The sequence below is a fragment of the Phocoena sinus genome, chromosome 6 (assembly GCF_008692025.1).
Source record: "Phocoena sinus isolate mPhoSin1 chromosome 6, mPhoSin1.pri, whole genome shotgun sequence".
In the NCBI taxonomy this organism is placed as follows: Eukaryota; Metazoa; Chordata; class Mammalia; order Artiodactyla; family Phocoenidae; genus Phocoena; species Phocoena sinus.
The window spans coordinates 22908795-23163235 of NC_045768.1; the positions used below are offsets into that span (position 1 = coordinate 22908795).

The window sequence follows — 254441 nt, forward strand, 5'->3', positions numbered from 1 at the left end:
TTAGCCACTACTCCGGGCAGCTTCTGGATGAACATTCATTTAACAAATATCTACTGAATGCTTGCAGAGGTGCCAGGCACTGTGGTTGGTACTGAAAACCTGGTGGGACTCAAAACAAACATGATGCCCACTCTCCTGGAACTTACAGTCTGTGGGTAGACAGGACTTGGAGCAACAAATAAGTATATAAGTACAAATCGAGGCAAGTGCTATAAAGAAACATTACAGGGTGCTCTGGAGTGTGCAGTGGGGACCCTTTCATAGATAAGAAGACCAGAAAAGGTCTCTCTAAGAAAGTGATAATTAAGCTAAGATTAGATGGATTAGTAAAAGTTAGTGAAGAAGGGGGGAAGAATGTACCAGGCTTTGGGAAGAGCGTGGCAAAGTGTTTCTAATCCCCTTAACAAGACCTCATAGGGATATGGACATATCAGGCTCTCGGTGCCATTAAAAACCAACTTCTCCCTGTCCCTTTGTTCTGACTTTATGTTCACTAAACAATCTTGTTATAATTTTGTTTCACGTAGAGTTTAATGATAAGAAGAGAGTGCACTGATAGGCAGACTTATAGTATTTTGGTTATTATGAGAGTCCCTTCTCCTTGTAAATTAATAAATTCACATTTATATCAGTCTTCAGTACATTCTCCTCTTGTTGCCTAATTTGTCAGCCTCAGACCCTGAGCCTTCACAGCAAAAGCCCAAAACCTCAAATGGAATGATCCAGAGTCCACGTTGAGTTCCTGCCCAGCTTCCTGCCTCTCCTTTGACAATTCAAGTGTATACATCTTGTCTCTCTCGTTGTGAAGTTTTATTAATATTCAATATTTGGTAAAGTAAAAGAAAGATGAATGCTTTAAGAAAAAAACAGACGAAAGTGGGTCCATGATCCATGATTATCCTGATTAGTTTTACTGAAAAGAAAATCCATCTGGGAAGTGGTCTGAATGAAATCATGTTTTGAATATTTAGGGAATAAAACAAACACCATCTTGTCTTAGCAGTCATGTGCTGAGTGAGTAATGCTGGTATTCTTTTACGAGATTGTTTGAGTATAAAGCTGTAGTAAACCGTGCTAGTAAGTGTTTCTCCACTATAAGCCTGGAAATGAGACTTACTCATAATATTTATTTCTTCTCCAGAGTGCTTTTACAGACCTGAAACATCTGAACTAACAAAAGGCCTCCAACTTATAATATAACACAGCTGCTCTGAGGATTGCGTGCGCGCATATGTGTGTGCACGATGTATTTATTCATTTATGTGCCCTCTGGAGCAAGGGCAAGTTCAGTCCAACTGGAATTCGAAGTGTCTTTTACTGGGCATTTGTTAGACGTCAAAAGTTGGCTCACGTCTAAAGCATCTTCCAGGCAGCGTGCAGCTGAGAGCCATAAACGATGAGATTGTATATTGTTTAGGAGCTTTGAGGTTGCTGGGTAGCTCTTCCACAGTGGACAATTCGTTTTTCTAATAATAAATGCAGGATAGGGCATTTATTGTAAAGAAGTGGGAATTGTATAGAAAGTATTATCCAAAGCTTTGTTTATATACTTTATTTGCTGTTAGTAATTATTTACAATGTTAGCCTCTAACACAAGCACTATGCTTTTAGCAGAATAAACAGAAATGGTTATCAGCCCCATAATCTAGCTCTTTCTTCACATTTGTCCTCCCAAATTGGTTGAACAAAGTGTGAGAGATCTTAGATGCTACCAATTTAGGAACAATCTAGAGGTTCTAAGAAAACTTTTCGTCTTGTCTTTTCTATCTCTTTCCCAAACCTGTTCATTCATTTCACAAACTCCACTTGACCTTGGGGATCCAGTGACGGGTAACTCTATCCGGGAGTTCACAGTCTGGCTAGGGAGATGCTGTGAGTGCATGGACAATGCTGGGAGAGTACAATAGGTGTGAGAGAGGCATGTTTAGAGCCCTGTGGTGGGGGGGCACTCTGGGTGCTGATGTGGGTCCCGCAATGGTGAGGCCGGTCTGAGATGAGCCGCCACGGAGAGGAGAGCATTTGAGCTGAGCCGTTGTTAACTAGGTAAATGTGAGAGCAGGGAGAGGAGTAGAGCTCAAAGGAAACCACCTGTCCACGATGTGTGGGGTATGAGAGAAATGTGCTACTTCTTTTCTCGCCTAATTCATCTTTGCCTCATACCTTTTTATGAATGCCGAGAGAGAGCAATGAGACAGGAACTCAAAGGAAGAGGTGAAATAAAATATAAAAAGAACAAACACAGATCTCGTTGCCATCTGTGGGAAGGTAGCTACTTGACAACAGGTGTTTAATATTTCTCTTCCCAGTGGCTAGTGAAATCAGCCAAGAAATGGAGAAACGGCTACATTCATATAGGAAACCAGGGAAGGGTACCATCCAAATGCTAGAATTTCTTTTAGTTACAGGGCACATGGGATCTGCTTAAAGAAGGTTAATCAGGATTGACTTGCAAACTCTTGCCTTAGAAATTAGAGGCTTTCAAAAATTAAGAAGAAATTCTGAATGCCATAAATATACATTAGTTTATATGGTCTAGGGCTTGAGTTGGAAATGAACCATCAGATCATAAGAAAACCCTCCTCCTCGAGGGTCGTGGGCAGCAGCTCCTCCCCAGATTCACTGGTATAAGTGCCTTGGGGGAATCCAGCCAGATTTGAGAGTAGTTAACCTGAGAGGTCTGAGCCCTGGATGGCTTTGTCAAGCCACCGGCTACTGGCAAAGGTGATACTGGAAAACTTTTGCCTAAGCCCAGGCCACCCACTGTTCAGAGTGCTAAAATGAGGGTAGGTGGAGGTGGGGAACAGTCTTCTGTAGGTGGCACAGTTACATCAGGTTTCCATGGCTTATGCTGCGCCAGGAAAGATGTGGTATCTGGCATGTAAGTCTTGAGAGAGACAGATGAGATTTACTTCAGAAATGCGACTTACCTGCCAAGGCTGCCCAGTGCCCTAGGTCCCTCTGTTTGGGCTACTGGATCAAGGAGCTGGAGACCCGCCTTCCTCATGAAGACCCAAGTGATGTTTAGGGAAATCCAGGGGGCGCTGTAAGCACCCTATTACTGGGGAGATATACCAGGACCCTATCAAAAGAAAGAATAAAGAACAAATATTCCTTTCACAAAAAGTGGGAGAAAAACAGACCTTAAGCGTTAGACCTTTTTTTTTCTTTTGCGGTACCGGATGCGCAGGCTCAGCGGCCATGGCTCACAGGCCCAGCCGCTCAGCGGCGTGTGGGATCTTCCCAGACCGGGGCACGAACCCGTGTCCCCTGCATCGGCAGGCGGACTCTCAACCACTGTGCCACCAGGGAAGCCCAAGCATTAGACTTTTAAAAACAAATTATTGCAGAAAACAGAAACAGATTTTTGTAAGTAACAAATATTCAAAATGTTGAAATTTCAGGTATAGAAATCCACTGCTGATATATTTGTGTTTGTGAGGGTTTTTTTTTTGTTGTTTTGTTTCACTACCCAACACCCAGACTCCCTCCCCTCCCACTCTCAACAGTCTTGCTAAGGAGTCAAGGCCCAGCCTTACATAAAGAAGCCCAAGTTTCCAGATTCTCCCCCGCTTGCCTCCAGACCCGGGTGGGCACATGACCAGGATCAGCCAATCAGATGTTCCTGACCAGTACTTCCAGTCTTAAGTGAGTCAGCAAAAGCCAAAGTCATGTGAGAATTCATTCACTGACATGGCGCAGGGCAGCCATGGTAGAGGGTAGAGGTGCTGGTGCCAAGACGTCCCCAGAGCCCAACTGCTCCTGGGGCATGGCCTTGACGTAGTGCCTCCTGCCTAACTTTCCTTGGTTTTTACCCATTTCTCAAGTTCGATTCACTAGCCTTTCCGTTGATTCTGTGAGCTTCACAATATTCTTCCAGTAATTTCTTTTCTGCCTAAATTAGGCTGAGCTGGTGTTAACTGACGGCATCTAATACAACAGTTAGGAATTTTTTTGTTGTTTAAAAAGCTTTGCCTGAAGAAGAGGTCCATTTGCACCCTCACGTGGCCTTTAGGGTTTTCACAAATATAAAAATGTGAAAACTTTCTTTTTTTAATTGAAGTATAGTTGATTTACGATGTTGTGTTAGTTTCTGGTGTACAGTGAGGTGATTCAGTTATATATTTATATTCTTTTTCATATTCTTTTGTATGATAGTTTATTACAGCATACTGAATATAATTCCCTGTGCTATACAGTAGGACCTTGTTGTTTATCCATTCTATATATAATAGTTTGCATCTGCTAGTCCCAAACTCCCAATCCATCCCTCCCCTCCCTGCCCCCGCCTTGGCAACTGAAAGTCTGTTCTTTACATCTGTGATTCTGTTTGTTTCGTAGATAAGTTCATTTGTGTCATAGTTTAGATTCCACATATAAGTGATATCATATGGTATTTGTCTTTCTCTTTCTGACTTACTTTACTTAATATGATAATCTCTGGGTCCAACCATGTAACTGCAAATGACATTATGTCAGTTCTTTTTTGTGGCTGAGTAGTATTCCGTTGTAGTATTCCATCTTCTTTATCCATTCATCTGTTGATGGACATCCACGTTGTTTCCGCGTCTCAACTATTGTAAGTAGTGCTGCTGTGGGGTGCATGTATCTTTTCGAATTATAGTTTTGTCTGAATATTTGCCCAGGAGTAGGATTGCTGGATCATATGGAAACTCTATTTTTAGTTTTTTGAGGGACCTCCTTACTGTTTTCCATAGTGGCTGCACCAGTTTATGTTCCAGACAACAGTGTAGGAGGGTTCCCTTGAAAACTTCTTGTTATAATCCATGAAGTTCAGTACTGGGATCTCCCCCAAGGTGATGTCCTACTGGTTTTTTGCTCAGCTACCCTGTATTGTTCATGCCCATCCTGATCAATGTCTCACTACCCACAAACACATCTCCTGGATCACAGCTGCTCTCCCAACATATTCTTTGGTGTCACCCAGCTTCTGCATTCTTAGTAGGTGCTATATTCCTCTTACCTGGCTGACAATCCTAGTTCCAATAGTTTTCCTCACCATGACTTAAATGCTAGGCCCTGTGCCACACCCCACAGCTCAATCAGGTTAAAAATGTGACCTAATTAATTGTGTAGAACAAGCAGATCTAAATTCTGTCTTTGAATGCAAGCCAGTCTCTCACAAATGGGTGTCATAAAAGCTTTAGCAAGATCTTCTCATGGCTCAAAGAGAGACTTGCCTGATTTATGATTTCTTGATAGCACTTAACATTTTATTTGGATTTAGAGATAACTCTAGACACATCAGTCAAGCAAGCTGTTTTCAAATCTTTCCTCTCAGCTGTTCCTGGTGCCAGATTGTCTAACTAAATAGAGGCACAAACAGATGTAATTTGTGACTGGTGGAGACCATTCTCAGTTGTGCAGCAGGCCAGCTGGGAGCCCAAGCCACAGTCCAGTCCGTGCCTGACTCAGAGGCATGAACAATGTGTAGAGATCACACTTACAAAATAATAAACGTTTATTGCAGAAAATTAATTAACGTTTGCTTGCAAAACTTGATAGCCAAAAATGGTATTTTATTATAACATGTATTCATGCGATGGATTGTGCAAGGTAGAACCTCCCTTACCTGATGAAAAAATATATATGAAGCTATCGTAATTGAAAAATAGAACTTTGGCAAAAGAATCAGCGGTATATAATTGACAGTCCAGAGACATGATTGTGTGTATATGTAATATGTATGTAAACACACAGATACATGTATATATGCATATATACGTAATATCTATATGTGGTGGTGGGGGTTATTGTTTCCCTCAGTTGCTTTACTGCATGTGGCAAAGATCACCAGTCCAGTCTTGTAATGCCAAAGAAACTCAGCATCCCCACACCACACATCACCACTACCACCTGCCCCCCATCCCTGGGGGAAAAAAAAGACCAAAGAAAAGGACCCGGAGTCGGGACAACAGGGGCAAGCCCCTCAGTACGTGATCTGGTACATCAGGAGCAGCCCCTGGACCCCAGTAACCATCAGGCAGCTGTGGGGGACACATCCCAGCACACAATGGAGGAGGTCTCGGGTGCCTGTGACACCTTGGTCACCATGGGCATGCAGTAGATGCTAACGAGGTGGTCCATCCCAACACTCACCCACCCCTGGCAGAGGGAAGAGAAGTTGAGACAGAGGATGGTGCTATCCTTACACCCCACAGTGTACTTCGGGCTCCCACAGATGTGCTGCAGCTACCACTGGCTATTGGCTGTGCCCACCAGTACCCGGTCCTCTTGGAGGCGGGGGTACAGGCTCATTATCTGAGACATGAATTGGTATTCCTGGGGCTCCCCGGCTGTCCCTGGGTCTCAGCATCACTGGCAGGAGTCCAGACTGTCAGGTCTGGATGTTCTGGTCTTTGACAACGATGGTCTTTGTTCCGTTAGGGTGACCCGGCAGGGCCCTGACCACACCCTGGTCCTGCAGGTCCCAGATCCTGATGGTGCTGTCGGTGAAGCCACGTGTACATATTTGGTAGTAAATGAGAAGGTTATTACAATTTTGTGCATAATAAGGATTATTCAAAAAAGGTGTGCCAAGGTGTTTTCTTAATTATTTGGAAAAGAAATCTTCACTTTACATCATGTTCATAAGCTAATTTCAAATAGATTTAAATAACAAAAAGCCAAAGTACATAAGAGCTGGATGAAAATATAGGTAAATCTGAATGATCTTAGCATGGGGATAGATTTTCTAAGAATAAAAGCAATGTAAGGAATAAAGGAAAGCAGCAATAAATTTGACTTTACAAAAATTAAACTAGTTTATATTATTTAGAAAACCACATCATTAAGAAACAAATTACTGGAATTCAAAGATTCAGTAAATAGTATCTGTCTCCCCCATCCAACTTCTGAACCAATTGAAATATAAAAGAGATAAGTCAATAGACAGAGGCCAAAATATCACCTTTATTATTATCAAGCTCATGTTGGAGAATGTTGCCGAACAGTGACAGACGGGTGAGTTTGCTACCATAGAGCCCCTGAGTTAGGCTTATGTACCCGTCAGCTCACAGGCAGCCTTGGAGCAACCCAAGCGTTCACATTAGGGGTCTGCGCCTGTTGAACTTATGACATGAGAAAACAGAATAGAACTTGTCCCTTTTGTCTCACTAGGGGGATGTTTGCTCTCAAATTAGAAAACACTTGAGAAGGGTACTGAGCTGTGTATGCACAGATTTTGCTCCCAAACTCATCAATTGGGTCATGATGCTGCGTCTCCCTCGAAAAGAAGTGATAACAAGGTCAGAACATGTCCAGGAATCTCATGCACATAGAATTCAAACATAGACATCAGGAAAGAGGTAGGACCATTCTCTACGTAAGACAAATTAAGGGTAAATATTTGTTACAGGAATTGCATTGATTACTAACTATAGTGGGCAAAGAGCTCATATAAACTAATAAGAAAAAAATTCCAACCTAAAATTCAACAGAGGACAAATCAGAGAATTACAAAAACCTAACAGCATAAAGATTCTCAAACTAATCAGTATTCAACGAAATAACAAATAGTAAACGTTAATGTGTAAATGCGATTTCTTAGAGTTATCATCCCACCTTGGAGAGAAAAGCAGGGTCCATTAGCTTCTGTGCAACTGGTGTCGTGATAATGAAGTACAAGCAGCGGCCTTGTACCAGTCAGCCACTGGTGACTGCAAGAATGATTTAATTCCTGATGTTATTAAGGTCTATCTTATCGAAGAGTTAAATCAAATGCACCAGTAAGAATTGGTTCCCCATTTCTAAATAGCAAGTTGTAGGAGAATGTTAGTCAGTGGGCAGCAGGTAATACACCATGCTCCTACCTCCAGCCCTAACTTGCTTTGCTTCCATCTGTATGGTGGATGGTGCAATGATAGAACCTTAGCTCAGGGCTAGAAGGACAGACAGTGTAGTGGGAGAGGAGTGAATGGGATGGTAGTAAGTGGGGCTGGTGTGGCTGAGGGGTGTGTGCAGTCAGGATATAGACACAGTTTGTTAAGATAACGTATCAGACAGAACAGGATTCCTTGACTCCTTGGCCAGTCGCATTTACCCAGGGAAAATACCCCGGTTTGAATTTCTGCGAAAAACATTAGGACCTAAATAGAATAAAATATGTCATTGTTTGCCTTTCAGATTGGGAAGTTATACTTTCTAAGGATGATTGTTGCTATTGATGACATAGACCAATATTCTCCTACACAGATGGTGGTTGTATAAATTAATGGGAAATTTTTATCAAGAGCTTTATAAAGATAATACATTTTGACTCAGTAATTTTATGTTCAGGACTCTATCCAATGCAGAGATTAAAAGACATTTACATCTATGTTATACACAGTAGCCCAAAAAAGTAGAAATGATCTAATGGCCCCCAAAAGGAAATCTTTTGAAATTATAGAATTTTTGTAGAATATAATATTATGCAAAAATATTAAAAATCATGTTTTCAGAAATTCAGGCTATTAGATTTTGTCCGTTATTAAGTTTTAAAATGTAAGAATAAAATTTGCCATTTATAGTTGGCTTGCAACATGCATATATGTAGCAGGAGGAAATATACTGAAATGTTAAGATTTTCTTTTTCATAGGCAGAATTACAAATGATTATTTCTCCATACTTTTTTGACTCCTTAAATTACCCACCATAATTTTGTATTACCTTTTTTTAAAATTTATTTTATTGAAGTATAGTTTATTTACAATGTTGTATTTCTGCTGTATTACTTTTAAATATACATATGTATTACAAATTCATAAATAAACACAATTTTCACATTTGTACCCATTTTTGTAGCTATACTTACAACACTCTTTAGATAATTCTATATATTATTCATGAGCTTATCAGTTCTATGTGTCTCAGAATCATCTTGTAAATTTTGATTCATTTTTCGATTGAGTAAAATATTTTTCTTCTTTTCGAGAAGGGTACATAGGAGGTATGTTTGCTGAGGCCTTGTATAATCAAAGAATATCTACTGAAGGCTCTCCTGGTAAAAGGCAATGCATTTCACTGTAGACTTTTCTTCAGTGTTGTCTGACATCCGGTATCACATAGAAGTTTGAGGTAAATCTTATTTTTGTGTCATTCAAAGTTACCTGTTTTGTTTTATTTTGTTTTTGCCTAGTTAGTCTAACAGAATTTCATTTAAGTATCGTCAAAATTCAAAAACCTTTGGGTCCATTGGTCACTAATTTTACCCCTAAGAGAGAGGCTTGTTTTAATTTGAGGGTCAGTGTCACTTGGAATATGGGAAGTTTGGTACATCCTTGGTGGATGTACCAAGGCTCTCAGAGGTATGCTTTCCCTAAGATCACACAAATCTCAGGGCAGTTGACAGAACTAGGGCTTCAACTCTGCAGGTGAAATGGTAGATGTTCACTCTGACTTGTTTAATAATCATTCATAAAAAACTACCATGTGTAAACCATGGGTGCTTCTTTTTAAATCCTATGTTAGCTGCTCTTAATCATACGCAGATGCTTCAGTGAAAAGACTTCCAGACTCAGGATCAGGATAATAGGATCTAAGGCATCACAAAGCATTGTGGGCCAGGTGTGAACCATGGCTGTGCAAACCAATCTTTTGATTTTGCAAATGTTAATTCCTGGCAAGTGGGTTACGCTGCCTTTGCTCTGTCAGCATTGCTGCCCCTCCCACCCCCAGCCCATAGGAGGATCCTGTATTTCCTAGGCCATACTAGCAGACAGATAGAAGTACGGCAATTTGTCAAGAAATAAGCAAAATTTTCTGCTTTCAACTTCGTCCCCTCCTGTAGAATCAGGTCTTTTCTGGACTCTGTCATATTCATTGCAAGTCCCCAGGGGGTGGGGAGGGGGGGTGCCTTGAATTCATAACTGAGTCTTAACCTGCTCCATCTCTGCTTCTGTCTTGCTCTTTTGCACCAGCCCCTTCCATTGGCATCTTGTCAAGCCCGTTGTAAGTGCGCTTCATCACTGTCTTTCTATTGCTCACCATAATACTGTCGCCAGGCCTGCCAAAGGGACTGTCTTCTAATACTCCTTAAGCTGTCGAAACAGACTCCACTGTGGTTGCCGAGGTGCTGCCACCAGGCACCAGCAGTATTGTGCCGTACACCATCATCCTACCAAGTCGTAAATAAAATCATCACGTTCAGGTTTTGCTCGCAGGCCTCTCTCTCTCTGGCTTGGTTGTGGAAATAAAACCACAAACTCAGATGTTTTTGTTGTGTGGGTTTGGATCCTGGTTATCTTACCTTGGGCAAATAACTTAATCTCTCTGTTCCTCATTTCTAAAAAGTTACAGTAATGATACAATAACGATAATAATAGTATCTACTTCATGTAGATGTTTTTTTAAAAAAATTAATTATTTATTTATTTTTGGCTGTGTTGGGTCTTCGTTTCTGCGCGAGGGCTTTCTCTAGTTGTGGCAAGTGGGGGCCACTCTTCATCACGGTGCGCGGGCCTCTCACTATTGTGGCCTGTCTTGTTGCGGAGCACAAGCTCCAGATACGCAGGCTCAGTAATTGTGGCTTACGGGCCCAGTTGCTCCGCGGCATGTGGGATCTTCCCAGACCAGGGCTCGCTCAAACCCGTGTTGCCTGCATTAGCAGGCAGATTCTCAACCACTGCGCCACCAGGGAAGCCCACCATGTAGATGTTTTGATGAGTAAATACACCTATCCCGAAAACCCTGTCAGAGTGAATGCCATTATTTTTAAAAATCCACTGATTTACATGAGAAATACTCTATTCTAGTTAGACAGCTCCCTAAACATTAAGTGCATAAGAGACAGTCACATCCTCTTTTATAGCATTTATATTATGGAATTCAAATTCTATTAATTTATAATATGGAATGACAGACCTGTGGGACAGTTTGAAGGAAGCCATTGAAAAAACAGGAAACATTATGAGTAAAATGTTTAAAGCTACTGAAAAGATCAAACTTTTCAACCACTTTAGAAGCATCTCTTAACTGATATAATATACACTTGATATATTAATTAGGGAGTATACCAAGTATAATTTGATTTTTTTTAAAGAGACAACTGAAATAGGGTAGAGGGCTTTCTTTAAGCTAAAATGCAAAATCCACACTAAAAATATGAGTTATAAGCTTTAAATGTATCAAATAATGTAATAATAAAACATAAAAAGAAAAAACAAATGTGAGTAAAGAGAGACATAATTGTTGAAAATTTTAGCGTCTCTTCTCCATGAGAAATCAAGTGGTCAAAAATAAATAACATATAGAGAATTAGAGAAATATAATAGGATTGTAAAATTTGGATTCTAGAGCATACAAATATAGACTAACCCTTTTCATAACCCCTGGGGACATTTATTAAAATTAATTATAAAATAATACTCAAAAAAAGTTAATAAACTTTACAAAGAAGAAATATTCTTTCTAAAATAAAATAATGCTCTCCTAAATAACTCTTGGGTTAATGGTATTGGGCTATTTAGTGGCAATGATAACCTTAATGTATACAGAGTGCTTACAGAATAAGCAGAGAAATTATGACTTACTCTATTTTTAAAAAGGGGTAAAAGACCTGAATACGAATTTCACAAAAATCAAGCAGATCATAAACCTATTAAAAGTTAGAAATATTTAATAAAAGACAACGTTTGCTTTAAAGTTAACTTTTGTTCCTATTTTGAAGCAAATGCTTTCTAATATAATATTCAGTGTATGTAAATCAAAGCAAAAAGGAGTGTGTAAATTAGTATAGCCTTTCTTGTGACCAACTTGAAAGCAGTACTCTGAAAATATAGATATATTTTGAAACAGAAGTTGTACTTCTAAAAATTTATCCTGTTGGGAGACAATTAAGTATGGGATGCTTATAATTAAGGAATTAGGCACAAGGATGTTCACGACAGTGTTATTTATGAGAATAAGAAATTGGAAATAGCCTAAATTTCAGACATGTTATTAGTTAACCAAATTATGATATAGTTTTATAGGCATAAAAAAATCATGGTGCTGAGAAAGATGACATAGCAATTTGTTTATAATACATTATTCATTTAAAAAAACCTAGTCACTAAGCTCTTGTGGGATATATTCCATTTTTGTTTCCATGTGACCATAAAAACTGGCGATGCACTAAAATATAGTGAATTTACCTGTTATTTATCTGATTTTAAAATTTCTTCCATCTGCTTCACTTTATTTTCTCATTATTCTTCAATACACTTGTGTAATGAAAAAATAGTGACTGTTAATAGTTTTAAAAAGTCACATCTCCAAATTTTAGTTCATCTGGAATTGGTTCCTCAAGTTAGCAGTGCCATCTGCTGATCGTCTTGGGAGTGTTTCCTCAGAACACCACCACCAGCAAAATGTTTAGAACTTAGGGAAGGCGGTAGTTATCAAAATTAAACATTATAAAATTTTAAGAAAAAGAGGGATATATAAGGAAAAATCTTGTGGAATTTCCTTAGTGTAGCATATATATGGTACCGTTAAAACAGTTTTCAGAATCTGAATTATGAACTTTATCATTCTTTAATCCCTTCATTTTATTTATAGTTTTATCATCTTTAATTTATACTCATCCCTTTTCATAGAAGTAATCAAAGAGAGAATATGAATTCCAGCCAAGCGTAGCTGCTAGCCAGCAACTTGTAATGAGCAGTAGTTCCAAGGCTCAAGTTAAAGTCGTAAATGGGAAAATGAATCAGGTCAGAAGTTGGGGTAAAATAAACATGAAACAAGCAAGGGAAAATTGTTTACAATATGGTAGTAAAACGAATGTGTTCTTGGACCTCTTTTATATGGTGGAGTGAGCACCTGACACAAAGATAGGTCTAATAGCTTAGAGGAAGCAAGAAAAAGATGATATTATAATACAGCTTATATTTTTCCATTTTGCCCAAAAGGATATAATAAAAGATTTGTCAAATGTCTTCTTAATTCCAGATACATTATATTCACATAATTCCCAAATCTACCCATACTTTCAAAAAAAAAAAAGGAGTCTAGCTAACCTGACAGTACTTCTTCACAAGGAACCCATGTTCAACCTGAGCTTCATCTGAGTAACTCCAAACAACCTCTTAAATAACCATCCTAGAACACTATTTGGGCTCAAAGTCAAAATTGCTATAGTTATCTTACATAATCCATCTTTCACATTGTGAACATTTCAACAGGATTCACCCGTTTGCAATATCCTCACAACTGTTCTATGTCTCTTCGGTATCTCAAAGATCATTAATAGTGATTCCAGTATCTCAATAGCAATTCTTTTTGGAGCACAGGCTTGAAGAGTTAGATATGTCTTTCCTGTGAAGCGTCTCATGCAACTTTGGAGGATTTTTTTTTTTTTTTGCTTTAAAAAATACTCATTTTCGGGCTTCCCTGGTGGCGCAGTGGTTGAGAGTCAGCCTACCGATGCAGGGGACGCGGGTTCGTGCCCCGGTCCGGGAGGATCCCGCGTGCCGCAGAGCGGCTGGGCCCGTGAGCCATGGCCGCTGAGCCTGCGCATCCGGAGCCTGTGCTCTGCAACGGGAGAGGCCACAACAGTGAAGCTCGCGTACCGCAAAAAAAAAAAAAAAAAAAATACTCATTTTCGAAGTTACTTTTAATTGACATGTATTAAAATCTACCACTTAAAATAAAATTGGGGGAACTTAGGGAAGCTAAAGCAATGGCAGGGAAGCTAAAGCAAAGGAAGCTATCACACAGTGTTCCAAACTGAATTAAGTATTCTCAAACAAGCATTTGGGAATTTTGTTTTTAAGATTTATTTATTTATTTTTGTCTGCATCAGTTCTTAGTTGTGGCACGGGGGATTTTCGTTGAGGCATTCAGTAAATTCAAATCTCCCAACATATCCTCTTAAAAAAAGTTAGAACAACAAGAACAAATAAAAGTTTGCAAAATTCTAGTAGTAGAGAACATCCAGACTTCCAATTACTTGTAAAACTGGAAAAATAAAAACAAAATACCAGTGAACTACTCACACTCCTGACAGAAGTGTCCATGGAGAGCAAAAGCAGTCTATTAAAAACTGCATGAAAGAAGAGGGAAACTGGCAGTGGGCCTAAGGTTAATCTAGAAATTACTTCCAGAGAAAGAAAACCAAACATAAGTGTAAAAATACTGAAAAAGAGTACTGATCTCATGGAAGGGACTGAGAAATGTACAGCGGATGCAAGGAGGCAATTAGAAAAGAGTAAGTTTGCGGAGATGTAGGGGTTAAACAGATGGGAGAGACACAACTTAGAAAATTCAGAGTGAATGAGAAAAAGAAGCAAGAGAGGGAAATTTGAGATCCTAGAAAACAAAAGGAAATTAAAATATCAAAGAGCACATAATCATTCTCCTTATCCCCTACAGAAAAATGAAAGCCATCTAGAGAGAAGTTATATTTTGCTATACAGACTGAAGCAGATACTTTTGAATTAAGAATCTGGTAATCTACCCCAAGCAGGGATACAGTCTTTGTCTGTATAGATTACTATTAAAATAAAACAAATGAAAATCAAAACAGTTTTCTAATGAACTTTCCCTTAAACAGAAGAAAAGCAAAGGAAAAGGAAACTAGTACACAATGTTCCAAACTGAATTAAGTATTGTCAAACAAGTATTTGGGATTTTTTTTTTTTAAGATTTACTTACTATTTATTTATTTATTTTTGGCTGCGTCAGGTCTTAGTTGCAGCACGTGGGATCTTCGTTGAGGCATGCAGGATCTTCATTGTGGTGCACAGGCTTCTCTCCGGTGTGGCATGAAGGCTCCAGGGTGCATGAGCTCTGTAGTTTGCAGCACGCAGTCTCTCTAGTCGAGGCATGCAAGCTCAGTAGTTATGGCACGTGGGCTTAGTTGCCCCGCAGCATGTGGGATCCTAGTTCCCCAACCAGGAACCGAACCCACATCCCCTGCATTGTAAGGCAGATTCTTTACCACTGGACCACCAGGGAAGTCCCTTGGGAATTTTTAAAACAGCACTTTGTATCAAAAATTCAAAAGTTGGGGCTTCCCTGGTGGCACAGTGGTTGAGAGTCTGCCTGCCGATGCAGGAGACACGGGTTTGTGCCCCGGTCCGGGAAGATCCCACATGCTGCGGAGCAGCTGGGTCCGTAGGCCGCTGAGCCTGCACGTCCGGAGCCTGTGCTCTGCAACGGGAGAGGCCACAGCAGTGAGAGGCCCGCGTACCGAAAAAAAAACAATTCAAAAGTCAAGAATAATAAGAAATGAAATAGGAGTTGATTGAATTCAGTGGGGGAGGAGGGAATCATGGAAGAAAAGATACGAGTGAAAAATTAATAAAGTGCAATGAATAAAAGTAAGACAACCACCATGGGAATGAATCACCAAAGAAAAGTGATTTAGATGGTATTCAAGCAAAAAAGAACTAATTTATGTATTATTGGAGTTTCAGAAGGAGAAAAATTAAACAGAACTAATACTAAAATGTATAATCTAAGTAAAGTTTCTAGAAATAAACAAAACCCATATTTACATCTTGAAATGATCTACCAGGTACCAGGGAAAATTGACCTACAATGATCAATGCTGTGACATATTCTAGTAAAACTATTAGACTTTAAAGATGAAGAAAAAAACTCTCAGGGCCATCAGGTTAAAAAAAAAAGTTACAAGGACAAAATTAGACTAGCATCAAATTTCTTAGAAAAACATACATAAAGCAAGGCATCAATGAAGCAGAATTTTCAAATCCTTTCAGGAAAGGATGTGCAAACCCAGAATTTTATAAAGCCAAGTTGTCTTTGATAGCAATGCTTTAAATATGCAAGAGATCAGGACATTCTGTACTCAGTAGGTAGCCTTTCTTGAGGAATTCACTAGAGAATGAGCATCTTCTAACCAAGATCTGACTGCTGAAACCAGGAAAAAAGACTATTGGTATACATTTCATACATTCAGTTGTATATAGATCTAAGTAAGACTATAGTACTATAAAAATGAGGACAATGGTGGTAAAATAATGTTATACACAATGTCAGTTATGTGTTGTATCTTTTACAAGTATAAATAACAGAACCAACATATCAGAGGAGAATGGAGACCAAAAGAGGAAAGTAGAATAATTTTACTAACTTTTTTATACATATAGTGAACAGGTGAGAATTAATGGATACCAGAATAAAACAACGGAGTATTGAGTAGAAGTTTAAATAAGGAAACGGGACTAAGGGTGTTAAAATATACATAAGGATAAAGTTAATCTCTTTGTAAATAGCAAAGTTTAAAAGGTAGAAGAGCAAAACATATCTATAGTGTGTAGAAAAAACTCAGCAAGTATAACAATAATAATTATAAAATAAAATAATATGATAGACTTGAGACCACAAATATCAGACTTATAGTAAGACAGATCTTAAGGATATGTAAAGCTTCAGACTCTGATAATAGAGTGTACCTACTTAAGGGCACATGGAAGTCATGAGAATTGATCATATATAATGTCACAAAGAAAAGATCAATAAGTACCATGAATAAGAAATATTATACATTTATCTCAAGGCCAAAAAATGAAAAATTATTAATAAGTAAATGTATGTCCAACTGGCAATTTAAAAGCCTTCCATTAAACAATTTCTGCTTAGTGGGTGAAAGGGGAAATACAAATACAGAATTACTGAAAACCAGTGACAAAACACTATATTTCAGAATCTGCTGAAGATATTTAAAGTATTGGTGAGAGGAAAACTCAAAGCCTTAAGCACTTTCATGAATAAAAATGAAAGAATGAAGATAAATGAATTAAACGGCCAGCTCAAAAATGCAAAAACAAACCAAAAATAAAAACAAAGAAAAAATAAAGGTAAACAACAAAATAAACCAAAGAAATAAATAATCAAAGATATAGTAAGGGTAAAAGCAGGAATTGTTGAGGTTCAGAATAGAAAACAAATCTAATTCACAAATAAAGTGCTTATTTTGAGGTGAAATAAAACAATAGACAAAGTACCCCTAACTTAAGAGAGAAAGTAAAAAATGAAGAATTGAGTGAAAACAAAATGAAGCAGAAGCAATTACAAATCCTAAGACACTGCTTTATAGGCTTCTATACAAATAAAAATTTAAAACCTTGATAAAATGGATAATGTCCTATGGAAATTGTATTAGTTTCCTAGGAGTGCCATAACAAAGTACCACAAACCTGTCTTGAAACAATTTCTTACTATGTTCTTGGTTTGCTTTTCTTGTAACAAGAATGGAAAGCATCCCAGTTTGGCTGTTTTCTTTTGTTTTTGTGCCTGTATCTCCATAAAATTTTTGGAAGTGTTTAGAAAATTATATTAAAGTATATGTTGAAGTTTAAGGCACATTAGGTTAAAGGCCTCATGAAGAATAATGAGAGTTGGGACATTTTTGGTTATAGATTCTTATGATAACAACCATACCACAGATAAAATCACTGTTAGTAGCTTAGAGTATATTCTTTCAGACATGTGTGCATATAACACATACACACACACACAGCACATCCATGCACATCCATTTCTAAAAATGGAAAAAAATACTTTTTTATATTTTAACTCACAAAATGTCCTGTAATTTTAACTTGTTATTTTATGGACTTGTAACAAGCAAATAAATATTTAAAGAAAACATAATTTTAATTAGTGAATATTATTGCATTTTATGATGTCAGTGAATTTATATAACACGTCTCCTCTTAATGGACATTTATTTCAGTTTACTTATTCTTTTTAAATGCTTCACTGTTATAAAAATGCTTTGGTGAGAAAATATTCTTAGGATTAGTTCTAAAAATAACTTTTCTTTTATAATATTCCCAATATGTTAACTGAAAACAAGTTGCAAAATTACAGTGAAGTAAAAAGTAGAAAAATTACACAATTGTTAAATAAACCCGAGCTTATGAAAACATCAATAAAATACACAAAATTCTAATAATCTAATTGATAATAAGAAAAACACAAGTAGTATTATGACGGATAAATGGGACATACATATTACAGAAAAGGAAGAAATAACGTTTAAGTAAGAGACATAAAGTGGGAGACTATGATTCAAGACGATAGATAGTAGGTGAGCAAAAAGTGGAAACAATCACACCACCTAGAGGTATGGTGGCAGACTAGGAAGGAATTTAGAGACTTCCTTGGCTACGACTGAAAGGAAATTCCAGAAGAACTATGATAACAAGGGAAGGCAAACATTTAGAGAAGTCATCTAGGAGATAAATCAGTTGGAGATCATTATCTAAAGCCCCAGGACGAGGCCTGAAGCACAGGAGATCTGGCAGTTAGCTCCTAGCCAATGTCAAAAACTCCATTTTTTTGGAAACAAAAGTTTTCTCCTGCATCTGCTCTAGTAACCGGTTGAATTCAGGATATCGCTCTCACAGACCAGGGCAATACAAAAATACAGTTCTGTAGTTCACCCGATGGCAGGACTGATATTTGTAATGGTATTTGCTGCTAAGTTAACATTTTTCTATGGTACTACTTTTAGATTACATGTAAATTTAGAGTCCCAGGCTGCTCATAGGGTATGTCATTTATGTGAACCCTCATGCCTAATAGCACATGGCAAGGCTATCACCTACTTTTTATAGTAACAAGAGGCCAGAGCTATTTCTAATAAAACAGTTGCAGTTGGTGTCGTCATTGACACCACTATTTCTTACAAGAAGTTTTATGTGATGACACAAATGAAGAATCTCTGTAAACTGTGAACATACAAATGTTAGTGTTTATTGACAACACCTATTACTACTGCTGAAGTTTAGCCTGCAAATGGGAAGAGATGGATAATGCATTTGATCTTGGGGATTTAGTCTGGATCCGCCAAGGTAATATTTCAGAGAACAAATACAAAACTGTCCACGAAAAATACCAAGCCCCCAAACCTGGACATTCATACTCCTCTCAAATAAGGATCTGAAAATGAAATGCAGAAAATGAAGTCTTTCAGAGTTTAGCCTTTGAGCCACTGGAGGGCAGCAGAGACAGGATTTTAATACACAAACTTCATTTAACATTCATTGACCAATTCATAGATTTATTCGTTTAACAGTTAATGAGTGCTCACTATGTGCAAGGCATTTACCGTTTATTATGGCTAAAGTCATAGGTAAACTTTTTCATTAATTATTTCTATCGTGATAGTACATTCATTTCACAGACATTTCTAGTTGAATCCCTACTGTATCTAGTATGGATTAAAATCTACATAAAATCTACATATTTTTGCATAGTACAATTGAGAAGCCATAAAATTGTAGAATTTTAAAGGTAGCAAGAAAGTCACAGATCACCCATATTACTAATCTGTCTTTGGTACAATGTAATTATCTTTCCTGTGTGTAAAATATTTATTGGCTTCCTTTTTTGACCTGCTCATTGTCAATGTTTAGGACAACATGGGAGAGTAAAAAATGAAAGTAAAAGTCAACCAGAAATAACTATTGTTAGTGCAACTCCTTCTTACCCTGCTTTAAAAAAAAAGAAAAGAAAACAAATTTAAGTTGATTTGGGAGTTGCCTTGTATTTTGACTCATCATAATACATCAAAGCAAGACTAAGCCACTTAATCTTCTCAGTAGGAAAGACGGGAGCATTACAGATTTCAGTACAAAACATTTAATAATAAATTAAGATTAAAACGTGTGAAAAAGGAGACTGTGCTTAAGTGTGTGCATTTACCATCAAATATTTCAATCCACGTAGTCAAGTAGTGAGACCAAGGATAATTTCCCTTACTTCACACACATGCCACTGTAAGATGGCCTCACCAAAATAAATGGAAAAAATGTATTTCAATTTTCCATTTACTCATTCAGCCAATTATCAACAAAGCCCTATTTCACGTAACGAGATTTCCAGTCAAACAATTGTCCTTGAGGGGTAGCCAGTCCAGTAGAAGAGGCAGACAAGTGAATAACTTGCTGTGTTAGGTGCTAAGAGGTGGAAGGCATGGCATGTTAAACGTGGTTCATAAGAGACACACCTGATGGAGAGAGCTCAGGTGTAGAGTATTTGACTGCATAAGAGGCTCACCCGACCAGGCTTTATTCCTTGGAGAAGTTTTAGCCAAGGAGATATTTAGGCCAGAAACTAAAAAGCAAGGAAAAAGAGTCAGAAAAGGAGAGGAAGAAAATTATCTGGGCAGTGGAAATGCATGCAAAGGCCTGACTTCTGTGAATGCTTAGTCATTCAGTGTGGCCGGAGGGCAAGGGCAAGCGCAAGGCCAGAGAGGTAGCAAGCGTGAAACCATCAGGTTTCTGTAAACCCCATTAAGGAGTTTGAACTTTGTTATATAATTTTAACTTCACAAAGTTAATTCTGGTTAGTATGTGGAAAATGGACCAGAGAAGAAACTACAGGAGGAAGGGAGTCCAGTTCTATCTATAAGGTGATGAATCAATTTCATTTAAAATTATTTAGAAAATGATTGATTCATTACAGAAACTTGTAGAGAATCTAGACACAGCAGGTGTTTGATGTATACTGAATAATGGTTGAAAGGTTGAATATATTTGTAAACAATTGAACATCCATATTTAGACTTCTCCGAGGAGACTGTTGGCCTATTGCCATTTCTTCTACCACAATTTCAGCATCACTATTTTAATACCACTTATTTCTATTTCTAAATCAATGTCAGACTTGAGTTGTACACAGTGCAAAAGTGAGCCACTTAATCTTCCATTACTGCTGTCCCAAACTGGAAAAGTCTGATTTTTATCATCGAGGAAGAGTCTATTTACTTTATCGGATTTCTTTTACTGGTATTATTGCTTCAGTCCATCAGTGTCCCTTGGAGAATTTATTTTGGTAATCTAGTCATCTGTTAAATGTTTATCTATAAAATGAATGAGACTATATGGAAATTCATCATATTTAATGGTACAGATTATAAAACCAGATCTGCATATTTTAAAGAAAAATTATTGCACAAGTTGTGTACATAGCACATAAAATACTGTTTCCTCAGGCACAGCATGGTCGTAAGGTCAGAGGGAAAATCAGAAGGGAAGTGTCTGATTGTGACAAAAATTATGCAGCTCTATGTTTCTTGAGTAATTTGTCTGCTGTTTGTTAAGAAACAAGCTAGGAGGAATGGAAATTCTTTTTCCGATTTATTTCCTTTACGAAACTTTCATGGAGGTATTTCAAGACGGCAGAGTCTGGGAATGAAATGTTTAAAGCATGACAAAGTATTATAGAAGCAGACGGCGCTAAAGGATTTTTTTTTTAATGTGGAGGAAAAATTACATAAAACAAGACAGTTAAGTCAAAGAAACATTTGAGTCATCTACAGCTATTAATGTTTTAGTTTGATCATTTGATATCTGTGATGTTCACTTGAAATTGCTTAAATATAAGCCTTTCCAAATTTTTCTTTTGAATTGCAAATTAGTTGTAATACACTCAGAAAAACAAAGGAAAAGAAATTTAGCAAATAGCATTCCTAAAGTAATTTTTAAAGATCAAAATCAGTTTCCACATATAATTATCAAAAACACATGACATCTCCAAGACCCAGATGGCTTGAGTAAAAATATTAATGCTTTCTAAGCCAAAAGTTACAAACTTACAAAGGTGAAACGTTTTGCATTGTATATGTAAATACATTAAAAAATAGTCCATCATTTTAAATTCACAAAAATATATTTGAAAAGGCCTTAAAATAATTACAAAACCACTGCTGAGATAAGTAGATGTTATTCTTCCTACTCATATATGCAGAAGATGGTGATTAATGAGTAAAAAGACCACATGGATCAAAGAATGTAGGCGCTTCTGAATTTCACATGGATAAATTAATACCAGTGATTATTATGGGGTGGTGAGAAACCTCGGAAGGTAATGTTTTGGGGAGGTGAATGATGGGAGAGAAATGGATAGGATGAGCGATTGAAGGATTGTCGAGGATGATAACTTCATCTGGACATGTTGAGTTTGAAATGCCCATGGGAACCTGGATGGATGGATCCAGGTTGTACGTGATTGAACAAGTTGAGTTTGGAGGGAAGTCTGGACTGGAAATGGAGATTCGCATGGCATGAATACTTGAGAGTGGATGAGGTCGCCAAGGAGAATGTGTAGAGATGACAGTATGTGGCCAAAACCAGGAATATGCATAAAAGAAGCTTTTAAAAAATGATGGAAGGAGAAGGCAGAAGCCTAGAAAACTAAAAAGAGAAAGCAGATGATCACAATGTGAGCAATTTCCACGACCTATTGACATTAATTTTTCGTTACCCATTGACATTCATGACAAACATTTACCAAATAAGTTTGGATGTGTCGGTCTTTACCAAAATTGTGTTCTTTTCTTCACAGCCTTGCAATGAATATTATAAAGTGGTAATTTTCTAGCTAGTTTCATATTCAGCATGAAACCAGGATGAATGGAAAAGAAAACAAAGTACGCAGGTCTAGAACATAAAATAAGGTTCAGTTTATAACCCACGTAGCGGGTTCTTGGCAAAACCCAAAGATAAGAAGGAAGCCAAATGGCAATGTTGGAGCTATGTCAGGGAGATGACAGTTCTGGTCAGAATGGCTGGTAGAAGGCTAACGTGGTCTCTGGCTAGCCGCCCCTAGTTTACCCTGTCCAGAGTTCCCATTAAAATATTGACAAAATCCAGACAATAGTGACAATCCAAAATAACAAACAGTAAAAATTAACGTTAACAGAATGTTGCTAGAATCTGGAAGAAATTTCTAGTAATTATTGGGCCAATTTGTTTTTAAAAAATGGTTTGTGTTCTACATGTTCTTCACTGCATGAAACAAAACTGTTCCTTTCTGGAAACAGTCTTTGGGGCTCTTGGGAGCTACCTGAAGTCTCCGCTTCTTCATTAGTAAAATCTTTTTATTGGGATTTGTTAGGATGAAATGAGCTAATACAGACTAATTGCTTATCAGAGTGCTTGGTACAAAACAATTAATAAATAGTAGTTCCAAAATGGCTCCTCTCCCAAGTTGGCAAAAAATACTGATTAAAACAAAAAAGAATGAACATTCCAGATAACAAACACTGATAGTGAATATTGACAGACAGCCTGTTGCCAGAATCTGGGAGGAATTTTCACTAGTCACTAACCTGAATGAAAGTCCAGTTTTTTAAACATTTATGTATTTTTGTTTATGATTTTTGGCTGTGTTGGGTCTTCGTTGCTGCACGCGGGCTTTCTCTGGTCGCGGCGAGCGGGGGCTACTCTTCGTTTGCGGTGTGTGGGCTTCTCTTTGCTGTGGCTTCTCTTGTTGCAGAGCACGGGCTCTAGAGTGCATGGGCTTCAGTAGATGCGGCGCATGGGCTCAGTAGTTGTGGCTTGCGAGCTCTAGAGCGCAGGCTCAGTAGTTGTGGCGCACGGGCTTAGCTCTTCCGCAGCATGTGGGATCTTCCCGGACCAGGGCTCGAACCTGTGTCCCGTGCATTGGCAGGCGGATTCTTAACCACTGCGCCACCAGGGAAGCCCTGAAACTCCATTTTTAAAGTGTCTTTTTTTCCTCATTCTTCAACTCATGGCACAAAGCTATTTATTATCATCATCACCACCATTTATAACTTATGACATGCCAAGTACTGTGTGGGCTCTAGGGATCCTTACCCATTAGTCATCCTCAAGGATCTGGAATCTATGGAAATTGTATGCAAAATTCTGAATTTTTCTGGAGAAAGGATCCATAGCTTTCATAAGCTTCTCAAAGCATTTTGTGCTCCCCCCCTCACCCCAAACAGACTAAGAAACAGTCTAGTAAAAACTTATCGTTTTAAAGAGCCCAAATGGGCTGTCACCACATCATGCCATGTTCACTTGTGTTAGTCACCACCCATAGCTTCTTATGCCTTCAGATATGAGCTCTCAGATTGGCGAGAATAATTCTAATTTTGAAGAAGCAAATGTACATATTACTGATTTTATTATTTTTTACTAAAATCTGCTAAATAGCTTATTCCTAATTTTGAAAGATGACCTTATGAAATTCTTTAATATTTTCTGATATTTTCTCTCTCTTGTCACTTTTCATATCTGTCACTTCCTTTAAAACCTAGCATCTTAAATCTAGGGTTTAGCTCTCACACTAAAGTGTCATTTTGTTTGGGTATTTGCATGTTGTCTTAGAATTTGGAAATGTCACATTCTGATGTTTCAAAAAATTCAGGAGTTCCTGAAACTGAAGCCATTGCTTTAATGTGTGTATGAGTACTTGATGGGGACCAAATGTTCTCTCTCCACCTTATCGTAAGACCCTCATCACCCAAGGCATAGAAAGAAAGTACTAAACAAACTTCAGAAACTGATTTGTCATTGGTGTAAAAATGGATAAGCACTTACAGAGTAAAAAGAGTATAAAAATTATTAACCCTAAGTTTAAGCCTAGAAGTTAAAAAATATAAGGTGGTGAGCAGAAACAAAATTGTTATATTAGAGCTCTTTTGTGGAAATTACCCCCAAAACAATTATTCATGACCCTGGTGTTTCCAATTCTTACTCTAACAGGCAATTTTCAGACACTGATTTTTTTTTTTTTTTTTACAAACTGCCATAAAAGTTATATTATTATTTCAAGATTCTTGGCATTTGGTTTTCCCTTCCAAATGAACTCACTTAATAGTGGATCATCAGAAAACTGTCAGGCCTTGATAGAGATTGCGTTATATTTTAGAGGGGCTAGTTGTACATTTTCGAGTTCAACAAAAGGCACTTACAGTCACGTGACCTTGTCACCCCAGGTAAGAAAATTGGGAAGCTCCACCAGTATGTTAGCAAGCCAGTTACATCACAAACAGAATCTTTATGTGTTCTTCTTACTTTTCAGAACAGAGTCAAACCTGAGACTGTTTATTATATACTTAAAAGCAGAAATGTGAGTTAGTAGTTTACTTTTACATTCTTGGTTAGGACTGATCGTTTGCCCTTGCAAAAAAAAAAAAAGATGTAAAAGCTGAACATTAATTTTTAAATATCACCAGAAAAAAAACTATATATGTATTGATATAATGCTGATAGGATTCTATAATAGAGGACAGACATGATGCTAAATGAAAGAAGCCAAGCACAAAAGACCACATATTGCGTGATCCCATTTGTCTGAAATGTTCAGAGTAGGCAAGTTATAGAGATAGAAAGTCAATGAGTGATTGCTTAGAGCTGGGAGAGTAAGGGAGATGGGGAGAGGCTACCCACGGGTATGGGGTTTGTATTTGGAATGATGAAAATGTACTAAAATTAGATTAGGATGATGGTTGCACAACTCTGTAAATATACTAAAAACCATTGAATTGTACACTTTAAATAGATGAGCTTTATGGTGAGTAAATTATATCTCAATAAAGCTGTTAAAAACAAATACTCATTCAATACTGTTTTTTCTGGAGGGGGCATTCTTGAACATTAGACACTTTTGCCTTAAAAATACTCAGGGTAATTTTGAATGTCTCATTATATGACATTATCCATTTCGGGGGTACATGAAATTTTTATCATGTATCTGTATAATGTTATTGAAATTACTATTGAAAACTTCCTTCAAATCGGTGCTTTGGTACTAAATTCTTTCCTCTTTTCACAGAATCATATTTATTTAATGAATACTCTTAATAGTTGACTTTCTGTACTCTAATCTTTTGCTGTAAAAGTATGGTCCAGGGATCAGCAACATTGGTATCATCTGAGAGCATATTAGAAATGCAGAATCTTAGGTCCAATCCCACACCTACTAAAGCAGGCCTGCCTTTTCACAGAATCCCAGGCACAGAAAAGTGACTCTGATGCAAAGGAAAGTGCTCTGAAGCAGCGGTTCTCAAAGTAAGGCCTCCAGGACCACAGCATCAGCTTCAGCTGGGAATTCATTAGACATGGAAATTCTCAGGCCCGCATCCAATCCAACTGAATCAGAAACTCTAGCCATCGATATTTTATCGAACTCTCCTGGTGATTCTGATCCTGCGGAAATTTCCTACACGATAGAGTCCCTTTGGTGCACGGTACAGTCACCTGGGGAAATTTTTTAAATCTTGATGCCCAGGCTGCAACTCATACAAGTTAAATCAGAGTCTTTGTGGATGGGATCTATGTATCAGTACTTTAAAAAATTTCTCAGGTGATTCCAATGGGTGCTCAAATTTGAAAATCAGCGTTCTAAAGGAGAAGAACTAAGCACATTCGTGTTTTTGGTTACTCCACCTGGCTGCAGTTCTCAGAGTTACTTTAAGCTATGGGAGGACATTACGTTTTATCTGAAAATAATTGGTCTGTCACTGGAGAGTTTTTTTCATTCTTCATTCCTCTCACACTTCATTTTTTTCCTTCACTTAATCTAATATAAATCCTCTAGTGACAGTCACGCTACAAGTGTGGGAAACATTTCAAAGTGAAAATCAAGCCCTAGCTTTTATACTCCTAGCTACTTAAGGGAAACAAGAGAGCAAAAAGAAAACTACCTGTTTAGAGAAGGGGCAGAGCATAAAGAAAGAGGTAATTATGTGAAAAAGGGGACGGTAAGCAGGGCCTGCTGCTGCCAGAAGGGAAGAGGTGAGTAGGAGTTATATATTTGCTTAGAAAGCAAGATGAGTCCTTGCCGATTCTGGTTCTGAAAAACAAACAGAAACAAAGATGGGGCAAGGGCTCAGCTCAGAGAGGCGTTGGTGGCAGCATTCAGGTGTTTCTGCAAAGGTGGGGAATCACTTCAATGAGAAATTGGTCAACATGTAACTAGGAGGAAAAGTCCAGTTTTGTTGAGACCATAAACACCATGACCTGCTGGTCTTAAGGGAAGGTCTTGGATGAGAGTTAACGTTCCCAAGGAGTGTGAGAGAGGAACGAGGCCCAGCTCTGGTGGTTTAAAGAAATCCATATTAATTATGGGGGGTGGCTCTTGGGAAGTTCAAACATTATAACTTTTTGGCTTAACTGTTGAATCTGTTGCACACTCCATTGCTTTTGTATTCTCTCAAAACGTTGCCAGGAACGCACCTTGTCACGCCTGTCAAGATGCTGGCAGACGCTGCCTGGAAGTATATATTTGTCCCTCACAGGCAATGTTAGTTTGGGAACACCGCTCCAAAACTGTAAGAAATGGGTAAAAACGACTTCATCACTTTCAGACAGAGTTGAGAACTATGCTTTTGATGTGTGTGTTTTCCATTTTATAAACGAACAAAAACTAACTGGAAAGCTGACAAGAGAGGAAGGGCCCTAGATGTTAATTCATAAACCATAAATCTACAGACATAAGCTATACAAAAACACATTGAGTTCTCCCTTAAATTACAGTGAAGAGCTGGAGCAGATGTGCTTTTAGGGTCCTAACCTTGCAACAGTTATTGGAACAAATAACGGTTAGTTCCTCTGAGGACTCTGTTGGTCCTTAAAAGAAATAAAGCTCATGAGAAAAGCCACATACTACTGAAAACTAGTTGATTTGAGGAGTGTTGCTGGATGAAGACAGCCCCTTGACAGAGGGCTTGGCCATGTAGAGAGTAGCAGGCAAGTGCTTTGAACCTTCCTGAATGTGCACTAATAAAGAGTACACACATGCTGCTGAGAAAGTTTTGGCAGAGGGCAGTGGGGACAGGGGCTCCTAAGAGAGGCTAATCAGATTCTTCAAATTTTTCTGCAAAACCTAAGCTATCCAAGGCTCCTAAAGGTTGTATTAATTCTCCTCTCAATATAGATATTCTGGGAAGGGGAGAGGGATGGAATTAGAGGTTTATAGCAAAAAGGGTGGACTAATGAAACAATGATCAAGATTCAGGACTAAGATTTGATGGTAGCTGGAGTTATGGAGATGAGAACTCAGCCCGAGGCTGGAGAAACAGCATACTGGGAGCAGGCAGTGGTCCTGAATAAAGCCTGGAGAGTCTCCTGAGATAGATACCCTCTATTCTCCCCAAATTTAGTTTGGGCGACTTTTGGTAGTTTGTAGTTTTCAAGGAATTGGTCCATCTCATAAAAGTTGTTCAATTTGTGTGATAGAGTTGTTTGTAGTATTCCTTTGCTGTCCTTGTAATGTGTGTGCGGTCTGTAGTGATATCTCCCCTTTTAGTCCTGATATTGGTAATTTGCATCTTTTTTCCCCCATGGTCTGTCTGGCTAGTTTTAATCAGAGAACCATTCCTTGGTTTCATTGATTTTCCCTACTGTTTTTCTGTTTTCCACTTCATTTATTTCTGTTCCTTTACTTAGGGAGTATACTCCCCTAATAATGCGTTCATTATTTCCTTCCTTCTACTTGTTTTGGGTTTAATTTGTCCTTTACTAGTTTCTTAATATGAGGTTAGAAAATCAACTTGAGACCATCCTTCTTTTAAAATACAAGCATTTAATGCTATAAATTTCTCTCTAAATACTGCTTTAACCACATTCCATAAATTATGATATGGTGTATTTTCATTTTCATTCAGTTAAGAATATTTTCTAATTTCCCTTGAGATTTTTTTCTTTGGTCCATGGGTTGTTTCGTTTCCAAATGTTTGGGGTTTTTCCAGATGTTTCTCTGTTTAATTTCTGATTTCTAGTTTAATTCCATTATAGTGAGCACATACTTCATATGGTTTCAATTCTTGTAAATTGATTAAGGCTCATTTTATGGCTCAGGATAGCATCTATCTTGGTGAGTGTTCTATGAACACTTGAAAAGAAGATATATTCTGCTCTAAGTGTACAAAGTGTTCTATTAATGGCAATTACTGTTGCTTAAGTCTTCTGTGTCCTTGCTGACTTTCTATCAAGTTCTTCTGTTAATTACTGACTAGAGCTATCTCCCACTATATTTGTTAATTTGTCTATTTCTTCTTTCAGTTCCGTCAGTTTTTGCTTCATGTAGTTTGATGTCTGTTGTTAGGAGCATACGCATTTAGGATTATTATATCTTCTTCTAGAATTCACGCCTTTGTCAGTATTTAATGTCCTTTGCTATCCCTGATAATATTTCCCTGTTCTAAAGTCTACTCTGACTGTGATAATATAGCCACTGAGGTATCCTTTTGATTGGTGATTGATTTCACAGTGTATCTCTTACCTTCCTTTTACTTTTATCAATCTACTATATTTACATTTAAAATGGGTTAACATGTAATTGAGTCCTTTTGAAAATCTAACCTAAAAGTCTCTGTCTTCTTATTGAAACATGTGGAAATTTAGAAGCCTTACATCCACATAGGTTCCTTACATCCCTTTCTTTATGTTATAGTTGTAATACATATTCATATACTCACATTAAAGATACCATCAGACAGTGTTGTAAATTTTGCATTTGATAGTTATACTTATTTGAAGAGAATGTGTAAAAGGAGAAAAACAGTCTATTTACCTTGATAGTTACCATTTCTGTTGAGCTTCCTTTATTTCTGTAGTTACATTTTACCCCTTGTATCATTTTTCTCCGTCTTTTAAGAGCGTCCTTCAGCAGTTTTTTAGAGCAGGTCTGGTGGTTTCTAATTCTTCTAATTATCCATCAGCTGAAAATGTCTTTATTTTGCTATTATTCCTGAAGGACATTTCGTTGGCTATTGAATTTGAGGTTGACGATTTCTTTCTTTCAGCGCTTGAATGTTATTTAACTTCTTTGGCCTCCATGATTTTTGATGAGAAATCCTTAGTTACTCAAACTGTTGTTTCCCTGTACATAATATGTCATTTGTCTCTGACTACTATATGTATAATTTATATATGTGTGTATGTATATATATATATATAGATAGAGATTTAAAAATACATATAATTTAATCTTTGGTTTTTGATAGTTTGATTATGATGTGTCTAGGCATTGTTTTTTTTTAGTTTGTCCTGTGATGGGTCTCAGAACTTGAATCTGTACATTTATGTCTTTCACTATATTTAAGGAGTGTTCACCTGTTATTTCTTAAAAATATATATATATATTTGTACCAATCTATTTTTTTTCTCTTCTGGGACTCTAATGACACAAAGTTAGAACTTTGATGCTGTCCCACAGGTACCAGAGATTTTGTTCTTTTTTCCCCCTAATCTTTTTTTGACTCTTTGTTCTTCAGATTGGCTAATTTCTATTTATCTATTTTCAAGTTCACTGAATATTTCCTTTGTCATCGTCATCCCCTTCTGCCATTGAGCCCATCCAGTAATTTTTTTTAAAATTTCAGATATTGCATTTTTCAGTTTTTAAATTTCTATTTGGTTCATTTTTACAGTTTCTCTGCTCAAAACTTCTTTTTTTATACATTTTTAGAGTGTTCACCTTTACCTTATGGGACATGTTTATAATAGCTGTTTTAATATCTTTGTCTGATAATTCAAATATCTAAACAGTCTGGGGGTTTGCATTTGTTGATTGTCTCTTCATGATAAAAAGTGATCAGATTCTTCTTTTTTCCTTTTTTTTTTTTTGAAGTAATTTTGAGATGTATCCTGGACATTTTGAATATTATATTGTGAGATTCTAGGTCCTCTAAAATCCAGAGGATTTTAACAGGACACCAATTTCTTGTCTTCTCTTTTTTTTTTTTTTTTTTTTTTTTTATGCGTTACGCGGGCCTCTCACTGCTGCGGCCTCTCCCGTTGCGGAGGACAGGCTCCGGACGCGCAGGCTCAGCGGCCATGGCTCACGGGCCCAGCCGCTCCGCGGCATGTGGGATCTTCCCAGACCGGGGCACGAACCCGTGTCCCCTGCATCGGCAGGCGGACTCTCAACCACTGCGCCACCAGGGAAGCCCTGTCTTCTCTTTTAACAGTGAATAAACCCAGTGAGGTTTAGACCACACATTCTGTCTCTCCTTCTGTGGCAAGTCTAATGTAAGTTCAATTTTCAAAGCCCTTTCTGTGGTGTTTAGGTCTGCTCCACACACACACCTCATATGGGTTAGTCTAGAATAATGGATACAGGTTTATATTGTAGTCTAGTTCTCAAAGCTATGGTTCTTTGTGTCTGTCCCTGAATTTGCAGCTCATGACTGAGGACTTGTCTCAGTTCATACACAGAATTGGAGGATCTCTTTCTCCAGATCTCTTCTCCCTACAATTTCCCCTGCAGACTCTGTCCCTTATGGTTCCTTTCCCTGGTTTTTGGACCAGAAAGCCAGAGTTTCTTTCAAGTTGTACAGTCCATGCTACTGAGGAGGCCATCAGGGTGAAGTAGCAAGAGAAAACATGGAGGGAAAATAATGGTGATTCCCTCCAAACTCTTTGAACCACAGGGGCCCTTTTGTTTGTTCCTCTAGTCAGAGACGTGAGTTTTCTTTATGGGCTTTAGGTGCCCACATTGCTGCTGCCGTGGTAAATTACCCTAAAATGCAGTGGCTTAACACAATAAACATTTCGTATCTGACATTTTTTATTCATATCTGACATTTCGTATCTGACATTTCCAGGTATTGCTAAGCTGGGTTATCTGGCTCAAAGTGTCTTGCAAAAAACTACAGCCACGATGTTGCCCAGGGCTACGGTCATCTTAGGGCTTGACAGTGGCGGCTCTGCTTCCACGCTCACTCATACGGCTGTTGAAAGGCTTCAGGAGCCCCACTTCGAAGCTTACTACCTGTCTGTTGACAGACTGCAGGCCCTTGTTGGCTCTTGGCCAGAGACATCAGTTCCCTGCCCTGTGGGCCTCTCCATCAGGCATCTCACGACATGGCAACTGGCTTTCCTCAGAGCAAGAGAGGGGGAGAGTGAGCAAAATGGAAAACAGAGTCTTTTGTAACTTAATCTTGAAGGTGACATCGCAACACTTTTGCCATATTTTATTGTTGGAAGTCAGTCATTAAGGACAACCCACATTCAAGGGGAAAGAATTACAAAGACACGCATATCAGGAGGCAGGTGTCATTAGAGGCCGTTTCAAAGGTTGTCTACCACACTTGCTTAAATGCCCGGTGTGCATGATATTTTTAAATTGCAGTATAACTGACTTACACCATTAGTTTCAGGTGTATGGCATAGTGACTCAATATTTTTATAGATTATACTCCATGTAAAGTTATTATAAAATATTGGCTATATTCCCATGTGTATATTATATCCTTATAACTTATTTATTATATATCTATTTGTCTAGATCCCTTAATCCCCTTCACCTATCTTGCTTCTCCCCCACCCCTCTCCCCTCTAGTTTGTTTTCTATATCTGTGAATCTGTTTCTGTTTTATTATATTCATTCATTTTATTGTTTAGATTCTGCATATAAGTGAAAACAGACAGTATTTGTCTTTTTCTGTCTGACTTATTTCATGAAGCATAATACCCTCCAGGTCCATCCATGTTATTGCAAGTGGCAGAAATTCATTCTTTTGTATAGCTGAGTAGTATTCCATTGTGTGTGTGTGTGTGTGTGTGTGTGTGTGTGTATTACATCCATTCATCTGTTGATAGATACTTAGGTTGCTTCCATATCTTGTCTATTGTAAATAATGTTGCTGTGAACATTGGGGCACATACATCTTTCTGTATTAGTGTTTTCATTTTCTTCAGATACATACCTAGGTGTGGAATGTCTGGATCATCTGGTAGTTCTATCTTTAACATTTTGAGGAACCTCCATACTGTTTTCCATAGTTGCTGTAACAGTTTACATTCCCACCAACAGTGTATGAGGGTTCCCTCCCTTTTCCCCACATCATAACCACCACTTGTTATTTCTGGACTTTTTGATGATAGCCATTCTGACAGGTGTGAGATGATATCTCATTGTAGTTTTAATTTGCATCTCCCTGATGATTAGTGATGTTGAGCATCTTTTCAAATGCCTGTTGGCCATCTGTATATGTCTTTGGGAAAATGCCTATTCAGCTCTTCTGCCCATTTTTTAATTGGGTTGTTAGTTTTTTTATATGGAGTTGTATGAGTTCTTTATACATTTTGGATATTAACCCCTTATCAGATATGTTGTTTGCAAACGTCTTCTCTTATTCAGTAGGTTGCCTTTTGGTTTTGTTGATGGTTTCCTTCACTGTGCAAAAGTTTTTAAGTTTGCGGAGGTCCCATTTGCTTATCTTTGCTTTTGTTTCTCTTCCCTAAGGAGACATACCCAAAAATATGTTTCTAAGACCTACGTCACTGAGTGTACTTCCTACGTTTTCTTCTAGGAGTATTATGGTTTCAAGTCTGAAGATACGATATGCTCTTAAAAATCATGCACACCAGCATGATTTTTAAGACTATATTATGTCTTTGAGCTTTTTCCATATGGCATGGAAAAATATAAAGTGCTGTCACATGTTTTGTTTTCTTTCTTTCCTGGCAAACATAGATTCCATCTGAGTTCAAAAGAAATTAAGGATGTTGAAAAATGCAAGGCAGATCTAGAAAGAGCCAAGGATATGGAGAATTAATGTGGGTATGTTTGGTGCATCATTTTAATGCTAGAATGGTTTTCTAGTCTGAATATTGTTAGGCAAATTAAGTATAAGAAACATCTGGCTGGAGGAAAACAATGCACAAATTAACAGGATAAACAGAAATTAGTGGAGTATGTTGCTTCGTTTTAAACTGTACCAGTTTGCAAACATTGTAAGTCTGAGATCAAATCACATTCCACAAGGGATAAATTATGCCACTGCGAATTGTTTCTTTATAAAGTAGTGAAATAAGAGAGAAGTTCCTATTTTTTAGACCTACATCAGCTGAAGACCCACTGAATATATTAAAGCTCTCTGAAGAGTTAGAATTCTCAAGTATGAGACTGGCAAGTCGAAGAGCAGGTAGGAGATTCCCAAAAGTGACAGATTTGCTTCTAATATTGAGTGACAGAATGTATTTTCCAAAGAGGTCCACAATAATAGTTTTCTTCCACATGATCTTCTGCCACGTGATCTCGCTACTCCCCTATCAAGAGGTAGAGTCTGTTTCTCTACCCTCTCAACATATAATGAATGAAATAAGAATTGATAGTTATTGTTCTACCTAAGATAAACATTATTACATATTTGTATGTTTCCTTTCATCATGGTTTTCTATGTGCATATTTTTTAAAACAATTCACATGACACTAGTGGGTTTTTTGCCTCCCCCATCCCAATTTAACAGGATGTACTGAGTATTTTTATAGCATTAAATTTTTTTGAAGCTATAAGCATAATGACTAAATTTTCTTTTTATGTATTTAATATGCTTCATCTAACCATTCTCTTATTTTTTTAAATTAATTAATTAATTAATTTATTTTTGGCCGCATTGGGTCTTCATTGCTGCAGGCGGGCTTTCTCTAGTTGTGGTGAGCAGAGGCTACTCTTCGTTGCAGGCTTCTCATTGCGGTGGCTTCTCTTGTTGCAAAGCATGGGCTCTAGGTGCATGGGCTTCAATAGTTGTGGCATGCAGGCTCAGTAGTTGTGGCTCGCGGGCTCTAGAGCGCAGGCTCAGTAGTTGTGGCGCAGGGGCTTAGTTGCTCTGCAGCATGTGGGATCTTCCCGGACCAGGGCTCGAACCCTTGTTCCCTGCATTGGCAGGTGGATTCTTAACCATTGCGCCAGCAGGGAAGTCCCCATTCTCTTATTATTATACGTTAAGATTATTCCCAATGTTCCTAACATTTTACTTTTATAATTAGTACCGTAAATTCCAGCCTTGTACATAAATGTGTGTACTCGTCTCTGATTTTCTCCTTAGAAAGGATTCTTAGCTAAAGGATATGATCATTATCGTACCTTTAAAAAAAATCATATTATTGAATTAGGCTGCCAAGGGCTAGCCATGTAGAATAGCTCCACTTTCATTAAACTTTAGGAATGGCAAATACATTCCATTGGAGTACTAGCATCAGTTAGTTAGTAGTGGTGACTTGGTACTCCTTGATGGGAAGGACTGCAAGACCACATCTGGGTCCAGCAGCAGAGAATGCTGAGATAAATTAGTGGTGTTTAACCTCAACGAGGGATTGAAGAATGGAAGCACATGTGCTTTGTTTCGGCCAACCCAGGCTTAGCCACTTCCAGGGTTGAATATATATTCATTAATTTTTGCCAACATGAAATGCAGAAAAAAAAAGTTTCTTGTTTCTGTTATAATGCATATTTCCATAATTATAAATGTGGTTCAATAGTTATTCATATGCTTGGTGTCCATCTGAATTTATTCTTCTCAGAATTGCTTTTCCACTACCCTTTGTCTATATTTTCAGTTGTCTTGCTAATGTAGACTTAAAAAGAATGCTTTTTATACATAAGGATGATAAAATTTTTTCTGCCATTTTCCAATTTGTCATTGTCCTTTTAATTTGTTTATGATATTTTATGATGATAAGAGTGTTCATTGCTACCTGGTCAAATTAATGTTTCGCTTTGTGATTTCTTCCTTCGTTTACATGATTAAAACCTTCCACACGCTACAATCTTATAAATGTTCATCTGTATATTCTTCTGGTTTCTTTATGATTTAATTCATATTTGTCTCTTTAATTCATCAGAAATCTAATATCCTCCTCCTAAGACATTTCAAAGAGAGACAGACTAAAGAAGGAGATAAAAAAGACTGAGTAAGGAAATATCAAGCAAATTAAAAACGGTGATATTGATAATGATCATGATAATATAGTTGTAGTAAAGCTGAGGTGCCATCCAGACATAGTAAAATTCAAGGTAAATATATTAAATGAACAAAGCTGATTTTATGTTGTTGAAGTTAGCTTGTTAATGAGTATTTATTCACAGAGAATATAACTATTACAAACATTTATGCATAAAATTTAATATATCACAAAAATATAAAGCAAACCCCAAAAACATAAGTAAAAAGTGTCAAAAAATGACTGTACCAGATTTTAACATACTTACAGTCTTGAACAGATGGAACAGATTAAAGTGAATGCGGATATGGAGTATTTGAGTAATGTATACAATAAAGTTGATTTATAAGATAGATGAATTTATATCTTACAACCAAAAATGCGTATTTTTTTCCCCAAAATCTAATGGTATGTTTTACTGTATCCTAAGAAATTTCAATAAGAACAAAAAATGTGCAGTCCTGTTCTCAGACCTCAATGAAATAAACCTGAAAATTAACTTAAAAATAGTTTAACAAGACGTAAAAACACTGAGTTAAAATAATAACATAAAAATAAAATAAAATAAATTACCCACTTCAATAATTTATGGGCCAAAGAGGCAATAAAAGTCTAATTACATGTTGTTTAGACAACAATAATGACACTACACGTGAGATTGAGCTAAAGTTATACTCAGTGGAAATGATATCTGCAAGAGCTCTATTTAAAAAACAGAATAGGGCTTCCCTGGTGGCGCAGTGGTTGAGTCCGCCTGCCGATGCAGGGGACACGGGTTCGTGCCCCGGTCCGGGAGGATCCCACATGCTGAGGAGCGGCTGGGCCCGTGAGCCACGGCCGCTGAGCCAGCGCGTCCGGAGCCTGTGCTCCGCAACGGGAGAGGCCACAACAGTGAGAGGCCCACGTACCACAAAAAATAAACAAATAAAAAAACAGAATAAATGAAAACAAATAAAGAAAGGACTCAAGTTTTGGAACTACAAAAAAAATTATTCAAGATAAAAGCATAAATTAATGTATCAAAAAGCAAAGAGTCCAAGTGTTCTGTAAAAGGCACCACAAAATAGATTAAATGTTTGTGAGAGTAATCAAGAGAAAAAAAAGTCAAATTACCAATATATAACATTGGAAAGAAACTAATACCATACATATGGAGGAGAATATAATAATTGACATTGTATGCTACTTAAATCTTTACGTTGATAAATTTTAAGTCTACATTTAAATTAAGGACAATTTCCTAACAGAATTTAAATTGCTAAGACTTTCTTAAGAAGTATAAAAATTTAAATGAACAGATAACCTTGGAAGAGTAATGAAGGAAAATAAAATCACTATTCAAATATAAAGTGATGGTACTAGTTCTAAGTAAGAAGGTGTAAATACATTCCACCCTGTCTAATGACAACTATAAAATCTATAGGGTGCGTGGAGCCACTATTTGAGGACTCAGAAAGTTAACAGTAGCAGGTAGCTTGGGGAAGAAGACCAGAATTTAAAGTACCACTGAACCAGCAGTGAGTTTACCATTTTCTTCCCCTTCTAGGATCCTCTGGGACTCCGTGCAATAGTCTGAAGCCCATAGGTAGGCATAGGTTCAGAAGAGTGGGAAAGAGAGAGTGTATGTGTTTGTTTTTCCTCTCCCTGGTTTTGTACAATATTTCCCAAATCTCAGGCAATGTCTTGGCAGCAGCAGTGATGGCAGAGGCTGCAAAGCAACAGCAGGACCCAAAACTTGGAGGAAGAAGCTTCCTCTCTTATCAGTGGATTTGTAAACTCAGGAGGATGGGGCAGAACCTCACTGTCCTCCTACCATTTGGCCCAAATGCAAAACATAGTCACAGAAGTAAGCAGGAGAGTGAGGCAACTAAAGTCTCAGGTTTTCGGGGCAAAGGACTGAAAAGGGGAACCCCCAGAAAAGTGGAGTGTAATGGGGGAGATCAGGAGGAACAGATGGCTTTGGAGCTTCTGAGCTGCCCATGCAGGCATCTGAGCTCAGTTAGCCGCTGAACTATAAAAGAGAACACCCCCCAGATCCCAGATTGACCGCTGGGGCCTCACACACAGGAAAAATCTTAATAGCGTTCCAAAAACTTTGAAATCTGAAATAACACTGGAGCCAGATCCCGCAGAAGTGCCAGCTCAAAAAAAAAAAAAAAAAATCAATTCTTTCTATAGGACTTAAATAAGACTCAGAATTTCATAACATGATATTCAGAATACTCTGGAAACAATTCAATTTGCCATCCAAAAAAAAAAAAGAAATCACAACTTTTATGGGAAAAGACAATGCCAGCTGACAGATATTGGAATTATATCACAAAGCAGCTATCATACAAATGCTTCAACAAGCAATTATAAACTCCCTTGAACAAATGGAAAAATAGAAATGTTCTTCCAACAAATAGAAGATATAAAGAAGAATCAAATTAAAATTGTAGAACTGAAAAATATAATAACTGAAATTTAAAATTTGCTGAATGGGCTCAATAGTGGACTCAAGATGAGAGAGAAAGAGGACTATCAATCTAGAATTATATATATTATATATATATTATATATATGTACCCACACAATTATATGTGTACACACACACAGACACGAAGTACCGGGTGCTGGATGGGATGCAGAACCACTGGAACTGATACATTTCTATTGTGAATGAGCAATGGTACATGCACCACTCTGAAAAACATTTGTGCAGTTTCTTAAAACATTAAACATACTTTACCATATGATTTAGTAATCCTATCCCTGGGTATTTATTCTAAGTCAATAAAAATTTAACTTCATATAAACACCTGTACACAAACTTAGATGAATTTCAAAGTTCTTTTGCTGAGTGAAAAACGCTAGTCTCAGAAAATTACATACTGTATGATTCCGTTTATATGATTCTTGAAAAGACAAAACTGTAGTGATGGAGAACAGATCAGTGGGTTGCCAGGGATTAGGAGTGAGGGGAGGGTGTAACTGCAAAGGGAGTTTTTTGGAGTGATGGAACTGTTCTGTCGCCTGATTGTGGGTGTGGTTACATGAATCTGTATATGTGTTTGAACTCACGGAACTGTACACCCACAAAAAGTTAATTTTACTGCATGATAATTTAAAAATAAATTCTATAAAGTAGCTATAGTTATAGCTGCCTCCAGATGGGAGTGGTGGTGTCATAATTTGTCAACAGGAAATTATCTTTACTGATCTCTTTGTATTCCACACACTGGTGGGAGAAAGAAAAGAGAAAGATAAAAAGAATATGCCTTTTAAAAACTTTTATCATCATTATTATTTGTTTCTAGCAGAGCAACCTCAAGAATTATGGTGAAAATCACAAATGGAGTTTGGTTCAAGCCTTGACCTTGGATATAATATCTAGAAACATAAATGATGCTGTTTTATTTTTTACAGGTTGAAGATGAGGAAAGGTGAACACATTATGCTGCTGCTTCTAAGTGGACGTGAGGGCTGGTCCTGTCAGTGAATCTAAGAGTCCTTCAATGCGTGTCCTGGAAGAGAGCACCTTTGGAAGGCTGGTTCATAAATTCAAGAACACAGGCAATGTTTTGGGCACACTGTCTTGTGGATGACTGTTTCTGAAGAGGTAAAGGACATGGTCACTGCAGACATAATAGCTCAAAGAGCCTTCTCGAAACTGGGAGTACTTCTCAGTACCACATGAAAAATTCTCAATCCATGTGCCTTTCACCAGTTCAAGATGTTAAGTCCTACAAACTTTAGCTGAGGATAATCCCAATTGTTGTTTGGAAATGTGCTCAAGGAGCTCAGATCTCCTGGCTAAGAATGCCAAAGACTGAGACCAAGCTACTTTTTATGTAAAAGGGGAGGCAAACAGTAGAGGCAATGCTGGGTCAGGAGACAATCAAGACAACCCACACTGAACTTCAGCCACCCAAACACAAGGCAAAGGTGATGGTGTGGTATGACCTGTGGAAAGCACGTGCCTCGGGACCATTTTTCTTTGAAGTAACGTGTCTGAAAAGATGTATTTTATCATGTAACCAGTTAATGCCAGCATATGACAGGCTAGGGGAAGGGTGCCAGGAGTGGTTCCAACAGGCTGGCACACTCACCACCCATTAAGCCAGAAGGTGAGGGACTGGTTGGATAATTTCCAAAACTGGTTTGGCTGACACGGTTGTGTGAAGGAAGCTGCCAGATCTGAACTCCCTTGATTCCTTCCTCTGGGGTTTGTTAAAGGCTCAGGTTTTGTCCACAGAAATCAGAGACCAAAATTATCTGAGGCAGTGCACTGTACATACAAATGCAGGGATGGACACGCATGATGCGTTAATTACCACCTTCACTGCAAGCTTGCGCTGCTAGCAAGGGACAACACGTTAAACACACCATGCATTGAAATGTAATAGCAATAAACCATTTTTATTTCCAGGCTTTATGGCTACCTCATATAGCTTTATTTCTTCACCCATAAAAATGGAGTACCCACTATATTTCAGGATTTATGGCAGGATTAAATGAAATAAGACACATAAAATGATATGTATTTAAAATTTTTTATCTGTATCTAGCGTTATAGCATTTTCTTATGTTTACTGCTTTTTAATTGTTTACAGTGTCCACTGCTAAGACTTTTCCATCATGAACTCCATCTTCAGATACTTCTACTTAAAGAAACAATCCGTGCAGGGGAGAATGTCTTTGTTAAATTCACAACTGATAGTCTTATAAAATACAGTCACAAGGTGGCATCTTCCTACTGTCCCTACTGCCTGTCGCTGTGATTCACTAACACTGTGTCATAGATTTTAAAACAAAACAAGATACTATGCCCAACATGCATGGAAACTGAAACTTTTCCTGCCTCTGCTTCCATTTACTGGACTTGATTCTTGACATCTCAGAAGGACCTTTGCCGGCACCACTCTCTTCTTTCTTCCTCACTTCCCCTTCTATCTCTCCCCCCTACAAATCTGTCCTGTCTTTTTACAGCACCTGCTTTAATGTAGGAAGGTGGTTGCAGTGAAGGGTGGGGTGAAGGTGGGTGTCCTTTACACAAGTCCCATTGGATAGACAGGGATTGAAGTTCAGTTTCTTGTTGATCAGGGTGCAGGTGGTGAGAAAAATATAAGGCATGCCCCATCCCTTACACCACCAACACACGTTTTGTGTTTTTTTTTTCCACGTAAGTCTTTATGTCATGAGATGAATCCGAGGTAGTTTTTTCTCAGTCTGGCTCCATGTTGTCATTTCAGTACCTTTAGGTTGCTTCTGGAACATTTTTCATGGGATGAAAAATGTAGAAAAGAAGAGTTTAATCAAATGTCCACAGCTTCTCAATTACAAACTCCTGCTAGAGTCAACCACTGCTACGTAATTCATCACGGTTATATGTAATGCAGCAGGCATCAGGTGAATTTACTATCCCAAACTAAAGAGCAGAAAGTCCTTGCAGAAATTGATTTATAACTTTCCTATAGGAACCTCCTCAATTTTAGGGCAGACTAAGCTTCCCAGGGTTTTGTCTCCACTTTGCTTTTTGAACTCAACTGTCTTCCCAATTCAGGTGACTCAATATGGTCATTATTTGCTCTGTTCACTAAATATTTCTACTTTCTGCTTTCTAGGACTATGGTAGGATTGTACTTCCCAACCTTTGGAATTGGACATGGCCATGCATCCTTTTTTGGACAATGAAATGAAGCAGAAGTGATGTGTGTCACTTTTGGGGGTAGTGAGTAACTCACTATGTATGTCCTCTTTTCTCTGCCATAGCATTTATGAAAGCATATATTGAGAGGATAGCTTCCATGGCTACAGGTTTGAGTTTATTATACAGGATCCAGTTCAGCTGAATGTAACAGGAAAACTCAATTAAAAAGGGTAGCTAGGCAATCTGAGATGACTGTGGTGGTTTTGCTCTGTGAAGTCTGCAGGAACCCAGGCTCGGTCTAGATTACTACTCAGCTGTTGCTATAATGTGACCGTTATTCTCATGGTCCAAGATGGCTGCTAGAGGTCTGACAGCATATTCATGTTCCAGGCAGAAAATGGAATAAGGGAAGAAAGGAGACAACCAGCAAAAGAAGCAGCTGTCTTTTAAAGAGGTTTTCTCGAAGCTGCCACACAGAACCAGGATTTATATGTCATTACCCAGATTCTAGCATCACGGCCGCATTCATCTGTAAGGGAGGCTGGGATATGTAATCTTTATTTTGGGTACCTTTGTGCCCAGCTAAAACTCAAGAGCTCTATTGCTATTCAAGAAGGGGAGACCAGATATGGTAGGTAGGTGACTAGGAGTCTCCGCCACAGTGAGCATATGACCTAAGTCAGGACAATTATAATGGCCCATCCCCTTCATCTCAGTGCTGGGCTAAGGAATGGGCATATAACCCATGCTTGCTTCAGTGGAGTCTTTCTTTAGGGTCATGGGGGTGGTGGTTTTTCTTGATTTTTTTTTTAACTTGAGCTTAGGGGGAAGAGTCTTTCCTTCTCAGGTCATAAATCCAAAGACAGAAACTTAATCCAACATGCAAAGAGAAGCAGAAGAGAGAGAAAAATGGAAGACTTACGTAGTTCTTGATTTCCTTTTCCAAGGCTTTTTGAGACCAGTCCACCACTACCTTTTGTCCAGTTTAGTTACTGAGCAAAGCAATCCCTTCTTGTTTACAGCAAGGAGAAGTTGGGTGCCTATTGCTTGCAACCAGAAAGTCCTAAAGCAATCGTCTACATCCCTGGGTTTCTTTGGGAGCATATGAGCAAATACACATAGTAGCTGCACAGTGCCTGGCACATAAGGGTCCTAAAATGTTAGCTCTTAATGATGTATTCGAAATAACACCGAGTAGATGAAATTTGGACAGACTTTCTCTTTTTTTAAAGTCTCAGCTCAAATGAGGTCTTGCTTATTCCCGGGGAAGATCGAGAACTTTCTCTTCTTGCTCTCTCCAGCCTTGCAATCATTCTACTGCTCTGTAATTGTTTGCAAGTCTGTGTTCTCTTCTGATATCCTTTGAACTTCTGGAAGGCTGGAACTGAGTCTTATTCAGCTTTAAATCCGCAGTATCTAATATTCTAGCACGGTACATGGTCAAATAGAAAAATCCTAGAAAAATGAGGATTTGAAGAGTATTTATGGTTAAATGTGGCAATAATAGCAACCAGCATTTGTAGAGTACATGCTATAGTCTAAGCACTAGCCTAAGAACTTTGCTTTTATGATTATATCCTCACAGTAACCTTTAATATGCTATTATTATTACTCCATTTTACAGATGAGCAAACTAATGTCAAGGTCATACCACTACTGAATGGCAGAGCCAAGACTTCATCCTGGGCAAACGGACTCCAAGAGCCCTAACATTTCAACCAATATACTGTGAAGGTATTTCATTAAATATAGATGGAATTAAATCATCTAATATTAGAGACAAAGGAAACTCTGAGATCATTGAATTCCATCATGAAACAGATGTGGAAATTGAAGCCAAGAGTTGGAAGTGTCTTGGTTCAGAGGATTTATATAACTGCAGAGGCATATCTACACAGGGCTTCTGACTCCTAGCTAGAATCATTTTTACAAAGTTTACTCCACCTCTTATGCAAAGTTTACTCCTTCTTTGCACTTGCACCATCCCTTTCGGGGTTTTGTTTTGGAAAAACTACCCCCAGGTGGCAACTTGTGTTTCAAAGTAGCTATGTGTCAGGTACCATTCAAAGCCAAGGAAATAGCCCTCTGTGGGTCTCACCTGTTGAAACAGACCACCGGGCACATGAAAGAGGACTGGGGAAAAGGGACCCTTGCTCATCATCAGATTTCAGCTCAAACTTTATGTCCTCCGCAAAGGCTTCCCTGGTCTTCTAAGGTCAAATCTATCTGCCTAAGATCTCCTTCATAGCCTTAGCATGGTCAGCTGTAATTATATACGTTATTTGTGAAATATCTGGTTAATGGTCACATCACTTGTTACCGTATAAGTTCCTCGGGGACAAGATCTATGTCAATTTGTGTTCCTCCTTATATTCCAGGTGTCCTGGCACACAATAGGTGTTCAAAACTATTTGTTGAATGAATGAAGGAGTGACCAAGTGGACGAATAAATAAACGCATGAATGCAGCACCATGACAAATCATCCCTATGGGCTGCATAGGGGTAGATGCAACCCCTATATGGTGTGATCTGAGGCGACCCTCAAGAGGACACACTCACACAACCAGAAAGCCCCACCAGGAAAGTCAAATAAACATCCACTTGGTGAGGGCTTTGAGGAACCGGAGAGGGAAAGAGAGACACAAAAGGTGAGCAAGCAATTTTCAAAGGATGCTTTCAACTCCCTGGCCAGTCCGTGTGTGTTTCCTCTACGAAGTGTTTCCAATTACTGTGGCACTCTCGGTATCTGGATCCATCTCCAGTGAATTCCTCTGCAGCTCCTGCCAGACATATGGGATCAATCAGGGCTTCGGCGCTGGTGCGCTTGCTGCGGGAATGTTGACAGCCTGACAGACGCGGGGTTCTGGTGTCATGGAATCTCCGAGAGTCTTTGGCTTGAACTCGGGAGGAGGATGAGAAGGGGGAGGAGAGAGATAGAGGCAGAGATAGAGGAAGGAGAGGGGAGAGGGAGAGACAGAGATAGGAGGGAGAGAAGGAGGGAAGCGGGAGATTTTTCTTGACTGCCCCCTTTCCTTCAAACATTTTATAGGCTTCAGGGAGAGCGAGGAGGAGGAGAGAGGGGAGAGAAAAGACGAGAGCGAGAGGGGTAGCGAGCGCGCGCCGTTCCATCCCTTGTCCCCGGGCGGCCGGAGGAGGTTGGACTGTGTCCCCAGTGTCAGATGAGAGGGCGCTGAAGCTCGCGGCCGCCGACCCGTGCCCCGAGCCCCGCGCCGCGCACGCCCCTCGGCGAGCCGGGCGGCTGAGCATCTCTCCGCGCCGGGCCGACGCCTGCGCCCCGGGCGGCCGCTCCATCTCCAGCGCAATGTGGGCGCGCCTGGCCTTTTGTTGCTGGGGTCTGGCGCTCGTTTCGGGCTGGGCGACCTTTCAGCAGCTGTCCCCGTCGCGCAATTTCAGCTTCCGCCTCTTCCCCGAGGCCGCGCCCGAGACCCCGGGGCGGCTGCCCGCTCCGCCCGCGCCCGGCGAGGACGCGGCGGCGGAGGAGAGCAAAGTGGAGCGGCTGGGCCAGGCTTTCCGGCGACGCGTGCGGCGGCTGCGGGAGCTCAGCGAGCGCCTGGAGCTCGTCTTCCTGGTGGACGAGTCGTCCAGCGTGGGCCAAGCCAACTTCCTCAGCGAGCTCAAGTTCGTCCGTAAGCTGCTGTCCGACTTCCCCGTGGTGCCCACGGCCACGCGCGTGGCCATCGTGACCTTCTCGTCCAAGAACAACGTGGTGCCGCGCGTCGATTACATCTCCTCCCGCCGCGCGCACCAGCACAAGTGCGCGCTGCTCAGCCGCGAGATCCCGGCCATCACCTACCGCGGTGGCGGCACCTACACCAAGGGCGCCTTCCAGCAAGCCGCGGTAAGGTGCCCGCCCCTCCCGGCCCGGCCCCGGCCCCAGCCCCAGCCCGCGCCCCGGCCCTGCCCACCCACCGCTGCCTCTCCGGCTCGAAGCCGGGCTCAGCCTAGGGCAAGCCACAGCACCCTGAGTCAAGCGTCCCCATCCCCAAAGTCAGAATCATACCTACCCTTCTATTGTTGGTGGGTGGGGTCCCTTGGGATGATGGATTTTAAAGGTTTAGGAAGATGTCAGGCTCCTTATTAAGTGGTCTTTGAGGACCCTCTTAGGAAGAGGTCCTTGAGATGCCCTTCACAATTCACGCTCGTAGGGATAAACTGTGGCCAAACTGGAACAGGTGAGTATGTTTTATGAAGTGTCTCTAAAGGTAAGAGGTGAAGTGACCTGAACATTTCCCCAATTCTCTGGTACGTGATTTTATGCTTTCAATATGAATTTCGTTGCTCTGAGTCCTTTACAAGATTTTTAGCACCTGGAAGAGGAAGTCAGTTTAAGATGCTGGACTTTTACTTTTCTAAAATTTAACTTTTTCTGATTACAACGTGACACATATTCAGTTGAAGAAAATTTGGAGCATATAGAAATGACAGACACATGATAGCATGCCAATTTTTGTGAAATGAATGAAATCAGAGGAGGAAAAGGGGGGTGGGGGAAGGAAGCCTCTAATCCCATCACCGTTATAAAGCCACTCTTTACATGTTGTTGAACATTTGCCCAGTATGCACATCTGCACATACTTTAAACCAAACTGGTGTCTTGCTCTTTTGTAGCCTACATTTTTCATTTGTTATATCATGAAATGATCTATATCATTATATATGTAATATAATATAGTTATTATATACCTACCTAAGTCACATACTAGTCTAATGGGTGCATGTACTATGATCTATTTTACCTGTCACCAGTTGTTGGACACTTAGGTTTTTATTGTCATGGTAAACACAAATATCTATGGACCCCTTCCATTACTTCTGTAGGAAGAATTTCTGTAAAGTTGCTGAATTAAAGATACGGACATTTGTAAACTACTTGATACATATTTCCAGTTCTCCCTTGGAGGCTTGTATAGATTTACATTCCTACCAGCAGAGTTATCACAGCAGTAAGTTTGCCACATGGTCACCAATAACATGTGCTCATATTTTTAATGTCTTTGCCAATTTGGTAGGTGAATAGAGGTATCATTTTAGCAAATTCAATTGTTTTAGTTTTACTGGGGAATGAACATTTTCTGATACATTTACTGGGCATTTGTATTTTTCCTTTGATAATTACCTGGTCATAATTTTTGCCCATTTTGCAATTATGGTACATGTTTATTAGTTTATTTTAATGATTTGTAAAAGCTCTTTACATAGTAAGACTGGTAACTCTTTTTTATACATGCTGCAAATATTTCTCCAGTTCACTGCCTTTTACTTTTCTTTATCACAGTGTTGTTAGATGGATGATTTAAATTTGTATATAGCCAAATCCATCAAACTTTGTCTTTAAGATCCTACATTTGCTTATGTTCTTAGAATGGCTTTCTCATTTCCCAAATGAGAAATATTTTCCCATCTAACAGTTTAATCTGTCAGGAGCTCGTTTTAATGTATGGTACGACAAAGATGTCTAACTTTATTTTTTAATAACTAGTTAACCAATCGTCCCAGCATCATTTGTTTACTAGCCATTCATCCTTTTCCAATTTAATTGAATGCCACTTTTATCATACACTAAAAGCTTATGGGTATTTGATCTCCTCCTGGCTTTCTATGAATTTTTTATTATCCTAGATGATAGGATAGTCTATCCTATTATCTATTATTTTTAAGCTTTCAAAAAGTGATTTAATTATTATAACCTTACAATATATTTAAATATCTGGTAGTGCACATTCTCCTTTTTCTTATCTTTTCTCTTTAAATCAGTTCTTATATATTTATTACTTAATATGAATTTTTAATTCACTTTCACATATTCCAAATGAAACCAGCCAGGATTTTGATTTCAATATAGAAAATATAGAATTAAATTGGGGATTATTTACATTTTATAATAATAGTCCTTCCAAGTCAAAAATATGGTATGTCCATTTATAACCAGCTCTTTTTGTATCCTTCAGTAAAGTCATAGATTTCTAGTAATTAAGGCCTGCATATATTTTTCAAATTTAGACCTAAATGTATTCTATTCAATACTGCTATCATGAATAGCATCTTTTCAAATTAAATTTCAAACAATTATTCCTCTTTTACTTTTTAAAAATTTTAAAAATTTTATTGAAGTATAGTCAATTTACAGTGTTGTGTTCATTTCTGCTGTACAGCAAAGTGACTTAGTTATACATATATATCCTTTTTCATATTTTTTGCATTATGGTTTATCACAAGATAGTGAATATAGTTCCCTGTGCTATACAGTAGGACCTTGTTGTTTATCCATCCTATATATACTAGTTTGCATTTGCTAATTGCAAACTCCCAATCCTGCCCTTCCCCACTCCCCCTCCCCCTTGGCAACCGCAGTCTGTTCTCTATGTCTGTGAGACTGTTTCTGTTTCATAGATATGTTCATTTGTGTCGTATTTTAGATTCCACATATAAGTGACGTCACACGGTATTTGTCTTTCTCTTTCTGACTTACTTCGCTTAGTATGATAATCTCTAGGTCCATCCATGTTGCTGCAAATGGCATTATTTCATTCTTTTATATGGCTGAGTAATATTCCATCTATTTAGGTCTTATTCCCGGATGTTTCGATTGGGTTGTTTGTTTTTTTGTTATTGAGTAGTATGAGCTGTTAGACAATTATTCTTGATGTAGAGAAACGTTGATTTTTTTAAACATGACTTCTGTATCTGAATTCTTGTCAAAGTCTCTTTTATTTGTTTTCTAAGAATACGTTTTATTTCACTGATAGTGTTTATTGTAGAAGATAAAATAATCAGAAAATTTTTCTGTAAATACACTAATATTTTGGTACATATCCTTCTTTTTGCAGTTGTCAAGGTAGTAGGTATGTTTTCATACGTGTACATATATCATACATAAATAATGTTTACTCAAAAAAGGATTGTATTGTATGTTCTCTTTTTTAACTTGACTTTTCCATCATATTTTGCAGTCTTCTTTTCATAATAAGAAACACACTTCTACTTTATCATTTTTCAGGGTCACACAGTATTCCATTACAGGATGTGCTTTTATTTTTATCATGTAATTACCTATTGTATATTTAGGCTGTTACAAACAATACTATCATATTTCTAATAATTTCCCTAATACAAATATCTGAAGTGGTAGGTATTATTCCTTCAAAGAGGATGCCTATTTTTTAAGGCCTTTGATACGTGTGCCAAGTGGCTCTGTAGAAAATGGGTACCAAATTGCACTCCTACATGTAGTGCCTGGGTCCGTATATAGGACACAGCCAACACAGGTTAGTATCATTTGAACATGACACCCCTAATTTATATGTGAAAAGTAGAATCCCTTTTTTTTTTTTTTTTTTTTTTGCTGCGTTGGGTCTTTGTTGCTGCGTGTGAGCTTTTCTGTAGTTGCGGTGAGCAGGGGCTACTCTTCATTGCTGTGCGTGGGCTTCTTATTGCAGTGGCTTCTCTTGTTGCAGAGCATGGGCTCTAGGCACGCGGGCTTCAGTAGTTGTGTCACACGGGCTCAGTAGTTGTGGCTCGTGGGCTCCAGAGTGCAGGCTCAGTAGTTGTGGCACAGGGGCTTAGTTGCTCTGCAGCATGTGGGATCTTCCTAGACCAGGATCGAACCTGTGTCCCCTGCACTGGCAGGAGGATTCTTAACCACTGTGCCACCAGAGAAGTCCCTAGAATCCCATTTTATATTGTTTTTCCTCATTAGTGAGGCTGAACACTTTTTTCATGTACTGTTGGCCATATATAGCTCTGTTTTTTGAATACCTCTTAAAATATTTTGGGATTATTATCCATCTTTCATTTGAGGGTGCTTCTTTTTCTTAGTGATTTGTAAATGCATTTTAAATCTTAATGATATTAACCCTCCTGCTGCCAAGTCTGCGGCAAGTATTTTTTCTCTGTGTTTCACTTGCCTTTGAATTTTGTTTATGATGCTAGCATCTACCATTTTATCAATCTGTTGAATCTACTTTTAATTTGTGCTTTTTTTTCCCTTTCCTATGAAGTTTGAAAGGCTTTTGCCTTTAAGAGACAAAAGAACTCCCTAAAGATGTCCTCTCTTGATTGAAGTAGTTACGCCAGGCGGGGTTCAGTTTTGTAGACTCAGTCCTCTGTTGGCCTCCACTCCGAGTTCTCATGAGGTCCCAAAGGCTGGCCTTATTCCTCATGTCACTGCCCACTCCATCAGGGAAGAACCCCTCTGCATCAGGGAAAAACTTGCCATAGACCAGCTCCTCTGTTTGGCTTGGCCAGGTCTGCCCAGGGCCTCTCAGTACTGTTGATCCAAATCAGTTCAATGGGTAATGAGTTGAGTATGAACTGCTTTCCTCAAGACCTGCTCTGTCTTCAGCTTTCTCCTTCCAAATACTACATCCTGTCTTGGAAAGTGGAATTGCCAATAGGGGTCCCAGTGCCTTTCTTCAGTCTGGATCCGTTTGTAATCTAACAAGCAGAAATTTCTCAAAAGTTTGTTTTAACTGAACTTTCCCTTGACTTTATTTTCCTTTTCTCATTTTGGTTGGGTCACGAGAAGGTACAGCAGAGGGTCAGCTGGACTCAGTTCCTGTCTAACCTGGAAACCTACATGTCTTTATTGTAACATTGCCAAGCCTCTGAAGAGTATGCTTAGGTATAATTAGAATATGATATTTATGGAGAAAATTGATAGAAGATGACTGGTGTTTAGAAATGGTATTAGTAGAAGTTTGAATGTGAATTTTGGCAAAGAGATCAAGCAAGCCTGTTTTATCACAGGATTAGTTTGAAAACGATAAACTGTGTGGTTCTGTTTGGAAATTTAGACATTTCTTCAGGGAGATGAAACAGTTCATCAGATTCCCATGTGTGCATAGAATGGTAATATTGGAACTGATTGTGATCCGGCCTTTACGTGAAATTGAAAATCATAGGGACATTTTTGAGGTTATTCATTATTTTCCCCAGAAAAATGAGTTTTTCAAACCTTTTCCATTTGACACTGAATGACCGCACAGCTGTCCACAGCCACAAACACAGGCAGACAAATATGCAAACACATAGATACACACTTGCAAGTACATGGCTACCCCTCCCAATTCAGACATCTTCTCCTCTTATGTAAAATTTCAAGATAGAGAATTTCCTTTACCAACATGAAATTTGCTGTTATCTCTCAGCACATATGATTGACTAAACAAAAAGGGTAACAGTATTGCTTCATTTTTTATAGGGTGTCAGAATTGTACCACTTGATGGGGGGAGTATATGCACAGATACACTTTATTTGAATGGATGAACTTCAGTGTAGATGTTTTCTTTTGGGGCACCATCCCCGACTGTCATCAAAGAGTATAGGGCAAAAGCAGTGAAATCTGTAGTTAGTACCGTTCCCTCCAGAGACACAATCAATAGATTGGGGGAAAGATTTAGCACCTTGAACTTAATTACATGAAAGCCTTTGACAAAACAAACGAAAAGCTCTTCAGCTTTTCCTTTCCAAGAGATGACTGTTTCACAGTGACCTTTCTTTTGGGTTTTCTCCCTGACATGTATTTATAAATTGCCTTTCCTAAAGTGCATATTTTGGACTGGCCCCTCTATGAAAGCAAAACTCTTCAACTCCTAAGCATTTCACATAATAAAGTCAGAGCCCCTCATCCCACTTCACTTTTGCTAAATAGCTCTTACACAAACATAGCATGAAGCTTCCGTTGGAAAAAACTGCTGCTTTCTTTATTGTTCCAGAGTTCCAGAAATATGATCTGATGGTGGGGAACGTGGTGCCTTGCCAAAAATCTGAGCTTTAGGTGTGGCCCGAAGACTGGGAATAGACAGGCGGAGACTCTTCCTAACTTCCAGGGAAGGGCATCATCATTATGTATCCACGCTGCTACATGTTCACACCTTTACCTTTTAAGTGTTCTGATAAAACCTGGAGTTGTGTGAGATGCCACCAGATTAAAACCCTGATGAATAAAATTAAGGCTATTTTATTTGTATACAATGAACCAATAATAGCCTATGAAGCAGTCTTTCTGATGGCCCAGATGCTGAAGGAATAAGCAAAGTTTGGGTTCTCCTTCCCTATTGGAAGAGGTAGAGGGGAGTCATACAATCTGCAGTGGATTCAGCTGTTCCAAACTCAGAGCATGATTTAGATGTCAAGAATTACTCACCGTTGAAGGAGCTAAGTTCTTTTTCGATGCTGGAAAGATGATCTTGCTAAATACACCTCTGGAAGTGTTCTCTCTTTTGTGCTCCTTAAGCTTTAAAACAATTCTCCTGTTGCCTTGGTCTTCTGTAGGAACTTCTTTTGTAACCCCATCTGTACTTTAGAAGTGTGAATGAGGAATGAAGGAATGAATGAATCCTCAGTGCATAAGATAGATCCAGACCTCTCGTATATTTCCCAGGCAAAGATGGTACTGAAATTTATTTGGAGAGAGAGCAAATAATTGTCAAATATTGAATTCTAATTTCTTCTTAGTCTGGTATCTGTGTGTTTTATTTATTAGTTTTGTTATGCCCAGCATATAGGACACTGTGATGTGTATTAAGAGAGTGCACGTATGCTACTGTTAAAGACACTTATCACTATTGGCTGCCAGTATTATATGGTGTTTGGTTGGAACGCATCATGAGGGCACTTGGTCAAAGACTGAATGCTTAAACACAGAGGAAGGGCAGACTGCTCTGTCCTACTTCACTTCTGTGGTCAGAGGATAGGAAAGCCTTCCCCAGTGTCCTCTTGGTACAATGTGCTAGAGAGGATTTCTCTTACCAGTGACCATGAAGTAGAATTATTAAATGTATTCATTCTTGTCCAGATACACCTTTAATTTGTAAAGTGATCTGTAATTTATGAAGCGCTTTCATGTTATGATTTTACAGTATCAGTTTTACAGAAAAGGCCTGGATACTAGGAGAGGTTAGGTAACTGAATGGTACTCACAGGGCTGAGTAAATGCCGAAGGTAGAGTCAATCCAGTGTCCGATGTGTCATCTGGTCTTTCTCCTCCCCACCACCCCTCACCCCACCCACATCTTACGTATTACCTCCATTTGTTGAGTTGTATCAAAAGCCAGGGAGAAGAAGGAAATCCCATCTCCAGAGCTTCTAAAGTGTTACATAAGATATAATGCCAATTTAACCCAGAAGACAAAAACCATGGCTTTAAGGCCATAGTCATTCTATGGGTGCTTTTCAATTGGCCCTTAATGTGTGTGATATATATATGGCCTATTTGTGTGTGTGCAGGTGCATATATATGTGTGTGTGTGTGTGTGTGTGTGTGTGTGTGTATTTGTATATTTTAAAATACATATGTATATTTAATGTATGTTTTAATTTTGGCAAGCATTTTAAAATCAGGAGATAGCATTTTTTAAAAATCTGAGTTTGGGGCTTACTCTTTTTTTTTTTTTTAACATCTTTATTGGAGTGTAATTGCTTTACAGTGGTGTGCCAGTTTCTACCCTACAACAAAGTGAATCAGCTATACATATACATATATCCCCATATCTCCTCCCTCTTGCATCTTCCTCCCACCCTTCCTATCCCACCCCTCTAGGTGGTCTAGAGAGACCGAGCTGATCTCTCTGTGCTTTGTGGCTGCTTCCCACTAGCTATCTATTTTACCATTTGGTAGTGTGTATATGTCCATGTGGGGCTTACTCTTGACAGATTGGGGTGTGTAACAGTTCTGGGTGTGATTTCTCTCCTCAGCATCCCCACCTGGCACTTAGAATTCCATTTTGTGATCTTTGATTGTGTTCCACACTCTAACAGGGACCAATCACTGGCAGAGCCTGAGATGGTATAATCCCTTCTAGTTTGTCCTCTGAGCTTCCTTTTTAACCCAATATTAGCTGAGATTAAATTTAGCTGGGTGTAGTAGAAAAATCTAAAGTACCACTAGCTTAAACATGATAAACAGTTGTGTCTCTCTCAAATTAAGTCTTGAGTAGAAAAGTCAGAGCTAATATGGCAGCTGTCTGATGTCTTCAGGGACCCAGAGTCCTCTCTTTCAGACCTCTCTTCTATCATCTTCAGGTCACCTCATGGTCCAAGATAGCTGTTGGAGCTCCTACCATCAGGGGCTCATTCCAGGAGGCAAGAAAGGATAAAGACAGTCATATTGCTATTTAAGAAGACTCTGTAGCAATTCACACAATACTTCCACGTAGATCTCACTGAGCGGGACTTTGTCTCAATCCCATCCTTAGCTTTACAGAGTTTTGTTACTGAAGAGGAAGGAGAGTGTGGATACTGAGGAAGTGATGAGTGGTCTTTACCAAACCAGTGTGTCAAGAAGAGTGTATGTCTAACCAGAGAAATATCTGGAAATCCCATTTCATTTCTTCCTCAAATGGCCCAGCTCAAGATGGAAGAGTCAGGCCTTGCCTAACTAAAAAATACCTTTGTCCTTGTGCTAGATCATGCTTTTTGTTTTAGAAAAACTATCGAAGTTCCTGAGCAATCTATTTAAATTTTGGCAACAGAAACTTCCTATGTTAGTTTCCTAGAAGCTTCTAAATAATATGGCATTCACTCCCAAATAAAAGATTATACTGAGAGAGATGGGGGGAAAAAATGCATCCCACAAAATAAAATCAATATTTTGTTGTCAGTTAGTAAATCCAAATGAACCTTTCTCAGGAAAACATGGTTCTTCTTTGGCTTTTCGGAGGAAGCTGTCAGGTTAAGAGACTTCTACATTAAAAGGAATTTCCTGTTCTGTATTATCTCTGCCTTTCCCGTAGGTTTTTAACACTATTCTCTAAATCTCCCCCGGCCACATGAAGAATGTATTTCTGGCATAGCATCTGCTTACATACAGTAACCTGCTTTGGTTTGGAGGCCAAGTGTGGATAGGCAACATTCTGTGAGATGTTGTAGCCCATGAATGTTGTTACAGCACTTCATTTGACATGAATGATAGTGAGAAGGAACTGAAATACGCAGTGCGTTAGTAGGTGCATTTTCTTATCAATCTTGATGAAAAGATTTTTTAAATATTCATCTTCTTTGCTGTCTGCCTTTGTCGTTAGGTCATTCAACCAGTTGCGTTTTATTTGTGTAAAGTGTCAAGCAATAACAATGTTTCAACTTCAGAGCATTCTTTCTTTCCTAGTTGCAGTGAACCTGAGAACTATAAACTTGAGAGCTGAGTCTAGTTGCTGCATATGTTGAAACAGTGATGGCTACCTTGTTTTGTGTGAATAGGTGTCATTCAAAATTAAGGACAAAACTTCCTACAAGAGTAATGGAGAAAAAAATTTTTAAGTTCTTAGCAGGGCTTATTACAAGACTGAATCATTTACAGAGTAAAATTAGTTTACTTAGTAAATTTACTTAGTCATTTACTAAGTAGAGTCCAAGTTGGATATTTTTCCAGTTGTAAGTTATCGCTAGAGTGTATAAAATATATTCTGAGGTACGTGAGTTCGATGTACTATTTTCTTAATTCCCTCTGAAACGCTCCTGGTAGCTGTCATTGTTGAATGCCCATCCTACTGCACCTCGTTATAGGATATACTGGGTGCTAATGTAAAGTATAGTTTTATAAAACTTCAAAGGTGATATTTAAAATGTATATATGTGTATATGGTTAAAATACATACACTTCTAATTTTCTCAGATATGAACTCTCTCAAATTTCCACTAGTTCCACCTCTAAACTTGTGTGCATCTGTATTTAACCATACTTCCTCACCTTTGTTAGAGTAATGGTCTCTTCCCTCAGCCAAGGAAGACCTTCTACTGAATATTTCTCCTTCTTTCTTCTATCTTCAAGGTCTTCCTCTTAATAGCCTCCTTTCTCGTAATGTAGAGCATTCACAATACATCTGTGTATTTAAAATTGGTAGCATGTTTCCAGAGCAATATGGTAAATTGTCAGTATGTTTGCAGTCTTAAAAGTATAAATCGTAAAACTAAATTACCCACCAAGGAGCTTCTCGTAAGAAATAATTCAAGAAACACACAAAGATTCCTGTAAAAGGATGTTCATCCCAGCATTCCTTGGAATAGGACTTTAGAAACAATTTGGCTATGGTTTGGGAGGGCTTAATAAATGACACCTTTCTTCACCTCTCCTGAGTTCTAAATCAGTTGAATTATAATACAACAGAGAAGTCAGGTGGAGAATCAAGCCTGCCCGCATCTCCTGCCTAATGCAGGCTTAGGTGCACAGCAACCTAATACTGAATCTCTAAATTAGATTGGCTTGCATCCCCTGGAACAGGCAGTGCTGGGCACATGGAGCCTACCTCTATAAACTACAGACTGGCAGCCCAAGACCAAAGAAAAGGGGAGAGGGAGGAGATGAGGAAGCCTTCCTCCCCAGGGGCAGGGTGAGAATGGGGGTGTCAGGGGACCAGAGGGTAACTCTGATGGCTGACACTCCACCCAGAAACTAGAGGCAGCGACAACCAACTTCCAAGGTTAACAGAATAAAAACACATCCACAGTGAAATGTATTCAGTAAAATCAGGTCTTTAAAGATTATTTAATGACATCGTAGATTGGCCAAATATCATATGAAATGAGCCAAAACTCTGTGTGTGTTTACCATCACTGTATAAAACTGTATATATAAAAGTCCAATTTCATAAAATTATGCACTCAGGAAAACAACTGGGAAGAAAAATGTCAAAATATTAACAGTAGTTATCTATAGGCAGTATATTTACCTGTTTAAATAAATCCATTTCTTCTGCTTTTGAAAAACTATTTATAACAAACGTGTATTACTTACTAGGAAGTGAAATATCATTGCTCACCTGGGTACAGATGATTGAAGACATGCCTTTGGGGCATCTGGAGACATAGCCTGAAGCGGTCGGTCTCAAGTATAAAATCCTTCTGAATCTCAGCTTTTATCTAAATTGTCATGTGAACTTTGTATACTATCCCACAGAACAGCTCTGCTTTAAGAAATAAAATAATGCTTTAGCTGATGATCAGGAAATCGAAGTGAAACAATTCCAATCTTTTTTTTTTCCCGAATGCCAAATACTGTTGTACGGAGTCCATCAGGACTGGAGAATTGTCCTGGGTTGAAAGCACCGACCCTACAGATCCTGTTATGCCCTCCAGCTGTCCCTTTCCTCCCTCCTAGTGTCACCTTGCGTCTTCAGGATCCAAACTCACATAAAAATCTGCACGTAGATGACGGTGGTTGTTTCACCACTTGGCAAGCTCCCTGTGGGTATTCACTCAGGACAGGAGCCCTGATGGCTGGCCACAGTGTGACACAGAGTAGAGCATTGAGGCTGCAGATGGTGGAAACAACTGACTCCATCACCTTGCTGAGAGGCTAGGGAACGTGGCCTTCCTTTGGCTTGTCGCACCTGGAGGAGGGATGCTGACCCACTGCCCTGTCAATCCCTCTTACTCTCACTGATCAAAGACATTCTCATAGCAGAAAGGTATTCTCTGACCCATTCATATCATCACACGTAAATGAAAAAATTGCCTCAAAGGACCCATTTTCCACAATCCTTTCTTCTCTAGCGCTCAAGGTTCATTTTGTTTTGTGTGTGTGATTATTGTCCTGGGCGGAAACAGGCAGCCTATTTGCCTGCTGCTGTTGGTGGAGAGGGCTCAGGCACAGTCAGCTGTGTTGTTTGATAGTGTATTTTGATAATGGTACCTCTGTCGACTTGGCTCACTCATTTTGACCTACACCAATCAAGTCGTATCTGCAAATAAGGCCTCATTGTCTTGATCCTATTTTATAGGCGTTAACTTTCCAGATGAATTTGCAGTGGACTTAGAAAGAAGTTAAGCAATTTTTATTTGCTTGTTTGTGTTTTTCACAGTACTGTTTCTAGCCAAGACTTCTCTCTTTTTAGTCACAATTTCCTTCAGAATATGCATGCTTGGCTTTTAAATGTTGCTCCCAAAGTGGTGATTTTGTAGCTAATCGGTAGTAAAAATCTGCATTTTAAGTACTCGTCGGCAGCAGGGCGTGATGTAGGACTTTCACTGTGGTCTCAGATTTGGCACTGGGACCTGTGGCTTAAACTAATGAGCGCTGAATATTCCACATTTTAAAGAGCGCCACCAACAACTTTGATGCGTTCCCTCAGAGGAAATGGATGGATGCTGTGCAGAGCAGGCCCTACACGATCAGCCATTTCCCTCAGCCCCCGCCTAGCACCCTGCTCTAGTTTATACCGTCAGAGGGCGGAGAAGCGAGGGCAAAACTGAGACCCAGAAACAGAGCAGGCATTGGGGATCTTTGCCTTTGGGGAGGGCAGAGTTCCTACTGGAACGCTGATCTCTCCTGGCCCTCATAGAGGACTTTTCCCCTTCCAGCAGCTAAGTGAAGGGGAGACCAGCATTCTCTGTACTGGTTGGAGATTTACTTGGGCAGAAGCCTTGATTTGCTCCTGTGCTGCAAGCCAGAGCCAGAGCCAGTGTCTCCGTTTGGGTTCTGCCTGAAGCGGAACTGAGATGAGGGTTCGAGCGCAAGTAGCTTGTTTGGGAGGTAAACAAACCTAGCAAACATTGCTGGGAGAGTCAGGATGTGAGACAGGAAGGGAACCAACAATTACAGGAAAGGTAATTTCTACTTAATCCCCGTAGGAGCCGGGGTGGAATTCAAGCCTTTGAGTGAACACAGCAGAGAGGGATCTGGGGGCATTTATAGACCTGCTCTCATCAGTCACTGTTGAGGGCCTCTCTCTGGAGAGCATTAATTCTCTGCCGCTCTCACCTCCCCTGCAAGTGAATAGAGCGGTCTCCAAAGGAAGCCCTCAGACAAAGAGATACAGATGCTGGGATATGGGACGGGGCGTTATTGACAGGGTCGGATGTTGCAGGCAGAAAGAGGCCTCAGAGGAACAGCCTGCCCTGCCAACGTTTGGCAAAGCAAGAGTGCGTGACTTTTCCATAGGGGAAGGAGAACAAGGAAAATAACTGGGCTTGCGTCACTTTATTGCCTGCTAAGCAGACAACTGGCATACGGAGAAGTTACTGGGTGTACTACCGGAAGTGGGATCTGAACATGGGCCAGAGATTGTTAGTCCACAAACACAGGTAGTACCAATGACTTTTTCCCTGTCACCTTTCACTTTTTCCTCTTTTGACATTTCCTGTTTCTCCTGTGGTTTCAAGGTATGAGGCCCAGTGTCGGAACCTAGGAGGCAGAGGTAGCTGAAGTCCCAGCAGTACAGTTCTTTTCAGAAATTTTGCAGAGTAATCTGTGTTCACCTATTTGATATTTTCCCAAATGTGGGGAAATACTGGAGGGAGTTATCTAATTAGATTGGGAAATTACAGGGAAGCATGGTACATAGTCTTTTGTAGCACTTGTTGTCTGGGTGATGTCTGTCTACCCTCTGCTTGTTAAGGACAGAGACCACATCTTATTTGACTTTATGTCTCCTGTAGGACCTAGAAAATGATATTTATGATAACCTTAGTATTCAGTATTTTTAACTTTAGTATAGCAAAGATAGTATTGTACTTCTGTGATTTCTAACTAAAACAAGGATGGCTGTGACGTCTTCTTAAAGGAATATCCAGTGGATGCTTGGCTTCTTAAATGATAGGTTATAATAATTTTAGCAAATTCACCCTTTAGACCACTTTCCCAGGGGAGAAATATAAAGTGCTAAGTAGCATCTTAGGCGTGAATTCTTACCTTTTTTCCCTAAAAATCTGGTCCAGGAGGCAAACCCTACAGCACCTCCAGAAGAGAACATCCAATGAGTTCAAAAGAGAACGTGCAGGCATCTCTTCTGTCTTCTCTCCACATCACTGTCAGCACTGCCCTTTAACCACTTCTCTAATGGCATCCTCATAACAGGACAGGTTCAAGTGGTTCTTTTTCTGTTCCTCTACCTGGGGCATCATCTCCCCCTTCTCGGCTCAGGTGGAGTTGTATGGGTTTTGGTTATAGAGTCATAATTTTCCCTAATCCCCTGATGTATCTTGTCAGGCTTCACAAATATGATGACTTGTTTTCATTCACCGCTTCAAATGAAATATTGGTTTCACTGTCATTGGTTTACCTACTTGATGGATGTATCCTAGCAACACGTTAAAAGTTTCTTTTACGAATAATGGTAGTGAGTAATTGCTACTTGTCAGGTCCCACACTAAGCACTCCCCCTATAGGAATTCATTAAACCCTTGCAACAGAAAAGTGTCCTCAGGTTGTTATTATTACTTCCCAAGTACAGATGAGGAAACTGAGGCACAGAGAACGTAAGTAACTTGACCAAAGTGACACTGCTGATAAGTCAAGGTGTACTGGATTTCAGATCCAGGCAGTCTGGGCCAAAGTCTAAATTTTTAACCACCATGTAATACTGCCTCTGTGCTCTATTAGAGGATCCAGTAAGTGCAAGACCCACTGATCCATACTCAGCAATGAAGTTCATTGCAGAGACTTGAGGCAGAGAGGGCAGCCATGAGGAGGGGGACTTGAGTATGTGGATGCCCACGCAGAAGACCAAGTAGAACAGACACAGGGCTAAGAGGAGTGAACATTTGGGGAATGTCATTTGAGTGGACACTCTCTAAAGCATCTGATAATCCCAAGTGATGATCTTTAGCCCCCATCCCCTTCACCCCCACTCGGTACAGGGAATTGCCTCTCAGATGCCTTTTTTAAAAAATTTATTTTATTGAAGTGTAGTTGATTTACAATGTTGTATTAATTTCTGCTGTACAGCAAAGTGATTCAGTTATAGGTATATATACCTTCTTTTCATACTCTTTTCCGTTATGGTTTATTACAGGACATGGAATACAGTTCCCTGTGCTATACTGTAGGACCTTGTTGTTTATGCCATTTTTATACAATATAATTACACTGGCCAGCATCTCCCACCTCGTGTATCTTAACAGTTGTCTCCACCAATCCTTGCAGAGACCAAGCCACTAAAGCAGTGGGAGATTGTATCTCCTGTTTGCAACACATCTGCCTCTGTCCTCTTTATTTACCTACTTTTCTGAGTTTTTCAGTTCCTCTAATCCAAGGTCAGCACTCAGCCTCACATGAAATGAAAATGTGACTCAAGCAAAGTTACTATTTTTTAGTCCTAGGTACTTCTTGTCCATGTCTCAAAATGTCATACAGTGTAAACTTAAGTTTATAAATGTACATGCCAAACCTCAGTATAAAACTTGGTCTTCCAACTAAATTCAGTTTATCCTGATCTGGGATACTCAGTGTTCCCCTGCATCATAACATTCCCATTTTTTTATAGGCCATTCCATTTCACAAAAGGAAAATATCTCCGTTATGACTATTTTAGTATTTTCTTCAGATAAGAAAATCTCACTTTAGCGATCGGCTCCGTGATCACCAATGCTTAGAAACTTCTTTCTTCAAGTACCTTAGGTAATGAACTAGATTCATTTATATATCCAGTGCATATTTAAGGAACACCGTCACTGTTCTAGGTGTAAGCATGTATTTAAATGATAAGAATTGTTTAATTCACTAGAGACTGTATTATAGTCATTTTAAAAGTCAGCATGTTTGAATGATGATGGATGTAAATATTACTACAGTCATTGATTGATAATTTAAGTATATACATATAATAAGTCTTCTAATCTATGCAAACTCAACCCTAAATTGTTTGGGGTCTAATTTCAGTTTTTTTTTAAAAACATGATACACAGAATCTGTTGCCCTGTAATGGAATTAATATAGTCATTCATAGAAACTAAAATACAAAACAAAACAAAGGAAACAAAAGGAAAACAAAATAAACTTCCAAATGTCATTCATTTGGAATGCTAATAAACGTCACAATTAAATGTGGTTTTTGTTAAATTTAGGATAATTATAACATACGCAATAAGTTCATGAACTGGGAACCTCCACTCAACCTCCACCCTCTTTGAATCTCCCATGTGTCAGTACACTTGATTTGAAATACATGTGGCTTTTTGAAAAGTTGTGTTGTTCCTGAATCCCAAATATTTACAATATAATGGTTAGATTCTCTGTGTCTTGTATATTCTAAACTCCAGCTAAACTTTTCCTTCATAGTTACTATTGAAATACCTGGTAAGAAGACATAGTTTCTTTCCTGACAGCTTTGAATCATCAATAATGTGTTTGTCTACCAAACGTCAAACAGAGAGCTAGTGGGAAGCAGCCACATAGCACAGGGAGATCAGCTCCGTGCTTTGTGACCGCCTGGAGGGGTGCGATAGGGAGGGTGGGAGGGAGGGAGATGCAAGAGGGAAGAGGTATGGGGACATATGTCTATGTATAACTGATTCACTTTGTTATAAAGCGGAAACTAACACACCATTGTAAAGCAATTATACTCCAATAAAGATGTTAAAAAAATAATAAATAAATACAAAGAAAAAAAATAATGTGTTTCTACTTTCTCAGTTATATTTTTACACTTGAATTCTTCCAGTCTATACACCATGGTTCCTAACATTTGGTGCTTTTTTGGAAGAACGGTTTGACCTGATAAGTGTCCAAAGCAGTTTTTCTGCTGGGTAAGTCTAGGCATAGCATTAAATTCTTCCTTTCTGTTGTAGCTCATTTCTTCTGTGGTCCATGTCAGTCAACAACCGTTTCCCCCAAGAACCATACCCATCGTTCTCCTTAATCCTTTGCCCACCTATAGAGGTTGTCCCATTCTGGATGGACTGAGGGTGGTGATCCAGTAGTTGAGATGGATCATTTATATTCTGTCTCCTGGAAATTTGGACTCAGGCACAAAGAGCTCTGAGAGAGTAGAATTTTTTTCCCAGTGTGTAGGGAATAGAGGTAGGACTATACACAGGGAACCAGAGGAATCCCATCAGTGTGAGGAGGGATTTGCATGTGTTTCTCCAAAAATAATTTTTGCTTCTTTTCCTTATTATGTAAATAAGAGACCAATTAATAGTTTTAGGTGAAACAGAAAAATATAACTATTTTAGTTTTTGTTTTGTACTCTTTTTTTCTGTGTGAGTACATATATAATTATGTATAAATATGTAGTAAAAGTATGTTTTTTAAGTTTTATTTTTAAAGCTTCATATTGAGAATTTCCCCATACAATAAAATTCTCCTGAAATTACCCTTCAAGTTTATCACAATTGAATTTTTAAATATTACCAGTCAGTTGTCGCTACAGAACTTTGCAGTTAAAACATTTACCCTTGTGCATACCTCTTTCTCAACATCTCTCAATATTTTCTTTTTATTTAATTCTGTTTCGTCTGAAATTTTTGGATTATTCATTTCCATTCCTTGCCTCATCATATTAGCTAGACTTTCCACATAGAAGTGATGGGACAGTCTAGCTTTGTTATTAAATTTAATGAGACTGTTTCAAGCATGTTTTTGCCCATTGGTTTACAGTAGCTCTTTCTGTCATATTAAGTAAGTGCTCCTATATTCTTTGCCTAAGTCATTTGTAAAACCGTAAACTGTTACCCAAGTATCATTTGAGGTTACTTTCTCCTTTGACCACTTGATGTGAAGCACGTGAACAGACTCCCTAATACCTTTGACTTTATGGGCTGCTACTCGGTCATACTGTATAGACGTTTAACATGTTAGCTGAAATCATTTTATAAATTGATTGATAACAATATTAATCATAAATTTGAATTTTTATTTTGTTGTCAATTAGCAGTTTGAGTGACATGTCATTTAGCCCTCTTTCATTGTCATTTGGATTCCGATGACTTCACTTTTTGCTCTCCAGATTTTCTTTATTCCTGGCATGTTTCTAGAATGGATGGTGGAATTTGGCATCACTGGAAGACTGTTTGGTCTTTTGCATGTTTATTCTGTTGTTTTTTTTACAGTCTGGATTAAGTCTGCTACTCATCAACTCCCGTGCACACCATTTCCCAATTTGATGTACTGTTCCAGTGGGTCCACTTCAGAATGTTTTGTGTCTGTGTTTAATAACTAAAGCATGTACGTGGGTGGAGAAACTCTGTGACCATAAATCTGAGATTAAGTTCTTTTCTGACCCTCTGGTTCTTTTCTGATTTGGCTAAAGTGTAAAAAATAGCCCAAATGTTGCTCAAGCCAACATTCTTTTTTCATTCTAGAATTTCAGTCTAGAAAGCCTGTGTAAATGCTTAAATAAGACATATTAAATGTAATTGATTTGATATCACAATATAAATAGGAAAGCTCAGTTACTGCAGAATACTCTTTCCAGCTGTACTTTTGTCATTGTTTTACTTTTTGCTTGTTTGTTTTTAGTGAATGTTTCTGTTGTATCATCAAGTAGTACGATTAAAAATCCCTAGCACAATGCTTGGTATATAATAGAAGCTCGATATAGGTTTGGTGAAATAAGTTTAAATATAACATTTATAAGATTTTTTTCATTTCACAATTGCATAACGAGATTACTGCCACAAAAGTTTTGGCCTAGAATTTATTAGTTTATTTTGCATGTTGGACACATATCTAATGAAAATTAAGGCATTGACTTGTTTATTCTTTCGTCCACTTATTTCATAGTTATTTTTTGATCTTCACTGGAATAAAAATATGAGTCAGCCTTGCCATTGAGTATCTTGCTAGCCTGGGATATGGCCAGATATATAAGTGTCAACTATGATGGGGTTGGTGTGTAGTGGGGGGTATTGAGGTGGATTTAATGCTTGGGAAAGTTTCAATGAGGAGATGAACTTTGATCTGGATTTTGAAGAACTGGTAAAAGTGGAGGTAGACATAGTGGGAGATAAGAAAGAGTTGTTAATTTCCAGGTGGAGCAAACAGAAGGAAAGCATGGTGTGTTTCAAAACCTCTGAATAGAATGGTGTAGGGAGCATATGGTGTAAGAAGTAGGTTGGGGAAGTAGGAGATAGGGATGGGATAAGGGATGTGACTGGAAGCGTTACTTAGGATTAGGTGATAAAAGGGCTTGTAAAGAAATGTATGCTTTATTTTGTAGATGGAGGGAAAATCGTGGAAATTTTGAACATGATTAGATCAGTATTTCAGAAAGATAAGTTGGATGGCAGGTCAGACAATGGATTTGAAAGAAGAGCAGCTTCAGCTAGAGATGCTTAAAACAACTGGTGTTTTTCAATAATCCAGGCAGAACCAATATCCTGTACCTAAACCAAGGCTGGGGCAATACAATCATGAGACTCGTAGATAGTTCAGAGGTGAAATGTATAGGTCTGGATCGGTTACTGAAGGTGACAGATTAGAAAGGAGGCATCATAGATTACTCTGAGATTGCAGATTTATAAAGTGGGATAGATTATGGTGCCATCGTTGACCTATTTTAAGAACAGAAGGAAGGAAACCTTATTTGCATGGTGAGGATAAATTGAGTTTGAGGGGCATATGGCACATTCAGGCAGAGGTGTCCACTGGACTGCTGGAACTTCATATTGGGAGTTTGAGTTTATATGGCATACATTTAGCAGTCATTAGTCTATAGGTGAGACTCAAAGTTCTGAGTTCACGTGACGTTTCGTAGGGGAAGAATAGAGGAAGGAGAAAGAAAATTTGGAAATGATTTAAGAGGACAAAATAGAGGTAACTAAAACCCTGTAAATGTACTACCAAGAGATAGTCAACATTTTGAGGTACATGCTGTTAGTCATATTCATACATACATGCACATACACATAGTATCGAATACATTTACACACACACGCACACTAATGTAAAAAAATCATTGTTTTTGGTTACCTACTTTTTACATTTAATATTATTCAGTATTATTATTATAAGGATATTTCATGATTGCCCTGTAATTTATTTAACCAGTGACCTATTGTTGCAATTTTATATTGTTTCCATTTTCTATTTTGCAAATTATTCTAGGATATTCATCCTTTTGATCACTTTTTGTGTGTATCCGTGGTTATTTCCTTAAGATATTCTTAGATGTAGAATTGTAGTTCAAATCACATGAAATTTTGGGGGCTATGGTCACTTTGTCACACTGTGCTCCCAAATATCAACAGTCTAGGTGGCGTTTCCGGTAGAAGTAACTGTTTCCCCACATATTTTACAACTTTTACCTTAAAAAAAAAAACAAACTTTGACCATTTGAGAAGTGAAAAAATAGTATTTCTATTATTGAACTTACATTATTTGGGTCGTTAGTGAAGTTAAATGTTTTTCATATTTTCTGACAAATAGAATTCCTTTTTTTTTGTCTTTGTTTTGTTCAAACATCTATGTTTCTGTTATTTTTCTCATTCTTTTCCTTTAGAGGTATATAAAAGTTCTTTATATTTTAAGGACCTTAATACTCTATTTGACAAGCATGATGAATGTATTTTCCGGTTTGTCTCTTGCTTTCTAATTTTGATTTTTTGAGACAGAGCAGAAACTTTAAGGAATGCAGTACTAATTATGGTTTTGTCTTACTGCCTTGGCTAGAAGTTGCAAAAGGATTTTAAGTAAGAGTGAAAATACTTAGAATTGCTGATTTGCTCCTCATCTAATTGGGGAATATGCTGAGTCCTCACAGTTAAGCATAATTTTACAGTGTTGCTTTGAGATAGATACTCTATCATATTACTGAGTATCTTTTTATTTCTACTTTTCATTCATAAAAACGCAAAACTTAATCTGATTGAATGCCTTTTTAGTATCTTGGATTATTATTTTCTTTTAATTGGCACGATTATGTTGTGTTACAGCAATAGACAATTTTAATCTACTTTTGCATTTGAGGAGTGAACCTTATTGAATAAAGGAGAAAGATCTTTTGAATCTTATTTTTTTATTTAGATTCACTTTATTTTTATTTTTTATTGAAATATGGTTGATTTACAATGTTTCAGGTGTACGGCAAAGTGATTCAGTTATATATGTATATATATATTCTTTTTCAGATTCTTTTCCATTATAGTTTATTACACGATATTGAATACAGTTCCCTGTGCTATACAGTAGGACCTTGTTGTTCACCGATTTTGTATATAGTCATTTGTATCTGCTAGTCCCAAACTCGTAATTTATTCTTCACCCCCTTTCCTCTTTGGTAACCATAAGTTTGTTTTCTATGTCTGTGAGTCTATTTCTGTTTTGTAAATAAGTTCATTTGTATCATTTTTTTAGATTTCATATATAAGTGATATCGTATGATATTTGTCTTTCTTTGTTTTGAATTCAGTTTGGGAGTATTTATTTGGAATTGTGCATTTATGTTTATAAATGAGGTTAGTCAGCAGCTTCTTACTCTAAATTTGTACTAATAAACTTTTTTAGTTTGGATTTCTGACATTTTATCTCACTAGCACCAAGGTGTATTTCTGTCTCTCGTTGCCTTTTTGGTTTCCTGGCATTTTTTTTTTATTTTCCAGTCCCTCGCCTCCTGCACATCTCTGTTTTCTTCTTAGCCTGCTCTCTTTCTGTGGCTTTCAGTTCCTGTTTTCATAGACGCTATGGCTTTCTAAATCCTAGTGATGCAAGTACCATTGTATTGCATTGCTTTCTTCTTATTTCAGTATTAAATTCTGTATTCTTCCAAATCTTCAAGTTGATTTTGCAGTTCTTGAGTTGACAGAATATTTTTATGGGCCTGCTTAGACTTTCTGTGTTTTTCCCGCCAGGGACAAGGCTATATCTAGTTTGACCTGCATGGTCCAGTATGGTAGACACTAGCTAGATGTGGCTATTTAAATTAATTAAAATTACACATAGTTATGAATTCACTTCCTTAGTTGCAATAGCTTCCTTTCAAGTGGTCAGTAGCCACATGTGCCTAGAGGCTACTCTATTGAACAGAGCAGATAACATGTCAATTATCACAGAAAGTTCTGTTGGACAGTGCTTACGTAGACCCTCTGTTTCCAGATGCAGTGTGTGGCTTATTTTTAACCCTCTTCACTGATCGCTTGGGTAGGTTTTTGATTTGTTTTATCAATAATAATAATAGCAAATGTTATAGCCATGTATTCCAACACTGATTTTACGCACTTGTCGATTGTTTGCTGCAAACACTCACTGGATATACCATTTCATTCATGGTTGAGGAAGAAGGAGGACACAAAACTCCTATCTGGCTTCTTTGAAATTTTTTTGCTAAATAAAGTAAAGATAGAATGTAAGGTACAGATAAAGTTTAGGAATTCACTGTGAAAAACAGAACTAAATCTTAGAAAGCATTTATTATGTGCACTTACCATAGGTAAATAAAACACTGAAATGGTGATGAGAAATGAAATAAACAAAGGACTGAAAGGAAAACAAAACTGGCTGAGAAGCTAAAGGGAATAAAGAGAAAACTGTGTGAGACAAAGAAGTATTGTAAAAAGAAAAATAAATGCAATGCCAGGATTAATTCTTTTTTTTCTTAAGGTGACAATTTTTAGGCGATTTTTAAGGTACTTTTTTAAAATAGGAAGTATAGTCGATTTACAATGTTGTGTTAGTTTCTGGTATACAACAAAATGATTCTGTTATATATATATCTATTCTTTTTCAGATTCTCTTCCATTATAGGTCATTACAAGTTGTTGAATATAGTTCCCTGTGCTATACAGTAGGTCCTTGTTGTTTGTCTGTTTTATATATAGTAGTGTGTATATTTTAATCCCAAACTCCTAATTTATCCCTTCCCCCCTCCCCTTTGGTAACCATAAGTTTGTTTTCTATGTCTGTGAGTCTGTTTCTGTTTTGTAAATAAATGTATTTGTATCATGTTTTTAGATTCCACATATAACTGATATCATATGGTATTCGTCTTTCTCTGTCTCCTTACTTAGTATCATAATCTCTAGGTCCAGGATTAATTCTTTTTTTTTTTTTTTTTTTTTTTTTTGCGGTATGTGGGCCTCTCACTGTTGTGGCCTCTCCCGTTGCAGAGCACAGGCTCAGCGGCCATGGCTCACGGGCCCAGCTGCTCCGCAGCATATGGGATCCTCCCGGACCGGAGCATGAACCTGCATCCCCTGGAACGGCAGGCAGACTCTCAACCACTGCGCCACCAGGGAAGCCCCCAGGATTAATTCTTAATTGGAAGTAGAAGGGAAGAGAAACACTGTGTAAAACCAGTGATATGGAAGAAAAGCTTGAGACATTTCCACCCAATTCGGAAGGAAGTAGAATGAGATAAAAATGAAAAAAGAATAGAATATGTCCAGAAAATGATGAACCAACAGATGAATATGAATATATAAGAATATGAATATATCCTTTTCCCAGATATACTATTCACAGATGTAAAGCAATAAACATTCCTTGAACTGAAGAATATTTGAGTATTCAAATTAAAAGTATTAACTAAATAGCAGATGAAGCTTGATGAAATTTTGGAATTTGAAGAATGAGGAAAATATTACAAGTAGCTTATGGTGTCTTTTTTTAAATTGAAGTATAGTTGATTTACAATGTTGTATTAATTTCTGCTGTGCAGCAAAGTTATTCAGTTATACACACACATATATATATATATATATATATATATATACATACTCTTTTTAAAATTCTTTTCCATTATGGTTTATCACAGGATATTGAATATACTTCCCTGTGCTATTCAGTAGGACCTTGTTGTTTATCCATTCTATATATAAAGGCTTGCATCTGCTAACCCCAAACTTCCAATCCATCTGTCCCCCACCCCTCATCCCCCTTGGCGACCACAAGTCTGTTCTCTATGTCTGTGAGTCTGTTTCTGTTTCATAGATAAGTTCACTTGTGTTGTATTTTAGATTCCACATATACGTGATATCCTGTGGTATTTGTCTTTCTCTTTCTGACTTACTTTGCTTAGTATGATAATCTCTAGGTCCATCCATGTTGCTACACATGGCATTATTTAATTCTTTTTTTATGGCTGAGTAGTATTCCATTGTATGTGTATATATACACACCACATCTTCTTTGTCCATTCATCTATCGATGGACACTTAGATTGTTTCCATGTCTTGGCTATTGTAGATAGTGCTGCTATGAAGATACAGACGCATGTATCTTTTTGAATTATAGTTTTGTCTGGAAATATGCCCAGGAGTGGGATTGCTTAATCATATGGCAACTCTATTTTTAGTGTTTTGAGGAATATCCATACTGTTTTCCATAGTGGCTGTACCAACTTACATTCCCTGTGGTGTATTGTTTGTACTTAATGTTCCCTAACATGGAAAAAAACGTATGTGGAAAACAAGTTGAAACACTGGCGTAATTCACTAGTTTTCTGCCTCCTGGAGGAAAGTGGCTCTGTTAGAGTCACAATAGGTATCAGTTCACAAAAATCATATTTTTTAAAAGATGACTTATGAGTTTCTATAGTTACTATCCTCAGTCAAAGTTGGCCACAGTGGGTAATTGCAGCTAAGGTTGTGCTGAGGTTGGTATTATATCTACACGTAGTTTAATTAATGGAGCCCAAGGGCAAATATTGTCCCCATGTCAGCTTTCTTGTAACCTCTGTTTTTCTTTCAAGATCATTTTTCAAAACAGTTCCCTTGTGGCCTGACTTGGAGGGTGTGGGGAGGGGGATTGCAGTCTTGTGTAATGGTGATGGATCTCGGGTGTTAGAACAATGTTACACAACCCTGCATTTTTATCATTCTAATGACTCTTACTGGACAAGGGGAGCTTACTTCTCTGCCAGATATTTATACAAGCTAATCAGAGGCTTGATACAATACAGATGGTGATAACCTTTTGCTATACAAAGTTCATGTCAAATTTTTTGTTGGCCACAAAGGGTTTGCCTCACTCAGTATTCTGGACCAAAAAATTCTATTTCTTAAATACCTTTCAAAGGATTGCAGATGATGTAAACTATTTCAGGAACCGTAAGAGGAGAATCAAGAGTTGGTCCTCTACCACATTCCACTAACATTACCACAGCTCTATTTACTTCTTAGATCTGTGGGATGAAAAAATTGTTTTTATTGAATTATGTTCTTATTCAAGTATGATGAAGCACAGAGATTGGGGGAGGGGGTAGGTTATTGTCAGTAAATCATCCATTCCCCGCTCTATCCTTAAAGTGCATTCCAAACCCAGATCTTGTGAAATTCTTTGCTTGGACTACTAGTCCTGCTATTCTTCTTACTATTTTAAGCTTAATATATTGTCTTGCCAACAGATATAATGGTTCCTGTAAATACTCAGTAGTTCTCTGCAAGAAGAGAAGAAAAATAGAATCACAGCTTAAAGTGTTTTGTACCTAATGAGTAGTACAACCAGAAATCTCTGCAAATCCTAACCTGGATGTCAAGGAGTGTTATTGACAGGAGTGAAGATTAATATTCCAAGATGGTATCTGTTTATGTCCAAAGGACAATAAAGGCACAAAAAGAAAACTTTATCTTTTTTTGTACAAAACTCTACAGCACACACACACATTCTGTATATTCCCACTGCTCACTTAAGACCAATGTACTCAAGCAACTCTCTCCAGTGTATCCTAGAGTTTATCCACTCTAGATTTCTAGATGTGGAATTGCTGGATCAAATGGTTGGATAGAAAAAAAATAAGAATTTGATAAGCTGACTCTCAAGCTCAATTGGAAAGGAAAATGTTCAAGGTTAACTACAAACATTTTAAAAGAGAAAATAAAAAGATGTTAGAGTTTCCCTACCAGATATGAAAAAAAAAATACTATGACAGTATAGTAACCAAACTATGTGGCATTGGCCATGAATCAACAAGTAAGTCAATAAAACAGAATGAAGAGACTTTAACCAGGGAAGAAAATTGCTTATGAAGTTGGATAAAAGTAAAGGGAGTATCTATTTCACATCAAAGAAAAATGTATGGATTTAATAATTTTTAAAAAACAGAAGTATTAGAGAAAAGACTATGAGAATATTTTAATAGACTTCGGGAGGGGAAGCTTTCTAAAGCAGTATACAACAAGGAGAGAGAGATAAGGGTGACTCCAAGGTTTTTGGCCTGAGCACTGGCTGCATTATGGGCTGCTATTTATTGACTAATATTTATTGAGTGTGTACTGTTTCCCAAGTGCTGTGCTAAACTTTGAGAATTAAGAATTGAAGAACTAGACAAAAATATCTGCCTTCAAGGAAGTTACATGTGGGGAGAAGACTAGGTTTTTGTCTGAAGTTGTCCTTGCCTTTGTCACCTCGGAATATCTTTGAGCTGTGTTGCAAAGAGGTTGAATCAAGTGACCTCCTTCTCTCTCCCCCTGCTCTTCATCTCTAGCCTTTGCCTCTCCCTCTAAATAAGGTGGGGTTGTCGGAGTTCCAAAAGACTTTATTCTACCTGTTTCCCAAGATATCACAAGGTTCCATCAGTAAGAGAAGCTGTGTTTGTAAAAAAGAACATATTTCACTCTCTGCCGATGAAGATTTTTTTAAAATTCTTTATTTTTCTAATATATTTTTCTAGTTGTCATTTCTATTTTGAGACTCCAATCCACCTGATGAGAGAAAACTCCATCCAGATACTTCCAAGCAGATTCAAAATCAGAAATTTCTCAAGTGCTTCACTTTTGAAAACGGAGCCACATTCAGGAATGTTTCCCTCTTCCGTTTCTCCCTCTAGTTGAGTCTAAACTTTGGAGCTTCTGCAAAGCTGCAGCAAGGGAGTGGATGTCCACCTCTCAGCTCTGACACTCCCTGCATGTCCATCATCTGGAATTGTCTCAGTTCTCTCATCAGTGGTCATGATGGTCATCCTTGGTCATCTGCATATGGGTTTGTCAGTTTTGCCACCCTTGGTGCAGTAATCTCCTGGGGATTCCAGGATTTCTTCATGTTGCTATTGCCTGAGAGAGACATAGCTCTCATGGTCCATGCTGTCAGCCACTCCCACATCCTTAATATTGCAAAACTCCCTAGGAGTCTTGATATTGCACCAACTCTCTCTCCTAAGCCTCTCCAGGAATACACAAGACCCATCAGGTCTTCTCCCCTTCAACATGCCCACATAGTTATATTCTATTGCCCCATGTCACTGTGCCCAGCAGCACTTCTGTGGGACTTACTATTATCCCAGATATCCACATGGAAAGAGGACTCATGGATCCCTATACCCATCCCTATAAAGGAATGTCTGTCATCGCTCCTACAGTGACTGAGTTGCGGGGTGTGGAGGGATTGGTATAGAGCACAGCGCCTCACAGCAACATTTACTCCTCCCCTAACTCCTCTTTCTCTCCCTCTCCTCAGAGGTTCTTTTTTAAAATTACTTTTTATACAATTTTTAAAGGTTACACCCCATCTACAGTTACTACAAAATATTGGCTATATTCCCCATGTTGTACAATACATCCTTGTAGCCTATTCTTATACCCAGTAGTTTGTACTTCCCACTCCCTCACCCGTATATTGTCCCTCCCCTCTCTCTCCCCACTGGTAACCACTGGTTTGTTCTCTATGAGTCTGCTTCTTTTTTGTTATATTCGCTAATTTGTTGTACATTTTAGATTCCACATAATAAGTGATACCGTACAGTATTTGGCTTTCTCTGTCTGACTTATTTCACTTAGCATAATGCCCTCCAAATCCACCCATGTTACTGCAAATGGCAAAATTTCGTTCTTTTTTATGGACGAGTAGTATTCCATTGTGTATATATACCACATCCTCTTTATCCATTCATCTTTTGATGGACACTTAGGTTGCTTCCATATCTTGGCATTTGTAAATAATGCTGCTGTGAACGTTGGGGTTCAGGTATCTTTTCAAATTAGTGTTCTTGTTTTCTTCAGATATATACCCAGGAGTGGGATTGCTGGGTCATATGGTAATGCTATTTTTAGATTTTTGAGCAACCTCCATACTGTTCTCCACAGTGGCCGCACCAATTTATATTCCCACCAACAGTGTACAAAGGGTTCCCTTTTCTCCACATCGTCACCAGCATTAGTTACTTCTGTTCTTTTTGACGATAGCCATTCAGAAGTTCTTTTCTTGTCTGGAGTGAGGATTCCATCTTACATGTACCAAGTATTCACCCCAGATCGTCTTGTCATTCATCAAGAGGGCGGCTTTTTAAGCTTTAAGAGCCATTAGTATCTCATGTTATTCTGCCACATACACCTGCCCTCCATTCCTGTCTTCAGTACGGTCGTTCCACACTGATTGTTTTCCTTTATTTCACTTGGTTTTCGAGAAGAAGTGGAATGAAGTGTTTGAATACCTTTTCTCAAATTGCTGGCTTTCCAGATGTTTTCCAGAGTAAATTTTAGTTTAATTTAATTGTCTTTAAATTCGGATTTAACAGCTTTATCTTTAGCTCACAAACTCTGAAATTAATTGGCAGGAATTATTGAATTAGAATAAATACCTATTAATTATATACTAATGAAATATGCTTTCTACAGACATGAATCTTATGAGAGAATCTGAGTCTTATAGCTGAGCCTGTCCCCTAACATGAATTGAGGCAAAGTTATTTTTAAAATCATAATATCTCCTTTTAACTTTAACAGAATGTAGGTTATAATGTTGCTCTTCTTCTGAATGTAGTATTTCTTGAATCATTGCTTAAGAAACATTGGATTCCTTCTAAGAACTTGCCAGAAAATATACCCTGGTGCCTCTTTACCTTCCTATCCATTTCTAATGAAAAGCAACAGCGGCAAATTTATTTATAAGGCAGACTCACCATTGGATCTCTTGTGCCTTTACAGTATGACGTTACAAAGCATCAGTGGCAATGAATATACACTTTTTTTAAAAAAAAGGTTTCACCTTTTTCCTTTTATCTATAGAGAAGGAACAGCATGTAACATTGTAAAGGATAACTCACTTGTCCTAAAACAGTAAAGCCCAGCTGTCAAATTGAGTGAATCAGTATTTTCTCATGAAGATAGGACACCACCAAAAAAATAGCTGATTTGGTGCTAATACTGGGTGGTCCAAAAAAGATGAAGTGTTGAATCAATTCTCCAATTTTGGAGGAGCAGTGGAAAAACAAATAGAGGAGGCAAGTGAGTCATTATTAACTCTGGAAAAGACATGTTCTGTTAAATTTTCTTCTCGTCCATCTTTTAGTGTATGATCATGAAGTGGTTCAGCTAGGTAGGTAAATGGGTAGCTAGCTAAATATGATAGGAAGTAGATACGTAAGACTCAGATTTGGTCCATATTTTGAGCCTGAAAATCAATAGAAATAGTTTAACAATAATTGATAATATTAATACAAATTCATTCCATAAACTTTTTTGTGTGTGTGGCTGTGCTGGGTCTTCGTTGCGGCGCGTGGGCTCTTCACTGCGGTGCGCAGGCTTCTCTAGTTGTGGTGTGCGGGCTTAGTTGCTTCGCGGCATGTGGGATCTTCGTTCCCCGATCAGGGATTGAACCTGCATGCCCTGCATTGGAAGGTGGATTCTTTACACTGGACCGCCAGGGAAGTCCCCATAAACATTTGTTGCTCTCAATTAGCAAGCTCTATGGCAATGATGATGATGGTGATGGTGATGATGATGATACATTTTAAATGCTTTTGAGGTTTATTGTGGCTCTTTGAGAAGACCATTGTAGGCTCTCATCTGTGCCTGTTTGTGTTTTACCTTCACTGATCAGTGTTCCATTCCTCGCTCTTGTGAAATGTTAATGATCTTCACCAGCACTCCCTTACCTAATAAGGGAGGCTCAGAGTAGGCCAACACAATACGTACTCATACTAACTTGCCCTATTTCATTACAGCAAATCCTTCGTCATTCTAGAGAAAACTCAACAAAAGTTATATTTCTCATTACGGATGGATATTCCAACGGGGGAGATCCAAGACCCATTGCAGCATCCCTGCGAGATTTTGGAGTGGAAATCTTCACTTTTGGCATATGGCAAGGAAACATTCGAGAACTGAATGACATGGCTTCCACCCCAAAGGAGGAGCACTGCTACCTGCTCCACAGTTTTGAAGAATTTGAGGCTTTAGCCCGCCGAGCATTGCATGAAGGTAATGGAAACCTACTGGCATCACGCAATGCCTTTAAACAGGGTTTGCTTCTTGCTTATTTCTTGAAACCCACTGTGGGGATAATACCAAGTCCTATGAGGTCCTCGCTGAGCGTGATGCCCATGTGTTCTTCGTGTATTGTGAGCTGCGTTGAACTTCACAAGTAGAGATGACATTCTGGCCTTGCAACAGGAGTATTTGTTTTGTTTTGCTTTTTAATAACTATGATATATTTTCACTAAAATATCCATACGCTCCCACCTGGAACCATTAGAATCAGTGGAATGAACTGAGGTGTGTTTTGAGGCCACACACGGAGTCAGAAGCCTTGACTTACATCTCATCTTCAGTTATCTGGAAGGATGAAATAAACATTCAGAGACATGCTTAGTGAATCTAACCTGAATGTTTCCAGAAATATACATGAAGATTATAGGGACAATAAATACTCAACACATACTTCTTGACCTGACAGTTTGAATATAGATATGCTTATGGATTAACTGAAGAGCAGTGACAGCGACAGGGAATAGCACCAGTAAATCCATTCACTAGAGTTCTTTGTACACCATTTATAAGGATGTTTAGCTGGGTGACTTAAGTCAGATGAACTTCCAAGTGTAGTATGGGCATGTATCTTGCAGTGATCCAGGAGAGAAAGTGCAGATTGGGAGGAGGAGATGGGGATCTAGCCTCAGACCAACGCCATGGAGCAAATTAGGCTTGATCTTTGCAAGTATCCACGTGAAAGATTCAGTTTGATGGGCAAACCATGGCAACATGAGGTTTCCTCACAATTAGTGATGTTCAAAATAAGTGGGTCAGCCTTACTGTAGTTCCAACAGAAGAGTTCAGAGCAGCATCTCAGGCTACCTATGGATAGAGCAAAAATTCCCAATTGGTCACTTACTAACTGGGTGGCTTTGGGAAAATTATTAAACTTTTGCACTCCCTAGATTTCTTGTTAATAGAGTAGGGTACAAGAATAATACCTACTTCATAGGCTTATTCCAAGGATTAAATGGATTAATACATATAAAGTGATTAGAAAAGTCACTGAGGGCTTATTATACTAAGCTCTCAATAACTGTCCATTGGCTATTACCTTAGCCAATTTATCTAACATCTATGAGCTTCAGTTTCCTCTACTTTTAAAATAGAGGTATTATAACATGTACCGAATAGCTTTGTCAGGAGGATTAAATAAAATATTTAAATTTCACCAGCACAGTGTTTGGCATATGACAGAAGTTCAGTAACGGTGGGGCTTTTTTGGTTTCTCCTTTTCTCTGGGAAAAGTGATATATATGCTGAGTAGGAAGACAGAGTGGCTGTTGCACTAGATGGGATTATGAAATTGTGGGTGTTATTAGCTGTGTCGTAGAGGACTCGTTTCCAGTCCTACCAACCTTCTGTTTTGTAGGATGGGGACCTTCTGCCCAATGCAAGTTGAGTCAGAAACTGGATGGGACAGAGTCTTCAAGGAAAGGATTTTGGTTACCCTATCAAAACAGAGCTTTGAAAGGCATCACTTTTATTACAAAATACTAAAATCTAAAATGTGTAATACTCGAATCAAGTTTCCAGGTTCCATAAGAAAAAATCCTGTTTTTACTGAAAAGAAACGATGGGGGCAAAGGAAGTGAACCTCATTTCTCCTGCCTCCATGTTCTCTGAAGCAACATTCTTTTTTATATATATAGTTTTTTATTTTTATACAATTTTTAAAGTTACTTCCAATTTACAGTTATTACAAAATATTGCCTATGTTCCCTGTGTTGTACAGTACATCCTTGAGCCCATCTTATACCCAAGAGTTTGTACCTTCCACTCCCCCACCCCCACACTGCCCCTCCCCTCACTGGTAACCACTAGTTTGTTCTCTCTATCTGTGGTCTGCTGAAACTACTTTCAATTTGGATGGATCCACTTTTGGTCTCAAGGCTGTCCATGTTTGTGGCCAGTCTCAATAGATGTAGGTTCCAGAATAATAGCTTTCCACATATGCAGCTTGTTCACTTATCTCGCTCCCCGACCTAAATGCCAGTGCACCAATCTTATAGCTACGTTTTTCTTGCTCCCTCAACTGCCAAATAAACCTGTGTCTCAGAGCTAAGTCCAAGATGCCCATGTTGCAGACCTTGTACCCACACCATAGTCTATTAGATGGGGCTTTAGGGTACTTGGTTGTACAAGTCTCTTTCTCTTAGGGCAGGGGTCTTCCCTTTACGTTGTCCCTGTCTATTGTTCAGGGTCTTAATGCATAGAGACAGATGTTCCATAACTGAGGCCATCACCAATCTCCTTTCTGGGTATTCAATGGCAGTTCATGTGTCTTGCTGAAACTCACTTATTTGCGTTCCTACTGTGGACCTATCACTGTATCTGGGCCTAGCACTGTGGACCTAGTGCTGGAATTTAGGCTAAGACTTTTGAACTTTCTCAGCAGGGTAAATGGAACTTACTGTGTGCCTGATTCTAGGCCATCCATTCCTGGTAAGTCATAGTCAACCTTACCCTGCCCCGTTAAGTCACTTTCAGAACAGGACAGCTCTGCCTGTGTTGTTGAATTCCCAGCATGGCTCACTTCAGAGCATGGCTCAAATAATCTGTATGGTCTCCTTTTACACAACAAGTGAAGATTTATTTAAAACTGAGAGAGAAACCAGATCCTGGTTCTATTCTTCAACTTGTGTGGTGCCATTGTTTCAGTTTTTAATCAAATAATTATAGAAGTAATGGTATTTATTCTTAAATCAGTAATCACCATCAGCACCCTTTGACAGCAGTCAGGATTGCAGCTTTATTTATTTATCTGAACAAGGATTCTAGAAATCTGGTTACTGCTGCCTGACCTCATGCTGGTGTGGAAGCCTGGGGACTGACCTGGAGAACCGACTACATTACTTCCTGCTGCATCTGGAGATTCCTCGCTGAAACTACTTAATTTCTGCCTGACCCTGCGTGGCCTTGAGAACTTATGATGAGGTCCAAGACTGAAATAGCTTAACCAGCTGAATCAAATTCCCAGTCTGTGGTCCTGCAAATCACACACCTTCATATTTGGATGGGAGTGGGGAGCAGTTGGGAATTTGATGGAAATGAAAAGATATTTTCTCTGTCTTGAGCTTCAGTTGTGGTAACGAGAGAATGTAACATTCAACTGCTCATTCATTTTTTTTTTTATGACCCCCCTGTCATATGTGCTTGGTAGATCTGCCTTCTGGGAGTTTTATTCAAGAGGATATGTCCCATTGCTCGTATCTGTGTGAAGCCGGCAAAGACTGCTGTGACCAGATGGCAAGCTGCAAGTGTGGGACACACACGGGTCAGTTTGAGTGCATCTGTGAGAAGGGGTATTACGGGAAGGGTCTGCAGTACGAATGCACAGGTGAGTGCCCAGTCTGTGTGTAACTGTGTCAGTTGTCTTGTGTAGGAATCAGTCCACATACTCCATGGGTAAACACTAAGTATCTGGTACTGCTCATGAGTCTGTGGATCGGTTGGGCAGCACTTTTGGTCTCAGCTGTGTTGGCTCAAGCATTTGTCGTTGGCTGTGAGTAGGGTTGGCTGCCCCGCTGATCTTACTTGAGTTCTCTCACCTGTTTGGGGATCAGCTAGCTGGAGGCTGGTCTAAAAGGGCTCGTCTAGGACTACTAGGCTGTCCTTTATATGGCCTCTCAGACCCCATGAAGTCAACCCAGGCTTGTTTACATGGTAGGGGCAGAGCTCCAAGAGGAAGAATGGCCTCTTGAAGCCTAGGTTCAGATCCGGGAAGGGGGAAGAAATGGGGCCTTTTATTTGTAATCAGTCAATAGCCAAATCGCCGAAATATACCTCAGCCTCTGTGAGAGATTGCAGCCTGTGGGATTCTGGCCCTCAGGCCACATGTAACGTGTAGGATTGTCACCAAAAAATGTAACTGATGGTCTTTTAGCTCTTCATAAGTCTCCACGAAGGGACATTAGAAAGCTCTAAAAGTGACATCACTTCAAAATGGAATTCCCTTCTTCGACATTTATAATTTTATCTCCTCTAGGTTTTCTTACCACAGGATCTTCATGTTTTTAATACTATATTAGAAAGACAAGAAGAACAACTTAGGATTCTTGGGTTCTAAATTATATTTTAGCTGTGATACAAAAATAAATTATGTTTTAGGAAATATCAGATATTTAGAAGTACTATATGGTTTTTCTGTGATAGCATTTGGTTTGCTCTGTTTTACTTAAAAGGTAACATGGTTTTTAGAACTTACAACCCTTCCATGGTTTGCTGTTTGGGAAAAATGTATTCCCATGGAAATTAATACCCACCAGGAGAATTTGGGGGCAGTAGGTTTACTTTATACTGGCCGGTGTGGTCTTTCACTGCTCGTTTCATGTGAACATTATTTCATTCTGCTGTTGGGAAGGTAGGTGGGTCTGCTCTGTAACACAGAAACGTGGTTCTCCGTGAACCTTCCAGGTCTTTGACCTGACCTGCTTTCTCTCTTTTCTTCTCCTAGTGGGACATTTCTTCTCAGGTTCTTCTCTTACTCACTTTTACTTTGTTTTTTAAATTGAAGTATAGTTGATTTATGGTGTTGAGTTAGTTTCTGCTGTACAGCAGAGTGATTCAGTTATAATATATATACATTCTTTCTTTAATGTTCTTTTCCACTGTGGTTTATCCCAGGATATTGACTATAGTTTCCTGTGCTCTACGGTAGGACCTTGTTGGTCCATGCTGTATATAATCGTTGGCGTCTGCTAGTCTCAGCCTCTGACACTTGCTTTCATTCGTGTTGTTCCCTCATCTCCCTTCCCTTGATTTCTCCTCCCCCCACCACTGGCCCTGATCCCAGCTGGCGGACATCCTTCCCGGGTCCGAGCATCCATGCTCGCCCAGCAGAATCATTCCTTTCTTGGCCCTGCTCCCACTCCATCAAGCAGGATTTCTCATTTAAGCAGAAAAAAGGGAGGGTGGGATCTGCCCAACTGCCTCTGAGTTGGAAAAATGCCTCCCCTTGAATCTTCCCACACTTTCATGAACAGCCCAGCTTGGCACTCTCCCCGACGCCCCCTCCTTCCCTCTCCCGTCCAAGCCCACCGAACACAGGCAGAAGCTCTCGTTTTTCTTTGCTGCATGCTGTGGTCAGCATGTCTGCTTTCCGTGTGGTCCTAGACTGAGCTCGCTGCCAATTAGCCACTGCCGTGTGGCTGCCCAACAGCCTCAGCCATGCTGTACCCGGCCTCCACCGCTCCCGGGCACTGGAATCTTGCATCCCCGGGGATAAGCTGCAGGAAGAGAGGGGGGCAGTTCACAAACCCACTGCCCCCCGTTACCCAGGTCGCTGTGGCTGCTACCAGTGGTGCATTGCAGGCAGAGAGGCACAGCCGTCCACCTGTAAAATGTACACAGTTGGGTGGGCCTGTCAGTGGAGCTGCAGTAGAGGGGACAACAGCACTTTGGCTGCTGGTTCCAGCCAAGAACACCAGCACAAAAGGATTCGTTTTTCCATCCCTTCTCTTAAATTAGTAAGCCTTCCTTATGTGCAGGATTGCAGTTAGATCCAGTTCATTTATATAACTGTTTTTTGGGTTTTTTTTTTTTGGCTGTGCCATGCAGCTTGTGGGATCTTAGTTCCCCGAGCAGGGATCCAACCCGCACTCCCTGCAGTGGAAGCACAGAGTCTTAACCACTGGACTGCCAGAAAGTCCCTGATATAAATGTTGATATTGCCATCTTCAATATTTGTTTCTCAGGGGTTAGAGAAAGTGGTATTGAAACTCTGAGCTGTGATTTTCACACTTTCGGGAGGCAGTGTTCATCACTGGCTTCTCCTTCATGGTACCAGCTAAGAGAAAATAAATAAATTATAGCCTTCTGATGACATGAAAGACTCATTACTAGACTCTTATCTTTTGGAAAGGCAGAAAGAAATATTTGCTCTAAATCATCCAATACTGAAAACCTAGCAACTGTGAGCCCCTCTTAAAATCCATTTAGCTGACAAATGTTCCTGAGCACTTTCTCTGTGCCAGTGGTTCAGTAGTTCAACGTGCAGGTAGGTGTTCAGTGGTGAACAGACAGACACGGTGCCTACCTTCTTAGAACTTACAGTCTAACTGCACAAATCAATTTGTAATCACAAACTGTGAAGTGCAGTATGAAGAAGGGACTGCAGAGAAGTTTAGACTAATATTGTACTCTCTAAACCGAGATCTGCAGGATGACTAGAAGTTAGTTATTTTATGGCTTCAGGAGAGGATGTTACCTTTCATTAAGAAGAGTTGGCATTCTGGGTATTCATCCTCATTGTAGAAACAATGCCTTTCCAAAGCAAATCATTTCTCTTTAGAGCCAAAAGAAACCTTAGGGATATCTGCTCTAAACCCTTCATTCTACAAGAGGAAATTGAGGTCTCGGGGAAAGACGAGTATTTTGCTCAAGATGGCATATCCCGTCATCAATCAGCAGGACCGGGAAGGGACCCGGGACACTTTTCTCTAAATCCTGTTTTCAAGTTATCAAACTGCTTATTTTGCACTTTTGAAAAAAGCTTCTTGGGTACATTGCTTTTTGGGGACCATAAACACTGAACTGAAAGTGGTTAAAAATGCAGAAGGATCGAGCTCCAAGTCAGCCTCTGACATAAACTGTGTGGCTTTGGATGATTCTTTCTGATTCTCAGTTTCTTCTGTAAAGTGGGCTTAATAATGGTATAGTTTTATGTGTATATATGTATGTATAGTTTTATGTATATATATATTTTTTTGGTATAGTTTTATGTATATATATACACAGACATATATGTATATAGAAGTATACCTATAGATATGTGTGTGTGTATACAGTCATGTATATATGTGTAGATAGATGGTTGGGTAATTGAGAGAATATACTTAGAATGCATAGGACAGTATCTGGCACATCAATTCTTGATCAGTGGTAGCTTTTATTATTAATCATTGTGAGATGATATAAATGTTATGAGAAAGCTAATGAATGAACATTAAAATAATTATCTCAAGAATGAGATATTGAAGACAGGGGATCCCATCTATTTTGTAAATTCTGCTCTTCTGGGCTAGACTAGTGGCCCTAACCTGAGGAATTGTGCTATGGGGAGGATAAGGAAGGTTCCTGCATGCAGGTGAGTACCATCGGGAAGCTTTGCTGCTACTCGAGATGACCATATTGACATGACGAGTATCCAGTGAAAATCAAGAATCCTGTGTGGGAAAAGGCAGTGGGATAATGTGCCATTGGATTTTGAAGTAGAGGTTGTTTGCTTGATTAGGGAAGAGTTATATGCTGAGGCAAATTGTATTTGTTAATTTCATAGAAAAGTAGAATACTAGAGCTAGCTGTAAGGGTTTTTCTCACAATTCACTTGGGAGATGACGAAACTGCATCCCATATAGGAAGTTTTTTTTTTTTTTTTTTTTTGGTTGTAAATCAATGCTTTATGAAAGGCTGTTGATATTTTGTTTTTGTTTTTTAAAAAAACCTACATAACTCGCTTTCATTTACTGCAGATATTTTGTATAATTCAGAAATTCAGGTATGGAACTTTAATACTACGTGAGCAGGTTTCAAGGGCTGAGAAAACATCCTTCTAGGATTAGTTTTTGGGCTTAAGGGAAGAGGACTAAAAAACTGTCGAACCTAATGAAAGGGAGTCGCTTCCAGTTTCTAGCTCTAGGATTACTTTCCTCATTCTTCACATTTAACATAGACATTTGGAAGTGGTAATGCTACTGATGACAGCAGTAAATGACTGACGATGGCGATAATAATAATGATAGCTAATATTTGAGTAGCACTTGCTACATCCCAGACACCATTTCAGTCATCGATATATATAAACTCATGTCACGGTCACAGTAACTCTCTGGAGTATTGTGAGACAAGGAAACAGAGTCTGAGAGGTAAAGTAACTGGTCCAGGGTCACACAGCTAATAGAGCTGATTTATGAACCCAAGTTGTCTGGCTCTGGAGTCTACCATCTAGCCATAGAGATAGACATTCAACAAATAAACACAATCGAAAATATAATTTTAAATTCTGTTAAGTATCAGTTTGATCCTTATGAGATCGTCAATATTTGATCACTTTCAACCCACAAGGTAGAAGCTTCATGCAGCTCAAAGTGGTATTAGGCAGGAAAAGAAGAGAATGAGTTATATAAAGACAAACCCAATCATTCCACACCACTGCTTACTGTATTTTAATTATGACTCATTTGTTCAATAAACTTCAAGCTCTTTAGCAGAGAATTAAGGTTGTATTATTTGACCTCTTTACCCTTTGACCTAAAAGCTGGAGCTAGTTATAGTTTCCCCCAAATACCACTCTATTTCATTCCTCAGACATTCTTCATGCTTCTGCAGGTTCCCTTTCCCACCACACCCAACTATTCGCTTTTTTTTTTAACATTTTTATTGGAGTATAATTGCTTTACAATGATGTGTTAATTTCTGCTGTATAACAAAGTGAATCAGCTATACATATACATATGTCCCCATACCTCTTCCCTCTTGCATCTCCCTCCCTCCCATTCTCCCCATCCCACCCCTCCAGGTAGACACAAAGCACAGAGCTGATCTCCCTGTGCTATGCGGCTGCTTCCCACTAGCTATCTATTTAACATTTGGTCCAACCATTTGCTTTGTTCCTGCTTCATCAGACTAGTGATTTAATGGGCAGTGATTTTCTAGTTCATTCTGTATCCTCACTGCCTGCCTTCAGAGCCCATCAAGGAAAAGGATGTGGGCTTCCTTGGTGGCGCAGTGGTTGAGAATCCGCCTGCCAATGCAGGGGACACGGGTTCGAGCCCTGGTCCGGGAAGATCCCACATGACGCAGAGCAACTAAGCCCGTGCGCCACAGCGACTGAGCCTGCACTCTGGAACCCGCAAGCCACAACTACTGAAGCCCGCACACCTAGAGCCCGTGCTCCGCAACAAGAGAAGCCACTACAGTGAGAAGTCCACGCACCACAACGAAGAGTAGACCCCCTCACCGCAACTTGAGAAAGCAGCAACGAAGACCCAACGCAGCTATAAACAAACAAACAAATAAATTTATTTAAAAAAAAGGAAAAGAAAATGGATGTAGATAAGAGGCCAGGTTTAATACCAGAATCTTAAATGGACAAGAACTCATTATTGAAATCTTAGGCAATTGCCTGGTTTCCACCTCTGCCTTGGGCACCACAGGGTCCCAAAGCACCATACCACAAAGGCATGTGCTAAGACATTTTAAAGAATGTACTGAATTTGTTTGAATGCAAAATATTTACATTTGGTTAAATTTTGTCAGCAATAATTCAAATACAGAGTATGGTTAATTCACTAGATGAGTCATTTTTACATGGCTAGATCATCATAATCAGTTGTGAATAGCTAGTGAACTCCTGTTGTAAATCCAAGCAGTTGCAGCTGTTCTGAATTTCGCCAGAAGGGATTTGAGAGACAGAGACAATAGACATCTTGAGACACTGCTTTGCAGGCATCGACTCCATTTCAGTGAGTTTGGAATGATTAGCAGATTTAAAATTATAGCTGGATGGGGGTCAAGGCTGAGGACCAGATAATGAGCCAAAGCCCCGGTTATATTATTTTTCATAAAAGGAGGCTACACAATAGAAATGGTAACAATGGAATATTTATGTGGGAATATCTTATTACACATGTAAATATATACACACAGTTCCCCACCCGGCACACACCTGCATACACACACACACACACACACACACACACACACACACATACATACACACACACATTTTCCTGACATTTCTTTGGAAAGAGAAAGGACAGAGAGCTCTAGAAATTCTTGAATAGAAACCAGAACATTTGGAAATCTTGTTCTCTGAGCAGAGCGTAGCTGGGTTTTTTCTCCAAAAATCATCCCCAGTGGTGCCTAATAATGGATTTGTAAGGTGTAAGGAATTTGTACAATGTATCCCTATTCGCTTTTTTATGAGGGAATATTGCTGGCATGTTGACAGTGGTTCCCATCAGCTTGAGGAGGATGGGTCGCTGATGCCTGCACTGGGCTAGTTTGTTCAGTTTGCCACTGAATGTGGTAGGTATTCAGTCCTGATGGTGCATTTTCCAGTCTATCATAATTTTTTTTTTTTTTTTTTTTTTTTTGCGTTACGCGGGCCTCTCACTGTTGTGGCCTCTCCCGTTGCGGAGCACAGGCTCCGGACGCACAGGCTCAGCGGCCATGGCTTACGGGCCCAGCCGCTCCGCGGCATGTGGGATCTTCCCGGACCGGGGCACGAACCCGTGTCCCCTGCATCGGCAGGCAGACTCTCAACCACTGCGCCACCAGGGAAGCCCTATCATAATTTTTATAACAGGAAAATGCATATCATTAGACCACAGGTGTGAAACATCACCAAACTCCAAAGTCAGAATATTGTATTTCAGTTCAGTTATTGTATTCTTCAGCTCTATACCTTCTGTTTGGTACTTGACTATATTTTCTGTTTCTTTGTTGAAGTTCTTACTGTATTCAATCTTCTCCCAAGCTTGGTGAGCGTCTTTATGACCAGGACTTTGAACTCTTTATCAGGTGAATTACTTATCTCTATTTAATTAAGGTTTTTTTCCTGAGGTTTTGTCTTGTTCTTTTGTTTGGAACAGCCGTTTCTTCATTTTCCTTGACTCTCTGCGTTGCTTTCTGTGCATTAGATAAAGCAGACACCTCTCAGTCTTGAACGAGTGGCCCCGTGTAGGAGATGACCCTTATCGTCCACCCCTCCCCTAGCTCTTGGTTGTCTCTTGAACCTTTGTGACTGTCCACGCAGCCTATTTTACTTCTAATTTATTTTAGTTAAGGCTGTGCCAGGACCTGTCAGTGTCCCAAAGGGGAGGATCTCAGTCAGCACCTAGATTCAGGCTGTTTGGAATTCACACCTTTAGGTAGCAGCTTCTAAAGTATGCAGATATTTAAAGTATGCGATATATGCAGTCCTCTGGGACCCCAAGTGTAAAAGACCTGTTGGCCGCCAGAGCCGGGTGATCTGGAGGTGTCCCCTGAGTGGCAGTCACAAAAACTAGGGCTCCAGACGAGTGTATAAACTTTCCAGGAGGTATCAGGAAGGTGTGGCGTGGCAGAGCATGCATAGATGGCACCCCACTGCCTGGGTTCCCTGAGAGCACCTCTGTAGGCCTCTGTTTGCTTGGCAAAGCTGAAGCCACCTCTCCAGAAGCCTCCAGAAGAAGAAAATAGGCCTCTTTCACAGAAGCAGAGGGGCGGTGGTTGGTTTCAGTCTATTGTCTGTGCAGTGCCCTGGTGGGGAGTAGCCTGCCTGGAACTGTCTCTCCGATCGTTCCAAGGGACCCAAGAATACTGGCCGCCCCCCACCCCCGGCCTCCAGAGACAGGAAATCCAGGGACATCTCCTGGGAGGCAGTCGCAAAAACCAGGGCACCAGACGTGTGTGAAAGCCCCCCTCTGGGAGATATTGGCATTTTGGAGCATGGCCAGGGAGAGCGTGAAGATAGCACCTCCTCTTGGGGATCTCCGGAAAGGATCACAGTTAGCATTTACACGTGTGTTTAATTGGAAACCTCCCCCCCTCGGGCTGCAGCTGTGATGATTCGCTAATAGGCCACTTTCACAGGAAGTCTGAGCTCCTGTGTCTGTTGCCTCTTCCTGTCTCTTGGGGGCGGAAGCTGTTTAAGAGCTCTTTCTCCATTGGTTACAGTCCTGTGGGACCCACGAGCGTAAGCCCTGCCGGCCTCCAGAGTCAGGCAATCAAGGGGTGTCCCCTACTCAGCAGCTGCAAAAGCCAGGGCACCAGCCATGTGTGAAAGCTCCCCTTCGGGAGATACTATGGCTCTAGAGCACAGCGGAGGGAGAGAGTATAGATGGCATCTGCTGGAAAAAGAAGAAGAAGAAAAGATGCTACCCACTGGCTAGAGTGAAGAAGAGGAAGGGGGTGAAGATGGTGTCCGCCAGTCAGCAGGCCCCTAGGTGTGTGCTAATCTCAGATGCTTTAAGATGAGCAAATGAGCTTCAATCACAGCAAGTCCGGATGCCCCTGGACCCACTGCCTCTGCGCTGAACCCTGGGGCAGGTGAGTCATGAAAGAGACCATTAAGAGGCGTTTCTCAGTTCCTTATGGTCTATGGGTCTCGTGGACTCGAGCCCTGTTGATTTTCAAAGCTAGATGTTTTGGGGTCTCTTCTCTCAGATGCAGGTCTTACAAGTTGGGTGCTCACGTGGGGTTCAAACTCCTCCTGCCTCAAGGAGCAGCTTCGGGCTTTGAGTTTTCTCTAGATTGTGGGTGGCCACGCTGTTATGGGGTTTATGGCTAGGTTGTGTCCCAGCCCCTCCTGCCTGTTTTGATGTGGGCCTTCTGTCATTTGCCCAATGTGTAGGGGTTGCTCAGACGGCTTTTAGTTTTTTTTTCAGAGGAAGTTGTCCCATATGTAGCTGCAGATTCAGTGTGTCGGAGGAGGTGGTGAGCCCTGGATCCTCCATCACCATCTTGAACAGAACCTCTCAAAGTCAGAATGTTGTTTCCTTTAGAGCTACTTATAAATATACCCAATATTTAAAAATTGTCAAAAGAAGGATTATGACCAATTTCTGCTTCTCACTGTAAAATCTTCCTCTCTCCCTTCTTCTTTTCCCCAGCCCCGTTATAAGTAACTCTTTCCAATAACAATGAAAAGGAGACAAAGGGAAAACAATTAACATCTGCGAAATCAGTAATCTTCAAATGTGTTTGCTCACGTAACCCCTATGGAAGGACTGAAAACCCACGTGCCCCTCATTGATTTTTAAGAGGCCCCCTAAACTTTTCAGTGGGGTTTGTAAAGATGGCATTTCTGTAGTACTGTATTGATGTTTTAAAATAAAACTGTTGCAGCACTATTAAATGTACCCACCGAAATCTAAGTACTACAGCAAATTTGATTCCTTCTAGTAGTATCCATTGATGAACAAGCACCTTTTTAAAAAAAGTTTTATTGAAGTATAGTTGATACAATGTTTTGTTAGTTTCAGGTGTACAGCAAAGTGATTCGGTTTATATATATATATTTTTTTTTCTTTTTCAGATTCTGTTTCCCGTACAGGTTATCACAAAATATTGAGCGTAGTTCCCTGTGCTATAGAGTAGGTCCTTGTTGGTTATCTATTTTATATATAGTAATGTGTATATGTTAATCCCAAACTCCTAATTTAGCCCTCCTCCCCCCCTTTCCCCTTTGGTAAACATAAGTTTGTTTTCTATGTCTGCAAGCACCTTTTTTTAATGCCGAAACTTTGCATGTTTTCTTAGATCTCTTTACTCCACTTCTACCACATAATTCTATTCTTTTTTTATAGTTCTTTTATAAAAAATATATATTTATTTATTTGGTTGCACTGGGTCTTAGTTGCAGCAGGCAGGCTCCCTAGTTGTGGCTTACAGGCTCCTTAGTTGTGGCTCGCTGGCTCCTTAGTTGTGGCATGCAAACTTTTAGTTGCGGCATGCACGTGGGATCTAGTTCCTTGACCAGGGATCGAACCCAGGCCCCCTGCATTGGGAGAGTGGAGTCTTAACCACTGTACCACCAGGGGGAAGTCCCCACATAATTCTCTTCTAATGCAACATATTTTTATGTCCTAAAGGCTTTTATTGATTGCAGAATTCTACTTCTCTGCTACAAAAATTGTTGATATCTATTGAAATTTTTACATTTTCTGTGACCAAAATTGCTAACAGATTGAGTTATTATTGCAGTTGTTACTTGTATATAATTTGTCAAACATTATTACACATTTTGATACTTGTTACATATAAAAAATAAGATACTATTGGAGATTCATCTCTTAATCAGACGGCTTGTTCATTAATTCATGGACTCATGGATTTCTGTTGTTCACTATTAGAATAAGAGCATACAGCATTCATTTCAATGCTGTTTTTCATTTTTGTAGGTTTTAGTGCTGAAAACCTTCTTCATACAAATATGTAGATGGCATTTGAAAGAGTTGTGTTAAATTGATGTCACTCAGTTCTTGGAGCTCCTCCTGAGTGACATGCCAAAAATAACGTGAGTTATCTATTGTCAAAAAAGGATTGTAAATGGTCTCTCAGCTGACAATTCCCTTAGGTCCTCTTTCAATTTTATTGAAACTAAGGAACTGGAAAACTTTTCACCAGCAAAAGGGGTTAAAAACCCATCATTCCAATCATTCACTTTCTCAAATTTCTGGGAAGCCCCCCCAAAGACTAGAACTTTACCAGGACTTATTAAAAGACTACCTGTTACTATTTCATTTGGAAGCATTTTGTTTAATGTTGATCTTGGGAAAAACAAAATAGTATGAATTCTAATAAACTTTTTTAAAAAATAAATTTATTTTTTTAATTTATATATTTTTGGCTGCATTGGGCCTTTGTTGCTGTACGCGGGCTTTCTCTAGTTGCGGTTTGCGGGAGCTACTCTTCGTTGCAGTGTTCGGGCTTCTCATTACGGTGGCTTCTCTTGTTGCGGAGCACAGGCTCTAGGCATGCAGTCTTCAGTAGTTGTGGCACACAAGCTCAGTAGTTGTGGCTCGTGGGCTGTAGAGAGCAGGCTCAGAAGTTGTGGCGCACAGGCTTAGTTGCTCCGCAGTATATGGGATCTTCCCGGACCAGGGCTCAAACCTGTGTCCCCTGCATTGGCAGGCGGATTCTTAACCACTGCACCACCAGGGAAGTCCCTGAATTTTAATAAACTTTTAACAATTCAATAGTCTTTGATAAAATTATTTTACCCTAAAATGTGCATTAATATCTTCTTATCAAAATCTTGGAGCCATAGATTTAGCTTATTTAATTTCTGGACAAATATCTACCATATCACCTATTTGTGAAAATGTTTCTCACAGTCAAACCTATCCTCCAAATCAGATTTATTTTCTGAGAGAAAAAGGCCTAAATAAGCCAGTGCACATTCCAGTGGCAATCATATTACTTTAGAATTCTACAGTTGATAAACGAGGCAGAGAGCCTGCCCTGAATTTGTCATCTGGGCGAAATAAGCTGCTGCCACCTTCAATATTTCTTATGGACATTTTCTTCCTTGCTTTGCCCTCACGCGACTCTTCTAAAGAAGTGGCATGTGCTTCGACGGTAGTCAGGGGGTTGAAAAGGAAAGGGGGTGAATGAACGATGCCTTCCCTCCCCCGTCCCCACGCTACAATGTATCTGAATTCAAAACATCCCAGAAATGAGCCAAAATACTCCATTTCCAATGTCAAGAAATATTGAAAGATACTTAACTGAAATATGTGAAAGACTAGAAGAGTTTCTTAGAGGACCTGCTTATTGTGCCTTAATCTGAAGGGTCTCCAGATACCAAGATTTTGACTTGTGCCCGGAGATTTATTGCCTTGGGGCAATGCATCAAGATTTAGAAGGGATGAAAAGTACACATTTCTTTTGAAAAATGAACAAAGGGCAGTTGTGTAAAGGTGCCGTAGATGCTTTCTCTGGCACATCAGTTTAGCTAAGAGGACAAAGGAATGTCGAGGTCCTGGAAATTGGCTCTCTAAAATGAATCATGCCACATCCACATGCCTCTTGCAAAGTCTTTGCCCGCTTATGTGCCTCTTTGGCAGAAGAGGAAACAGTGTGAAAGAATTTTAAGTTTTCCTAATGGCATTCATCTCTAAAGAAGTTGGTGAGCAGACCCAGCTCTCTCGGAGCCCAGAATCCACGCTGTCTCTGTGCCATTTTATTGCCTACAATGATTCCATAGCACTCACTGCACTGTCCTTATCCATCAAGGAGATGATCCAGAAACATTTTGCTGCTCTTTCCAGACTACATTTAAAATAAACAGTTGCTTCTCAGCTGTAGCTTAGCATCTCAAGTGTTTGGTTCCATGGGCTCTGCATGGAGATGGTGCTTACTAAATATGAGATGATTAGCCAAGTTTGGATGGTAGCCAAGGTTAGCAATCTGAAAATGATAGCCCAAGCTAGAAAAAAAATCAGGCTCAGTAAAATGATGGGCGCTGTGAGTGTGCCAAATGCTGGTGATGCCGTGATACGATTCAGTCCTTATACAACCTTGTAAATCCATAAATAAATCTATAAATAAATAGTTATGGATTAACAGTTAGTGGCATGAATGCTGGCGATGAATCCTGGTTCTGTCACTTCCTCACTGTGTTTTTCTGGGCAAGTTCTTTGACCTCTGTGGGCCTTAGTTTCTTAGTCTATGAAATGGGGTTAATACCAGTAGGATTGTTATAAAAAGGCAGTGAGATAATACGTGTGAAAAGCTTGCTGTGGTGCTTGGCATATAGTTAAGTCCTTGATTAATTTAAATTGTTACGCTCTACCAGTGGTGGTTCTTAACAAGGAGAGATTTTGCTCCCTTGGGGACATTTAGCAATGTCTGAAGATGTTATTGGTTGTCACAGTGGAAGGAGCTATTGTCATCTAGTGGCTTGAGGCCAGGGATGCTGCTAAATAGCCTACGATACACCAAACAGCTGTGACAAGTTCCAAATGTCACCCTCTACTGGGGTTGAGACACCTGCTCTATATTGACAAACTGAATTAATGCTTTAACGTGAGATTCAGAAAACATTACTGTGTTTCTTTTTAAAGTTTGAGAATAAACATCAAAGTCATGAGATCCTGCTAGACTTAGATGATCCCTTGGGTATGAACATTGCAGCATCTTATGCTCCGGCCACCCCGGGGTGCTGGTGGCCGCTCAGACACTGCAGGCTCTTTCACGGCTCCACACTTGTGCATTTTTGTCCTCCTTTGCTTAGAATATTCCACATTTTGTCTGTCTGTTCAGTTCTTACCTATCCATCAGGATTCACAACAAACTCACTTCTCTTACGAAACTTTCCCTTTCATTCCTTCTTGCCCTGGCACAGATAGATCTAGATTTTTTGGTTCTCATAAATATCTTTTTTTTTCTGTTAACATTTACCACACAGCATCATCATTTTTGTTAGGTTTTGTCCTCCTCTGGTATTCTATGAATCCCTTTAGGGCAGGATTATGTCTATGTCTCTCTCTCTCCCTTTCTCTTTTTTCATCGCCTCTGCTACATGGCCATGAACTTGGAGTAAGCATTAATAAACTTTGAGTGAATGAATGAACGAGTAAATAAATAAAGCAAATTCCATGTTTAGATGTTAGAATACAGCATATGGAAACTCTGCTTGGTTCCCAACTTCCTGAGAATTTTCCATTCCTTTTTTAGAGAAATGAAGGTGAACAAGTCTACTGACCCTTAGAAGCACTGGCTTAGAATCAAAGTCAGCCATCTGGAAGGCCGAGATCAACAGTAGGAAGTGGCTAATCACACATTTATCTCTTTCATGTTATCTAGTTACTGAGATTATTTTCCAAATTTTGTTCTAAAACCGTGGTATTTTGTGTGTGTGTGTATGTATGTAGGTGTTTGTATGTATGTGTAAAGCTATTTACATGTATCGATGATTGATGGTTTGGGGCAGTGTTTTAATTCATATCACAGTCAAGGCAGCGTTCCAGGATATTGTGGGTTTTTACCATTTAAACAATCATTTAACGAACATAAAACAAACCGTTATCACTAAATGCAGCACAGTCTTAGTGGTTGGGAAATTTTTCGTAAAACCTTGAAATGTATAGATTTTGTCAAAATATGGAAGCAGTTGTATTAAAATAAGTCATGAACTATAGAATAAGTTATGAGAAAAAAGTAATCAAATAAACATTTATGTGAAACGTGAAATATGTAAAGATATAACCATAAAGATTAATAGGGCAAGGTTACACTTTTTCACCATCAATATTTAATATGTTAAACAACAAAAAAGAGCCGTTTTACTATTTTCATATGATGTTATTGTTAACCTAGAAAATCCAAAGAAATCCGTGGAAAATGAGTAGAATTAATAGACTTGTAAGGTAGCAAGATAAAGACTTCAAATCAATGAAACACTAAGTTTTAAAAATGTGGTGAAATCCCATTTACAATAATAAGGAAAAATGTGTTTCCTAAGATTAATTTGAAAGAGAAATGTGTGACCCTCATTAGGAACCGTAAAATTTCAAGGAAACTGATATATGAATAAGAGGGTCAGTTTGTGAATTTCTGCAGGAGGAATACCCTCTCTGGTCTTGCTAATACTCACGCATACTCTTCATCATATTCTGTTCCACGTATAAAGCAATGGTTAGGTATGAAGAAATATCCCTGACCTCCAACCAACTGCACCTCTGTAGTGACGCGGATACCCCAGGCTCCAAGATACAGTTTCTCTACATTGCATGTTTCTGGATACACCTTGAAATTTTGCTTCTCTGCCTTTTGCTTTTTAAATTTTTATTACATGTTTTCTTTTGAGATAATATTGTCACGTGCAGTTTTAAGAACTAATACAGAGAGATCCCCTATGTCATTTTCCTAGTTTTTCACAATGGTATCATTTTGCAAAACTAGGGTATAATATCACAGTCAGGATATTGACATTGATACAGACAAGATATAGAACAGCTCTACCACCAGGAGATTCTATAACATGCTTTTTTAGAACAACAAACACTTCCCTCCTACCCTTGGCTGCCCCTACTTTAACCTCTTGAAACCTCTAATCTGTCCTCCATTTCTACAATGTTGTCATTTCAGGAGTGTTAGATAAACATTCCTCCAGCAGAGGAAGAGGGTTGAGGGGCACTGCCAGGTGAACATAGAAACCCAGGTTCCTCATTTTGCTCTGTTGATTGACACTGATAAGCATGTGTGTGGTGAGGGGATCCTCATTACTGCTGCATGTGGGTGGAAGTCCATGCCCTTTGTTAAGCCTTCACTGACACCACCCTGGGTGGAAGGGGTAGGGATGCCTGATGATTGCTCCCCATGTGGCCTCCACTGACACTGCAAGGAAGGAACCTCTTTACTGCTTGGTGGTGGTGCAAGTCCTCACTCTCCACTGAACCTACCCTGAGACACCACTCCAGTGGGGTGGGGAGGGACCCCTTGGTATTTCTGGGTGAGTATGGAAGAGAGACACCATCCTCACCTCTGTGTTCTTCATTGGCATGAAAGACCCATCTCTCTGCTTGGCCTTCTCCCATACCAACTCTGGCAGAGGTGTGGGAGTGCTTTTCTAGAGCTTTGCAGGAGTGGAAGTCTAGGCTCTCCACTTGGCCTCTGCCTGGTATGGCTGGGCTTGGGTCACAGGTCTTTTTCTGTGGAGTTTGGCTAGAAGAGAGGAGTCAGTTGTTTACTGTCCACAAGTGTTCCATCTTGCTAGGCTGCCCTTTTCTTCATCCTTCGGCTGAGAGAACTGTATTTTGTTGTTTTGGGGGTTTTTGTCCATCCCCATTGGTGTTTTGGGGGATGCCAGCTTCTTCAGCTCTATGTCTAGGATACGTGATGAAAAAGGAAGCCCAAGGAACTGACTACCATGTTGTTCTTTGAATCTCAAGGTCCCTAGTTGGTCTGCCTTCTTATCAGTGTCATTTCTTGTTTATTTTATATATAACGTCTGGGGGTTTTAGTTGTACTTCAGCAGAAGGACTAAAGAAAAATACATCTACTCCATCTTCCCAGAAAAATGTTCCTCTGCTTTTTGTGTGCATCATTTCTTCTCTGTTGACAGGTTTTTCCATGATGGTTGTATCAGTCCAACAGTGATATTGTTCTTTATGTGTTATGTCTTTAGGGTCACTCTTTGTAGAAGTGGTGATGTCAGTTTTTCTCATATCTTATGCCTGATGGTGACTTTTATTTCTGGAAAACCAAAAAGACAATGGAAAAAAATGGTTAATGGCCAATCAATAAAGGATAACATTTTTAGCAAGAATTATGGAGAAAAAGACATTAAAGCAATTAAGCAAAAAAAAAAAAAGCATTAATTAACTATAGCTCAGAGTTCTTAAATCATCCTTATGTATAGAAGTAGATGGGGGTGAGTGAATCTTTCCATGTGTTTGAGTATGAAATGTTATTCACATTCAAAATCATTCTCCAAAAGGCATCCAAAGTGATCTTTTCACACACCCTAACTTAACATGTTGTCATTGTTCTCATTGTCTTAAGAATAAACTCCTAGCTTTTGAAAGTGACCTATCCAGCCCCAATGGGTCTGGCACTCACCTTTCTAAGCCTCACCCCTCTGTCCTCCAGCCAGTGTGAACTCTTATATTTTCAGGATTGCCCTCTCTTGCCTCTGGGTCTGCACATGTTGTTCCCTCTGTCCGGAATGCTATCACCCTGTTTCTACACCCCTCTCCTCACTTCTGTGCTTGGTCTTGGTCCCACCTCTGAAATCACTTTGACCAACAGAGCTTTCCTGACCACCCCACCCCTGCCTCAAGTCTGGATAACATCTCTCTCATGTGTTGTCACGTAGCATGGTACTTTGCCCCTTTTTAATCCTCTGTTGAAGACCACAGGCAAAGTTCTGTCTTATCCTTCTGTCTATCCCAAGTATCCCATCACCTGTCATATGCTTTTCATCCCTACAGAGTGTGATGACATTTTAGTTTTACAGCTGCTTGGCTATAAACTCGATCACCCATGCATTGTGATGGAAAAAACAGTTCTCCAATTGGTTACATCAAGTAGAGAAGGTCAGACAGCGTCACAGCCCGTAGTAATTAGTAGAATTCTCATCCGAGGATTCTCCCTTGATGCTTTGCACCACACCCTCCTTTAAGGGATGAGCTGGGAGAAAGGTGGTGAGGTGGTGAAATTTAACGTGTTGAAAGCATTGTAATTGCCAAAGTAAAATACTTGCAATTTTATTTACACACAGATTATTCAGAAAATAATCCAAACATTTGAATATGGGAATATGGAAGGAGAAAATTGACTAGATGAGTGGAGTATTTCAAGGTGCAGTAGAGGAGACCACACAGATCATCAGAATGAATGAATGCCAGGCAGAATGGGTCACTCTGAATCAGGTTTTATGGAAACTACAGAAGGAAATCATTTAAATCTGTCCATTGACTCCTTTAAATATTTATCGAATTATCTTTTAGGTACTTCAGAAGATATTATTCTTGCACAGTACTTGCCTTAAAGTAGCTTAATATGAAGTAGAGCCATAATTGCTGCAAACAAGTCAGAATGTGTGCCATGAACCAGGAATTACGATTAATCCAGTTCTAAGCAACTGAGATTGAATAAAAATAAAAATGATGTGACATATGTGATATGCAAAATGCTATGGCTGTTCAAAAAATATTTACTGTTAGTTATGGAGATGATGGGATTTGAACTGGGTTTGAAAGATAGAATGAGGACAGTTAGAAATAGGGGTACTGTTGTGGACAACGAAAAGTACAGGCTTGTGATGGGGACTGAAGTTAGCTTGTATGGGTGGGTAAGTAGCGTAAATCTATGGGAAAAAGTGGGATTCATGGGAAGAATGGTAAGGAGCAGTGTACTAGATTGTACTGGGACTTGAATTCCAGGCGATGGAGATGGCCTTTGGTCAATTGGCAACTGTAAGCCATTGAAGATTTTTGAGCAGGAAAGTGGCATGATGAAAGGCATGTTACAGGAATATTAATTCAGCATCTGTGGCAGAAATCACGGAGTCTGAAGTAACCTAGAACAAGAGATGTATGTATAGAGGTTACAGATCGATCAAGTCATAAAATAATAAGGTCCTAAATTAGCACAGCAACCAATGGGCATAGAAACTGATATTATCCCTATTTCTGAGCCCTCAAAGACCTTAAAGTCTTATTGAACTGAGGTAGAAGAGATGAGGAAAGAAAAATATCAAAGGCAACCATGGCCTGAGACCTTACTCAAAACTTACCACTCTTTATATGACCCAAAGGGAAACAAATTTGACAACAAACACCAAACTATACTCAGAATCTTTCTCCTTTCTGACTGCTAAAGTCAAGTGTTACCAGATCCAGCGTGTGCCGTTTCTCTTGTTCCTTAGGCCAGGCTAAGTCATCAGATATGCATCAGTACAGTTGTAAAAGTTGTTAAATTTTTGAAATACAAATGTATTGGTTGGTAAATAGCTGCTGCCCCCAAGTCCCTAAATGTCCCCTTACTGATCTCACCCTCTCTCCAGCCTCACTGGTCTATCCCACAATCCAGCACCTACAGAGGTAACATCTGGCAGATTAGTGGGCATGCAGAACTCTGCTTGATGCTACAGCTCATGTCTGCTCTTATGGATCAGTGATCATGCCATTATGGCAACATTTTATTTATTTACTTATTTTTAGTACTCTTTATTTATTTTTATTTACCTTTGGCTGTGTCGGGTCTTAGTTGCGGCACGCGGGATCTTCATTGAGGCATGCAGGATCTTTTGTTGCAGCGTGCAGGCTCTTGGTTGCAGCGCACAGGCTTCTCTCTAGTCGTGGCCTGTGGGTTTTCTCTCTCTAGTTGTGGCACGCAGGCTCCAGGGCTCTGTACTTTGTGGCATGCAGGCTCTCTAGTTGAGGCACGCGAGCTCAGTAGTTGTGGCACACAGGCTTAGTTGCCCCGCGGCATGTGGGATCTTAGTTCCCTGACCAGGGATCGAACCCGTGACCCCTGCATTATAAGGCTGATTCTTTATCACTGGACCACCAGGGAAGTCCCTCTGGTAACATTTTAAATATTACCCCTACCAGGGATAGAGTTTTCTCCCAGAAGGTTCTCAAGTTCCGTAAGAAAATAGACTTCTGTTGGGCCTACACACGTCTGAATCTCAGAGATAGATTCACCCTAGATTCAAGTTGAAAACCTGTTGCATTGGAATTCATGGGACTTCACATTTAAATAATGATTAATTGGTAATTTAAAAAACTCATGAGAGTACAGTAAGATATGTACTTTCATTCCTGATAATGGGAATATACAATAACTTGACAGTAGACTAATGAAAAGTTAATATTATTTTGCCTAAGGAAAAAAAATGTTAATGGGTGAATGATATAAGGGAAAAAGATGATTATAGGAACGTTGTTTTTAATTGTAAAACATTGGAATCAACCTAAATATTAAACATGAAAAGAATAGTTAAACCAGAGTAGTCAAGCTTATGGTAAATTTTATTTTCTTCTTTATACAATTCTTAGCTATTAGCTATTTTAGAAGGAATAAATAAGTTGAAGATAATTCTAAAATCTCCAGAGGCCTTTCCTAAAAGTGCTTGCCCGTGAAGTTTTAATTGCAAAACTCAGGATGATCTCACATTTCTCACCCAGACAGTAAACATCTTAAGACAATTAAGAGTTTTCAGGGAATTCCCTGGTGGTCCAGGGGCCCGGGTTTGATCCCTGGTTGGGGAACTAAGATCCCACAAGCCGCGTGGCACAGCCAAAGAAAAAAAAAAGAGAGAACACAGAGTTTTCAACTACAAAGACTTTGCCTAAGTGTTCTATACTCAGCCAGGTTATATTTGTGTGTAATATATGTGTTTATGTGTGATATATGTATTTATGTCTATATGTGTATGTATGTGTGTACACATATATTCTTAACATATGACGCTTACTTCGCTGATGCATCTTCTTTTGGACACAGTCTTTTGAGAGTTTTGTCTTTTCATTTTTGATAGACTCGTCCTAATCCATCAGTAATTTCCTTTCTAGTTGGAGCAGATGTTTACGTTTGTAACATGGTGTCCTGCAGCTTGGGTGCCATTTGCTGCTCTGGCACCACACAGTTGCCTACATTCACATTTTTGCCCAAATAGTATTCCAGCCAGATGAGCTAACCAATCACAGGGAGGTTGGCAGGATGCTAAGTCATTTTACACAGATTCAGATGTGCAGAATCCAGGTCAGTTAAAAAAGTCTCCTCTTCTAATTCCTTGAAAATAGAAAGGATCTTGGCTGTCTACTAAAAAGAAAGTCCCTCATATGTATACCTAGGTCCTTGTCCTGTACTTGTGACAAGGATTGACTTAGCCTCGGGGAAAGCTGGTTCTTTTCTAGTGCAGTGGACCCCTGTGCTCAAAATCCCGACACAACTGTTTGTAGGAACAGATTCCTTATTCAGAATGAATCCATAAAGTTGAGAAGAAGCATGATATTGTAATAATGAAGAGCCTTTTTTTGGGGGGGGGGCCCAGATAACTTGCTTGATGTCCTACCTGGATACAGCAGCAACGAGGGCTTTTGATTTGCACAACTCCTGGGTCCCATTATCATCTACATGAATGGGCACACTTGGAGTTGTGTACTTCACAGCCTGAATGCAGCTGATGCAACTTCCCTAAAACTATATTCTTTAAAGAGTTTCATTAACCTTTAAAGGTGAATTGTGCAAAGAACAGAGGCTCTTAGTATTTATAGAGATTTTTAAAACATTAATCTTAGATTATGTATAAGAAGGAATTTTGTAAAGTATAAGTTACTGTATAATAAATATTATTAACTAAAATAGTCATCTAAAGGATTGATATTTAGAGAACAGAGAGTTCTTTATATTCTGCAGATTCCAAACTGGTTGATATTTTTATTTACTTGAGTCAAAAAATTGTGTTGACAGTTGAAGAAAAATCTAATGTTAGCACATGATAATTTCAGGAATCACAGTTCCAATAATAGTAGCTGATAACTGCTAAGATGTTTCTGAAAAGAGAAAGTGCTTATTTTAACAACAACAAGAAGAGCAATTAAGAAAGATTATTTGGTACATTTCCAGGAAGGGAATCATTTCATATGATAAAGAAAAAAATTGTACCCTAGCCCTTTACCATCACTTGTGGAACTTTTTCAAACCACGGTTAATTTCATCTTTTCAACTTTTGCTTGGTTTTAGATGGGGAATTTCCCCCCTTGGGAATCAAAGAAGTTGATTACACCTCTCCCACTAGAGTTGTGCAATGCCTTTAAATAGTTTTCCTAAAATCTGTTTTCCATTACCATTATGAATTTCACAATACATTTCCAAACGTATTTTTGGATATTTTTATCCAAAGCACTGTTCTCCAGTGTTGTAAATTCTTGATTACTCAAAAGGTTTTGGAGAGTAATGGTGTAAGATTAGCTCCTTTTTATGTAATATTATTTTTTAAATAAATTATAAAATCTGTAGATAAAATCTCACTGTTCATATGAAAAGTTTATTTAACTTTTCAGTATTATTCTATTTGTAGAATCATCAAATGTTAGCATTGGAAAGGTCATAGCCATCATTAAATGTAACCTCTGTATTTTGTAGGAAAACTTCTTAAAAAATCACTTGCCAGTGACCCCGTAGCTTGTTAGTGGAGCAGCCAGGATAGCAACTCAGTTGTCTTGGCTCCTAGTCTAACGTCCTTTCACTCCGCCCTGTTGTTACTCCCTCTGACTTTGGTCCTTCCTCCACACTAACCCATCCTCCACTTCCAATAGAGCTTGTTTTCTCCTGCCCTCCTTTGACTGAGTGACTGCTGGTTAGGGCAATGGGATGGGCAATGGCTGGGTCAGATGACTGGAAGACTCCCTGAACTTACAAGAGTGTGTTCCCCATGGAGAGAAAGAGACAAGTGCGTATGTTACCCACAGTGTGATATGTGCCAGAACGGAGGTGGGGGTAATGTGCTCTGAGGCACAGAAATGAAGGTAACAATATCTGTCTGAAAAAGTTAGAGAAGCTTTGAAGAACAAGTTAGTCTTGAAGGATACTGGAGGTTCATTTAGAGAAAGGAAAGCATATGCCAAGGCAGAAGCTAAGTGGAAGATAGGAAAGGGAAAGAGAGGGAGATAATGTTTACCAAGCACCAGAGCATCTACTGGGCACAGCAAGCCATAAAAAAAAGTATAACTGTCTCTTTTATAGTTGAGAGAATTAAGAGTTGGGGACATTATTCTAACATTTACTGAATGCCAACTACATGCCCGGCATTGTTGCTTTACTCACATTATTTCAATTAATCCTAACAACAAATTTATAAGGCAAGTACTACTAATATTACACGCAAAGAAACAAAGTCTCAGAAAAATTAAGTAAATTGGTCAAGTTCCCAAGTCCAGTAGACTGAGGTCGGGGAGGTGTGCTGCAAAACTAGTCTCTGCTTGATTCTGGAGCAGTTTCTGATCAGGATACGGAGTTCACTGGTTCATTGTAGCAGACAGGGGAAAGTTGTAGATGGATCAAAGAGTTACAGAAAAACCCAAAAGAACTTTTTGGCCAGCCCAGTAGATCAGAGTAAAGAGAGAGGGCCTCATCCTGTTGGTGCAGTTTTTGACAGAAAATGCTTTGATCACATTTATATTTTAGAAAGATGTTCAGGCATCTGGATTAAAGAGTAGAGATGAAGGTTGAGGGAACCAGTGAAAGGACTTTGTAAAAACCTGGAAGAGAGGTAATGAGTTCCTGTCTAAGATAGGAGTGATGCAGAGAGAGAAGTAGGAATCAAAGTGATCTCTGAGGTCAGAGAACCAATAACTGTGAAATGAACTACAGCATTTGAGACAATGACTTTCTCTTATGTATAATTTTTATTTACTTTTAATGTTTTTGCACAATACCTATTCAGTATAACAAAACAAGAAAATGTAACTCAGCAAAAATAAACAAACTGGGAAGGCTCATAATTCTACCATGATTATATGCCATGTATTCATAACATTATAGAATTTTATGCATTCATTAGCCAGAAGATCATACAATACATATGGTGTTTGAAACATGCGTTTTTTTACACTCAACTACACAATTTGCTTGACCTTCCATGTCAAGAATTCTGTTTTTATGGCTAATACCATTTGATGGATTTGTCATAAGAATTTAACAAACCCCCCATCTTTCGACATTTGTCTTGGTTTCCAGTGCTGTGTAATGACAGACAATAATTATACATACTTATATGTGTAGGTAAAAAATGTTTACTTTCACTTGGACAAATTATTAGAAATGAAATGCTATATCAAAGGGAAAGCTCCACTTGAGGCTTTTGGTGTCTACCCTCAGGTTGCCCTACAGAGTTGGAGAGAGCCTGTTTGCCCACATGTCTGCCAGCAATGGGTACTAACATCCATTAAAAATTTTTCCAAATTAAGAAGTAGTCATCAATTTGCATTTTTCATTATAAGTGAGGTTAGACAGTGTATCCTACTATTATAGATCATTTTCATTTCTTCTTTAGTAAATTTCCAGCTTTTGTTCTTTGTCAACTTTTCTATTGAAGTATTCCTATCTTTTTCATATATTGGAAAAAGCTCTTTATGTGTTAAGCTTTTATTTCTCTTTAAGGTACTAATTTGTTTGCTTCCTGAAAATTTTTTGAAATATTTAACATATATTTTAACATCCAACTATTTTTAACCTGTATCTCTGGCTTGTTTTTAAGTTTATATCTTATCAGCAGGGTTAAATTAACCCATTACTATTATTGATGATAACTGATATATTTAGTTTTACTTCCATTACCTTAGTTAATGACATTTTGTTATAAATTCTTTCTGCTATTTATCTTCTTGTTCTGTTTTTCTTTTTTAAAAATTTTTAAACTTTTTTTTTTTTTATGGTAGGTCCTTGTTGGTTATCTATTTTAAATATAGCAGTGTGTACATGTCAGTCCCAAACTCCCAGTCTATCCCTTCCCCCTACCTTTCCCCCATGGTAACCATAAGTTCATTCTCTAAGTCTGTGAGTCTGTTATGTAAATAAGTTCATTTGTATCATTTTTTTAGATTCTGCATATAAGTGATATCATATGATATTTGTCTTTCTCTGTCTGACTTATTTCACTTAGTATGATAATCTCCAGGTCCATCCATGTTGCTATAAATGGCATTATTTCATTCTTTTTAATGGCTGAGTAATATTCCATTGTACATATGTACCACGTCTTCTTTATCCATTCATCTGTCGATGGACATTTAGGTTGCATCCATGTCTTGGCTATTGTAAGCCGTGCTGCAATGAACACTGGGGTGCACGTATCCTTTCGAACCATGTTTTTCTCCAGATAAACACCCAGGAGTGGGATTGCTGGATCATATGGTAACTCTATTTTTAGTTTTTTAAGAAACCGCCGTACTGGTTTCCATAGCGGCTGTACCAGTTTATATTCCCACCAACAGTGTAGGGGGGTTCCCTTTTCTCCACACCCTCTCCAGCATTTACTGTCCATTTGATGATGGCCATTCTGACTGGTGTGAGGTAATCTCATTGTAGTTTTGATTTGCATTTCTCTAATAATTAGTGATGTTGAGCATCTTTTCTTGTCCCTCTTAGCCATCTATATGTTTTCTTAGGAGAAATGTCTATTTAGTTCTTCTGCCCATTTTTTGATTGGGTTGTTTGTTTTTTTGGATATTGAGCCACTTGAGCTGTTTGTAAATTTTGGAGACTAATCCCTTGTCAGTCACATCATTTGCGAATATTTTCTCCCATTCTTTGGGTTGTCTTTATTTTGTTGTGGTTTCCTTTGCTGTGCAAAAGCTTTCAAGTTTAATTTGGTCCCATTTGTTTATTTTTGTTTTTACTTCCATTACTCTGGGAGACAGATCGAAAAAGATATTGCTGTGATTTATGTCAAATAGTGTTCTGCCTATGTTTTTCTCTAAGAGTTTTATACTATCTGATCTTACATTTAGGCCTTTTGAGTTTATTTTTATGTACAGTGTTAAAGAATATTCTAGTTTTGTTTTTTTACATGTAGCTGTTTAGTTTTCCCAGCACCGTTTATTGAAGAGACTGTCTTTTCTCCATTGTAGTCTTGCCTCCTTTGTCGTAGATTAAATGACCATGGGTGCGTGGATTTATTTCTGGCTTTCTGTCCTGTTCCATTGGTCTATGTTTCTGTTTTTGTGCCAGTACCATGCTATTTTGATGATTGTGGCTTTGTAGTATAATCTGAAGTCAGGGAGCCTGATTCCTCCAGCTCTGTTTTTCTTTGTCAAGATTGCTTTGGCTATTTGGGGTCTTTTGTGTCTCTATACAAAATTTAAGATTTTTTGATCTAGTTCTGTGAAAAATGCCATTGGTAATTTGATAGGGATTGCGTTGAATCTGTAGATTGCCTTGGGTAGTATAGTCATTTTAACAATATTGATTCTTCCAATCCAAGAACATGGTATATGTTTCCATCTGTTTGTGTCGTCTGCAGTTTCTTTCATCAGCATAGTATAGCTTTCAGAGTACAGGCCTTTTGTCTCCTTAGGTAGGTTTATCCTAGGTATTTTATTCTTTTTGATGCAATGGTAAATAGGATTTTTAAAAAATTTCTCTTTCTGATCTTTTGTTGTTAGTGTATAGAAATGCAACAGATTTCTATATATTAATTTTGTATCCTGCAACTTTACCAAATTCATTGATGAGCTCTAGTAATTTTCTGGTAGCATTTTTAGGATTTTCTATGTATAGTATCATGTCATCTGCAAACAGTGACAGTTTTATGTCTTCTTTTCCAATTTGGATTCCTTTTATTTCTTTTTCTTCTCTGATTGCTGTGGCTAGGACTTCCAAAACTATGTCGAATAAAAGTGGTGAGAGTGGACATCCTTGTCTTGTTCCTGATCTTAGAGGAAATGCTTTCAGCTTTTCACCACTGAGTATGATGTTAGCTGTAGGTTTGTCATATATGGCCTTTATTATGTTGAGGTATGTTCTCTCTGTGCCCATTTTCTGGAGAGTTTTTTTATCATAAATTGCTGTTGAATTTTGTCAAAAGCTTTTTCTGCATCTATTGAGATGATCATATGGTTTTTATTCTTCAGTTTATTGATGTGGTATAGCACATTGTTTGATTTGCAGATATCAAAAAATCCTTGCATCCTTGGGATAAATCCCACTCGCTCATGGTGTATGATCCTTTTAATGTATTGTTGGATTTGGATTGCTGGTATTTCATTGAGGATTTTGGCATCTATGTTCATCAGTGATATCGACCTATAATTTTCTTTTTTTGTGGTATCTTTGTCTAGTTTTGGTATCAGGGTGATGATGGCCTCATAGAATGAGTTCAGGAGTGCTCCTTCCTCTGCAATTTTTTGGAATAGTTTCGGAAGGAGAGGTGTTAACTCTTCTCTAAATGTTTGATAGAATTCACCTGTGAAACCATCTGGTCCTAGACTTTTGCTTGTTGGGAGTTTTTTAATCACAGTTTCAATTTCAGTACTTGTGGTTGGTCTGTTCATGTTTTCTGTTGCTTCCTGGTTCAGTCTTGGGAGACTGTACGTTTCTAAGAATTTGTCCATTTCTTCTAGGTTGTCCATTTTATTGGCATACAGTTGCTTGTAGTAGTTTCTTATGATCCTTTGTATTTCTGTGTTGTCCATTGTAACTTCTCCTTTTTCATTCCTAATTTTATTGATTTGAGCCCTCTCCTTTTTTTTTCTTGATGAGTCTTGCTAAACGTTTATCCATTTTGTTTATTTTTTCCACATAGCTGTATATCTTATTTCATTCTTTTTTCATGGCATTTGTTTTTGTACAGGAGAAATGAAATGTCAGTTTGATTTTCCCATTTATTTTGTTTTTCTTTCCTAAACACTTGTCATACTTTTCCTTTGTTTTGGGCGTTAATCACTTTTTATTAATTTTGCCAGGAACTTGATGAGTTTTTATTGCCCTGAAACTTCAAGTAAGGAGTATTTTCTTGTATTAATATCACAGCTTTTACTTGTGTTGTTCTGGAATTTTTCTGGCTTCTTTTTATTGCCTCCAACAACAGCTTTAATCTTGCTGTTACAGTTTACGTTTTCTTCTCCGTTTGTATGTTTATCTTAATCATTTTCTCCTATAGCTGCTGCCTTCTGTTCAAAGGATACAGTGTTGTCTTGCATCTTCTTGAAGATCTGTGCCAATATTTACTGAACTTTTTATAAAAAGGAATATTCAGAAATATGAATAATTCAATAATAATTCAGTATTTAATGCTATGATGCTTTGAAGTAATGTTCCCTTTTTTTCTGCTGAAGTATTTTTCGTAAGTCACACATCATTATAACTTTCCTACACATGTTTCTCTCATTCTTAAATAGCTACAGCTGTATCAATTCTGGAATTTTCTACTATATACATGGGGAAATGTTCTCTTCTGTTTTTAAATATAATCAAGAATGTTAGAAGCATGATTTTTTTCTAAAAATTACATTATATTACGAGTCTTCTCTCTCAATAATGATTTCTTCTGTTTTTAGCATATTTTAGTTGTTAAAACAAGGACTTTTGCATCCAGGAGACCTGGGTTTGAGACATAGAACATGTAGTAGTAAAGAACATGGTGTCTGGATCCCAATTCTCTTGGTTCAAACCCCAGCTTTGTCACTTACTGTGTAACTTTGGCAAGTTAGTTAACCTCTTAGTGCCTTAGTTTTCTCATCTGTAAAATGAGATTAATAATATTTGTTACTTCATAAGTTCTTAAATGGATAAATAGATAGTATTTATAAAATATGTAGAATAGTCCCTGGGACATAGTGAAAGCTATGTAAATGCCTGCTTTAAAATTCTAGCTCTAATCTTCATCTCAATTTTGTTGTAAACCTAAAAAAAAGTCTTTAAAAAAGATAAACAGGGCTTCCCTGGTGGCGCAGTGGTTGGGAGTCCGCCTGCCGATGCAGGGGACACGGGTTCGTGCCCCAGTCCGGGAGGATCCCGCATGCCGCGGAGTGGCTGGGCCTGTGGGGCATGGCCGCTGGGCCTGCGCGTCCGGGGCCTGTGCTCCGCAACGGGAGAGGCTGCGACAGTGAGAGGCCCGCGTACCACAAAAAAAAAAAAAAAAAAAAAGATAAATAAGCCAGAGCTTGTCTACCCGGAAACAGGCCTTCAACAAATGACAATAGGAAGAAGAAAGGAGTGTACTACCATTTAAAAATATTTGACTTACTAATTACAAACAAGATAAATGTGATTTTGAATTTCAGCATAAAAATGTAATAAACCAACGTTAAATGCTAAAAACTTCTCCTAGCACTATCACCTGTTAACTGAGTAACTTTAGTCAAATCATCGAATTACTCTAAGCCTCCATTCTCTCTTTAAAATAGACACAATACTAATAAAAGTAATGTACTTATTAATAAAAATATTAGTAATTATTAATACTGTGAGGATTAAAGGAGATAATTTATATCAAGTATCACCACATAAGTGCACATTCCTTGGTTGCTACTATGTTTTTAAATAATGTAATGCATACTTGACTACACTACATTTATCTGGCTTTATTAAGTATCGCAAGTCTCTTTATTCCACAGTTTCTCTGTTGTTGAATTCTTAATTGAGAGTTACTTTACAGATGTGTAACACCAGGGAGAGTAAGTACAGATTCAAAGCCGCATTGTCAGTGCAGAGGGAAGATACGAAGCAAGATCAGGTCCTGCTTTTCAAATTTTTTTTTTTTTTTTTTTTCTTGAGCCTGGGAAAAGCAGGGTCTGTGATTCTTTTTTCTTCAAAAGACTTATTTCCCATCAGTAGGATCATTTCCCTCAAGCCCTTTACTTTCTCCTCACCCTTTGTCCAGTGCTTTGAACCGAAACAAGGGGCCCAGTGCTTTTTGCATATCTACAACTATTCTGTTCTGCTGGGAGTGAGTGTTGGGGGACACAACGGGGGAGGTGCAGCTGCACAGGTTGGGGGGGGGGTTGATGGAATATGGGGTATACTGTCTTTAGCACGATGTTTTTACGCGTTGAGTATCATTGATTCCTTTTAGTCCATTTACGTACATTGCTGTTTTGAATTTTCCCACAAATAAGCCCAGCCATATCATGCCATGATGTGTTGTGATTGTAACTAATTGTGGGACATCAAAGAGGCCACTTCATTACCTGCAAATAGCCAACTCTATCACTCTTTTAAAAAAATCTTGGTTTCTCTCCGTGCTTGAATTATACAGTTATTTCTATGAAAAGCTATTGTTTGGGACTTTTCCCCCCTAATCAGTTTCCAAAATGTTGTTAACTGTCCATTGATGTACCCCGCACGAAATGGGCTTCCCTGGCTTACCCACAGCTTGCCCATCCGGGACATACAAACCAGAAGGTTCACCAGGAGGAATCAGCACGTGCCTTCCGTGTCCTGATGAAAATCACACTTCTCCACCTGGAAGTACTTCCCCTGAAGACTGTGTCTGCAAGGAGGGGTACCGGGCATCTGGCCAGAGCTGCAGAGGTACGGATCCCACCACTGGCAGATAGGAAATATAAAAGCTGATCTCTTTTAGGGAAGTAATGCTGGTGTTTTCATCCAATTAATTGGGCATGGTCTTTAATATTCCTTCCTCTAATCTTATTTGGGGGGAATTCTTTGTTTTTATTATCTAGCATTCCTTATCACTGAACATATCCACATCTTGCTCCAGAGAAAGGAGACCTGAGACTCCACAAGCAATGTGACTATGAAAACAGATTTAGTTTCGGAAAAGATCTAAAATGAATCTAAGAGAGAGAAGTCACAAATTTAACAGCAAATTTGAATAACAAATGAGCTAGTTTGGGCTCTGGTGATGGTTAAATCCATTTAAAGAAAATACTTTTATAAGTAAAGTACTTTGATATTATTCATATCAAAAATTAAAAGTATTTAATTAGCCAAAGCTGTGGCTCTTGGGATTTGTGGCAGACATGCTTTGCTGGACTTATTTGTTCTTTATTTTATGCCACTCTAACTGAGAAGGAAAATCGCTAATGACATGAGGGTCAAGAACTAGAAAATTTCATATCCACATAGATATCAAGATTTTAAAATTTCTAAGCTTAAACCATAATATTTAGTCTGTTTTTAAACTTAACTGGAAGCAAATACCTAGTAAGCATGAGCCATAAGTGTTCTTCTTCCAAATGTGCACTTAGGAATTCATGTGCAGTAAATGGGAATGCTGTTGATAATTTAGCTCTGTGTATACAATGTCCTCTTGACCGGAAAAGAAAAAGCGGGGGGAGGATGCTTTATGGACAGAGACTCACTTTGCTTTTTACTCTTCTCCCTGTAAATGTTAGTTGTCCGCTGCCCTGCCCTGAAGCCTCCTGAAAATGGTTACTTTATCCAGAACACTTGCAACAGCCACTTCAATGCAGCCTGTGGGGTCCGATGTCACCCCGGGTTCGACCTCGTGGGAAGCAGCATCTTCTTGTGTCTGCCCGATGGTTTGTGGTCCGGTTCTGAGAGCTCCTGCAGAGGTATGCAGACTGCCAATTCACGTTGTTTATTGATTGTCTTGCTCGACATCCTCAACTTAAACTCTAATAGACTACTAGATTCTTTGTTTCTTTTGATTTCATAGACCATAGACCACAGAAAGAGAAAAAATTACAGGAGGTTTGAAGTCAGAACTACTAAGTTCAGTTGACCACATCATCATAAACTATGCCCTTTGTGTTTCTTCTATGAACAAGCAAAGGAAAGGCCTGCCTGGGAAAGAAATGGACAGGTTACCTTAAACCTCAGATTTCAAGCAGCCAAAACAGGGTCCAGGGAGGGTTTGGGGATGGTCAATGTGCGGCTTTGATGTCGACTTTGATTGTAGGGCTCCAAGGACCACACCAGTATCCTGTGACAAGAGTAGTTAGCCAATGTATACATCCCCAGCCTTCACTTTGAATAGACAGCATGCCACAGAAAGTGGGAGTTTGCTAAAATGACATCCCAAAGAGCCTCATCAGGCCAACAGAAAAGGGGGCAGTACCATAGATAGAACCTGAGGCTCCCACATCAGATACAGAGGAACAACAAGCACAATTGAGAGTACCTTAATTCATTTCCACTCTTGCCGTCTCCAAGACCTACTTTCCTACTTCTTACGACCACTGCATGGCCAACTTCCTAGGGTTTCACAAATTGGGTTGAAAGAGAAGGCTCTGTAAGAAGAGAGGGGGACAAGCCAAAGGACTTGAGAATCTCTGCCCGTGAAGCGTCTGAACACAGGATTCCCCCCGTCACCTCGGGTTGCCAGATGAAATACAGGACACCCGTTTAGATTCAAATTTTAGATAAATGACAAATAACTTTTTAGTATAAGTAAGTCCCATACAAGACTGGAGACCTTCTTATACAAAGAATTATTTGTTGCTTTTCTGAAATTCAAATTTAACTGGATATCCTCATTTGTTTGTTTTTATGCTAAATCTGGCAACATGACCCCCAACACATCCCCTAGGCATCCTTTGGCAATATAGTTTGCTGAGGCTCTGACTGTTCCAAGACCCTGTATCACCCAGCTCACTGGAGTAGGGTAAGAAGTTCTGTCTTCTAGTCCTCTCTTGGCTCCCACACCCATAAGGGAAGCCAACCTACTCACAACTTCAAGGTCATTTGTGAACCCCAGGAGACATTCACTGTTTGTATTAATCGGCTACCAATACTGAACTCATCTATGAATATGAATTTGCTTAAATCAGGTCCCAGTCCAGACCCTTATCTCTACTTAACAAAAAGAGAAGGAATCAGCAAATTGAACAAGGGAGACCTGAAAGAAGAGGGGAGAAAAATGGAATCACTGAGATTCAAAGGCAATTACATTGGTAGAATGAGATTAGGATTCCAAGAAATGGGAGAAATCTGAGAGGAGAAAGGTATCCTAGGGAGAAGAAAAAGGTTGCTGGCACAATAAACAGACATAGTCAAAAGCCAAATTAATAAGTCAGAAAATCAACGCAAGAAATCCTTGTGAAAGTAGAGCAACTTTGAAAGGTTAGAAAAAAGATGAAAGAATAAAATGACACGAGAATAGTCACAGGAAATAGAGTCTTCACAGATTAGGAATCCAGAGAGAGAATGGAGTGGAGGAGAAGCACTAATAGAAGATCAAAGAATATAACCGCAAGCTGAAATCTTGAAAATACACATGACTGAAATCTTTGATAGTCAACTTAAAATCACTTACTGGGTGCCAGAAAACAAATTATAGAAAACAGATCCATGTCTGGAAATAATCTTACTGAAACTTCTGAAAGCCCTGGAAAAATTAGAAAAGTGGGCCTATTTCACAGTTAGAAATAATATTGCCTATAAAGGAAAGGGAATCAGACTTGCCTTGAGCCCGTTATTAGCCGTTCTAAATGTTAGAAGATAAGTGTATGTTTCCTGAATTCTGAAAGAAAAGAATTAGACCCTAGATTTCTAAACTCCGACAAGCTATTGTTTATGTGGGAAAGCAAAGCAAAGACCTTCTTAGTCATACAGTCTCAAATGGTAAAAAGCCTATTACTGAAAAAGTTGATCATAGGAACCTCTTAGAAATATTCCTGTAAAGTTACATCGTTTTTAAGTTCTTTGTAAAACCTCTACCCCTTCTTCCAAATACCTCATGGCAGAAGGTAGGAAACATGACATTTTAACTTTCCACTTACTGACCTTCCAAAGAAGAGTAAGAAAATCAGGCAGACAACCCCTTTAGGGTAAGGTCTGGCCCTTGCCTCTTTAACCCTCTACAGTCTCCATCCTGAGCCTCGAATCCTACACTAAAGCCTTAAGAAATGGCCATGCTCTCTCAGGAAGCCATCCGTTTGCAAGTTGTTTCAACAGCCTTGATTGTCCAGACATTCCTTTGGTCCTTGTATATAAGCCCTCCCTGTCGCTCACCTTCTCATCTGGGATGGGATGACCCCTAACCTCTGTATGTGCATCCACAAACCTGTCCTGCCCGCATTCTAGCCCTTGCGCTTGTGTCAGGGTCAGTCAGGGAAGCCCAGGAAGTACACCATCTGTGCTATGGGATAAGGAACTTATTTTAAGGATCAGACCTTACACGATTTTGGAAGGAGCTGGGAAGTGGAAGGTCCAGAAGAGAAATTGGAGCATCAGAGGAGTTACTACCAGTTCAGTCTGAGAATCCAAGCCCACCCAGCTGCTGAAGTGGAACCACAAGGGAGAGAAGTGTGTTGGGAAGTTTAAGAGAAGCTTTATCTCTGTGTAACCATGCCCTGATGCTCTACATCCAAGAACCCAGCAGCGAGCTTGGGGCCACCGTGGGTCAACAGGGTCAGCAATTGGGATGCGGAGTGGAGGTGACCAAAGACAAGCTGGAACCTACTGTGCATGTGTGCATTTGTCCATCCCTGATTCTGCCTGCAGTGATCACTGCCTCTCTTCCGCCTTCCAAGATCAAGTGCAGGTTCTTCTTTTGATCAACCCTAAACTGGCCCAAAATAAGGGGATTCTGACAGTGTTTCCCAGCTTAACCAAATTGTTACAATACAAACCACCTTACTGACTTTAATTAATTAACTTGCCGATCACCTCTGCTAGTCTGTGAGCTCATTATCAGCACAGAACGTATCTTCCCCCACCCCAGCTAATCCTTGGTTATACTTCTGGTAAACGATATGGATAAGTACATTGACAAATAGATACACTGACAGTCTGCTTGTGTCACTTCCCATTATGCAGTCCCATTTTTAAAAAGTAGGCTTGTTGTCTTTTATGCAGTTTGCATTGATGTCCCCGTGTAAGTAAAATAACTGTAATCACAATAAGAGCGATGCTCCAGGATGTGAACTTTTCTAAGCTCCCTTTAATTTCACCTCCAAAAAACTACTCCCTAACTTACCAGCGAACGAAGTTGTCCTGAATGAAGGTACTAGGTCAGGCTCTTCCTCTGGCTCCTCATTAAAGGATTTAGTTATAGACGTACTTCGTTTTACTGAGCTTTGCTTTATTTTGCTTTGCTGATGTTGCAGTTTTTACAAATTGAAGGTGTGTACTGATAACAACCCCACGTTGTCAGATGATGGTTAGCATTTTTTAGCAATAAACTGTTTTTAAGTAATGGGCGTATATTGGTTTTTAGAATAATGCTAATTTGCACACTTAATAGACTACAGTGTAGTGTAAACATAACTTTTATATGCACCGGGAAACCAAAAAAATCGTGGGACTTGCTTTACTGCAATAGTCACTGTATTTGGTGGTCTGGAACTGAGCCTGCAATATCTCTGAGGTCTGCCTATACTTGAGGTATTGTTCTGTGAAACATATACCATAATTCAAAACACTTTTCCCCACATCTTAACATCCTAAAACTGAGATGTACCTCAACAACCGTGGCGTTAAATCCTTTCACAGACGTTACTGTTTCTTTATTAGCAGCTTGTAAAATAATGTCGTACCTTACAATTGGGGCGTCTGGGATTCGGTGAAATATGGCAGTTATGTGGGAATTCACTTCTGTTTCAGGAGGGTGGTATGGAGAAAGTAGCATTTTACAGATCTAATTTCAATCTAATTATAAAGACAGAGGATAAGTTTATTTTTTTCTTGACAATCTTTCTAAAAGTGAGGCGGAAATGAAAGACCAGTGTAAAATATAAAGCCTTTTACAAATTTCATGTTACATCCTAAATGTTTTGTAGGGTTAAATAATAACTAATAGTCTTGATTCTTATTCCTCCTATACATTCTTCATTAAAACACTTACGCTCTGAATTTTATCTGAATTACACATTCCTTTCTAAACTAGTAAGGATTCCTTTGTGGTTTCTCAGTGATAACTAGCTAAACCACAACATGAAAGTAAAGTAAATTTTGTGATAGTATTTTTCCTGAGAAGAACGTTCAGGCAACAGTGAGAACCCTGCATTTAACATCAGATTTATTTTATTTTCAGTATAGAAGCTGTCAAAATTGGGAGAGTGACAGAAAGTGTAAATCTGAGAAAAAAATCTAACGAGTCTTTCCACTCAGAACCAGATCAAGTTCTCACATTGTCTGCTACCTAGTAGACCATTCTCTTGAAAGACTAAATTGCTGTTTTCTAAAAAGACTAAATAAATATTTAAGGATTGCTTTAACATGAATGTCAGTCAAACGTTTACTGCAGAAGTTTTCAGCTTATGGAAATAAAAATATTTTTGAAGTTGAAACTCATAAATAAGCATGTTCCTATCAAAAATGATAAAAATGGTCATTCTTGGTTGAAAAGGAGTATAAAATGTTTAAGAACTAAATAGGAATTATTACATATGCTTTGTTTTCCCTGAGGAGCAGTGCAAGTTTATTAAAACCAACACTTGAGAAGCAATGTAATTTGCATATGTGTGAAACACCGGCTCTAATCTACTATCAGTTCTCTTGAGAGATGTTGCAAGTTCATTTCGTCTCAAGTTGGAAAGCTGGAGTCATTTCAGCAGTTTATTGGATCAAAAGCAGTTGTTTAATGTGGTTTTCTGGATTTTCTATATCTTGATCATGGCAATTTGTCTCATTCACTTTTAATCCTACCTGGCTCTTGCCATTGTGATACGCCTGATGAGTGCCCTCAAGAAAAGTCAAACTATGGGAGGCAAAATATTTCTACACCCTTGATGGATACACTCAATAAAGGTTCTGCTTACATGGTGGACACACTCAATAACAATCAAAACGTGGAAGGCAAAATAATCCTGCTCCTTTGACTTTGGTCCAAACCATCCCAGTGATCGAAAGGCGAGGGCTTATGGTTTAACTTCTAATCTAATTCTTGAGTTTTCCCTAAGGAGTAATCAATCCTAAATGAATATTTCATGCACCCAATATTTATGTTCTGCCAACTAATATAATTTGAATGGGTTCCTTCAGAGCAGATTCTGTGAAACCGCGACTTCAGTTGAATACGCGCTGAATATTTTACCCCAACTTCCTTTCCTATTATTTGAAAGTTAAGCTTTCATCATAAGTCACTGCATGCTTCATATGAAAAATTGGCAAATGCATAAAAGAAGGAAAAAGACATCTTACCCAGGGTCTCAACAAAGTTCTTGAGTCCCAAGTGATTTTGTTCAAAAATATTTAGAGATCTCTCTGTTGTCTTGTGACCTTTAGTGTTGCAGGAGTGTTATCTGAGAGAAAAGTGAGATTTGTTCTTTGCAGGGGTTTTTGCTTTTCGTACAATGCCTGATGCTTATTGGATTATGTCTGTAAGCTATTAAAATGAGTATCCGCGCCCATCTGTTGGCATATTCAACAAGAATCCACTGTCTTGTGCTCTCCGTCTCTCTGTTTATGACCAGGATGTACATGCCATCTGACTGAAAGGGTGCACGGCCGTGGGTCTCTGCAGCCCCCCACCTCTCCCTCTCCCTTCCCTGCACTCTCCTTTGCCCATCCTCTTCCATGTCTCCCCCTCCCCTCCTCTTCCTCTCTATCACCTGCCTTTCTCCTCTCCTTCTCTTCCCTTTCTTCTCCCCTCTCCTTATTCTCCCCCTTTCTTTCCTCCTTTACTGTCCTTCCTCCTTCTCCTGATTTGAAATCCTGATTGGAGTGGGTCTAAGCTAGAACTGGAGGAAAAGAAGTGTAGAAAGAGTATAAACTCTTTAGAGATAATTTTACCTAAAGAAGAACACATAATTGGGGGCTCCAGTAGGGTATAGAATTTGATGGAGTTGAAGCTCTTGAGGGAATAATCTAGGAAGATAGGAGGTCGTTGTCAGAGGAGGGTGCGTGGATTGGTGCTGGCAAGGTCTAGAGGGTAAGGCAGTGGAGGGGAGGCTGAAATAAGGTGAAGGATGTGGTTATTGGTGAAGAAGAGGTGAGGAATATGACTCTGGGGTATTGGAATGATCATCTACATAGATCATGAAATCACCAGCTTTGTGTGTGTGTGTGTGTGTGTGTGTGTGTACGTGCACACACGTGCCAGAGAGAGAGAGAGAGAGAGAGAAAAATATAAAATCATTAAAGAATGAGAAGTGGCCAAAGGGTCAACAGGCAACTGGGGAGCGGGGTTGGGGGGAAGGGACGTTTTTCCTCCCTCCAGGGAGCTGGAGGTGTTTAGGAAGAAGAAAGAGAATGATCTGGGAAGGCAGTAAAGAGCAGGTCCTGTCTATAAGAGACAATAAGATATTTTACTAGGATGAGAAAGTAAGGAAAAGTTCCTAAGAGAAGTCTAGGATAGGACGGGATTTATTGAGGACTGATCATGTATTCCAGAGGGCAGGTGCATGAGTTTGTGAGTTAGAGTTGGATCAGAGCTGTGTGGGGATGACCCTGGTAGATGAAGTGATTGTCCTGAACAAGAATATAGGGCCTGCTGGAATTGACTGAGATGTACTCTGAGGCACCCTATGGGATTTGGGTGGGCTAGGCGGTGGTAGACTCTTGCCGGAACTCAGAGCACAGATGTCATTTGGGAACCTGCGGGAGCAGCCCGAGTACCTTCTTGTAGCTTCTCTGATGCAGCGTTGAGGCAGGAGCGGCAGCGCTGGGGAAACGCACAGTTCTCTGGACAACCCATGGCACTTCTGCTGCTGGTGGCGCTGAGGCTGGCTGAGGCACAGGGCCCTTTCCAGCCTCCAGAGCTTAGTAAATACTCTTCTAGCTCCTTTTTCATGGTGGTTTCGGAGTCAATAGAGAAAGGAAGTATATCACCAGTTGTAACCTGGTCACTTCTCAGACCAGGGGAACATGATCCGGGCTCACAGGCTCTACCCCTGAGCAAGGTTGGAACACACACAAATCCCATGAGCTGAAAGAGGCGAAAGAGCTTCCCTTGGAAAATTAACAAAGGGAAAATGAACGGATGCTGGGCAGAGGGAATTAGGGTTTGCGTACACCTACTGGTATCAATGACCCAAATAACTGGGTCATAAGACAATTAAGGGTTTGTTTTTCTCTCACCTGAAGGGACAGAAGTAGGTAATCCAAAACTGCTGTGATAGCTCATTGTCATCAGAGACCCAGGCTCCTTTGAGTTTTTTGCTCTACCATCTTAGTGCATGAGACTTACCCTGTAATATGCTGGGGCCCTATCCTTCATGTCTGTATTTCAGGACAAAGAAGGAGGAAGAGGGGAAGGCAGAAAAGGTACTCTCTCAACTGAGACAGTCCCCACTCAAAAGCTTTTCCAGAAGTCCCATACAACCTTAGCGTATATGTCACTGGCTCTCATTTGTTGCGATGGAGGTGGAGAATTGTTATCTTCTAGCTGTGCCTGTCACTATGCTGAATAAAACTGGGAGGACTGGTTATTGGGTGGGCAACTAGCAGTCTCTGCCGTAGCAGCAAAAACAGACAAAACAATGGTAACGCATAAGTCAATATTCTCATCGTGAGCTAGGATTTGCAGGAAGCGTCTGGGAAGAAAGGGGTGAAAAAGCTAAAAGGACCAGAATTGTGGCTAGAGTAGAATGCTGGAGTTCAAGATTGCAGAGGCTGAGCAGCCGTCAAGGCTCTGGGATCATTAAAAATCCCAGGATATGCCCATGAGGTCTGAAAACGGAAGTGAACCTGATCTGTGTCCTGGGAAAGACCCCTTCCTTTGGTTAGAACGTAGCCTGGAGAATCACAGCAAAGGCCCAGCTGAGGGCTGCAGGGACCTCCCTTTGTAAACCATCCCCAGTCTCCAGCCATCATTGTCCATTTAGGGCCAGACTCCTTAAACAGCTTAAGTTTCCCACCGGTAGACGGAGGTGGAACACAGTGATGTTGTTTAGGCCATGCATTTGATAAAACATAGGCTTTTAATTATCCCATACTAACTCAAAATACAATGGTGTGTTATTTACTGTTTGTAATGTGTAGGCCTTATTAAATTTATAATTATTATCTTTGTCCTCATTGAGTAGAATATGATCTAATTGTTTTCATTTCACATAGTGAGAACATGCCCTCGTCTCCGCCAACCCAAACATGGCCGCCTCAGCTGTTCTACCGGAGAACTGTCCTATAGGACAGTGTGTTTGGTCACCTGTGATGAAGGGTACAGACTAGAAGGAAGTGCTAGGCTTACCTGCCAAGTAAACGCCCAGTGGGATGGTCTAGAACCCCGGTGTGTGGGTAAGTTCTTAGAAGGCATGGTGCCTTGGATGGGTCATTTCTCTTGCTCTCTGGTTTCTCCTGTTTTCTGTGAAGACCTAGAACTAAAAACTGACTCATTATGGGTATAAATACACATCCATATGTATAGGTATATGGCGCTGTAGATACATGAACAAATATGTAGCTTTATTCTCCTCCACTGGTAAAAAGACTTCTCACCACAATCCAGTTTTCCGAATCCCTAAAGTTTACAGCTTCAAATGGTAATGATTTTTGTTTTAATTGGGGCAAATTTGGATGGATTTTTTTAACAGCAAATGCTGTGTAATTCCCTCAGTTTTTAAAACACAATTTACCTTTACCTTGTTGATGAAAGGACAAAATTATGTTAAGATGGGCCGTAAAATTCTCTTTCATCAGAAGATTTTCTGCCTTGTCCTTCACTAAGAGTTGTGACATATCATACCTGAAATTGGGTCCAGAATGAATAATCTCAGTAGCTCTTCCAGTTTGCTGCATCTGTTGAAACATTAACGATGGTAATAATGATGATGATGAAATGATAATAACTACCATTAGTGAACCCTTACTATGTGTCAGATACAGTATACCTGGGAGTGCTAACAGGTATGTCATTAAATGACCAACTTCCAAAATAGGAAGAAGAACTATATGTAGGGAATAAATTGAGGTATCCCAGGATCCTAGATAGGAAAACTAGGTACTATAACTATCTCTATTCTTTATAAATTGATTTACAGGTTTATTCTAGTATAATCTAGTATTGGATCCAGGGCTGATAATAAGGGAGGGTGTCACCAGAAAGGATATTGGGCTTTACTGAGGGGTTCAGTAACAGTCGTAGAGTTGACCCTCATGGTGCAAGCTCAGAAAACTTATAGGGGGGTATTATATATTTAAATAATAATTTAATAATAAAAATAACAAATAAAGTTTATTAACAATGAGATACTTGTCATGACTACTGAAAGACGTAGGCCTGACAGGCATTATATTTCCCTGGAGGCAGAAGCTACAAGGATTCCCAAACCACAAACAGACTTAGTTGGCATAAAACCAAGACAAAGGGAGTTAGCTTCTCCAGATAGTTCACAGAATTAAATGAAGATGATGGATCTATCCACCATAAAAAGGCTGCTTTGGCAATGGAACATTAAATCTCAATAAATCCCTTTAGTTGGAATGTTGTCTCCCAAGATTAGAATTTGTATCTAGATATTAATGTTTACTCCTGAGAATCATCTATTTCACTGGCTCCATAGATGAGCAGCTTTTCTTGTGAGGGACCCAGTCTTTTATTAAAAATGTAATACATTTAATAAGGTTACTCTGGAGTTATTCTTTAAAGAATTTAAATTTAATTATTAAGTTTAACTTAAAATTTTAAAATTCTTTAAACTTTAAGAATTCTCTTTAAAATTATTGCATACAGCTCTGTAATGATTTAAAGTGTATGTCAATCTTGGTAGATTTGAAGTATAACCATCGAAAGGAAATTATATCCTTATTTACAATTTATTGGGGAACAACTCACTGTAGCCCCCAAATTCTGACAATAACGATAATTACTATGAAATTTTCCACTTAAAAAATTGATAGACATAAATAGAAAGCGTATTGAAGAATAGATAGTTGCAAAACTGGAAGATTTTGAACATGAGGTACAATGAGGGAGAACTTATTCTCACCATCATAAGACAGATTATGAACCCACAGTGATTAAAATAGTACATTAATGGTACAAGGATGCACAGAACAATGGAAGCCAACATGGCTCAGAAACAAACATTATTTTTTGTAGAAGAATATAATATTCAATAAGGGAAATTTTAGGTATCAGTGGGGGAAAGAAGCTTATCTAAAAATTAGTCAGTTTTGACTCACCTCATTTTTAAAAATCACTAAGTTAATTTAACTGATTAATTAAATGAGGCAAATTAAGGAGTGAACTATAAGAAATAATATGGAGAAAATACGGATTTTAATGGAGAAGAACTTCATATAAATAAAAAGGACAATAGATTTGAATACATAAAGATGTAAATTTCTGTACTTCACGTGAATTCTCTGCATTATTAAAATGCAAACAAGAAAAAGTTATTTGAAACACATAAAAAAAAGTCAATGTCCTTAACATTTTCTGACATATGAAACTAGACCAAAACACAAAAATGTGAAGACTCCAATACAAAAAGAGAGAAAGGAAATGAATTAAATGAACAAAGGAGACGTTTTAAAAATACAATTAAAAAATAAACAATGAAATTGAGAAAATTCTAGAACCAAAGTTATGAGATATGGGTTAAATTATACACTGATAAAATTTCTTAGATATAAATATTTTCATTATTAAACAGGAAGAATGAAAATAACATTAAATTCAAAAGCTAGGAAAAGAACGATTGCAAGAGAAGTTGAAAGAAGTAAATAATAATAAAGGAAGATGAATTATAAAAGGAGATGGAATGCAGTAGAGTGGATAAGAGGAAAATCTTTGAATAAAGTAATAAAATAAATTTTAAAAAGAAAGAAAAACGCAAAACTAGAATTTTTCCAGGAAGCCATCACAAAGGAATACATGAGGTCTGAGGTTTTTATTTTATTTTATTTAAATATATTTATTATTTTTGGCTGCATTGGGTCTTCGTTGGTGCACATGGGCTTTCTCTAGTTGTGGTGAGCGGGGGCTACTCTATTTTAAAAAAAAATTTTTTTTTTTTAACATCTTTATTGGAGTATAATTGCTTTACAATGGTGTGTTAGTTTCTGCTTTATAACAAAGTGAATCAGTTATACATATACATATGTACCCATATCTCTTCCCTCTTGCGTCTCCCTCCCTCCCACCCTCCCTATCCCACCCCTCTAGGTGGTCACAAAGCACCGAGCTGATCTCCCTGTGCTATGTGGCTGTTCCCACTAGCTATCTATTTTACATTTGGTAGTGTATACATGTCCATGCCACTCTCTCACTTTGTCACAGCTTAGGGGGCTACTCTTCATTGCAGTGCATGGGCTTCTCATTGCTGTGGCTTCTCTTGTTGTGGAGCACGGGCTCTAGGTGCGCGGATTTCAGTAGCTGTGGCACGTGGGCTCAGTAGTTGTGGCTCACAGGCTCTAGAGCACAGGCTCAATAATTGTGGCGCACGGGCTTAGGTGCTCCACAGCATGTGGGGTCTTCCTGGACCAGGGATCGAACCCACGTCTCCTGCGTTGGCAGGCGGATTCTTAACCACTGCGTCACCAGGGAAGTCCCAGAGGTCTGAGATTTTTAAAGGAATAATAAAATACCATACAATACATTTATTATGCATGATTTTCTAAGAAAATGAAAATTATTAAATGAATCAAGAAAAAAAGTAGAAAAGCAAGTATATAGTTACCTATGGGTAATTTACAAAAAAAATGGAAATGTTATCAGAGTTTAATTACTCCTCCCAAAATGACTGAGGGATCAGTGAAACTCTTTCAAACTTTTAAAAAGCAGTAATTCTCATACCATGTAATTTGGCCCAGTTAGTGGAAAGTTAATCAGTTAGTACTATCAAACTAGTATTATTCTATTGCCAACCTGACAACTGTTACCAAGAAAGAAATACATATATATAGAAAGCTACGACAGCAAATATACTAGCAATCCACATTCAAAAGAATGGTCTGCCAAAACGAGTAGAGGTTTATCCTAGGAATGTAAGGAGGGTTTAAAATTAGGTACTCTATCAACGTAATAAATTACTTCATTATAAAAAATAGGAAAAATTCATACGGTTGCTCAGTATAAGATAAAAATGTATTATTATCATTTAAAACACATTTTTAATAGAACTCTAAGAAACTCATATTGATTACTGACATAATAAAAAAGTCCATCTTAAATCTGCATCCACTTATGGAAACAATGTAGACAGTCTTATTAAATCTGGAAAAAGAAAAGGATTCCAGAATCATCCGTATTATTTAGCATTGTTCTCTAAGCTTTAGCTCTTGTAATAAATCATAAGAGCTTAGAGGATTCAGAATCATCATTTGTAAACCTACGTGTCTACCTCCAAAAAAGAATGAACCTACTTAAAGACTGAGAGTTCATTAAAGTCATAAGAATATCAAACAACTCTTCTATATAAATGATAAACAGAATATATAGAGAAAAATCACATTCAAAAGATCTATAGAAAATATAAAATATGTAAGAATAACCTTAAACAGAAATGTGTGGAACCTGTATTACACAAACTACAAAATATTACTTACTGAAAGACAAAAAGAACACCTTAATGTTTTTATAAAATTTTATCAAACTGTAAGTTCTCTCCAAATATATGTGTACATAAAATGCAATATCATCCAATAGCCCAAAAGGGTTTTTCTTTTTTGCCCCCTTTTTGGAATTGGGGATTGACTCCAGGATTCATCTGGAAGAATGTGTAGGCAAAACTCACTGAAATAAGATTGAAAGGGAAGAGTAATAAAGAGTAGTAAAAAGAAAGTAGCTCTACTGGGTTTTAAAATATATACTAAAACTGCAAAAATGAAGAGTATGCAAGAATTGCCATCAGATCAATGGGACCGAATAGATTCCAAAACTTACGAGTTTCATGTATCATTAGGGAAGCATCATAGCTCAGTTGAGAAGATAAGATTTATTCAACTGATAATATAGGAAAATTGGCTAGCTCCTTGGGAAAAACAAAATGAAATTTTCATGTTTTTAATACACACCAGACACATAAATTCTTCATAGTTTTAAAAATATAAATTAGGGCTTCCCTGGTGGCGCGGTGGTTGGGAGTCTGCCTGCCGATGCGGCAGGACGCGGGTTCGTGCCCCGGTCCGGGAGGATCCCGCATGCCGCGGAGCGGCTGGGCCCGTGAGCCATGGCCGCTGGGCCTGCGCGTCCGGGGCCTGTGCTCCGCGGTGGGAGAGGCCGCGGCGGTGAGAGGCCCGCCTACCGCAAAAAAAAAAAAAAAATAAATAAATAAAAACTAAAACCATTAAAAGCTAGAAGAGAGTATAGTTAATATATGTAAGTGAATATTAACCCATGTATTAGGCATAAAAGCAATGGGAAAAGATTTTCCATTAGATTAGACTATATAAAAACTAAAGACATTCATTCAAAAGGTCATAAACAGTAAGAAAGAGAATATTAACAGGGAATAAAATCTTCAACAATTATGACAGCTAAAAGAATAATTTTCTAATTTATAAATAACATACCTGAATAAATGATTTAGAGTCCCATATAGTTGTTATATTTGAACCACAAATTTGGCTCTCATTTTCCTCTTGGTCAAAGCAAAATAGGAAGTCTGGGCAACCACGTGGTACATACTGTGCAAAAACAAAGAAACATACCAATTTCTCAGGAAAATTTGCTTTTGCTGACCGAGAGGTTTGAAAGCAGTCATTTCAGGGAGGAGGCATGGTTGTGGAATATTTTAGGAGCACACAGGTTCTGCTACTTACCAATTGGGTAGCCTCAGGAAAGTTAACTATGAGAGTTACTGTTACGTTCCAGCACTCTTGTTTGTAAGTGGGAATAATAACAACAGGCCTTACTGCATATGTTTAAATAGGTCTATCCTTGTAAAGCACTTAGAATAATGCCTGGCATATCACATGGGAAATACAGACTAAAGATGCCAGCAGTGCTCCCAGTAGAATCACTACTACAACAACAAACAAATGTGTAAATGGGGTCGTGTATGTGTGTGTGTGTGTGTGTGTGTGTGTGTGTGTGTGTGACACACACAGAGACACACGCCCTGCATTAAGTCCTAGTCTGATTTTCCATTCTATCTGCAGTCTACCTAATTCTACCTAATTCATCTGCTGTTCTTCATCTGTGCTGAAAATAACATCATTAAGAGTCAAGGCCCTAATTATGACACAGTGATTCTAGGGAGAGTGTAAAAACTATTCTCATGTGCTTGCTTAAAGATGGCACAAAAAAATTCATAAAATGGAGACTGATTGCTGAATTATCACTTATTCCATGAAAGATAGAACCTAATTCACTATTTTATACTTTGTAACCATAACGTAACATTCTGCAAACTGAATGAAGGTGCTCTAAGCAAATGATAAAAGTCACAGTGGGCATTGATTTAAGTACTAGTTAGAAATCTTTCAAGATTTTGATGCACCGGCAAAATAGCATGAGGTAACTAAAGAGATATGGTTGAGCATTATTTACAATACAGCATTTGTTTAGTGTCACATACAGACCTCATTTAGTGACTTATGTCAGTCCCATAGCAGACCAATTGTATTTTTCTCGAGTAAAGCGAATCTGTGACATTTGCAATCTGTGAGAACGCAAATAACATTTTCTTGCTCTCCTACAATAGAGCGCCACTGCTCCACCTTTCAGAAGCCCAAAGGTGTCATCGTGTCACCCCCCAACTGTGGCAAGCATCCAGCCAAACCTGGGACGATTTGTCAGCTAAGTTGCCACCAAGGATTCATTTTATCAGGAGGCAGAGAAGAAGTGAGGTGTACCACCTCCGGAAAATGGAGTGCCAAAGTTCAGACAGCTGCTTGTGAAGGTAGGTCCATACAATGGTCAGGTTATAAACCAAATTCTATATAATGACACATTGGTGCAGTGTGGGACTGTCCCTCTTTGCTACTTTTGCTGCAAATCTATGGTAAAAGGATAGATGTAACCCCAGAAAATGCTATGAAGATGTCTGTTACAAAATCATGGACTCACAAAATCCAGTTACAATGTACCAGGCAACAACAGAAGAAATAGAAAACTAAGGATGATATTAGAGCTGGAAATCAGGTTAAGTTTTCCATTGGGAGTTGAAGATCTTTGGGGAATTTCTGGCTCCTATAAAGCAGGTGAGATTAAGTTAATTTTTTTAAAAAAAGCAAGTCATCAGCCCTTTGAAACCTGCATCTCAGTACATTCACAAGAGAACATTGCCATCTTCCTAGCAACAAGAGCCGACTGCAGTGAAAAGGAGCTATTGAGAGCAAGAAAGAGTTCTTAGAAGTAAAAATATAAATGTCTCTAAGAGAAGGGTCGAAAAGTGGAGTGGATGTTGTTGAAAACAATATTAGTGATTTGACAAAGCAAACTGAGAATTCCTTCAGAATGGAGAACTGATAAACAAGGAACTTGAATATCCCAATGGATCAAGCCCAAAAGATGGAAGTTAAGGGATACCTGTGATAAATCGAGAAACCCCAATAAAGAGTTCCAGAAGCAGAGAGAGGATAAGGGACGGAGGAGAAGAATTTCCTCCCAGTAGAAGAAAGTTCCCCTGAGCTTCAGAAAGGCTTGAATTTTTTGATCCAAATAGCCTCAGACCTTGTTTATCTATTTTATATAAAATAGTATATATCTGTTAACCCCAAGCTCTTAATTTGTCCCTTCTCCCCAACAACAAGGTCCTACCAAGTAGCTCAGGGAACTATATTCAATATCTTGTAATAACCTATAATGGAAAAGAATCTGAAAATATATATATACATATATATGCGTATATATATGTGTGTATATATATATGTATGTATGTATAACTGAATCACTTTGCTGTATACCTGAAACTAACACAACATTGTAAATCAACTATACTTCAATAAAAAATAAAGTACCATTACCAGAGAAATAGAGTTTATTGATCCATGTTCAAGAAAACGGTGAGTAATGTGACTCCAAAAAAAAATAGGGGCTTCCCTGGTGGCTCAGGTGTTGGGAGTCCGCCTGCCAATGCAGGAGACACGGGTTCAAGCCCTGGCCCAGGAGGATCCCACATGCCGCTGAGCAGCTAGGCCAGTGCACCACAACTACTGAGCCTGTGCTCTGGAGCCCATGTACTGCAATACTGAAGCCTGTGTGCCTAGAGCCTGTGCTCCACAACAGGAAAGGCCACCGCAATGAAAGGTCCGTGCACCGCAACGGAGAGTAGCCCCCGCTTGCCACAACTAGAGAAAGCCCATGCGCAGCAACAAAGACCCAACTCAGTCAAAAATAAATTAATTAATTAAAAAAAATAGCCTCTGAATGTTGGGCAGGCATACTTTCACTACTCCCTGTGAAATTTCCAAGGTCCAAAGTTAAGGAGAAAATCTGGTTTCCAGAGAGAAAAGAGAAATTTCACAAAGGAAATAAGGATCAGACTCACACTACACTTCTCATTTATAACTCTAAATGCCAGAAGGAAATGTAGCAGTGTTCTAAGAATACAGAGGGAAAATAGATATAAACTTTAAATTCCAAATCCATTCAAGCTAATATTCAAGTGTAAAGGAAAAATAAAATACTGCTTTAGATTTTAAGAGTTAATATGCTAATGCATCTTTGTGGGGGAAAATTGTCTAAGTATTAGCCCCTCTGAGAAAAGGAAAATATAAATTGAATAAAATTTTAAAGGAACAAGAAGGTGAGACACAAATTAGATCAATTCGGATATATTCAGCTGCAAGTTACAGAAGACCTAATTTAACGTAACTTCAGAGGATTTATTATACCATGTAATGAGAACTTAGCTGTACAGTGACTGATGTGGCTATGTGGAATGTTACCACATCTAATTCAGTATCTGTACTGCAAAGTTTCACACTGCAAAAAATATCATTGGCTTTAATTTGTTGTTTGTTTTGCCAGTACATTTTAGCACACTAATTAATTCCATTTGACAGCATTTCCAGTGCAGTTCCTTCCTGCCACAGTCAACATTCATTTTTTCTGTCTCTTTATTGCATTCCAAAAATATTTATCAAACTCCTGTTATATGCCAGGAACTATATAATACAATGGGACAAGAGATATCCTGGCATTCAAAGAACTTAAAGTCTTTGGGAGGAGAAAATTTAATTTCAAAATGGCAAAACGAGTTATGGTTAGGAAGGACAGAGGGCCATGGGAACTTGTGGAGTGAGCACCTAAAATGGACCAGTGGGGTCAGAGAAGCTTCCTGAGGAGCTTGTGTCTAAGCTGAGAATTAAAGGACAAGTAGGGGTTTCCTGGGTAAAGGGGGAAGAGAGCATTGATTCAGGCAAATAAAAGGACATGGGCAAAGACCCAGGTATAAGAAGAACCATGGTGCTCTCGTGGGACTGAGAGTATTCGATGTGGAGACTGAGTTCTGGTAGGGGATTTGTCCCCTCTTAGGGGAGCAGGTACCAGTTCAGGAAGGGCTTCATAAGTCATCCTGAGATACATTATCCTGAAGGCAGTTGTAAATTCCAAATCAGTTAGGAATTGGGATGTAAAAAGCGAGTCACAGAGTATTAATATCTTTTTACCTCTCTCTTAAACGGCTTAGAATTACGCATTGATATATTAAGTGATTTGTGTATTTTCTGAATCAGATGTGGAAGCTCCTCAGATCAACTGTCCTGCGGACATAGAGGCTGAGACTCAGGAACAGCAAGACTCTGCTAATATCACTTGGCAAATCCCAACAGCTAAAGACAACTCTGGGGAAAAGGTAAGGTTTGAGCAAATATTTGCATCCTTTGTCAGATGGATTCTAAATACACTGCAAATATGTGTGCTGTTGAAAACTTACTAATTAATGATAGTGCCCTCTCTAGCTGTACTCATAAATGTTAATGCCCCATCTGATAGAAGAATGATCAGCCTTGAATTTTTCATTAGAAATTTCAGATGAAAATCTCAAAACGGAAACCCTTCATTCTGCGGATTCGTTGGCTGAGAATTCTTTGCCCCTTCCTAGGCTCTGAAGATCTTTTAAGAAAAAGAGAGATGGGGAATCAATCTTAGTTTCTATTTTTAAGCATATGTTTAAAAATATGATCCTGAAATGATTGCATATTGGCCAGTCTTAAGAAGATAACATCAGTGTTTCTTACTCAGCTTTTTTAAAACCAGCATTATTCAGAACACAGTATTTTAGTATAGTATATACAGTAGCTTGAGATAATTATCCATCAGATGCTAGGAAAGGAATTAGGAATTTAACACCCTCTTAAGTCTGTACTTTTACTGTTCACATACATGAAGATTCCCTTAAATGGTATATAGTTTTTACACCTGCATGTAAATATGTATGTAAGTTGTGTCATTCAAGGACTTGTGCCATTCAAGGACACACACACAATATGTTCTGATAATTGTGTTGAATAAACACAATATACTTTAAAGAATCAAGATAACTTTTTAAAAGTATATTATTAAATATAGTCATCACTCTGTATATTACGTCTCCAGGACTTACTTATTTTATAAGTGGAAGTTTGTACCTTTTGTCCACCTTCACCCCTTTTGAGCACCGCCATACCCCTCTTCTGGCAACCACCAAACTGTTCTCCGTATCTGTGATCTTTTTTTTTTTCCTGCCACTTATTAGCGAGATCATATGGTATTTATCTTTAGGTAACCAAAGACAAGGTAACTTTAAAATCTGATTTTAAAAGTGTAAATGTAAATTGTAGTACTTACTATACTGTAGGTGATGTGTGCGTTGAGTGCTCCCTCGTGTGTAGTTTCCACATTCTATAAGAGGCCCATGAAAACATGCATTGTCATCATTATCACCATCATCCTGGTCATTGTCATCAAATACTAAGAAGAGTGCAGGGACATACTTCAGGATCCATGAGAATTTAGACAAAATGTAGCACCTGTGTGTTGAAATATTTTTTCAAAATACAGTGGAAAAAACCAATGGATTTGACCTCAAAAGTATTTCTCAATTTTTAAAAATAAATTTATTTTTTTAATTATTTATTTTTGGCTGCGTTGGGTCTTCGTTGCTGTGCGTGGGCTTTCTCTAGTTGCGGTGAGTGGGGGCTACTCTCTGTTACTGGCGGGCTTCTCCTTATGGTGGCTCCTCTTGTTGCGGAGCATGGGTTCTAGGTGCACGGGCTTCAGTAGTTGTGGTGCCTGGGCTCAGTCGTTGTGGCTCGTGGGCTCTAGAGCACAGGCTCAGTAGTTGTGGCACATGGGCTTAGTTGCTCCACAGCATGTGGGATCTTCCCACACCAGGGGTCGAACCCATATCCCCTGCATTGGCAGGTGGATTCTTAACTACTGCGCCACCGGGGAAGTGCCTCTATTTGTATTTTTAATAGTTCTCTAGCAAACTAGAGAAAAATGCTTCAAATATGTCAAATGTTAGAATGTTTATTACATCAATATTAATATAAATTTATCTTTATCACATTATAATTTTCAAACGGACTAAGAAGGCAGACATATGGTTCAAAAAGGGAAGAATAATCTATATCATGCAATCATATGAGAATTTAATCTTACCGTAAGACATTAAGAAACTGCAAATTAAAACAATGACCTCATGCCATATTTTTGATTTACCAAAAGGTAATGATATTTAATATAGATCAGAGAACTTTGAATGGGAACTTTGACAATGATACTATCAATGGGAATGCAAATACTAACTAATACTAACAATGGGACTAGCAATGGGAATGCAAATACTAACAATGGGAATGCAAATTTTTACCGTGATCTGGGAAATAAATTTTGTATTATCTATCAATAAAATGCTAATGACTTTGAGGTTAATAATTCTGTTTCTGGAAATTTATTATAAGGACATAATAAAAATATTTTTAAATTATCTGTACAAAACTGTTATCGTAGTGCTGCTTACAACATTAAAATTTGGGACCAATTTAAATGTGCTTGAATAGATTTTTCTTTTAAAAAATTGCCATGTATTTATTATATAGGTTATAAAGATATTTAAGAGTCATAAGTTCTAAAAACTATGTAAGAGCATAAAAAATGTTTTAAGATATTATGTTTAATAAAAAAGGAACAACATTTCGGGGGCTTGCCTGGAGGCGCAGTGGTTGAGAGTCCGCCTGCCGATGCAGGGGACACAGGTTCGTGTCCCGGTCCAGGAGGATCCCACATGCTGCTCCGCGGCTGGGCCCGTGAGCCGTGGCCGCTAAGCCTGCGCGTCTGGAGCCTGTGCTCCGCAGCGGGAGAGGACACAGCAGTGAGAGGCCCACGTACTGCAAAAAAAAAAAAAAAAAAAAAAAAAAAAAAGGAACAACATTTCATATGTATCCCAACTCTATAAACCATATAGATAAATAGTCTAGAAAGAAGTATACCAAAGGCTATGTCTGATTTTTTTTTTCCTTTTTGCTATACATAAAATATTGTGTCTTTTTTACTTCTTTGCTAATAATATATAAACCAAAAAATAATAAAAGTACTATTAATATTAACTTTAACTTTCCTGATATTTCTCTCCAATAGGTGTCAATCCACGTTCATCCAGCTTTTACCCCACCTTATCTTTTCCCAATTGGAGATGTTGCTATCACGTACACAGCAACTGACCTATCCAGCAACCAAGCCAGCTGCACTTTCCATATCAAGGTTATTGGTAAGTCTTCAAATTACTTGGGTAGGTTTGTGAAAATAATCCAGTGCCCCCAAAGACTTTCCTTCTCCTTTATCTTCAACAACTCCTTTCTCACTGATTCTTCCTTCTGTCATTGAAGCCACTTCCTCTTTGAAACCTATGTACCCTTTAATTATCACTCTGTCTCTTTGACCCCTTCCGATATGAGCCTTTTGAAAAGTTCCCAATGGTTGCCATCTCTTTTGGCTTAACTGCCATTTATTCTCAAAGTCACTCAAGTCTGGCTTCTGTCTCCTTCACTCATAGAAACTACTTTCATCAAGGTTACGGTGATCTCTAGAGCTAATCCTACTGCACGCTTTTTAGTCCTTATTTGACATGTTTCCATAGATTTTACATTATTAACCATGCTCGCTTTATCAAAACTGCCTCCTTCCATAGCTTCTCTGACACCAGTCTTTCTGGTTTTTTTCCCCCATTATTCTCATTTTTCCTCCTTGATTGCTTTTTTAGGCTTCTCTTCCTCAGACCAACTCTCAAATGTGGATCATCCCCAGGATTCCGGCCTTGGCCCTCTTCTCTTTCTCTCTCTCTAGTTTTCCTGGTAATTTTGTTAACTGACAGCTCCCAGATTTCTATCTCCAGCTCAGATTTCTCTTCTGAAATTCAGAGCAGTACATAATACTGCCTACCGACTTTCCCACGTGGATGCCCCACAGGCACTTCAAACTCACCCGAACCTAAAATATTTCTTAGCTCAGAAAATGGAGTGAAGACCTAGCTACCATGCAGAAATCTGGAAGTCATTCTTGATTCCTCTCCCTCCATCACCAACATCTAATACCTCATCAGGTTCTACTGGTTTCATCTCCTTAGTATCTCTGAAATCTGTCCCAGTCTCTCCATCCTCACATCCCACTGCTATACATCACTCCTTCTTTTTAATTTTACTTTATTGTTTTGGTTTGGTTTACTCCATCATCTCCCGATTGGTGTTTGTGCTTTCAATCAATTCAGTAGATAGCAGATACCCACCAGCAAGACTTAATACGTGGAGAATATATGAAGCGGTCTGTAGCACTCAGGAGCACAGACTCTGAACCCAAACTGCTTGACTCCACAGCCAGCTCTCCCACTTAAGGCAGTGTAACCAGTCACCTCTCTGTGCCTCAGTTTCTTCATCCAGAAATAGAATTAATAAATATATTACCTTATAGGGTTATTGTGAGATTTTTGATTAGTTAAGATATACAAACTGCTCAAGGTAGTGCCTGACACATTAAGCTCTGTGTAAATATACTAACATTTTTGTATTTTGGTCTCAGGTGTATTTTTAATGTTTATTTTAAAATTCAGTACATTAAATTCATTTCATTGTAAGACTTTTACGTAACCTCTTGAAATAGCCAATGTGTATCACACTGGCTTCTTACCCTAGAAGTGATAGGTTTTGGTGAAAGTAGATAAAAAGACTCATATGAAAGTCAGTCTAGTTCATGTCGTAGTGCTTAGTTGTTTTTAATTGCTTTTTCAAGGTTGTTTTAAGCATGAATTTTATCAGTCACGTGAAAAATATGTTGGGTTTGTTTTTATGGCGCTGTGATTTTAAACATGAAAATGTGATTCAAGAGTTTGCCAAGTTTTCGTTTTTCACAATGAAGAGTCAGCATGATGAAATGTCAAAAGTGTACTCGAGTGTCTAGCTAGACACTAGCTGAATTTTCAAATTATGAAAGAGAGAGGAAATGGGAGGGAGGAGGGGACAGGAGAAGGAGGGGGAAAGAGAGAATGGGAGAGAAAGGGAGGGGGAGAGAGAGACACAGAAAATATTCCAAAGCCTACATTTTCTTGTTTTCCTCAGATGAGGGGTCGTGTTGGTGTCTTAATGATAAATGAGAGGAAACAGGAACGCTTTTGCTTAACATTCCACAGAGTGCTGCCTCGCTTGCTTTGAACGGATTTTCTCTCCCTCGTGGAGACAATGCATCTGGCTGGTCCCTCCAATTCTTTGACAGTCATTGGCCTCGTCTTACTGCTCTCCTGTCCCTGAACTTCAACTTTAAACTGTTTGGCTAAAATCAGATAAATTTAGAAAATCTTGGAACTATTTCATCTGCAACTTCTTTTGGGAAAATAGTAAATACTGTCGGATTTGTAAGTTTCACTGTGAATAGGCTTGATGCAGCATTCTGGAGGTGCACTGACCTCCTACGAGCGTTCCTTCATTCTTGTCTTTATTCAGCAACTTTTTCTGAGCATCTTTTATGGGCCAGGTGCCCTGCTAGGCCATGGAGACCTAACTGTGAGCAAAGGAGGCTCCACTGCTGGTTGACAGAGTTTACAGCCTAGGGAGGTAGTAAACCAAAGATCCTGTACTAAGGAAATGACAAACATGAGGAAGAGAGAAAAACTGAACATTTATTCGTAAGACTTAGCTTAAAACAAAAATCTATATATTCTCCAGAGGTAGAGCTCATTTAATTTCAGAATTATATGTTTCCGTATGTCATTGATAGTATATCATCCTAGTCTTGAGGTCTATGACTACAATTTACCAGCTTAATGACCTAAGGCAAGTCTCTTAAATTTGCCTGGTTTCAGATTCCTTACCTATATAATTAGAAAAGAAGTATTCGTCCCTCAAAGGCATGTTGTTACAAATAGAAGGACATTTCAAAAGTGTAAACATTAATAGTTATGTTAAAATTTCCTCCTTTACACCTTCTTTTTTTTTTTTTTTTTTTTTTTGCTGTACGCGGGTCTCTCACTGTTGTGGCCTCTCCCGTTGCGGAGCACAGGCTCCGGACGCGCAGGCTCAGCGGCCATGGCTCACGGGCCCAGCCGCTCCGCGGCACGTGGGATCTTCCCGGACCGGGGCACGAACCTGTGTCCCCTGCATCGGCAGGCGGACTCTCAACCGCTGCGCCACCAGGGAAGCCCCCTCCTTTACACCTTCTTTGTTGTCCTTTACTGACATCCTAAAAATTCTACCACATTCCGTCAGAGCTTTGAAACCTGGCTTATCCGTGCCGCCACCTCAAACCCCTCCTTCAGTGTACATTACAGTACCCAGCAACAGACTCACAGTTCTTTCATTTCTACCACGGCTTTCACCCCCTCTCCACTGTAGCCCCCCATTCCCATGTCCACACCCTGTTCTTTGTCTTTCCCTGGAATTTATCAGCCTTAGGAATCTTAGACTCCAGTGTCCCATCTATGGACATAACCTCCTGGCCTTCCAACAATACAACATCCTCACTTACATCTTACGTATTCTACAGCATGACTCGGATCTCTGCCCATTGGTCCTTCCATTTAGCATCTATCAGCCCTTCCGTTAAGAGGAGGATCGTGGGAATGATCCCAGTGAAATGACTGCTTTGGTCATTTCACGCCTTCCAATTATCTGGGAAGGTTTTCTACACTTCTAGGTGGGTCAGCTCAACTACCAGTGGCGAAACTCACAAATTAAATGCTCACCGTATCCTGAATTTGCCTTTCATACTGCTATGCTCATGGTGATTTTAGCAATCTGGTATTCCTTCTTCAACAGGCAGAGGGAAGTATAGCAAGAATCAGCTTTTTCTTTTGATGTTGAGGTCAGGGATGAAGCATACCTCATCATCAAAGGGGCCCCAGGGCCAGCCTTATGTCTAACAAGGTCAAGGTTCTCTGCCAGCACAAGTAGACTCTGGTTCTCTCTTGCAGCCTTCCTCACCAGTTGTGAACATCAGTTGTGACTTCATTCTCTGATTTCATGTTCTTTAGATGTAGAACCACCTAGCATAGACTGGTGCAGATCCCCACCTCCAGTCCAGGTCTCCGAGAAGGGGCACGCTGCCACCTGGGATGAGCCTCAGTTCTCGGACAACTCAGGTGAGAACGCAGAGATTGTGTTCTCAGTGTGTTACCGCCAAATTATACTTTATTTTAAAAAGCTTTTAAAAAGGTAGAAGAGAAATGCAAAGCAAATTACATCGAAATAGAATGAATAATTATATAAGGTAATATGTTTTAATGCTAGGATAAGTATACATAATTTAACATTATTAATCTTACCTATTCATGGCGTTTCCTTTCATTCAATATTCAGTGGACATTATTAAACGTGTACAAGGTGTTTTATTTGAAAGTGTTCTAATAAATTCATCGAGTCTCTAAGCTTCCATTGCCCTAAAGACATAAACTATGCATCCTATTGGTAAATCTAACGCAGTTCTATGTTTTCATACTCAGTTCTTAAACATTTGTCAAACAAGTTATAAAAATTCATGGGAAAACAGAAAAAAATGGGCTAATATAGCTGAAGTTCACTTTAAAACTTTGACCAAAACCCCGGAAACAATAAGAATGCAAGTTAAATAGATTACTTAATTAAATTTCCAGTATTCACAGAGACTGACCTATTCAAGGAAGATAATTTATTTAGTAAGAATGCCTTAATTCAATAGGTTTTTGAGTCAACAATTTCTGTGTTATAGCGTAAAACTATATCCTTTATTTTCTACTAGCGGCCAAATCAGTACAAATAGAATGCCCAGCTGGTTTGTATAAACAGAAAATGAAAATTCAAATCAAATAAAGTGACCGCACACAATAACCCTCAAGTTGGATTCCTTCTTTCCGCTTCTTTCCTTTCTAGGGGCTGTGTTGGCCATCACCAGAAGTCATACACCAGGAGACCTTTTCCCTCACGGGGAGACGGTAGTGCGGTACACAGCCACTGACCCCTCAGGCAATAACAGAACATGTGACATCCACATTATCATAAAAGGTATACTCTGCATAAGCCTCCAAAAATCTAGTTGAACTTGATATATGTAATCGCTATTAAGTTCTATTTTGTGAAAGAAAATAGTCCATGAGCAGTAGGTGTTTAAAGTTAGAATACTGACAGGTTTTACTGAGATTTCTGACTATTATTCCTTCACTTCATGGTAAATAGAAATATTTTCTTCTGGGGTAGTCTTTAATTAACGACTTATTAACATTTTCTCCAAAGTTGTAAAGTATTGTTGTCATGATCCTATTTTGAATGCTTGAGGAGACAGATTCAGAAAATGTTATTTCCTATGTAATGTTACCTGGTTTTCATTTTTCTTAAAGGAATGCCAAAAATAACTCGCAAATCAGAAGTACTTTATCTTTTCATAAAATATGCACAGTTACACAGAGGTAATTAATTACCCATAATTACACATAGGTACAGTTTTTTGACTGAACCCACCTAGGAATCAAAAAGCAGACTTTGCAACAATCCCACACTAAGGATGTACTGTGAGAGTTTTTCTAGGAGTAGTGGTGGACGGGAGGAATCCTTTTCAAAATTCAGCTTAGACTCCTGGATTTTAATTTGTATTTCTTATACCACTGTATATGAGTAATACAGTTTTTTTTACGCAGGTTCCCCCTGTGAAGTTCCGTTTACACCTGTAAATGGGGATTTTCTATGTAGTCAAGATAGTGCTGGAGTTAACTGCACATTAAGTTGCCTAGAGGGCTATGATTTCACAGAAGGCTCTACTGACAAGTACTATTGTGCTTATGAAGATGGTATCTGGAAGCCACCGTATTCCACTGAATGGCCAGACTGCGCTAGTAAGTTCTAATTATTTTCTGGACTCCTTTCGTATGTGTGAATATGTATTTGTCTGCCTAGGTGTATAAATTTCTAAACATTGAAGGGAAAAATTGCTTTAATATAGGGATTCGGTTTGGTGAGTGGAAAACGGTGCCGTGAATTTGAAGTGTTTGCAGAGAAGAGAAATGCTTGTCCGTTGACTTAAGATATTAGCCCCCCAGAGTCTTGCTATATATCAGATTGCTATAGGATAAGATTCAGTTTATGGCAAAAGCATCTTGGCGCTCTCATTTTCATTTACCAGAATTATCCGAAGAGACTTGTCGGCGTGTCATTCTTGACTTGTAAACTTCAACTTATAAAGTATAGTCTTACAGTCTTTAGAAGAGCTTATGTTTAAAGTAAGAGCCAGTATATGTGATGCAGTGAGAGATCAGTCACATTCTCTTTAGAAGCGATTTAGATTTGGAGCTATTCTGTAATCTTATATATTATTATAAAAATAACCCAATATCTTTGTCTAGTGTAAATAATATTTTCTGGAGTGAATCTTTGATCTAGTACTGTAGGTGAAGTTTAAATGCCAGTGTCTTAGAAAAACAGTAAAGCCCACTTACTTGAGCTATTTTTTTCCCCAACTTTGGGAAGCAAATAAAAGTGGTATCACTCACCTCTATCAAAGATTTAGACGGTAGGATTTGTTGTTTTGTTTTTTTTTTTGCGGTATGCAGGCCTCTCACTGTTGTGGCCTCTCCTGTTGTGGAGCACAGGCTCCGGATGCCCAGGCTCAGAGGCCATGGCTCATGGGCCCAGCCGCTCCGCGGCATGTGGGATCTTCCCGGACCGGGGCACAAACCCGCGTCCCCTGCATCAGCAGGCGGACTCTCAACCGCTGCGCCACCAGGGAAACCCTAGACAATAGGATTTTAATGCTGATGCTATTAGGAGACATAGTCTCTGAATATTCTGAGACATCTTGCTGAGTCTAAATTCTAAGCTTCGGATCCAAGGAAAAATTTATCTTTGTGAAATTACACTTTCAAGAAATAGAATTTCACATAATATTCAGAAATTTTTCAATGTCTATTGGTTGCAAATATAATATAAACATATAAGTTTACATAAATATAAATTATAATATCTTTGATGCAGCTAGTATTTTTCAAAGATTCCCAGGAATATAATGAGGAGAATTTTTATATCTCTTTTTCTCTTAAATGCTCCTTTTTTTATATGATTGGAAGGTAAAGAATAATATATCAAAGCAAATTTATCACCGGGTAACTGGGTACAGAGCTGCTTGGCTCAGGGTTTATTATGATCAATTAATGCCTGGAAACGTTCCTTAACTGTCATCTTTTGTTTTTATAACAATCCCAAAAATCATGTCAGGATTAAAATACCAAGTCACAGTTATTCCACAGAAAATTAAATCGTTGTTTTGAAAACACTAACCAACTGGAGCTGTTTTTTCCAACATTTTCCAGTAAAACGTTTTGCAAATCATGGGTTCAAGTCCTTTGAGATGCTGTACAAAGCAACTCGTTGTGATGACACGGATCTGTTGAAGAAGTTTTCTGAAACATTTGAGACCACCTTGGGGAAAATGGTATGTCAGTAGCATTCCTGTGTTGTTTGCCATATTTGAAAGGACGCTCGCTGTTGAGTTTTTTGTAACCTCTCTGGGTCACCTGCAACAAAAATTCTTTGTCCCGATGATTCCCTTCTTCTTTGTGACCCAAACTTGCTCCTCATATTTAGAATTATTCATAGGATTTTGGACTTCTGGAGTGAATTATATGTAAATCTGTGTTAAAGCACTTTGAATTTTTTAAAACACTCCAAGTCAGAAAGGGAAGCTTAGGGTCCATGTGGTTTGAGAATGTCTGCTTTGTTATTTAAAGTATGACAAAAATGCCATTGTAGACTGTATTTCTTTTATGATGAGGAGATCATTGAACATTTAAAGGATTTTCTTTTTCATGTGTTTTCGTTTAGGACTCTTTCAGTGATTCCAAGAAAGCAAAACGATGCATTTAACTGTATTGAATGTCTTAAAGGCAGGAAATGATGACATATATATATATATATATATATATATATATATATATATATATATATATTTGTATCCGTAACAGAGTTGAGTGGCTTAGATTTTGGATAGATTCTGAAGGTAGATGTAGTAGTAGTAGTAGATTTGATACAGAGTGTGAGAGAAAGCGAGGCATCAAGGAGGCGGAGTGTACAGGAGCATAGATACAGGAGTGAGTCCACATGGTGATGTAAGTGTGTGAAGGAAGGATCTTTTGTGACTATTTGATCTGTGAAAAAAGATGCGGAATGATCAGCCTGGAGTATGGATGGGGAGGAGTTGCTGGAGGTTTGAGAAAACAGAACATGGTATAAAATAATTTTCTAGGAGAGCATAAATGAATATTCTAGGGAAATGTAGTAGGCTTGGCAGTAAGCAGCGTTGTGTTTTCTCCTAAGCTATAGTTGAGCATGTGGGCACAAATGTGGAGAAAGCAGAGCAATGAATTTAACCAGGGTTAAAGGTCCTCCAGGCAAACATATTGAGGAGGGTGCATGCACGGGAGTAATTCATGGTGGTAGACCATGGGATCCAAGATGGGCAAATAAGGAAGTGAAGACATCAGGAGCTGAGAGACAGTGAGGAGGTGGGTAGCATCAGTGGATTATAGATTCTGATGAAGTCAAAGAATTGTTGGATTCTTGGGAGTAGGAGAAGGTGCAGTTACTGGTAACAACGAGGTCTGAGGGTATGATCATGAGACATACCCTCAAGTGTATGTCTCATGTATGTCAAGTGACAAAGTAGAGCTGGGGGCTTCCCTGGTGGTGCAGTGGTTGAGAATCTGCCTGCTAATGCAGGGGACACAGGTTCGAGCCCTGGTCTGGGAGGATCCCACATGCCGTGGAGCAACTAGGCCCATGGGCCACAACTACTGAGCCTGCGCTCCGCAACAAGAGAGGCCGCAATAGTGAGAGGCCCGCGCACCGCGATGAAGAGTGGCCCCCGCTTGCCACAACTAGAGATAGCCCTCGCAGAGAAACGAAGACCCAACACAGCAAAAATAAATTAATTAATTAATAAACTCCTACCCGCAACATCTTCTTTAAAAAAAAAAAAAAGTAGAGCTGGAAGACAGAAGAGGAAGAGGAAGTGAGACTCCAAGGTGATAGAAGGATCAGCTGGGTGGATGCAGAAATCACCGAGGGCTGTAACAAGGACGGTTACCAAGCGCTCTCGGAATGAGAGGGTGACTCAGAGTGGGGGAGGGCTGTAGGTGATGGCCACAAGGAGGGTCAGTGTGTGGTATAGTTGATTGCAGGAGCTTCAAAACTGTGAGGCTTCAAGGAGGTTCATGGGAGCATGATCTGGAAACAGCAATAAAGAGTGAGGAGGACACTTCCTCCATGCCCACCACCTAAGAAAACTAGGAAGTCAGGTTTCATTGAGAGCAAAAATGAAGAGAACATAAGGAGAGGAGGTTAAAAATAATAATAATAATAATAATAATAGGAGATTGGCTGATTACTGACTGTGTTTCAGAGGGCATCGAGGAAGATTTTGAGGACTTGGAGAAGGGTGGGAGATAGGGTCAGAGAAAAGGATCTAAAGAGCCATTAATAAAATGTTGTAAATCAACTGCACTTCAATTTTAAAAAAGCCAAATGGGGTGAAAGTTAAGAGACAAGAGATATCCCAAGAGTCCTGGTTTTCTTGTGGTAAGTGATATAAACCGAAAGAAAAGGCATGAGGCTAATCCTGGTGGTCCACAGGCACTTAGAGGAGGTAGGGGAGGGCATGGAGGAGGGTCAGGAGCCTTTTTAAGGGCAGACAGAGCTCTAGGGCCCTCCCTTCCCTCCTGCTGATGGAGAGGTGAAGGCCAGAGGAGCAAAGGGCTTATCCAAGGCACACCCAGATGTGAAGTACATTTTGTCCTCTTCATTTTTTATTTGCAGGTCCCATCATTTTGTAGTGACGCTGATGACATTGACTGCAGACTGGAGGACCTGACCAAAAAATACTGCCTCGAATATAATTATGAGTATGAAAATGGCTTTGCAATTGGTAATGAAATTATTTAGTGTGGGTAGTTGGCAAAACTGATCTGCAGACTAAGAAAATCATTCCAGAAGAGTGGGGCAAACTGGAAAAATGATCTTTCATTCGTTTATTCATCAAGTATTTTAGGATGACTGGATAACTTGATACTGTGCTTAATGATCTTTATAAATATATTACATTTGGGGTATCAAATAAATTCTTTCAAAATATTAGCCAAAATGCCTCAGGATGATAAAAACTAAGAAAACTAAGTCACATTATGATTGTAAAATTCAAATGTTCATATGAGATCTTAGAAGAGAATAGTAATAACTATAAAGTACTAACAACAATTTTTATATGGCATTTAACTTAAATTGCAAGTAAGCCATTTATTCAAGTCTAATATACCTTCAAGTGGAATTCTGATGTTTTCTTTATGTGGAGTCTGAACACTTTTTTCTTTTCTTTTTTTTTTTTTTGAGATATCATTGACATATAACTTTCATTAAAGCTACTCCAAAGTGTGCTATGTGATTTTTTTTGGCTGGTCCAACTGACCATTTAGCTTACTGTCTTCAGATTTCTAGATTTCAGTTGTGTCTCTCAATTAGCAAAATTGTCCTTTCCAGTAATTATTTTTATTTCATTCTTATAAAACTGTCCCGAACTTGCAGAGTAGTGTTTTAAAATATAATAGTGATAACAAAATAGTGTTGTGTTTAAAGCACATGAACTCTACAAGCAACTAGTAAGGTCTGAATCCTGGCTTCCCCACCAACTAGGTGTGTGGTCTTGAGCCCAAGTTCTCAAACCACTCTGTGCCTCCATTTTCTCACCTGTAAATTGGGTATATAAGAGTACTGAACACATAGAGCCATTGTAAGGATTAAATGAGGAAGTACAAGTATAAATAAAGTGCTTAGAAGGTTATTTGAGACAGTTTTAATTCACTTGACAGCAGACATCCTTTTTGTTTCTGACACTAGTCGTGTTTTTAGTGATTCAGCACTGAGTGATGTTGAATGTCGCTTTAGATTTTTAAATTTTAAAATGTTATTTGTAAAAAAAAAAAAAAAGTTATTTGTGCATACATGTTTATTGCAAAAATTTGAAAAATGCTAAAGAACGATATTGAGATAACCTGCAATCCCAGAAATAATTCTGTTAATATATTAATGAATATGTAACTGTACATGCATATGTATGCTGACCCATACTATTTTGTAAACGTGAATTTTTAGGTAAGATTTTATTCAGGACATTTTTACGTCATAAATATTATACTTCAATACAATTTTAATATCTACATATTATTTTATGAGTCAGTTTGCCATAATTTATATAAACAATTTCCTATTGGTAGGCTTAAGTTGTTTTCCAATTTTAACTATTATGTACAACTTCTCAGTGAACATATTTGACATTAAAGTTTTAGATAGAAAAACACAAGGTGGCATTTGCAGGGGAGCTGGCAGTGGCACATCTAGAATAACAATGCCTCCTCTGTCACACATGACCCAGGTTTCCCTCAACCCCCAGACTGTTGAGGTAGGTTGCAGGGGTGCAGGGATACACACAGAGGGAGTCAGTTGTCATCATGAGGCTTTGAGATGGGTGATGTTTGTCATTCTAGAAGGATCCAGATGGCACGTGGTACAAGTGATCCTAAGAGACAGCCGTTCCTCCTTGAGTGTCCTCACAACAGAGTCACAAGATCAGCGTAATGGTTATAACACCTTGGCAAGTCATAATGTATGGAAAATAAAGGGCCAATAAATATATTAAAATTGTTTGATCTTATAATAATCATGTGATTCAAATGAAAACTAAAATGAGATGCCATTTTTGACCTGTCAGATTAACAAATTTGAATAAGAATCATAACACCCAGAGTTGGCAAGGGTGTCAGGGGAAAAAAATCATATTCATATATTGTGTGTAGAGGAGACATTGAAGGGCATTTGACGATATGTATCTAAAGGATTAAAAATGCTCAGACCCAGAAATTCCACTTCTAAGGATATTTCTCAAGATAAAACTCATGCTAATGTACAAACATGTACCACATTTTATAAATTCTAAGATGTACACTTTTCATTTGGGCATCTCTGAAATTGGGATGTGTCTTCTCATTGATGGTGTCTTATACTTTATGAAATAGTGTATGTACAAGGATGTTCTAAAATTTTGAAATAACCTAAAAGTCTGAAGATAGAAACCTGCTTAGTTTGTAGTATAGCTATAGAAGAGAATATTATGAAACCATTTGACACAGAAATATTATAATATATTTTTGAAAAAATTTGAAAAATGATTACCAAATAATATACATATAGTATGATCTCATTTTATTAAAAGTGCAGTGTGTTTATTTTTATTCTAGCTATATATATATATATGTATCTATGCATAAATGTGTATGTGTGTGTTTATATATTCATAGAAAAAATTCTTGCCTAAAATGTTACGGTAGTTATTTCCATGTGATGGAATTATAAGTAATCTCTTATATTTTTCTCTTTGCTAATCTGTTTTTTTTTTCTATCAACATAATGGCTACATGACACTTGTGGGACAAATGTTTAAGTGAAAAACAAAAATATTGATCCCAGTTCTTTTTAATGGCCCAAAACATGAATTAAGAAAAAAAAAAAAAAAAAAAAAAAAACACCCTCAAAAACCAACTTACTCAAGTGGACAAGTCTGTATAAATAGAATTTGATGTTTAACGCACCTAACTAAGCAACAACAACAGTATGGCTAGACCAATATTAATATCATTTACTATCACTGAGGTTTTAGAATGAGTCAAATATGAGCCAGTTTGCATAAATCAGCTCAGTTATTCCACAGACAAACCTATGAGGTAAGCACAGTTATCTCAGTTTAGACACAAAGAAACTGAGATTCAGAGAGATGGAAGGAGCTTGACTAAGATTGTACAACGTATATGAGAAGCCACAGTCTGAATCCTTGTGGTTGATCACAGTGATATGGAGGGCATCTAAAGAATCAGTGCAGCCGTGCTGCATCCAGCATAGTTTCCTAACTATGCAATCATTTAACTTACATGCTGCCCTCAGAAACTACCCCCACCTTTGAAATATAATGCAGATATGCAGATACTTGAACAATCTTCACAAAAGGAAATCTGTTTACATGCATTAAGTTTATAACACTGATATAAAAAAGCAAGAATGGAGCAAACCCTGAAGGGAAATAGGAATTGATTAAAATCTGTACCTCCTCCCATTTCCTCTAAAGTTAAGGTAATTTATTATCAGGTCAAGGATAGAATGTTTTAAATGCCTGTATAGCTCTACAGAGACTTTGCTTTATACTTTTAATGGAATTCATTGGTAATCTAAACTTAATGTAAAGCGCCTAAAGCTACAATATGATATTACAGACGAAACCTTGTATATGGTATATTATGGGCAATTTAAGCAATGATCAAGGACAGTTTGATTTGTGGACTAACATTAGAACCTAAACGCTGATAAAGGTACAACTGTAACATCTTTTGTCTCTCTGCCCCAACTGTCCAGGACCTGTCGGCTGGGGTGCAGCTAACAGGCTGGATTACTCTTATGATGACTTCCTGGACACTGTGCGAGAAACACCCACGGGCGCTGGCAGAGCCAGATCTTCACGGATTAAAAGAAGTGCCCCATTATCTGACCACAAAATTAAGTTAATTTTTAACATCACAGGTAAGGATAGACTCTCTATTTGAAAAGGTTAATATAGTGAGAAATTCTTGGTTGGAGACCTGTTTTTCAAATTTTCTATTTGTTATCATTATTAGGAAATGACCCTGGAACTGAAAATCAGGGCAAGCACAATCAACCAAGTTTTGTCATTTTTTTCTTAATATCACAGATGTATTTTATAGTTCCCATAGCAACAAGCCCCCTGCTTTGTGCTCATCTTGGCATGATGAACTACGGTGTGTTTTTAAAAAGAGAGAGTTTGCAGGAATTTAATATGTGATCATGAAGAACTCCAGAAAAGGGTGATGTAGATCCATCATAGGAGAGAAAGATTAAAACAAATCGTGTTGTTCTTAATATTCTCCAGGTACTAGTTGCTCAGTAAGTGGTGTTTAAGTTTCAGTTTATTTTTCCTGGAAGATTTTTAATATGCTTTTTCTCTTTGGTGAAAGCTCAGTACAAATGGCTTCCTGCAACACCATGTGTGTGTGTTATGTTTTCTCTTGTTTCGTTTTTATCTCAGCTAGTGTGCCCTTACCTGATGAAAGAAATGATACCCTTGAATTGGAAAATCAGCAACGACTCATTAAGACATTGGAAACTATCACAAATCGACTGAAAAGGACCCTTACTAAGGAGCCCATGTATTCCTTTCATCTTGCATCTGAAATGCTTGTAGCTGACAGCAATTCCTTAGAAACCGAAAAGGCTTTCCTCTTCTGCAGACCAGGCTCCATGCTGAGAGGGCGTATGTGTGGTAAGACTTCTCCCTGTAATCAAAAATATTTGGTGCCTATTGGGTCAAATGACATGGATAGAGTCATTTTACAACTGTAAAGGGATATTGTGATGAAAGCTACATTTTCTTATTGTTACATGCTTAGTGTCTCAGAAGTCTAGATAACCACTATTGGTCATGACAAGAAAATTATTTTAGGTGAGCGACTCAAATCTTAGTTTTATTTATAGATCTTTAGACCTCACAGCTTTCAGCAGCAACTCCAATAACAGAAACTCATACTTTCTGACCACTCATGTGTGCTGGCTGAGCCCGTCTCATGTGTTTAATCCTGTTTAGCTACTATATGAGGTACCATTCTTATTAAGTACATTTTATACATGAGAAAACTGAAGCCAGGGAGGCTAAGAACTTACCCAGTAAGTCTTACCATTTAAGACAGTAAGTGGTGTAGCCGAGATTCCCACCCAGGCAGCCAACATGAAATTCACATAGCATAAAGTGAACCATTTTAAAGTGTACAATTCAGGGACTTCCCTGGTGGCGCAATGGTTAAGAATCCGCCTGCCAATGCAGGGGACACGGGTTCGATCCCTGGTCTGGGAAGATCCCACATGCCGCAGATCAACTAAGCCCATGCGCCACAACTACTGAGCCTGTGCTCTAGAGCCCGCAAGCCACCACTACTGATCCCATGTGCCACAACTACTGAAGCCTGCGCGCCTAGAGCCTGTGCTCCGCAACAAGAGAAGCCACCTCATTGAGAAGCCCGCGCACCGCAAAGAAGAGTAGCCCCCACTCGCCGCAACTAGAGGAAGCCCGTGCACAGCAACAAAGACCCAACACAGCCAAAAATAAATAAATAAAATAAATCAATTTATTTTTAAAAGTATACAATTCAGTGGTATTTAGTACAATCGCAATGTCATTCAACCGTCACCTCTATCACAATTCCAGAACATTTTCATCACTCCCAAAGGAGACCCCAGACCCATTAAACTTCCCTTCCCCATTCCCCCTCCCCCGAGTCCCTTAGCTTTTACCCCTAATTTAGACTGTCACAATCTGGATCAGTTCCAGTCTCTTTCCCTAATAAGTCATCATTTATAGATGGCGGGATCTCCTCTGACCAAACTCCGTACACTCAGTGGAACCAACTGACGTGAGTCTTCTGTTAACCCCTCTGTAGGTTGGGGCTCTTGTGTCCTGGTCGGAAAACCTTCCTCAACAGTTCTTATTGCTATTCCCAGAGCTCAGTTGAGTTTTTCACAGTGTGATAAACGCAGTCCATCAAAAGAAAATTAACGTTGTCTTTCCGAGCCTCCTCTTGTTTCTTTCTCAACCTGTGAGTGAAAATCAGGAATTGCCTTGGCCAGCATTTTGCATTTCTCCCTGTGGTCTTCAGACTACCTGTGTCAGCATACCCTGAAGTGCTTTCAAAATGCAGCTTGATTAAGGCCCCATCCCAAAACGGATGCATCTGACCCCTTGGGGTTAGGGCATTGGAATCTGAAATGTAATAAGTTGCCAGGTAATTCTTACATACCTTAACACCTCAGAATCACCCAAGTGATTCTTTCAAGTGTCCTCTCTATAAAAATACTAACTTCGATAGCAGCCTTTCAGTGAATTTAACATCCCACTTTGGTCTCAGAAATTCTGCCCTCCAGGCGTCCAAATAGTAGACCAAATCTTCAAGGAAGGAAGGTTCTAAAATTGGCCTGTTTCCTCAGAGCCTTTGGGTCTGAGGATGCCTCAGACTTGCCTTCAGTGGGCAGTAATTCCTGCAATCAGAGACAAGGGTCGACTTAACTCACTTTTTTTAGGCTCACCACCTTTGCCTGTTTTTATTTCTAGAAATAATGCTATAATGGACACTCAATTTCATAAGGGAAACCATTCAGAAGAACAGCTATGAAATCATTTTTCATATCTCGAAGCCCTAAATTAACCTAAACATTCATTGTTTTATCCTCTTCTTCCACGAACTGTGTGTTTCCAGAATAATCTTGTTTATTAGAACTTTAACCCACACTTCAAAGCCGCCATCATATAAACACTAAGCTTGGTCAACAAGAATTTGCATTTTCTCAAAAAAAAAAAAAAAAAGAATCTACTGTTGGTTTAGAGGAATACATTTCTGGAAGGTTTATCATGTGAGTAAGCCTCTGGCAGTAAAATTTAACCCATAAACAATAGTATCTGGAAGCAGGCTTTATTACTCTCATGCCTTAGGGAAAAAGCACATTCCATGCTATATTCAGTGTTTCCTGCTTGTTTTCTCTTCAGTCAATTGCCCTTTGGGAACCTACTATTCTCTGGAGAATTCTGTCTGTGAAAGCTGCTTGATGGGCTCCTATCAAGATGAAGAAGGGCAGCTTGAGTGCAAACCCTGTCCAACTGGAACTTACACTGAATATCTCCATTCAAGAAGTAGCTCAGAATGTAAAGGTAGGGGCTTAGAGCTCATTTTGACCAGAAGCCTAAATTTTGTTTCCAGTTGTAAAATCTCAATGGCAAATAGGATGAAATATGAGCATTACCAAAAGCAATTTCATTAATTGATTTTTTCTTTCTTTTAATTGCAAACTGTTACCTGAATGTTTCCCTCACTTTAGAGAAGTCCATTTATCTTTCCTTTTGCAACAGTCCATTGCTCTAAGTCAAACTCCACTGTCAAGAACTCGAATCCACATTCATCAATGAACCTGGGTGTTTTAGTGAATCTCACTTTAATTGGTGGAAAGGACTTTCATGGCTCTTAGCAAGCAGTAGGCTGCTTTTTGTTAGAATAATATTGGTATGATGAGATTCACTCTACTTGGAAAGGAATAACTACAGACCCATATGCACCTATTCTTGCTACTAAAATATCCAGTCCTTTCAAAATATTGTTACTGTTATTCTCAATGAACATTCCCGATGGAAACATTTTCTTTCACATTTAAAGTTACAGTAAGACACACCTAAAAGAAGGAATTGCAGAATTGTTCCTCCTTGCCTATTGTTGCCAATGCAGGTGTGGGTACTTCGTGACACGTAAACTTGAGAGCAGCGCTAGGTGATTGCAAATGCACTAAAAATGTTAGCAGCGCTGAAAATGAGAGTCATCCGGAGGAGAAGGGCAGGAGGAAAGGACAGTGCACTGGGAATTGGGGAACCTGGTCCTAAGCCCGCTCTACTACAAAACCATTGCTATGAGTTTGGGAAAGTTGCTTAATTAACCTCTCTGGGCCTGATGCTAAGACTACTTTTACTTCCTCTCTGCCAACCCTCAAATGAAATGGTGTCTGCAGGCAGGAGGAGGTAAGAGGGCCAGTTCTTATTTAGAGGGAAAAAAGGTGCCAGCATAGTCATGAGACTCTAGCTCATTCGGGGGTTTTCAGTCACTCAAGGGAACAGTGTATAAGCTGAGAACTTGTACAAAAACAAGCTTCCCCGTAACAGTTTGATCTTATGAGTGTGCCTTTCTGAGGTGCAGATTTCTAACTTCACCCAAAAACTCTTTGTCGACATTTTCTATGTGTCAAACACCGTGCTACATCATAATACAAGTAACTGGAAATGAGCCTAAGACTTAATATACGGAAGTACGGGGAGTCTAAAATATGACATGTATGCTTGGAGTTCTTCGTGACCCTCATTCTATCCTGAGTAAATTAAAATGGAAAATCCTATTGTACACAGTGCTAATTTTGTATAGCTGATGTCATCGTTATTAACCACGTTACATTTTTCGTTTTAGCTCAGTGTAAACAAGGCACCTACTCATCAAATGGGCTTGAGACCTGCGAATCTTGTCCACTGGGCAGCTATCAGCCAGCGTTTGGTTCCCGGGGATGCCTCGTATGTCCAGAAAATACTTCAACAGTGAAGAGAGGAGCCGTGGACATTTCTGCTTGTGGAGGTTAAGTCTTAGACATCACTTTTTTTTCAAGCCTCCTAGGTTCTACGCATGGAGGAGTGGAATCTTTTTAGCAAAACCATATGTCTACTGCATGCAAAGAATGTAAATAACCGTCTCTTCATAGAGAGTTTCCTTCTATTTGGCCAGTCAATACTTAAATGTAAACACCCATAATATAAACACCGTGCTGGTACCGTTAGGAACACACAAGAAGCACAAGACTTGGTCCCAGCCCTCAACATTTGTAACCATGTGGCCACATGATATGATAGAAATACATCTCAACTAGGAACTTAGATTCCTTGGGTATAAAATGAGGTCTTGGCTAACATTCCTTGAAACTCTAAAAATACAACCTCTGAATTGTAACGTTCATTCCCTACAGTTTGAAGATCTTCATGAGTGATTATCCACTCTGGCTGCATACTAGAATCATTGCACATTTACATCAGTATTTTTAAAATACTGAAACCCAGTCTCTGCCCCCCCAGATATTCTGATTTAAGTTTTCTGGTTTTCTTCTGAAGTTCCCCCAGGTGATTCTAAAGTATGACTAATTTTGGTTCTCAAATGTCACCATGGAGGGTTTGTTAAAACATAGATTGCTGGGCCCCAGCCCCAGAGTTTTTAATTCAGCAGGTCAGGTGTGGGGCCTGAGAATTTGCATTTCTAACTAGTTCTCAAGTGATGCTGATTCTGGTTGGTCCAGGGACCACACATTGAGAACAACTGGTTTAAATAGAAATATAAAGATTAGAGTTCTATTTTTCAAATAGTTCTAACATCCCTACCAAGTACAGTTTTCCAGCAGTGAAAAAACTGGAAGCCATAAACAAAAGCAAAAGGTGAAAACTTAGAATGACAGTGAAACTAGGTCTGACAGTCAAGGTCAGCCTATTGCCAGAAACTCCCATAAACTGCAATGACTTTGCAATTGCAGTGGAACTTTGCAAAAAATAAAAATTTGTTGGCCTCTCTCTGCTACATCACTGGGAACAGAACAAGCATGCCTGGCTAAAAGATGACTTTTTAAAAAATTGTGAGTCCTCCCCATTCTTTATACCCTTACTGAAAAACCTAAGGTCTATGGCAATCTGAAAGTTTAAACTCTTCCCTTACTGAGTGATGTTTTTAAGAAGCCAGTCTGCTGGTTCCCCATTCCCTCAAGCCACACACACACACATCCCATCCTCATTGCACCCCAATCATACATACATCTGCATCCACTTAGAGGCTGAGAGTCCCAGAAAACAGATGCTTTGAGTGTGGTGGTAGGGAGGGGATGGGGGCGTGTCCAGCATTGCATCCTGGGAGTCCTCATAACTTAAGTGCTACAGGAAATACATGCTGTGAGTTATAGGTTTTATATGCTCCATCGGGTTGACTCTGAGAATTTCACAGTAGATGAAAGCCTCTTAGACCAGAGGAATTGGGAGGGCAGTGTTCACCAACCTAATGTTTCACTGATGAGAAGAGAATTTGACTAGGACCTATTTGAAACTCAGAAACCATGTGTGTTGTGTAATACCAGCTGTGGATTTTTTTTTTTTAATTAAAAGTCAAAGAAAACCTCACATTATGGTTGAAAGAGATCTGCCAAAGACCATTATTTTGTCAGTATACAAGCTAACTATGGAAGAAAGTCTGCAGGAAAAAATCCCCTCTCTCTGTCTGTCTCCCTCTCTCCCTCCCTCCCTCTCTCCTTCCTTCCTTCCAACCACAAAAGCAACTAGATTTTTACAATGAAACAAGTTCATAGTTGACAAAATTTTTCCTTTAACTTTCCAAATAAGCCTTGAGGTTTTTTAATAGCAAATTACTGCAATTAAGTAATTATAATTCCCAGGAAATCTCTAAACTTCTGGTAACTGTTCCATTTCTCCTAATATTTCTAGCATATGTTTAACCACAGTCTACTTCTCCTGAGTAGGAACTGGTAATATTTGGTAATGACACTTTCCCTTGCGGTGCTGGATAAACACCATTTTACTTTTACTTTAAATTTAAATGTGTGTGAGTTCTAAAACAGTCCCTTATATATTTTCCTTAGTTTTCAGCCAACCCCTTTTCTGTCACTCTCTCCCCCTCCCCTTCTTTCTTTCTCTCCTTCTCCTCTTTTCTCTTTCTGTACTGATTTATGTTTTATGGGCATGTTGTACAGTTTATCTTATTTTTTGCTGACATATCACTTTTTGCCTCCTTTGGCCTGTTGAACTGAAAATATCATTAATAAATACAGCAGTTATCTTTAAGTATATTACTATGTTAGCATAATGTAACATTCTTTATACATTTCACCGATTGTCACTTATTAGGATACTAAATAGTCTTGGTTACAAAAGAGCCTGAAATTTTCCATTTTTTAAAAATGATTTTTATCAAAATAATTAATCCCACAAATGAGTTTTTGGTGACGGTGTTGTTTCCAATAGAAGGAAAGATTATTTGTGGTACAGGATGATAACACTTCTTAGCCCAACCCTGTAGGATGAAGTTAAAAGGAGGCTCAGAATAAGAGGCTTTGACTTTTGGCTTTGTCACAGGAAACCAATGGCTCCAAGGCTGTATTTATTCCTTTATACTATCAGGGGACAGACATGTGAGGTTACATTTTTCCCTGGTCATTTCAGTGCTTTATTTTTAATTCTATTTTGATATCACTTTTGGCATATTTGAATACTTTTTTCCTCTTTCTCTACAGTAGAAGAGGTGAGAAGAGTTTTGTTCCATTTGTCTTGATTTAGAAACCACAGTTTCTCTGGCCAAGGTTCAAAATGAAACTTTCTCACATCTTTTCTTATGACATTAGTCCATTAGGAACTGTGTCATGTGTGTATGCATGTGTATTTAATACTGTACTGTGTACTAGATAGTGCTATTATTATGTATATACATTCATATATGTGTGTGTATGTGTGTGTGTATATATATTTTTATATATATGTACTGCATATATAAATTATATATTAAATGCTGATTATTCACTCTTGGAAAGTATATTTGTGATGACAACTGTCTGCCCTTGGAATGTAATTTAAACTAATTTCCACATGAAAGTTTATTTTACACTTTCTAGGTCAAAAAGCAAAGTACAGACATCACAACACCATGTTTGCTATTTTGAGATGCTAATTGGCTTATTTTTAATCTTAAGATTTTATTATTATTATATCTTAGTATAATTTTTGACAATTATAGTATAATTATGTGCTACAACTGACAGTATAATTCTGTCAGTTTTTAGGGGCACAGTCTTTTTTTCTTTTTAAGATTTCTTTTTCTTCTTTTTAAGATTTTACTGAAAAAAGTTATATGGAAAAAAAACAGTTTAATTCATTATAGCATCTTGGGTTTAAGTGGCAGCATTTATATTTCTAGCATATCATGCACACTCATAGATATCCTCTCAAACAGAAAATGTATACTTTTATCAGTGGAAGATTTATGCTTCCAATTGACTAATTAGCTATTTGGAAGGTACCTTTTCCAAATAGACAATCATTTTTGGAAACTTGGGAATCAGAAAACCCATTTTAAACTCCTATAGGTTTATAATATGTTTGTGCAAAGCCCTCTCTACATCTAGTAACAGAGTAGATTATTTTATTCTTGGTGAAACAAAGATACTTGTAGTTTAAAGCTCTTCTTGAATATAGCAAATGTAGCCGCCAGAAATTTTTTTTTCTAAATATGCATTAATATCTATGTTATCTTCTGCCATCTCTTGATTCGACTCCCTACGTTTTGTCAGTTGGGTACGTAAAAGAGCTCTTTTACAAGAGATTTGCCTGGCTCTTTTTGCTTAAGAAGTTTGATCAAAGCGTCTTGAGATTATGACAGATGTGTTGTCATTTACTTAATGTTTATTGTCATACTAATAAAAAAGAGATGCCATCACTTGAAGTATCATGCTCCCTTGAGCCTCAAGTGTATCTCTAAATTTTTCAACCATATTGGTAATTATTTCTGCTATACTAATTTTTATTATCAAGAATCCAAAACCTAAATGATAAGTACGCTGATATCCTGAGTAGCTGTTTCCCTGTGTCCTGTCTTCTATACTTAATTTTATGCAGACAAGTCTTAATAGTTTTAGTAGTTTTCTCAGTTTATAATGGTTTTAGGGCTCACCCAAATGACTCCAGTTCACACACTCCACCTGAATTTGTCTATGGATCACCGTCTAAAACCCCAACCCAAGGATTTAATCATGGGTACTCTACCCCACTATCCTTCTGCCAAATGTAACCAAAATTTATGTTTGGGGCTGTTTTCTTATATTCCACCAAATCTTGGCAAGAGAATTTCCAATTTGGTTAAAAGATAATATTCAACTGCATGTTGTTTACGAAAAGCATGTCTAACCCAAAATGACATTAAAAGTTTTAAAAATAAAAGACCCCCAATAAATAATAGACAACTCTACAGGGGAAATAAAAATTTCTGGTAAACGTAAAAAGCGCAACTTCATTTATCATCAAAATGCAAATTAAAATAACAGCGTGATTCCATTTTTACCTTCAAGTAGGAAAAAATTAAATAATCATTTTGAAGGCTGAGCATGCAGTGAGAAGGGTGATTTCATACGCTGCCAATGGGACTGTAAATTGCATTATTTAAACATTTGGGCATGACATATTTCTGGCTTTAAATTGTCATATCTTTAGCTCTAACTACTCAACTACTCAAAGTCAAGTATTATCCCAAGGAAATAATCAGAGCTATATTAAAAAATTTATAGAGAAAATTTCATGTCAGCATTATTTATAATAGCAAACTAGTAGAAACAAGCTAAGTGTTCAATAGGAGAGGAAATGTGAGATCGATTATGGTCTGCCAATGAGTTTTCATTTGTTAAACAGTTTTCATTTGTTAAACACCATGTTACTTAATGATTTGGGGAATGATTTGCTTATGATATAAAGTTAAGTGGAAAAATCATAACACAATATTATATGGCCAATTCTGATTTTTCCTGAGTTGCTGTGTGTTGTTAAAGATGGGAAGGAAACAACAATACATTTATCTAGGTGATAAAATGGTCTGGGTATTAAGTACGTGCAAGGGAAAATATTAGCAATGCGACAGCTTTCTTATAACCAAAGCTTCTTTTAGAGGTAGGGTATACTACTATGAAGCACAAATGATTTGTTCTTACTTTTGCAGTGCCTTGTCCAGTAGGAGAGTTCTCTCGTTCTGGGTTAATGCCCTGTTATCCATGTCCTCGAGACTACTACCAACCCAATCCAGGGAAGTCCTTCTGCTTATCTTGTCCCTTTTATGGAACTACAACCATCACTGGTGCCAGATCCATCACAGATTGTTCCAGTAAGATGATATACTTCATTTCTCATGTAACCCTGTGTTGGAGACTTTTGTTTATCTCTGCGGTAGCTTCAATTCTGAATATTACTATTTTCAGTGCCTTTGGGTGTCTGGATGTGTTAAACTATCCTTTTGAAGGTCTTTTTGATGACAGTGACTCAGAGATTCTTATTTTGGGAGTGTCGAACTTGATAAATTCCAAATTTCTAAAAGTCTAGAATTTAATGACATAATTCAGTCCATCTCTGTGCTCTCTTTATATTACTGAAACAAAATATATGTGGCTTTGCCCACTCTGAGAATCAGAATCTTGACTATGGTATTTAAATAGAGTCTGCTCCTAGAGAACAGACTTGTGGTTGCCAAGGGGGAGGGGCTTTTGGAGGAGGGGTGGAGTGGGAGGCTGGGATTAACAGATGTAAGCTGTTATATATAGAATGGATAAACAAGGCCCTACTGTATAGCACAGGGAACTATATTCAATATCCTATGATAAACCATAATGGAAAAGAATTTTTAAAAAGAATGTATGTATTTGTATAACTGAATCACTTTGCTGTACAGCAGAAATTAGCAGTAAAACAACTATACTTCAGTTTTTAAAAAAGAAAAAAAAAATAAACAGAGTCTATTTATTGGTAATATCTACTACACACAAATATGTTTTTCACTTGTTTTCCCATAATTTTATTAGGTTTTAGTTCAACTTTCTCAGCAGCAGAGGAAAGTATAGTGCCCGTTGCTTCTCCTGGACATATCAAAAAGAAGTATGAAGTCAGCAGTCAGGCAAGTCCATTTTATATTCATAAAATTTTCTCTAATGGAATTCTTGGAAAACAATTTGTCATTATACATGTCCCACAGAGGAAAACTACCAGAGTTGAAACTTCACCTGATCAAGACTCATGAATATTATCAATGAATAATTACATTTGCTTATGACTTATGAAATGAACTTTCCAAAAATGCAGCATTAGAAGTTCTAAGTACCAGAAATGGGAATTTTTCCCAGCGATGTCTGGCACAGAGAATTGTAGATGTGGGGAGTCTTTTGATTTGCTAATAATTAACATGTACCATGTACCATGAGCATAACCCATCATTTGAGTAAGGGCGTTTGGATTAACCAAAGGCCTTTTCCGATTAGCAGGAAGAGTTACTCAACTTTCATGAAAGTTATGTAAATTTTTTGCCAGCAAAAATAAAAATCATTTATTGGAGTAAGTTGTGGGTTTTTTAAAAAATAAGAAACATAACTCATAAAACTTTTCCATTTATTTTTTTGAAGACTAGTTAAGAATAATTATTTTGGGTGATTCAGCCATTACTCTGAATGCACCTTGCCCAATGTCATAATAAATTCCTTGGCTTTAAGTATTTTTAAGGAGGATAATGAAGTTATATTTCTTATTTTAACTTCCTACATCCAAACATACTCACTTATAACGGCTTCATAAGTCATGTTTGAAACTGCGTGTAATGGACACAGACATATTAGAATCCACTGGCTTACTTTTAAAAATGATGCACAGATACCACTTGCACAGATTCCTGATTTAGCTGGTCTGGGTTGGGGCCTGTCCTTAGTATACTTTTCAAAATGCCTTAAATGGAGCCAGCATTTAGCAACACTGCCTGGGTTTATCAGAACATCACTCAAGAATAATATATAGCATTTGTGCCCATATATGGCAGGTCCCAGCGTTATGCAGGCAGCCGTCCAGCTGGACTCACCTGGAAACCGAAACCTGATGTAAACCTTCTAGCTCCCTACTCAGAATTGCTTTGAAACAAATAGTGTTTTGTCTCTGATAAATTTCTTTTCTGCCACTGGTAGGTTTTCCATGAATGTTTCTTAAACCCCTGCCACAATGGTGGAACCTGCCAACAACTTGGGCGTGGTTATGTGTGTCTCTGTCCAACTGGATATACAGGTAACACAGAGGAATGCAAATTTTCATGTGTTTTTCATACAGTATCATTGTGGCTTGCAGTATCAAACTTTGAAACATTAAAAATAAACGCCATAAGATACATTAGACTGTATAATTGCACAAAAGTTTGGTTGAACAAGACAAACCAATAAGTGAAAAAAGCATACGTATCTTACGAATGACAGTTTTCTTTGCACGTTTTGGGGGAAGAATAAAGAATCATCTTCTCTATGAAAAGTCACATCATAACTCACGATTTAAATTGGGATACGGTTCCAGAGGCCGTGTCCAAGGTTGCATTCTAACACAAATTAAGTGCATGACACGCAACATAGAACAGATTGTCCAGCATAAACATTTTTAAACAAACTCCAGTTTCTCTCATTTGCTTCACATGAATGGAAGTTCTCATGAATGGCCATGATTTGTTGCTTTCTTTCTTTCTGGAAGCTGTGCTTAGAAAAACAGCGTGGCTTTGAACTTGATTATGTAGGAATTATGCAAGAATTATGTTTTCTTGCAGTTTGGTTCAAATTCCAGCTCAGTCCAGAAATATAATTTTTGAGGAGAAATGAACTATATCTTAAAAATTGCAGTTTATTTAAAATAATTTCCTGTTTTCTTCCAGAAATGCAGTTTTTACATTTTTTTTCGAGTTTTATGCCGCCAACATGAAGTGTTTTTAATGAGAAAGTGGTATTTAAATAATTCACCACAAGATAAGCAAAAGAGAAGTTGGAAAACAAAATACAGAATGTTGTCATTCCACTTATTTCAACATGTGCATATGTGCACGTGTGTGTGTTTCAATTCCTATAAAAATTTTTGTCCCAACATTCCACAAGAAATAATGAACTTGTCCTAGAATTTTATAAATGAGAGGTGGTTGAGAAAAGCATAATATAGGACAATGATTCTCAAATTTTGACGTGCATCAGAATCATCTGGAGGACTTCTTAAAACACAGATTGCTGGAGCCCAATCCCAGAATTTCTGATTCAGTAGGTCTAGGGAAGTTGTGAGAATTTGCATTTCTGTCACATTCCCAGGGGATTACTGATATTGTTGGTCCGGGGACCACACTTTGAGACCCCCTGGTGCAGAAGAACCTGGGTTTCGGCAGAGCTAGCCCATAGAAAGCCTGTGTGCACCCTATGGGAAGATGCACCCCATTCTAGGATACCTGACATATGAGCTGAGATCTGGCAGGATTTAGTCCCGCCACCCCTCCTCCGCCAAGTGGCCTTGGTAGCAAGTATATATGACTGTATTTTTCACTTTGGAATTAAACTAATTCCTGGCTCTATTTTATGCTTCCAGATTTCCCTTTTTCCCCCTCTACTTCTAACTTAGGATCTTTTGCTATCTTTTATGTATCCTTATAAGGATATCTTAAAGCTGTTTAGAGAGAGGTAAATACTTCATTAAATACTTAACTAGATGGTAGCTCTTAACAAATATTGCCCTTTCCTTCACCACCACCACTCCACATAAATTCAGATTATTGGGATAATTATCTTTAAATGATCATGGTTCTGTTTCTGTTAATCCGCTCTTTGATTGACCTTCAGTGTCTGGTTTGCATTTTAGGCTTAAAATGTGAAACAGACATTGATGAATGCAGCTCACTGCCATGCTACAACAATGGAATTTGTAAAGACCAAGTTGGGGAGTTCATTTGTGAATGCCCATCTGGTTACACAGGTAAGGGGAAAGTTTCTCGTTCTTAGAATATTAACCCTGGAATCCTTAAAATAATGAGTTACCACCTCACACCTGTTAGGATGACTATTACCAAAAGATAAATGTCCATCGACGGAGGAATGGATAAAGAAGATGTGTGTGTGGGGGTGTGTACACACACACACACACACACACACACACACACACACACACACACACACACACACACAAAATGGAATATTACTCAGCCATGAAAAAGAATGAAGTAATGTTATTTGCAGCGACATGGATAGACCTAGAGATTATTGTACTAAGTGAAGTGAGTCAGAAAGAGAAAGACAGATATCATAGGATATTGCTTATATGTGGGATCTAAAAAATATGGCACAAATGAACCTATTTACAAAACAGAAATAGAGTCACAGATGTAGAAAACAAACGGTTACCAAAAGGAAAAGGAGGGGGAGGGATAAATTGGGAGATTGGGATTGACATATAAACACTACTATATTTAAAATAAATAACTAATAAGGACCTACTGTATAGCACAGGGAACTCTACTCAATACTCTGTAATGACGTATATGGGAATAGAATCTAAAAAGAGTGGATATATGTATAACTGATTCACTTTGCTGTACAGTAGAAACTTACACAACATTGTAAATCAACTATACTCCAATAAAAATTAATTAAAAATTAAGAGAGATAAGAGATAACAGTGCTGGCAAGGACATGGAGAAAAGGGGACCATTGTGAACTGTTGGTGGGAATGTAAATTGGTGCAGCCATTATGGAAAACAGCATGGAGGTTCCTCAAAAAATTAAAAATAGAATTACCATACAATCCAGCAATCCCTCATCTGGGTATGCATCCAAAGGAAATGAAATCACTATCTCAAAGAGATATCTGTATTTTCACGTTCATTGCAACGTTATTCACAATAGCCAACGGCCAAGATATGGAAACAAGCTAAGTATAAATCAAGGGATGAATGGATAAAGAAAATGTGAGATAGGTAGGTAGGTAGGTAGATACATACATACATACATACATATAGATAGATAGATAGATATCATATATATAACATATATTGGAATATTATTCAGCAAATACTTGTATTTGACAAAGAGCAAAATTTTTCACAAACATGTTAGCCGTGGTTTCCAATCGTTTTGCCTATTACGCTTGAACAACTTGCTGGAAAACCGATTAGTCTTAAATTCCTTTCAGTTTTCTCCAGCTCAAATATTCTGTGATTCTTTGCAGGTCAACTCTGTGAAGAAAACATAAATGAGTGTAGCTCCAGTCCTTGTTCAAATAAAGGAACTTGCGTTGATGGCTTAGCTGGTTATCACTGCACGTGTGTGAAAGGATACATGGGTAAGATGTTTCCATTCTTCCTAGTTGTCACAGAGTTCTGTAAAGCCCCAGAAATCATTACATTTACGAACATTACATATATATATATGTAATATTATATAAGTTAATATTAATTTTCTGATTTTACAAGTGTGCTGTGATTTCATAAGAGAGAGTCCTTATTTTTGAGGAAATTCACACTGAAGTATTTAGGGGTAAAAGGGCATCATTTCTACAATTTACTCTAAAACAGTTCAGAAAACTAATATGTTCCTGTACATGTGTGTGTATATATATATGTGTATATAGAGACAGAAAGAGAGAAAGAAGACATGAGTTGATATGCTAAGACAAGCACTCAAGAAGGAACTGGAGTTAAATTATATAAAATCATATTGTGAATGGATGCTATATAATAGAGTTAAAATATCTGTCTATCTACACTTAACTGATAAAGAAGAAGTCCAAAACAGAAAATGATCAGTGAAGGAAAGAGGCAAGGTCAAAGAAACAGAGGAACGTTTTGAACTAAATTTGCTAGTTCCATTTTTTAACATTGTCTCAATTAGATATTCATTGCTAATGTTCGTTTCAGAAAGAGGTAAGATTGAAAGAGCAGATTTTCAAAAACACAGTCCTAAAATGATGTAGAAAAGCCAGAGCTTGTTGAAGAATGGCTGTGAAACCAGTTTGGTAGGCCAGTGGCTCTGCAGCCTCCATTCCCGTCCTTTAGAAGCAGCATGCCCTAAGGAGTCAGCACCTTGATCCCAGTTTTCCCAAGGGGTTAACATGCGGGCTCCTTCTCGTCCTCATCCATCCCCAGGCCTACACTGTGAAACGGAAGTCAATGAATGCCAGTCAAGCCCATGCTTAAATAATGCAGTCTGTGAAGATCAGCTTGGGGGCTTCTTGTGCAAGTGCCCGCCTGGATTTTTGGGCAACCGGTGTGAAATCAACATGGATGAGTGTTTCAGCCAACCGTGCAAAAATGGAGCTACCTGCAAGGACGGTGCCAATAGCTTCAGGTAAAAGACTAAGTCTGGCTCCTTTCACTATTTTTATTATCTTAACTGTTCAGCCATTCTGCAGTCTTTCCAGAGTATTACTTTGAATTCCAAGTCAGCCCTTCCCAAATCCTAGCCCAAGGATAAGCTATGGTAGCTTCAGCCTACCACCTGATGTTCTGATTTCCTAAGTCTTGGGTAAAGTCTATAGTTTTAAAATAGACAACCTGTATGTTTTAAGTTCCCCGGTGATTCTGATGCACAGCCAGACTTGGAAACCACTGTTCTATACTTGGGAAGTCATAAAAGATGAAGGGAAGCACATTTATTCAGAAGCAAATGCAGAGACACTGTATAACACCCAGTTTTAAATGTTTTATATTTTAGCTGGAGGTTTCCCACTAGCTAAAATAGGAATTGTGCAATTCTACTGTCACAGCGCCATTCTACATTCTGTAACCATGGTTTTCAGACTTTTTTTTTTAGTTTAGTAACCCTTGTTTCAGGAGAAATCTGAGTGTAAACAAATAAAACAATAAAAGCTAAGCTTTTGGGGTTGAAAATAGTAGTGTTTGTGGGGAGAAAGACTTTGTCTTCCTGAGGCAGCTCTTAGGGTGCCAGTAGAAAACAGTTTGAAAACCAACACTTTTTTTTTTTATTACTATCAAGTCTGCCCTATTCCATCCCCTTCCTCTTGCAGGATCTGTGGCTTCTGCAGTGCAAAAGACAGACTGGTCTTGCTTGCAAAATTTTAGGAAACTTTATTGCCCTCAACAAGCAACTGGTTCTGTAAGTTTTCAAAAGTTAAAAGCAAAAAAAAAAACAAAGAATTCTACCCCAGTTGCAACATTTCCCAGTACTTTTCCGGTTCAGCCCCCTTCCATTACCGTCCCCTAACAGAGCTAGGATACTATCTGGAAGAAATAGGAAGCCAGTTCTCCCAGTGAGACTTTCACTCTTAATATGGAAATGAGGTCTTAGCAGGGTAGCATCATCTTTTCGTGGGCTTTTTTATATCTTCTGGCATACAGCCCCTAACCATAGGCAACGAGAATTTCCAAATGAACAGCAAGAGTTCCAAACTCTCCCCAGGGTCCAAAACAATTGATGAATACCAAATTTGTCTAAATCCTAACTAGAGGAAAGGTGAAGGTAAACCCTCCTAATTCAAAAGGAATGTTAGTTGCCACCAAAGTGAATCTGTTTCATAGACAAAGATATTGAACTGCCATAATGATATCACACATGTACATGTAAAGATGAGTGAAATTCCAGCCAAAATAGATTTACCCTCAACTACACAGAACTCCATAAAGATGCACGCCAATTCCAACGGAGATTTTCTTTTAAACCCCCAAATACCATTTATTCATATTATTGCCAATATCAAAGAGGTCCCCGTATAAACATGCTGGTTAACAATATTCACTACATTTATTGGGCAGTTCCTTTTTAATTAAAAATATTTCAGACATACAGAAAATTACAAAGAATAACAAAAGTCATGCACTCATCACAGTAATTATCAAACCTTAGCCTTCTGCCATATTTGGTTTATATCTTTCGTGTTTAAAAAATCAAATTCTAAAGATAGATTTGGAGTCCCTCCAAATATGCATACATACACACACACACACATGCACAACACCCACACATATTTCTCTTCTTCCCCAATAGTAATCACTGTCCTGAAGTTGGTTTATATCTTTCTCATTCAGACTTTATGTTTTACTATGTATATGACTTCATAAACAGCATATAGTGTAGTTTGACATGTTACGTTAAGTGGTATATTATATGTATATATATCCCTTTGTATTTTGGGTTTTGTTTTTTCACTCAATACTATGTATTTTCAAGACTGATACATTTGGCTCTAGTCTGCTCATTTCAACTGCTGACTAGTATTCCACTGAACGATTTACCATGGTTTATTTTCCCATTCGCTTCTCCATGATGCTGTTGTGAACATTTGTTATATGTGTCCTTGTGCACCTGGGCAGTAATCTCCTAGAGTTCGTACTAGAAATGGACATACAGGGCTCTGGGAGTGCAAACTCTCCACTTCCCTTGACATTGCCAAGTGGTAGTTGTACTCACTGAGATTTCCCATTTCATGACACCTTTGTCAACATTTGACATCATTAGATGTGTTCTCCATTCTGAGGGGTTTAAAGCGTTTGTTGCATACCACAGAGACTCTATGGCATATTGATTAAGAATAAGCCACTAGACTGAGATCAAAGTCCTCCTCCAGCACTTAGTAAAAAGAGGACTCAGGCAAATTAACCTCTCTGAGCCACGGTTTACTCATCTGTAAAGTACCTCATTGTTATAGAGAGTGGATTAACATATGTGAATTTTTGTTTTTTCTAGCACTTCTGTGGGGAGAGAAATTCCCAATGTATGAATAATACTTCACCTTGACCAGAACTGCTTTATACTCTATTTTTGCTACTACAATATCTCAAATATATGTTGTCTTAAATAGATTTCTTTGAATGAAATAAAAAAAGTAACAGTTAAAGCACTGTTTTAGTGGGGAAAATATGTTTCAGCATTTCAGGGTTTTTTTAAAAATTCAATCTAGTTAAACTGAAAAAAAAGAAAAAAAAAAAGGATTCACCGATTTTTCCCACCTCCCACCCCCCTGTCTCTGGCTTATGTTCTATAAGCTTGGAGTGTGTGTGTGTGTGTGTGTGTGTGTGTGTGTGTACACATATATTTAGATTCCACATATAAGAGAGATCATAATAGCACTTCAGCTTTTCAGAGTCTTTTGAGACAGTGTTGTCATTGGAGACTGCTTCTAATGCCCTTTCTGCAGCTATTCTGTTACAATAGTTTGTTTTCTTTCAGGTGCCAGTGTGCAGTGGGCTTCACAGGGCCACACTGTGATTTGAACATCAACGAATGTCAGTCTAACCCCTGTAGAAATCAGGCCACCTGTGTGGATGAATTAAACTCATACAGTTGTAAATGTCAGCCAGGATTTTCAGGCAGCAGGTGTGAAACAGGTATATATGAACTTAATGTTATTAATAACGATACTAACCATAATGATATAATAACAGTGTCAATTTTTACCTGCACTGAGCACCACCTATATACCAAAAACTATGCGAAGCATTTTGTACCCATTCTTCACAGCCACCCACTAGACTGGTTCATGTTATCTCCAGTAGCACAGGAGGCTGAAGCTTAGAGATGTAAGGGAGAAATGGAGGACATCTAATTTAGCAGAACTCTGCATGTTTAGAAAGGATGCTTTGAAAGGTCACTTGATTTAGAAGGTCAGAATCCATGGGTATGTTTGGGAGTCAATGCTAAACTGCTTTCTCAGAGAACTGGAGTCTTCTAGCTGTAGGACTTTTGTTCTGTTGAGTGGGATATGCAGGACTGGGGCTCATAAAATGGAGAGGAGCCAGAGCCCTGAGCAGGGCTGGAGAGTTGCCCTTGCAGTGACCCGCTCCTTCTCTCCTGCAGTATCAATCGCTCCCCACATGTGCTTAGAGTCTCTCATCTTTAATGACTCCCCAACCCCACCTGTCCTTCCAACCGTTCCCTGTTTCTCAGCTTCCTTTCACTGCTGAGTGCGTTTCCTGTCTTAGATACTCACGGATGATTTTATTTAAAAGAATTTGTTAGGGACTGGCTGTCCAGTGGTTAAGACTTCGTCCTCCAATGCAGGGGGTGTGGGTTCGACCCCTGGTTGGGGAGCTAAGATCCCACATGCCTGGTGGCCAAAACAAAACAGAAACAACATTGTAACAGATTCAATAAAGGCTTTAGAAATGGTCCACATTTTAAAATGGTCCATATATATGTATACATGCCACATCTTCTTCATCCATTCATCTGTTGATGGATATTTAGGCTGCTTCCATGTCTTGGCTATTGTAAATAGTGCTGCTGTGAACATCGGGGTGCGTCTGTCTTTTAGAATTAGCGTTTTCTCCAGATATATGCCCAGGAGTGAGATTGCTGGATCATATGGTAACTCTATTTTTACTTTTTTGAGGAACCTCCGTACTGTTTTCCATAGTGGCTGCACCAATTTACATTCCCAACAGTACGGGAGGGTTCCCTTTTCTCCACACCCTCTCCAACGTTTATTATTTGTAGACTTTTTAATGATGGCTCTTCTAACTGGTGTGAGGTGATACCACATGGTAGTTTTGATTTACATTTCTCTAATAGTCAGCGATGTTGAGTCTCCTTTCGCGTGTCTATTGACCATCTGTATGTGCTTCACACTTTCTTGTTTGTTGCAGAACAGTCTGCAGGTTTTAACCTGGATTTTGAAGTTTCTGGCATCTATGGTTACGTCATGCTGGATGGTGTGCTTCCATCCCTCCGTGCTGTAACCTGCACGTTCTGGATGAAATCCTCTGACACCACCAACTATGGGACGCCAATCTCCTATGCACTCGAGAATGGCAGTGACAATACCTTCCTTCTAACCGATTATAATGGGTAAGCAGAGGTGTCAGGAGGGCTGTGCTAGGACTTATCCTGGCACCAAGTTAGAACTGACAAGGGGGTTGGAGTGATGGCGGGGGGGCGGGGTCAGGTGTGCCGGCAGGACAGCAGGGTGACAGTAATCAAACAGAGCATCTGGACAAGTCCTAGAAGGAGGCAGAGTTTCAGTGGTAACGCCTTATACGTGTATTGTCTTTTGCTATTTGCTGAGTGTTTTCGTATGTATTATTTCATTTGAGCTTCACAATGACTTGAGGAACTGATGCCCCTTAAAAGGTAAAATGAAGTTTCAAGAGAAACTAAACGCTTTGCCCCCAAATCTCACACCCTGGGAGTGGCAGAGTTAAGTGTCAAAGTCTGACTTTTCAGACGCGCTCCTTTATTTACATATCAGAGCGGCCAAGAGTCAAGAGATTTCAGTGGCACTGTTGACCCCTGGGAGACACTTGTATTGAACACGAATCCGTGTGTGCACGGATGACGTTCCTCTGTGTCTTTTTGTATCAGTTCATTCCAAATGCAGAACCCCATCCCTCTGGGCAAGTCAGCCCCGGTTGTTTCTCTGATTTCTTTCTACTGACTGCTTCTCCTGTCTTAGATGCTCACAGATCATCTAAAACCCACAGAGTTTTGCTAAGGAGCCACAGACTCAGGCAGGACTCCCGTCATTGGTCATCTGTCTACCCTGCTGATCAGTGAGCTATCCACTGCCTCAGCCTCTGTGGTCCTTTCAGAACTACTGCTCTTCGCCGCATGTGGAGTCCTTGTCATGGCTCAGAGTTTACGCCTTCGGTCTAGAGAGATTCTGTGATGCACCACATGGCCTTTTCCTCCCAGATCCTCCCAAATGTGCGGCCTTCTGCTAGTGAGCAGGTTGCAGACTTCAGGGACCCACTGAGCTCTCTTTCCTCTCATCAATCCATGAGATTCTCACTATTCTGGTGGGAATCTTCCCATCCTCAAACCCCATTCTTCTTAATGGACTTGAACATTCAGAAACAATATCCCAAGAAATTTGCAAAATCCTCCCCTGAGGCAGAATGTATAGAAAGAGAAAACCTGTTGCCTGCTTGAATTGGGGGAGGAAAATGGGAAAACACAGAGGGGAGACAATTCATGTTTTATCAATAAAAATATTTTTTCATAAACATCTTTGAATAGGGGCTCAGAAGATGCTGGGAGAGTCAGTCAATGAATTCTTACCTTCTTTATCAGTTTTCCCTAGTCTCTTCTTTTTCTCCATGTGCTTTTGAAAATATTTTACTTTTAACTGCTGGTTAACTTTGACATTCCTCTAAGTGACATGGTTGTTGGAACCCTCTTGTGTTTGGTCACCTCTGTTTAGTTCCAGTTATTCTTTTATTTGGATCCATATACTTCGTCTGCCATGTGACTGTTTTGGCAACAGAGAGGTAGGATTGACTTCCTATGAGATCTCTGAAGTCTGTTCTGAGGTGTAGGAACGTACATCCTAGAGGAAGGAAACCAGACTGACATTTACATAGCTCTCATTCCTTCCGTTCTTGACTCAGTCTCTCCAGGATAGACAGTTGGTGAATTATCTCAAGTTGGACTGACTTCTTTCAGCTCATCCTGAGACTTTTTCCTACCCCTCAGTGTTTCAGAAACACAAAGCAGTTTTCCGTGAGCTACAATAAAGAGTAATTAGTAATCAAATCTGCTTCTATGAAACATGGCTGAAATGGCGAAAAAGAAGTAGCGGTTTTACCCGAAGTGCTTTACCCACAAAAAAGGAAAAGAAGGAAAAAAAGAAAGATAGTAACATGCCCCACAGATGGGATTATGACATATGACTGATGACTGTATCCCCTGGAATCTTTCTGCAGCTGGGTTCTTTATGTGAATGGCAAGGAAAAAATAACAGACTGTCCCTCGGTGAATGACGGCAGTTGGCATCATATTGCAATCACTTGGACGAGTGCTGATGGAGCCTGGAAAGTCTATATCGATGGGAAATTATCTGACGGCGGTGTGGGCCTCTCTGTTGGTTCGCCCATCCCTGGTATGTCTTAGCAAAAGGAATATAATTCCATCTGATGCTAGAGGCGGTGGGGCTTTGATGGACATCAAGTTTGCTAAGTTCTCTCTCCCATTTACCACCCCCTGATTATCCTGACTGTGAATTATTAGAAGCTTTTCCTAGGTGAGCTGTGTGACTCTGTAAGAAATGCCTTTGGGATGTATATTAAGACTACCAAGATGCGTGCTGAAGTAACAGTGGGTGGTTACTAAACTGTCTTCCAAGGAGGAGATTAATTGCTGGTGTTTTTTGTTGGTTGGTTTTGTTTGTTGTTTTTATTTTAGGTTTGGTTCGTGATCAGTATACACAGTATACAAGTAGATCCAGAGTACAAGCTGGGGCACTGCTAATAGCTATCCATCTGTTAGGCCCTTTCTCTGATAGAACTCAAACTCTCTTCTAAAAATACTTTTAAACAAATATTTAGAGAGTTTTGTTTGAAGGAATGCAAAAGTATTCAATGTTCCAGTGTTCTCAGCATTGTACCTGGCAGTAAGCCTGCACTATCTAGGTCCTTCTGTGATACATGTCATATGAGGAGGAATGGCTGGAGGTTCTCTGTAGTAAATAAGGAAACATTAAAAGCGTTTCTGCAGCAAGTGGCATCATCCTGGGAAGTGGGGTGGTGGCTCCTTTTTGTGTTTAATTTAGAGTATTCTTGTTTTTAACTCTCCCTTCTCTGGGTGGTGGGATTGCAGGTGGCTTTTATTTTTCTTCTTTATTCTTTTCTGATATTTTCATAATGAGCATTTATTTCACTGATGGTAAAAAAGAATATTTCTATCTCAAAAAAAAAGGAATATTTCTATCTCAAAAAAAAATTACATCCTAATAGAAGAGTGAAAGTAAGTTAAAGGAATAGGAAAGTAAAACAAGGGAACTATAATAGTAGCCACCCAAGGAGATGGTTGTCTGACCATAGCAATAAGAATGAATTACTGTCCATAAATATTGCAGAGCTCCAACTGACAGACCCTAGTGAATGACTGACTGCAGTTTGGGTGACCAGATTTATTGGAGGGTCTGTTAGCTGAGATAGGAATTCTCTCGGGAAAGGACAATTATCGGAGCAGGAATCAGGGGTGGGGGAAGATTCTGTATTTGGTTTTAGGCATATTGAGTTTGAATTTAATCCCAGGAATATGTGCAGCTACAAACATAGGTTGATACCACTTTATATCAAATTGAGAGTTGCTTTTTAGTGGTAAGATATGCTTGGCAAGGATTCAGCATGGTGAATGTCCTTATAGGGCCCTGGAGGGTGTGAAAACTGATCCAGACTTTCTGGGAAACAATTCAGAAACTTTCATCAACAGCCTTAGAGAAACCCTTTGCACGCAACCAACAATTCACTACCAGGAATCAATTGAAAAGAAAGGATCAATGATCTGAACAAATATCTACGTATCAATATATTTATCTCAGTGTTATCTTAGTACCAAACCTGGAGACAACCCCAATATCCAATAAGGAGTGGTTGTTAAGTTAGTTAATGAAGAAAATTATGGATCGTTGTGCATTCACATGATAAAATAGCTATTAAAACTCATGAAATGAGAACATGTTCAAGAAGAAAAGCAAGCTTCCAACGTCATACGTAGTAGACTCCTGTGTTGTGTGTTTCAAAATCTCTCTCACACACACATACTAAAAAAAATAATTAAAAGAATATAGAACCTAGAAAGAAATACACAAGACTGTTAAATGATTGTTTCTGGGTAGAAGGAATTCTTTGTACTTTTTTTTCTCAAATTTCCTTCTATGTGTATGTATTAATTTTAATGATTAATTTTGTAAGAAAGAGACGTAGGTTGGGAAATCATGAATGAGGGCTCTATAGACATAGATTGGCAGAAGTGAGGTCAGATAGGGGGAATAGCTGAAGGAAGAAGGAAGGAGGCTAGGGTGGAATCCTGGGTGCATCAGAGTCTAAGAGGCAGGCAGAGAAGGGAGACTGAGATTGAGCAGAAAGGTTCAAGGAGAACCAGGAGAGGATGCTGTCATGGAAACCAAGTAGAATCAGTCGGGCTCCTGGCAGGAAACACACAAGGAGGGTAACTGAAGAGTTTCATGAAGAGATTGTTTCCAAAGGTGTGGGCATGCTTGAGAACCAAGATGTGGTAGTAAAACACACCATGACTGGCAACAATGGAAAATCACAAGGGATGGACATGAATTGACAAGTATGGGGAGTTGTTGCCAGAAAGCAGGCAAACCTGCAGTGATGGGGAGAAATCACCCAGCGGGAGCGATGATGTGAGAGAGAGGAAAGCAACCCCTACCATCTGTTGCCTGGGAGAAAGGTAATCAGGAAGTTAAACTTCTCTCTCATCCCACTTTCTTACCTCTAATTGGTCTTTCCATTGGCCAAACGGAAGCCAGAGGGCCGAGGAAACCAGGTGGTGTAGTCCATAGGTGTCAACCTTGGGGACGCAAAGCAGAGTGGAGAAGGGGGAAGGGTAGTTCTGGAGGGGCAAACACAGACCATCATGTATGCCAGGAAGGGCAGTTTAATAGAATGAAATGGTTAATAGGTGAATATCGAAGAGTTTCCATTGGATTTTGCAATTAGGTGGCCACTGGAATGTTCCTTGGAATTGATGATAGGAATTTAATCATTGTAAGCTGAAGAATAAAAAGATGAAGAGCAGCTCCTGGTAATCTGTCATGGAGGGTGATTTCCTAGAACAAAGGAGGCGAAATAGGACTTAGCTATTTTGTTGACATAAAATATTATATGCTTATATATGTATATATCTAGTTTTATAGTTAAATATATATAGATCCAATATAATACTCGAAATCCTCTTTGACCATTTCTTAAGTTGGTATATAAAATATTGAATCCATCTTACTGATAAATCATGCAGCAAATGTAGATAATTTAGCTTGTCAGTAACTTTCCCTGATACATTTATATAGGCTGTGCCTTCATTAAGTTAGCATTTTAGAAATAACGATCAGGCCAGTTTTCCTTCTTTTTTCTCTCCTTTCTCTTTAGGTGGTGGCGCATTAGTTCTTGGGCAAGAACAAGACAAAAAAGGAGAGGGATTCAACCCAGCTGAGTCTTTTGTGGGCTCCATAAGCCAGCTCAACCTCTGGGACTATGTCCTGTCTCCACAGCAGGTCAATTCCATTTTCAGTGTATGACAGTAATGAGATGCAAAGGTACAAACCTAGTACAAATGTGCACAGCCTAACGATGCCATATCTTATTGACACCTCTGAGTTTCCGGAACTTACCACCGATATCATTTGATGTTATGGTCGTAGACTAAGCCAGGCACAGATTATCTACAGTAACTTTCAGTGAATCTCCTTTTCAATCTCTTGGTGATGTTTTACAATTTTATTGGACATGATTGTTTCATAAAATCTTGTGGTTTCAGAGCTAGAAAGAATTGTAGAGAAGACTACTTCCAATCCCTCTGACTAAGGAAGCAGAAATTTAGGGCTGGCACAAGATTACACACAGAGAGTAACAGCTGGGCTAGTGGTTAAAGCCAGTCTGCAGTCCAGTGGCCTGGGTTCAAATCCAAGTTTTACCACGAACTCACTCTGATGATTTTGAACGTGTTACCCCATCTCTGTGAGCTTCAGTTTTCTAATCTGTGAAAGATAAATAGAACTGCATAGTGGAGTTTTGGCAGGATGGAACAAAATCCTGCATGTAAGATTGAGACACTGTTTGGCACGTGTGTGCTCTTATCATTATAGTGGCAGAACTTGCCTAAACCTCAGCTTTCTCAACTCCAGATGAGAGAGAGAAGGCAGGAGACTGGAAAGGGAGAGCCCCTATAACACCTGAATACACTGCAAAGTTTTAGACAAGAAATTCTATAGGTAGCATTTCAGAATTCCAGTTACAATGAAATATTTGGGAAAAGGAATGGTGGGGGTGGAGGAGAGAGAGGGAAGGAAGAGAATTTTCCTTTGCCCCTGAAATCACACTCTACATCCAAACGTCTGCTTCCCACCACTGCCCTCCACACTTCTGTGAAGGTTTTCAGTAGGAGATATAATAACTCTGTCTTCCTGGAAAAAAGTGAGGTTTATCTAAAGATGTGTTTTTAAACTTTCAGGTGAAATCACTGGCTTCCTCATGCCCAGAGGAACTCAGGAAAGGAAATGTGCTAGCCTGGCCTGACTTCCTGTCAGGAATTGTGGGCAGAGTGAAGATCGATTCCAAGAGCTTATTCTGTTCTGGTTAGTTTCCTTCTTCCATAGCCTCTGCTGTCTCTTGACTACTCTGGGATTTTCTGGCAAAAGAAGACATTTGATTCTCTACTGGTCAAGTAGTATATGTCTGCCAGTTTATTGTTTACCTAGAAATTCATTTTACCCCACCTTCATCCGAAGGATCTATTATTTTTTAATAGTTAAATACATTCTGAGTAACAGGGTACAAAATAATTGTGCAGGAAACTTAAACAAAGGTAAAATAAGATAAGGAAAATAGGATGAGAGGAGGGATATAGTTAATTTTTTAAATGCCCCCCGAAGTCCCATCCTCCTGTTTGAGATGGGGTACTCTCTCGGCTCTGTACTTCCTAGCTGTCATCTAGGGATAGGTGGCACAGAGAGAAAAGAAATGGGTGTTAGGATCCACATACGGAATAGTCAAACTCTGAATGATCAGAAATGCCTCCTAAAATTCCGTGTGTTTAAACAAGTTTCTGAAGGTATCCTAGAATTCATGTTTTTGGATGACTCCTAAGAACATTTTATTCATTCTAAAATACTATTTTTTCCTTAAAAAATATTCAGCAGACTTCTGCTGGAAGAGGGAAAGTTGTTTGTTGACTCCAATAGTTTTTTTTCCAGAAATTTTGCCTGCCAGTGATCTGGTTACATGTTATCTTGTTTTAATGTCAGTAGAGTGGCGCTCAAACGCTGGTACAACATATGATTTGAACCCCCTTAACCTGGTGATGCTGCCACTGTGTTACTGACAAGCTCTGAACCTGCGTTCTCTGCCCTCAGATTGCCCACCTTTAGAAGGATCAGTGCCTCATCTGCGAACTGCATCAGGAGACGTAAAGCCAGGCTCCAGAATCAGTCTGTTCTGTGATCCGGGCTTCCAGATGGTCGGGAACCCCGTGCAGTATTGCCTGAATCAAGGACAGTGGACACAGCCACTGCCTCTCTGTGAACGTGAGCTGCCTTCGTTGAAGGCGTTTCAGTAGCTCTTGAAAAATGCTGGAACCCTAAGAACACTTTTCAGGAACGCTAGATAAAAGTGAAATACTACATATGCATAGTAGCCAATATAGCAGATACTCATCGAATAGTTCCCTTGTATAATGAAGTGTGCTGGGCACGATGAGGGAGGTGGGAGATGAGGATCCAAAGAGCCCACCACCTGTGAAGGCACCCGGGTGACCCAAGGAACTGGATGGAGGGAAAGACAGGTGTGAGGGCTGGAGCCCAAAGGGAGATGGGTCACTGCTGGGTGGGAAAACAGGAATAGATCTCTTAAGTTGGATACACCCAGTTATTCATTTATTCAACAATTTTGAAAGTACCTGGTGTGAGTGTGTGCTAGACACTGAGCTAAGTTCTGGAGATGCAGCAGTTGGGGAAAAAAGTCTCTCTTCTTTTGGAGTTTACATTGTAGTAGGAGAGACAGAAAGTAACAAGTAAATATAATATTACTTATTTATAGTAAATAAGAACAGCAAGGGCCAAAAGTAAAGGCTCTGAAGAAAACTAAAGCAGGGTAGGGAGATATAAAGTGAGAGGGTTGAGTGGAAGCAGGACTGCTGTAGTAGATAGGGTGATCAGAGAAGTTCCTCCGGTGCATCTTTTTCCACCTGGTATATCATATATTTATCTGTTTCTTGTGTCTCTTCTCTGACTAGATAGTACACTTTATAAGGCAGGGATTTTGTCTGTTTGGTTCATTACTGCAACCTCGGCATCAGGACAGTGTGTAGCAGGTAGCAGGCTCTCCATAAATATTTTTTTAAATGAATGAATTGCATGCCTACTGTGAGCCAGACGCTCTGGGCACAGGTATGGCTGTAGCCTGTCACCACTCCTAAGCGTTCTCAGTCTAATGTTTGTTTGCAATGAAAAGTGCATGCTTAACTCAACTACAAGTTTAATATAAGTAAAACGGGACTTCCCTCGGGGCTCAGTGGTTGAGAATCCGCCTGCCAGTGCAGGGGACACGGGCTTGACCCCTGGTCCGGGAAGATCCCACATGCCGCAGAGCAACTAAGCCCTTGCACCACAACTACTGAGCCTGCGCTCTAGAGCCCACGAGCCACAACTACTGAGGCCACATGCCACAACTACTGAGCCCGCGTGCCCAGAGCCCGTGCTCCGCAACAAGAGAAGCCGCCTCAACGAGAAGCCCGCGCACCACAACGAAGAGTAACCCCCGCTCGCCTCAACTAGAGAAAGCCCGCACGCAGCAACGAAGACCCAGTGCAGCCAAAAATAAATAAATAAATTTATAAATAAATAAATATAAGTAAAATGTTCATTGAGTATGTTGCTCCTAATGTAGTTGTCACATTACAGGCATTAGCTGTGGGGTGCCACCCCCTTTGGAGAATGGCTTTTATTCAGCCGAGGACTTCCATGCTGGCAGCACAGTGACCTACCAGTGTAACAATGGCTACTATCTGTTGGGTGATTCAAGGATGTTCTGTACGGATAATGGGAGCTGGAATGGCATTTCACCGTCGTGTCTTGGTGAGATGAATCTTGGCAATTACTGCGTGCATTTAATTACTGCGTGCATTTACTCTAACTCTGTGGGAGACAATTATCCCAAATTCCTGAGGCTTTTATGGCAGGCCTTTGTTAATTTCATCTCATCCTAGTGAGCTCTGGGCAAGCCGTAGTGACAAAGCAGCTACCCATAGACATGCCAAACATGTTTTAAATTTTTACCAGGCTCAATATTAAGAATATTTATTTCTGTTCTTCTACTTATTCACCTATAAACTGGGGAAAGAATAGCTTTTATTGTAGATCTGCAGTGTGATTATGACTATCATCTCTAAATTTCATAACAATATACATCAATATATAGTGTGATGCATTAAATGATATGTAATTATTTAAAAGTAAAAACACATGTTTGCTGCATAAGGCAAATCCATCAGCTGTACTATCTGTAAACTGTCGTCATTTTAGATGTTGATGAATGTGCAGTTGGGTCGGACTGTAGTGAGCACGCCTCCTGCCTGAATACAAATGGATCCTACCTCTGCTCGTGTATCCCGCCCTACACAGGAGATGGTAAAAACTGTGCAGGTAACTAGGCTATGTGTAATTGGGAAGTCTATTTGAATTTTTTAATTCAAGTATATATTGTAAATGTATAGTAAGACAAATTTTTAACTTCAAAGGGGAGATGGAAAAGCAAAACCACCTTTAAAAGGATACAGAAGCAGAGAAAGACAAATATTATATGATATTACTTATATGTGGAATCTAAAAAAATGTTACAAATGAACTTATTTACAAAACAGAAATAGACTCACAGACATAGAAAACAAACTTATGGTTACCAAAGGGGAAAGCAGGGGGAGGGATAAATTGGAAAGCAGGGGGAGGGATAAATATACACTGCTGTATATAAAATAGATAAGTAACAAGAACCTACTGTACAGCACAGGGAACTATATTCAATATCTTGTAATAACCTATAATGGAAAAAAATCTGAAAAAGAATGGATATATATATATGTATAAGTGAATCACTTTGCTGTACGTCTAAAACTAACACAGCATTGTAAATCAACTATACTTCAATAAAGAAAATTTTTTAATGATACATAAGCAACAGTTAAAGGTGCTTTAAACTAGCATTGTGCTTTTGCTAACTTCCCAATTTCTGAAAAACAAAACTGAGAGCCAACTTTATCACCAGACTGTTGAAGAAATACCTACATAATAGAAGAATAATAGAGTGGATTTAGACATATAAGCAATGGCCTCTACTGCCTCAGAGCAAATAGGATGCTTCATCACCTCTTCACCTTCAGTATCTTTCCTCTGCCTCAGGCACACAGAATTATATCATTGAAAAAACACAGACAATCCTGCCTTACACATCTCTATGTTTTGTGATAACCCATATATATCTTTCTACATGAGTTATGAGAAAGCAACTACCAGAAAACAATTAGACAGAAATTAAAGAGGAATTCTCAAAATCCATCTTATAATTGCTTTTACTTTTTGCAAGGGTTTCAGTTAAGGTCCTTGGCTTATAAGCCAAAAGGATCTTCAGAAAGATTAAATCAGTATATCTTCCCTTTTTGAGAATTTAAGTATTTATTCACTCCTATTGTTCAGCCCTAAATCTCCCTGTAACTTTTTTCCTTTCCTAGAAGTAGTGACTCACCCCAGAGCTACACATAGGAGGCTTAGCATCTGTAGGCTCTTTGGAAGGGGCGGCTGGGAACTTCTCCTAAATGTGCTTTGGGACAGCCTTCACATCAGCTTGAGAGAAGGTCCATTGCTCTTAAAAAGTGGGTATGACGTTGGGAGAAGGAAGAAGAGCTGAAGCCCTTATGAGCCATGCCCAGGCACCACCACTACTTCCTCGATAAACAGCTTCCTTTTGGGGCTGATAAATTTCGTCTCTTTTTCTTATACATTGCTGTTTTAAAATACTGTTTTTAAAATGCCTATTAAATGTATGTTCTGGTCTAATCAGCTAGTGTGTCCCTGGACTTCATGCCTTTCCCTTCAAAAGCTTTTTTTTCTCCTCAGGATTTAACTGGTACCTTAACTGTAGTGGAATTCTTTTGCTATGAGACCTTGCATGGTTGTGTGAAAGCCACCTATTGACCCACAAAAACTGTGTCTCTCTTTCAAGAACCTATAAAATGCAAGGCTCCAGGAAATCCAGAAAATGGCCACTCTTCCGGGGAGATTTATACTGTGGGTTCTGAAGTTACATTTTCGTGTGATGAAGGGCACCAGCTGATGGGAGTAGCCAAGATAACATGTTTGGAGTCTGGAGAATGGAGTCATCTAATACCATATTGTGAACGTATGTTGAGTAAACTCCCCCATGTTTATGGTGTTTGGCCATTCTAGAAAGTCAAGGTGGAGAAATGCCAAGTGTTATGTTGTCTCAGTATTCTTTGTATTTAAAGCCCAGTATTGGGCTTTTATTTAAACGTGAGCAAAAACCTAGAGCTGCCCTTGAGCTTTTAGAGATTTTTACACATAGTGGCTAAGAAAAGCAATGCCTTTTGGTTTTCCTCCCTTAAGCCGTTTCCTGCGGTGCACCAGCTATCCCAGAAAATGGTGGCATTGATGGATCAGCATTTACCTATGGCAGTAAAGTAATATACAGGTGAGTGTCTAAGATTAACACTACATTGTAGAGTTTGTTGATGACATGCTGGTAGTGATAGAATACTGGAAGAAAAGACAAAGAGTAATCCCAGAGGATGTTTTCAAATTAATATGGAATTAATTGAATTACATGTTTGGGTTTGGATCCAGAGCTCCAGCTTCTAGCCAAAAATATTCACTAACTTGCAGGGTCTAGACAGCACCACTCTCAAACCAAGAATTTTCTGTTTGTCAGAAACAGACTCACAGACATAGAAAACAGACTTGTGGTTGCCAAGGGGAAGGCGGGTGGGGGAGGGATGGATTGGGAGTTCGGGATAGTAGATGCAAACTATTACATAGAGAATGGATGAACAACAAGGTCCTACTGTATAGCACAGAGATCTATATTCAATCTCCTATGATAAACCATGATGGAAAAGAATATGAAAAAGGGTATGTATATACATATGTATAACTGAATCACTGTGCTGTACAGCAGAAATTGACACAACATTGTAAATCAACTACAATAAAATAAATTCTAAAAAAAGAATTTTCTGTTTGCAGCTACTAATCCATGACACAAACTGGAGACAAGCCAAATCCTAAATCCGTCCTTCTATTTATCACCCAGCAGGATCCCCGCGAGCAAGATGCATAGTATTCAACCTTGAAAAAACTTTTTCAAAGCATTATTTCAGTAGGAAAAAAAAGTGCTCTAACAATATGTGTAAATTCTTGATCTTTTTGGAAGTTTTGGCACAGATAAACTTATGCAAAATAAGGCATTCTGTTCTGTCATTTTCTTTTATCTTCATCAGGTGTAATAAAGGATATACTCTGGAGGGTGAAAAAGAATCATCCTGTCTTGCTAGCAGTTCTTGGAGTCATTCTCCTCCCTTGTGTGAACTGGTCAAGTGTTCCAGCCCCGAAGACATAAATAATGGGAAATATATCTTGAGTGGGCTTACCTATCTTTCTACTGCATCGTATTCGTGTGAGAATGGATACAGGTACAGTCCTAGACACCAGCCAAGCTTCCTACAACACCCTGTTCCTCATTATTTACTCAGTGGGTTTCACCTGCATGTGACTGGCCAGCTTGAAATACAAGTTTTTAAATGTAAAAGATATTCTCAAATGTGTGTGCTTCTTGAGGCTCAGCCTAGAGTAAATGCCCAGGGAAATATTCCATCTAATTTTGTCTCTGGGACCTCTAATTCAATGTTATAAACATTCAGACATTAAACAGGAAAGCAAAAAATGTTTATGAAGCGTAACACAACACCTAATAAAATGCTTTAGTGATGGATATTTTGGCAAACGAAATATTGCATAGGATGTCGTAAAAATCATGTCAAGATAAGGACCAGGGTCTTTAATACTGTTAAGAGGTTAATTTGATTAATGGGGTATGTGTGTGTGTTCAAAAAGAAGGGACAATATCTCTGGTGGTCCTGTAGTTAAGACTTCACCTTCCGATGCCGCGGGTGCGGGTTCAATCCCTGGTCAAGGAACTAAGGAATTTGTTAATATTGTAACAAATTCAATAAGGATTTAAAAAATGGTCCATATCAAAAAAATCTTTAAAGAAAAAGTGGGGGGGGGGGCTTCCCTGGTGGCGCAGTGATGAAGAATCCACCTACCAATGCAGGGGACACAGGTTCAAACCCTAGTCCGGGAAGATCCCACATGGCACAGGGCAACTAAGCCTGTGCGCCACAACTACTGAGCCTGCGAGCCACAACTACAGAAGCCCACGCACCTAGAGCCCGTGCTCTGCAACAAGAGAAGCCACCACAATGAGAAGCCCACACACCGCAACGTAGAGTAGCGCCCGCTCGCCACAGCTAGAGAAAGCCCACACACAGCAACAAAGACCCAACACAGCCAAAAATAAAATAAATCAAAACAAATCAAAACAAAAAGAAGGGACAATAAAGAGTCGGGCTGTGATCAAAAACTTGGCCAACAGGATCTGACATGAAACAGATCAAATGAACAGAAAATGGAGTGAGTTGTACAATCAAAAGCTGATTGGCAAGTGAAGGTGGATAAGCCATGCCGTAGGCCTGCGAGGTTTTTAAATTCAGAGGAAGACCAGAGGTCAGAGTGATGAGCAACACTGTTCAGATGCCCAGGCTAATGGCAAGGGCAGTTCCCTCTGACCTCAGTTACCCTGACTTCCTGGGTGTCTGTCTTCCTTATCATTGGATCCTAACCAGCATGTTACCCCTTCTCATCCAAGTAATCTGCCTATCACAGCACCACCAATGAGCACACTGAACCATTTTATTTTGCACCCCAGTTATGTTGTTTTAGCCTACTCATAGTTTTAAATGAATCTATAGCCAGCTGAGATTTCCATTAAAAAAAAAAAAAGTGATTGACATTGATCGCCACACGCCATGTGGGATCTTAGTTCCCCAACCAGGGATTGAACCTGTGCCCCCTGCAGTGGAAGCACAGGATCTTAACCACTGGACTGCCAGGGAAGTCCCAGATTTCCCTTGTTTTTATATAAAGCAGTAAAATGGGAAGAAACTTTATTTTTATGTATTAAAATTCCTCAAGTGTCCCCTATTCTCTCCTAAGTCCTTCCTTGTTCACCTCCAGAGCAGTAAGTAAATAGCCAACAAAAGAGGTGGCACCATTCTTTCCTGTAGCTTGCAGGGCCCTTTGGTCATCGAATGCTCGGCCTCAGGCAGCTGGGATAGAGCGCCACCTACCTGCCATCTCGTCTTCTGTGGAGAGCCACCGGCCATCAAAGATGCTGTCACCACCGGGAGTAACTTCACTTTTGGGAACACTGTCACTTACACTTGCAAAGAAGGGTGAGTAAACCCGATGAAGGAAAGGAATTTGGGGAGAGGATGGACCCAACCGCAGATGGGCTCCATTGAATACTAAATTAAATTTCCTGGCGGCCAAAGCCAAAGAGAGCTTTATGTTCTTTTCTTACAACAGAAAGGGAGCATATTCCCCTGTGGGAACAATGTTTTCCTGGAATTAGAGTAATTTATCAAATTAGGCCTTGAATAATGGACATTGGGCAATGCAGTGGAAAATATCTCTATACTTTAATTAAAGATGAAAAAAGCATATTTAAATAGGCATTTGTGTATTTATCCTCTGCCAAATCAAACGCAAGACGCAGGTCACAACATAAAGATGCCACATCTGCATGAAAAAAATACTAAAAAGTTCAGATTTTTAAATTTTTAATGATCTCATTTAATTCAGAGATAAAATGTAAAAAAACAGGAACAGATTACAAAGTGCTTTCATACTCGTTGTCTCATTTTATCCTCACAAAAACCGTGTAAGACACAGAGAAAGGAGAGGCTCCCTCTGGGATGGTGATCTGCTTAGGGTCTCAGGCAGGCAGTAAAGAATTGAGGGGTGATTAAATCCCAGATCATCTGACTGGCATTTCATTGCTCATTTTTTTCTGTGCGTCCTCAGTAAATGTTTTCACCAGTAATGGTTTATAACTTTCACACTCCAGATTTACCACAGATGCTTTTCGTACAGTTGGAACGAGTGGCAGCAGAGGGGCTGCCATTTTCAGGATTTGTGTCTCAGCTCTATCATTCACTCACTGAGCAGCCCGGGGCAAATGGTCTAACCTCTCTCTGCTTCTATGAGTCATTAAAGGTTGATACTCCTTATGGATATTGTGAGGAGTAAAATGATATACTGCTTGGACTAGCCAGAAGATAATAACTCAACAAACTGTGCCACTATTATGATGTTAGGACAGAAGAGAGGACACAGTTTCATGAAAGTAACATGAAAGTTGAAGTTGTTTTCACCTAGATAGAAGACCGTTCCACTAATACAGGCCACCAGCAGGTGGCAACCATATTTTCTTGCAAAAAGCTCTTGAGAGTCAAATACTCAGGTAAATAACTGACAGAAATCCCGGATCTTAACACCTTCTTAAGTGAGAAAAGAAATCTTGACTATTAAAATGTCAGTGTAAGAATTAGCTTTTTAAAATTTATTTTGTTGAAGTATAGTTGCTTTACAATGTTGTATCAATTTGTAGGAATTAGCTTTTGATGGCCCCATCTCTCCCCTGTGGATTGACTCATTTAAAAATTGCTTCCTAACGAACTACATAGTACTATTTAAGATTAGCCATTTAAATGTTTGTGAAACCTTATCGATATAAATGTTCCAAATAATAGCTAGATATTGACAACTTCTGGGTTTTTTTCTGATTAAGAAGTAATGTATCATCACCATATAAAACTAGAAAATAAAAATATATTTTTTTAAATTGCCCGAAGATAAATGATACTTTACTATATCTCCTACTAGAATTTTGTCTTTGCATATACTTTTAAAGATCATGCTCTTATAAAAATTCCCATTTTTCTTTTTTCGCTATAAATCATTCACTTATATCATAAGAAGAGTTCTATATCTGCCTAATGCTAAGTCTACGTATCATACAAAAAGGGTTTGTTAAAAGAAGCAATAAAGACAATAATGAAAATCACAACAAATCCCTGCATTCATAGAGGCTTTTACATTCTTCAGAGGACATTCCTGTGAACTATCTCATGTGCTCCCTTCAACGAAGAGGGGGATTTTGAAGAAGATATATTATTCCCACTTTATAGTTAAAACATAAAGGTGTTGGGCCACGTTATCGTACAGATCCCTTCTGCTCTAAGCAAATAGACACTCTGTGGGAGCTTTCTTCTCATTCAAAAGATGGAAACCAAATCTGTCATCTCAGTCATATATAGCTGTTAAAGGGTATGAGGCCATTTTTATAAAAGTGCTTTATATGTGCGTGAAGTTACTATATAAATATGGCTTTATTAATATTTTCTGTGTCATTATTGTTATGTAAAGCGATAACATTTTAATAATATAGGGGAAACTATCTTAAGTAGTTAATCAAATTAATGGAAAGTACACATGGTCACAAATCACTACCACTCATGTTTTTTTCCTAAAAGAAAAATATCAATAGCTATTAGGAGATAGTTTCATTTTTCTGAAAGTAACAATTTTGGTGAGAGGAAGAACACTTTGCCCCTTTACATACACTTACTCTTAGAGTGTTATGAGGGTGGCCAGACCGGAGAGTTCTGTCTTATTCCTTTTTTCTGGACAAATGCCTAACGAAACGTTTAAATATACAAAAGAGCACAGAACCAAATTAATCTCTATTTAAAATTACCTGTGTATCCACTGCTGAGATAAAAGTACATGTTAAATTTTTGCCATAGTTATTGTAGATCTCTCTTTATAAAGGAAATACAATATTACAAAAATAACTAGAAGCCATTCTCATCACTTTCTCACTCTTCTCAAAGTAAATGTGCATTTTTTTCTGTGTTACATATGTATCATAAACAAATATTCTGTTGATTTAAATGTTTTAATTTTCATGTACGTTGTTCATACTCTGAGTATCCTTTTGAGGCTTGATTTTCGTTTAACGTCGTGTTTTTTGCCTTTGTTGATAAATGTAAATCAACAGAATTCATTTTAACTGCTCTATAGTGCTTCCTTGTCAGAATGAGCGATCTCTAAGTTACCCATTTCCCTGCTGGTAGAGGGTTAATTGCTTTCCACTTTATTTGATGATACAGCAGTGCTGAAGTAAACATCCTTGCACATCTCCCAGTCCATAGAAGGAAGAATTCCTCTGGCCTAGACACCAAAAGTGAGAATTGTTGGGTCATGAGGCATGCATATTTTTAACTTTATACTAGATAGTCCTTAATATTTATCAATTGTTTCCTTTAGAGTTTGTTTTTTGTATGTGTCAAATTTAAGAAGTTTTTCCTACTCTGAGATCAAACTCAATTTCTTTGCCTTTCTGCTGAACAACTCAAAGATCTTAGAAAATATTTGTTTCTGTCACCCCTCTCATCTTAAATGTCTTATCACTATCTACATTTTACTTCCCTCTTATTTTACAACTTTCCAGATTAGTCATTTTTTTAATATACTCAATGCTTATTTAGATTTACTGACATTTTTATGAATCTTTCATAAAAAGCATTCCTTTTTATGAATTGCTTTTTCCATCCCACTCCTTCCTTTGGGTTTAATGCTTCTACTTCCTAAAGTACATCCTTTTGGCAAAAGTCAGTATGTTACACAGTCTTTGTCTGAAAATAATAGTATTTTACCCTTGCTCTTGAATTATAGTTTAGCTGGGTATACAAGTCTACATTAATAGTTTGCTTCCATAAACATTTTTGAAAGATATTTCTATTGCCCTATGACTTCTAGTGTTTCTATTGAGGATTCCATCAGTCTAATTTAGTAGCCCTCAACCAGGGGCAATATTGCCCTCCAGGAACATTTGACAATGTCTGGAGATGTTTTTGGTTGTCCCCGTTGAGGGAAGGTGCTATAGGAACTAGTGAACAGAGTCTGGGGATGCTGCTAGAACACCCTACAATGCATAGGACAGACCCCCACAACAAAGAATTGTCTGGTCCAATATGTCAGTAGTGCTGAGGTTGAGAAACTGGTTGAATTGTTGTTCCTTTATAAGTAATGTGTTTTTCCTTTATTTATTTTTTTAATTTGTCTTCGTTGTTTTGGTGTTTCTCTATGGTATGACTAAAGTTGTACTAATTGCCATTCATCTTGTTCAGGGCTCATTGTACTTCCTACATCTGAGAATTTGTATCTTTCACCAATTTTAGAATAAGCTATTTTCGCTTTAAATATTCTTTCTTCTTAACTTTCACTTTTCTCTATTTCTGTAAGTTTTATTAGATAAATATTGGAGCTTTTATTTCTACTTTACATGTTTATTAACCTGTCACATTTTCCATCTCTAAAAACTTGGGTTGCATTTGGATAATTTCCTCACATATATCTTCCAGTTCATTAATTTTCCTTTCTACTATCTATAAACTGCTTTTGAAATGTGTCCCCTTTTTTTGAATTTTTATTTTCTATATTTTTATTTTTAGAATTTATCTCTATTTTTCAACTATTTCTTTTTACATAGTCTCTTCCTTTTAAATAGGATTTTAAGGGTTTTTGTCCTTAATTATTTGAACATATTTATTTCATTTTTTTTTTTTTTTAGATTTAGACCACTTTTTCTATCATCTCAATTTATTGGTGCCCTCATCTTGCTGTTTGTTCTGTCTACTGACCCATTCATGATGGAAAGCGTGCAGGTGTGTTTTGTAATTTCAGATTCTGTCCTTATAGTGTTTGGGACTTGTTTGATCTGTGACAGTCCTTTAATGGTCTGAGTATAAGGATTGTTTTTTCTTCTAGGTGCCCCAGGAGTATCACCATCCAAAAACCTAATTTTACATTTATTTATCAATTCAAAGTCTTTCCATACAAAATGAGTGGTATAAACCCTACCCTCAAGTCCACATGACATGCAGTCCTGGGTTCTGCTACCTTAGCCAGGACTTTGTTTTTCCAGCCAGATTCCCAGCAAATACAGAGATCTCACTTGTCATCTCACTAGGCCTCTAGGTGGAATTTTTCTGGTGAATATCCTTTCAGTGTATGTCCTTCTAGGACATAGATTCTTGCCAGAGACTCAGCTATTACTCTGTATTTCCCCTTTCCTGTCCAATCCAAGGGCAGCCATAGCATTCATTCACAGGCTTGCTTTTCTGTTTTTAATTTCCTCTTCATTTCTGGCACATGGAGATTTCCTTTCTGGTCAGCTAAGCTATGCATTTAAAATAATTTCTGCTGTATTTCATCAAGTGTTATATAGGGAGGGTGTTCAGACAATATTATAGCCAGAACTAGAAGTCAGTGCTTGTCCTCTCTCTCTTCACTCCTTTTCTATCTCTCCCCACCAAGGGATTGATTAGCATAGGTCAACATGCATTAATGTCTGTTCTATTCCAGGATGGAATCACTGTGTTCATGTCATGGCTTTTGTGTAATGGCTTTGGCATCCTGCTGTCTCCTTCCACTTCCTAAGATGCTGTTGGCCTGATAAGAATGTTAGGGCCTATTTCCCTCCCTAGCCCTCTTAATTCCCTCTTTTCCCTTGGGGCTGCCTAACACAGACCACTGACCTACACACCGTTTAAGCTACCCACTCCTGTTTATTGGGTGCACATACACACATTCTTGTTTTGGTCTCAGTATTTTTGTCTTCTCTTATTGGTGTTGTGCTTTGCATGGGCCTTTCCTTGGGTTAAGAAAAGAAGACACTCTCTCAAGATTAGGATAGAAGAGCAGAGACTTTAGGAGACTGGAGTAGTAAGATGAATGCCAGAGAAGAAAAGGAATAAGTCTGATTTCTGTCTCCTGCCCTGAAATTGGCCTTCCAAATTCACCTTTTATCAAAACATTACACTGGTGGTTTTCAGCTTTTTGCCTCAATTAATAAAATGTTCACTTGTTTCCCGTTTTCCTTTTCATCCTCATGTATACTCTCTTGGTGAGAAACTCAGTAGGAAGGAAGGGTCATTGACATCCGAACATCCTGATAGAATGTTTCCCTTTTGAGTCTTTTCAAATATAGACTTTTAAATGCAATTAGTGAATATACTACGATAACATTTTTGTAATCTTTTTCAATTGAAAACAGAACTAATTACCGATACAGATTTATATTTTCTATTGCTCTTGTTAAATTGCAGCCCTTTAAATATCTAGTATGCTGCTCTTTTAAGACTCTTGTAAGGTTCTTTTTCGCAGAAGAGAAGAGGTAATAACTCACTGGGGAGCCTTCTCACAAAGCTTCCCAGGCCCATGGCGTTCACTCCATGAATCAAATCACTGAAAATTGCATCTGGAGATTACTCTGCCCATTTTCAAAGGATTTTTGTTATCATTCCAGAAGTATGATAATGTATTACAGCCAGTGTATCCTAAAATGTGTCATTCTATGACATCACTGTAATATCGATGGGACAATTTTCCTTGGAATTATGGAGGAAAACAGCTTGTTTTATAATACATATGGCCTGATTTTTTTTTTTTTTTTTTTTTTTTTTTTGCGGTATGTGGGCCTCTCACTGGTGTGGCCTCTCCCGTTGCAGAGCACAGGCTCCGGACGCGCAGGCTCAGTGGCCATGGCTCACGGGCCCGGCCGCTCCACGGCATGTGGGATCTTCCCGGACCGGGGCACGCACCCGTGTCCCCTGCATCGGCAGGTGGACTCCCAACCACTGCGCCACCAGGGAAGCCCCATATGGCCTGATTTTTAATAACAGACTGCAAGGGTGTCCCCAATGTCTCTTGAATGAGAATACAAAAGGTCACACAGAGTAAAATTAATATGTTTTAGATTTGTACCAATTCCAATTTTTCCTGTTTTAGTAGCCAACGTATATAGGATGTATCTTATCATCTGTACAAAACTTTATCATTTTTAAGTGATTCTTTTACATAAGCAGGTGGAATATGTCTTCCAGAAATCTTAACACTTATTTAGATTTCTAACATAATGAAATGGTGTGGCTGTTTGATCAGAGACCAGTTATAGTTCTATCTAGGCAATAACTACAAATTAATTCCTCTTTTTTTTTGCCATTCAGAGAATATATCCTTCTTTAGCATCTTAAAAGACTAACTGATATATATGTTTCAGAAGACAGTTATTTTTGATAAGCCTCTGTCCCCATCTTCACTGAATATGCTGTCTAGTCTAAAGCAGTGGCTTTATTTATTTATTTTTGAAGCCACTCAGTGTAAATTCCTCTGCTCCTCTGAAATGCCAGCCGTTCAAGTATTGATAGCTTGGCCCCAAGGTTCTACAAATGGATCATTAGAGCTAATTGAGAGGTTTCAGTAAGGGATCCCAGCCCCTTCATAACATTTCCATGACTAAAAAATGATCCTACACTCTGGTTAAGATGCCAAGCTTGCAGCTTTGGAAGTGAAGGTGTTGGGAGACAGACATTTCAGCCAGCTCAACCTCAAATCTGCCTTTCTCTTTCTCATCAATGGACATGATTCCAAGTCTGTTCACTCTCAGAGTCACTGTCCTCTGAGCCTATTCCAATAGGACTATAGCCCTTTTTGAATTGTGATACCCAGAGCTGAATGTGCAAGTTCGAATGTAACTGCAAGAGAGATAAAAACACCAAGTCTAGGGACTGACACGTGGTACTTAAAACATGACAATTTATTTCATTTCTCTTCTTCTCTTTCCGGATAATTGAGTTTCTAAAGACGCAGTAACCCTTTTAAGGATGTCACCATTGACTCATTCAACTCATTCAAGGAAACTAAAGTCTTTCACGTTGGCTGCCACCAAGCCAGGTTTCCCTTTGTGCAGCTTTTCTTTATTATCTATATACAGGACCTCCCATTTTATCTTTGTTAAATATTACCTAGTAAGATTAGAAACATTGAACTGCCCTGTTAAAACCCTTACCCCTTCACCCTACAGTTATGTGTTGCTTACAAACTGATGGGCTAAGGACAGAGTTCTGTGACACCAGAAGATATGAAACACCCAACTAGCTTACTTCTATTAACCAATAATACTCTTTGGGTCATCCAGTTAATAAGCCACTTAAATATCTTTCTGTTCTAGCAGCATTTCTTCTGCTAAAATCTTATGAGGATCCTTGTCAAAGGAACTCTCAAAAACCATTTCCAGTTAATCTGTGCCTGCCACATCTTCACCATTAACCATCACAGCTGTCAAAAACACACAAGATCCTAGTGACCACTGCTTCCTTTTCCAGATGTTCATAGGCCATTCCTAACTACTTGTAAGTCCCCAGAAGCCCCCAGCTATATCACACTCCCATTTCTTTGCTCCTGTTACTTCTCTTCCTTTCCTGCTTCTTTCACGACTCCCCTCAAAAGCTATTTCATCTGGGACACAAAGGACATGCACTGACATTGCCTTGTACACTAGGGAAGGGATTCTTGCACACAGCATGGCCTTATTGCCTAATGAAGAACTAAATGTTGGTTGAGAATCATAAAGAAAAGTCAAGTTCTTAAGTCAGAGAAAGGGATGGTGTCAATTCTAGGAAAGTATGGATAGTATTGAAAATGCAGTCTTTAAATTCATTTATTCAAGATACATGTATTTAGTGGTAATCTTCCATTATATTACAGAAGAGCTTTTTGCTATGATTTTCCATTAGGGAAGAGTCATTGGTGGAGATTGTCCAGCAGATCAGGGGTCAGAGGCCTAACTAAGTGCTACCAGATTACAAAACTCTGTTCTTGTGTCCTCAAGAGGCTTTGAGGAATAAGGAAGATTCTGGAGGCAGAGGCTTCTGCCTCAAAGCGGTCAGTCCCATTACCTAAAGGAAGCACTCTATAGATGGCACAATGGATCCTAATAAATCAGGGATGTCTCAGGTGATGTCTATAAACTTCAGCCAATGAAATACGGTAGCAACATCAAAGGACCCCATGAAAATAATGATGCATGGTTCAAAGTGTGCAAAGGCTGTAAATTGTGCTATAAAAATATAAAACATCAAGAGCCTCTATAGGAAGCATCCTAAATGCCCATCGACAGACGAATGGATAAAGAAGATGCGGTACATATATGCAACGGAATATTACTCAGCCATAAAAAGGAACGAAACTGAGTTATTTGCAGTGAGGTGGATGGGCCTAGAATCTGTCATACAGAGTGAAGTAAGTCAGAAAGGGAAAAACAAATATCGTATATTAATGCATATATGTGGAATCTAGAAAAATGGTACAGATGAACCAGTTTGCAAAGCAGAAATAGAGACACAGATGTAGAGAACAAACGTATGGACACCAAGGGGAGAAAGCTGGCGGTGGGGGGAGATGAATTGGGGATTGGGATTGACATATATACACTAATATGTATAAAATAGATAACTCATAAAAACCTGCTGTATAAAAAAAAAGATTAAACCAAGGATGTGAAAAATCTGTACACTGAAACTACAGAACATTGATAAAATAAATTGAAGGGGATCCAAAAAACAGAGCCTCTATAAATGGAGCACATTCTACAGGAATAGCAGAGTCTAGGCACTCAGACCTAGGGCAATGTATTTTTAATAATAAAATTATGCTTGTAACATTCTTTGTATATTTTCCTGGATCCTTTAAGACAGAATCCATCCAAGAATTTATTCAGCTCAGATTCTTATACAAAGAACTGAGCTTTTCCACAACAATGAACTGCAGCACACCCTAACTGGAGACTGTGCTCAGCTATTGGGGAAGGCTATGAGTATTCACTTTGAGACCACTTCTATCCATAGCACGATATATGACTGTACGTAGGGTAGGAACACACATCTCTGATGATGATCTATCATTTTTTCCTTGATCTTTCTGTTTCCTATAGATTTCCTAAATCTTGCCAGAGCGGGTGAAGGAATTCTAATCTCCCTGTAAGAGCCGATTCCGTATAAAACAAAAAGGGACCTCAGGAGAAATGTTTGCTAGCTAATGACTTAAGAATCTTTGCTGAAGGACAGGTCAGATAAGTTGTACTAATGACACTGCCATACAGTTTCCACAGAACACCCACCGATTGCAATCTAACCGACCTCCTTTTAAAAAGAGAGAGGACATTGCAGCACTATTTACAATAGCCAGAACATGGAAGCAACCTAAGTGTCCATCGACAGATGAATGGATAAAGAAGATGTGGCACATATATACAATGGAATATTACTTAGCCATGAAAAGAAACGAAATTGAGTTATTTGTAGTGAGGTGGATGGACCTAGAGTCTGTCATACAGAGTGAAGTAAGTCAGAAAAAGAAAAACAAACACCGTATGCTAACACATATATATGGAATCTAAAAAAAAAAAATGGTTCTGATGAACCTAGGGGCAGGACAGGAATAAAGATGCAGACGTAGAGAATGGACTTGAGGACACGGGGAGGGGGAAGGGTAAGCTGGGACGAAGTGAGAGTAGCATTGACATGTATACACTACCAAATGTAAAATAGATGGTGGGAAGCAGTTGCATGGCACAGGGAGATCAGCTCGGTGCTTTGTGACCACCTAGATGTGTGGGATAGGGAGGGTGGGAGGGAGACGCAAGAGGGAGGAGATATGGGGATATATGTATACATATAGCTGATTCACTTTGTCGTATAGCAGAAACTAACACACCATTGTAAAGCAATTATACTCCAATAAAGATGTTAAAATAAATAAATACATACATACATACATACAAAGGGAGAGTCATCTCCTAAAAAAAAAAAAAAAGGAAGAGAGATAGAGCAACATCATGGGAAAGATAGAAGGGTTGGAATCCAGTAAACAAATTCCGATCCTACCTCTGCTGCTTGCACCCATGTGACTCTCAGCAGATTTCCTAGCCTGTCTGAACAACCATTCACTCATCTGCAAAATGAAGAAATTAATATTTCTAAACAGGGTTCAGTTGGTGCCAAATTATTTTAGTCCCCTTACGCTTCATTATTATCAAGACGACGGACTGATCGGTTGGATGTTAGACAGTCCTTTCAAACTCCCTGTCCTCTTTCTCTTCAGTACAAAAGTGAGAATGAAAATCAGAATGACTCAAATGTAATTATTCTAATACTGCGTATCCTAATATTTTGTTCTGCTTCATTGAGAGAGCACTTGGTTAAGGGTTTAGGAATGCTAACCACATGGTTAAGGGTTTAGGAAACAATGGAGAATGAAATTATAATCCCTCCTTTAAAGTTCATTGATTATAAGCAAGTGGATACCTGGGAGTTATATGCAGGCTACCTGTGGTTCATCAGAGCTTTTGTTTCAAAGACTAGTGATCAAATTAAGCAACGGAAATCATCTATAGATAGATGAAGTTCCAACTTTGAATTGAGTCAGACAGGACCGTAGCTTAGTCCTCATTTTTATTTTTAAAGAAATGTGTAACAATTTTTAGAGTTTCTTTTTTTTTAACATCTTTATTGGAGTGTAATTGCTTTACAATGGTGTGTTAGTTTCTGCTTTATAACAAAGTGAATCAGCTATACATATACATATATCCCCACATCCCCTCCCTCTTGCGTCTCCCTCCCACCCTCCCTTTCCCACCCCTCTAGGTGGTCACAAAGCACCGACCTGATCTCCCTGTGCTATGCGGCCGCTTCCCACTAGCTATTTTACATTTGGTAGTATAAATAGCAAAATCCACTTCCCTTTCTGAACAAGCCCTAATATTAATAACAAGATGTATATCTTAAATGAAGATCATTTGATCAATAAGCTCAAATCCAAACAGTAAATATTGTTTTAAAGGATAAAGGATAAAAGTAAAGTTATTGGTGGAAAGATTTAAAAAATAAAAGCAGAATAAGAAGATGCAAACACCTTTTCTCAAATAATGTGCTTAGTTACTGTTCCTTTCTCCCTAATCTCATAGCTACACCCTTGCCGGTCCTGACACCATTGAGTGCCTGGCCAATGGCAAGTGGAGCAGAAGTGACCAGCAGTGTCTGGCTGTCTCCTGTGATGAGCCCCCCAGTGTGGAACATGCCTCTCCAGAGACTGCCCATCGGTTATTTGGAGACATTGCATTCTACTATTGTTCAGATGGTTACAGCCTGGCAGACAACTCCCAGCTCCTCTGCAATGCCCAGGGCAAGTGGGTTCCCCCAGAAGGTCAGGCCGTGCCCCGTTGTATAGCTCATTTTTGTGAAAAGCCCCCTGCTGTTTCCTACAGCATCTTGGAATCTGTGAGCAAAGCAAAATTTGCCGCAGGCTCAGTTGTGAGCTTCAAATGCACGGAGGGTTTCGTACTGAACACCTCAGCAAAGGTTGAATGTCTGAGAGGTGGGCAGTGGAATCCTTCCCCCATGTCCATCCAGTGCATCCCCGTGCGCTGTGGAGAGCCACCCCGCATCATGAACGGCTATGCGATTGGATCAAACTACAGTTTTGGAGCCGTGGTGGCTTATAGCTGCAACAGGGGCTTCTACATCAAAGGGGAGAAGAAGAGCGCCTGCGAAGCCACGGGACAGTGGAGTAGCCCCATACCCACATGCCACCCTGTATCTTGCAATGAACCACCAAAGGTTGAGAATGGCTTTCTGGAGGTAAGAGACTGATTCACAAGTGTCCATGGCTTTCATCGTTTACAGGGCCAGCCCATTGTAGCTTATTCGGAAGCAGGGACATGAATAGACTAATAGGTGAATAACAGGAGCTGCTAAATCTATTGGTGGTAAATATTGGAGAGAATTTGATAGAGGTCATGAATCCTTTTAATCTATAGCTTTCTACCTTCTACTAGCATATAGGCACTTGAAATACTTCATAGCAATATTTTAGCCCAGCTATGACATTAGAATAAAATAGTTTTAAGAGATACTATTTTGATTTATAGAAAGTTATTCCATGATGGATGTATTGTTTATTATTATAGAAATCAAGGTCTAAATGGAACCTAGAGAAATCTGTTATCATTTCTTATTTTTAGACAAAATATGGGGGTAAACCATCCATTCACCATAAGGTGGTTTTTGCAGTTTTCTTTTAGGGAACCTGAAGGTAATTTCATCAGGACAAAGGGTTTTGTCAGATCCACACATATCCTCCTTTCTCGTTACTATGTGTCTTCTCATTAAATCTATCAAGAAAACAGGAATAACAATCTATTCCCCCAAATCAAGGGTCACTTTAAAGAGATAGTATTCTAATTAAACACTTTTTTAAAACCCACGCCTACATAGTACCTTTTCTCCTTTATATTCTAAAACAACAGTGAATGCCTTTTATTTAAGACTTTTGCTCAGATGTATTAGCTTTCCATTGGAAGAAGGTGTCTAGTGTATGTAAGGAGGCTTTCTTCATTTATTCATTTAACAGATATTTCTGGAGCTCCTACTAGGTGCCAGGTAAGCACTGGAGATCTAGTATTTAATAACACGGATTAGGTCTGTGATGGCATGGTGTTTCCATGCATGTGGGGTACCCAAGGAATAGATAAATAAACAAAACAAATAATCATGTCCAAATACCAAGAAGTTCACGGCACCACAGAAGCTAGACGTACCATTAACAAAAGAACCATTGCAATCTTTTTCAAAGTTTTCATAAGTAATTCATCTTTGTACTGCCTAAACATGACCTCTTATTATGTTATTCACTTATATATTTGAATGTTGAGAGTATGAATATTAAATTTTTTGTTTGAAAGGTAAAATATTTCTTTTTATTTTCCACCCTTATGGTGCAGTTTTTTTAAATTATATTAAGGATGAACACAAAACTCTGACAGTAGGTCCATAGCCATAAAAAAATTTGTTTCTCTTATTATCTAACAGCGTAAACAAATGTATGTTTGTGTATGTTTCCTTTTCTGTGAGTAAGACAACACACGATAGCACTGCTTTGGTCGGTGAGATTTTCTTTAACTTACCAAGTAATTTATAATTTTTGGTATTGCTCCATCAGCTCATCAATCGTTTTAGGGACTATTGATCTTTACTTATTATGGGCTTACCACTGTGGCCAACATTTCTGCTGTAGGGATTACCTAATTTGACCTTCTGCCGTCCTTTTTGTTTATTTAAATAAAAAAAAAATAGAGTGGACCTATTGGAAAAATACAAGTCCTCATTTGCTTATGTCTTAATTGATACGTTTTAACATAGGCATTTTAGTTTAGTTCTTCTTTACTGTGATTTGCTGTATTTTGTCGGTTATATTACGTGTTATACAAATTGTACTTCATTGTTTGCTCCCTGTTATGCAGCATACAGCTGGCAGGACCTTTGAGAGTGAAGTGAGATACCGGTGTAACCCAGGCTATAAGTCAGTCGGAAGTCCTGTATTTGTCTGCCAAGCCAATCGCCACTGGCACAGTGAATCCCCTCTGTCGTGCATCCCTCTCAACTGTGGAAAACCTCCCCCGATCCAGAATGGCTACAGGAAAGGAGAAAACTTTGAAGTAGGGTCCAAGGTTCAGTTTTTCTGCAATGAGGGTTACGAGCTCATTGGTGATCATTCTTGGACGTGCCTGAAATCCGGCAAATGGAATAAGAAGCCAAACCAAAAGTGTGTGCCCGCCAAGTGCCCAGAGCCACCCCTCTTGGAGAACCAACTGGTTTTGAAGGAGTTGCCCACCGAGGTGGGAGTGGTGACATTTTCCTGTAAAGAAGGGAACGCCCTCCAGGGCCCCTCTGTCCTGAAATGCTTGCCATCCCAGCAGTGGAATGATTCTTTTCCTGTTTGTAAGATGGTTCTTTGCCTCCCTCCTCCGCTGATTTCCTTTGGTGTCCCTGCTCCTTCTTCTGCTCTTCATTTTGGAAGTGCTGTCAAGTATTCTTGTGTGGATGGGTTTTTCTTAAGAGGAGATCCTACCACCTTCTGCCAGGCTGATGGCACCTGGAGCTCTCCACTGCCAGAATGTGTGCCAGTAGAATGCCCCCAACCTGAGGAAATCCTCAATGGCATCATTGACGTGCAAGGTCTTGCCTATCTGAGCACAGCTCTCTATACCTGCAAGCCAGGCTTTGAGTTGGTGGGCAATTCTACCACTCTTTGTGGGGAAAATGGTCACTGGCTTGGAAGAAAACCAACCTGTAAGCCCATTGAGTGCCCAAAGCCCAAGGAGATTTCGAATGGCAAATTCTCTTACACAAGCCTACACTATGGACAGACCATTACCTACTCTTGTGACCGGGGCTTCAGGCTCAAAGGTCCCAAAGCCTTGACCTGTTTAGAGACAGGTGATTGGGATGTGGATGTCCCATCTTGCAGTGCCATCCACTGTGATCCCCCACATCCCATTGAAAACGGTTTCGTAGAAGGTGCAGATTACAGCTATGGTGCCATGATCATCTACAGCTGCTTCCCTGGGTTCCAGGTAGCTGGTCACGCCATGCAGACCTGTGAAGAGTCGGGATGGTCAAGCTCCATCCCAACATGTGTACTCATAGACTGCGGTCTCCCCCCTCACATTGATTTTGGAGACTGTACTAAGGTCAGAGACGGTCAGGAATATTTTAACCAAGAAGAAGACATGATGGAAGTTCCATATCTGACTCCTCACCCGCCTCATCATCTGGGAACAGTGGCTAAAACCTGGGGAAACACAAAGGGATCTCTTGCTACACATTCAGCAAAATTCCGGTACAACACCCTGGTTTCATACACCTGTAATCCAGGATATGAGCTCTTGGGGAATCCTGTGCTGATCTGCCAGGAGGATGGAACTTGGAATGGCAGTGCGCCATCGTGCATTTCAGTGGAATGTGACCTGCCCGTTGCTCCTGAAAACGGCCTTTTGCATTTTACAGAGACTACCATGGGCAGTGCCATACAGTATAGCTGCAGACCTGGGCACACTCTGGTGGGCTCCGACGTAAGACTTTGTCTACAGAATAGGGAATGGAGTGGTACTTCCCCACTCTGTGAGGCCATCTCATGCCCCAAACCAAATCTAGTTATGAATGGCTCCATCAAAGGAAGCAACTATACGTACCTGAGCACATTGTACTATGAGTGTAATCCCGGGTACGTGTTGAATGGCACTGACAGGAGAACGTGTCGAGAAAATAAAAATTGGGACAGGAACGAGCCAGTTTGTATTCCTGTGGACTGTGGTTCACCTCCAGTCTCAGCAAATGGCCAGGTAAAGGGAGAGGAGTATACATTCCAAAAAGAGGTTGAGTACACTTGCGATGAAGGGTTCTTGCTGGAGGGGGCCAGCAGTCGTGTTTGTCTTGCTGATGGAAGTTGGAGTGGGACGACTCCCATCTGTGTGCCTGTCAGGTGTTCCCCCCCACTACAGGTGGCGAATGGGGTGATGGATGGCCTGGACTATGGCTTCGGGAAGAAAGTGGTGTTCCATTGTCAAGACGGCTACGTGTTGCACGGTGCCCCCAAACTCATCTGTCAATCAGATGGTAACTGGGATGCCCAGGTTCCCCTCTGTAAACCAGTCAGCTGTGGCCCTCCTGAAGATCTGGCCCATGGCTTCCCTAATGGCTTCTCCTTTTATCATGGGGGGCATATACAGTATCAGTGCTTTCCCGGTTATAAGCTCCATGGAAGTCCTTCAAGAAAGTGTCTCTCCAATAGTTCCTGGAGTGGCAGCCCACCTTCCTGCCTGCCTTGCACGTGTTCCCCACCAGTCATTCAAAATGGAGCAGTCAACAGGACAGATTTTGGTTGCGGACAGGCAGCTCGGATTCAGTGCTTCAAAGGCTTCCAGCTCCTGGGACTTTCTGAAATCACCTGCGAAGCCAATGGCCAATGGAGCTCTGGCTTCCCACGCTGTGAACACACTTCTTGCGGTTCTCCCCCAACGATACCAAATGCATTCACCAGTGAGAGTGGCTCTTTGGAGGAAAATGTGATAACTTACAACTGCAGATCTGGGTATGTCATCCGAGGCAGTTCAGATCTGATTTGTACGGAGAAAGGGACGTGGAGCCAGCCTTATCCTGTCTGCGAGCCCCTGTCCTGTGGACCCCCACCACCTGTCTCCAGTGCAGTGGCAACTGGAGAAGTACACACCTATGGAAGTAAAGTGAAACTCAGGTAAGACCATGGCTCTAGAGTCTCCAAGGGGCACAGGCAGGAGGGTTGTAAAATGAAAAGTGATAGGTCAAAAATTTAGCTAACTGGGAAGAAAACACCCTCTCTGGGCTGCTGTCCAAAAACTGAAGCTTTTAACACTTGGCTTTATTCTATCCACAATTATGCAGAAATCCATTGACTTGTAAGAATAAATTTCTACACTTTCAGACTGTAGTTCCTAATATAATTATCATATTCTGTTGCGCTTCATGGAACAGCAAGATCCTCTAGCTAGCTTTAATATCTCTTAAATCACAGGCTCTTTTTTAAACATTATGCTGATAAATTTCTTTGGTATCACCTAATGATTATATTCATATATGCAGATGTTGGGGGAATAAGGCAAAAGCTGAAGAATTCAGGTCAAAAATCACATACTTTAATTGGTCAACATTAATAGGGAGATAGTCTTGAGGGGATATCCAACCTATGCTGTCTGAGCAAACTAAGCATTTAATGCACAGATAGTGATTTCTGCTGAAAAGTTCTCTATTTGAAATGTAGTATTAAAAAAAGATGAGAAAATATGGAATGAATTTATAAATTAGACTTTTATTGGAATAAATGCCTGTAATGTATAAATATATCTCAACCCTCTAAATCAATTTAGATTTTACTGATATCTCTGAAGGAATTATGGATTATCCTTCACATATTGGCTTCTTAGATTTTATTAATAATTTAATAACTCTTCTCAAGCTCGTCTGTTGTAGACATTTTAGCTCTACCTTCATTTTCTCTTAATTACAGTAAGAAATAGACCCAAGGGAGGATTGTCACTGTAATGAAACCTAAAGAATAGTGGATTATGCACCAAGAAGAAAAACAAAAATTATTGCTCGCTTTTGACATGCATTTTCAATTTTCTATTTGGACGTTGGTGTCTCAGATAGCTTGAGAAATCACAATAAGACCTGCTTCCCAAGACTCTCCTGTTTGTTTTTCCTTGTGTGTTGATTGTGTTCAGATCTTCACTTATTAGTAAACAGATCATTCCAAGTTTGCAAAACCTGTGACTGCTACCTAGCCTGGTAATTTATGAAATTTAAAAAATATATCCACCCAATAAATGTCAGTTAATTAAAAAAGCAGCATAGTATAGTGGTAAAAGCATGGACTCTAGAGCCAGATTCCATAGGTAGGAACCTCAGCTCTGTCGCTTCCTGGAAAAGTTATTTAATCTCCCTGGTGTCAGTTTCATCATCTGAAAAATGGGCATAAAGAAAATAATCACACCTATTCATAGGGTTGACATGAGAATGGGTTCATATTTGTAGAGCAATTAGAACAGTGACTAGAATTTAACAAATGCTCCGTAAACATTTGCTGAATGAAAAAATGCAAATTTAAAAAATCATAGAGGGTTTTAGAGCCCGCTTGACTTGAGTTTGAACACCAATACTACTGTTCCATGATACCTACCTACTAAACAGGATTAAAAGACACACCCTATGTAGAGGACTTCATTTGGCACAAAGTAGATTCCCCAAAAATGTTAATTGTGTTATATTCTTACTAGTATCTGAGTCTATTTTGGACTTCGTCTAGAGTTTCTTGAGCTGTTAGATATTTTCATAATAAAAATAAATTTAATAATGATATTATCCAGAACAAAGGTAAATCATGTCAACAACATTTAAAGCAACTTTAGACTTGGCTAATCCTTAATGTGGATAACTAAGGATTCATCTGGTTGTCATTGTTTTCTTGGTGTTTTTGCAAGGCAGCTCCATCCCCCTGACATTTGAGTCATTTTTAATACATCACATAAAATGTCTACTAAGCTTTATAGCAGTTTCTGAAATCCAAGAATAAGTCACCAACTATATTGCACTCCCTTTAAGGCACTCATTTTTACTTTTGCATTGCAGGTGTCTAGAAGGTTATATGATGGATACAGAGATAGACACATTCACCTGTCAGAAAGATGGTCGTTGGTTCCCTGAGAGAATCTCTTGCAGTCCTAAGAAGTGTCCTTTGCCAGCAAGCATAACACACATACTTGTTCATGGGGATGATTTCAGTGTGAATAAGCAAGTTTCTGTGTCATGTGCAAACGGGTATACCTATGAGGGGGTTAATATATCAACATGTCAGGTAAGATTATCTGTCTTAATTAGAACATGTAGGGTATAACTCATTTATGTATTATACTATGTGTGTGTGTGTGGATACATATGTAAGTGTATATTATACTATATGTGTGTGTGTGTGTGTGTGTAGATATATGTATATGTAAGTGTGTGGATATAGATATACATATATCCGCACAGGCGGTATCTTGCTGTTCTGAAAAGAGAAAATGTCTCGTTTCCAACCATGTCAAAGAATTTGAGAAGTTTTTTGGTAGAAATATAATAAAATATATCTTTCTTTCCAATGGTCCCAGTTTTAAAAGTAAGAAAGTGCCAAGGGCAGGTGAAAAGTCACAAAGGTAAATAAAACGTTAAACTATCTATAACAAGAGATTCATGACAGATTAACTATGTGTATGGTCTACACATAGACTCTCTATGTGTAGAAATGAGGCCTAATCGTTACCAAATATGTTTCCAGTTTTAGTAGAAGAGCAAAGGTAGCAGAAACAAAAATTGGAGTCAAATTCTGCCTCTGCTTACTACTTGTGTCACTTTAATAAAGCTACTTAGAATTGCCAAGCTCCTATCAGTGTGGTATTAGTGTAAAATTCGGTAGAAGGGGAAATGAATGGAATGGAAGAAATAAGTCAAAAGTAGATCCTGATAAAGGAATCATCACAAGTCAGTGAAGAAAGGAATCATTAATAAACAAATCATTCTGATACAATGAAGGAACCACTAGGGAAAAAATTAATATATACCAAAATAAACTCCAGATAAATCAAAAGAAAACAATACTATGTAGCTTTTAAAAGTTAATAGTAATACCCAGAATCATTTGTGCAAAAAATATATTTATTGAAGCATTATTTACAGTATTGAAAAATTAGATACAATGTATATTTCTGACATTAGGGGAATGGTTAATTATGAGGCAGGCATCTATATATGTATATATATATATATATATATATATATATATATATATATAAAATTATTTCTGGCTCATCTGTAGAATAAAGGGCTTAGCCTCAAGTCTTGTTTTAGACAGCTATTCAACTCATATGCTATTTCCTCAAAGAAAACAAAACAACATTAGCAAGAGAATAACAGTCTTCAAGGGAAACATCTGTGTACGCCTCACTATACCTGAAAAGAAGGCTGGAAAATGTTAATTCTAACTGCGGTGGTGAGGAAATAAAGTAAATGTATGTGTGTTTTTTTTTCTTTCTTTATGTGACTTGCTCACAATATATGATAGAATGTTTTCAAGTATTCATGTTGGGAAGGGAGAAAAGGAAGCCATCTTTGTAAACTTCGGATCGTATGCCTGAAAGTTGCTGTTTCTCATCAACTTTAGATGAAAACACAGAATTATGTAAAATATAAGGATGTATTACTATAAGTCATGGAATATTTGTATCTACCATCCAGTCCTCATGCATCATAATGAAAACATACTTCTTGGTGTTCTTGATTTTTTAAAGGATTCTATGAGGAAGAAAATGCTTGTTTTGTGAGTTTCAGAAATGTCTAAAATTGTTTAGTGATGACTGTTAAAGCCATCTGATAATCAATGTGCGTTTTTTAAGGCCAAAGAAAATAAGTGGCAGAAGTAGGACCAAGTTCTAGGTCCTCTGACTATCATTTGCGGATTATTCTGATTTACAACCAATATTTGCAGACTTCTTCATTCATGTGTACTGATTTCTAAATGTAACTTATAACTTGTTACTTAGATTGATGGCACCTGGGAGCCACCATTTTCTGATGAATCCTGCAGTCCAGTTTCTTGTGGGAAACCTGAAAGTCCAGAACATGGGTTTGTGTTTGGCAGTGAATACAGCTTTGAAAGCATGATTATTTATCACTGTGAAACTGGTTATGAATTAGAGGTAAGCGAACAAATTGTTTAACTAGCATTAATTTGTTTTTCCAATGTACTTAGGAATATTTTTAGTGTTATGCCATTTTGTTTCACTGATTTGGGTCCTAAAAGGCTTTTCTATACTTTGTTGCCTTATATTTTAGCACTCTCTGAGAAATATTTAAAGTGACTTACAATTTTAAAAAGCAAAGTAAGTCTCAAAGAATCAAAGCCATGAAAAAAAGAGGAACTTTGTATACCAGCCACAAGACTTTAGTTGGTCATTTAAACCTGTGTTTTCGCCTCCTATTAATTGTATTCTGCACAGTCCATCCGTCACTGTGGGGAGGCAACCATAAGAATTTAGTTATACAAAGCTAGGGTTTCCTCAAGCAATGGGCCCAAATACCTTGGAAGGTTTTTGATTGAGATTCCAGGTTCCCACAAGGCAGGTGTGGCCTGAAAAAATCCCCAGAGCAGTTCTAACCAAATACCATGTTAGGTCTCAAGACCACGCTTGCCTGGTTTGTAATATTAAAATCCCATCAGCAGCACCTATTTACTTTGGTGTGAATGCTGCAGTCAGTTTTGCTAAAAGCATGATCACACATCATCAAACTTGAACTTTAAGAGGCCTGTTTTATATTACGTAATGTTGTCCTTTGGTTTTTTGGGAAACTTCTTTCCTGTTTTGCTGTTATAATGGTATTAAATGTAGGTTTTGCAGAAGTATGCATTGCCAGTGATTTGTTAAATGTGTATAGCATGTTCCATTTTTTTTCTACTGACCACAGAACCAGAGAATTTTCATAAGATAGGTCCATGAAAGCTGGAACTAGGCTTAGGTGGATCTTGTTTTATTTCCTCAAAAGATTTTTTTTTTTAAAGGTCAGGGGAAAGAAGGATGGTAATGTAATAGTTATTGCAGTTGAAGAGTTTCTCTGTTTTTGAAACTCAGTTGCTCTTCATGTGAGAGTACTAATCTTGCAATTTGTTAAGAAGGAAAGTGGTATAAAATCTAAACAAATATATAGCAAACTGATGGGTCATTAAATTTGAGGAAGTAGATCATTTACCTTAAAAATTTTGGTAATATCCCAGTGTTAACCACAAAATGGAGAGAGATGCTTTAACAGTTGTTCTTATTCCAAGCTACATGTTTGAATCACCTGAGAAAGTTTTTCTAAATATTAATGTCCAGTTACTTACAGAAATAACCAAGTCCAGGTCTGGAACATGAAATGTAAAAGATTAGCCTAGAAAAGCTTATCATATGAGTTAGGAAGGAACCTATCAAAGGTGACATGTTAAAAAAAAAACTCAGGAGCCAATTGGATAAGTCTTCCACAGGCCAAGATGAGACCATTTTAGCATCAATAAGGGGTAATAACTTTAATGGACTGAAACACATCAAATACGTTATGAATGGCAGTAGACTCACAATGATACTAGAAGAAAATTAGTTGGTAACTTTTAGGGGATGCCCATGAGCAAATTCATTAGTTTGAAAACACAACGAAAGGAGGAAAAGTATCTTTTCAATGCTAACTGGATGACTAAGTAACCAAATAGTAGATGAAATCAGTCAATAATGATAGAATTCAAATCTCAGAATTTGCAACTTTTATGAATTAATGGATTTAGATTATCATCATCATGGCTACTGATGTCAGAAAAAAAAATATAGGCACCCAGACATTATAATGCCTCTGGATGGAAAAACACACCATTAGGGAAAAGTCTTACCAAAAACAGAACTGTTGAATTTGAATTTTTGCATTTTTAACAGGTGCCCCAGATACCAAAGGTCAATGGCTGGAAAAGTGGTTAAGAATAGGGACTTGGTCCCAGCAGACCTCTGTTACAGGCTCTCTGCTCTTGCTGGATGAAAGATGTTGGGGAACTGACTGAATCTCTCTGAGTCTCTGTTTCATCCCATCTGTAGTAGAAATGCCATAACCACCTTTGCAAAGTTACTGCAAGGACTGGAGATAAAAGAAAGTGGCAAGCACCACCCTTTATGCATTGTCTGAGTTCAGTAGAGGGTAGTTATTATCATTACTCCTAGTATGCATATTATTACCAAAATCAGACAAAGCAATTAATACAACTAATGTAAATCATGTTAAAATTTTCTAATAGGTAAATAAATTATCATTTTTATGTAAGGTAAACAACTTCTTTGAGTCATCTAAATCTCAAAAATTTTACTACACATACAGTCTTCTCGAAGCAAAAATCACTACAGGCGGGCTTCCCTGGTGGCGCAGTGGTTGAGAGTCCGCCTGCTGATGCAGGGGACACAAGTTCATGCCCCGGTCCGGGAAGATCCCACGTGCCGCGGAGCGGCTGGGCCCATGAGCCATGGCCGCTGAGCCTGCGCGTCCGGAGCCTGTGCTCCGCAATGGGAGAGGCCACAACAGTGAGAGGCCCGCGTACCGCAAAAAAAAAAAAAAAAAAAAAAAAAAAAAAACTTAAAAAAATATCACTACAGGCAACTGAGGAATAAATCAAAATAACTCAAAAATGAGATAGTCATGTTCTAAAATCACTGGTAGTGAGCAATAAAGTGGTATCTATGATTCTAAAACTTACTATAACTATCTAACTTAATTGTTGATTAAAGATACATTATGTCAAAAATAGTAACTTGATGCTAATCTGTATCTAAAACTCCAGATAAAAAACAAAACAAAAGCAAGATAAGTAAAGGGATAGAGAGAGAAAAAGAAAGAAGGAAAAGCATGATAAAATTTGCAACTTACTAAGGAGGGAACCAACAGATGGTGTTTGATTTTTTTTTTTTTACAGCAATAATTACAGAAAATAGAGTTGAGTTTTTATTGGAACAAAAATTGACATAATTGAAACAGAATATTATGTGAATTATTGGAAGAAAAAGGAAAATATCTTAGTGGGAAAAATGCTAACCTGTTGACTAAAATTAGCTACTTGAGTGTAGTCCACTCTGGAAGTACCCAAATAGGGAGCTGGCTTTGATGGCTTGTCATATACTTCCTCAAAAGTAATAAAGAGGGCTTCCCTGGTGGCACAGTGGTTGAGAGTCCACCTGCTGATGCAGGGGACACAGGTTCATGCCCCGGTCTGGGAAGATCCCACATGCCGGGGAGCGGCTGGGCCTGTGAGCCATGGCCGCTGAGCCTGCGCATCCGGAACCTGTGCTCCGCAACGGGAGAGGCCACAGCAGCGAGAGGCCTGCGTACCGCAAAAAAAAAAAAAAGTAATAAAGAATAATTCACAAACTAGAATAGTATATTTTCCTGTGCATACATAAGTATATAAACACAACAAAAGTACAGCAAATGTTAACAGGGTTTATCTCTGAATGAAGAATCCTAGAATCCTTTGTACTTTTCTTTCATGTTTTCCAACCTTTCTGTAGTCAAAACATATTATTTTTTCAATAAGAAGAAAATAATGAATATATATATTTTTTAAATTTAATTTTATCGGTTCAGTTATTTTCTTGGAAAGTCAGGAGAGTATCCTTCCATCAAAGTCAATGGATTTTTTATACGTAAAGATGTGTCAGTAATTAAACTGATAGCTCAAAGTAAATACCTTTGAATAGAAGATTAAGGATAAAAGACATCAGTCAATCAGATAAAAACCAAAGTAGAGGTGATTGCTCCTTTTCAGGCATCTTGCTAATTTAGAACACAGCTTCAAGAGGATATGTATCCAAAGAGCTCTGAGGATTGAAAAGCCATGAGACAAAATCCATGTGCTAAGGTTCATATACTTGACTTAGGGTCAAGCCCCTTAATACATTACTTGGAACCTAATCTTTTAACATATAATGTTAGAGAATTTTATTTATCTTATTATTCCATAGTAAATTAGGAATTTAAAACACGGGAAAAGGTTATCATTAGGAACACTGATGATTACAGTAAAAGATAAACAACAAAGAAAGAGGCAGCAAGGTCGCATAAAAATTATATCCAGAAATAAAAACCCAGTAATCTTAGCCTAGCTCAGCCCATAATAACTCTAGGGGGCGCAGACAGCCTGTATAGCCCCCAAGGGCTATGGGATATTGGAAAATATACCAAACGTGCATTGAATAACAACTATAAATGTTTTTTTAAGTAAATTACATTGTTTTTACTCTATTTCTGAAGGCAGGGAAATAAATTTTAGAAAGATTTTTACTCAAAATATTTAAAATTTTACTTGCTCGGGACCTTAATAGGGTAGGTTTATCTTTAATGGATACGTTATATTGTCAAAAAGTCAATCCTGATACCAATAAGATATCTTGACATGTTTCATGTCCAAGGGTATAAATAAACTAATTCACCTTCTTTGCTGTACCTCTCAGGTATTAAAGAATAAATTTAAGTCAAAATATTTTTAAGTATCCTAAGCAAATATACCTCTGACGTTTCAGACACATTCTTCATCAGTCTTTGCTATTGATTATAATTAGTTATCATTTAAACAAAAAGTGAAACCAAGTCTGCACCTTAATTACACTCATCAGCCAGAATACGAATTTTGAGGTAATTTGATGAAAACATTTTTGGAAGTTTAAACCTCCCTCTTAAACTATATTTATTTAATGAATTTATTTAGCATTCCAGTGCCAAGTGTTTCAAGTTCACATCTGAGGTGACTTTGCATTCCCTTAGTTTTTATTATAGAGGTACCATCTTGTCAATGACCTGTGTTCATTGATTCACAGGGGAACAGGAAACGGGTCTGTCAGGAGAACGGACAGTGGAGTGGAGGGGTGGCAACGTGCAAAAGTAAGTCAAATGACACTTAGTCCCCAAAACGATACTAAGGACACAAAATAACAATGTGGCCACATTTTCTTTGTAAGTCATTTTTGTAATTAAAAAAAAAAAAAAAATTGACTCCGTGAACTGCATGAGAACCTTTTACGGGCTTTTGCTCAAGGGCACCAAAGCAATAGAAGGGTGAAACACTGTGGTAGAGATTAATGATTAAACTGCAATAGAGCACAAGATTGCTGACCCTGGAATGGCAAGCATTTTGTTTAGAAACTAGTTAATTATTGAGTTTACCTGACTTTTTATGGGTTTTTCCCCAAAATAATGATAAATTAGAAGGCTTAGAGCTGTTGCCTTGGTAACAGTCCTGGGCAATACTGACATCTTCTTAAAATGATGTTGGTACCACTGTCCAATAAATGAATATTCACACTGTCTGTGGAACTTTCATTAACTCATTGTATGAGAACAGTCAAGTGTATCTAGCAGGATGTGGGTGAATACAGGTGACTCTGTTCCTAGGATATGGCTCATATTACTCCTCTGCCGAAAGACAATGTATGTAAATACAATAGTTACAAACCAATCAAAACGGCAGGCTTAGAAATGTTTTTCTCTTAATAATTCTAGAGGAGTCATCAAATTTTCAAACTAGAAGGGGCCTCTTGAATATATAGTCCAGACCCTTGAGTTGACCAATGAGTGAAAACGGGCTGGGAGAGGGCGATGTGACCTGCCCAGTATCAGAAATCAAGTTAGTGGTGGAGCTAACACTAGGACTTGGGGTACCTGAATCTTTGTTCACTGTTGTTTCAACCATACTGTCTAGTGTAGATTAATCAGTTGATTTTGTATGCAATAGGAATCTTAAGTCTTTTAAGCAATATCATATGGCTGAAATTCAATGGGGAATATGACTTTTTAGTTCTAAAAAAGAACCGTGTGTGCGTGTCTGTGTGTACATAAACACATACATAAACGTTGAGTAACATCTCAAGTCACAGAAAGGCATCATTGGGCATTCCCAGTAATAGCATTTTTTTATCTCAGTTGTTCATTATCAAAAAGTGTGTGAACGTACCTGCAGGGTGAAAGGAGAGGAGAATGAAAAGGAAACACCTATGTCTGCAATAGGAAACTGCTATGGTGTCGGTGAGGGGATTGTTTCCGTTTTGCAGCAGGTTTAATTCAAACTACAATGATAATGGTTTGAATAGTTTCTATCTCTGAAATGCAAGATAGTAAGAAAATGTTCTGTATGGATCCTGTTACTCTGTGGTTTTCTTTTCTTTTTCTTTCTAAATGATTAAATAAGTGATACAAGTTCTTTGCAGAAGGAAAGAGGATTGGGAAAATCACTTAAGATAAAGCTTTTCTTTTTCTTTTTAGAGACCAAGTGTGAAGCTCCACTAGGGTTTCTGAATGGGAAAGCTGAAGTTGAAAACAGTACTGCTGGACCCAGCGTGGTGTATTCCTGCAACAGAGGCTACAGCCTTGAAGGGGCACCCGAGGCCTCCTGCACGGAAAATGGGACTTGGAGCCACCCAGTTCCTCTCTGCAAACGTGTGTGTTGACCTTAGGAGGGGATTAAATCAGATTCAGTCATGGACATATACACACTAACAAACGTAGTAAAGTAGATAGCTAGTGGGCAGCAGCCGCATGGCACAGGGATATTGGCTCGGTGCTTTGTGGCAGCCTGGAGGGGTGGGATAGGGAGGGTGGGAGGGAGGGAGACGCAAGAGGGAAGACATATGGGAACATATGTATATGTATAACTGATTCACTTTGTTATGGGGCAGAAACTAACACACCATTGTAAAGCAATTATACCCCAATAAAGATGTTAAAAAAAAAATCAGATTCAGTTTTCTAATTAGTTTCCCAAATGTCTAAACCATGGTGGAAAATTCACCTATAGGTGAGATTGGCCCAGAGAAAGAAATCTGTGCATATCCAAACCAAATACTATGGGGTATTTTTTTTTAACATCTTTATTGGAATATAATTGCTTTATAATGTTGTGCTAGTTTCTGTTGTATAACAAAGTGAATCAGCTGTATGCATACATATATGCCCATATCCCCTCCCTCTTGTGTCTCCCTCCCACCCTCCCTGTCTCCCTCCCACCCTCCCTGTCCCACCCCTCTAGGTGGTTGAGACCAAGCTGATCTCCCTGTGCTATGCAGCTGCTTCCCACTAGCTATCTATTTTACATTTGGTAGTGTATATATGTCAATATTACTCTCTCACTTCGTCCCAGCCTACCCTTCTCCCTCCCCATGTCCTCAAGTCCATTCTCTACATCTGTGTCTTTATTTCTGTCCTGCCCCTATGTTCATCAGAACCTTTTTTTTTTTTTTTAGATTCCATGTATTTGTGTTAGAATACGGTATTTGTTTTTCTCTTTCTGACTTACTTCATTCTGTATGACAGACTCTAGGTCCATCCACCTCAGTACAAATAACTCAGTTTTGTTTCTTTTTATGGCTGAGTAATATTCCATTGTACGTATGTGCCACATCTTCTTTATCCATTCATCTGTCGATGGACACTTAGGTTGCTTCCATGTCCTGGCTACTGTAAATAGTGCTGCAGTGAACATTGTGGTACATGACTCTTTTTGAATTATGGTTTTCTCAGGGTATATGCCCAGTAGTAGGATTGCTGGGTCATATGGTAGTTCTAGTTTTCATTTTTTTAAGGAACCTCCGTACTGTCCTCCATAGTGGCTGTATCAGTTTACATTCCCACCGATAGTGCAGGAGGGTTCCCTTTTCTTCACACCCTCTCCAGCATTTATTGTTTGTAGATTTTTTGATGATGGCCATTCTGACTGGTGTGAGGTGATACCTCATTTTAGTTTTGATTTGCATTTATCTAATGATTAGTGATGTTGAGCATTCTTTCATGTGTTTGTTGGCAATCTGTATATCTTCTTTGGAGAAATGTGTTTAGGTCTTCTGCCCATTTTTGGATTGGGTTGTTTGAGTTTTGATGTTGAGCTGCATGAACTGCTTGTGTGTTTTGGAGATTAATCCTTTGTCAGCTGCTTCATTTGCAAATAGTTTCTCCCATTCTGAGGGTTGAATTTTCATCTTGTTCGTCTTGTACATGGTTTCCTTTGCTGTGCAAAAGCTTTTAAGTTTCATTAGGCCCCATTTGTTTATTTTGGTTTTTATTTCCATTTCTCTAGGAGGTGGGTCAAAAAGGCTCTTTCTGTGATTTATGTCATAGAGTGTTCTGCCTATGTTTTCCTCTAAGAGTTTTATAGTGTCTGGCCTTACATTTAGGTCTTTAATCCATTTTGAGTTTATTTTTGTGTATGGTGTTAGGGAGTGTTCTAATTTCCTTCTTTTACATGTAGCTGTCCAGTTTTCCCAGCACCATTTATTGAAGAGCCTGTCTTTCCTCCATTGTAGACTCTTGCCTCCTTTATCAAAGATAAGGTGACCATATGTGCGTGGGTTTATCTCTGGTCTTTCTATCCTGTTCCATTGATCTATATTTCTGTTTTTGTGCCAGTACCATACTGTCCTGATTACTGTAGTTTTGTAGTATAGTCTGAAGTCTGGGAGCCTGATTCCTCCAGCTCCGTTTTTCTTTCTAAAGGTTGTTTTGGCTATTCAGGGTCTATTGTGTTTCCATACAAATTGTGAAATTTTTTGTTCTAGTTCTGTGAAAATGGCCGTTGGTAGTTTGAGAGAGATTGCATTGAATCTGTAGATTGCTTTGGGTCATTTTTCATTTTCACAGTGTTGATTCTTCCAATCCAAGAACATGGTATATCTCTCTATCTGTTTGTATCATCTTTAATTTCTTTCATCAGTGTCTTGTAGTTTTCTGCATACAGATCTTTTGTCTCCTTAGCTAGGTTTATTCCTAGGTATTTTATTCTTTTTGTTGCATTGGTAAATGAGAGTGTTTCCTTAATTTCTCTTTCAGATTTTTCGTTGTTAGTGTATAGGAATGCAAGAGATTTCTGTGCATCAATTTTGTATCCTGCTACTCTACCAAATTCATTAATTAGCTCTAGTAGTTTTCTGGTAGCATCTTTAGGATTCCCTATATATAGTATCTTGTCATCTGCAAACAGCGACAGTTTTACTTCTTTTCTGATTTGGATTCCTTTTATTTCTTTTTCTTCTCTAATTGCTGTGGCTAAAACTTCCAAAACTATGTTGAATAATAGTGGTGAGAGTGGGCAACCTTGTCTTTTTCCTGATCTTAGAGGAAATGTTTTCAGTTTTTCACCATTGAGAATGATGTTTGCTGTGGGTTTGTCGTATATGGCCTTTATTATGTTGAGGTAGGTTCCCTGTATGCCTAGTTTCTGGAGAGTTTTTATCATAAATGGGTGTTGAATTTTGTTAAAAGCTTTTTCTGCATCTGTTGAGATGATCACATGGTTTTCCTCCTTCAGTTTGTTAATGTGGTGTATCACATGGATTGATTTACGTATATTGAAGAATCCTTGCATTCCTGGGATAAACCCCACTTGATCATGGTGTATGATCCTTTTAATGTGTTGTTGGATGCTGTTTGCTAGTATTTTGTTGAGGATTTTGGCATCTATGTTCATCAGTGCTATTGGCCTGTAGTTTTTCTTTTTTTTTTTTTTTTTTTTTTTTTTTTCTTTACGCGGGCCTCTCACTGCTGTGGCCTCTCCCGCTGCAGAGCACAGGCTCCGGACGCGCAGGCCCAGCGGCCATGGCCCACGGGCCCAGCCGCTCCGCGGCACGTGGGATCCTCCCGGACCGGGGAACGAACCCGTGTCCCCTGCATCGGCAGGCGGACCCTCAACCACTGCGCCACCAGGGAAGCCCCTGTAGTTTTCTTTTTTTGTGACATCTTTGTCCGGTTTTGGTATCAGGGTGATGGTGTGAAGTTCTGTATTTTTTTTTTTTTTTTTTTTTGCTGTACGCGGGCCTCTCACTGTCGTGGCCTCTCCCATTGCGGAGCACAGGCTCCGGACGCGCAGGCCCAGCGGCCATGGCTCACGGGCCCAGCCGCTCCGCGGCACGTGGGATCCTCCCAGACCGGGGCACGAACCCGTGTCCCCTGCATCAGCAGGCGGACCCTCAACCACTGCGCCACCAGGGAAGCCCAAGTTCTGTATTTTTAAGCCTTATATTATCATTACTGAGAACCCAGCTCCAGCAGGGCTAATGCTCTGCCTTCAAAGAAACAAACTCAGAAAAGAGGGAAAATACCAGTACACATTTTCTTTTATTTTTAACAGCAAATCCATGCCCCTGTCCCCTTTTGTGATCCCTGAGAATGCTGTGCTTTCTGAAAAGGAGTTTTATGTCGATCAGAACGTATCTATCAAGTGTAGGGAAGGCTTCCTGCTCCAGGGCCAAAGCATCATCACCTGCAACCCTGACGAGACATGGACACAGACAAGTGCCAGATGTGAAAGTAAGTCAACACATGGGATCCAGTGAATTTCATTAGTGGAAGTGTTTTCTCATCTTGGGAGATTATTTTCAATCAGGCAACTTACATGTAGATATTTAGAACTCTGTCTTATCATGGTCATCAACTTCTGTCTTGCTACTTAAAAAAAATTTTTTTTTTAATTTAAAATCCAAACATAAAAACACAGTCCAGAACTAGACTAAAACCTACCTGACCAGAATTTACTGAACAGATCTACAAAACGTGCTCTTCTAAGAGTGAGCAGGATATTAAATCTAAAATACCTTTTTTTCTTCACGCTGTCAGAGTCCCCAAACTCTCCTTTAATGGACTATGCATGATTTGCAATACAAAAATTATTTCACCGTGGTTCTCCAGCTTGAGTGGATATCAGAACCACCTAGAGGGCTTGTTAAAAACAGATTGCTGGGAGACTTCCCTGGTGGTCCAGTGGTTAAGACTCCGTGCTTCCAATGCAGGGGGCCCGAGTTCAATCCCTGGTCAGGGAACTAGATCCCACATGCTGCAACTAAGACCTGGTGCAGCACGCATGCATGCATACATATGTAAATAAATAAATATTTAAAAAAATTTTTAAAAAGCAGATTGCTGGGCCCATCCTAGAGCGTCTGATTCAATAGGTCTGGAGTGAGGCCTGAGAATTTGCATCTTAACAGTTTCCCAGATGTTGCTGATGGCAATACTGCTGGTGCTGGAACCACAACTGGAAAACCTCTGGGCTAGCACCATGCTGATACCTAACACACAGTCTGGCAGCATCTCTTGTTGCCTTGTGATAACTCTTGACATTATTCTGCTTTTTTTAAATATTTTAATTTACATAAGGTTTTGCTTTTTTTTTTCTTTTATTGAAGTATAGTAGATATACAATGTTGTGTTAGTTTCGGGTGGACAGCAAACTGATTCAGTTACAAATATCTATATATATATATATTCTTCTTCAGATTCTTTTCCAGTATAGGTTATTACAAGATATTGAATATAGTACCCTGTGCTACTTTATATATAGTAGTGTGTATCTGTTAATCCCAAATTCCTAAGTTTTCCCTCCCCCTCCTTTCCCTTTAGTAACCATAAGATTGTTTTATATGTCTGTGGGTCTGTTTCTGTTTTATAAATAAGTTCACTTGTATCATTTCTTAGATTCCACATATAAGCGATATCATATGATATTTGTCTTTCTCTGTCTGACTTAGCTTCACTTAGGGTGATAATCTCTAGTGCTGCAAAAGGCATTATTTCATTCTTTTTTATAGAATTCTTGACATTTCTTAACACACATAAAGCATCTTTCCTGCCCAATATCCTGCCCTCCTTTGTGGTCCAGGCTACTCCCTCTACAGCAGTCAACTAACAAATATTCATCGAGTCTAACCAAATGTGCGGTAATGGGCTACATAGTATAAAACTATGTTATGCCTACAGTGGTCTTCATCTTCGGAACACTTGCACTTTAATTAATGAGATTAAAAACGTGTATATGGGGGCTTTCCTGGTGGCGCAGTGGTTGAGAGTCCGCCTGCTGATGCAGGAGACATGGGTTCGTTCCCCGGTCCGGGAAGATCCCACAGGCCGCAGAGCAGCTTATGCCCGTGAGCCATGGCCGCTGAGCCGGTGCATCCGGAGCCTGTGCTCCGCAACGGGAAAGGCCACAACAGTGAGAGGCCCCTGTACCGCAAAAAAAAAAAAAATGTGCTTATGAAGGCAATGGGGATTCTGAAATCAGAGAAAACCTGGGTTTGAGTTCTGTCCTCAAAACTTTCTAATTCTAAACTTATGCTAGTGCCCTAACTTCTCTGAACTTTGGAGTTCTCATTTGTAAATAGCACCAATAATTCCTGTCTTACAGGTTTGTTTTGAAAAATGAGTTGGTATATATTTGTGATATGTCCTGATAGGAAGAGCTGTAAAGTAGCCCCAAATCCTTGACTTTTCAGCTAGCAGCCTACTGCAGCATTAGAATTTTGATTTTACTCCAGAAAAGTGTGTATCATACTTTTAGCTGGGATTTGGGTCCCAACTCCTTATGAAATCTACCCCTAGTCAAGTGAGAAGAACTAAGTATGTATAAGCCTTGACTGTCTAGGCTCCTTTAAAGCCATCAGCCTGAACTAAAGCAGGCCAAGTGGCCCGATTCTGCCCACATATCCTCACGTTGGCCTTAGCTCCCGGAGACTTACCACTCAGGGGACTGGAAGCGAGAGCCAGGAGAGACATGCATTTATTACAAATGTCCCTTCAGTGCATGCTTAATTATTCCTCAGTATTCTTGAGAAGATCCGGGGTTGCCTAGGAGAGGAGACAGTTTCCACAGTTGTTGTCCTCAATCCCTCTTTTGCATTTTCTGTTAGACAGGAAGTCTTTGGCTTAGAACAAATACCCTTCCTGAGGGACCAAAGCAGCCACCTTCCTCATCCTTTTCACCTCATCCTGCTATTTATCACTCCAAATCAGTGATTAAAACTTAGTGTGTATGAGAATCCTCTGGGGAGAGTATGTAAGATGCAGACTCAAAAGCTAGAAAGCCCAGAAGTTTGCATTTTTAATAAGAACCCAAGCTGATTCCCACATAGGTGGCCTGAAATCTGTGCTTTGACAACCACGTCTGTGAACCGTCAAGCTCACTGGTATCTTTTTACATGCTGTTCCCCCAACCTGGAAGCAACAGTCCTCTGATCCACTCAAGCTTTATGGCCTGGTCCAAAGGCCACTGTCGTTGTGATTCATACCCTGACAATCCTAAGGATAATTAGTTACATTCACCTCAATTTTTCTACGGTATGGCATCCGGACCTCTAATATAGCTCTTTTTAAGTTGTACGACAGTATTTCTTTGTCTATCTTCACCCATTTGTCTGAGCAAAGGTACAGCATTTTCTCCATTTATTTCTTTCCAGTTTCTGGTACACAGTATGCATTGATACATATTGGATATCTGACTGATTGAATTAATGTTTTTAACTACCTTAGAAGGAAAAGAAAATTTAGAAGAATCAGACAAATTGATCATCCCCTCTGGCAAGATTTTAATAGCATTATGACCACAAAGTGACCTTTTAGAAGCCAGTTCATGAAGACTCGTCTAAAAGTTAGCCTTATACAAACTGGATACTAATGAGAGTCCTGACTCCAATCCAGTCCTTGTCTTGTGAGACACCACAGAAAAACTCTAGTTATCTAGTTTATTCTCTTGTAAAGTTCTCAAAGCAAAATTAGTTATAAACATTTTTATTTAAATTTTCAGTACATGCGCTTTTAAAAGAGAGGATTCTCCTTCAAGCTTACACTTTCCAAAAGAAGAGAGTCACTGCTTTACTGTCTTGGAAAGAGGGAAACTAATGTGAAAACTTGAATTTCATAAACCTCATCAAGCTGTGTAAATGGAGTATCTTCGGGCTAGAGACAGTATTCATTCATTTACTCATTTTTCAAACATGTATCGAGAGCCCATTGTACGCCAGGCACTGTTCTAGGCACTAATAAAACAGCCATGATGGAATCTGCAGTACTACAATTCATGATCTTTACTCTAAAGTGATAGACTATAAATAATCCCCATGCTTCTTCTCTTCTTATTTGACAAGCGTGCTGCATTGAAGTTCTTATACCTCTTTGGCGAGGTACAAGAAGGCAAGACTTAATTGCCTTGAGTATAAAATAGCTCAGCTTCAACATGTGAATCAGAAGACAAAATCTTTGATTGTACCTCTAATTTTTCTAGAGAGCAGCAGGTGATGCTTTTAGTTTCTGGTATCTTTTAGATATTATGTAGGTGAAAAGGTTACCTTTATGTATTTTGTCTTTCCTCTTTAAGTCTTAGAGGTGAAACTGTGTCCTCTCCCAACCACTGGCTGGGTTAGTAGCACAAGCTTAATTATGTTTTTGGTTTTCCTATAGAAATCTCATGTGGTCCACCAACTCACGTAGAAAATGCAATTGCCCGAGGTGTACATTATCAGTATGGGGACATGATCACCTACTCGTGTTACAGTGGATACGTGTTGGAGGGTTCCCTGAGGAGTGTTTGCTTAGAGAATGGAACCTGGACATCACCTCCTGTCTGCAGAGGTAAGGAAATATTTGAATGGTTAGTTCTTACTGAAGCTGTAGGAAAACGTATATGGCAGTCTGTGGCCAACAACTAGTATGCACGCTATTTTATCTTTCCTTGGCTTTCAGTCTTCTTTTAACGTGTGTCATTTTCCTTAACTTTATGAGTTTGATTTTTGAAGGCTTGCACACAGACCTCTGGCCCAGCACATGGCCCCTGTCTGAATCAATCATGGCTCCTTACGCAAGTCTTCTCTCCAAATCTTGGAAGTGTTCTCCAGCTGCTAAGGGGAGCTGTGTCATGTCTGGGCCATGAGGGCACCTCCTGGACACTCAGGTGTTTCAACACAGATTCCAGTTCTACTCGTCCATCCTGAGCAGACTCCTGAGCCCCATAAGGGATGAGGCAGCCCACCCAGAGGGCAGAGTATGAGACAAGAGGTACTGGGTGGCCCCAAGGAAGCAGAGCCCACCACTTGGTCTCCGTGGACATGCCGGGGGCTGGTGGCGAGCATTCCATGTTTACACGAGCTGTCTCTTTACTTGCTGGATTGAATTTGCAAACCTAAGGATGAATTTTGTGAGTGCATTCAATAATATCTTCTCGGGGACTTCCCTGGTGGTGCAGTGGTTAAGAATCTGCCTGCCGATGCAGGGGACACAGGTTCGAGCCCTGGTCCAGGAAGATTCCCACATGCCATGGAGCAACTAAGCCCGTGAGCCACAACTACCGAGCCCGCAAGCCACAACTACTGAGCCTGCACGTGCCTAGAGCCCAGGCCCCACAACAAGAGAAGCCACCGCAATGAGAAGCCCGCACACTGCAACGAAGAGTAGCCCCCACTCGCCACAACTAGAGAAAGCCTGTGTGCAGCAACAAAGACCCAACGCAGCCAAAAATAAATAAATAAATAAAACTTAAAAAAAATAATAATAATATCTTCTCGGTGGGGGGAGGTTTCTATGTTGAAAATTCTGCAAAATGGAATGAGGTAGATAATGAGACATCCTAGTATGTCCTTCTAAAACTTACATTTCTCTAATAAGATAGGCTACTTTTTTTTACAAATCATAATAATTATTCCATTCATTCTACAAATACTAAAAGTGAGGAATTCTGCTACTGAACAAGACAGACATTACCAAGGAACTAAAAGAATAATCAGGTTGTTAGATGGGGTTGTCCACATGGCCATGAGGACAGTGGTCAGATTTGGATTTGGGGTGAAAAAAGGCCAAAGTCTTTTTTTATTATTTTATTGTTGATTTTTCAATTTTATAGTTGATTTACAATACTTTGTTAGTTTCAGGTGTACAGCAAAGTGATTCGGATATATATTCTTTTCCAGATTCTTTTCCATTATAGGTTATTATAAGATATTGAGGGAATTCCCTGCCGATCCAGTGGTTAGGACTCTGCACTTTCACTGCCGAGGGCCTGGGTTCAATATCTGGTTGGCAAACTAAGATCCCGCAAGCCCACATGGTGCGGCCCCCTGCCAAAAAAAAAAAAAAAAGATATTGAATATAGTTCCCTATGCTATACAATAAATCCTTTTTATTTATTTTATATATAGTATTGTTTATCTGTTAGTCCCATACTCCTCCTCCTTTCCCCTTTGGTAACCATAATTTTGTTTTCTTTATCTGTGAGTCTTTTTCTGTTTTGTAAATAAGTTCATTTGTATTATTTTTTAGTTTCCACATATAAGTGATATCATATAATATTTGTCTTTCTCTGACGTACTTCACTTAGTATGATAATCTCTAGGTCCATCCATGTTGCTGCAAATGGCAATATTTCATTCTTCTTTATGGCTGAGTAATATTCCATTGTGTGTGTGTGTGTGTGTGTGTGTGTGTGTGTGTGTGTGTGTGTGCGTGTGCGTGCATATATATATGGACACTTAGGTTGATGGACACTTAGGTTGCTTCTTGGCTATTGTCTGTTGTCTGCTATTAGCTATTGGCTATTAGCAGCTATTGTCTGCTAATAGCTATTGGCCATTGTCTGCTAAGAACACTGGGGTGCGTGTATCCTTTTGTATTACAGTTTTTGTCTTTTTTGGATGTATGCCCAGGAGTAGGAATGCTGGATCATACGGTAACTAATATGGTAACTTTTAAAAATGTTTTAAGGGACCTCCATACTCTTTTCCTTAGTGGCTGTACCAATTTACATTCCCACCAACAGTGTAGGAGGGTTTTCTCCACACCCTGTCCAGCGTTTATTATTTGTAGACTTTTTGATGATGGCCATTCTGACCAGTGTGAGGTGATAACTCGTTGTAGTTTTGGTTTGCATTTCTCTAATAACTAGTGATGTTGAGCATCTTTTCATGTGCCTGTTGGCCATCTGTGTGTCTTCTTTGGAGAAATGTCTATTTAGGTCTTCTGCCCATTTTTAAATTAGGTTGTTGGTTTTTTTGATATTGAGTTGTATGGGCTGTTTGTATATTTTGGAAATTAAGCTCTTGTCAGTAGCATCATTTGCAAATATTTTCTCCCAGCCCATAGGTTGTCTTTTCATTTTGCTTATGGTTTCCTTTGCTATGCAAAAGCTTATAGGTTTGATTAGGTACCATTTGTTTAGTTTTGCTTTTATTTCTTTTGCCTTGGGAAACTGACCTGAGAAAATAGTGCTACAATTTATGTCAGAGAATGTTTTGCTAATGTTCTCTTCTAGGAGTTTTATGGTGTCATGTCTTAAGTCAAAAATGCCAAAGTCTTCAGTGACTTTGGGGGCAGGGAGAATTGAGGAAATCAGTGAGAGAAAGGCATGAGCCTTAAAAGAAGCAAGGGTTATTGCAAGAGAAAGGAGATTAATTGTCTGGAAGAAGCAGTGAGAAATGAGATCACCAACACGTGGGTTGTAAGAGTGTGTGCAAACTCCTCTTCAGAGGGAGGCTGAGGAGGTGGTATCCTCAAGGAATAGCCCAGGTGTCACTTAAAGTCAGAAGTCAAATGAAAGTTGTGTGTTTGTTTACTTGTTGGTTTGTTTCTTCACTTGTTTAAGATAGTGTGAGACAGTGGTATCACCAAAGAGCTACCGGCCATCAAAGGCCTCCTTTGGAAGAGAATTTTCGCATCTTCTAGAAGGGCACTTCCCCTGGTCCAGATCAAAAGAGACTATCTTTTTCTATAAACCGCCTTGTCCCCTCCTGCCCTGAATCCTCAAATTATGAAAACGTTGACAGTTACAGTCTCAGAACTACCCAAGCTTGTTTATGCCCCTCCTGAGCCCCTCATGCTCGTCCCCAACCGAATCTTGAGATTGGGTTTTGTTTCTCTTCCTTAAAACTCGATTTGAGGAAATACCATGAAATGTAAATAATCAGTCCTATTTTCTGACAATCACCCTTCCATAATTCCCTAGATTTATGACTCATTCTGCTTGTTTTCCAGCTGTATGTCGGTTCCCATGTCAGAATGGAGGTATCTGCCAACGCCCAAATGCTTGTTCCTGTCCAGACGGCTGGATGGGGCGTTCTCTGTGAAGAGCGTGAGTCTGCCCTCAAATCTTACTTTGAGTCCCAGTGGTTAGTCTAGAAGTTGCCAACTCAGGGGAGTTACCAGGAGCTGGCTTACTAGTGGCAGAAATTCACTGGCTTAAACCCCATAGCAGACCAGACAGAGGGCCAAGGGCTGATTTACATATGTCCATTTAGTTGCAGAACATCTAGAATATCAGTGATCTTGAAAAATACAGTTATCAAGATCCATCCAAAGCTGTCTTCATCTGCCTCCTGGCACAGATTTCCAAGAATCTTCTGGGAAGGAGCTTATAATAGCGGGTTCCCATAACCGTGGTCTTCCTTTATCTCACTTCTGTTTATGTTCTGTGCCACTCATTGCTACAGTTGGTATAAGTTCATGGCATTGCATAACATTGTACTTTTCAGGTAAGATTTGGAGCCCACCATTAATTAAGTGTAGCTCTTCCCAATTAAGAAAGTAAGGAAAGTTGGTACTCTCATATCTATACAGCACTTGATAAATTAACATAGAATTTCGATCCTCATGGAAATGCATTTAAATTTGAATTTCCAAAAGAATGTAAATGAATAGTTTTAATTTCTTTTAATGTCTAAACTATACTTTGTTTCAATATCTTAAAAAATATATATGTATGGATAAAATGATTTCATGTTTCACTGGGAATGTGTAAATCACATTGAGTCACTAACATGATGGCCATTGGTCTATATCAGTTCTTTTAAAGGCCAGACATTTTATAAGAGATTCTAAAGTGTAACTATTTCAGCTAATCTAGAAAGGAAAATATAGGATGGAAATCAATTTAGGCTGCTAACAGCTCACCAAAGCAAGTGTTCTCACAGTGATTCAGAAAGAAGAGAATTGCATTTTTCCTTCTTCTTCTCTCCAATCCTGCCTTCCCACTTAGGGCTCCCACACATGGCCTGCTATAATGCTAAGGATCCAGAGACTCGGGAAGCATTTACCCTGGGGGTAACAACAGGCTTGGCTTAGTTCACTGAACATGTGCTGTATGCATTAGAGCAGGCCTTCCCAAGCTTTACTGTGCATACAGAACACCTGGGAGACGTTCAATGCAGATTCTGATTTGGTAGATCTGGGTTGGGACCTGAGATTCTGCACTTCTAGCCAAGTCCTACATAATGCCAACGTTTTGGGTTTGAGAACCGTGCTTTGAGTACCAAGCCAGTAGACAGTCTCACTCCTTTGAAACAGACTACGCCTCTTTACAGAACTCAGTAATTTCTAGTAGGAGAAGTGATCTGCCGTGGAGGGTGTAGGGGAGGCCTCATTCAGTCACCATCGGGGCCTCAGCTCCAAGAAAATAAAGGCTGAGCTGTCCCATCACTTACTAATGTGTTGCCAACACCAGTCCACGGAAGAGCTTATCTGACTCCCATTCTCACATTTAATTAAAGGCAAGAAGAGAATCTCGAGGTAGCCAAACCCTCTTAGAGCATTTTATGTAATTTGTAATGGAAACTTGAAACGATAACAAATGGAGAACATTCTGCTTAGTTTGTGAAGAGAAAGCAAAGCACTTAGCAGGCATCGATTACGGTGTGTCCTCTCGGAAAGAGTGCATTTGGCATTAGAGTCATTACATCAGGTAGAGGGTCCAGACTGACTTTCTGGATTGTGTCTTCCCAATGATACTGATTAATAAACAGAGCACATACGGAAGATTATCTAGTGGGTCATCCAAGGTTTTACTCCTCCTGGAAAATGTTTTTTGAACAGTTGAACATATCTGAGTGTGTGTGTTTTGATCAAATCGTTTTGGATCTCCTTTCTAGCAATCTGCATTCTTCCCTGTCTGAACGGCGGTCGCTGTGTGGCACCTTATCAGTGTGACTGTCCATCTGGCTGGACAGGGTCCCGCTGTCACACAGGTAGGCCTCCTCTCATGGTTTGTTTTCTTGGTGACTTGACTCCGTGAAGCCCTAGAGGACACTGATGAGTGCGACTTAGATTCAGAGGTGGCAGCAGAACAAAAGGGTATCCGAATTTCTCAAGAATTCCTCAAGGGACTTCCGTGGCGGTCCAGCGGTTAAGATTCCACGCTTCCAATGCAGGGGTCATGGGTTCAATCCCTGGTCGGAGAACTAAGATCCCGCATGCCGCATGGGATCTTGGTTGAAAAGATCCAAAAAAAAATTAAAAAAAAAAAATCATTCCTCAAGGTGGTCCCTTGAATGGCGGTCTCAATGCTGAACCTATGGCTGCCTCAGAGACACCTCTCGGGGTCGTGTGACAAAAAAGAGCATCTGAGTCGACTCAATTGTCAGCCTTCTCCATGTCATTTGCTCTATTTTGCAGAATGTAGAGGAAACATAATGCGGAAGTTTGGAAGAATATTTATTTTAATCATCTATGAAGCTAAATCACTAAATTCAAAGTACCTATCTAGAAAGAACAAGGCTCTAAATAAATACAATTTAAGTTAAAGTGAAAAAACTCAACAAGAGATGGTTCCTTATCATGGAAGACAGTAACAAACTGTTGTTGATTTGTTGGTGACAAACATGTCCCCTTAGTAACCCTTGTCTATCTCAAATACGGGCATTTATCCCACTGTACTTTGATATCTGTTTAATTGCTTAGTTATTGATCTTTCCCTGCCCTCACTAGATTATATGCCACCTGAGGGCAGGGATATTCCTGTGTGATCTTTATATCTTCAGTACCTAGCATAGTACCTGCGTGTGATAGGATTTTCAGTAATTGTCTAATAAATCAAACAGTTTAAAATGATAGATTTTTTTACCTTTTTAATGTCCTAATTTTCAGGCAACTATTAAAAGCAAAGAACTTGCTATATTTATTTAACACTCCACTATTCCTCCTGTAAATAATATGTATACCACCTCCTAGTGAGGTTAATTGTAAAGTAGAACAGGCTAGCTGACACCAGAGCTTGTCATGAGCTCTGAGGCTGGGGTGACCATATAATTTAGCCTCCAGACTGGGACGTTTTTGAGAATGAAAGGGGCACTATTAATAAGTAAGCCAGGGAAATGGTAGTGAAAGGCAAAATCAGATGTGCATCCACCCCACACAAAGCCAAAAGTGAGGCATCCATGAGTGTAGGAAAGGAAAAATGTGATACCGGAGGCTAAATTTGAAGCTTTTATTTGAAACTCTTACGGCAATCTATTTGGTATTTCTTTATTACAAATCAACCTTGGTATTTATCTATATCTCTCATGCATACAAAATGGAACCTACCTGCAAACCAGCCTTGCCCTTTCCCAGGCATCATGCTTCCAGATGGAGACATCCTCCACTCTCCCTCCCCTTCATCTGAGATTACCAGTGTCAGCACTCCTTCTGTTCCTTCCTGCACAGTATCTCTTGCATCTTACTCTATCCCCACTATCACCAGCTAGTAAAAGACCTCTCCTTTGGATCACCGCCAGAGTCTGCTACTTGACCTTCCCATCTCCTTTTCCAAAACACCATTACATACTACCTTGGGCATGAATTGCCCTTTTTAAGAACCTAAGATGGTTGCCTGTTGTCTTCACATCCAGCCCAAATTCTTCTGACTCTCAGACTGGCGTCAGCACACCTGATACAGCTTACTTCCCATCCTGCCAGTCACATCCTGTCCCCTGCAGGTGTGGCTTCCTCTACCTATTGGAACTTGACCCAACCTCCAAAGCCCTGCCTAAGTTTCCTCTTGTCCCTAAACTTGCTCTCTACCACGATAATCTATCTTCTAACATCCCATGTCTATAGATATTACACAATTAGCTAGAACCATGTCATTTTAAAGCTCAGTTGATCTGATTTTATTTGTATTTCTTTTAGCTCCTTAGCTCCCTAACTGACATTAAGCACCTTAATGACATGAGCCATGTAGTCTTTTTTTTTTCAATCTTGCTGCAGCTACCTCAGCCCATATCCCACTTATACCCACTAAGTATTGATATTAAATATACAAAAGTGTATAAAACAGGAGCTCCTGCCCTCCAGAATCCATGTAGAAATAAGAAGGGATACAGAGTGGCCTATAAGTAGGTGACTAGAGGCTAACTGAATTCTCTAAAAGGACAACAGTGAAGATGGGTAAACCACCCAAGTGCAGACATTCAGAAAAGACTTTCCAAGCACAGAATCAAAGGAAGAGGAGTCACCAGGAGGAGCTCATTCTAGCCAAAGGCGTAGAAGAGCAGCACAAATGTGATCAGCAAAATAGAGCTGAAGCCACGAGGCAGTGGAGGGGTGTGGCTGAAATGAAGCTGTAAGATGGGCAGAGCCAGATTAGGAAGCGCGTCGCGTGCGAAGTTCAAGATGCTGGATTATGTCTTCTGAGCCACAGAAGCCACTAAAGGGTCTTAAGCAGGAAAATCATGTGATCAGATTTTCTTTTTGAAAATGATTTTGGCAGCAGTATGGAGAAGGGCGGAAAGCAAGACTCAAACTAGGGAGACTTGTTAGGGAGTTATCAAAGCAGAATTTGGCAAGAGGTTATGAAGTCTAGAGAAATGAGGACGACCAAAAAGGATGGATTAGAGAGAAGTTCGGGAGATGAGTCAACACTACTTGGTTATAGATGTATTGTAGGAGGAAAGGTCTGAAAGGAGTCAAGACTGATATTTCCAGTTTGGGCCCCTGAGTGGAAGGCGGTGCCACTTCTACCCTTGAGACAGAGAACCCAAGAGGAACAGGTTTGAAGGTACAGAAAAGGAGTTAAGTAAGTAAGGACATGCTGAGTTTGAGGGGCCAGTGGAACATAAAAGGGAGAGGTCTGACAGGCAATTGGATGATGGTTTAGGTTCCCAGAAGACTCATCTACATTGAAGATAGGAATATGTCAGTCATCATTGGAAAACATTCATGGGGGAGAAAAAGTCAGTCTTTGCAGAAGACCTGTAGCATGAGAAGGTGGCCCAGAATGGAACGTTGGGGGCACCCATGTTATAAGGAAGGAGGAAAGTTAGGCTTTTAGACAGAGAACTGAAAATAATAAAAAAAACTTGTTAGTACAGTCAGGTACCACTGAATCAGCATGCTCTTGAAAAAGAGTAATTTTTTTTATATACATTAGCAAGCAGATATGGAGAATTAGTTGTGGATGATTGGGTTTTATTTTTGCTATTTTTAACCCTGCTTTATTTCATAATTTCCTTTTTGTTATATTGCAAATACGCTCGTTCTGTTAGCTTGCTCGTCAAGAAAGCTAAGGGCAAAGATTGGTGTTTTCCATCTTGTCCTCTCTCAGTGCTTATCCAGTGCCTGGATTGCTGACATTTCCCCATATTTTATGAATGAGTGATTAGAGAAGTGACATTTCTTTTTCTCTCACCAAAGATGGGTTTTTCCTCTGGGGAAGCCTGCTCTTTCCAAGCTATAATGAGGCTGAAATCATGAGACTTAAATGTGTCTCGTTTCCAGCTTTCTCCCAACAGACATTTTATGTTTTCTTTGATACGTTAAACGGACTGGTCTTCATCAGGTTTTAGTGTCCTTAGGTTTTTTAACAGATAGATTCATGCAGATGAAGTGTTTGACTCTGAGACTAAGGACTCATGAGAACGTTGTCTGCGTAGTAAATCTCTGGGTGTTCAGTCAGGGTTTCACCTGTGGCTAATTTTTAACTCTACCCCAGGTTCTGTAATTCCAATGGTAAAAGCCATGAAATACGTTTCCTAGCAAACACAAAGGGCTTTTGAATCATCTGTCATGTTAGACAATCTGCGTGCCTGATCTGTTGTAAGGGTTGATGTCTGATGTAATGACTTCATCGGTCATAGAGTTCAGCGCTGGCTCCCTCCAGAGACTTACAGTCTCATCGAGTATTTGAATAATTTACAGTTCAAAACAGTATGTGTCAAATTGGTTGAACAAATAAAAAGATTAAAGGGAAAAATCAGTCCACTGAGTTATCAGCAAAGGTTTCAGTATGTAGGCAGAACTTAACCTGGGGCTTAAATATGAAAATGGACTCGGTTGGAAGGAAAAAGGGAGGTGGTACCACGTAATGACATGAGGTCGAGCAAAGTAGCAGGATGCGGTCCATGAGGAATGGTGGCGGCTGGAGCAGAAAGCAGAGTCAAATCTTATTCTGCCTGCCTTCATGGGCATCTTCAGAATTGCTCAGTATTCATTAAATAAATACATGAATTTCTCATCCCAGCTGTTTGCCAGTCTCCCTGCTTAAATGGTGGAAAATGCGTAAGACCAAACCGATGCCATTGTCTCTCGGCTTGGACAGGACATGACTGTTCCAGGTAAGACAACCAAAAGCTACTATTTATCTGTAACTTAATTAAGGAGACTGAATTCAAGTTAGTTGTCTCAAGAGCCAGAAGGTACCTCTAGTTTGAATGTAAGCATTTTGTATCCAAAACTATCCATTTTGAGATATTCCCTAAATTTGAACTAAAACCAAATGAAGAAGTATTAGTTAAGGATTGACAAATAAAACAATGATTTCTCAAAAACACATATGTGTTACAGCACATATACTAAAATTGGAACAACACAGAGATTAGCATAGCCCCTGCATAAGGAGGACTTGCAAATTTGTGAAGTGTTCCATATTTCCCCCCGCCAAAAAAGGAAAAAGCGTTAATTAAACAAATAAATTAACTGCCTTCTTGAAAAGAAGATTTCACCCTTCATATGCAAGGATGCAAATAAATAACAAACTCAATATGTTTTATTGATGTTCATTTCTATTCCTGTTTATAATAAAAAATAGAATTGAAGTTGATAAGGAATGTTTATTTTTAAAGTCAAAATTTTGTTTCATATTTTTTATGGTATATATAGTCAGTATTTAATGGACTACAAGAAAATTTATGTAAAAATATGTCCTAGCAATTGGTTTCTCATTTCTAACCAGATAAATATCATAGTTGAGAAAAGATTATCACAAAAATAAATCAAAGGAGAAATAGTTTGAAATAATTTTTAAAAAATAATAATAACTTAAACTTTTTTATTGAGGTGTAATGGACATACAACATTGTATTAGTTTAGTATATTAGTACAACATAGTGATTCAATATTTGTATGTATATCTTGCACAGTGATCACCACAATAAGTCTAGTTAACTATGTAAGTCCATGTACATAGTCATAAAATGTTTTTCTTGTGATGAGAACCTTTAAGATCTACTGTCTTAGCAACATCAAATGTGCTATACAGCATTATTAATTATAATTGCCATGTTATACATTACATCCCCATGACATTTATTTTATAACTGGAAGTTTGTACCTTTTGACTTCTTTCACCCATTTTGCTCACCTGCTACCCCCACCGCTACCTCTGGCGACCACCCACCTGTGCTGTGTATCTGTAAGTTTGGTTTGGGTTTTGGTTTTAAATTCTACATACAAGCGAGATCATATGGTATTTGTCTTTCTTTGACTCATTTCACTTAGCATAATGCCCTCAAGGTCCATCCGTGTTGTCAGAGTTGGCAAGATTTCATTCGTTTTATGGCTTAATAATATTCCATTGTGGTATGTAGGGGTGTGTGTGTGTACACACACACATATTTTCTTTATCCATTTATCCACTGATGGACACTTAGGTTGTTTCCATGTCTTGGCTATTGTAAATAATGCTGAAATGAACACGGGGGTGCAGATATCTTTTAGAGTTAGTGTTTTTGTTTTCTTCAGTTCAATACCCAGAAGTGGAATTGCAGGATCATATGGTAGTTTTATTTTAACTTTTTTGAGGAACCTCCATACTGTTTTCTACAGTGGCTGTACCAATTTACATTCCCACCAGTAGTGCACAAGGGTTTCCTTTTCTCTACATCCTCAACGATGCTTGGTATTTCTTGTCTTTTTGATAATAGCCATTCTAATAGGTGTGAGATGATGTCTAATTGTAGTTTTAATTTGTGTTTCCCGATGATTGGGGATGTTGAGCGTCTTTTGATGTACCTACCTTCTGTGTGTCTTCTATGGAAAAATGTCTGTTTGGGTCCTCTGCCCATTCTTTAATCAGATGGAGTTTTTTTTGCTCTTGAGTTGTATGAGTTCTTTATATTTTTTGGATGTTAACCCCTTACAAGACATATGGTTGGCAAATATTTTCTCCCATTCAGTAGATTGACTTTTCATTTTGCTGATGCTTTTCTGTGCTGTGCAAAATCTTTTTAGTTGGATGTAGTCCCACTTGTTTATTTTTGCTTCTGTTGCCTTTGTTTTTGGTGTCAAATCCAAAAAAAAATCACGCCAAGCCTGACGTCAAGGAGCCTACCACCTATGTTTTCTTCTAGGAGTTTTAAGGTTTCAAGTCTTACATTCAAATCTTTAATTCATTTTGAGTTGATTTTTGTGTATGGTGTAAGATAATGGTCTACTTTCATCCTTTTGCACGTAGCTGTCCAGTTTTCCCGGTACCATTTATCGAAGAGACTGTCCTTTCCCCATTGTATATTCTTGGCTCTTTTGTTGTAAGTTAACTGACCATGTACGTGTGGATTTATTTCTGGATTCTCTATTCTGTTTCATTGATCTATGCATCTGTTTTTATGCCAGTAACATACCATTCTGATTACATATCGCATCATACCGTTGACAAAATATTTTCAATATTAAAACATTGTCCTCACAAATATTGCAGTGTTGGAACATCACCAGCTCTATTTTAAAACTTTTAATATACATCATTGTATTACATCACTTAGATTTGTATTTTGTATATTTACTTCCATCTTATAGGAATCATTAAAAACAAATGGATATTTCCATATTGATTTTTAAAAGTTAACTGAAAAGAGCTTTTATTTTTCCATGTCCTTTTATTTCATTTCGATTGGAATATCAAAGTCAACTTGCAAAGACAAAAATCTATCTAAATACAACCTTAATTAACAAAAAAATCTGTCTCATGCCCATGAATTTCTTCATATCACCTCAAACATATGCCATCTCTGCAGAGAAAAAAAAAAAAACTGAACCCAAAAGGACAAATTTGGATTGTACAAGTATACTTAGAAGTTTCCAAGATAAAGATGATCATTTTACCTGAGAGCAGAGTCGAAAGAGCTTGAAGTCAAACTGGAGAGAATTGCTGGGAAAAAGAGAGCAAAGAATAGAAGAGAGAGAGAGAGAGAATAAAAGGATTAAGAATGACAGTGACTCAAAAAGGAACAGGAAGTATTTGTAACATTCTTATAATTTTAGACTTTATGTTTCAACTGCTTCATTTTACAGATAAGAAAAGGAAACTCAGCGTTTGCGTGACTCCCTAATATCAAAATACAGTTGACCCTTGAACAACATGGATTTGTTTACCTGTATGCAGATTTTTTGCAATAAATCCACAGTACAGCGCACACGATCTGGTTGACTCTGTGGACACAGAGCCACAACAGCAGAGGACTGACCAAATGTAAAGTTGTACACCAATTTTTGACTGCTGAGAGGGTCAGCGCCCCTAACCCCGACATTGTTCAAGGGTCAAAGGAGCTTTTTCTTGACCAAGGGAAGGGTAGTTATCAGCTTATGTTAAAATACTGTCTATTAATAAAGATAACACAATCTTCTAGATTTTTTTACACAAAAGGTTGATAAAGGAATCCAAAAAAGTGATGGCAAATTCACCTTAGAGGCATTTCCCACATTCAAGGAAAGGTCAACCCAGAGGCCTCAGTAGCCCCCCTGCCCCTCCTTATGCTGTGATGGGTTTTTCTAGGAGACCTGAATTAGCTACGACTGTCTTACTGCAACTCTAACTGGCTTAAGCAAAGAAAGGAATCTGTTATCACAATAATGGGATCGTGTATGGAACCCAAAGACATGGGTTGGCTCAGCATCAGGACGACCAGACTGAGTTCTTGAAAGCCATCTGAAGTCTCTCACCTCCCGTCTCACCTCCTCTCTCCAGCATCTTCTCCACGGCTCTCTTGCTGCAGAGTGCTTTCCTCTGCTATTCAGTTCGCATGGAAGGACAGAACTGCTTATAGAGCCCCCATTTTACCTGTCACACTCCAGCATCTACAGAAATAGTGTGCTGACCCAGTTTAAAAATCCAGGAGAAGAAGTCACGAGTCCACATTGATTCAAGGGCCCACCATAGATCGATCAGTCAATGGTGATCCTAGGTTAGGTCATGTTATACTAACGTGAAAAGTCATTTTGCTAAAACTTTTACCATACCTTTGGGTAAAGGGCAGAAGAGACTGACAATTCACTGAAGAAAGAAAAGTGGAGTATAATTCCCTGAAATGGGACAGGGAGAAAGCTTTTCTGAGAAATCAAAATAATAAATGTTTACAAATAATATTTATTTCCTTCTCTCCCACGAGATTGAGTGGCTTAAAGATTGTCTCCCTCATACTTAGTATAGGCACAAAAACTGATGCTCAATCAATGGTGGTTGACAGAGAAGTTTCTGGGCATCTGTGACAGCTGGTGGAGAAACACCCTGTGGCATTCATTAAATCCTTCAACCTGCATCCTTCTCTGATGATGAATAAGACTGACCCAGTATTCTTCCTAGATAGCTCCATCCTTAAGGAAGAGACTGTTTCCTCTGATCTCTGTATGCAGAAAATGAATCCTAAACAGATGCCATAAATAAAAACCATAGACGGGGTCTTCCCTGGTCGCGCAGTGGTTAAGAATCCACCTGCCAATTCAGGGGACACGGGTTCGAGCCCTGGTCCGGGAAGATCCCACATGCCGCGGAGCAACTAAGCCTGTGCGCCACAACTACTGAGCCTGCACTCTAGAGCCCACGAGCCACAACTACTGAGCCCGCGTGCCACAACTACTGAAGCCCGCACACCACAACAACTGAAGCCCACGCGCCTAGAGCCCGTGCTCTGCAACAAGAGAAGCCACTGCAATGAGAAGCCCGCGCACCACAGCAAAGAGTAGACCCCGCTCACCACAACTAGAGAAAGCCCACACACAGCAATGAAGACCCAACGCAACCAAAAATAAATTTAACATTTTATAAAAAAGAAAAAAAAAAAACACCCACAGACGGTTCACGCTGTAAGAGACCTTCAGATTAACCAAGTCCAAACCCCTCATTGTACAGATGAGCGGATTATCAAACAGGAAACTAGTGACAGAGCCAGGACTAAAACTCCAGTGTGCTGATTCTCACATCTTTTCATATGTTAGCGCTTTTCCTCCATGTCCCTTTGTTTTCTCAAGGAATGGCCCCCATCTATCCAAACAACATCACAGATGATGCCCAGGTATCTGAGACTTTCATTTGCGTTTTAATCAGCCCCCAAATGGCTGTTCCTCCTTCAATTCAGTCTTTTCTGTTGAATCTCTTTTTTTTGTTGTTGTTCCAGGAAAAGGAGGACTGGCTTTTAACCACTGCACAACCAACCAGCTCTCCTAAAATGCAGGATCATCTCTTCCTGGCAGTCCTGGACATCCCAGAATTTACACAAAGACATTCCAACACGGTGCTGGGTCTTGTCTTGTTTTAATCAACTTGTTACTTTTGGTTTACCTTTTTATTGTGTGTTATATTTTGTTACTTCTTGTGACATACTTTCTTTTTTTAAATATGCCTGTATTTTCTATATAAAAATATATTAAATAGATGCTGCTCCACTCTCACAAAATGTACATATTCTCCTGTCTATGGGGAAAGTTCCTGATACACATTTTTATTCAGTTACTTAAAATGATTTTTCAATTAAAATATATTTTGCTACTAAATAATGTTTTGCTGGATAGTGCCATTTTGTGAGGTGGCCCGGGAATAATGAAGAGGATTCATGATCTATGCCACTAGCATATTATGGGATTCCACACAGTGTACTGGGAAATTACAATAAAGGAGACCGCTTCATGCTATTTCCATCTTCTCTACCATATGTGTAACAGTAAAGGTTTCCTTTTATTTAATCGGAAAGTAACTATTGGACCTACTACCCTCCACATAAAACGCTGTCCTGGTGCTGAGGGCAGCCTGGCTAATTCCTTCACCGATATTTGGAAAGCTATAGGCATCAACTTAGTGGATGGGGGAAAAAAGCATAATGACCATGGTTCACAAGATAAAGTGCTCCCCTTCCTTCTCACAGCTGGAATAAGAAATGCAAGTACTGGAAGATCACTGCTTTGGGAGAAAGGAGATTGGAATAAAAGAACAGGGAAAGGGAAGGAAAAAGGCAAATGAGGAAAATTCCCAGACCTGTGCTCCTGGCTCCACCTGCAAAGAAAGAATTGAGTTTGCCCAAGGCAGAGCTGAGCTGCTTCTCAGACTCCGCTGCTTCCCCTAACTCCATCACTATCCTTTTACCAGGATAAAGACCTCCTCAGGCTTCTGGGGGAAAAAAAAAGCCAGAACACTAGATTTTGTTTCAAGTAGGAAAATCCCAATCAACTCACCTCCATCCTCTGGGAGAACTGCTTCCACATAGGGCACGGGGGCACACTGTAGCACTCTGAAGAAACACAGGAACAATGAAAAAGATCTTGATTGTCCGAGTGGTTCTCTTCACCACCTTCACTTCCCTCAGCCGTTGAGTCGTCTTCCTTCTTTCTTCTGACATTCACTCTTTTGACCAATCTTCCATGCTTATGAGTATTCCTTTTATTTAATTTATACCCCATCAACTTCCAAATTATATTGGTTTTTGTCATTTATAATCATAAAACTATAAAATGAAGCTCAAAATCTAAATAATAAAAAGAAAGATGGTATCAGAAATTTTTAGCTAGGAAAAGCTACTGCAGTTGAAAACAAAACACAGTTCTGAAAGTGTACCTACTACGTAGAATTTGTATTGGGTTACTCTGAATAGATTAAAAGATCTGTACTGCACAGTAAGTCAAATTAGTTGCATTATGCAAACAGAATAAGGAAGTAAAGCACCATACGAGTGAGGTTTGCAAATGATATGAGGTTCTACATATCTAGAAATGTGATTCACAGGGAAATAATACTAAAAGTAGTTGAGAATTTTTTTTAATTTTATTGAAGTATAGTTGTGCAAATTTCTCCTGACAGCAAAGTGATTCAGATATATATATATATATATATATATATATATATATATATATATATATATACATATATATGTATATATTCTTTTTCCTATTCTTTTCCATTATGGGTTATTACAGGATATTGAATATAGTTCCTTGTGCTATACAGTAGGACCTTGTCGTTTATCCATTCTATATATAATAGTTTGCATCTGTTAACCCAAATTCCCAATCCATCCCTCTCCCACCCCCCCCCCCTTTGGCAACCACAAGTCTGTTCGCTATGTCAGTGAGTCTGTTTCTGCTCGTTTGTGTCATATTTTAGATTTTGCATATAAGTGATATGTGATATTTGTCTTTCTTTGTCTGACTTCAATTAGTATGATAATCTCTAGGTTCATCCATGTTGCTGCAAGGGCATTATTTCATTTTTATGGCTGAGTAGTATTCCATTGTACATATACCACATCTTCTTTATCCATTCATCTGTCGATGGACATTTAGGTTGTTTCCATGTCCTGGCTATTGTAAATAGGCTGCTATGAGCATAGGGGTGCATGTATCTTTTCGAATTGTAGTTTTTTCCAGATATCTGCCCAGGAATGGGATTGCTGGATCAGACGGCAACTCTGTTTTTAGTTTTTTGAGGAACCTCCGTACTGTTTTCCATAGTGGCTGTACTAATTTACAGAACAATGTTATTTTTTAAATCTCCAGTACTAAATATATTCATAGTGAATTCTTAAATTTCTTAAAGAAGAAATAAGGGTGTTTGTCCAGCATTACTTAAAGCATATCTGTTTCAAACCAACTATAACCAGTTCTGTAGTGAACCATTAAATGCTTCCCTTTAAACCAGAAATAAAGCAGAAAGGCTATCCCCACTGATCTTGAACATTATTCTGTGAGTTCTAGCCAAAGTAATAATACATAAATTTATAAATAAAGGGTATAAAAATGAGAAAATTAAGAGTCACAATTTTCGTTTTGGCAGAAAACACAAAGATATACCTTCTAAGATAAAAACCAAAGGCATGAAAATCTATTAGAAACACTCAGTCCCGTAAACTGGATGGTTACAAGATAGAAAAATAGTTTTCCTGCTTGTCATTTATAAATAGAAAGTACAGTGAGAAAGATCCTATTCACAATAAATATACATATATAAGTAAGAAATCTATGTGACCTCAAGGAAGAATATTATAAAATTGTATCTATAAACATTTATAAATGCAAAAATAATGAGAAGCATGCCATCTCCTGGATGAGAGAACAACATGTCTTAAAGATGTTGATTTTTACCAGATAAAATTATAGTCGTAACGTAATTCCAATCACGCTTAATATATTGGATTTTGGGGGGGAACATGACCAAATTATTTACTCTAATGTTCATTAAGAAGAAAAAAATGGAAAATTAAAATATTTTAAAGAAAAATAATGAAAAGGACCATCTTTACTAAAAATCAAAGCATAATAAAAAGCTGCAGTAATTAAAATAGTGCATGCTGGATCAAGAAACAGGAAAGCATCAATATGAAAGTCTGTACCTACTAGTTTAAATATTCTATTTAAAAACTCAGAAGTCATGAAGAAAACATCAACAACCAGTGGAATTTTTGTTGTAAAATATTAGAAAGTAAGAGAGTGACTGGCATTAGACAATTGGTAAAAATTTGAAAATCTTTTAATTTGTATTCTCACCACATAAAAATAAATTCAAGGTGGATTGGGGAGTTAAATATTGATATTAAAACCATAAGATGGTTTTTAGAATTAATTTTTCTCAAAAATTTAAAGGCTTAAAAGAACCTTCTAAGGACTTCCCTGGTGGTGCAGTGGTTGGGAATCTGCCTGCCAATGCAGGGGACACGGGTTTGAGCCCTGGTCTGGGAGGATCCCACATGCCACAGAACAACTGAGCCTGTGCACCACAACTACTGAGCCTGCACTCTAGAGCCCGTGAGCCACAACTGCTGAACCCACGTGCCACAACTGCTAAAGCCCGCCTGCCTAGAGCCCGTGCTCCGCAACAAGAGAGGCCACTGCAATGAGAGGCCCGCACACCTCAACAAAGAGTAGCACGCGCTCGCCGCAACTAGGGAAAGCCCGCGCGCAGCAACAAAGACCCCAATGCAACCATAAATAAATAAATAAATAAATAAATGTATCAAAAAATTAAAAAAAGAACCTTCGGAACCTAGAAGTTACAGAAAAATTACAGTAGGAATAATAAACAGATTTGATAGCATAAATAGAAAGTTTGGGCTGTCATTCAGAAGATGATAATCAAAATGGAAAGATGGAATTCCCTGGTGGTCCAGTGGTTAGGACTCTGCACTTTCACTGCCAAGAGTGTGGGTTTGATCAATGAGGAGCTAAGATCCCACAAGCCACGCAGCCAAAAAAAAAAAAAAAAGATAAAATGGAAAGAAAATTTTTTATGACAGACCAAGTACGAACATTTTATTATAATGTCTTTATTATATAAATTGAAAAAAAAACTTACGGAACTCCAGAACATAGACAGCTCACCAAAGAAATGCCATATATTCATATTTGTGTGAGAAAAAGTACAACCTCACAAATATGGAGAAAACATTTTGTTTACCAGATTAGCAGTGACTTTTTTTTAATGTTAATAAACAATGCTGGCAAGTGTGCAGTAAAATAGGAAGTTTTATATATTGTCAGTGAGAGTGTAAATTGGTATAATTTAGAAAGCACTATGATGATCTATATCCCTAAAAGTATTTTTATATGCCTTGAGCTAATATACACAAGTTTTAGACATAATAAATTTCATCACAACGTTATTATTGCTGAAAATGTGGACATGGATGAAAGGCCCAACAATAAAGAACTCTATGCTACCTCAAGCACATTTCTAAATCATATATTATACCAGCCTTCAAAAAGATAATGCAGTAACATGGAAAATGTATGTGGTGTAAAGTTAAGTGAGGAAAAAAGCAGGATATAAAATTTTCCATACTCATATGATTGAAAACCTACAAAGATAATACAAAGTGAGGATGAGAAGGAAAATGCCCAAGGTCACAGGTTTATGAGTATTGGAACTTAAATTAAAACTCAGATATGCTGGCCCCAAATATCTGTTTTCACTGTATTCAAACACTTATTCTCTACTTTGGAATATCCACGTGGCAAACATAAAATAGTTAATGATAACAGATACAAACAAATTCAACAATCCATGACAATCCATGTTTTTTTACCACAAGAATCAAAAAATTGTCCAACTGTAGTAAAGTTACTCCTACTGTATATCATAGGAATGTCAAGTACTAGAAGCCATTTGATCATTTCAGTAGATGTAGGAAAAGCTTTCAGAAAAATTTAATATCTATTCTTAATAAAATCTCTAAAACTCAGACTAGAAGGATACTTCTCTACTGTAGTAAAGCTTTTCCTTTTCAAACAAATACCCATCATGCTTAATGCTCTGCTGTAAGAAGCAGTAGAAGCTGAATGGCAAATTAACTAAAGCCAGTGGGTTAAGGCGTACTATGGCCAAATAGGTGTTAAGTTCCTGTGGTTCCTCAAAAAAGACAAAGGATGTAGCAAAACCAAACAGGGTCGAAAGGAGACAAAAAAACAAAGACTGACATGAAGCTTGGGAACCTTGAAAACATTATGCTCAGTGAAAGAAGCCAGACACAAAAAGCCATGTATTATATGCTTCCATCTATGTGAAATGCCCAGAATAGGCAAATCTATAGAGACAGAAGATGAGGGAGGAGAGAATGAAGAGTAATTGGTAATAGGTACAGGACTGATGAAGTATTCTACAATTTGATAGTGGTGATAGTTGCACAACTTTATAAATAGTATGCTAAAAACCACTGACGTATACACTTTAAATTTTTTTAATAAAATTTTAAAGGACCCACAAAAGAAATATATTTAACTACAAAAATGTGGAAGCTTCTCTCACAAGTTGACATTTGACACAGGGCTTCCGTGGTGGCACAGTGTTAAGGATCTGCCTGCCGATGCAGGGGACACGGATTCGAGCCCTGGTCCAGGAAGATCCCACATACCACAGAGCAACTAAGCCCGTGTGCCACAAATACTGAGCCTATGCTCTAGAGCCTGCAAGCCACAACTACTGAGCCCGAGTGCCACAACTACTGAAGCCTGCGCACCTAGAGCCCGTGCTCCACAACAAGAAAAGCCACCCAATGAGAAGCCCGTGCACCGCAACGAAGAGTAGCCCCCGCTCGCAGCAACTAGAGAAAGCCCGCGTGCAGCAACAAAGACCCATAAATAAATAAATTTATTCTAAAAAAAAATTTAAAGCCCGCGTGCAGCAACAAAGACCCATAAATAAATTTTAATTTATTTAAAAAATTTTTTAACACAAACTGCATTGTAAAACCAAGCAGAAACATGCATGACAAAATAGTAATATTCTAAAATATCATGATTTAACAGATAGCCATAAGAAAACATTTTGTTTTGGGCAGAGATACGAACAGGCAACTCACTAGAGAAGAAATATGGGTAGAAAATGAGCAGTTTCACTAATGATAAAAGAAATGATGAAAATTTTTCACCTACCCACTTGGCAGGGGTTTTGGTAGTGGTGGTAGCAGTGATGGTAGTGTTTATTTTAATGACTATATGCAGCTGGCTACTAGATAAAACCATTTTCTTGAACATTTGTAGGGAGTACAAACTAGTACAACCTTTCTTCCAAACAACTGGCAACCTGAATCGAAAAATTTTTTAATGTGAACACATGCCTTTTACTTCAGTAATTTCTTGCCCGAAACACAAGCTCATTAAAAAAAAAAAAATCTAACCTAGGGACAAATATTTATGCACAAAGATAATTGTCACAGCATTTTTTGTTTTTGTTTTTTTGCAGTACGCGGGCCTCTCACTGTTGCGGCCTGTCCCGTCGCAGAGCAACAGGCTCCGGACGCACAGGCCCAGCGGCCATGGCCCACGGGCCCAGCCGCTCCGCGGCATGTGGGATCCTCCCGGATCCGGGCACGAACCCGTGTCCCCTGCATCGGCAGGCGGACTCCCAACCACTGCGCCACCAGGGAAGCCCATCACAGCATTTTTAATATTAAAAATCAGCAACAAATTATATGATGAAAAATCCTGGAATTCGTTATGGAATTCATGGTATTGGTTATGGAATTCATAGGGTTAAATATTACGAAGCCATTAAATATTACATTTACAGAGTTTTAATAACAGAAAAAATCATGGCATAATGTTCAGTGGAAAACAGTATATAAAATGTATTTATAATGTGCTCTTAATTGCCTAGAAATGCATATGCAATATGCATAGAAAGAGATTTACCTAACTTTGTTAATAATGATTTTCCCTAAGACGTGGAACTATGGGTGATTTTTATCTCATCCAAATTTTCCCTCTATTTCTGACAATTTTCAATGAAAATATATTAGTTTTACATTCATAAATATACTTTCATATTCATACAAAATAATCTTAAACTTGTAAAAATGAGTTGAAGTAAAAGCCCCACATGAATGAGTATATCATCTTTCCGTTTACCCTAATTAATCTGGCATATGCATTGGCATGTATAAGTTTAAAGATTGTGCCTCCATATAATTTTGTTTAAACACTCCTTCAGGAATCTTTAGAGTTCAGATCAAGATGATTAATAGTTTAACATAAAAGTGGAAACTGTTCCCAAGAGGAAATATGAGTCATGAGCTACTTGTATACACCAAAGGAAAATATCTGCTGATGATCAAATTAAGGAACCGAAATTAATTATTGAAACTCTCAGTGTATTTATACAGTATATCTTTGTGCTTTATGCTCCAGTGAACATAAGAGCCGGACACTTAGAATACCTGAAATTTACCAGCCAAGTTACATCAGAATTACTTTGTTATGCTTCCTTAACAACCAACCTAGCAGCAGCAGTATTTTTTGTTTGAAGGGATTATACCTAATTACTCATGATTCTCTCCTAACTCTGACCTAAAAGCAGTGATAGTAACCTCAGACCTTCTTCCCCTAATTATCTTACCAACCAGCCATTAAAGGTCACCTGGCCTCAAAGTGTCGCGTTGGATGGAGCCTGAAAGAAACGCACTGTTTTGAAAATAATAAAAAAGCCGCAAACATATTGTAAGGTCCACATGTCTTCAGCTGGTCTACAGCTACATATTCCAGCCACAGTAATCAGCAGGCAAAATCACTTAAAATATATGATCCTTGGTGGAATACTTCTGGGCTGTTAAATTTTGTGCACGCAGCCAAGCTGCTTTAAAGAGACACACATAGGGCTTCCCTGGTGGCGCAGTGGTTGAGAGTCCGCCTGCCGATTCAGGGCACACGGGTTCGTGCCCCGGTCCGGGAGGTTCCCGCATGCCGCGGAGCGGCTGGGCCCGTGAGCCATGGCCGCTGAGCCTGCGCGTCCGGAGCCTGTGCTCTGCAACGGGAGGGGCCACGGCGGTGAGAGGCCCGCGTACCGCAAAAAAAAAAAAAAAAAAAAAAAAAGACACACATAGACCAAGGCTGTTGGGATGTCTGTAAGCGTTGCGGTACAGACTGCTGTCCCCTTCTCTTCAGAGGAAATGCTGATCACACCCACTCCTCATAGAAATCACTTTCTAGTGTGTTCGCTCCACCCGCATGATTCCTGACCGGTCTAATTACACACCTGATCCTCGCCCTCCTAAATCATTAAGATTCTTCCTTTCATTATGTCCACTGAATCTTTTACTTTCCCAGCAGTGTTCAAGATTGTTTATACTTCTCTAAGTCAAAGTGTATTCAGTCAGCAAGGGTAATAAAGACTAACTGACAAACTAGAAAAACCTGAAAGAACGGAGCAAAGTGAGGACCACAAAAAAAGTAGCAAGAACCACCCATATGCATTTCTCAATTACACCACATTCTTCAAAAGAATCTGAATCCTTTATTGAGAACCTATGAAATATACAGTCAAAGGGGAAATATTTCCAAACTGTTTTTGCACACCTTATAGTTTGTATTGTGCTTTGTCATTTAAAATGTATTTTCTCCTACGTTGTCTCATAAAGTTGTGAGAATTGAAAGTCATGTGGGTGCCTAGTATTTAGCAATGGCTGGATAAATATCAGTGTCCCTCCTCTTCTCAGCCCCTCCGCAGCCCATCTCAGCTAATTCTGCAAAGCTCCCTCTTTACACTTAAGAAAACTGAGGTAGGGAAGCAGTGCCTACAAGATCTAGAAATTACTGCCCAACACCTAAGTCCAAGGCTAAGGTTCAGAGTAACCAACCACAGCACACTTTCTAGAAAACAAACCTTAGCTAGAATATGGCTGGCGTTCTCAACCCTCAGTAAGCTTTATTGACTAGGGTCCTTTATTATTACAGCCTACGTTTCTGAGGTTTGCAAAAGGAAATGTTCCTAATCACAAAGCAGCCTTGGTTTTTGTAAGTGTCCCATCAAGTAACTCCAGGCTGTGTTTGTGTTCCATAAGTCATAATTGCAACATTGAGGGGACCTCATGACGAATGGCTTTCAGCTCTCTGAATATCCACGGGCTCATCTTGAAGCCTTTGCACAAGCCATTTCCTTTATCTGAGTCACTTTCCTCTGCTCCTTGTTCTCCCCTCACCCCACCATCATCACCACTTGTTCTGAGCCCTCAGATGCTGTTGACTTTGTTCTAAACCCCTCTGCCTCCACCCCAAGGTCAACTTATATAGGACATGAGGAGAATGAGCTCTGCCCTTTCTCATTCCAAGATTCCTTCTAGTCAACAATGCCAATGAGTAGAACAGACAGGGTGTTTGTGGGTGTGGTTGTGAAAGAAGTGTTAAGATTCAGAAGGAGAAGCAACAGGTGAGATATATCTAGAAGCTGTATTACACACACACATACACACACCCCACAGACCTTTTGATCCCTATCAAAATAGTTCACGATCTTGGTCTCAAGTCACTGCCCAGCTTGCTACACTTGAACCTTGAGCAGACCCCAAACTTCAGAAATGGACCCCAGAAGCCTGTAAGCATGGTGTCACAGGAGCATGCATACACTTTAACAGTGTAGACTCTTGCTTGCTAAGGTGTCTCCTATCAAACTAAAAATAGAACAGGCACTGAGCTCCAGTTGATTCCTCACGGCACAGGCTGCCAAGATGATCAAACTCTGATAACCGCAACAAGTGGATTGAGGGGGGCAACTGGAAGGCCCACCCACTCATCTGTATTCTTGGTCTCATGTACATCATTATATGAATACTTGGCTAGTTTTACAGTAAACTGAAGGAAAACAGATCTAGCCAACTCACAGTCACAATCATCCTGGTCCCTAAGAAACAGAACCAGTCCTTGTGTGTTCTCTCCTCATTTCACCTCTGATATAGAGCACACTTTAATCTACTAACTCAGCTCCTTTTCTGTATACTGCTAAACTTGACGCTTTTTCTCTCTCCTGTGGAGTAGATTCCCCTTCTTATTTTTCCCGTGACCAATAGTTGCCCCCCACTGTGGTTCTGAGGTTAGCCCGTAGCATTTAGTTACCATTTGTCTGCCTCCCTCCCTCTGTGAAGACAGAAGTTATATCTTATTTATCAATATATCCTTGGTGATATTTGCCATATAGTAGGTGCTCAATAAATACTAAGGAAAGAATGTAATAGTAAGTACTCGTGGGGAAGAAACAAAAAAAGTATTTAGGGGGATATAATATTTTAGATAATGTGTGTGTATGTGTCTGTGTGTGTATATATATATATAAAATACATATATCTCTACATATATATACACACACACACACACACATATATATAATTTTTCCTCAGAGGCAAACAACCAAATTTCTCAATCCTGTTTTCATAATCCGCCTTTCCAAAGTCAAAGACAAAAGAAATCTAAAAGGTGAAAATGATGATAGTTACCTTGAATGCTGGATTGATTCAGAGCATGTTGAGAGGAGCCCAGCATCCTTAACGGTTGGTGTCCTGATGAGGTTTTGGAAGACATTTGATAGTGACAAAAGTTCTTCCATTAAAAGCATGTTTATTAATCAGGAAAAATTAGACATAAACTAGGTATTAGGTGAATATTTGGAATTGTTAATTTCATTGGTTGGCATAATGACATTTTAATTATTTTTTAAGGCTTGGTAGTTTATATAGCCCCACCAAAGTATTTACCAATAAATTATATGCATGCTTGGATTTGCTTTCAAGTACTCCAGAAAAAAAAAAAAAAAAGTGGGGAGAGGTAGGTATAGCTAAGGCAAGAACAGCGGAACGTTGCTAATAGCTGCAGCGGAGTTAGGGGTACTTGGGAGTTCATTATACTCATTATACTCCCCTCTCTACTTTTAAAATTTTCCACAGTCAAAAAATGTGTTTATATCACATTCAATAAATGTGATTCTATTTATTCTATGCTATTATCTATCTATGCTGTTATCTATATATTCTATGCTATTCTCTGATGAATCTTGTGTTTGATATTCAGGAGTCTTGTAGTAAATGCATTGCTGTTCGATCCACAAACAGACAAATGCATGGTATTTTAGAAACCCATGATCTGAAATTACAGAGTAAGATGTGTCCCTTCTTAAAAAAAAAAATGTAGCTGACTAATTCTCAGGCTCAGTTTCCTTATTAATATGTAAGATGCGTGAACTTAATTGCTTCATCCTCTGGGCTGTGTAGCACTTCGTAAACATGTCTATTAAAGCACTTTTATCTTTATATCATGGCTAATTTATGTCTGACTCTCCTTAATGGCAAGATTTAGTTCTTATTTATGGGTACAGTGATTAAAAGCACAAGCTCTGGAATTCAACTGCCCACGTTCAAATGCTCGTCCCTTCCCTTACGAGCCCCGTGAGTTGGACAAGGTGCCTCCTGTCCTCATCTGCATAATGAAAAGGATAAGACCTACTCCAGTTGTTGTGAAGACTGAGTCTCACAAACAAGTAGGTACTCACACAATTTACTGAGTCCATTTTTCTCAATCAAGTACATTTAATCCTTGTGAGTTTCATTACTACGCTTATAGTCCCTGAGACTGTAATCCAGGCTCTTTTATCTCCTAATCCCATATTCTCTCCAGGCAACTGGGCTAGACTAGAGGAAACCTCACAACAATACTGAAAGCCGGGCCCTTCAGAGGGAAGTGCAGGCAACGTTAACCCCAATGCAACATTGCTGATGCTTTAGACAGGTGAATGAGACATTCTGTGGATCTTATGGATTTGATGCCTAGATGGCCCCAAATCTCTCCCACTAAAGAAAGGACAATATTAGGACGTATATATATATGTAGATGTGTGTATATATATGTGTGTGTGTGTAACTGAATCACTTTGCTGTACAGCAGAAATTAATACAACGTAAATCAACTATACTTCAGTGAAATAATTTTTTTTAAAAAAAGAAGGGACAGTACTAAGATAAGGGCACTGTCAGCACTTGGAAGTGGAGTTGAAAAGCTTATAAATAAAATAAAATTTAAAACTTAAAAAAAAAAAAAAAAGCACTGTTATCCTTGGTCTCTTGTGCTATGCTATCAATTTGCCAAGACAATCAGTTTTCCTATTACCACCCGGCACCCCTGCTACCAACATACCACCAGTGACCCTCCCCACTTAATTCTACCAGCTTGATGTTCAGGATTCTGAGCCAGGTGTCATAACAAGGCCCTGAGAACTAATAAACTCTTGGCCAGAGTTGCCTTACCACATCCCCGGATAGTATAACAGTGTTTGGGTAGCAGTTAAAGTTAGACTTACATAGAAACCACAGTATTCAAAAGTTAGGATATTAAACATGCTTCATTCATTCAAAATATATATTTTTTAATATCTCCAAAATAGGAATGCCTCTTAACAATGGCATTGCATGATACAGTTGGCAGTTTACTAGTATACCTTGCCATCATCGTATCTTAGATTCATGATCAAATGAAATCTTCAGCTCCTGGCATTGTATCAATATAACGTTTGACATATGGAAACTTACAGGCTTAGGTGAATTAGTGCCCAAAGCTCTAGAGGTATTTTCTGAGTCTATGAAATTTCTTATTGAGTCTCTGTGTTCTCTAAACCCTGGTATTTCTAACAAAAAATAAACATCAAGATAGAAGGAAAACATGTGAGCTCTTTGAAACCCTGAACTTTGGTTTGAGAGAGGCTCTTTCCTAAGCACCATTGTTTGTATGAGTCATGGTGGAAGGTCTCTCTAGGTTCTGACCACTCCCCGCCCTGGCACCCTCCCCCAACAATTTCTGTCGGTTTTCCTAACAGCTGAGTGGAGTCTATGGGGAAAACTAGTTGGCTAAATCCACCATCTTTCCCCCTAAGATGCCACTCACAAAGTCATTCCCTTTCACATACTTGGAGTACCTTCTCCGCCCAGTAACAGCCTTGTCACCAAGTTCCTGGGTGATTCACATAAGCACGCACTGGAGGGCTTGTCTGTTTGGCAGTAGTACCTGGACTACACCCCTCTACCCTGAATAGGAACACTTGGTCTTCCTATTGCTGATACGATCATTTTCCCCTTTTCTCTTGGTGTGCTGACCTTCGACTTCATATTCCTCTTTCCCAGAAAAAGTGCCTTTCCTTAAATCAGCTTCTGCAGTAACAATCACAGCCAATCTGTCCTCTTAACAGCACAACTCCCCACAAGGTTGTTGTCACTGGAAGGGATAAGGACCTTAGTGAAGTTCTTAAGGTCCTTAGGGGATCTCTTTATCTTTAGATTTTAAAAATGAAGCTCAGGGCTTCCCTGGTGGCGCAGTGGTTGAGAGTCTGCCTGCTGATGCAGGGGACACGGGTTCGTGCCCCTGTCCGGGGAGATCCCACATGCCGCAGAGAGGCTGGGCCCGTGAGCCATGGCTGCTGAGCCTGCGCGTCCGGAGCCTGTGCTCCGCAGCGGGAGAGGCCACAGCAGTGAGAGGCCCGCGTACCGCAAAAAAAAAAAAAAAAAGGAAGCTCAGGGCTGAGGGACTTACCCAGAGTGACATCATCATTGGCAATAGAGTGAAGAATAGAATCTTGGCCACTGCCACTAGGGAATATGTACTTCTGCCCTCTGTTTAGATTCTCTACAACTGCAGTTTTTTTTTTTTTTTTGGCCGTGCCATGCAGCTTGAGGGATCTTACTTCCCTGACCTGGGATTGAACCCTGGCCCTCAGCAGTGAAAACACAGAGTCCTAACCACTGGACAGCCAGGGAATTCCCTCTCCAACTGCAGTCTTTTTGTGTATGTGTGTGTGAAATTAGAAAACTATTTATAGTAATATGGTAAAGGATTCATACACTTGATATATAAAAATGTTCACACTAATCAATAAGAAAACCCTAAAACTCTAGTGAACGCAGTGAGACATTCACTGAAGAGTAAATACAACTGGCCAATTAACAAATTAGCTGTACTAAAGTTAATTAAAACAACAAGGTGAGTATTTGTTTAGCCTGTTAAATAAACAGATTAAAGATAAAAATATTAGCCGGAGCTATGAGGCTCCAACTGCAGTCTTAAGAAGAGCAGGTAGATTGCAGAACTCGAGAGCTATCATCCTCTTCATAGTCTATCTGGATTACAGTAAAAGGGTGTGAGAATGCAGTGGACATCACTATTATCACCCAGACTATGGTGACTTAATAGATGCAGCAATGTGGTTGGAAAATGGAGCTTGGCTTGCGTTTGACTCTATGTAAGACCAAGAACGAATCGATTGTCCACATCAAAGAGTGGAGGGTGTTTGGAAAGGGTTAAAGCAAGTCCCACACTATCGCCTCGGCACCCTTACCTCAACCAGGCAATAGGTCCCTCATCTTTGGCCCCTTAAATGCCTTTGCCATTTGAGGATCTTCCCTGGCTGGATTCGTTCATCAACATTCTTTCATTACAGTAAAATTGTATAACATGAACTTGGGAATGTATTCTCCTCCCCGTGCTGTTGAAGATCTTGGCTACATTCCTTCCTGAGCAAAAATACACAAGAACACACACACGCACACACACACACACACACACACACACACACACACACATGCACGCACGCACGCGATCCAAGAAGATTCAGTACTTTTGTCTCAAATACAGGTGATAAAATGAAAACTTAACAGAGTTAGTGATAGGAGATAGGGGTAAAAAGAATCAGGTATTTGTGTCTCTTAGTCTAACTATCTGGCCCCCTTATCTAGAGAAGTGTAAGGCCTCCCCACCCAGACCTTCATGAGCTCCCCTCTTAGATGTTCCCTAACATGGTGGAGAGAGGCCCAATCTAAACCTTCCCTTCTCTCCTTTTATCATTTTTTTCCTCCAGAAGTCCCACCTCTCTGTCCCCATTGCCAGACACTGTCCCTTCTCCAGAAGGTGTAAAGTCCTAAGACCCTTCATGTGTACTGTGAATATTTACAATCGCCAGCTAAGCTGTTTTCTCCTTCATCTTTTGAAAGTGCTGGATATAGCAGTAGGAGCAGTTTTCAGCTTCCAAGTAGGGAAGGAGGACATCTTGACTAAAAGCCTAATTTCTCCAAGCACTGACTTGGAAAAAAGGTGATAAATCTGATCTCACTCTATCCAGCCAACATAAAAGAACTAATTTAACCTGGTGGCATTCAGCAAGAAAGCCTCCTCTGAGGGTGTGCTGGGTCCAGCTTTTGTTTTTTGGAAGCTCATGAAAACACTCTCCTTGTATATTGTAGATGTTTTTTCTACTGAGCATCTATTGCTGTTGTAAAACCTCTAGCTCACCCCTCCCTAATGTGTTCTCAACCATTTCTGGGGGTCCTGAAACTACCTTACAGTTTTTCCAAATTAGTAACATCTGTCATTCTTTTTCTCTTGGGCTCTGATTCCTTAAAATGAGACATCTCTGGAATGTACATTGTGAAATTCCTTTGGAAAGTTGCTGCCTTCTTCCTTCCCATCACGAGGTATCCACGGCCCCCAAGGTTGACCTGCGCCCATCACACTGGCTTGTAATACTCTACTAAAGAGGAAAAGTTCCTTTTCCCACACACCCATTGTTGCAATAATCTAACATGATGATTGCCAGATAGCACTGCTCACATTGCCAACATCTTATGAAAATTGTGTGTGAAATCCCGTTCTTTTGTGACGAAATTCCCCAGGGTAGGTCAGAGGACCATTCTCTGAGACTCTGCCCCCCAAATCCTCCTGTCTCTCTACTCCCAGTTACTCCTAACCTGCTCCCAAGCCTTCCTCCAATTAGCCCAATTACATAAAGCCTTGGGTTCTATTTTGAAACCTTCAATTTATCTAGTTTCAAATTTTTGAAACTGGTACTATAATCTCCTAGGCCTGGCTGCATTGGCTTTTCTCTGTGTCTTGTCTTTATCTCTTGGGGGAGGAGGATGGAGGGAAGAAAGGAAGGCATCCAGGGATAGGGCGATCGGTGTGGATCAAGCACCAAACTGTTTTCAAGTGACAAGGCTGGGTGACTGACTAAATTTTGTAGCAATGGAAGCTTCTTACAAGGTGTTTTTGTCCCAGAATTGTTCATATTGGGCAAGCTAGAAATTGCAGACCATGTGCCTTTCCTAAATCCTGTAGACCGTGTAGCACATTGTGGTAGAGTTCTCAAATTAGATCATGGGCATATGTCAAATAAGCATCAACGAAAAGAATGACAGTGGGAAAGGTCTAAGGAGTCACAGGTGATTGAACTATATACCTGATCATCCAATAGCTTCTAGAAAAATGGACTCACGTACACTGAAATCTACCTCTTCTATGCCTCCCACATACTCCTTTTACTCCCTGTACAAAAGCATGGTTTGAAAGCCAAAACAAACGTGCTTTTTGCCCCAGTATAGGTGCCCAGTAATGTTTGCTCAGTGTTAAATGAATGGCAATAACAATCTCATGGATTTGTGGAGCAATTCATAGCTTTCAAAGCCAGATTCCACATATAATCTCACTGGATCCTCACAACAACTCAGTATGGCAGGCAGACCAAGTTGTCTTGGCCTCATTTTATAGATCGGCAGTTCTCAAACTTGTGTAGGTTTGGAGCAATCAGAGGTCATGGTGCCCTCTGAGGAATCATGTGAGCTACTGACATTTTAAATTACATAGTAACTGATTATAGATTCTGGGCAGCAATGTCCGACTATAGGCCAGGCAGAAGCCATGTGGGCTGTTGGTGGAGTAGGTGCGGGGGTGGGGGGAAGCAGAATGGTTCTGGAAGGCAAAAGCGGGGACTTTTCTACTAAGGTGATCTGAAGGCTTTTTAGGGATAAATTCAAGGAGAAAGATGAGGAACCTAAGCTAGGCAATGCAAGAGGTTCAGAGTTACAGGCATGAAAACGTGGGTTCCTGTTGGTTTCGTGATGTTCAAACAGAGAACCAAAATTAGCCAAAGTCACCTTATACTCTGATGAGATGGGCTGAATCACACTGGAGGGCTCTTCTCTGAGACCTAGATGAAGGGTAAGGGAGGTTTGACCCTTTTCCTCCTTTTACATGAACTGATCTTAGGGACCTCCCATGTGAAGAGCCCCTATTAGAGTTTGTCCTGCACGGAACTTGGGGAGAGTGGAAGGAAGCTAAGACCACCTGTAAGTCAGAGCGCGTGAACGATAGTCACAACTGGACTCCCCATCCGAGGACTGATGGACCAAAAACAACAACAATGCTTGGATTCCCCTTGGGAGTTATCATAGAGAAAAATGATGAGGACAGAGTCTCTTGGGGGTTAGTTATGGTGAGTTGAGCGGAAAAAGGTTATCCTGCAGTCCACACAGTACGAGAAAATGTTCCCATTTTGATCGGTGGTATTACTATTTCTTTTGGTATAAGGCTCACAACGGTAGCATTCTCTTACTCTTTCTTGTCCCTTATAGACCTAGAGTATATAGAAATGACAAATATCTATTGAGCCAGTGCCAGCTTGTCGATTTTACATATGGAGAAACTGTTGCCTTCTGCTCTGTTGCCACTCTTGTAAAACTCCTCATTCTATCATGGATGAATTTCTGCAATTCCCAACATGCTTCTCTGAATCAGTGTCTGCCACTAGCCTGTACAGCGTTTGTTACCAATCCATCCTAAAGCATGTCTTTCCCCCATCACTGTCCCTGCTCAAGAGCCCTTAATGTTTCTTCTAAGTTGCTTATTGACCTCAAACTCCTCTCTTTAAAGTCCCTGCATAATCTGACCACAGTCTACTTATCCAATCTTAGTTTTCTTACACCTCATCTCCAACCTGCTCTACATAGGGGGGGTTCAATGTTCAACATTCAACTTTCATACAACTCACATTTCCACATGTCATATATTAACACTCTATTGTCCTCCATGTGCAAAGGCTATTTTTTTTTTGCTTTTTTTTTTTAATTGAAGTAAAATTGATTTACAATATTGTGTTACTTTCAGGTATACAACAAAGTGATTCAGTTATATTTTTTTTCACATTCTTTTCCATTATAGGTTATTATAAGATATTGAGTATAGTTCCCTGTGCTATACACTTGTTGGTTATCTTTTTTTGTTTCCATTTACTCTTTCATTTTTTTTGACATTTTTATTGGAGTATAATTGCTTTACAATGTTCTGTTAGTTTCTGCTGTATAACAAAGTGAATCAGCTATACGTATACATATATCCCATATCCCCCCCCTCTTGAATCTCCCTCCCACCCTCCCTATCCCACCCCTCTAGGTGGTCACAAAGCACCGAGCTGATCTCCCTGTGCTATGCGGCTGCTTCCCACTAGCTATTTTACATTTGGTAGTGTATATATGTCCATGCCACTCTCTCACTTCATCCCAGCTTACTCTTGCCCCTCCCTGTGTCCTCAAGTCCATTCTCTATGTCTGCATCTTTATTCCTGTCCTGGCCCTAGGTTCGTCAGAAACGTTTTTTTTTTTTTTAGATTCCATATATATGTGTTAGCATAGGGTATTTGTTTTTCTCTTTCTGACTTATTTCACTCTGTATGACAGACTCTAGGTCCATCCACCTCACTACAAATAACTCAATTTCGTTTCTTTTTATGGCTGAGTAATATTCCATTGTATATATGTGCCACATCTTCTTTATCCATTCATCGGTCGATGGACACTTAGGTTGCTTCCATGACCTGGCTATTGTAAATAGAGCTGCAATGAACATTGTGGTACATGACTCTTTTTGAATTATGGTTTTCTCAGGGTATATGCCCAGTAGTGGGATTGCTGGGTCATATGGTGGTTCTATTTTTGGTTTTTAAGAAACCTCCATACTGTTCTCCATAGTGGCTCTATCAGTTTACACTCCCGCCAACAGTGCAAGAGGGTTCCCTTTTGTCCACACCTGCCCCAGTATTTATCGTTTGTAGATATTTTGATGATGGCCATTCTGACCGGTGTGAGGTGATACCTCATGGTAGTTTTGATTTGCATTTCTCTAATGATTAGCGATGCTGAGCATCCTTTCATGTGTTTGTTGGCAATCTGTATGTCTACTTTGGAGAAATGTCTATTTAGGTCTTCCGCCCATTTGTGGATTGGGTTGTTTGTTTTTTTGTTATTGAGCTGCATGAGCTGCTTATAAATTTTGGAGATTAATCCTTCGTCAGTTGCTTCATTTGCAAATATTTTCTCCCATTCTGAGGGTTGTCTTTTGGTCTTGTTTATGGTTTCCTTTGCTGTGCAAAAGCTTTGAAGTTTCATTAGGTCCCATTTGTTTATTTTTGGTTTTATTTCCATTTCTCTAGGAGGTGGGTCAAAAAGGATCCTGCTGTGATTTATGTCATTATTGTAGGTCTTTCCTTCTCTTCTGTTTCCTGCCTAGAGAAGTTCCTTTAGCATTTGTTGTAAAGCTGGTTTGGTGGTACTGAATTCTCTTAGCTTTTGCTTGTCTGTAAAGGTGTTAATTTCTCCGCTAAATCTGAATGAGATCCTTGCTGGGTAGAGTAATCTTGGTTGTAGGTTTTTCTCCTTCATCACTTTAAATATGTCCTGCCACTCCCTTCTGGCTTGCAGAGTTTCTGCTGAAAGATCAGCTGTTAACTTTATGGGGATTCCCTTGTATGTTATTTGTTGTTTTTCCCTTGCTGCTTTTAATATTTTCTCTTTGTAGTTAATTTTTGATAGTTTGATTAATATGTGTCTTGGCGTGCTTCTCCTTGGATTTATCCTGTATGTGACTCTGTGCTTCCTGGACTTGATTAACTATTTCCTTTCCCATATTAGGGAAGTTTTCAACTATAATCTCTTCAAATATTTTCTCAATCCCTTTCTTTTTCTCTTCTTCTTCTGGGACCCCTATAATTCAAATGTTGGTGCATTTAATGTTGTCCCAGAGGTCTCTGAGACTGTCCTCAATTCTTTTCATTCTTTTTTCTTTATTCTGCTCCCTAGCAGTTATTTCTACCATTTTATCTTCCAGCTCACTTCATTCTTCTGCCTCAGTTATTCTGTTATTGATTCCTTCTATAGTATTTTTAATTTCAGTTGTGTTGTTCATCACTGTTAGTTTGCTCTTTAGTTCTTCTAGATCCTTGTTAAATGTTTCTTGGGTTTTCTCCATTCTTTTTTCGAGATTTTGGGTCATCTTTACTCTCATTACTCTGAATTCTTTTTCAGGTAGGTTGCCTATTTCGTCTCCATTTATTTTGGTCTGTTAGGTTTGTACCTTGCTTCTTCGTCTATAACATTTTTTTTTGTCGTTTCTTTTTTTTTTTTTGATGGGTTGGGCTGTATTGCTATCTTACTGGTTGTTGGCCTTTGACATCCAGCACTGGAGTTTGCAAGCAGTTGGATAGAGCTGGGTCTTGGTGCTGAGATTAGGACCTCCAGGAGGCCTCACTCTGATTAATATTCCCTGAGGTCTGAGGTTCTCTGTTATCTGTTTTATATATAGTAGTGTGTTTATGTTAATCCCGAACTCCTAATTTATCTCTCTCCCACCCCTTTCCCCTTTGGTAACCAAAAGTTGTTATGTTTGTGGGTCTATTTCTCTTTTGTATATGAGTTCATTTATATCATTTTTGGTTTATAGGTCACATATAAGTGATATCATATTGTAACAGGGAAGAGCCAAATCTGACTACATGTTAGACCTGTTTCTTTTACTTTAACGTTTGCTTTCCACTGCTTTTGTTCACTCAGAGGATACTGTCTATACATAATGGCCTACTTTGGGGAACCCTGCCCCTCTGCCTGAATGTTAAACCAGAGTGCCTTTGTTCAGGGAAACATCCAGACCCTGTCCACCTGTGGATGGCTACAAGAAAGAAGAAATTAACCCATCCCCTCCCCGAGGCTGGCCATTCCAGGTGATATTTGCCAAACTTACGGCCTTTTTACTTCACTTCCTCATCTCCTCCCCATCTCTGTGCTATAAAAGAAACTGGCATCCAAACCCCGATAAGATGGTTATTTTGAGACTTTAGCGTGCCTTCTTCTCAGTCCGCTGGCTTTCCAAATACAGTCGTATTCCTTGCTCGACACCTCGTCTCCAGTTTATTGGCCTGTCGTGCAGCAGGCAGAGTGAGCTTGTACTCCATAACAATATGATATTTCTCTTTCTCTGTCTGGGTAACTTCACTAAGTATGATAATCTTGGACTTCCCTGGGGGCACAGTGGTTAAGAATCCGCCTGCCAGTGCAGGGGACACGGGTTCAACCCCTGGTCTGGAAAGATCCCACGTGCCACGGAGCAACAAAGCCTGTGCACCACAACTACTGAGCCTGTGCTCTAGAGCCCATGAGCCACAAGTACTGAGCCCGCGTGCCACAACTACTGAAGACCACGTGCCTAGAGCCCATGCTCTGCAGCAAGAGAAGCCACCTAATGAGAAGCCTGCACACTATAACAAAGGGTAGCACCCACTCACTGCTACTAGAGAAAGCCCGCGCGCAGCAACGAAGACCCAATGCAGCCAAAAGTAAATATATAAATTTATTTTTTAGAAGTCTTAAAAAAAAGAGTATGATAATCTCTAGATCCATCCATGTTGCTACAGATGGCATTATTTCATTCTTTTTATGGCTGAGTAATATTCCGTCGTATATATATGTACCACATCTTCTTTATCCATTCATCTGTTGATGGACATTTAGGTTGCTTCCATGTCTTGGCTGTGGTAAATAGTGCTGCAGTGAACATTGGGATGGATGTATCCTTTCAAATTATGGTTTTCTCTGGATATATGCCCAGGAGTGGGATTGCTGGGTCATATGGTAGCTCTATTTTTAGTTTTTTAAGGAGCTGTTTTTTATATAACTTAACAGCAATGATTTTTTTTCCAGACTTTTTTTTTCTTTTTCTTATTGAAGTATAGTTGATTTACAATGTTGTGTTAGTTGCAAGTGAACAGCAAAGTGATTCATTGATATATATGTGTATATATGTATGTATATATATATATATTCTTTTTCAGATTCTTTTCCATTATAGGTTATTATAAGATATTGAATATAGTTCCCTGTGCTATACAGTAAGTCCTTTATCTGTTTCATATATAGTAGTATGTATCTGTTAATCCCAAATTCCTAATCTATCCCTGCCCACCCCCTTTTTTCATACCTAAGAAAAGCTTCCAGTGGACAAGTAATATTAGCTTTTATATTTTAATTAAATGTGTAATAAGCAAAAGTGGGTCTGGTGCAAGAATAAAAACACAAATCACTGGGTGAAAAACACAAATGCTTAAACATTGCCATGTCAGATATTATCTCAACAGGTTGTATAGGAAACATCACAAAGCAACAGAGGTAGATTGACGTCCCATAAACTGAATCGAGGAAAATGCACGTATGTCCTCATCTCTTCCCTCAACAACAAAATAAATAGTGAAAATATTAAAGAGTAAAATGTTCATGGATAAAATGGGGGAAGAATATATGTAATATTTTATTTGTGTGGGGGGGTACATCCTTTATCCCTTCTGTATTTTGATTGTCCTGGGTTTTTATAATGTGTTTTGATCATTACAGAAAAGGTTTAAAAAGTAAAGTTACTTTTAGTTATTAGGAAAAATATGACTATACATTAATAACCATAAAAGGAGAGGATCTTTTCAAGTATGCAATCAATGGAAAAATGACAAAAGACGTGATCAACAGATTTGGCTAAAAAATTAATTCCTGTGCCTAAAAATTTATTAATTACCAAAAAACTTAAAATATAAAGAGACTCTCACAAATTGAAAATCAGACCTCCTGGGCTTCCCTGGTGGCGCAGTGGTTGAGAGTCCGCCTGCCGATGCAGGGGACACGGGTTCGTGCCCCGGTCCGGGAGGATCCCACATGCCGCGGAGCAGCTAGGCCCATGATCCGTGGCCGCTGAGCCTGCGCGTCCTGAGCCTGTGCTCCACGACGGGAGAGGCCACAACAGTGAGAGGCCCGCGTATCGCAAAAAAAAAAAAAAAAAAAAAAAGTCAGACCTCCTAATAAAAAATTAAATACTAAGTAATTTTATAAAAAATAGAAATATGTCCAACCATATTAGTAATCAAGGAAATACAAATTAAAACTATAATAATATAACAGCTTTCCTATCAATTTAACAAAGAATAATTAAAGTCATAAGAATCAATGCTAACGCTGGTGATGCTATGGCAAGGTGAGCAAGTTCAAGGATGTGCTGGTGTCTGTCTGTAAATCGGCGCAAGCACTCAAGAAGGAAGTTTGCATCAAGATCACTAAAAATAGTAAATTCCTAGGAAGTTACTCTCAGAAAATAAGAGTTTCCACAATTACTTTTTGGAGAGACACGCATCACAGTTTTCTGTGATGTTGTTTTGTGACTAAGTTTGTAAAGAGCATGAGAAAAAAGCCAGTTAAAACACAATGCACCCAAATGATAGAATGGTATGCAACAATTACGAATCAAGTGGGTCTGAGTTCATTAGATAATGGGAAAATGCCCCTGTCATAACATTAAGGGAGGGAGCAAAATGCAAATTCATGTAGTAATAAAATGGTGATTTGCTTAAACTAAGTTACATCTGTGTGTGTATAACATCAAAATATAAACAGTGGTGATAATACAGTCTTGGAAATAGTATCTCAGTTAATTATTTTTCTACTTTCCTGTTCTCAGTATTTTGAAATGTTTTTATAATAAAAGCAATCAGGAAGACACAATTAACTATAGATTTTTTACAAGAAGCCTTGGAGGCTGTGGGGGGACTGTAAGCCACCTGTGGCCATGAGAGAAGTAAATGAAGACTCAAGTGTTTTCTAATATAAAGAAAACAAAGGGACCTTTCAGTAGGAAAGAAGCAATGACGCAGTTTTAGTCAATTCTCGTCCTTGGTGCTTCCCTGAGCCTCAGTTTATCCGAGGGCACGCTGAGGTCCTTTTTCTGTGTTTACAGAATGTTTGCTGATTCAAGCAGATCGTTTTCTAAACTGACTCACATGTAACATCTCCCTCACTCCAAGTGACAGGCATTTCCCTGACCTCAGTCTGTGTTCCAGCTCTTTCCATGCCTGAAGGAAAATCCAAGGACTTTTAGGATCCGAATCTAAGAAGTTTGGGGTAACGATGTACGTACTTTTCCTTACTGTTACCACAGTGCATACGTATCTCACAGCCGTGCACTGCAGCCACAGCCCACAAAAGCCAGAGGCATGAGTTTGCCCCAGGCTGGCAGAAATTGCCCCATGATGGTTATAATTGCCATAATACTAGATAATTTACCTTTTGTAAACACTTTGCCCTTGGCACAGTTTTTGATATATACAGTTTCATTCACTTCCCTGAAGGTGCGTTGTAGGGATTGGGTGGTGCTTGAGGATGGCCCTTTTCTGTTTTGGTCTTTCTGTGAGTCCTTGGCCTCTTGCCTTTCTTTTTCTCCCCACTATCTGAGCTGTGTACTATTCATACTACACGCCATTGTGACTCCTCCCCCATAACCTTGAGCCAGTGCCAAGTGCCTTTCAAATAATAGAGCTCCTTCCTGCTCTGTCCCATAGACTAGCCGTCGACCCAGGGACCTAGCGGTTTTGCTTCCTACTAGTAAAGGGATCACTGAAGGTTATATTCCCATCTCAATGCTGAAATGCCAAGCAAATGTGCTTGTTTATTTTGAATAAGCATTTTTCCTGGTAAATGACTCACTTCTGAATGTTGCAGTTGCCCTTGATGTCTGGGAAGAGCAGTTTTTGCATTTTTCATCAATAATCACAAGGCTGATCTTCAGCCGATACGTGCAGGTATGGCCAGTTGAACCAGCTGTTAAATTATGGGAATGTATAATGGCTGATAAGTAGCCTCTGCCCTCATGTCCCACCTCACTGAGGCTGTCCCAGTCCTTCCCCTTGGACGCTCTGGACCTCCCCCAATCTAGCAACTGAAAGCGTTAATACCGGGCCAGGCACGCAGCTGAGCTGATGCACAGCTGCTGTCCATTTGGACTGATCAGTGCTGGAGTCACTCAGGGTGTGAGTTGGTTTTGGTTTTTTTGGTGTTTTGTTTTTGGCCGCACCACACGGCTTGTGGGATGTTAGTTCCCCGACCAGGGATTGAACCAGGACCCTCAGCAGTGAAAGCGCAGAGTCCTAACTACTGGACCGCCAGGGAATTCCCAGTGTGGGAGATATTTTGACTGATGCTCCTGCATCATTATGGTGTTGAAGGCGTGATACACCAGACTGACATAAATCAATCCAGTTGTTAGCAAAAAACGTCTTGCCTCGCGGTTCTCTAACGTGAACGCCCAGCAGAATCACCTGGAGGGCTAGTTTAAACGCGCACATCTGGGCCCCGCCCTCAGAGATTCTGATTCAGTGGGTCCAGGATGGGACCTGAGAATTTGCGTTTCTCACAATTCCCAGGCAAGGCTGAAGCTGAAGCTCCCAGTCCTCTGTTCCACAGGCAGCTCCCTGATAGAAACGGATCTCTAGAGCAGCACTTCTCAAACACCAGTATGCATAAGAATCACCTGGGGAATCTTGTAATACAGATTCTTGTTCAGTGCATCTGGGATAGAGCCTGAAATTCTGGGATAAAGCCTGAAATTCTGCTTTTCTCTCAAGCCCCCAGGTGATTCCACTATCTATGACCTTGAATAACAAGGTCTTCTAAAGGGAATTCATGCTTCTCGTCCACATAATGAAAGTCTTCCTTATAAATCCTTTATTCTCTCTGTATACAATTCCCTTCTCGGCCTCCTTCTTTCATTTCTTATTCTTTGCTGTTGTTGTAGTTCCCGTAGCTGCTTTCATTTTTTTCTTTTAACAAATTCGCAGGTGATGCTGATACCGTTAGTCTGTGAGCATACTAAGTAGTAACACCTCAAAAGTGGCTGTAATTCTAGACCTCGGTTGCAGAGCACTTCAGAACAGCCCCTTCTTCCTCTCATACGAATCCTCGAACTTCCCCCTCTCACCACTCAACTAAAGCCTAAACGGACACGAAGAGGAAGATATCACCCACCGGAGTCTTTGGTAAGAGAGAATAAACTGGCTTTTTTTCTTTAGGGTAAGACTAATAGTGATCTGCGTTTTGTACTAAATAGTTCTCTAGCTGCTTCTATGGTCCTTCACATTTTGGCGTGTCTCTGTAAGTTCTGAGGTGGATTACAAGTCATGTGTGTGAATGATTTATCTCTTTATTCTTATTTTTTAGTTATTCTTTTAAAAATTGTTTTCACTTGGCCTCTTTTGCTCGTCCTCTCTCCCGCTTTGTTTTCTCCCATTCTCTCTTTACTTTTCTTCCCACTCTCTGTTTTTTTCTTGCCAGTGTCTTCAAGATTTCAAATTCCCAACCGACTCTCCGGATTCCACCCCTGAATAATTTTTTTTTTTTTTAATGCAACCCTGACTTCTCAAAAAGAGACTCCACCCAGACTGTTCTGGAGCTTCATGATTCCAACAATGAGATCAGAAATGAGTCTAGGAAAATTACGTGTGAGTGCGTGTCGGGGAAACAAAGAAAGCAGTCAAGTGTAAAAGGAAAGGCTCAAGTGCCCTTTTCTAGAAAATACTTGACTAGGAGCTTTTATCCAGGACTAGAAATTGCCCTGCTTACCAACTAAGCACTTTCTCTGCAAAACATAAAAAAGATGTCTGTTTTTATGAACTTGGTCATTTCCTGGACTTTAATAGCGCTTTTCCTGGACTTTAATAGCACTTGATTCCAGTTGGATATAAACAGACTTCTGTGATCCATCGGCTTGTACCCTCCCTGCCCGTGGGCTGGGCAAGCTGCTTAGCAGCTAATTCTGTGGAAAAGTCTACAAGCCCTAGTGCCGGAAGGCAGAAATCCTGGCCCAGGCTTGCTCCACTTCTGGGAACCCAGGGACATGGCAGGAGTTTGTTGGTTAAGTAGCTGTGCCTGAGAGTTAATTCTGTACCATCTCCTTTCCAAATGCAGTGGAGAGAAGTTCAAGAAGATCTATATTCCATAAGGAAAAGAATAGTAGA

At 39.1% G+C, this 254441-nt stretch overlaps 1 protein-coding gene and 1 pseudogene across 1 annotated transcript; both read left to right on the forward strand.

Annotated features, from left to right (window-relative positions):
• Positions 1-44395: 44395 nt before the first annotated feature.
• Positions 44396-227912, forward strand: SVEP1 (sushi, von Willebrand factor type A, EGF and pentraxin domain containing 1). The gene is given in 50 exon segments (XM_032636134.1): positions 44396-44932; positions 74620-74875; positions 78090-78266; positions 107744-107902; positions 108730-108909; positions 117299-117478; positions 123832-124029; positions 126809-126927; positions 129696-129825; positions 133573-133680; positions 134447-134578; positions 135208-135402; positions 136873-136994; positions 139373-139481; positions 143009-143173; positions 143697-143930; positions 146202-146363; positions 147658-147819; positions 152986-153147; positions 153839-153930; positions 154982-155078; positions 156669-156782; positions 158031-158144; positions 158947-159148; positions 161987-162144; positions 163402-163603; positions 165457-165632; positions 168652-168776; positions 169733-169856; positions 170634-170804; positions 172179-172352; positions 172800-172919; positions 174493-174669; positions 174894-174978; positions 175784-175975; positions 177629-177796; positions 189274-189946; positions 191608-194399; positions 196310-196535; positions 198256-198411; positions 203092-203155; positions 204533-204706; positions 208386-208402; positions 208405-208564; positions 212483-212653; positions 216041-216123; positions 216125-216137; positions 217930-218025; positions 222276-222369; positions 227422-227912. Coding segments are annotated over 50 exon segments (10719 nt in total). The 3' UTR covers positions 227444-227912.
• Positions 222590-222686, forward strand: LOC116756237 (annotated as a pseudogene).
• Positions 227913-254441: the final 26529 nt, after the last annotated feature.